This window comes from Macaca nemestrina, chromosome 10 (assembly GCF_043159975.1).
Source record: "Macaca nemestrina isolate mMacNem1 chromosome 10, mMacNem.hap1, whole genome shotgun sequence".
In the NCBI taxonomy this organism is placed as follows: domain Eukaryota; kingdom Metazoa; phylum Chordata; class Mammalia; order Primates; family Cercopithecidae; genus Macaca; species Macaca nemestrina.
This window is the reverse complement of record NC_092134.1, coordinates 30,940,139-31,228,496: the sequence shown is the minus strand read 5'-3', so window position 1 is coordinate 31,228,496 and position 288,358 is coordinate 30,940,139. Positions and strand designations below refer to the sequence as shown.

The 288,358-nt window shown below is 37.4% G+C and overlaps 4 protein-coding genes and 1 long non-coding RNA gene across 18 annotated transcripts; 2 read left to right on the top strand and 3 right to left on the bottom strand.

Annotated features, from left to right (window-relative positions):
• Positions 1–75,236: 75,236 nt before the first annotated feature.
• WASHC3 (WASH complex subunit 3) lies at positions 75,237–122,228 on the bottom strand. Of its 8 annotated transcripts, XR_011608925.1 has the most exons (8): positions 121,830–122,008; positions 121,365–121,463; positions 108,424–108,489; positions 106,494–106,601; positions 102,256–102,366; positions 88,486–88,550; positions 81,853–81,947; positions 75,237–75,472 (listed from the first exon to the last, which is right to left on the bottom strand). XR_011608925.1 is itself a non-coding variant. In XM_011761752.2 (7 exons), exons 1-7 carry the CDS (start codon positions 122,063–122,065, stop codon positions 75,388–75,390), a joined length of 582 nt encoding a protein of 193 aa, XP_011760054.1. In that variant the 5' UTR covers positions 122,066–122,228; the 3' UTR covers positions 75,237–75,387. The 8 variants fall into 8 exon arrangements, 6 of the variants coding, with proteins under 6 accessions (XP_011760054.1, XP_011760053.1, XP_011760050.1 ...); XR_011608926.1 differs by lacking the exon at positions 102,256–102,366; XM_011761752.2 differs by lacking the exons at positions 81,853–81,947; positions 121,830–122,008 and adding an exon at positions 122,015–122,228 and having other exon boundaries at positions 102,256–102,363.
• Positions 122,229–132,112: 9,884 nt separating this feature from the next.
• Positions 132,113–181,129, bottom strand: LOC105493820 (nucleoporin 37). 2 transcript variants are annotated; one of them, XM_071071234.1, is made up of 10 exons: positions 181,046–181,129; positions 179,370–179,590; positions 173,125–173,249; positions 161,695–161,767; positions 159,742–159,836; positions 146,153–146,243; positions 137,382–137,563; positions 136,854–136,904; positions 135,059–135,152; positions 132,113–134,017 (listed from the first exon to the last, which is right to left on the bottom strand). In XM_071071234.1, exons 2-10 carry the CDS (start codon positions 179,523–179,525, stop codon positions 133,925–133,927), a joined length of 960 nt encoding a protein of 319 aa, XP_070927335.1. In that variant the 5' UTR covers positions 179,526–179,590; positions 181,046–181,129; the 3' UTR covers positions 132,113–133,924. The 2 variants fall into 2 exon arrangements, with proteins under 2 accessions (XP_070927335.1, XP_011760046.1); XM_011761744.2 differs by having other exon boundaries at positions 132,114–134,495.
• Positions 134,443–142,496, top strand: LOC139356669 (uncharacterized). 2 transcript variants are annotated; one of them, XR_011608927.1, is made up of 3 exons: positions 134,443–134,527; positions 140,727–140,827; positions 142,362–142,496. It is a non-coding gene; the product is annotated as an uncharacterized lncRNA (long non-coding RNA). The 2 variants fall into 2 exon arrangements; XR_011608928.1 differs by lacking the exon at positions 134,443–134,527 and adding an exon at positions 135,258–135,389.
• Positions 181,130–181,178: 49 nt separating the features above from the next.
• On the top strand, positions 181,179–246,658 carry PARPB (PARP1 binding protein). Of its 5 annotated transcripts, XM_011761745.3 has the most exons (11): positions 181,179–181,273; positions 184,852–185,007; positions 200,316–200,549; positions 205,923–206,030; positions 215,876–216,046; positions 217,176–217,330; positions 226,588–226,771; positions 229,686–229,864; positions 233,267–233,345; positions 245,424–245,559; positions 246,069–246,658. In XM_011761745.3, the coding sequence occupies exons 2-11, from the start codon at positions 184,855–184,857 to the stop codon at positions 246,407–246,409; spliced, it is 1,740 nt and encodes a 579-aa protein (XP_011760047.2). In that variant the 5' UTR covers positions 181,179–181,273; positions 184,852–184,854; the 3' UTR covers positions 246,410–246,658. The 5 variants fall into 5 exon arrangements, 4 of the variants coding, with proteins under 4 accessions (XP_011760047.2, XP_011760048.2, XP_024652331.2 ...); XM_011761746.3 differs by lacking the exon at positions 215,876–216,046; XR_011608924.1 differs by lacking the exons at positions 226,588–226,771; positions 229,686–229,864; positions 233,267–233,345; positions 245,424–245,559; positions 246,069–246,658 and having other exon boundaries at positions 205,923–206,043; positions 217,176–217,307.
• Positions 246,577–247,945, bottom strand: LOC105493822 (pro-melanin concentrating hormone). Its single transcript, XM_011761747.2, has 3 exons — positions 247,634–247,945; positions 247,089–247,287; positions 246,577–246,819 (listed from the first exon to the last, which is right to left on the bottom strand). Exons 1-3 carry the CDS (start codon positions 247,880–247,882, stop codon positions 246,770–246,772), a joined length of 498 nt encoding a protein of 165 aa, XP_011760049.1. The 5' UTR covers positions 247,883–247,945; the 3' UTR covers positions 246,577–246,769.
• Between the last annotated feature and the right edge of the window lie 40,413 nt (positions 247,946–288,358).

The window sequence follows — 288,358 nt, the reverse complement described above, 5'->3', positions numbered from 1 at the left end:
TGGCTACTTTTTGTATTTTTTGTAGCAACAGGGTCTCACTATGTTGCTTAGGCTGGTCTCAAACTCCTGGACTCAAGAGATCTTTTTGTCTGGACCTCCTAAAGTGTTGAGATTATAGGCGTGAGCCACCACACCTGACCATTGTAGCCATTTTTAAGTGTGCAGTTCAGTAATTTTGAATACATTAATAATGTTGTGCAACCATCACCACCATCCATCTCCAGAACCCTTTTAATCTTGTAAAACCGAAACTCTGTGCCTATTGAACAGTAACTCCTGATTCCCCCTTGCCCCAGGCCCTGGCAACCATTATTCTACTTTCTGGCTCTATTATTTTGACTATTCTAGATACCTCATATAAGTGGAATCATACAGCCTTTCTCCTTTTGTGACTGGCTTATTTCATTTAGTGTAATGTCTCAATACCATCCATGTTGTAGCATGTGTTGGAATTTTTTCCATATTAAGGCTTAGTAAGATTCCATTGTATATTTATACCACACTTTGTTTACCAATAATCTGTTGATGGACACTTCAGTTGCTTCCACATTGTGAATAATGCTGCTAAAAACTTGTGTGTACAAATATTTCTTTGAGACCCTGCTTTAAAATCTTCTGGGTATATACCAAGAAGCGGGATTGCTGGATCATATGGAAATTCTATTTTTAATTTTTTGAGGAACCACCATACTGTTTTCCATAGGAGTGGTACCATTTTACAGTCCCACCAACAGTACACAAGGGTTCTAATTTCTTCACATCCACGCCAACATTTGTTTTTTCCTATTTATTTATTTATTTATTTTAGATTTGAGGGTCTTGGTATATTACCCAGGCTGGCCTCCAATTCCTTGGCTCAAGAGATCCTCATGCCTCAGCATCTCAAGTAGCTGGGATTACAGGCACAAACCACAGCACCTGACATATTTTCCATTTTTTTGGCTAGTAGCCTTCCTAATGGGTGTGAGGTGGTATCTTATAGTATTTTGGTTTGCACTTCCCTAAGAATTAGTGATGTTGGGCATTTTTTTCATGTGCTTATTGGTCACCCATATATCTTCTTTGGAGAAAGATCTGTTCAGTTCCTTTTTGAATCGGGTTTTCCTCAGCCCTCAGTCTTGTCACATGTGTGGATTTGATATCAGATCAGCAGCACGTAAATTAGCCTTCTTGGAGCTGAAGCAGCAGCAGGAGGTGGTGAGGACTCTGGCTCCTGGGTTCTAGCTCTCTTGCTCTCCCTTGCTCATCAGGCTAATTATCAGCACGAGTGACAGCAAAGCCTGGAAGACCAACTTCACCTTCTTGAACAATCCTTTTACTCAGGGTCAGCCCAGAGTAGCAGGTTCCGGGTACCACCTAAGACATCTGATTTAAGGTGAAGAGTGATGTATTTAGAATTGGCCAGTGCTTTGACAGCTGCAAACATAACCTTTAACATGAGTATTAAAATGAATACTGAGCTTAGTTCAGTCTTTCATTTCCTTTTAATACTTGAAAAGCTACAGTTTTGTTTTAAAGTTCCCTTAAAAGGCTCTAGCAGGTGAATTTATTCTTCCGCTTGACTGCATTTGGACCCTTAAGTAAGAGCCACCTTGAAATTGAAACCGGGAAAACCCTGCGTCTCTGGCCAGAAGCAGCAAAGGTATGTTCTGAGATTTATTAAATAATTACCTCGTTGTTGACATGTTGTAGGCAGGAGAAAAAAAAAAGCTGAGATGTTGGCAAATATGAGTAAAGATTAGTAAGAATCTTGAGTCATGAGGCTTATAAATGTGGTAGAACATTTTGGTGTTACTGACCTTTGACTCAGGACAGTTGAACCAGGTGATGTGGTCTTCAGACCCAACCTGGCCTTGGCTTGGTGTATCTTTATATTGACTGTCTCGATGACCGCAGTCAAATTGATCCAGTTGTTTGGAGCATTCACAGCAATGACTTGAAGGGAGGAGAATAAGCAGTGAGAAACAAAACTCGGAATTTGTTGGCCTTTGTGACAGCCCAGCCGCAGTTGGTCTGAATAGCACATGGGGAGGGTTTCCTCATTGCTCTGAAATTAATTTGATTCAGAGCACCAGGGAGGGAGGATGTTTTCACTTGGTGATACCTTCCATCCATGTTCCAAACTTCGGCCATCTGTGCTTCTTTTGAAATTTCTTGTCATGCTGTGTACCATAATTTACTTAATACCTTGCAATGGCTCCTCAACTTAAATATTTTTATTTTAAAGAGAAACTTCTCCTACTGCTTTTTCTCCTGGATTGCCTAGCTTGGTCGATGATGTTACCATCTGTTGAGTCACCCAGGACAGAAACATGAGCGTTATCCTAGACATCTCACTTTGCTTAAAGCCCACGCCCCATATTCTGTTAACATTGTCTCCTGGCTGGGTGCGGTGGCTCACGCTTGCAATCACAGCACTTTGGGAGGCCCAGGCTGGTGGATCACTTGAGGTCAGGAGTTCAAGACCAGCCTGGACAACATGGTGAAACCCTGTCTCTACTACAAATAGAAAAATTGACCGGTGTGGTGGCACATGCCTCTAATCCCAACTACTGGGGAGGCTGAGGCAGGAAAATCGCTTGAATGCTGGAGGCAGAGGTTGCAGTGAGCCGAGATTGCACCACTGCACTCCAACCTGGGCAACAGAGACTCCATCTCAAAAGAAAAAACAAAAGGCTCCCATGTACAGTATGAATAGATAATTATCATCTAAATTAGGGCATCTTGGGGAGCAAAGGGGACACTAATTATACCCAGGGTAAACTGTCTGAAGCAAATGGGGATATATGGTCAACCCATGCCTATGGTCTTGAATCCTCTTCTCACTACATTCTCCCTACTATCACTGCCTTAGTTCAGGCCTTCAAAATTATTTGCTTAGACTAGTGTAGTAGCTTGCTACTGTTTCCTTGACTTTAATCTTAGTCCTTTCCAATGTGTCTTACACACTGCACATAAACATTTGATCTATCACCCTTTTCAAACCCTTCAGTATCTGCCCATAATGTCATGATACATTTCAAATTCCTTAGCGTGGCTTATGAGGTTCCTCACAGATCTGGTCCCTTCTAGCCTTCCAGCCTGTTTGCTCTTTTAGCTATTGTTCTATTCACATTTATTGTCACTGTGGGTGGTACAATGTTAGACTCCAGGAATATAATAAGATGAGTTTTTGCCCTCAAGATATTTATAGTGGAGTAGAGAAACAGTCAAGGAATGCTGTAGCAATATGTACCATGGCAAAGCACTGCAACCTATGGCCTCAGTATTCAGGGTGTTGTCCAGGAACCAGGAGCATGACCATCACTTGGGAGCGCTGTAGAAATGCAGAATCTAGGTCCTACGGCAGTGCTTCAAATCTGTAATCTCAGCTTTGGGAGGCTGAGGTGGGAGCATCACTTCAGGCCAAGAAATTGAGGCCTGCCTGGGTAACATACCAAGACCCCATCTCTCAAAAAAAAAAAAAAAAAAAAATTAGCTGGGGTGGTGGCACACATCTGTAGTCCTAGTCATTTGAGAGTTAAGGCAGCAGAATGGATGGCTTGAGCCTAGGAGTTTAAGGCTTCAATGAGCTATGATTGTACCACCGTGCTCCAGCCTGGGCAACAAAGGGAGACTCTGTGTCTGAAGAAAGAAAGAAATGCAGAATCTTAATCTTAATGCCCCAAGCCGGACTCAGTAAATCCGAATCTGCATTTTAACAAGATCCCTAGGTGATTGGCGTGAATGTCAATTTTTGAAGTCCTGGTCTATGGGACCACGCTAGTTGAAGCACTTGATTCAGATCCCCAGGAGTGGTCATGCCTGGCAAGGGACTTGGAGAAGATGGAGTTTGCTAAATGAAGGCGAGAAGGGAAGAGGCACATGTCCTGGACAAATTGGCATGTGCTTTGGCACATAGGCAAAAGAGGATGTGCTGTTTGGGGAAAGTTACAAGTTGTTCCATATTTTGGGAGCAAATTGCTGATGGTGGCCTCACTTAGCTCAGACATGCCATCAATTCAAGGAAAAATTTGATCAAATTTGATACCTCCATCTCATCTTTGAGCCAATCCTGAAACATAGTGATTAAGAATGATTACTTTGATTCATAAAGGAAAAGCAGAATAGAAGTTACCAGGGGCTGGGGACAGGGGGAGATGGGGAGTTACTGCTTAATGGATAAGAGTTTCTGTTTGGGATGCTGAAAACTTCCTGGAAATGGATAGTTGTACAACATTGTGAAAGCCATGAAATTGTAAATACTTTAAAATGGTTAAAGCGGTAAATTTTATGTTTTATATATTTTATCATAAATTTTTAAAGAATAAGTACTTTGGAGTCAAGATCTAACTTTCAAGACCTACCACTTCCTTTCTGTCATGCGCCAGTCAAGTCAGACAACATCTTGGTGTCTCAGTATCCTTATCTGTAAAGTGGGAATAATGCTGGCACCTGCCTTGTAGACTTGTCATGAGGATTCCTTGAAGCAATGCCTGAAAGCACCTGGGAGCTTGTTGGTGATCCTTATGCCTGCCCATTGAAGCTCGAAATGCCCAGCCTTAGCACATTGCCTGGCACAGCCACAGCTGTGCATGGCAGATGCTGTTATAGCCCTTCTACCTCCTCTTTGATTGCACACCCTCAGCTGTCTTCTCCCTGTACAGCAGCAGTTTTCAACTCTGGCTGTACATTAGAATCACCTGGAGAGTTTTTTAAAAACCCCGTTGCCTGGAGTGATTAAATCAGAATTTCAGAAAGTCAGATGGAAGCATTATTATTTCAGGTGATTTCAGTGCGCAGCCAAGGTGAGAAACACGGTTCTGTAGTAGCGGTTTGCAAACTTTAGTGTGCATCAGAATCACCTGGAGGGTTTGTTAAAACACAGTTTCTGGGACCTGCCCCAGAGTTTTCAATTTAGTGGATACTCTCCTGCTTCATTCCACCATCTATGTGGCTGCTCTTTGCTTTTGTTTGCCATCTGTATCATTTTACCCCCTTCCTAATAACCTCTTCCAGACCCATTAATGAAATCTTTGTTCAAAAGATTTGCCAATAGGCATCTTCATGCCAGTGGTGTCTGTATTCTCAAACCTGTTCTAGCTTTAGATGTAGTTGACTATGTCTCAAAATTCTCCTTTGAATTCAGAGCTGCCACTCTTGGAGTTCCCTCATTTCTCTTTCCTTCTGCCTCCTCTACTTGGAACTCAGGACTCCCGTGACCTTTCTTTAGGTCCCTATTTTATCCCTTAAAAAGAGCACGGTCTTAAGTGTGAGACAGATGTGGGTTTATGTCTTGTACTTGGGCAATTCAATCAAACTCTGAACCTCATTTTTCTCACAGGTAAGTCATGGGTGATAATAGCACCCCTATAAATAATACATCCCTGACGCATAACACTCAACTTTAGCTGTTATACTGGTTCACCTTTAAAAACATTGCAACATCTTGACCTCAGAGAGAATTCCAGGGGTGGTGGGACTTGCCCAAGGGATGCAAAGGGGAGAGCTGGGAATACAGAAAACACAGCATGGAGGAATGAAGCCAGGATTTACCAAAAGCAAGGAGACGGTTCCAAGAATTTTCCAGGAGACCTAGGCAGACAGGGAAGTGACTGATGGGATCTGATAATAGGAACTGACCAAGAGACTCCCTATGACGGCATTAAAACGTGGGCCTGACGAACACAGGGAGGGTGTTATTAACGACACTAGGCTGGGCTATGGAATGGCCCCAGAGGAAACTCACAAGGGGATTTCAACCCCATCAGTGTGGAACTCAGTCACTTTGGCAGGAAACAAAGTGAGAAGGAACCTGTTACAGTTTGCACCATCTATTATAGTTGGTGCAAAACATGACCGTGGGGTGTTACACAGAGCTCTCATTACAAGATAAGGTCTCCGTGTGCCATTTCCCGTCGATGATGTTATTCAGCAGGATGGCTCACATGTTGAAACTTGAAACTCCTTGGGTGAAAAAAAAAATCCCTCTGCAGGCTATACCAGATGTTGCTTGTTGTAGCTCCTCAAGCCCAAAAAGATGAGTTAATCCTTGAAGGAAATTATTTTGAACTTGCATCAAACTTAGAGGCTTTGATCCAACAGGCCATGGCAATTAAAAACAAGGCTATCAGAAGAGCTGTGGGTGGCAGTCCTGTGTCTGAGAAAGGAACAGGGCCACTGGCTGACGGATGCATTCCAGAATGCCTCCAGATGCAGAGGGCCACACTTAGTGTGATGTTGTGAAAATACTGCACTTTAAACACATGTAGCCATAAACAAAGCTTCCTCACCCTTTAAAGACCTCACAGAAGTAACACTCCAAGACGCTTCTCCTCTCCTGAATGCTCCAGGCCTTGCTGACCTCAGTTACCTTGAAGTTTCTCTTACCCTCATCACCCACGGCACACAGTTTACCACTTATTATTCTCCAAATACATAGTCTCCTTTCTCCAGTTGTATGGTGAGTTCCTAGACATCCTAAACCCATTATATTCGATATTCCTCTATCTCTCTGAATGCCTAGAGATAGATGCCTTAATTAATTAGAATTAATTAATTAATTCTAAGAGGAATGTAATTTAAAAAGCATAATGTTCCCCTTTGCATCCCTGAAATGTAGCACAGCACCTGGCATGTAGCAGACACTCAATAAGCAAATAGATGCTTATTAAATGAGTGGAATTGTTGATAGCTAAGTTGACTTGGCATGAAAAGGTAGATAAGGGAAGTTTTAGCAGGCATCTATTATATTGTTTACCTAGCACCTCATTCCTCTCCTTCCAGAAGTTTCTCTTAGCCAACCTCATCTTTGTAGCTGCCACAGGAGTTGATACAAACTGCTTCAGTGAGTTCTTTTTTGAGACGTTTTGACTTGGAACCAGAGACAATGTTAAGATAATGTCTTTCCAGTGACCAAATCTATGTGGATGTACTGATAAATTTAGGAGCTATTGGCTCCCGTGTTTTTCACTACACAGAGAAGGCTCATCTCTAGCTGGAGTGAAGAATGAAGCTAATGAAGAGATTAAGTGGAACAACAGAAACAAGAAGAATCAAAGAGAACCTTGCTGGTGTTCATGGCCCTCACATTATCTCTTAATACCCTTCCCACTCCTTTTGCCTCAATGAATTTGAGTTAGGTCTCTGTCACTTGTAACCACGCAAGTCCTAACTACTACAGAAGACTCTCTACTATTATTGCATGGTAGATAATAAAAAAGAGGGGATGACTAAAATCTCATGATACCAAGTGATGAAGTCTTGCAAACAGGAATTTTTCAAAACTTCTCATCCTCATCTGTGGCTTTAATAAGCATCTTTTCACCACCCCTCCCAGAGCTGGTGTATGCCAGATATGGAGGAGGCACATAGCATACCTTGATGCTGCCATTTCTGGTAGCTTGGGTCTTTGCTTTTCATTTTCAACAAATTTTTTCCATTTGTGTATTTGTTGAGAAGTTCAGATGCCTGGGGCTGCAGTGCCATCTGTGTATAATGAAAAACATTCATAGAGTTTCTAAAGTGCACAAAGGGTAATGGGCTCTCTGAAAGCAGCCATGGACTTACACCAAAATACAGTCTCCATGAGCAAGGGCAGTGGGAAAGAGCCTTTGTCCAGTTCCATGGTAGAGAAGATGGTTATAAAGACTGAATGGTGTTCACGTTTTCTGAACCTCAAACTCGGGCACATAGTACATGAGGGAATTTATGGAAACAACAGTACAGCTTGTTTGATGTTGGGAAACCAGCTTGGCATTGCTGGTAATCATGTTTATAGAGCCAACCTTTAGCATCAAATAATCTTTACCATCTATTCTAGACGGGCTAGTTTACTTACTGCCACCCAAGTGGCCCATGTTGGTTTTATCCTTGGCATATGCCACGAGTTCTGAGTGTCGAATAGTTCTTCCTTCCTTTATCTGTTTTCCATTCACGTCCTACCCATCCTCCAGGTCCAACTTTCTTACCTCCTCCAGAAACTACTGTTCTGTCTAATCTGCCTCACCTGGCATTTCATTATTCATTCTAAGAATGGCAAATACATGTCATATAAGCACATATCCACTCTCCACACATCTGTGACAGACATCACTAATTGATGTTGGTGCTCCTTCCTTGTGTAGCTGGCAAAACCCTCAGAATTCTTCCCACCACAGCTCTGGAGGCAGCCACTAAAGGCTGACTGGAGTTCTGTGAAGCCTAGTTGCTGTCTCTGATCTATCTATTCCGTTATACTGCTAGTTAAAGTTTCTGAGCCTGCTTGTCTTCTTTCTCTAGCTCAGCTAAGTCCCTGAGGGTGGGCACCATGCCTCAATAATCCTAACAATAACAATCCTAACAACAATAATAGCAGTGGCAAATATGCATTGAGTACTTATATGTGCTGGCATGTGCTGGCCATTTAGCATGTATTATCTAATGGAACCCTCAGCACATTCCTCTGGAGGGGGTATTATTACCCCCACTTTACAGATGGGGAGTCTGGGTCTTAGAAGATAAGCTTCTTGTCTGATTACACACAGTCAGGATGTAGCAGAACCAGAACTTGACCCCCAGGTATTTTCTCTTATCCAAAGTAGTGCATTATCTTGACCTCCTTTGTATCTGTGCATAGTAGGTGCTTAATGCAAATTTGTTGAATAGGAGCTTTTTAGAAAGCAATGAAGTTCTTCACAAGAGACAGAAAGAAATTGAATTGAAAATACCAGAAGCAAATTCTCTTCCCCAGGGAGTTAGAACATTCTTGAGAGAGGTTTGCTAAACTCTTTCAACATCCTTGGCTAAAGGCAACACCATTCCCCATTCCACAAGTAAACACGCTTTATGGATACAGAAATACTAAAGACCAACTCCGGTGAGTGGGAGGGATCCTGGTGAGGAAGTGGCCTGGGAGCCTCCTGGCAGGGGCCTTGCAGTGCCTACTACCACCCAGTCACTGGCACCTTCCTGGGCCTCAGTTTCCAGACTTGTAGAACGATTCATTTGGACTTGATTAGCACTTCCCAAGTGTGTTCCCTGAATACTGGCCCTGCAAGAAATTCATATAAAAAGTGGTTCTGTTGTCAAGCACGATTGGGAAATTGCAGTTCCCTTGGGAGAGACACAGTCCATATTAAATGCTCTGAGAAGGCCAGCAGGAAAGAAGCTCCTTATTTAATGTTACTTAATTCTTATTTAACCCAGCATTTCCTAACCCACTTTGGCTTCACATAACAGCAAATATCTCTCATAACTAATCCCATACTTGGTAAAACAAAACAGAACAGAACAAAACACACAGTTGGCTGAATATATTCTAAGGACCCTCCCTCACATTCTGTAAGTTTATGAAATAATAATATAAGTTGACTATAGACTACCCCTCAGTGAATTAAAGGTGGAAACACAATTTTGAAGTTTTGAGATGTATCCAAAAAGTTTAAAGGGTTTTCAGATAAGGAACCAAAAGTTTAGTGGTTCGTGCTGCCTGGTTATTTTCACCATATGAACGACAGGGGGCACTAGGGGACTGTAGTGACGGCCACCTCTCCACACACTCAGCAGGAAAAGGGCAAACCAAAGTTACAGCAAACAGAGGGAGGGATTTCAGTAATTCCTTTTCCAGCTGAATGGAAAGCTACCGAGAGCAAACTCCTTTCCCTTTTGGGTTTCTCTCTGGCTTTCTGTTGGAGGAATACAATGAGACAGAATCAGGATAGGTAACATCGTTCTTTTGCTCATTCCCTTTCTAGATAGAAAATCACAGAAAGCAACTGTTTTCAACAACTGCTTGTCAGTGATTTGTTTCCACCTTGGGGCAACTACATTCTACTGTGGAAGTTCTGATTGAAGAAACATAGAGCCTACGAGTGGAGAAATGTATGGTTCTTTCCTTCACCAGCTTTCTCATTCTAAAGGGGGAATAAATTGTACATGTGAGGAAAAGAACAAACTTCTTTAGGACATAAGTTCTTTGTAATTTAAATTTTTTCTCTAGACTCTGGGCTCAAGGCTTATACAATAAGACTTTTTAATGATGTGGCAGGCTATAAAAGGATTGGAGGCAATTGAGAGAGGAGAGGAGGGAAAGGGAGGGGAGGGAAGGGGAGAGGAGGTTATTACCCGCCAATACTGCCCCTACACAGAGCCTCCCACATATGTGGATATACCACATAGCTTTTTCTCACTTATCATGTCTTTTTTGTTCTCCTGTGAAGTAGAACAAGACAGACAGGCCTCCCTATCCAAGCCAAACACAACAGACTTAGAGCCAAACACAAGAGATTTCAGGTAATTGTCAGCAGCAAATGCTCAGGTGGGTTATTTTTTTCTACATCTTCCCTTGTTATTACCCGCCAATACAGCCCCCACACAGAGCCTCCCATGTAGGAGAGAAGACTGTACATAAACTTTTAAAATGTTTTTCTCAAGAGAAAACAAGATCCAGGAATATAGCCCATAGAAACCAGCCAAGGACAGAGGAGTCACTCTCCACGCACAGAAATCACCAGCTCAGAGAAACTCTGAGTTTGGAGAGCCTTCTGCATTCACCTAAGTTCGTCCTTTCGTTGTGTACACAAGGGGACCAGGGAGTCTTGCAGAGAGGTCCCAGCCCGGCCAGTCTTGGAGCTTCTAGACAATTGTTCCCCGAAGCAATGGCCTTCCCACCGCCCTGTGCTGGACCCCAGTTTCAAGCCCTTAAGAGACTTCCTGTGCTTATCTCTGCAGGAGCAATAGCCACTTTCCATCCTAATTCTATACATTGCAGGGTGCGACTTGTTTTTGACAATCCCATTCTTTGTCCCATTGAGAACAGTGGAGAAAATAGCATGTGAGGGGATATTGCTAGGCCAGCAAACAAAGGGCAATTTGTCTGTCTGATGTGTGATCCATTTCTACCATTCACCTCTCAAAGAAATGCTGGGAAGAGCTTGGAAGCTAGCAATTAAGCAGTTTAAACTCTTTGGAAAGTTTCTAGTGCCTTAGAATTCCAGGAAGTGCTGAATCATAGAGTTGCAGAATAGGAAAAGATTTGTAAGACAAGAATAAGATGAATATTTATTGAACACCTCCCATATTATTTGATGTATTTTGTCTCAACCTCACAGTCACTCTCAGAGGTGGGTGTACTGTGATCTCCTGTTAGAGGAGGAAACTGAGGGTCAGAGTGGTTAATTGGAACTGGTAAGCTAGGATTTGAACTTAGGTCTATTTGGACTGAAGAAACAACTACTCAGAAGTATTATGCTATTACTTTCTTTGTTCTCACTTCCTGTTTCTTACTGGAGGATGCTCGGTTCATATCCTCTATCTGTGAAAGATACTTGCCCCCATACTATCTTCAGATTAGTTTCTTACAGATAGAAACATTCTACAACCACAATTGTGTCTGCCTTTCACAACCATTTTAGTGAACAAGTTCTTCCTAGCATCTAACTTAAATCCCCACAATGCACTGAGAGCCACCAGCCCTGCCCTCAGGGAACATGCAACATGGCTAGAACATTCCAGTTAGTAGCAGCTTCCCAGTCTTGGTTCCAAACTGCTTGTGTTAAAAGAATTGCCAATTCAGAACACAAGCACTGTAATGAAGCCTCGCCCCAATCCAGATGCTCCACTCCTTAGGCCCCTTTCTGGGTGAACATGAATATCACTCAGGCTCAGGCCCTGTTATCCAAATGCCATCAAGAGGGATTAAGCCTTTCCTTCTGTCTCCATTTCCTAGCTAAGCCTAGATTGGACCTCCTTTTTCAAAGTACATTCTAGGACTACCATTTTATGTGATCAAATAAAGGGAGGGCCTATTTATATCCGAGCTGTGTCAGGGTTGAGAAGACAAAATTCTTCCACTGGGAATTTGGGCACCTTCTTTTTTTTTTTTTTTTTTTTTTTTTTTGAGACGGAGTCTCGCTCTGTCGCCGGGCTGGAGTGCAGTGGCCGGACCTCAGCTCACTGCAAGCTCCGCCTCCCGGGTTCCCGCCATTCTCCTGCCTCAGCCTCCCGAGTAGCTGGGACCACAGGCGCCCGCCACCTCGCCCGGCTAGTTTTTTGTATTTTTTTAGTAGAGACGGGGTTTCACCGTATTAGCCAGGATGGTCTCGATCTGCTGACCTCGTGATCCGCCCGTCTCGTCCTCCCAAAGTGCTGGGATTACAGGCTTGAGCCACCGCGCCCGGCCTGAATTTGGGCACCTTCTATATTCTATGACTCTTTTTTGTTTGAGACAGAGTCTTGCTTTGTCACCCAGCTTGGAGTGCAGTGGTGTGATCTCAGCTCACTGCAACCTCCGCCTCCCAGGTTCAAATGATTCTCATGCTTCAGCCACCCAAGTAGTTTGGATTACAGGAATGTGCCACCACGGTCAGCTAATTGTTTTGTATTTTTAGTAGAGATGGGGTTTCACCATGTTGGCCAGGCTAGTCTTGAACTCCTGGCCTCAAGTGATCCACCTGCCTCAGCATCCCAAATTGTTAAGATTACAGGTGTGAGCCACACTGCCCAGCCCACCTTCTGTGTTTCTTTACTGACAGAAAAATCTAGCCCTTTGCAAATATGCATGCATACAGCATGATAGAGAATAACCTTCAATCTTGCTCCTTTAGGGGCACATCTTTATTCTTTATGTATTTAATAGTTTATTTTAACAATAGCTCATGTTCAATGAGTGTTTACTATGTGCTGGGCTTTCCATGTTTTAAGCTTTACATGTTTTAGCTCATCCTTAGCAATTCCAAGAAGTAGATGCTGTCTTTAGCATTTTCTTTTTTTTTTTTTTTTTTGGTGAGACGGGGGTCTCACTCTGTTGCCCAGGCTGGCGTTCAGTGGCACAGTCTTGGCTCATTGCAACCTCCGTCTTCCAGGTTCAAGCTGTTCACCTCAGCCTCCCGAGTAGTTAGGACTGTAGGTGTGTGCCACCATGCCTGCCTAATTTTTGTGGTTTTTGGTAGAGATGGGGTTTAACCATGTTGGCCAGGCTGGAGCATTTTGATTTTACAACTGAGGCAAAGAAGGGAAGCAAATTACCTAAGGCTGCCAGGTAATAAGTGACTGAACCTAGCCAATCTAATTTCCAGAATACATGCTCCTGAGCACTCTATTAGTTAGTATTCATTTTGGCTGTGAGTAACAGAACCCGAAACAACAATGGTTTAAATTAAATGGAAGTTTATTTCTCTTCAGTAAAAGTCCAGAGGTTAGTCCAAACTAGATAGTCCAAAACTAGACTAGAAGCTCGACTCCACACAGTGCTCAGGGCTCCAGGCTCCTTCTCTATTCCAGTACTCCTAATGTGTAGCTTTATCCCCAACATCCAAAATAGGTGCCAGAACTTCAGCCATTCCATCAGTATTCCAAGCAGCAGGATAAAAGAAGAGACAGGATAGAAAAGGGATGAAACACATGCTGGTTGTTTACTATGGACTGTTTCTGGATGCAGCCATATGACATTTCTGCTTACATCCCACTGATCGTATTAGCAAGAGGGCTGGCAGTAGTTGTTATTCTAGGTGGCTTTGTGACTGGTTATAAATTAGAGGATTTTATTACTGAAAGAAGGAGAGGAGTAATCAGTGGCTAGTTGGGTATATGGAGGGGTAGGGGGAGATGTAGCTGGATAAGGGGGCAGGGCCTGGGTAATAAGAACTTACCAAGACCCTACATTTCCCCTCTTCTAATCTTTGGGTTCATTTTCCATTCCAGCAGGTACCAAGGGAAGGCAGGGCCATCCCTTGAAAACCATCAGTTTTGGCCACTGACTGACCCCCTGAAGCTTTGTAATCAGCACTCCTAGAACACAACTCAGGTGTCCACCTTGGTGATGAATTTTAGGCCGGTTCCAGCCTGGGACCATCATTTCATTGGGTTCAAATGGAGGTGGGTGGCATCTGATCGGTGTCTCCAGAAAGCCCAGAAAGGGAAGGTGGTGTGGGAAGGAGGACACTGTGATGGGCCACAGCCTCAGAGTGGCTTTTGCCTCTGAACCTCCAGAGTGAGCCTGGATACCAGCCAAGAGAGTAACTTCATGGTTTCCAAAGCTCTTTTGCATATGCTATTTCCCTTGAAACAAACACAATTGTAATAGGGCTTGCTCTGCTCCCTGTTTTGCCAGTGAGGAAAAAAGGAGTCAGAATCCCCTTGTGATTTTCAGTAGGATGAGGTGAGGTCTTAGAATCTGTCTTTTCACAGGGGTGCCAGGGGACTCTTATGTTTAACTAACTTTGGAAAACACCAAGTTCAAGGTGGCAAGAGATATAGGAGGGCCACATCTTAGGGGGCAGATAAATCACAAGACTGTAGACTCTGTGATGAATAAAATGCTCTAATTTATTTTTGTTTTGTTTTGAGACGTAGTCTCGCACTGTCGCCCAGGCTGGAGTGCAATGGCATAATCTCGGCTCACTTCAACCTCCGCCTCCTGGGTTCAAACAATTCTCCTGCCTCAGCCTCCCAAGTAGCTGGGATTACAGGTGCCCGTCACCATGCCCAGCTAATTTTTATATTTTTAGTAGACCCAGAGTTTCACCATGTTGGCCAGGCTGGTCTCGAACTCCTGACCTCGTGATCTGCCTGCCTCGGCCTCCCAAAGTGCTGAGATTACAAGCGTGAGCCACCATGCCCGGCCAAAATGCTCTAATTTATAACCAGTCACAAAGCCATCTAGAATAATGACTAGCCCAGCCCTCTTGCTGCTATGATCAGTGGGATGTAAGCAGAAATGCTACATGGCTGCATCCAGGAAGTGTCCACAGTAAACAACAGGCATGTGTTTCATCCCTTTTCTATCCTGTCCCTTTGAGTTATGCCTGTCGTCATCACTGCTATGTCTCTGTACCTGGCACACTGTAGATACCCAATACATATTTGCTGAAAGGATGAATACAGACAAGCTGAGACATTCAGACTTTTAAATCCTACTTCCTCTAGCGCCATGGAAGAATCCTAGAAGGAGCTCACATTTTATTATGCTTACCACCCACAAGATGAGAGATAAGTACTATTAAAACTTGTCGTACAGATGTTAAACACTGGGGTTAAATGACTTGCCCAAGGTTACGCAAACAGTAAGTGGTAGAACCTGGATTCAAACTCAGGCTCTTCAATATGATGCTCTTTTGTTCCTTTTATATGGAGCAACTATTTATTCCATTGCAATAGATTTACCATAACTCAAATCATTCCCTGGGAAACGGAAAGGCTATTCTATAGATTTTTTCATATAACAAGTAACCTAATACACAGATGTGAGCCCTGTCACTTGACACCGCCCACGTTATAGAAAAGTTCCACTCTGCTTCACAGACTATTTGCTTGCATTGAGGTGCCAAACTAGATTGGCGGAGAGCAGCATATATTGACCTGGAATATTTACTTTCCTCGTGAGCACACATCTGTTTTTGTTTATGGGGATGGGGGCAATCAGAGCGAGCTCTCCTCGGCAGACATTCTTGACAGTGGATTTCTCTCCCAGTCGGAGAAGTTTTACCATCTCGGAGGCTGGCAAGCAGGCTGTCAGTTTAAACCGTGCCCTTTTGAACCCAGAGGCTTCTGGGCTCTTCTGTTCTTTCCAAAGAGGCATTATTACTTCAGGGCTGAACTGAACGTTAAGGAGATATGAGATTTTGTGGTGGCATAACTACATCCAAGGGACCTCGCATAGACCCAGAAGAGTGAAACAGCTCTAAAAACCCCTCTCTTATCCATCAACAAATTCAAAGTACAAGAGCTGAGCCCTTATCTGACCTACTTTCTTAGAGACCCTCATTCCTTGGCCCTCTTTTGCATCCACTGCCCCGGCTCTTGCATGTGCGGTGGAGGGGAGTTTGCCCGCATGGGGAATAGTTTGTTTCCTTCCTTTGTTGACATACCTTTAGGGAAGACATAATGCACACAGATTGCGTGGGCACGTGTTGTCTCATAGCATGTTTGGTATCAGTAGCCTTCAGGTGGTTTCTGGCTAGTTCTTCCTCTGTCTTAGGCACAGACTGGCCCCTGCACTGTCTAACACAGGGGCAGGCTCGGATAGTTGACAATGGGTTTCATGAGGACTTGGCTTTTTCAGTCAGCTACTTTCCTTGAAGAAGAGTTAAAAGCAGGACTTTATGTTCCTTGGGTGCAAGCAACTATGACTGAGTTTTTGCATCTGTCCCGTCACCCCAAGTGATGAGACCAGTAGTCAATTCATTGGCTAGCAGAAGGTACATCCTGTGACGCTTTTTGGAAGTGAAGCTTTTTCAAAGAGCAGGGTATGAAAAGTTAGTGGCTGTGGGAGATGGGAATACAGAAGGCCTTGGTAGTAAGTGTGTCCGTAAAGTGCTGTTCAGTCTGACTTTGTATTTATAGTCTAGCTCAATAAACATGATGTGACTTTTTTTCATGGTTACAAAGGAAATAGGCTCATAGTCAATACTTCAATATCTGATTTCTTAGATCTGTGACATTTATATCATACTTCCGACAGTTAAAACTTTTGTCTTCTGAAATAGTCTGCTCATTCCACCGGGAAAAGCATTTTGGAATACATGTAACCTCTGTGACCCCAGCCATTCATTTCCCTTTACCTCCCCACACCCTGCATGCCATACATATTTATTTATTTATTTATTTATTTATTTATTTATTTATTGAGACAGAGTTTCACTCTTGTTGCCCAGGTTGGAGTACAATGGTGTGATCTCAGCTCACTGCAACCACCACCTCCTGGGTTCAAGCGACTCTCCTGCCTCTCAGCCTCCCGAGTAACCAGGATTACAGGTACCCACCACCATGCCCGGCTATTTTTTGTTGTTGTTGTATTTTTAGTAGATATGGGGTTTCACCACGTTGGCCAGGCTGGTCTCGGACTCCTGACCTCAGGTGATCCACCCGCCTTGACCTCCCAAAATGCTGGGATTATAGGCGTGAGCCACCGGACCCAGCCTATTTGTTTAATTTTACAACCAGCAACAAGCCTAGCATGCCACACTTAAGTGTTCCAAATTATAAAACTCTTCCAAGTAATGGGAACTGGAGGTTTCTTCCTGTGGTGCTGAGAGAAGGTGACAATGGCTAAGCAAGAGGTGGTTAAAGATTTGAGCAGGAAGGGGCCCTGTACCCACTCCAGTGTCTTTGAGGTAGATATAAGGCATGTGGAAGTATGAGAACCAGACACTGCCTTCAATGCTGTGGGAACCCAGGTGAAGTTTCCCCTTTATAAAGTTTTCCCTATGCCTCCCTTGGAGGGATGAGGCAACAGAACAGAGCTCCCCACCTTCACATAGCCGTGCGGGGTCCAGGATCCCCACCGTCTAAGAGAGAGAAAGGAAACTGGGAAAGAGATCTGATATTGAGCTTCCTGCCAATTTTGTCCTGTGGGACACTCAAGCTGGATTTAATTCGATATAGCAAAATAAAGAAATACTCATCATACACTCTGAGTGTTGTGTAAAAACTCTTAGTTGTTAACAATATATAAAAAATCTCAATTTGCAAAGATATTAATATTTAAATCAGAAAATTTTCTCCATCAGATTAACATATATATATGGCTGGGTGTGGTGGCTTACGCCTGTAATCCCAGCACTTTGGGAGGCCGAGGCAGGCCGATCATTTAAGGTCAGGAGTTCAAGATCAGCCTGGCTAACATGGTGAAATCCTGTCTCTACTAAAAATAAAAAACTTATTTGGAAGTTGCAGTGAGCCAAGATCACGCCACTGCACTCCAGCCCCAGCAACAGAGTGAGACTTCATCACAAAAAAAAAAAAAAAAGATTAACAAATATATATATATATAAAATATTTCAGTCTCAGGGGCAACAAAGATATTTTTAAAAGCTCACAGCCAACGATGGTAAGTGAGGGTATGGAGAAATAGTCATGCTTACACACTTTCATTAGATATATAAATTTGGCACAAATAGTAAATAATAACAGCCTTAAATTTCGACCTAGTAATTCTTTTACCACCAGTCTATTATTTGTGGAAGTTATTATTATGAAATAATCAGAAACTTGGATAAAAATTTATAAACAAAGTTGTTCATGAGAGAGTTATTTATAGTTCTAATAAATGTGATGTTAAAAGTGTGATTTGAATAATGAAAAATGGTTAAATAAATGATGGCACATCCATAAAATTTAATATTGAGGTAGACATTAAGGTCCTTCAAAACTCATATGGCTCCCTCCCAGATTAAGTTAAAAATAAACATGTGTATAACCCAGCTCTTGCTACGTAAGAAACCACCCCAAAATTCAGTGGCTTAAGATGCTGTTAAAATCCATGGATTGGCTGGATGAATCTTTAGGTCTGAGCTGGCTCAGCTGGAGCTGGTGGCATGTATGGGACAGCCAGGATGGCTCAGCCTCTCTCTCCATGTGGTCTTTCACCCTCTAGGTCAATCTTAGGCTATTCTAAAAGCATGAAGAGAGAAAAACTCCAATGCACAAGCATGTGTCAAGCTTCTGCTCCTGTTACATTTGCTTGTGGTCCCTGAAGGCCTCAGCATCACAGGAGATTCCAGATCTGTTGCTCTGGGGATCCACATGAAGCGGGATGATGCGCCTGCTGAAATTAAAGGGACAGGGCAGTGGGAAAAGTCTCCATCCCAGGATGGCAGGCTTCCACAGCCACAGCAACTCATGACAGGTCTCACGGGGGAATGAGCAGAGCTGCGTCCTTTGGAGCCAGAGACGTCAGGTCTCAGGTAGCGTGAAGGATGCTAGCAGTGAAGTGGCCAGCCACTAAACTGTACTGGGCAGCAGAGGATACTCCTGCTGCATGTCCTTCCGTGGGCAAGAGGAGGCACTGCAAGAGAAGGCAGAAAATGTGTTTTGGAGCATTGGGCAAGCCTTTTTCTTTTCTCCCTCAAATGGAACAGAATCCCAGGGTAGGATGGATCTGTGACCTCCTGATGACAGGTGGACCTATGAATTTGAAATACCAAAGATAAGGAAACCGTCTGTTCTACTGAAGGTTCATATGGCCCAGTGGTCCCCAACCATTTTGGCGCCCAGGGACCAGTTTCATGGAAGACAATTTTTCCATGGACCAGTGTCGGGGGAGGGGTGATTTCAGGCTGATTCAAGCACCTTACATTTATTGTGTACTTTATTTCCATTATTATTACATTGCAATATATAATGAAATAATTATACAGCTCACCATAACGTAGAATCAGTGGGAGCCCTGAGCTTGTTTTCCTACAACTAGATGGTCCCTTCTGGGGCTGATGGGAGACAGTGACAGATCATCAAGCATTAGATTCTCATAAGGATCTCACAACCTAGATCCCTCACATGTACAGTTCACAATAGGGTTCGCAGTCCTATGAGAATGTAATCCTGCTGCTGATCTGACAGGAGGCAGAGCTCAGGCAGTAATAGGAGTGATGGAGAGTGGCTATAAACACAGATGAAGCTTCTGTCACTCACCTGCCACTCACCTTCTGCAGTGTGGCACAGTTCCTAACAGGCCATGGACCGGTATTAGTCTGTGACCTGGGGCTTAGGGACCCCAGATATGGCCCATCTACTACTACTACTATTACTAGTGCTACTACTATTACTGTCTAACGAGGCACTGTGCTAAAAAAGCTGTACAAGCATTTTTCCACTTAATCCTAGAAATAACCTTATGAGGTAAGTACTGCAATTTAGGAATCTGAAGCTTAGCAAGGCTGCGTAAATTGTCCAAGATAAAATAGCTTGGAGTGGTCTAGCCTGGAACAGAACACAGTTACGTTGGATTCCAGAGTCCACAAGCCTCAGCATTACTCTGTTTTGTGTGCATCTCAAATGTCTTAAGTAATTGGTGCAGCCAAGATAGCTTCCCTCGGTGAGTGCCATGTGGCAAAAATTGTGTTTATTCTTTTTACCACTGTGGTCCCAATGCCGAGTACGGTGCTTGGTTCCCAATAGGTATTAGATATGTGTTTGTGGAATAAAAACAGGGATGTGTGTGTAGCAGAAAACCATCAGTTTATACTGAGCTTCTTTCCTGAAGAGAGTTATGAATCATATTCCCTTACCAGGTCAAGGGAGGGAAAACGTGATCATCAGACTGTTTGTGCTTTTAACATTTCAGATTCAAAATAAGCATTGTTTTATGATCAAAATGAATTATCCTGACATTCTATCACATCTTATCAGACTCTTCTTTATTCAAAATGCTGTTGGTACTATTACTTAATAAACTGGAGCAAGCAATAAATTCCACTGGTCTACAGAGACTGTGGTTGGGTTCCCAGTACCAAAATGATTTTGATTATTGAGTTGGCATATTCCTCTAAACATTCCAAAATCAGTGGTTGGCAGCAGCAATATTCTGAAAGAAAGAGAAAAAGAAAAAACAGCGCGTGCGCATGCACACACATACACGCGCACACACACACGTGGTAGCTTCAAAGCCTCTTACACATTAATGGATTCCTTATGGATTACATGGCTGTAATTGTGAAAGAGCACAAAGAACTAAAGGGAACCTTATTTCTTTAAACAAAAACATTTTTTTAAAAGATGTTCCTTTTGAAAAGTCATTTGTTTTTTCTGAAGAGAGTAGGAAAAAAAATAAAAAAAAAAAAAAGCTCCAACATAATGGAACTCTTAAAATGTGTCAGGAACATAATAGAAAACCAGAATAAATGTAGGCAAGGCAACCACATGAAGCCAGTCACAGAGCGAGTTCATTTGTACTCTAATAGCAGACATGGATGGAGAAAACAACCAGCAGGAGAGAGAGTAGTGAGAAGTGCCAGCTCATAGTAAGGGGGCCAGTAGGAAGGGAGACGGTGTGTGGTAGGGGGAGGGATATTCTAGAATTCAAAACAACAGACTATTCATATCATATTCCTAAAACCGGTATAATGAAACCTGTTTATATTATCCTCAAATTAATTGTTCAATGTTCGAATGTCAGTGTCCCAGCCAATGACCCACCAACAATTTCCTTGTTCATAACATTTTCTTTCCTTGGTCTTTCGAAAAAATAACGAATGAGTTTCTCTATTTATAAAGCTTCTCTGAAATGTCTTCTTACGTCATGGAGGCTGGGAGTTCATCTTGGGACACTGGATGTGATGGGGGGCCCTTGGCTGGGACCAGGAGGTTTTTGTGATTGTGAGGCAACTTCTGATCCCATTAGCTGATGGTTGATTGACATTTTGGAACAAGATTTTGCAAGAGACTGGGGAAAGGAAAAGAAGGAGCATGGGAAGGAGGCACTTAAAAGACTGAGAAGGCAGGAATAAGCTGAGTGCTCCCAGATTTGAGGAGGATTTTATTATTGGACACAGATCTCTGGTGAGCTTGCAGCCAGGATGTTGGAGGCCTGGTATGGGGGACTTAGTTTGGGTTTTCTTGTCAGGTTCGTGTTGACCTTACCAAACAAACTATCTCTGTGAGAAAGGGTAAATTACTTCCCATTTATAAATTAAGTAGCAATGTATACACGCATGAGGGGGCAGCCTTTCCTGGAGGGTTTAAGATAATATTTCGAGAAAATAAAAGGAAATACCACTTTAGATGCCTGGAAATTGCTTCCCAGAGAAGTGGCATAAGCTGAAAGTAACTAGTTCCATGAAAGATTTATCTAGATTCTTTGTTACTAGATTTGCAAATACTTTTCTTAGTGGAAGTGAAATGCTTTGGGGAATGTTTTTAAGTTTTCCTTAGTATTCGTGTCAGAAGCAGAATATTGGTTGGGTTGCATAGGATCTGACTGATTATGTAATGTTTCACTGAAAAGAATTACTGTACTCTGGAAGATTTCAGGAAGGCCCTCTATCCAAAGTGTGTGGAAAGGCAGAAGAAAAGGAATGGGCTTTGCAGTCAGACAGCCAGGGGTTTGAAGCCTACTTGCACTACCTCCTGGCTGTAAGATCTTGGGTAAACCACTTCACCTCTCTGAATCTCAGCTCAATGCTGAGGACAAAAATATGTGCCTAACAAGGTTTTTGTGAAGAGCAAGAGAGATCATGTGTGTAAAAATGTAGCATAGGACCTGGCACATAGTAGTAGTACTAGTAGTATTAGGTTGGTGCAAAGGTAACTGTGGTTTTTGTTATTTTAAAGTAATGACAGGTCAGGCGCAGTGGCTCATGCCTGTAATCCCAGCACTTTGGGAGGCCAAGGCAAAGGGATCACATAAGGTCAGGAGTTCAAGACCAGCCTGGCCAACATGGTGAAACCCTGTCTCTACTAAAAATACAAAAATTTGCTGGGCTCAGTGGTGGGTGCTTGTAATCTTAGCTACTTGGGAGTCTGAAGCAGGAGAATCACTTGAACCCAGGAGGTGGAGGTTGTGGTGAGCCAAGATTGCACCACTGCACTCTAGCCTGGGCTACAGAGTGAGATTCTGTCTCAAAAAAAAAAAAAAAAAAAAAAAAAAAAAAAGATTTAAAAAACTAAAAGTAATGGCAAAAACTACAATTATTTTTGCACCAACCTACTAGCTGTCCAATAAATGTTAGCTCCACTCATTTTCTCCCTTATATAAATAAGTAACATACTAGCCCTAAGCACTTACCATACATATAACTTGATTTATCCTCAAAACAATTCTATGAGAGAGGTACCATTTTTGACCCAATTTGACAAATCTTAGTGAGTTTAAATACTGTTTAAGATGGAAGTTATCTATGCTGCATAACAAATGACCCCCAGAACGTAGTGGCTTGAAACAACCACCATTTTATATCTCATGATTCTGTGAGTTGACTGGGCTCAGTTGGGTGGTTCTTCTGCCCTACCTGGTATTGTCTGGGGCTGCATTTATCTGAAGGCTCAACTGGACTGGAACTTGCAAGATGGCTCCCTTGTATGGCTGGCAGTTGATGCTGGTTTTCAGCTGGGAGCGCAGCTGGGACCATCCATAAGGGCACAAACCCATGCTTCTCCATGTACCTCTCATAGGATGGCAGCTGTGTTCCAAAAGGGGGCATTCCAAGAGAAAAGACATGTAAGCTTCTAGTTCTCTTAACACTTGGGCTCAGAAATCTCAGTATGTCACTTCTGCCACTATCTAGTGATCAAAGCAGTCACAGGCCCACCAAGATTTAAGAGAAGGGAAAACAAATTTTACCTTTCAGTGGAAAAGTGGTGTGAATGTATAGGAGGGAAGGAGTTGATGACAGCCATAATTGGAGACTATCTACCACAAATGCTTTGCCAAAATCACAGAACTAGTGAAGTGTCAGAGTTAAGATTCCAACCACACAAATCAAACTTCAGAATACATATTCTCAACCACTAGGCCATACACATACACAAGACAATATAAAATTACATGCCCGTATGTATGGAAAACACAAGTAAAATATAATTTCAGAGGAAAGATCAGAACAAAATTAAGAGCTTTAAAGGCCAGAAACGAAAATCATACCCTTTTTGTGTGCTTTCTCCCCATATAATGCAGAATAAATGTTACTTCTTGAACACATACTCATTTACCCTATTGGGTAACCCATGCTTGTATGGAAGATGTCAGAAGACCTGTAATTGTTAAGGGAAGCTTCCAGGGAGAAGCAGAATTTAGCCGGGCTCTGAGGTTTGATTAGGATTTGAGTAAGAGAAAGAGACAAAGAAAGGGGAGGAAGATAAAATATGAACAAGAATGAGCAGGAAGTAGTAGCTAAGGGATGGAGGAAGGAACAAGGCTGAAGTGATTTGGAAACAGTAGGGCTGATTAATAACTCAATTGATTATTGAAGGTAAATTGGTTTCCCATCTTTTCTTTTCTTGTTTTTTTTTTAATTTGAGACAGGGTCTCACTTTGTCACCCAGGCTGGAGTATAGTGGCTCGATCTTGGCTCACTGCAACCTCTGCCTCAGCTTGAGCGATTTTCTTATCTCCTACTTCAGCCTCCTGAGTAGCTGGGATCACAGGTGCATGCCACCGTGCCCAGCTGTTTTTGTATTTTTTGTAGAGAAACATGTTTCACCATGTTTCCCAGGTTGATCTCAAACTCCTGAGCTCAAGTGATCCACCCACTTTGGCCTCCCAAAGTGCTGGGATTACAAGTGTGAGCCATGGCACCCTACTGGTTCCCCATCTTTATAAATATCCCAATGTAGCACTGGGAACCTGAATACAAAGAATGAAGATCCTCATGACACCAGCCCAACTATGCAAACTCTGTTTCAAGACTTGGCCTTGCTGAAGGTGGATGCTGGAGATCCTTTTCAGGGGCTGGGTGGGGAGGATGCTGCTTGAAGATCACCCTGATGGCAGGTGTAGGAAGGACCAGGTTCATACCACTATCTTTCTAGTTAAATTTGGAAATGGATTGATAAGCGCATGACAAAACCCAGTCATTATAACTCTTATTATAGAATGCTCTAGAGAGCTCATTAACCTAAATCTCTCTTGTACTACCACTCTTCCAATACTGCCTGAGGAAGGCAAAGACTTGAGCCATTCTGAGCAAATACCATCTTCAGAATATTTTCCCATGAAGGTGGCTTCTATCATTCTCATTTGAAAAAGCTTTGCTCTTTCTTCACATTTGAAAGAAATCCAGTATGACTGTTGTAATTTTTTCACGTAAATTACAAATATTTAGAATCCTTGTCAAAGGAGTGAAAAAAAAAGCAGATGTTTTCCTTTATGTTGGCCCCAAGTAATACCACATTAGAAAATAGAGAGTATTTTCAAGAGTTGTTAAAAAATATTTCAAGAAAATAAACATTTGTTGAATGCAAACAAGAACAGAGTATGGCATTCAAAAATATTAATTTAGAGTTAAGGAGTCTGAGGCTCAGAGATGATGAGTGATGTGTATAAGGTCACAGAGTGAGTTTGCATCCATGTCAGAATCTGACCTCAGTTCTCTCAAGTCCCAGTCTGGTGTACTTTTTGTACTCCAGAATGCACTACTCCAGGTAAATGCAAAGATGGCCATCCCCATATCCTTTGGGTCTCTCCATATCCACATCCTTTGCAATATGACTTTGCAGTTCCTTTCATCTCAAGGTAGACTATTTTCCCACTTCTTGAACCTGGGATGGCCTTGTGATTTGCTTTGGCCAGTGAAATGTGGTGGAAATGATGGTACACCATTTCTGAGCATAGGCCCCAAGAGACCTGTGAGCTTCTGCTTGCTATAAACTTACTACCACTATGTGGTCAAGTCTAGGTGCTTTAGTCTGTTCCTCCTGCTATGGAAAATGCCTGATACTGGATTAGTTATAATTAATAGAAATTTCTCACAGTTCTGGGGGTTGGGAAGTCCAGGACCAAGGTGCCAGCTGGTTTGGTGCCTGGTGATGGCCCAGTCTCTGCTTCCAGGATGGTGCCTTGAACACTGCTTCCCTCAAGTGGGATGAATGCTGTGTCCCTACATGGTGAAATAGAAACATGGAGGGGAAAATGGGCAAACAGCTCCCTTGCACTTCTTTTATAAGGTAATTAATCTCATTCATGAGGGCTGTGCCTTTATGACTTAATCACCTCCTAAAGGCTCCACCTCTTAATATTGTCACATTGGTGACTAAATTTCAACATATGGATTGTTGGAGGACACATTCAGGACATTGCACTAGGCTATACTTAGAAGATAAAAAGTAATGGAGAAGATCCCAGTGATTCCAGTCAAAGCCATCCTAAACTAGCCAACAACCAGTCAACCACCACAGATGAGAGAGCTTACCCCACATTGCCAGAGCTTACAGATGATCATGAGTGAGGCTTGAGTGAGCACAGCTGAGACTAGAAAAACTGCCCAGCTGACTCATGGGTAGTCACAAATACTCATTGTTTTAAGCAGAATTCAGCAAACCTTTACTTTTAAAGGACCCTATAGTACATAATATAGGTTTGTGCAGCATAGCTTGTGTTGTAACTCTGCTCTGCTATTGTAGTGCCAAAAAATAGCCATAGATCATGTGTAAATGAACAGACATGGCGGTGTCCAAATAAACTATTCACAAAACTGGCATCTGGACCACAGGCTATCATTTTCTGACCCCAGATTTTAAGGCGTTGAGGTGTCAATTTGTTATACAACCAGTTGGGTGACTGGTTATATAACAAGAACTAGCTGATACACTACACGATTCTGAATTGATATCCTAAATAAAGAAAAACATCAAAGTTAATACCAAGCAATGCATTTGCAAAGATAAAAGGAAGTAGCAAGAGGAAAATATCTCCATTTGCTTGAAGTTTACACCTTAGCTGTCTTTAAAGTTTATACCTCAGCTGCCTTTACAATACTTTGTTTGCAGACTGGGTATATTGTTGTCATAGAACTGCTATTTCAATCTTTACAAATAAGATTTTAATGAGGCTAGTCACACTTCTAGTGGAAAAAAAAACTTATTTTCGTTGTAAACTCAGTTTGCAAGCTTCTGAATTCTGATTTCGACCCCATTGAAACAGATTTCAAAGATTCCTGGAGAGTTTTTAAAGCCAAATTCATCAGCTTCTGCTTAGTTCTCCTTATCCTCACTGTCTCCATCACAGTTAGTGCTTCTGACCTCAGCCTTTTTGAAATTCTCTTCTTTGGCAGTTCATTTCTTTCATCTCTGGTCTACAATAGGAGCTCCGTATTCAAAGCTGTTCCCCTCCTTACACATTTCAGTCCTGAGCCACTTTTTCTAGTGGGTCTTGGTCAGGCATATGTTTCAGAAGCCTCTATGTAATTTCCTTAAAACTTTGAAGCATAATTGCTATAATTTGCAAAAGCTCCTCAGTGACTTTGGTGAACACCTCTGTGGTAGACAGTATTTTTCAAATATGGCTCCAAAATATCTCCTATCCCACATGCCCTTCTTCGGTGTGACTGTGCCACTCCCACATCAAGAGAATCAAGAGAGATAAAGTCTAGGCCGGCCAGGCTGCCCTTGATCTGCACATGTGCTCACTGTGGTGGGCCCCATGCCAGGGCAGTGGCTGCAGCAGCTGGCAGTGCTAGTCCTGATCCTGGTGCTAGCCTGGGGGGCTGGTTCACTATGGCAGGAGGAGGATCAGTCCATCTATTTGGCAGTGAAGGGAGTGGGGCTTGATGTCACCTCTGGAAAGGGGTTTTATGGACAAAGAACCCCCTACAATGCCTTGACCAGGAAGGACTCCACTAGAGGGGTAGCCAAGATGTCCTTGGATCATGTAGACCTTACCTGTGACACACCACAGGTCTCATAGCCAAGAAGTTGGAGTCTGTGGATGATATTTTCACCAGCATGTACAAAGCCAAATACCCCATTGTCAGCTACAGGGCTCAGACAATTCTCAGTGAGTTTGGCAGCCCTAACCTATACTGCAAGCCTGAAGACAAGCCCCTTTTTGACAAGAAGGAAGGGTTCTGAGGTTTCATCTGCAGGAGCAGATTCTTGGGAGTGTGAGGTAGGAAGATACTCCAACACTAAATCTCCTGCAAAACAGGCTGCCTAAAGTTCCTGACTTACCTAGGTTTAAATAAAACAGATGCTTAATCTGGAAAAAAAAAAAAAGAGAGAGAGAGAGAGATGAAGTCTATTTCTCAACCTCTTGAATATAGTGGGGCCCTGTGACATCTTTGGCCAATAGAATGTGATAGAAGTGACTGTGCTAGTTCTAGACAGAGCCCTTTATTGGTCTGGTAGCTTTCATCTCCTAACTCTTGTAAGAAGTGTGATTATCTTGAGACAACCATGGTATGAGAAAGCCAAGCCATATGAAGCAGCTGCAAAGGATGAGATCCCATGTGTGAGTGGAGAATTCATCTGGGAGGTGGATCCTTCAGGCCCAGCCACTATCATGTGGAACAAAACTACCTGGCTATACCCTTTCCAAATGCCTGACCCACAAAATCATAAACAAAATGAATGGTTATGTTATGTCATTAAACTCTGGGGTAGTTTGTTACTCAACAATAGGTAAACTAGACCAACCCTCTTTACCTATACACACATACAATCCTGTTAAGAATCATTGATGAACCTGGCCAGGTGCAGTGGCTCAGGCCTGTAATCCCAGCACTTTGGGAGGCTGAAGAGGGCAGATCACCTGAGGTCAGGAGTTCGAGACCAGCCTGGCAACATGGTGAAACCCTGTCTCTACTAAAAATACAAAATTAGGCATGGTGGCATGTGCCTGTAATCCCAGCTACTCTAGAGGCTGATGCAGGAGAATCTCTTGAACCTGGGAGGCAGAGGTTGCAGTGAGCCGAGATTGTGCCACTGCACTCCAGCCTGGGCAACGGAGCAATACTCCATCTCAAAAAAAAAAAAAAAAAAAAAAAATAGAACCACTGAAGAACCTATATTGTCTACCTGGCCTTAACCCTGTTAAGAACCAGTAACATCCTAAACTGCTGCCCACCTGGCCTGTATGGATTAAGTCACCCTCCATGAGCTAATACTTCAGAAATCTAATCTTACCTCTTTTCTGAGCTCTGCACCAGGTATTTATGTAGACATCCTGCTGGTACTTCAAATGTAACATATTTGTTGCTAAACTGAACAGGTCAGCTCCCTTTTTAAAAGTCCTGTCCCCTTTTGCAATTAATTGTGCCATTGTCTACCAAGTCACCCTTGGAATAATTTTTTATTCCCCTTTCACCTACAGCAGCCAATAAGTCACAACGTTCTTTTTGTCTTCTTCCTTCTATCCTTTTTTTCATTGTCGTAATTATGACTTTATCATCTCTCAGCTGCATTGCGGCAGTGGTCTCTCTGCCTTTTATTCTTTAGTCCATCTTCCACACAATGGCCGGAGTGAGCTTTCTAAAACATGAGTTGGCTCCCATTATTTCCCTTCTTCAAAAGCAACAATAGTTCCTGAATGCTCACCAAGAAAATCTCACACTTACTATGGCAGGCAATGTCCTCCATTATTGAGTGGCAAAGTAACTTCTCTACCTGTCATCCATTACCTCTTTATCACAACATAGCTCTTAACTACCTGGTCTACTAGCTGCCTTTCTGGGCTTCTGTACAGACTTTTCCCTCAGTATGGAATGCCTCTGCACTCTTTCTCCACATGTGGAATTTTTTTGCGTATCTCAAAGCCCAGTTCAATTTTCATGTTTTCCTGGATGCGTTTTCTGATTGCTCTTTTCCATAGGGCTGCCACATATACCTGTGAGGTGTGTACCACACAACTCTAAGGAGAGCCATTCATAATTACAACGTAAGTTGCGCCTCCTAGAGTTGTACAATGTACAACTTATAACAAGCTCCAGTCACAAGCAATTATTTTGTTCTCTGTACTCCTTCAATACAGTTCTTTTTTTTGTTCCCTAAACATACATTTATAACACTCACTATATGCTAGGCAGTGACAAAAGATCACAGATGCAAATATGAATATTATCAGGTCTTGGCCTCAAGAAGGTTAAAGTTAGAGCAGATGGACATAATCTGTAAGTTACATATATACATACACATGTATGTTACATATATACACACATAGAATGTATATTACAAAAATCTTTCACCTTTATTTTGTCCTTACTTTCATCTTCTCTATATCAGTGTTGGTTGAGATCTCTATTTTAGTGCAAAATTCTTAAAGGCAGGAGTAACGTTTCATTTATCATAGCCCACTGCTAACACTACAATGTGCACCATACACGGCTGAGATAATGGATATTGGATTGATTCAGATGTACAAATAGTAACAAGAGTAACCATTTATTGACTTTTTACATAGAACATTGTGAACTCTGACATGCTGGATGAGAAGTACACATTTAGAGCTGTGGCAGAGGCTGTTGTGTGTTCACCTAACCCCATTCCATTTTCTTATTGGCCATTCAGCTAGACTACATTTCCCAGCCTTCCTTGCTGTTAGGTGTGATCATGTAACTAAGCTCTGACCAATGGAATGTGGACAGGAAGTGATTATATATATATATAATCGAATATGTAATATATATCATATTGTGTTAATATATATCATATATATTATATATTTATATATAATCACTTCCTATCCACAAGAATATATATTATACATCATATATTATGACATATATATTATATATTATGTATTCTTTAGTCCATCTTCCACACAATGGCCAGAGTGAGCTTTCTAAAACATGAGTATGCTCACATTATTTCCTTTCTTCAAAAACAACAATAGTTCCTGAATATGTATTATTCCATAATATATATTATATATTATGACATATATATTTTACATATATGTATCTGGCCTATAAAAACCTTCTGCTTAATCTATATTTTTTTCTATATCCTATAGCTTAATGGAGAGGACCCTGAAGATCTAGAGGAGGTAGAATTACAAAACAGAAGGAATCTAGGCCCCTGAGTTGCTATTAGGGGGATTAATAGCTGACTAAGAACACCTTCATGATACTATTGCATGAGTCAGAAATAAAATTCTATTGTGTACAGTCTCTGAATTTGGGACTGCTTGTTACAAATGTTAGCTTATCTTGACTATTCTAAGTACTAAGTTTAATGTAACCTTCCTAGATTGATCATACTTAGCTACTTTTCAAAAAAGTACCCCATAAAAAAGATTCCAAAACTGTATTTATTAATCCATTTAAGTATAAATGCTCTCATTTCTGTGATTAGAAATAATAGCCTTGTTCAATTGCTTACATTTATAGTCTTCAAAATATGTGAGTGGCAATAATACCCCAAAAAAATCAATTTCTCTTAAGAGACACTTTAATGAACCTAGAGAAAACTACTAGGCATAGAGTATGAAAAGATCTCCGGGATCCATGTCACTGGTAAGGACAGTGCTCGAGCCCGCCACAGCAGGCTGCTGTTTACAGAGGTTGTCATAAGATGGGGATACTGAGCTTCATGCCTGCTGAATGTTGCAAAAGAAATAGAGGGACCAAGCTTTGATTTCCTTGATGCCTTAGAACCAGTATGGCACTTGTCACTACTCTGTGATTTGTATTTATGTCACAACCTTACCACTTCCTGTTTTGATCCCCAAAAAGAGCTCCTAGGAGAAAAACAAGGCCATAAAGTGTAGAAGGCTGACTGTGCCCCTTTCTTCTTGTACTTTCTCAACATACATTCACTAGGCACCCACTACGTATACTTCTCTGTGTGTGCATGGTGTGTGTGGCGGAATAGTTCAAACAAACATAATAAGCAGAGCTGCTTCCAGGGAAGATTTTAGGCTGTTGAGGCTTGACAAAGCAAACAGCTGTTTAAAACACAGTACAGTGTAGGAAGGACATTGACTTTCATGAGACAGACCTGGGTTCAAATTCTGGCTCCATTAATGACTATGGTTTAAACATGGGCACCTACTTAAGCACTTAAATTCAGTTTTCCTAATTGCAATTTTTCAGGATTATTATAAGAATTAGAAAATTTTATAGCATGGTGCCTGGAAAATAGTGGCTGCTTAATTCGTGATAGCTATTCTTATACAGGGAGACAGCATACACCTATGCACACGTGCATGCACACACATACACACACACATACGATCAGTTAAATATATGAGAAATGGCAAATAATTGGCACAAACAAAAATAATAGACAAGTGTGGAAGAGGGGAATAACACTGGGCTGATACAGATGAATAAAGAACAGGGTTTCCTTTTAGAACATTTATCATTTCTAATATAATAAGGAAGCCAGATCTAAATGGGCAACTGTCCTGCAGGTATCACCAACAAAGAATAAAAGGAGAAAGGAATTCATTGTTTCAGAAGAAACATTTTTATATCATGTGAAAAAATTTTGAGCAGGCACCGTTGACTCATACACATTTGTGTGTGTGTATGCATGTGTGTGTGATAAGTATGCTACATATATGAAGGATAAATCATAAAAATTGTTCATATGTTCTGGAACAAAATCAGGATATATTTTCTAAAATTGTAGAGATCCAGAGTCAGAAGAGGACCTTTCAACCCAAATGAATCATTTCACAATCTAAGCGACAGACTCAAAGAGGTGAAATGACTTGTCTAAGGCCAACAACTAGGAAATAGTTGAGCTAGGACTTGACTCTTGATCTGGATTTCCAGTCCAATACTTTCTAGTCAAGAAAGGAGTTATTCCATGCCACTGAATAGACCTTTTTGGAGGTCTTAGTTCCATTTTACAGGTGATAAAAATGAGGCCAAGAGAATGATAATGATGTCTACCATCTATCAACCACCTACCTTGTTCCAGGCACTTTTCCAAGCACTCTCTTTGATAGTCTTCACCACAACCCTATGAGATTGGAAATGAGACACAGGAAGCTAAGTGGCTGGTTCAAGATCACATAAGTAGTAAGCAATAGAGCAAGAATTGACACCAAGGCTGTCTGACACCAATGCACATGATCTTAGCCACGACATTATACTAACAGATTGAATTCCTGCTCTTAATCTTTTTGTTAAAATATGATGCACATTGGCTGGGCACGGTGGCTCACGCCTGTAATCCCAGCACTTTGGGAGGCCAAGGCAGGTGGATCACTTGATGTCAGGAGTTGGAGACCAGCCTGGCCAACATGGTGAACCCCGTCTGTACTGAAAATACAAAAATTAGCTGGGCGTGGTGGCACATGCTTGTAATCCCAGCTACTTGGGAGGCTGAGGCAGGAGAATAGCTTGAACTCAGGAGGCAGAGGTTTCAGTGAGACAAAAGATCACGCCACTGCACCCCAGCCTGGGTGACAGAGTGAAACTCTGTCTCAAAAAAAAAAAAAAAAAAAAAAAAAAAAAAAAAGATGATGCACATTATGTCAAAACTCTGCTGTTGAGAAGCATAAATTACTTTGTCTACAGGCACATCTGCTGAGAGCACAAGTATTATTTTATAGATAAGAACATTTGCTTGAGTGCTTACCATGTGTCAGAGTTCTGCACCTGTACATATGACCTCAGGTAAAGCATGCAGCATAATGCTGGCCCACAAAAGGTCAATGAAACAAAAGTCGGTCATTTGAAAAGATAAAGTTGACAAACCTTCAGTCAGACTAAGAAAAAAAGGGAAAAAACCCAAATAAACAAAATCAGCGATGAAAAAGGAGACATTATAACTGATACCACAGAAATTCAAAGGATCATTAGAGACTATTAGGAGCAACTATATGCCAGTAAATTGGAAAACCTAGAATAAGTGAATAAATTCCTGGATACATACAACCTACCAATATTGAACCATGAAGACACTGAAGACCTGAATAAAGCAATAACATGTAATGAGATAAAAGCAGTAATAAAAAGTCTCCTATCAAAGAAATGCCCAGGACCTCATGGTTTCACTGCTGAATTCCATCAAACATTTAAATAACACTAATCCTACTCAAACTATTCCAAAAAATTAAGGATGAAGGAATACTTCCAAACTCATTCTACAAGGCCAGTATTGCCCTGATACCAAAACCAAACAAAGACACAACAAAAGAGAGAAAAGCTACAGGCCAATACCTCTGATAAACATAAAGGCAAAAATCCTCAACAAAATATTAGAAAACTAATTTCAACAACACATTTAAGAGATCATTCATCCTGATCAAGTGAGATTCATCCCAGGAATGCAAGGGTGTTTCCACATATGCAAATCAGTTAATGTGATACATCATATCAACAGAATAAAGGACAAAAACCAGATAATCATTTCAATTGATGCCAAAAACGCATTCAATAAACTCCAACATCTCTTTATGATAAAAACTTTCTCAAAAAACAGAAAGAGCATACCTCAACGTGATAAAAGACATGCAAAAAACGCATAGCTAGTATCGTACTGAATGGGCAAAAGCTGAAAGCCTTTCCTCTAAGATCTAGAACAAGACAAAGATACCCACTTTTACCAATATTATTCAACATAGTACTGGAAGTCCTAGTGGGAGCAATTAGACAAAGAAAGAAAGGACATTTAAACTGAAAAGGAAAAAGTTAAATTATCATTGTTTCCGACGATATAATCTTATATTTAGAACAACCTAAAGACTCCACTAAAGAAATCTATTAGAAGGATAAATTCAATGAAGTTGCAAGATACAAAATCAACATACGAAAATCAGTAGCATTTCAATATGCCAAAAGGTAACAATCTGAACAAGAAACAAAGAAAGTAATCTCAATTACAATAGCTACAAATAAAGTAAAATACCTAGTATTAGGCCTGGGGCAGTGGCTCATGCCTGTCATCCCACACTCTGGAAGGCTGAGGCAGGTGGATCACCTGAGGTCAGGAGTTCAAGGCTGACCTGGCCAACATGGTGAAACCCTCATCTCTACTAAAAAATATATAGATTAGCTGGGCATGGTGGTGTGTGCCTGTAGTCCCTGTAGTCTCAGCTAGGGAGACTGAGGCAGGAGAATCACTTGAACTTGGGAGGTGGATGTTGCAGTGAGCCAAGATCGTGCCACTGCACTCCAGCCTGGACAACAGAGAGAGACTCCATCTCAAAAAACAAAAACAACAACAGCAACAAAACAAAACAAAAAACTAGTATTAAATACCTAGTAGTAAAATACCTTTTTAATCAAACAAGTTAAAAATCTCTACAATAAAAACTATCAAATATTGACAAAAGAAATTGAAGAGGACACAGACAAATGGAAAAGATATTCCATGTTCATGGTTTGGAAGAACCAATATTGTCAAAATGTCCATACTACCCAAAGCAATCTATAGATTCAATGCGATCCCTATCAAAATACCAAGGACATACATCCCAGAAACAACAACAAAAATCATAAAATTTGTATGGAACCACAAAAGACCCAGAATAGCCAAAGCCATCCTGAGCAAAAAGAAAAAAATTGGAGGAATCACATTACCTGGCTGTAAATTATAATACAAAGTTATAGTAACCAAAACAGTGTGGTATTGGCATAAAAACAGACAAATAGACCAATGGAGCTGAATAGAGAACACAGAAATAAATCCATACATCTACAGTGAACTCATTTGCAACAAAAGTGTCAAGAACATACACTGGGGAAAGTATGGCGTCTTCAATAAATGGTGCTTGAAAAATTGGATATCCATATGCAGAAGAATGAAACTAGACTCCTAACTCTTACCATGTACAAAAATCAAATCACATGGATTAAAGCCTTAAATCTAAGACCTGAAACTATGAAAATACTAGAAGAAAACATTGGGGAAACACTTCAGGACATTGGTCTGGGCAAAGATTTATTGAGTAAGTACTTAAAAGCACAGTTAACAAAAGCAGGAAAAAAAAAAAAAAAGACAAATGGAATCACATCACACTAAAAAGCTTGTGCACACCAAAGGAAACAATCAACAAAGTGAAGAGACAACCCACAGAATGTGAGAAAATAGTTGCAAACTATCTACCTGACAAGGGATTAATAACGAGACTATATGAGGAACTCAAACAACTCAAAAGGAAAAATAAAATAAAATAAAATAATTCTTTTTTTTTTTCCTCCAAGATGGAGTTTTGCTCTTTCACCTGGGCTGGAGTGAAGTGGCACAATCTCAGCTCACTGCAACCTGCACTTCCTGGGTTCAACCGATTCTCCTGCCTCAGGCTCCTGAGTAGCTGGGAATGTAGGTGCATGCCACCACACTTTGCTAAATTTTGTATTTTTAGTAGAGACAGGGTTTCACCATGTTGGCCAGCCTGGTCTTGAACTCCTGACCTCAGGTGATCCACCTGCCTTGGCCTCCAAAAGTGTTAGGATTATGGGCGTGAGCCACTGCACCCGGCCATAATTCATTTTTAAAAAGGCAAAAGATCTGAATAAACATTTCTCAAGACATACAAATGGCCAATAGGTAAATAAAAAATGCTCAACATCACTAGATATCAGAGAAATTGAAATCAAAATTATAATGTGATATCATCTCTCCATAAATGGCTTTTATCCAAAAGACAGGCTATAACAAATGCTGGTGAAGATGTGGAGAACGGTGAACTCTTGTATACTGTTGGTGTAAATATAAATTATTGCAGCTACTATAGAGAACAGTATAGCATTAAAAAAAAATAATAGTACTACCATATGACCCAGAAATCACACTACTCTGTGTATATATCCAAAAGTAAGAAAATCAGTATATCAAAGAGGTATCTGTACTCTCAGCACTATTCACAACAGCCAAGATATGGAATCAACCTAAGTGTACATCAGTGAATGAATGGATAAAGAAAATATGATTCTTATACACAGCAGAATATTACTCAGCCATAAAAAGTAAGATCCTGTCATTTGCAACAACATGGATGGAACTAAAGGACATTATGTTAAGTGAAATAAGCCAGGCACAGAAAAACAAATATTGCATTTCCTCACTCATATGTGGGAGCTAAAAAAAAAGACAACTCACGGAGATAGAGAGTAGAAGGATGGTTACCAGAGGCTGGGAAAGGTAGCAGGTAAGGGTGGATAAAATGGGACTTGTTAATAAATACAAAAATACACTTAGATAAAATGAATAAGAGCTAGTATTTAGTAGCACAATAGGGTGACTATAGGTAACAATAATTTATTGTATATTTAAAAATAACTGAAAAAGTGGAATTAGAATGTTCCTAACACATAAATGATAGATAGCTGAGATGATGGGTGCCCCGATTACCTGATTTGATCATTACACATTATATGCTGGTATCAAAATATCTCATGCATCCCATAAATACGTATAACAATTATGAACTCATGAAAATAAATTAGCTTAAAAATGCTGGCTCTTAATAGGTCCTCAATATAGTAGAAAAAAATGATAAGCAGTAGGAATAAATATGTAATGCTAGAAAGAACCAAGAAATTTTTAAGGAGTGGGGCTGCTGGTAGCAATATTCCTTAGTCTGTATTTGGACAAAAATGTTTGTGTTTTTGCAAGGCTGGGTTTGCTTTATTTAAATATAAACAGCAAGTATCGGCGTAAACTTTCACATACCTGTTAGAAAGAGGACAATTTCTCTAGAATTATACATCAGTCAAAAAAATTATTGTATAACATAATTTACCTGTCTGTTTAAGCCATCCCATTGCAAAGCAGGGACACAGGCCTTGTGAATTAAAAGCAGATTAAACAATTTTCACTTTCAAGTCAATTCTTTTAAGAGGGAATAAAACAGTGAAATCACAAAAGTTGTTCATTCTCTTCCACCATATGGGTTTCTTTGAGGTTTAATAACATTATAAATAAAGCAGCTCTGAGATGAAATACAAAGCAGTGAACAATTTAGAAATATTTTGAAGGAGCAAGTATTATATCCTAGTGTTGCCAGGCTTTCAGCGTAAGTAAGATAGAAAACAGAGCGCTGACTCTCATTTGTTCTATCAAGAAAGCATAAATACTGAGTTCTTATTAAGACGACCTCTTGCAGCTGTACACCAGCTCTCAACAATTAAAAAGATTCTTAAATTCCCAGGGAAACAAAAATCAATTTCAGTCATATAAGTTTGCATATAAACTTTGCTTTATTCCAAATATTTTCTCATCGAGGAGTTTGGAAGAAAATTTTTTTGAAAGAGAGTCTTCAGTTCACCTATTACACCATCATAAATATTTGAATGACCTCCAGCAACTTTGCTTAGAAAATTTCAACGTCTGTATACATGCCAATGGCAGCACAGCATTAGTGTCAATACATTTCATTATTTGGCAAGATAACCACTCATAGCAATAGACTGAAATTCAGACTGTCATTTTCATACATTTCATTTTCATCACAGCACACTGGATGGTTGCTCTTGACTTTTCTTGCCTTCTTGGCAAGATACTCATTTGTCAGATTATATTAAAAATTTGTTTTATGTGTTAAAGCTTAGAGAGTGAGCAAAAACTTAGAAAGTGAGCTAAGTGATACTGTTTTAATCCCAAATCAGTATGTGTAGTCAGGTCTTGAAAGAATTCCAATCATTGTAGCCCTTGTTCATATTTTAGATGGATAATAATGCTATTGTGTCATTTTCCTTGGAGCTCATTTTATATATTCTGTTTGTAGGAATTATAGTGACAATTGATCACATAGCCTAAACAAGGAAATGGATGTGATATTCATTTTCTGGGTTTTGTAAGAATCTTCACTGGCAAAGTGAAATATTATATATATTTTCTTAAGTTTGGAGAAATAGAGTAGAGGTGTACTTCTCAAACTTTAGTGAGCTTTAGAATCTCCTGGAGAGGTGCTTAAAATAGACTTGTAGGTTTCATAGCCAGAGATTCTGATTCAGTAGGCCTGGGTAGAATTTGGGACTTCGGGATAGATTCTCCATTGATGCTGACGTTGTCAATTCAACTACCATCCTTTGAAAAACCATAAAATAATATGGAGTGGTCAATAGCAAAGGCTTTGCCATTAAACAATCATGGGGTTAAATCCTGCTTTCTTGTTTAAAGATCTATTGATTTGAGGTAATTTATTTAAACGATTTTTAAGCCTTTGTTTCTCATCTGCTCAGTAGGGGTTTTGTATGTATTAAATAAAATAATGACTGTCCGGCACTTGATACAGTGCTGATAATAAATGACAGCCACAGTTATTAGAAATATGGTCATCTCTTTTGCTGGGATCTGTCTGGTTGACCACGCAGTGCTTCTGCTTCATATCCTGGTGTATTTGGCAAATTATTTGTCAGTTATGACTAGATTAGGAGTTACCTGATTAGTGAGCTAGCAGCTATTCAAGACTTGAATTGCTCAGGTGGGTCTCAAAACACTTAAATATTTTTATTTTTGGGCCCTCTTTAAACAGGAACTCCAACTAAATACCATACTAAAAGTGTGTTTGGTTCTGTCCTTTAAATTATTTTCCATGTAAATAACTTTATAGTTCCACAGTTATGTCTTCTGAATGATTTTTTAAAAATGAACATCAGTTTATTTTCAAAATCAAACTCAAGTCTTTGGAGACTAATATCCTTTCTCTCCATATTTTGCTATTAAGAAGCCTGGTGTTCTGCCAAGGCAACATATTAATAAATTTAAGCTTGAGATTTTCACTGTCATGCGAACGTGGAAATTGGCCCTCAATTACACAAAGCAGCCAATTCAACAGGATACGTGAATTGGATTTATAACGAACACGTTTGTGAAGAATTACTTTTAAATCCCTGATTTTGTGGTTTATTTCTAATTCGTTCAAAAAGCATGATCCAGCAGTCACGAAAGTCTCAGCCAATTCAGACCAAGTTTATTTTGAGAAATACATGATTTTCCTTTAGTCAAGTGTTAATAAATAAATTGGTTTTACATTCAGTCATTTTTTCAGTTGTTCATGTAACACTAAATCCCATCTTGCTGGTAGGCACTGGGCTAGACACTATGGAGAACACCTCATCCTCCCACAGCCTATAGTCTAGTGAAAAAGGTAAAAGTACAGTTATTAGAACCTCGTTTTAACAGGCTGATAAATCTCCAGTCCTTATTAGTTGACAAGTGTTAGAAAAATGTTTGTGTTCATACCCAGTTACCCATGAATCTATTAACCATCACCCAAAACTTCACAGACTTCAGTGGGTGGTGTCTTCTAGATGTGGTATCCTCCAGGGTATCTAGTTAAAGGAGAACTTTACATTTCCCATGGTTGTATTTGTAAAATGAACGGAGACATGGCAAATCAAGTCAGCTCTGTAATTTGCAATTAGCTGTCACTTAAACTCTCTAGCAAAATGATGTGATTGAAGACAATAGCAGTCTACACCTCCAACTTGATTTGGGGGGATTTTCATACAATGCTGGAATTTACATTCACATGATCTGTTATGAAATGAATGTTTGTGTTCTCTAAAAATGCATATATTGAAGCCCTAACCACTAATGTGATGGTATTTGGCAATGGGGCCTTTGGTAGGTAATTAGGGCTAGACAAAATCATGAGAGTTGGGGCCCTTATGATGAGATTAGTCCCTTTATAAGAAGAAACACCAGAGAGTTTGCTCTGTCTCTCTCCACCACATGAGGACATAGTGAGAAGTCTGCCATCTGCAAACCAGGAATAGAGATCTCACCAGAAGCTGAATTGGTTGGCATCTTGATCTTGGACTTCCCAGCCTCCAGAGTGGTGACAAATAAATGTCTGTGGTTTAAGCCACCCAGTCTATGGATTTTGTTATGGCAGCCCTAGCCAACTAAGATATGATCTTAGAAAGATCACAGGGATTTGTACAAAACTATGGAAACACTCTAAACTTATCTCTTATTATATCCAAATGGGGCCCCTCAGCCCCAGTCTTCCAGGCTGGCTTTTTACCATTGCCCAAACACAATTTGCTCTTTCTTGCCTCTACTATATACGCCTCCTTGTGCTGTTTTATTTACCAAAAATGCCCTCCCCAAATCTTCCACTTCTGGCTGAGAGGCTCGTCTTTAAGAAATCTTTCCTGATTAGCCCTAGTCCTTTCCTAAACAATCCTTCATTACAAACTTTATGTTTCACCATGTGCTCACGTCTGTCTCACTGTATTGTGTCCTTAGGTTGGTTCAAGGCTGTAGGTCTTATCCCTTCAACTAGACCCTGAGCATTCCAAAGACAAGTGTAGGGTCTAGATTTTTAAAATCTTTTGTGTCCTCCATTGGCTCTCTTAGAGTATTGTGCAAATAAAATGGGAATAAAACTTATTGAATGAAAATTGAACTGGATGCCAAGAGCCAACAAATGCTCTAAGGCAAATGAATCAAGTAGTACAGGGAAGCACAATAAAAGCCTGACTCCAGAGGCGGCGGGTGCAGGGTGGGGTGAGAGTTGTTCTGGATAAGTGAGTTTAATGGATGGCTGAGGATTTATCTTTTTAAACATCAAAAGTTTTACTTTTAATTATCTTGGATGGAAACATTTCCAATACAGCAACCTTAACTGCCTTCTCAAATAGTGCATTATGAACATGATCCAGCCAGAGGACTCAGGGTTGTAATTAAAGGCTGTAACACTGAGAAGCCCTCAGGCCCCTCTGAGGTCTGCAGAACTGTTTGTCCCTATTCTAAATGGCTGCAGATTGCTGTGTTTTTTATTGTTGTTTTGTTTTTTTGGCTCTTCTGAGTCCTCTCTTGCTGCTGTCCATCTCACTGATGTCCATGTGACTGTGCCATTTCTATTCCCTGATCCTAATTTTCTGCTTCTCATCTAAAATGAGTTGGAAATCAGATGCCCAAGCTCACTGTGGTTGTTGTCATTATTATTATTGTTAGAAATGTGTGTAAATGAAGAGAAAAGGGCTCTCTGCGTGAGGGCTTGCCAGAGTGTCCATGGCCAAACTGGGCAAGAGTCAAACACATCTATGTTGTGAACGCCGAGTTTGGCTGTTCCGAAGCCTTTTAAATTTATCTCCTATTCTTACTTTTCTGTTCTGAAAATGAAACTTTCTGGATATATATGTTCCAGATAAATTGAGTCAGGTATTCAACAAATAATCATTGAGTGTTTACAAAGTACAAGATGCATGCTAGGCACTGTATGATGACCCTCTAAAATGAATATTCTATATCTGTCTGGCTCACTGTTTTCTATATTGCATTAGTACAGCACAAATACTCAATAAACATTAGTTGAACAAATGAAATGAATCTTGTAATTTGAGCAGTGATGGGATACTGTCATACCACACACACAAACAAACTTACAATGTAAACTACAGAGCGAGTTATCAGAGAGATAAAACTAAAGTCTACGCTAAAGACCAAAAGATTATTTTCTGGTGAAAAATCCAGAAGGACTGCCTGGAAGAGATAGTAGCTTTGACTGGGACTTGAAGGATGGTGTCATATTTCAATCAGTGAGAAGTTGGGGAAGTAAGAAAGGACAAGAACACTGCAGACAAGACCCAGATGCTAGAATGGGTAGGGTGTATTTGGGAGTTGATGAGTACATTTTGGCTGGAGAGCCTGTAGGGGAGTAGGAGGAGATCACATTATAATGTTTTATTGGGGTCAGAGCATGGGTGGGCCTTGACTATCAGGCTAAAGAATTTGGACTGTGTTTATTAGGTGAAGGGAAGGAGCTGAGGGTTTTTGAGCTGGGAGGCAATGTGCTTAGACCTGGGCCTTAGAAACATCACCTTGGTAAAAGTTGAAATTTAGGAGTTGAAGGGAAACAGGGCTACAGGTGATTTCAAGGGTATAAGTGAGAAGTGATGTGGCCCTGAACTAGAATGTGGCAGTGGAAACAGCAAGGAGGAACAAATGCCAACGATGCCGCAGAAGTAGAATAAGAAAACTTGGCAATGTGTTTGTTGTCAGGAGTGACAAAGAGGGACACATTGAGTGTAATTCCAAGTAATGTCCTTTTGATAACTCAGAGAGTCCACAAGAACAGGTTTTAGAGAGATGGCGATGATCTGGAATATGCTTAGATATGAGAGTGAACTGTTGATACCTCTGCTGTAAAAACATGAATAAATGCTGGGCATGGTGGCTTATGCCTATAATCCCAGCACTTTGGGAGGCCGAGGCAGGCGAATCACTTGAGGCCAGGAGTTCAAGACCAGCCTGGCCAACGTGACGAAACCCATCTCCATTAAAAATACAAAATTAGCTGGGTGTGGTGGCACATGCCTGTAATCCCAGCTACTCAGGAGGCCGAGGCATGAGAATTGCTTGAACCCAGGAGGTGGAGGTTGCAGTGAGCTGAGATCATGCCATTTGCACTCCAGCCTAGGTGACAGGAGTGAGACTCTGTCTTAAAAATAAAATAAAATAAATGAAATAGGCCAGTCCTGGTGGCTCACACCTGTAATCCTAGCACTTTGGGAGGCCCATGTGGGCTGGATCATTTAAGGTCAGGAGTTCGAGACCAGCCTTGTCAACATGGTGAAACCCCATCTGTACTAAATATACAAAAATTAGCTGGGTGTGGTGGTGGGTGCCTATAATCCCAGCTACTTGTGAGGCTGAGGCAGGAGAATCGCTTGAACCCAGGAGGTGAAGGGTGCAGTGAGTTGAATTGTGCCACTGCACTCCAGCCTGGGTGACAGAGTGAGACTCCATCTCAAAAATAAAATAAATAAAAATAAAATAAAATAATAAAAAACATGAATGGAAAACGACACTAAAAAATACTAAAGAGAGAATTCGTACTCACAAAATGAGTGCTCATGTGGATTCAGGCCACAAAAGGGCACTAGAAGGTCCACGTCTCATTTTTAGTCCCTTCTTGATATGACTATGCTAAAAAGTATTAATTCTTCTCTTCAAATGTTTCCAAGTGAACCTTTAAAATAAAGCTTTTACTCATTTTTTTAAAGAGACTACTCTTGATAAGACTGAAACGTTAATGCTCTTCAAAGTTTGAGCATTTTTGGACTGGCTCATGGAAGTAGCTGTAGATCCTCTCATCAGAAACAAAGGTGTTTTTAGATTAGCAGGGCAACTCACCGTGGAATAAGTAGGGAAGCTAAGACACTGCACTAGATTTCATAGAATGGATGTGTAGGATTTTAACCTGTAAATAAGAGGGAAAAGTTCATTCTAGACAAAGATGTGATAAGAATGATAAGCCATGGTCAGAGACTGGCAAGAAGCGATTTCCATGTGGCTGGAGCACCTGCAGAGAGAGCGTGGGGGAGATGCTGTACAATTAGGGAACTAGATGGACACTACACTACTGATGGGCTGCTGAAAGCAAATGAGGATCTGAGCAAATGAGGTTATGAACAAAGCTACTGACCAGCCTACAGTGGCACTGAATGTGTGCTCGCTGATAGGCTGTTCATGTTGACAACAGCTTTTGGCCCATCAGAATTGAATGAGCATCCTCTTAAGTTCAAATCAGCTTCAGTAGTAGGTTGCAGGGGCAGAGGCCTTGAAGTGGGAAAGATTCTAGAAGATTAATACTACAGCCGGCAACCAAGATTCACTTTTGGCTTGGGGCACAATTTTAATATAGAAGACAAAGGGAAACAAAATGCCACCTTGTAACATGCATAGCATCCTAAGACATAATCATTCTGGACAGGAACATATCAGGTCCTTGGGGGTCAGTGAGGGGCATAATATAGTTTCTAAACAAGACCAAGGGGAAGACTGCAAGGGCTATACATCAAAGAGACTCTAGTTCTTTTTTAAATGCAATAGATATGTCAAGCAATTCTATCCTGTAGAATTGCTCTCTCCAACATGGTAGCACTAGCCACATGTGGCTATTGAGCATCTGAAATGTGACTAGTCTGAATTCAGATTCGCCGTGAGTATCAAATACAGTTTACCATATATCAAAGACTTAATATGAGAAAAAAATGTAAAATGTTTCATTACTTCTTTTTGTACCAGCTGCATATTGAATACAATTTCAGATATATTGGGTTAAATAAAATATATTATTAAAATAAATGTTTCTTTTTACTTTGAAAAATATGACTTCTAGAAAAAATTAAAATAACTTAGATGGCCTATTATACTGTTGGTCAGAACTTCTATAGAAAGTTCATATTGCAATAGTAAAATTGCTGTATTTCCCCTGATTTTTCTGAACTTTTTTCCTCTTAGGGAACTTGCCCATATGTGTACTAGGAGGAAGTTCAAACTGTAATAAACAGGTTAATGCATTCTTATCTATTGTCTAGGATTGTTTATCTGCATTTTAATGTTTCTGTGGAGATTAGTGTAACTGCAGGCTCGTTTTGATAGCCATGGTGTCCAGTACAGTTTACATATTGTAAAAATTATTTAAACAAAAAATTTGAAATGTTTTATTATTTGGGGATGTTAAAAAGCAAAAAAGTCAAGGAGGGGAAAAGGTCTCATAATAATAACTTTCATGTCAGGCAAGTTGTAGTCTGACATGTTCACATCGAGTCAACCTTTTTAAAGAAGAGGTTATTGCAAAATACTCCTCTCTTGCAAAGAGATATTGGAGCCAATATCTCTATTAGAAGGTCACATAACAATAGCAAATTCTCAGGAAACAGTACTTGAAAGATCGTTTTGCTTTCACATTGGTAAACAGCAAGCAACTGTTCAGAAAGGGCATTCGTGGATTCCACTGCAATTATTATTATTTTCTTGCGGACTAGTGGAAATTGTAATGTTTGATCATAACACTGACATGTAGCTTAATTTCTCTTAATTTTGCAAACCTTCCTGCTTCATACCAACCATCTGCCATGATTCTACAAATTTGGTATGTGTTAGCATTGAACAGAATGTGAAATAGCCCCACAGAGTCTCCACCAATGAAAATAAACTTAAGCAAGGGTCTGAGACATCCTGTAAAGTATTTTACTACATTTTGCAAGGCTCTTTGCATTTAGGAAGTAAGTTTGTTTTTATATAGAAGGGGTCTCTTTAAAAAAACGAAGCATTATTCACTGTTTCTGAAGGGTAAGCAAGCAAAAAAAAAAAAAAATCAAAAGTTAAATAGTGACTATCCAGTTCAAAGGGGAGAGTTACAACCTGAGGCGTGCCTACCACACAGAAGGTCTGTGGTGCTTTAAAACAGTTGGGAGCAGTTTAACTATGTATATGGACAGTCTGATAGTACTTGGTAGACAGTGAACCTTTTGGAAGAACGGGCAGTTCCTAAATACCTGTCACCAGGGTTATATTGCAGAGCGAGATGGGACTGAAAGATTCTCATGTCAAGCCTTTAATATCAGCACAACAAAAATGACTTCATCTGTGCAATTAATGAACAAGCTGTTCCCACTCGTGTCATAGTTCCAGAAGGAGAAACTTATTTTGACTTTGATTTGTCCCGGTTTTCCTCTGCACTGAATGTTGTAACCTTGTCGACTAAAATCTCTTGGCCTAATAATTACAGTCAACATTGAAAAGCTCTGCCCTCAAATTATTAGCGCAAATAAAAGGAGGGAAAAATAAATTAAACTTGGCCCTTCCACCCCTACGTGATGGATGACATCCACCTGCACCTTGGAAGTTTTGTGCTTGAAATGTTTCAGCACTTTTTCATCTGGAAAAGCAAACTAAGTTTCTGCTAATAAATTAAATTTACAGAGTTTTGTTTTGCTACTACTATCATTGCTTTACTAGCCTGTTTGGGCAGTGTAGTTTCTAAAGTTGAGAAATAATTACATTCTTTTTCTTAAAGGTAAGAAACTCTAAGAGATCCCTTTCATTTCCAATCAGTTTCAACTGTTTAAAGTGAGATCGCTTCCAGAGATGTATGGTTACTATGAGGCCAGTGTATAATAAGAACTAAATTGTGACTTGAGCATCTCACCTAGAAGAAAACTTTCAGTTATTAACATGCTATGTCTCAGAAAAAAAAAAAAAAAAAAAAGGCTGTGTGTCTTAACTTTGACTCAACAGTAAGCCCAAATAAGCAGACTTATTGCTCTTCTTCATCGAAAACTGAAAAGAAATATCCAAAAACCTGTCTAAACAAATCATACTTCCAGTCCTGATCCATCTTGCTAGTGATAAGCCCTCGGAGTCTAGGGACTATGATTCAAGTTACTAAGTGAAGCCAATTCCTTCTAGGACTTAAGGATCTAGATTTATTATTCTAAAGTAAAAAAATAAATGTAGAGCAAAAACAATACGTCAGGAAATGCTCCCTTTAAAAGCAGCAGTGATAAGTCATTTATGCTGTGGCTGTCTGGTGGTACTCTCACTAAATTCCATTTTAAGTTGAGGAGAATATGTTAAGAGAATGTATTTAAGTGAAATTATTTTCACTTAAAAATTTGTTTTCATTTAATTCACATCTGATTCTTCTAATCCAAATAGTGTTATTTTTTCTCTTAATGCTGGAATGATGTATGCAGTTCAACTCTCGTTTCAAATTACAATCATGCCAGTAGGGATAAAAGAAGACCAGCTGTAGTGAGGATGGAGGGAGCCTAAATGCCTACTATGTGCTGACACAATTAACTTTGGACTGAATTTACTTTATTCTTCTGATTTAAGAGACAATTTTACCCAAGACATTTTTTTTTTTTTTAGCAAGTAGCCTGGTAGCATGGAAGAGACAGAGTCAGTATGCCAAAACTAGCCATTCTCTAGCACTTTCTAGTGTTCAGAGCATAAATTATAATGTGAGAGCAGGGCCACACTAAATTATTTTGGCAGATCACACATATGAATCATTTCCACTGGATTAGACTACTGTTTGATGGGTACACAACTGATTAGAGAGTCTGCTCACGAAGATATCAGGAGATTAGGTCAGCCAGAGGAATGTACAGTTCATGTAGGTCCTCTCTTGGAAATTTTTTTTCTAAACGTTTTAAAAGTTCTATGGAAGGCGGGGTGCATTGGCTTATGCCTATAATCCCAAAACGTTGGAAGGCCAAGGTGGGAGGATCACTTGAGCCCAGGAGTTCAAGACCAGCCTGGGCAACATAACAAGACCTGTCTCTGAAAAATAAAATAAAATAAATTTATGGAAGTGTGTTAACCACACCAAGATGGATATAGGAAAGTCAATATTTCAGGATAGTAAATAGGAACTGATAATGTTCTTGGTATATTAGAGAAATGGTTAGAATTAAAAGGAAAAAAGTGTATTGAGGACAATACTGAAGGAAACAGACCTCATTCATTCAAAACATATTTAACGAATGTCTACTATGTGCCAAGTTCTATTCTAGGTGCTAGCTTAATTTCAAGGAGCTCACATTCTATCTAAATTTAAGACTCTAATTGAAGTTAAAGCATTAAAGTTTCACTTATGGCCATAATAGAGCAGCCAGAACAAAATTTGCCCTCCCTTTTTAAAAAATTAAAAAGTTGGTCAAAAATCTATGAGACAATGATTGTCAGACATTAGAAAAAAGGCATTCCCCCCAAAGGAAAAAAAAGCCAGGATGAACCTGAAGAATGACCCAGATTACTGGCTAATGAATTTCCAGGCCACTGCATAGAAATGGGAACCCAGCCTAGTTTGGTGATCTCCCTGAGCTGAAGAGACAGAATTCGGAGTTCAGAGAGGCCAAGGCAGCCAGACTTCATAGAGGGGCAAAGCACAGGATAGAAGGAAGCTTCAAGGAGAGAGAGAGAGCACTCCACATATCTGCAGAGGGTCCCTTTGAGTCTTTAGCTGAGTAATTATTAGTGCATGAATTTGAGGAAACTATCAAGCTCGAGAAGAAACCACTGGAAAGGAGCAGGTGGAGCAATCCTTGGAACATATACAGGACTGGGAATACTTTACATTCCCATGAGCTACAGTAGAAAGACTTCTAACACAAAAGAGACCAAGTGGAGCCTTCCAAAGGGTATTGCCTCAATAGTAGTGTTAAACTATTCCTAGACTAAAGGCTGCTCTGCACCCACCAAACGAAGCTTAAGAGCAAGCCTTGAAAACATCACACTGTTTTCAAGGTTGTTTTTTTTTTTTTTTTTTTTTTTTCCAGATGGAGTCTCGCTCTGTTGCCCAAGCTGGAATGCAGTGGTGTGATCTTAACTTACTGCAACCTCTGCCTCCTGGGTTCAAGTGATTCTTGTGCCCCAGCCTCCTGAGTAGCTGGGATTACAGGCATGTGCCACCACGCCCAGTGGCTAATTTTTGTATTTTTAATAGAGATGGGGTTTCGCCATGTTGGCCAGGCTGGTCTCGAACTCCTGACTTCAAGTGATCCACCCGCCTCGGTCTCCCAAAGTGCTGGGGTTACTTGCTAAATTACTTGCCTGTTTGCAAGTAATTTAACTGCATTCTTGTGCAAAGACCAAAAATATTGAAAGGATTACAAACATATCCAGCATCCCTCAAAAATTAAGTTTACAATATCTGACATTAAACAAAAAATTACCAGACATGCATGGAAGCAGGAACATAAGATCCATGATGAGAAGAAAATCAATAGGAGCAGACTCAGTGACATAGATGATGGAATTAGTAGACAACGACCTTAAAACAGCTATTATAAATTTATCCCATATGTTTAAAGTGTACGAGGAAAGTATGAGCATGACAAGAAGAGAAATGGAAGCTATGAAAAAAGACCCAAATCAAACCTCTAGAGTTGAAAAGTGCACTGAATGTAGCTGAAATTAACAGCAGATCAGACATCACAAGAAGAAAAGAGCAATGGACTAGAAGTTCATAATAGAAACTACCTAAAATGAAGGCTGAGTGTGGTGGCTCATGCCTGTAATCCCAGTACTTTTGGAGGCTGAGGCGGGCGGATCATCTGAGGTCAGGAGTTTGAGACCAGCCTGGCCAACATGGTGAAACCCTGTCTCTACTAAAAATACAAAAATTAGCCAAATGTGGTGGTGCATGCCTGTAATCCCAGCTACTTGGGCGGCTGAGGCAGAAGAATAGCTTGAACCTGGGAGGCAGAGGCAACAGCAAGCCAAGATCATGGCCACTGCACTCCAGCCTGAGTGACAGAGTGAGACTATCTTAAAAAAAAAAAAAAGAAAGAAAGAAAGAAAGAAAGAAACTACCTAAAATGAAACACAGAGACTAAAACATTGGGGGAAAGCCTGTGCAACACTCTCAAACCCTGTCTCTACAAAAAATAAAAATATTGGCTGGGCATGGTGGTGTGTACCTGTAGTCCCAGCTACTTGGGAGGCTGATGTGGGAGGATTGCTTAAGCCCTGGAGCTGAAGCTCTGGTGAGCTAAGATCATGCCACTGTACTCCAGCCTGGGTGACACAGTGAGATCCTATCTTAAAAACAAACAAACAAAGAAAACCAACCAAACAATAAAACAGTTGAGGGAAAAAATGAATAGAACATCAGTGAATAAGCTATGGGCAACACCAAGCAGCATAACAAGTGTAATTGGAGTCCCAAAGGGTGAGAAGAGGAAGACAGGGAAAGAAAAAAATATTTAAAGAAACAGTGGCTGAAATTTTCCACATTTGATAAATTTGAAGCATGACTTAAAAGATCCAGGGCCTTTTTCTCATCATAAACCACTACTTCTGTTGTCCTTTCACCTAGAATGCTCTCGCTGTTTCTTCACCTTCTCCACCTAAAACACTTTAAGAGTCATCCTCCAAAAGAACATTCCTAGACCCATCCAAATGATTTAGTCTTTTCCTGTACACTGAACCTGTTTGACAAGATGCAATGAATACTCGTTTCAATGAATACTTGAATTCTTATTTTCGATGAATACTTGTTTCTATAGTTAATTTTTTAATTTGTATGCAACTATTGCCATGTTTGTATCTTTCCTCCACTCAGGTTTGGATTCTGTCTCCTTCCCCATTCAGAACATACTTTCTCCCTCAATTATCTTCTTTTCCTGTTCAGATCTCTACCAGCTTTTGAAATATAAAAGGTTTAAAGGCCAAAAAGCCTACCGTGACCCTTCTACCCCACTTGACTTGTGGCTGTATTATCTTTTCCCCTCCACAACAAGCCTCTGAAAAGATTTCTCTGTTTTTTTCATATCCCATTTTATACCACAACATGTTGTACCATATGGCTTCCATCTTCATCATTCCCCTGAATTTTTTCTCATCAAGGTTACCAGTGACCTATTTGCTACCAAATCCAGTGTATTCTTTTAGCTTAATCTTTGTGTTTTTTCTCCTCTTTTTTATTTTTAATTTTTATCGGTACAAAGTAGGTGTATATATTTATAGATTACATGAGATATTTTCATACAGGCATGCAATGCGTAATAATCACATCAGGGTGAATGTGGTATCCATCACCTCAAGCATTTATCCTCTGTGTTATAAGCAATCCAAGTATACTTTTAGTTAGTTTAAAAGGAACAATTAAATTACTTCAGACTTATCCTGTGATGCTATCAAATACTAGGTCTATTCTTTCTATTTCTTGGTACTCTTTAACCATCCCCACTCCCGTCCCCTGATCCCTACTACCCTTCCCATCCTTTGGAAATCATCATTCTACTCTCTACCTCCATGAGTTCAATTATTTTAATTTTTAGCTTCTACAAATAAGTGAGAGCAGGTAAACTTTGTCTTTTTGTGCTTGGCTTATTTCATTTAGCATAGTGACGGCCAGTTTCACCAATGTTATTGTAAATGACAGGATCTCATTTTCTTTTAATGAGAGTGTAAGTGCCCCATTTTCTTTATCTGTTCACCTATTAATGGACACTGAGGTTGCTTCCAAATCTTGGCTATTGTGAATAGTGCTACAACGAACATGAGAGTGCAGATATCTCTTTGATATACTGATTTCCTTTCTTTTTGGTATATATTATACCTAGCAATGGGATTACTGGATCACATGATACCTCTATTTTTCTTTTTTCAGGAAGTTTCATATTGTTCTCCATAGTGGTTGTACTAATTTACATTCCCACCAACAGTGTATGAGGGTTTCTTTTTCTCCACATCCTCACTAGCATTTGTTATTGCCTGTCTTTTGGATACAAGCCATTTTAATTGGGGTGAGATGATATCTCATTGTAGTTTTGATTTGCATTTCTCTGATCATCAATGATGTTGAGCACCTTTTCACACACCTGTTTGCCATTTGTTTGTCTTCTTCTGAGAAATATCTACTCAGGTCATTTGTCCGTTTTAAAATCAGATTATTAAATGTTTTCCTATACAGTTTCTTGAGCTCCTTATATATTCTGGTTATTAATCCCTTGTCAGATGGGTAGGTTGCAAATATTTTTTCCTACTCTTTCTATTGTGTGAGTTGTCTCTTCACTTTGTTGATTGTTTCCTTTGCTGTGCAAAAGCTTTTTTGTTTGTTTGTTTTTTATTTTTTGAGACAGGGTCTCACTCTGTCACCCAGGCTGGGGTGCAAAAGTTTTTTAACTTGATGTTATCATATTTGTCCATTTTTACTTTGGTTGCCTATGCTCATAGTGTATTATTCGAGAAATCTTTGCCCAGTCCAATGTCCTGGAGTTTCCCCAATGTTTTCTTATAGTTGTTTCATAGTTTCAGGTATCAGTTTCTAAGTCTTTAATGTATTTATATTTGATTTTTGTATGTGGTGAGAGATAACGGTTTAGTTTCTTTCTTTTTTTTTTTTTTTTTTTTTTGACGTTTTTATCCATGTTCCGCAGTACCACTTATTGAAGAGATTATCCTTCCCCAATGTGTGTTCTTGGCACTTTTGTCAAAAGTAAATTCACTGTAGATTTGTGGATTTATTTCTGGGTTCTCTATTGTGTCTCATTGATTTTTGTGTTTCTTTTTATGCCAGTACCATGCCATTTCTGTTACTACAGGTAGCTCTGTAGTATAATTTAAAATCAGGTAATGGTGATTCTTCCAGTTTTGTTCTTTTTGCTTAGAATAGGTTTGGATATTCTGAGTCTTTTGTGGTTCCATATAAATTTTAGGATTGTTTTTTCTATTTTTGTGTAGAATGTCATTGGTATTTTGACAGGAATTGATCACATTAAATCTGTAGATTGGTTTGGATAATACGGGCATTTTAACAATATTGATTCTTCCAATCCATGAACATGGGATATCGTTCCATTTTTTGTGTGTGTTTTCTTCAATTTCTTGCATCAATTATAGTTTTCATTGTAAAGATTTTTCACTTCTTTGGCTAAGTTAATACTCAGATATTTTATTTTATTTTAGCTATTGCAAATGGGATTACTTTCTCAAACTCTTTTTTCAGATTGTTCATTGTTGGCAGATAGAAATGCTACTCTCTTTTGGATGTTGATTTTGTATCCTGAAACGTCACTGTATTTCTTTATCAGTTCTAATAGACTTTTGATGGAGTCTTTAGGTTTTTCTAAATATAAGATCATACTATCTGCAAACATTAATAATTTTACTTCTTCCTTTCAAATTTGGATGCCCTTTATTTCTTTTCTTTCTTTTTTCTAATTGCTTCTGCTAGGACTTCTAGTACTATGTTGAATAACTGGTAAAAGTGGGCATCCTTGTCTTGTTCCAGATCTTAAAGGAAAGGCTTTCAGGTTTGCCCCATTCAGTATGATACTAGCTGTGGGTTTGTTGCTTATGTCTTTTATCATGTTGAGATATGTTCTTTCTATTTCTTTGAGAGTTTTTATCATGAAGAGATGTTGAATTTTATCAAATGCTTTTTCAGCATCAATTGAAATGATCATATGGTTTTGTTCTTGTATCCCTGGGTTATATTTCACTTGGTCATGATTACTGATATTTTTTGACATATTGTTGAATTTGATTTGCTAGTATTTTGTTGAGGATTTTGCATTCATATTCATTAGTGATACTGGCCTATATTTTTCTTTTTTTGATATGTCTTTGTCTGATTTTGGTATCAGAGTGATACTGGCCTCATAGAAGGAGTTTGGAAGTATTCCCTCCTCTATTTTTCAGAATAGTTTTAAGTAGGATTGGTATTCTTTCTTTACATGTTTGGCAGAAATCAGCAGTGAAACCATCAAGTCTTGAGCTTTTCTTTGCTGGGAGACTTTTTATTATGCCTTTGATCTTATTACTTGTTATTGGTCTCTTCAGATTCTGGATTTCTTTATGGTTCAATCTTGGTAGGTTGCATGTGTCCAGGAACTTATCCATGTCTTCTAGGTGTTCTAATTTATTGACATATAGTTGCTCACAGTAGTCACTAATGATCCTTTGAATTTCTGTGGTATCAGTTGTAATGTTTCCTTTTTCATCTCTGATTTTATTTGTTTGGATCTTCTTTTTTTTTTTTAATTAGTTTGGCTAAAGTCTTGTCAATTTTGTTTATCCTTTCAAAAAATCCATTTTTGTTTCTTTGATCTTTTGTATTGTTTTCTTCATTTCAAATATATTTCTGTTCTTATCTTTATTATTTCTTTTCTTCTACTAATTTTGGGTTTGGTTTACTTTTGTCTAGTTTAATTATGTTTAAGATGCATCATTAAGTTGTTTAAAGTTTTTCTTCTTTTTTGATGTAAGCACTTACAGCTATGAACTTCACACTTAGTACTGCTTTCACTGTATCCTATAGGTTTTGCTATACTGTATTTCCATTATCAGTTGTTTAAAGAAGTTTTTGATTTCCTTTTTAATTTCTTCATTGATTCATTGGTCATTCAGGATTATATTGTTTAATTTCCATGTGTTTGTATAGTTTCCAAAATTCCTCTTGATGTTGATTTCTAGTTTTATTCCATTGTGGTCAGAGAAGATGCTTGATATTATTTCAATTTTATGAATGTTTTAAGACTTGTTTTGTGGTAACATATGGCCTATCCTTGAGACTGATTCATGTGCTGAAGAAGCAATGTATATTCTGCAGCAGTTGGATGGAATGTTCTGTAAATATCTATTAGATCCACTTGGTTTATGGTGTAAATTAAGTCTGATGTTTCTTTGTTGATTTTCTGTCTCAAAGATCTGTCCAGTGCTAAAAGTGGGATGTTGAAATCTCCAGCTATTATTGTATTGGGATGTGTCTCTTTCTTTAGCTCTAGTAATATTTGCTTTATATATCTGGGTGCTCCACTACTGGGAGCATATATATTTAAAATTGTTATATCCTTCTACTGAATTGACCCCTTTATCATTAACAGTGACCTTTTTTGGTCTCTTCTTATAGTTTTTGTCTTGAAATCTATTTTGTCTGATGTAAGTGTAGCGACTCTGGTCTTTTTTTGGTTTGCATTGGCATGGAATATCGTTTTCCATCACTTAATTTTCAGTCTCTGTATGTCTTTACAGGTGAAGTGTGTTTTCTATAGGCAACAGATCATTGGGTTTTGTTTTTTTAATCCATTCAGTCACTCACTCTCTGTCTTTTGATTAGAGAGTTAGTCCATTTGGCCGGGCGCGGTGGCTCAAGCCTGTAATCCCAGCACTTTGGGAGGCCGAGGCGGGTGGATCATGAGGTCAGGAGATCGAGACTATCCTGGCTAACATGGTGAAACCCCGTCTCTACTAAAAATACAAAAAACTAGCCGGGCGTGGTGGCGGGCGCCTGTAGTCTCAGCTACTTGGGAGGCTGAGGCAGGAGAATGGCGTGAACCCGGGAGGCGGAGCTTGCAGTGAGCCGAGATCACGCCACTGCACTCCAGCCTGGGAGACACAGTGAGACTCCGTCTCAAAAAAAAAAAAAAAAAAAAAAAAAAAAAAAAAAAAAAGAGAGAGTTAGTCCATTTACATTCAATGTTATTATTGATAAGTAGGGACTTACTCTTGCCATTTTGTGATTTGTTTTCAAGTTGTTTTGTGGTCTTGTCTTTTTTCCTGCCTTTCTTTTAGTAAAGTGATTTTCTCTGGTGGTATTATTTAATTTCTTGCTTTTTACTTTTTGTGTATCTGTTCTATGTTTTTTGATGTGAGATTACCATGAGGCTTAAAATACTATCTTATAACCCATCATTTTAAGCTGATAACATTGTATGTTATTTGCTTCTTTTCTTTTGTTGCTTTTGGGAGCCTTTCCTTATCCTTGACCTTTGGGAGTTTGATTATTAAATGCCTTGAGGTAGTCTTATTTGGTTTAAATCTGCTTGGTGTTGATAAAAGAAAAATTTCAGCTGAATTAAATTTAAAGGAGTTTAATTGAGCAATAAATGATTCACAAATCAGGCAACCTTCCCAGCCAGAGTTGGCTTAGAGATTCCAGAACAGCCACATGGTGGATGAAAAAGGAAAGTGATGTACAGAAACTGTAAGTGAGGCACAGAAACAGCTGGATTGGTTACAGCTTGGCATTTGCCTTATTTGAACACAGTTCAAACAGTTGGTTACATTTGATTGGCCAAAACTCAGTGATTGGCACAAGTGTAGGCTATAGTCTGGTTACACCTCCCCTGATAGTTCATGATGTACAGAAAAGGTTCTAGGCCCATTTTAAAAACTGTTGGGTCTAAAGGAGGCAGCTTCAGGCTAAACTTGCTTTAACAAGCATTCTATAACCTTCTTGCACTTGGATATTAATATCTTTCTCAAGGTTTGGGAAGATCTCTGATATTATCTCTTTGAATAAACTTTCTATCCCCATCTCTTTCTCTACCTCCCCTTTAGAGCCAATAACTCTTAGATTTGCCCTTCTGAGGCTACTTTCTAGATCTTGTAGGCATGCTTCATTCTTTTTTCTTTTGTCTTGACTGTGTATTTTCAAATAGGCTGTCTTGAAGCTCACTAATTCTTTCTTCTGTTTGATCAATTCTGCTATTAAAAGACTCTCATGCATTCTTCAGTATGTCAACTGCATTTTTCAACTGCAGAATTTCTGCTTGATTCTTTTTAATTATTTCAATCTCTTTATTAAATTTATCTGATAGAATTCTGAATTCCTTCTCTGTTGTCTTGGATTTGTTTGAGTTTCCTCAAAACAGCTATTTGAATTATCTGTCTGAAAGGTCACATATCTCTGCTTCTCCAGGATTGGTTCCTGGTGGCTTGTTTAGTTCATTTGGTAAGGTCATGTTTCCCTCGATGGTCTTGATGCTTGTGGATGTTTGTGTCTGGGCATTAAAGAGTTAGGTATTTATTATAGTCTTCACAGTCTGGGCTTGTTGTACCCATTCTTTTTGGGTACAGCTATTTTCAGGTATTTGAAAGGTCTTGGGAATTTTTTTTATCTAAGCCTTATATGCATTAGGGGATACCTCTAGCCCAGTAATGCTGTGGCTCTTGCAGACTCATGAAGGGACCACTAGTGGTCTTGGATATGATCTGGAAGAATTATCTGGATTACCAGACAGAGATTCTTGCTCTCTTCTTCTACTTTCTCCCAAACAGAGTCTCTCTTTCTCTCTCTCTGTTGTAAGGTTCTTGGACCTGGGCATAGGGCAACAAAATCACCCTTGTGGGCACCACCACTGGCACTGTGCTTGGTCAGGCCTGAAGCCAGCACATCACTGAGACTTGCCCAAGGCCTGCTGTAACCACTACCTGGCTATCACCTTTGTTTGCTCAAGGCCCTGGGGCTCTACAATCAGCAGGTGGTGAAGCCAGTCAGGTTTGTGTCCTTCCCTTCATGGTAGCAAGCTCCCCCTGTCCCTGGGCAGGTCCAGAGATACTGTCTGCGAGCCAGGGACTGGAGTCCAAAATCTTAGACATGTACCTGGTGTTCTATTGTACTACAGCTGAACTGGCATTCAAACAACAAGACACAGTCCTTCCCATTTTTCCCTCCCATTTCTACCAGCAGAGGAGCCTCACTCCATGACCACTACCAGCATAGGCCCACAGGGTACACTGCCAGGCTACCACTGATGTTCCCTTAAGACCCAAGGGTTCTTCAGTCAGCTTGTGGTAAATGCAGCCTGGCCTGGAACTCATCCTTCAGAACAGTGAGCACGCGCTGGCCCACAGCAGGTCCAGAAATGCCATCCAAGAGCCAAGTCTTAGAAGTGGGGACCTCAAAAACCTGCTTGATGCTCTACCCCCATATGGCTGAGCTGATATTTAAGGGCAAAACAAGTCTCCTTTACTTTTCCCTCCACTTTTCTCAAGCAGGAGGAGTCTATCCCCATAAGCACAACAGATGGGAATGTACCGAGTCTCACCTGAAGCCATCGTTCTGAGTCTCACCCAAGGCTCATGGCTCACTACCTGGGTATCTCTGCTAGTTATTCAGGACCCAAAGACTCTTTAGTCAGCAGGTGATGGGTCCTGGCAGGTCCATCCTTTCTCCTCTTCCCACTTTATATCTTATGTTTTCCTTCATGATTTCATCCATATCCATGGTTTTTTCTATTCATTTTAGGCTGATACTTCCAAATATATATGCCAGGTTGAGATTTTTCTCCTAAGTTCCAGAATTGCTCTATCTACTGGACAGCTTCACTGGGATATCCACAAGTGCTCCAAAGGAAACAAGTCTCAAGTGGAATTTTTCTTTCCCTTCAATCTGTTCACCTCTGAGCTCTTTAATCTAGTGAATGGGACCCACTCACCATAGCCTTAAGTCTTGGCATTATCCTTGATTTCTCTCTCCTTCAAACCCCACATGCCATTGACCACCGAATCTTGTTTATTTGCTTTTAAGTGTTTCTCAAATGGGTCTCCTTTCTACCCCTACAGCCAGTGACTTAATTCAGACCTTATCATTTCTTTTGGACTTATTAGTCTTATCTCCCTGCTTCTGACCTTGGTTTCTTTCAATTAGTCCCATACAGCAAAAAAAATGACCTTCCCGAAATATTAGGTTGGTGCAAAAGTAATTGTGATTTTTTTTTTTTTTTTGCCATTTTTCAGGCAAAAATCACAATTACTTTTGCACTACCAACCTAATACAATCCAATTATTATTGTTTCCATACAATTAAAAAAATAACAATTATCTGTAGGCTTCCAGATAAAACTCATGTTCGCCACCATGGCCCAGAGTGCCCTAACCTGCCACCTTCATCTCTTACCACATACTGAATTACTCAGTTTCCTGGATGCCCCATGCTATCTCATAGATCCTAGTATTTCCACATGCTGTTCCTTCTGCTAGGTCTTGCTCCCTCCTACTAATACCTCTTCATGGCATTCTTTAAGACTCAGGTCAGACACTTCTACATCTGAAGCTTCCATGATATTCCCCTTTTCCAAGTTGAGATTGGGCACCCCTCCTGGTATATGTAGAAAATAGTTGGCCGGGCGCGGTGGCTCAAGCCTGTAATCCCAGCACTTTGGGAGGCCGAGGCGGGTGGATCACGAGGTCAGGAGATCGAGACTATCCTGGCTAACATGGTGAAACCCCGTCTCTACTAAAAATACAAAAAACTAGCTGGGCGTGGTGGCGGGCGCCTGTAGTCCCAGCTACTCAGGAGGCTGAGGCCGGAGAATGGCGTGAACCCGGGAGGCGGAGCTTGCAGTGAGCTGAGATCACGCCACTGCACTCCAGCCTGGGAGACACAGCGAGACTCCATCTCAAAAAAAAAAAAAAAAAAGAAAATAGTCCATATATATTATTTGTGAAGCACTGACTTTGATTTTTAAAAAGTATCTGTTCATGGCTTTTCCATCACTAGATTGTGAGTCCCTCCCTGCCCTCTGTTCTGTCTATCCTCTGCCCTGGCTTAGCTTTTCTTCAAGTACTTATCACCATCTGGCATACTAGGTTTGTCTCTATCCCTCAAAAAGAATATGAGTTACATGAAGGTGGAGATGTTTTACCTGTTATGTTCACTGCAATATCCTTGATAGCTAGACTACAACAGTGTCTGGCACATAGTAAGCACTCAGCAGTCATTTGTGATGTAAACAAATAAATCTTCGCCCTGAGCACTTACAGCAGTATCTAACACATAATGTGGGTTGTTACACTCTACTGCAACCTTGTTTACTCATCTGTCCCTGCTACAAGAGTGTAACTCCTCAAGGTGACTGTATTTTGTTTACCTTAGTATCTCCAGTGCTTAGCATTTTTTTTTTTTTTTGGCATATACTATACTGCATAAATAAATCTCTTCAATACTGCAAATTCATCAGGGCAGGTGTGAGGTCCCCCAACACCTGGAATACTGCCTTCCACATAAAAGATATCTGATGAATGTGTGTTTATGGCAAGCTGAGCATAAGCCACAAAAGAAATTCTTTATAAAATTGAAGCATAATACCAGGGTGTGTGAATAGCATTATACATACACAAAATCAGTTTTTGAAATCCAACCTTGGGGGTCTTATGATTTCAGGTTAGGAATTAGATGCTTACACTGTTAAAAAAATAAAATTTATGAGAGGAGCATAATAAATTGGGATTATTTCATAAATTGTTTTCTTTATCTGAATAACATGAAGATTTACTAATTTATTAGAGGTAACAAAATGGTGATATTTTATTTCGATTATTATTATTATTATTATTATTATTATTTTTTTTTTTTTTTTTTTTTTTGAGACGGAGTCTCGCTCTGTCGCCCAGGCTGGAGTGCAGTGGCCGGATCTCAGCTCACTGCAAGCTCCGCCTCCCGGGTTCACGCCATTCTCCTGCCTCAGCCTCCCGAGTAGCTGGGACTACAGGCGCCCGCCACCTCGCCCGGCTAGTTTTTTTGTATTTTTAGTAGAGACGGGGTTTCACCATGTTAGCCAGGATGGTCTCGATCTCCTGACCTTGTGATTCTCCCGTCTCGGCCTCCCAAAGTGCTGGGATTACAGGCTTGAGCCACCGCGCCCGGCCTTCGATTATTTTTTCTAAGCTGGAATGTTTCTAAAAAAACACATTTTCACTCACTATTTGAACATTTTGTATAGAAAATATAATTCTTTTTTTATTTGTTTCAAAGTAATGAGTTAGTTCACTTCCATTCTTCGAAGAAGAATAGTACATTTTATTTTTAACTTTTCGTACTTTTGTAACCTAAAGGATTTAAACATATTTAAAGTGTTTTCAAGTCATTGCAGTTATTATCTTTATTGATCCTCAAATTATCTTATTTGGTCAGTGGAAATCTATGCAAACCAGTGCTTGGATAGGTTGACTTTTTTTTTTTTTTTTTTTTGAGGCAGGGTCTCCCTCTGTCATGGAGGCTGGTGTGCAGTGGCGTGATCTTGGCTCACTGCAACCTCTGCCTCCCAAGTTCCAACGATTCTCATCTTCAGCCTCCCAAGTAGCCTTCCAAGCATTCTCTTGCTTCAGCCTCCCAAGTAGCTGGGATTACAGGCATGCACCACCACGCCTGGCTAATTTTTGTATTGTTTTGAGATGGAGTTTCACTCTTGTTGCCCAGGCTGGAGTGCAATGGCGTGATTTCGGCTCACCGTAATCTCCACCTCCCCGGTTCAAGTGATTCTCCTGCCTCAGCCTCCTGAGTAGCTGGGATTACAGGCGCCCTCCACCACGCCTGTCCTATTTTGTATTTTTAGTAGAGACAGGGTTTTTCCATGTTGGTCAGGCTGGTCTCAAACTCCTTACCTCAGGTGATCCACATGCCTCAGGCTCCCAAAGTGCTGGGATTGCAGGCATGAGCCACTGCGCCTGACCAATTTTTATATTTTTAGTAGAGGTGGGGTTTCATCATGTTGTCCTGACTGGTCTCGAACTCCTGACCACAACTGATCCACCCACCTCGGCCTCCCAAAGTGCTAGGATTACATGCATGAGCCACCAAACCCGGCCAAGCCTGGCTTCATTATAATAGCTTTCACGCTTGCTGATATGACAACCTCTTGTCTAGGTTCATATTGTATATTTTCTATCCTGGGCTTAGAATCAACTATTTTTCCCAGGAGACTTGATTCCTCATATGAGAAAGGGTAAAAAGTCAAAAGTCAGAACCTAAGGATGCTCATTGATATTAAATTGATCATGATTTTTAGGTATATCAGCACAAAGGGCAACAGTTCTTTCTTTTTTAAACTTTTAAAAGGTTTATATGGAGACACAGTCTCACCATGTTGTCCAGGCTGGTCTTGAACTCCTGGCAGGGTACAAGTGATACTACATTTTGGCTTCATAAAGTACTGGGATTACAGGCGTGAGCCACCATACCCGGCCAGGGCAACAGTTCTTCCTGTCATGTTTCTCCAGTTACTTTGGTGACCTGCTGCTCATTCTCTATTGGATTCCTGAGAAAAATATTATGGGAAAAATATTCTATAATCAAGTTCTTGCATGCTCTTATAAGTATTTTATTGTGGTAAAATACATATAAAAGTTAACATCTTAATTTCTTTTTTGTTGTTGTTGTTATTGTTTTGTTTTGGTTTTGTTTTGTTTTGGTTTTTTGAGATGAGGTACACTATATTGCCCAGGCTGGTGTCAAACTCCTGAGCTCAAGCGGTCCTCCTGCTTCAGCCTCCCAAGTAGCTAGGATTACAGGTGCACACCACCATACCTAGATCATTAATCATTATTAAATATGCTGTTCAGTGGCATTAGGTACATTCACATTGTTGTGCAACCATCACCACCATCTATCTCTAGAACTTTTTCATCTTCTTTAACTGAAATGCTGTACCCATTAAACTCTAATGCCCTACTCCTCTCTTTCCTCAGTCCCTGGCAACCACCATTCTTTCTGTCTGCATGAATTTGGCTACTCTAGGTACCCCAGACAAGTCGAGTAATAAAACATTTGTCTTTGACTGGGCACGGTGGCTCATGTCTGTAATCCCAGCACTTTGGGAGGCTGAGGTGGGTAGATCACTTGAGGTCAAGAGTTCAAGATCAGTCTAACCAACATGGTGCAACTGCATCTCTACTAAAAATACAAAAAATTAGCCAGGCGTGGTAGTGCACACCTGTGATCCCAGCTACTCGGGAGGCTGAGGCATGAGAATCACTTGCACCCAGGAGGTGGAGGCTGCAGTAAGCTGAGATCGCGCCACTGCACTTCAGCCTAGGCAATAGAGCAAGACTCTGTGTCAAAAAAAAAAATGTCCTTTTTGTGTCTGGTTGACTTTATTTTTCATAACGTCTCAGGGTTCACTCATGTTATAGCATATACGAGAAAGCCTTCATTTTGAAGACTGAACAATATTCCAATGTGTGTATACACCAGATTTTATTTATCCATTCATCCATCAATGGGCATTTAGGATGGCTCCAACTTAGAGCTATTGTGAATATTTCTGCTATGAACATGGGTAGACAAATATTTGTTTATACCTTTGCTTTCACTCCGTTTGAGTATATACCCAGAAGTGAAATTGCTGAATCATAGAGTAATTCTACGTTTATTTTTTTGAGGTACTGATCTACTGCTTTCCACAGTGGCTGCACAATTTTACATTCCCACCTACAGTGCACAAAGGTTCTAATTTATCTGCATCCTTGCCAACTCTTGCTGTCTTTTGTTTTATTTTTTGATAATAGTCATCCTAATGGGTGAGTGGTGGAATCTCATTGTGGTTTTGATGTGCATTTTCGTAATGGTTAATGATATAGACCATCTTTTCATGTGCTTCTTGGCCATTTGTATATATATACATATTTGATTTTTTTTTTTTTTGAGAAATGACTATCCAAGTGCTTTGTCCATTTTTAAATTGGGTTGTTTATTTGTTTATTTTTGCTTAGCTGGAGTATTAACAGTTTGTATGTTTATATTTGAAGTTCAATTTGGTTGGATATGAAATATTTAGCTCGGGCCGGGCGCGGTGGCTCAAGCCTGTAATCCCAGCACTTTGGGAGGCCGAGACGGGTGGATCACGAGGTCAGGAGATCGAGACCATCCTGGTTAACGCGGTGAAACCCCGTCTCTACTAAAAATACAAAAAACTAGCCGGGCGAGGTGGCGGGCGCCTGTAGTCCCAGCTACTCGGGAGGCTGAGGCAGGAGAATGGCGTAAACCCGGGAGGCGGAGCTTGCAGTGAGCTGAGATCTGGCCACTGCACTCCAGCCTGGGCGACAGAGCGAGACTCCGTCTCAAAAAAAAAAAAAAAAAAAAAAAAAGAAATATTTAGCTCATATTTTTTTCCTTGGGGTGTCTTAAATATGTTACTCCATTATCTTTCAGCACAAACTTACTACCAAAAAGTTTGATGATGATCTAATATTATTTCAATTAGAAATGACTTGGTCTTTTTGCCTGTATGCCTGAAAGATTTTTTTTTTCTTATTGCCTGATAGGTTTAGTAAAATGTGTGTTGATGTTAGCTGTTCTGGGTCTACTTTCCCAGATATATACTGTGCCTTCCCAGTATGTAATCATTTTTGTTTTAGAAAAGTTTTATTGAATTGTACCTTTTAACATTTTGTTACATTGTATGGCTTTCTTTTTCTTCTTCATGAACTCCTATTACATGTATGTAGCATCTTTGATATATACATATATATAATAAATACATATCTAAAGTTTGTGTATATATAAACTTTATCTCAAATTCTCCACATTATTGCCAAGAGTTAGTATGTTCAGTCATTTAAATTTTAGACATTCCAATAGGTGTAAATTAACATCTCATTATAGTTTTAATCTGCATTTTCCTAATGACTAATAATGTTGAGCATCTTTTCATATGTTTATTTGTCATATGTATATCTTCTTTGGTAAAGTATCCATTTAAATCTTCTGTCCTTTTGTTTGAGACAGAGTCTTACTCTATCACCTAGGCCAGAGTGCAGTGGCATAAGCTTGGCTCACTGCAGCCCAAACCTCCTGGGTTCAAGTGATCTTCCCACTTCAGCCTCCTGAGTAGCAGGGACCACAGGTGCATGCCACCATGCCCAGCTAATTTTTGTACTTTTGGTAGAGATGGGAGCTGGTCTCAAACTCCTGGGCTCAAGCGATCCATTCACATTGGCCTCCTAAAGTGCCTGCATTACAGGTGTAACCCACCACACCTGGCCTTTTGCCCATTTTTTTTTTTTTTTTTTGAGACAGAGTCTAGCTCTGTCGCCCAGGCTGGAGTGCAGTGGCCGGATCTCAGCTCACTGCAAGCCTTTTGCCCATTTTTTAAATGGTGTCTTCCAAAGAGAAGTTTTTAATTTTGTGTTCCAATGTATCAACTTAGTTTTTATGGATCACATTTCTGGTCAAGATCAATATATAAAAATATATCTAAACTTACCTATTAGTTCGAGTAGCTTTTTAATACATTACAATAGATTTTAGATATAGATGACAATGTCATCTATGAGTAAAGATAGTTTTATTTCCTCCCCACTATCTGTATGCTATTTATTTCTCTTCTTGCTCATTTTACTGGCTAGAATCTCCAATGTAGTGTTGAATAGAAATAGTAGGAGCAGACATTGTTGTCTTGTTCCTGGTCTTAGGGGGAAAGCATTTGGTCTTTCACTATTAAGTATGATGTTAAGTCTAGGATTTTTGAAGACACCCTTTATCAGGTTGAGGAAGTTCATTTCTGTTTTCAGTTTGTTGTGAATTAAAAAAAAAATCAGCAGTGGTTGTTGGATTTTGTCAGATGTATTTTCTGTACCTATTGAGACTGCCATATGGTCTTACTTTTTTGTTAGTTTGTTAATATAACAAATCACATCGATTGATTTTTCAAGTGCCAATCCATTCTTGCATTGCTGGGATAAGCCCCACCTGGACATGACGTATTATTTTTAAAAAATTATAGGTTATCGTTTTAGTACAGTTGTAAATTTGCAGAATAATTGAGTAGGTAGTATATGTAGTTTCATAAATCCACCTCAGGCTATTCCTCCCCAGTTTCTCCCACTATTAAAATCTTGCTTCCATGGCACATTTGTTGTAAATAATGAACAACTGATACATTACTATGAATTAGTCCATAGTTTACATTAAGAGTCATTGTTTGTGTTTTACAGTTGTACCAGTTTTGACAAATGTATAATGGGGTGTGTCCATAATTATAATTTCATACCGGATAGTTTCACTTTCCTAAGAATCCTCTATACTTCATGTATTCATTCCTCTTTTCCTTCCTTTCACATCCACTGATCTTTTACTGCCTCTATAGTTTTGTCTTTTCCAAAATGTCGTATAGTTGGAATCCTAAAACGTGTAACTATTTCAGACTGGCTTCTTTCGGTTAGCAATATTCATTTAAGGTTTTTCTGTGTCTACTGCTTGATAACTCATTTCTTCTTATTGCTGAATAATATTCCATTGTGTAAATCTATCAGAGTTTGTTTATCCATTTACCTATTAAAAGACATCTTGGACTGGGTGCCATGGCTCACACCTGTAATCCCATCACTTTGGGAGGCCAAGGCGGGTGGATCACCTGAGCTCAGGAGTTCGAGACCATCCTGGGCAACATAGTGAAACCCTGTCTCTACTAAAATACAAAAAATTAGCCCGGCATGGTGGTGCATGCCTGTAGTCCCAACTATTCAGGAGGCTGAGGCACAAGAATAGCTTGAGCCCAGGAGGTGGAGGCTGCAGTGAGCTGAGATCACACCACTGCACTCCATCTTGGGCTACAGAGTGAGACTCTGTCTCAAAATAAATAAATAAATAAAAAACAAAATAAAATGAAATACATTTTGGTTGTCCCTAGCTTTGGCAAAACTATAAGCAAATAAAGTTTATAAAACTTATAAACAATGCTGCTGTAAACATTCACGTGCAGGTTCTTATGAAGACATAAGTTTTGGTCAAATACCTAGGAGTGTGATTGCAACATGGCAAAATTATGTTTAGCTTTGTAAAAAAACTGCCAAAATATTTTTTCAAGTGGTTGTACTATTTTTCATTTCTACCACAATGATTGAGGGTTCCTATTTCTCTGCATACTCATCAGCATTTGGTGTTGTCAGTGCTTTGGATTTTAATCTTTCTAGTAGATATGTAATGGTATCTCATTGTTGTTTTACTTTATAATTCCCTAATGCTATATGACAATGAGCCTCTTTTCAGATGTTTGTTGATATCTATATATCTTCTATAATATTGGTTTGATTTACTAAAATGTTTTAAAGAATATCCCTGTTTTCATGAGGAATATTAGTTTGTAATTTTATTTTCTTGTAATGTCTTTGTCTGCTTTCATATGTTGGTCTCATAAAATGTCTTAGGAAGTAGTTTCCTCTTTTCAGTTTTCTGCAAGAGCTTGTGTAGAAGTGGCATTATTTATTTCTTAAACGTTTGGTAGGATTCACTCCTGAAACCATGTGCGTTTCTGGTTTTCTTTATGGGAATGTTTTAAACTCTGCATTCAATTTCCTCTGTAGACATAAGGCTGTTCAAATTAACTATTTAATCTTGAGTTATTTTTGATAGTTTGTGTCCTTCAAGAAATTTTGTCACAGATTTTAGCCATGGAGGTTTTTCAATTTTCCTATCTAGGTATTCTGTGTTTATGCTGGCCATTTTAAGCATCCTCACCACACACATACACACACAAAAGAAGGGTGATAATGGATGTGTTAACTAATTTGACTGTAGTAATCAGTACACAATGTATACTCATACCACCTCATCACACTGTTCACCTTGAATATACACAATTTTGTCAATGAAATATTTTAAAATACAAAATAAAAACTATTCTTCCAGCATCTCAGAATTTTGTAAGGTTTTATTTCTAAAACTAGAATGACAGTATAGCAAAGTATAAACCAATATGATTAAGAGGTCCCTAAGAAAATGTGGAAGTAGCTTTACTTGATTGCCACAGGGTCACATCTTTTAATGCAAGTGAAAAATTGAGAGATCAATATTAAAATGTACTTAAGATACATGAAAAACATTTCACAACTTCACTTTGCAGATTACAATGTGAAATTTTAATAAGATTACCAAAATTTTAAGTATTTGGTCTTATATAGATAACTAAAATTATTAATATTTATTATAAGAATACTGGTATATTAAATTTTTTTTATATAATAAAACTCTTTTCGTTCTCATGTTTCTTGGGGGAATCATTCAACTTCTCTGGGCCTCAATTTATTCATTGGCAAAAATGGGTCAATTAGATTAGATTTTTGCTAAGACTTCTTCTAGACCTCAACTTTTTAAAAGTTTTCAATGTTAACTGTAAAACAAAGTGTTTACCTCTAAAGTGTTTTAAAATAATTATATCAATTGGAACATAAGTATATATGGATGCCTAGCAGATAATTTATAGATACTGTAAAATGAGTTTTTCCCCACATTTATTTACTTGTAAACTGCTAATCTAAAGTAATATTGTTTTGGGAATAGAGGAAATGGAGTCACAAATGAAATCTTTATACTTCATGTTCCAAAGGAAGAGAGATGTCTCTTGTTTAAGCAATGTGCCCAAATTCCAAGTCAGAGTGAGACTTGCTTTGGTGTCAGTCCTCTCATTTATTAATCTTACCAACAAAAAAGGTAAAAGTGAGTGTTTTTGAGAAGATACCTTGGCACTGTTGCAGCAGCTATTAAAGTAGAGGATTAAATTGTGTGAATCTAAGCTCCTCATAAGCCCTGGAAATCAAGCTTGTTTTTGTGAGGAACTTGATCAGAAACAAAAGAGTTTGACTGAACATTATGCTGTCTGGACAGTCTTCAAGAGCACATGGACACAATTTATTCTTTAACAGGAGCCATGTTCTGGTTCAGATGTAAAAAGTTTCACAGAAAAACACTGTGGGGTATGTGTAAAAGGAAACACTTAAAAATTGTATTAAAATTACCGCAGACTATAAAGATACAGATTTAGTCATTGTTTATCTTTTGCTCATTCTTGGAAGATTTTTAAAATTAAAATTTTTAATAAAAAGTTCTGGAAATCTTGAATGTGGCTTACTATCCAACTTGTCTTTATATCCAACAAGAAAAGTGTGCATTTTAAATAAAGGTAATCTCAGGCCCATTTGGTGTTTTGGAAGCAGCACTGTCTGTAGCTGATACTTCTGGTGGTATTCTGAAATATATCCCCAGGCCCACCTTGGATTTCAGCCACTGCTGTAGTGGAGAGTTCCACTCAATTTTAGACTCACTTTTTGGTGACAGCAACCAATCTTAAATGATTGCCCCATTTCTCTACTTTCTGATCTTGTATCCTTTCCAAGGTCATGGGAGCACCCTAGGCCTATGTAAACAATAACAAAATTCCAAGGCCCCCCAGCCATCTGAATGGACACCTCCTCTCAGTCAAGGGCATTCCAACATTATCCTGAAAACCTAGTTAGGGGATGATGGGAAGGGGAAGCCAGACATGCCCTTCTCCCTTTTGGAATTACTGATAGACCAGACTCTTTAAGTCTGATAAGAAACATTTACAATCTAGTCTCTCTGAAGTCTGCTACCTGGAGGCTTCATCTGCGTGATAAAACTTCACAACCCCTTATCATAATCCAGACATTCCTTTCTACTGATTCCAGGTCTTTAGATAATAACTCTTTCAACCAATTGCCAATCAGAAAAGCTTTGAATCCACCTGTGACTTGAAAGCATCTGCTTCCAGTTGTCCTGTCTTTTCAGCCTGAATCAATGTACATCTTACATTGGTTGATGTCTTCTGTCTCCGTAAAATGTATAAAACCAGGTTGTGGCCCAACCATGATGGGTATATGGTCTCAGGATCTCCTGAAGTCTGTGTCTCAGGCCACTGGTCACTTGTATTTGGTTCATAATAAATCTCTTCAAATATTTTATAGATTTTGACTCTTTTCCTTGATACCTGTGTGCGGGTAATCCTGTGATTATGGAGGGGTAATGCCCCACACCAGAGGGTCCAGGTTAGTGGACAAATGCTCCAGCTGCCAGTCCTTCCAGTGGACAATTCTAAAAGCACTGCTCATTTCTGAGGAGTCTCTGGTCCTGGAATCAAATCCCACATACCCATAATGGCAGTCACAGTAATATACATCTTATTAGGTTGTCTTCTCTCTCATTCTTCCTGTTCTCTCACTCTTGCTTCCTGGGATTACCAAATAAATTCCTTGCACCCAAGTGTTTGTCCTAGGTTTTCTGCTTTAGGAGAAATGTAAAACTTTGATATGAGGCGTGACCCTTGACGGCAAATCTTAGGATGGGATTCTGGAACTGGATCACTTACCCTTATTGCTGGGATAAGTGAGATGGTGATAACGGTGTGCATCCTAATTCCTATGAATCTTACCTGTGGTGGATTGGCATGAGAAGAAGTAGGTTATCTGGTAGCTCTATCACTACAATGGTGTGGAGACAAAGGATTATGGAATTGGCTCACATTTGTCAACTGCTTTGGAAGCCTTGAAAAAACAATACAAAAAAATAACTGGCAGGCCCAGATCAGCCAATTATCAACTTAGGGCATGCTGTGAAAGCCACAAGTCCTCCTTGGCAGTGTTTAAACAGGCTATTATCCCTTCAGCCATAGGGAAGCTGTGCTGAAAGTCAGATACACAATGTAACTGTAAGGATGGCAGAGTGGCAAAGAGATAAAAGATGCCACCTCAACAAGTCTCCTTTGCTAAAATCAGGGCCCTCATGTCAAAGGAGTGGGACTCTGAGACCTGGGATGAGACAATTTGAGTGCATGTGCTTGAGGATCTTGAGTCCCTGATTTCCTCTGAACCCTCCATGCCAGCCAAAGGAGGTATTTCTGCCACCCTACAGGAGAGCAACCTCCCCTTACCTGGAGACCATGTGAAGTGCTCGTCTGAGGTGGATGGCTTGTTAAATGACTCCTGTGTCTTCAAGATCTAATTCTGCCTTCCCTGACTGCTTTTAGATTAATTAATCTCAGATTTCAGCTGAGAAGAAAAACACAGTCCTTGAACTGGGAAGAAATGGCTTATTTACTGAAAGAATTTTAGGTAGTGGTTAGTAAGTACTGGCAGTAAGTTGGAGAATATGAGTGAAGATAAGTCTTGTGTGGGCTGGACCAGAGAGGCAGAATATAAGGCTGGATAGAGGAGAGTTTACTGACACAGGAGCACACTCTTATGACTCAAGGTATAGTATCTCATCTTTAGGACACATGAGCTGGTTTTAACAGGCTGTTGGGGTGGCTTGGTCATGATGGCCTATACTAAATGAGGCAGGAATGCTGGAAATGCCTTATCAAAGTGAAGAAGAGGTCAGAGGCAGAGAGGTGGATATGTTGAATGCATTTATTTAATGCCAAGAGAACAAAGGTAGTATTTTCCCAGGAAGGGCCCAGAGAACACTCTCTTGACTAAGATAATGAAGGATGTTACTGAGGGTGACATCAACATCTTTGATAAAATCATCAGAAGCTGTACCCTCGAGGCCAGGATTCACAGTAGGATATGATGCTGTAGAATTAGGCTCTTTAGTACTAACTGAGATGATAGGATTCTTTAATGGCAGGAGGCAGGTAGTGGCATTCAACCATCAGCAGCAAAGTAACAGCAAGCCTGAAGTAAATGCTACCTATGTCACCAGGAGTATATACGGTAAACATTCACCCAATCTTTCTTCAAAGGACTTTGAACCACTTCACAAAGTGAAACAAGTGGAATACTTGATCTTCGCAAAGGTTGTTGTATACAGGGCTCAGTTGCTTGATATCAAGTGATCTAAAATTGTCCTCATTGTCCCTCAAATAGAGTGGACACCACACCAAATAGAGTGGATACCAGGGAATAGATGGAGTTTGGGCTCCAGTCTATTTCACAGTATTTTCAATTGCTCCAGCGGGGTCCCTCTGATTGTTTCCCTGGTCTCTAGTGCATACCTGATAAATATTCTTAATAGCTTCTTGTTAGTTTCCTGACCTATGGAAAAAAAAATCCACTGTGGCAGGGAGGATCAAGTGAAAAATCCCTAAAATTGTACCTTCCGTATCCCAGCCAAGACAGCAAACCAGAAACAATACTGCATTCTGAGTGGAATTTTGGAGATTAGCACCACTTCCAAAGACTTACAGGATGCAGAGGTAGCATCTTCTGCATTTACCTGTATGGCATTTGCCATGGTGGAAGACAAGGGGATATTACCAACTTAATAAAGTGATAGTGCCAATCACGTCTACCATGTCAAGTATGGTACCTTTTCCTGGAACAGATCAACACAGCCTCTGCATGATATGTGGCTCTTGTTCTGACAAACAGTTTTTCAATCATTAGGAATATCAAAAGTGTTTATATTTATATGGAAAGGATAGCAATATGTATCAACTTGATTGCTCCAGAACTATGTTAGCTCTCCTGCTCTCTCTCACAGTGTAGTCTTTTGTTTTTTTTTTTTTGAGACAGAGTCCTTGTCGCCCAGGCTGGAGTTCAGCGGTGCCATCTCGGCTCACTGCAGCCTCCACCTCCTGGGTTCATGCGATTCTCCTTCCTCAGCCTCCTGAGTAGCTGGGACTACAGGCACGCACCACCACGCCTGGCTAATTTTTGTATTTATAGTAGACCTATCATTTATTTCCTGTATCATTTACATCTCTTACACTAATGCCTTTTCTTCAGCTTACTTGTATGATCTCATGGAGAATCTTCAGTGGTCAACTATATCAGTTATTTATTGCTACAATTATGTGGTAACAACCAAGAACAACAAAAAACTGTATGATAATCAACAGTGAGTATTTGTTATTCACATCCACAGCCAGCTGAGAATTGGCTAGGTAGGTTTTCTGACCTTGGCTGGTCTTGCTCATGTCTTGGGTTGGCTGATACATGGACGTAACAACTCATCTCTGCTCCACGCATCTTTCATCCTCATTAGACTATCCAAGTCATGTTCTTGTGTCAATAACAGAGCCACAAGAAAAGGCAAGACCAACCAAGTATTTGTCAAGCCTCTGCTTGGATCACATTTGTTAATATTCCATTGGCTAAGTTGAGAATCAAAAGTTGAGGCCAAATGCTCTATTCAGAGGGGGAGGGCAATGCAAACATATGGCAAAAGGCATGCAATAGGGAGAAAGTGAATAATTGAAGTTACTTTTGCAATATTAGCTCACCAGCTGACAGGAAGCAGTGGACCTTGTTGATGCATGGACAAGCTTGATATATTGGTGTGGGCAAAAATGGCTGGCTGCCACACTGCTGCCTCTGACAGAGGTGGCTCTAACAATTAGTGGTGGGGAAAATAATCTTCCTGATGGACACAGCTTCAAACAGTACATTTTGTCATGATGTTGCTGAAGAAGCATGTAGTCTGAGTTAAGTACTATAGACTTTTGATCTTGTTAACTCGCTTGGCTGGTCAGGGATAAGGAGGGAGCGATATTGAAGATTAGAGAAAGCGAGATTTAAGGATGAAGAATGTGGACAAAACTATAGGAATGTGCACAAAGTGTGAAGATTTTTGTAGGACGAAATGTCAGAAAGAAAACACTCACTTGAGGAGGCAAAAATTAGGTGGACAGGATGATTTCTCCAGTGGATGTCAGCTAGCCTTGTCCTTGATTGCCCCAGGTTACACAATGAGCCCACAAATGGAGTAATCATGGTGGTAGAGATGCCGGCTATGCTTGGGCTCAACAGCTTGGGCTTCCACACTAATGGTCATCTGGTGATGAGCTAGATGAGCTAGGATTCAGCTACTGCTGAATACCCTATTTGTCAGCGGCAGAGACCAATGATTTGGTACTATTCCTTGAAGAGGTTAACCAGTCACTTGGGAGCAATTTATTTGCATTAAATTCCTTCTACCCTGGAAGAGGAGTAATTCTTTCTTATTGTAATTAATTACTACTCTTAACAGGGGCTTTCCTTTCCTTTCCTTCCAGTGGCACCTCTGCCAGCATTGCTCTCTGATAGCCTACATGATGCCTATTACCAACATGGTATCTTGCATTACACTGCCTCAGATCTTCGGATTATTTTGTAGCAAATGAGTAACAATAGGTGCATGAATTGTTGGATCCACTGGTCTTACCGCATACAACATTATCCAGAAGAAATCAATCAAATAGAACAATGAAATGGTCTATTATAGGCTCACTGTAGGCACCATCTCAGAGATTCTGCAGGGTTGAAGTGCTAAACTCTAGGATGTGGTAAATGCACTACAAAAATGGCTAGTATATGATGCCATGTCCTCAACTGCCAGGATTCATGGATCCAGGAACCAAGAGAAAAGAAATAGGAATGCCTAGACCAGCGGAATTTCTGATATAGAGCAGGAGAAACGTAAAACGGGTGGTGGAAGAAGATGTTAAGTACCAGTTTGGGCCTTGCGTCCAGTTGTAATGATAGTAACTGTGGCTTGTCTCACTAATCTTCCTGTGTAGATTTTAGAAAGACTGTGGCTGGCTATCACCTTGTGACAAAGTAGACTTAACATGGGACTCAAGCAGTTCTGAACTGACTGCTTTTGGGTAGACTGCAGCAAATATCTCTTTTGCACATTCCGTCGTCCACTTCCGGTATCAGTCACAGCTACATGGATAGTTCTAGGTGAGTAAGCTCAGACTTGTCCTTTCTGTTGGTGAAATCCCACTGCAAGTCAAAGCCATGTATCTTTCTGCTTCCTGTTCCAAGTCTTTCTTCAACACTGGGGTGCTGCTTTCCCACACAGAAGCACAGCCCGGAAGTGCAAGGATAATTAACGACCCTGGAGGCAACTCTTAACTAATGGGGGATGGAAACTGGTTAATAAATGTTCCCAGTTCTATTAGTTGAAAAACTCTGGGAGGCATTCTGAAAGTTCCTCAGAAGGTCTTGGAGCACTCAAACCCCAACTGTCAATCTTGATAACACACTCTTTAAATTTTATTATTTTTGAGAGTCTCACTCTATCGCCCAGGCTGGAGTATAGTGGTGACATCTGGGCTCACTGCAACCTCCACCTCCCGGGTTCAAGTGCTTCTCCTGCCTCAGCCTCCCAGTAGTTGGGATTACAGGAACCCGCACCACGCCCAGCTAAATTTTGTATTTTTAGTAGAGACAGGGTTTCACCATGTTGGCCAGGCTGGTCTCAAACTCCTGACCTCAAGTGATCCGCCTGCCTCAGCGTCCCAAAGTGCTGGGATTACAGGCATGAGCTACTGCATCCGGCTGATAATATACATTTAAGTGATTTTCTCCCTTTTCCACTCCCTGTTTTTTCACTTCTGTTTTCTGGGATCACCTTGCAAATGACCTTATACACACAAGCCCTTTTCTCAGGCTCTACTTTCAGGTGAACTAAACTAAAACAGGCACAATTAGTTAAATGCATTTATATATTTTTTCACATAAGTACTTTAGGAATTTTCTAGACTGTGTATAAGTAACTGTGAATAATAATTACTTATTTGCAAGGTGAGGTGAGAACATTTTAATCCTGCTGCGCAAATTTTTTTTGTTTAGGTAATACAGGAGTTGATGGCAATGATGGTTACTCATTCTGAACCACACTGAAATGACCTTCAATTTCCATCTGCTAATAAATACAGTCATGCGCTGCATAATGTTTTGGTCAACATCCCCTAAGATTATAAAACCACATTTGACTGCACCTTTTCTACATTTAGATATACAAATACCATTGTGTTACAACTGCCTACAGTATTCAGTACAGTAACATGCTGTGTGTAGCCTAGAAGCAATAGTTTAAGTACATTTGTGACGAAATCCACAATGTTTGCACAACAAAATCGCCTAACGACGCATTTCTCAGAATGTATCCCTGTTGTTAAGCAATGCATGACTGTATAAGAATATCTGACTTAAAAACACATATGAACTAATGGCCAAGTGGTGAAAGGCTGTGTATGCTAAAAAATATTACCAAAAAGTTCCATACCCATAACATATGTGATATGTGAGTTTTTTGTCACAGAAAATTTCAACCCAGTATTACTTTCTACCAGAAATGTCTTTAACAACTCATGATATGAATCCATATACTTTTCACACCAAAATATTCACAAAAATTGAATAATTCACTTAGCCAAATTCACTTTTTTTTTTTTTTTTGCATTGGGTCTATTATTGATCACTAAACTCACACTGACTTCATTTAAAATTGTTCATTGCATCGCTTTTTTTTTTTTTTTTTTAGATGGAGATTCGCTCTTGTCGCCATGGCTGGAGTGCAATGACTCAATCTCGGCTCACTGCAACCTTTACCTCCTGGGTTTAAGTGATTCTCCTGTCTCAGCCTCCCAAATAGCTGGGAATACAGGCAGCCACCACCATGCCCAGCTAATTTTTGTCACCACGCCCAGCTAATTTTTGTATTTTTAGTAGAGACGGGGTTTCACCATGTTGTTGCCCAGGCTGGTCTTGAACTCCTGACCTCAGGTGATCCACTTGCCTCGGCCTCCCAAAGTGCTGGGATTACAGGGGTGAGCCACTGTGCCTGGCCGTAATTGTTCATTGCATCTCTAAAATATTCCATCTTAGTATTTGTAGCACTAATTGTACTTTATTTAGGTTATCCTATTTTTCATTTCGAGGCCCTTTATTTTAGCGACAAGACACACTGGCAAGTTAAAAATGCTTTATTATTATTTTTTTTAACATAGAAGAAGCTTGGTAGTGGACATGTGGCCATTCGATGTTCTTATGACTAAGAGAGTTCAGGCTCATGTAAATGTACCCCTATGCATGCATATGTAATTCTTCTCAAAATTAAGCTTAGTCACTAAAAGAAGATTCGCTATCTGAACTTTCTTCTACAGTTTTTTCACTTTCACCATCAGGCACTGGAGCATCTGGCCTCCTAAAAGAAAAGGAAAAAAAATTTAAAGGTCTTTTCCAATTGAAAAGAACACTTACAAACTCTTAAAATTGGTTCATCTTAGAATATTGCTGCTAATAAATCTGCCAAGTCCGTGTCCTTAGTCTCCCGCACTACCCCACTAGTGTACTTCTCTCAGGCTTCTTCGGCACCATGGGGATTCAATGCTATGCCTGTAGAGGCCGCGGCAGTATTTTCTCTTGCCAGTCCTTACATAGTGCGCTGCTTCAGCACTTTCTGCTTCTCATTACCATGGAGACCCAACTACAGACAGAGATGCGATCTGTAGAGGCTAGCATGACCAGTGCTAAATCCCTGAAGCTTCCAAGTGTACATGAGGTACAGAGAAAGGAAAGCTAGAAATGAAAAGGAAACGCTTCATGTTCAGGAAAGCTTCAGGGAGAAACTTAGAAATGGAAGAGAGTTCAAAAATGGCTATTAAAAAATAGGTAATGTGGAAATTTTGTAGCGAAGGAGAGTGCCTGGTCAAAAAAGGTTCTTAATGTTTGTTAAACGTTTTCACTTCCATGTTTTATCTTTACAGAATGAAAATAGAAAGTATGAGTTGGCAAAAATACTGTTTCAAAGATCCCCTAGGCATAATAAGGAGACATGAGAATGGTTAGATTCCAACTTTGCATGGATGTGCTCTAATAAACCTAAATGAAATTTTAATGATGTTATTAAAATAGTCAACTAGTTAAGCCTCAATAGTTTTGTGCCAGTAAATCATTTAATCAGTGCAGTGGCACTATCACTCAGCCTCTATTCACTCTTACCAAGAAAGTAAATTAAGCAAAAGAAGTATTTTCTGGGGGTGGGGGAACCAAGAGGAAAAGGAGTAACAATATAACTGCTATATCTTTTTTTTTTTGAGACAGAGTCTCGCTGTCGCCAGGCTGAAGTGCAGTGGTGTGATTTCGGCTCACTGCAACCTCTGTCTCCCAGGTTCAAGCCATTCTCTTGCCTCAGCCTCCTGAGTAGCTGGAACTACAGGCATGTGCCAGCACGCCCAGCTAATTTTTGTATTTTTAGTAGAGATGGGGTTTCACCATGGTGGCCAGGATGGTCTTGATCTCCTGACCTTGTGATACACCCGCCCTGGCCTCCCAAAGTGCTGGGATTATAGGTGTGAGCCACCGTGCCTGGCCTATAACTGCTCTATCTTAATAATTAAAAACTACCAGACTGATTTCTCCCTCAGGCTTCTTGACTCTTATTAAACATTTAGGACACTTAAAACTCTTATTCACCACAAACAGAAATTACTATTACTAAAATAAGAAAATGCACAGTCTAACAGTTACTTTAGGTATTAAAATTATGGCTTATATTTTAAAATATATTTGGCATACTACAAAAAGAGAAAGAAATACTGGCATTGCTCCCTAGTTGTCAAATATAAACCCATTTGCTCTGCTGAATAATTTTAGATTGTATCTACAAGGAAGCCTTATGTACTCAATACAGTAAAATTTTAAAGCTGGGTATGGCGGTTCCAGGATTTGACTGATGCTCCATCTGCCTAAAATACTAACATGGGACCATCATCGTCATCGCTTTGCATTAGAAGCAACAACTCTAGAATTAGTGGGCATGAATACTAGGCACATTTTACCCAGTAAATTTCTCTTTGCTATATAGTTGATTTCTTACTGTCTACACTTTGTTAAGTAGGAAAACATTACCAGTGGGAATTATTTTAATACCACATCAAAATTATATTAGTATCTATGACAACTCAAACAAATACAACAATGTACATAACTTCCTAAAATAAATGCTACTTTAGAAAAGGGTAGGTCAGGGATATTGGTTCATGCCTGTAATCCCAGCACTTTGGGAGGCTGAGGAGGGTGGATTGCTTGAGCCCAGGAGTTCAAGACCAGCCTGGGCAACAGCGCAAAACCCCATCCTTTGCAAAAAAACAGATAAATTAGCCAGTAGCGGCCTATTGTGCCAGCTACTTTGGAGGCTGAGGTGGATTACTTGAGCCTGGGGTGGCAGAGGGTGCAGTGAGCTGTGACCATGCCTGGGCACTCCAGCCTGGGCAACAGAGTGAAACCCTGTCTCAAAAAAAAAAAAAAAAAAAAAAGAAAAGGGTAAAAGCTTAGGACTAGAAGAAACTGAAACTATAAAATTCATTAATTTACATGTGTAACCATTTATTGAAACGTGATGCTATATTGCATAGTAATTAAGAATATAGGCTCTGGGTACAGACTGTCTGTGCTGAAATCCCATCCTTGTTTCTTACTTGTTGGCCAACTTTGGGGAAGCTGTTTAACTACTTTGTGACTGACCGGATTTTGTGATGATTAAATTAATAAATGTAAAGTGTGTTTGATAATATATGGCACATAGTATCAAATAAATATCTGCTGTTACTGTGATTATTTATTTTCATCATCATGCATCTACTATTTGCTAGAAAATGTGTTAGGTACGGGAGATACAGAGATGAATAACGAGTAGTTCCTTCCCTGAAGCAGCTAATATTTTTGTGAGGGAGACAGAAATGCAAACAAATTGTTACAGAATGTGATACAGCCATGTGCCACATAATAATGTTTCAGTCAGTGATGGACTGCATATGATGGTGGTCCCATTAGATTATAATGGAGCTGAGAAACCTCTATCGCCTAGTATTTACTATACTGTACTTTCTGTTATTTTATCTTATTTGACAAGGAGTCTCACTCTGTTGTCCAGGCTGGAGTGCAGTGGTGTGATCTTGGCTCACTGAAACCTCTGCCTCCTGGGTTCAAGAGATTCTCCTGCCTCAGTCTCTCGAGTAGCTGGGACTACAGGCATGCACCACCACACCTGGCTAATTTTTTTTTATTTTTGGTAGAGAGCAGGTTTCACCATGTTGGCCAGGCTGGTCTTGAACTCCTGACCTCAACTGATCCATCTGCCTCAGCCTCCCAAAGTGCTGGAATTACAGGCGTGAGCCACAGCACCCAGCCTCTCTTGTTATTTCATTTTGTTTTACATTTTTTGAGAGAGTCTTGCTCTGTCAGGCTAGGGTGCAGTGGTGCAATCTTGGCTCACTGCAATCTCTGCCTCCGGGGTTCAAGCCACTCTCCTGCATCAGCCTCCTGAGTAGCTGGGATTACAGGCATGCACCACCATGCCCAGCTAATTTTTATATTTTTAGTAGTGATGGGGTTTCTCCATGTTGGCCAGACTGGTCTCGAAGTCCTGATCTCAGGTGATGCACCTGCCTCAGCCTCCCAAAGTGTTGGGATTATAGGTGTTAGCCACTGTGCCTGGCCTCTGTTGTTATTTTAGAGTGTACTCCTTCTACTTACTTTTTGGAAAAAAAAAGTTAATGTTAAACAGCCTCAGGGAGGTCCTTCAGGAGATATTGCAGAAGAAGGAATTGTTACAATAGAAAATAGCAGATTTATGCGTGTTATTGCCCCTGAAGACCTTCTAGTCAGACAGGATATGGAGAACAGTCATATGGATGATCCTGACATGTGTAGGCCTTGAATGTGTTTTAGTTTTTAGCAAAAAAGTTTAAGAAGTCAAAATAAAAAGTTTAAAGAATACAGATATAAAGAAAGAAAATATTTTTGTATAGCTGTACAATGTATGACTTGTCTTTTAAGCTAAGTAGTATTACAAAATAGTTAAAAAGGTAAAAAAAAAAGTTGATAACGTTATACTAAGCTAAGGTTAATTTATTATTGAAAAAAGTTTTTAAAATAAATTTAGTGAGGCCGGGCGTGGTGGCTCAAGCCTGTAATCCCAGCACTTTGGGAGGCCGAGACGGGCGGATCACGAGGTCAGGAGATCGAGACCATCCTGGCTAACGCGGTGAAACCCTGTCTCTACTAAAAAATACAAAAAACTAGCCGGGCGAGGTGGCGGGCGCCTGTAGTCCCAGCTACTCGGGAGGCTGAGGCAGGAGAATGGCGTGAACCTGGGAGGCGGAGCTTGCAGTGAGCCAAGATCCAGCCACTGCACTCCAGCCTGGGCGGCAGAGCTAGACTCCGTCTCAAAAAAAAAAAAAAAAAAAAAAAAAAAAAAAATTTAGTGTAGTCCAAGTGTACAGTGTTTATGATATTTACAGTTGGTATAATAATGTCTTAGGCCTTCATATTCACTCCCTATTCACTCACTGACTCACCCAGAGCAACTCCAGTCCTGAAAGCTCCATTCATGGTAACTGCCCTATGCAGGTACCATTTTTTACTTCTATGTTTAGATATGCTTAGATACACAAATACTTGTCATTGTGTTGCAACTGCCTACAGTATTTGGTACAGTAATATGCTGTACAGGTTTATAGCCTAAGTATGTCGCACGCTATACCAGGCTTGTGTAAGTACATTCTATGACGTTTGCACAATGACAAAATCACCTACAATGCATTTATTGTAACAGATCCTTGTCATTAAGCGATGCACAGCTGTATATATACAAATAAGGCTGAACTGTTTGTTTGAACAGAAAAAATGGTCGCTGAAGTTGGTCAGAGAAGACTCCAAATAATTGGAAATACTTGTGAAGAATTTTATGATTCGAGTAAGACTTCGCCAGAAACAGAAAAGGTGGAAATAAGAGAGAATGACAGCATTCTGGGTAAAGAATAAAATGGGATGGTGTAGCAGGCTGCACTCAGAAACTGTAAGTCATTTGGTAGTTAGAGTGTAAGGTACCCCGGGGTGCAACATTAGATGAGATTAGAACATCTAGCAGGAGCAATAGGTGGAAACTCTGTTTAACCTTCCGAGGAACTGCCAAACTTTTCCGAAGCAGCTGTACCATTTTACATTTGTACCTGCAATGTATGAGGGTTCCAATTTCTCCACACCCTCAGCAACACTTCTTATTGTCTGTACTCATTCATTTTTTTCTTTTTCAATTTTTCTTATTGTGGTAAAATACAGATAACATAAAATTTAACATCATAACCATTTTTAAGTATACGGTAGTGTTAAGTACATTCACATTGTTGTACAACCATCATCACCATCCATTTCCAGAACTCTCTTCATCTTGCAAAACTGAATCACTGTACTCACTTATTAATATTCCCTTCTCCCTCCAGCTGCTGACAATCACTATTGTTTCTGTCGCTATGAATTTGACTACACTAGATACCTCATGCAAGTAGAATCATACAATATTTGTCCTTCTGTGATAGGCTTATTTCATTTAGCATAATGTCCTAAAAGTCCATCTATGTTGTAGCATGTGTCAGAATTTCCTTCCTTTTTAAAGCTGAATAGTATTCCACTGTATGTATATACCATAATTGTTCCTATTCATCCACTGATGGTTACTTGCATTGCTTCCATCTTTTGGCTATTGTGAAAAATGCTGCTATGAACATGCATATACAAAGATCTCTTTGAGACTCTGCTTTCAATTCTTTTGGGTACATGCCCCAAAGTGGAAGTGCTGAATGATAATTCTATTTTTAATTTTTTGAAGGATCACAGTACTCTTTTCTATAGCAGCTGCATCATTTTATATTCCCACCAACAATGCACAGGGGCTCCAATTTCTTCATATCCTTACCAATACTTATTATTGTCTTTGTTTGTTTATTTATTGGGGATATCTCATTCTGTTGCCCAGGCTGGAGTGCAGCGGCATGGTCAGAGCTCACTATAACCTAACCTCCTGGGCTCAAGTGATCCTCCTGCCTTAGCCTCCCAAGTAGTTGGGACTGCAGATACACACCATTGCGCCTGGCTAATTTAATTTTTGGTAAAGATGAGGTCTCACTTTGTTGCCCAATCTGGTTTAGAACTCCTGGCTTCAAGTGATCCTCTACCCTTGTCCTCCCAAAGTGTTGAGATTACAGGCATAAGCCACTGCACCTGGCTCCTCATTCATTTTATTTTATTTTATTATTTATTTAGAGATGAAGTCTCACTTATTTATTTATTTAGAGAGGCTGGAGTGCAGTGGCACCATCTTGCTCACTCCAACCTCCACCTCCCAGGTTCAAGCAATTCTCCCTGCCTCCGCCTCCCAAGTAGCTGGGATTACAGAAGCCTGCCACCACACCCAGCTAATTTTTGTATTTTTTAGGAGAGACAGGGTTTCACCATGTTGGCCAGGCTGGTCTCGAATTCCTGACTTCAGGTGATCTGCTTGCCTCAGCCTCCCAAAGTGCTGGGATTACAGGCATGAGCCACCGTGCCTGGCCCCCTCATTCATGTTAAAATAAATTTTATGCTACTTGAAATTGGAATTGCCAGGAGAACAAAAGAAAAAGTACATACTAGTTCTCTTTGGGTACGAAAAAGAAAAGCAAGCCACAAGAATCAAATGAAGATAGGAAAGCATTTTGTAAGTTGTAAAGTCTTTTAAGTATTACTAGTAATAATAAAACTCACAGCAATACCATCATTTCCAGCCTGGATATTTGTATTTTCAAGGGGAACAGAAATTTGGCTCTGCATATTTTGATCATAAATGTTCTTACTTCACCCTATAAGTTGTTTTTCATGGAAAGAAATTTAAAGACATATTTGAAAAAGTTGCTACCTTAAACTACTAAAGTTTAGCTTCTCCCAATTCAAAGAAAACACACTTTGCTACTAAAAATTTGGAAATGAGGACTTTATAATAGTCTCTTGTTATTTTAAATATATAAGTGAATTTCCAAAAAAGATTATATCAACAAAATACAGAAAAATATATATCATGAATATCATGTGTATTTTTTTTTTTAACAATTTCAATCTTTGGTGGTTACAATAAAAACACTAAATTGGTGGCTACATTTTAATAAGCATATTTATATTTGTGACACCAAAATTATCAGCAAAATTCTTAATAAAAGCAAATTTTTAAAAAGTTTAAGTTTAAGCTAATTATTAAGTCTAAACTATCTTAAAAATATATATCTTTTCAAAGAAGTTACTAGGTTGACCTCAACTAAAAATGATCTAAAATATAGAAAGGTGCAGGAGAAAGGACGAAGTATATACAAATCTGCCCTTTTTAGCATACCAGATGCTGTGCACATTCTAATTTTGACACCCACTCTTCTCCCATTGATGTGAATCAGTGAAGGTTGTCAACTAGAATCCTCGCTGTCCTCATCTTTTCCCTATCCACTTCCTTGTTTCAGTCACAGTCTAGGCCTGGCTAATCACAGGAATCTATTCCCTTGCAGCGAGAGAGAGATGGATTCAAGGAAAGGCACACAATTCAAGCAGGGCTAGTCAGAATGTTTCCTTATAAATGAGCTATGAGTTATGGAGAAGAGGGAACTCTCTCTGTGTTCAACTGGAAAAACTAGCAATATTCTGGGGGGCTACGTTCCCAGGCTTCAGAGAGGAAACTCATCAGCACTAGGAGAGACACGGTTTATTACACCAAGGAAGTAAAGATAGAATGAAGTGGGGAGAGAAGAATGCCAGTCAGCCAGCCCTGATGACACTGAGTCCCTAGATCCTGTCCTTACCTAGATTTTTCAGCTATGAGAGTCCATAACTTCCCTTCTTACATAAACTAGTTTGAGTTGATTTCTGCCATCCTAAATATGAAGAGAGTCCTAAAATACCAATATTGTTGGTTTAATTTGTTTTCATTAAAGGAAGATTTGTATTTGTGTTTAAAACTAGTTACTTTAAGGACACAAAAACCAAACATTCTTTGGGAAAACATGTAAGATAAAGAGTTTAAAAACATTTTTCATTTTCTAGACACTTAAAAAATTGAATTTAAAGCAGATTAAGTACCAAAAACATTGTCAGTAAAAATATTGCTGAGTAGGAGATGATGAGGTAGTTATTATTCAAATCACTAATGGCAACTACACACACATAAAGTTATAATGTCACATGGTACTGTTGTCCATTAATGGTCTGTCAGAGCTATGCGATGGCAATAGGTGGTCTTAAGAGAGCCAGGTGTCGTGGCTCACACCTGTAATCCCAGCACTTTGGGAGACTGAGGTGGGTAGATCACCTGAGGTCAGGAGTTTGAGACCAGTCTGGCCAACATGGTGAAACCCTGTCTCTACTAAAAATACAAAAATTAGCCAGGCATGGTGGCATGTGCCTGTAATCCCAGCTACTTGGGAGGCTGAGGCAGGAGAATCACTTGAACCCAGGAGGCAGAGGTTGCAGTGAGGTGAGACTGCACCACTGCACTCCAGCCTGGGTGACAAGAGCAAAATTCTGTGTCAAAAAAAAAAAAAAAGAAAAGACCCAAAACACTAAGATTCTTGAATTAGATTGTATTGACTTAATAAGGACCTCTGGGTAATTAAAAATGTAACAATTTTGACTTTGAATTATAGTAGCTAGTGAGATTAATTTGGTCTTTTCTCTTTTGAATTCTCATCAAGACAGGTATATCCTGTTCTTTGTCTTAGTAGGTAGACTCCTGCAACCATGAAAACAATTTAATGCCTAATATCATGAAGAAAAAGAAAAGCAGCTGTTCTAGGTAGGATGGACTTTTGCTATTGGTCTTGGGATCCTTTATTTCCCAGCAGCTCCTCTGCCACTTGCTTGCTAGCCACACAAAGACCCACAACTGCTTTCTAACATCTCCTCTTTGATATATCTATTATCTCTCTCATTCTTATGATCAAGTTCTCTAAAAGTAGACCAATTACAATTTTTTGATATGGTTTGTCCTATACTTTCTAGCTAGTGTCTGCCAGCTAATGAATGAGGACTGGTAATTACATTAAATGGAGAACGTATCTCAGCAAAAACTAACAAAATGGAAAGAGTAAAAACCCTATTTTTGCATGTCCAGTTGTGCAACTGAGGTCTAATCTGTCCTCAATCAGCTAAAAGTCAATCTTTACTCCACTATGCTGTTGTATAGCAGGAGGTAAAGATCCTCCTAGCAGATAAGGAATGATCTTAGAGGGCAGGAAAATCTGCTGGGCATGCCATGTAAAAAAAAGTTTTCTTGCTTTCCAGTATCCTTTTGTTTAACAATAATAAATCCCCTCTTGTCTCAGCGATAAGTAGGCTAAGGTGGCTACTTTTATTTCTGGCAACCATAAGAGTGGTCATTCCACCGTCTGGGAGGATGGTATAAATGTCTTTTGGATAGATATATCCAGGAGAAATGCCAACTGAGCTGGTTCTGTTCAAAGTCTGCACAGTAACTTGAACTCAATTATATGCTTTCTTTAGTCAAATCGATAAGCTGCACACTGCACTCTCCCACTAAGGTTAGGAGTGTGTTCAACTGAACTTCAAATTCAGAAATCTGTTCTTTAAAGCAAAGTTAACAATATAGGTTCTCAGTTTGAGAAAACAGAATATAATTTAAAAAGATAACTACTCTGTATATGTTAAATACGTCTTTGTTGAGAACATAATAGTATATAGGCAACTACAGGATTATAAACAAGTTGTTATCCAAAGCCTGATAAATCCATTGTCTAGAATTTGCTACATAGTCCTCGATTAAAACATTCATAAATCACAACTAATATGTATTAAACATTTACTGCTTATCCAGAGCTGTGTGTGCTGAGTGCTTACATCATTATCTATCTAGTCTGAACAACTCTATAAGGAGCAAACTCTTCTATTTCCCATTTTACTGATGAGGAAACTGATGCACAGAGAGGTTTGGTAATCAGACCAAGGTTATACAACTAGAAAGTGGCAGGGTAGAATCTGAATACAAGTAAGTAGACCATCTCTAAAGTCGGCCTCATTCTGAGCCTCAACCATTGTGAATTTCATGGCTTGCCCATGGGCAAGTCCAGAAGCTAGTCTGTTTATCCTAGAATTGTAAAAGTAGCAATTACTAGGTAACAATAGTAACGCTAGTTCAGGGACATAAATGTAAGAGTACAGAACAGGATGGGGTGAAACTTTTTTCTTTTTTTCTAAGCAAGAAAATCTAGGCAGTGATTGAAAGAATATTTAAGGCGTGATTTACCCATTGTATATTTCTGAATGTATTAACCTTTGGCCAAAAACCAATCAAATTTTTCCATTTTCCCCTTAACTCTTTTGAGTATTTTGATGACAAATACTCTTTCACATATCTTTTTATCTCACTGGTAGTGAAACTAATTTTTAGAAGTTAAACAGGACTAATTCTTGGTTATATATAAATGATTGTTATTTTCAAAAAATTTAATTTTTAAAAACAATCACTTGAATCAAATCCAATATTTACTTAGCAATTATCACGCATTTTCTACAGTTTTATAGACTTTTAAAATTCTGTAATAGTCATTTTCCTGGGAAAATTGCTAGGATCTCTTCTCTCTTATCATGTAAATATTTTTGATTTAAAATTATGTACTCTTAGCTTCCAATTTTTCATACAAATAAGCCAATCAAATAGCAATATATTTTCTGATCAGTATTTATTTCTGTATTAACCTCAGTTTTGCCCTTTGCTCAGTGCAGACAGAGCTAGGCCATTTCTTCCAACAGTTGTATGAGTTTGTCTTACTACTTAAAGCTAATAAAAAATAAAGTATATGTTTATACTTTAAAAGAAAAAAGAACACAGAACAATCTTTACTGAAAGTTCTTGGCTGAGGCTTAAAATGTACCTAAGATTCTAAATAAAAGTGTACTCTTCCCTTGGATGGCACATTTTCTTCTCTTTCATCATCTCATACTTCTCTCCTGAAGTGAGGCTCCATAACTTTTATGTAAACATGATTCCAAAAGCACCATAATTCCTCTGTTAACACGGTAGTTGATTGCACTTATCATATCTAGCTAAATACAGTTGAAACTGGGTTGCTAGTAGTGGTGATAGGTTATAGTGAGTCATCCCCCCGCAACCAGTGCCCGTGGTGACTAATGGCATGTGCATATGAGGTAATGGGTCAGAATTCAGGCTCCAGGCTGTGGTTGAGGAGCAGCTTTTCTGTAAGACAATGTTAATTGTTACTGGAATTCTACCCTTAAACTTGGCACTACCTCACAACTGAATGTTTCTCAACATTTATAGACAACGAAATACCCTCAAACTGGCCAAGCGAGACACAACGAAATGTTGAAGGGCCTGGGATCTTCCCCCATGGTAGTTACCTATGGACTCTATCAGGTGGTGATACCTGATGGAGTCTTGAAGAATAAAAGGTTAGCCAGGCCAGTAAGATGGGGGAAGGGAGTTCCACAGAGAGAAAGGAGAACATTTAAAGACACCAAAAGGGAATAGGAAAATGATACATTCAGAGAACTGCAAGTAGTTCACTATGGCTATATGAAATAGGCATATGTGAAAGAAACGCAAGAGAGGATGCTAGTGAGAGAATCTGCATCTTGATGATAAAAGCATTTCTATGCAATACTAAGATGTTAGACTACATGTTGAAGGCAGTGGAGGGTCACAGGAAGATGTGAAGCAAGAATGAAGTATGAAGAGATCCACTCAGGCTTTAGTGGATGGCTTGAAAGAGACCAGGAAAACCAATCAGTAGCTACTACAGTAATTCAGATGACAAATGATGAGGGCGTGAACTTAACAGCAATGGATATGGAGGTATACGGTGAGATGTGAGAGATATTAAAAATGAGAACACATAGTGATTGACACTGTAGTGGGTAAGGAAGAAGACAGAATCGAGGATGATTATCAAGTTGCTAGTGCAGGTAGCTGGTTGAAGTAAAGGATTATGAAGTAGGTTTAGGCTGGGCAGGTTGAAATGAAGCCAGTAGCAGGTAAAAGTCTTGGATATCCAGCACATGCTGATGCTTACAGGGTGCTAGTTTTCCATTTATTATATTTTCTCTAGAAAAAGATAATCATTTTAAAGGTAATTTTAGTTCTCTGTTATTATAGGAGGTCTAACTGTATTTCCAGAAGCAAAAGGTGGTCATAGTTAATGTTAAATATATTTACAACCTATATACTGCAATGAGTACCAAAATGGATTGAACCTATAGGTCTGATTCACATTAAAATATATATCACAATCCATCTGGCTTTCAATGTGTGTGTCAGAAACAATTTCCAGAACAAATGCCAAATATCTCAGAGATCCTTCAGTTCAAGTTGCCAAGCTATGCCATTGTACTTGAACTGTTTGCTACTTGGATGTATACCAACTGTAGATATATGTTTGAAATTTATTCTTGTAGACTTTAGAAGAATTCATAAATTTCATATTTTGGCAGATAAAATATGAGACAAAGACTACTTCATAATGTTTTACCACCAAAGTGTACACCTTTTCTTGGAGGACTGAGAGCCAAGAAAAATTCCAAAGTATACTCTGCTAGGACAGTAATGAATGGTTGGAGTGTGCAGCTAAATACATTGGGGTGAACTACAACCCCAAACTGGAAAGATTCTTTACAAGTACCTAGATACTTGCAAAACAGAATTCTTCTGAAGAATCTATTACAATATATTTTATACAAGATGAACTGAACTATGCAGCCAGATGTGCTTGGATGAAATAAATTGTTGTCAAATTTCTGAGCTACAATTTTTTTATCATTTCTCAAAAATATTTTATAAAATTCACACAATAAGGGATTAAATACTTTCAGGTTAAAAAAACTCACATAAATTAGTATCTAGTTTCTTAATAATCATTAACATAGACCTAGGGAAACTTTAGCCTATTTATTTCTCAATCTGGCTTAACCTAGATTATAGCAGACTAAATTTCTTACACACTGAGATCTTAAATGAAATCATCTACCCCCCATAGATAATAATCACCCCCCACCAAAAAAGGACAAACAAACAAACAAAAAACCAAGAGGTAGTACAAAAAGGAAACGAAACCAAACAAAAAAACAACTGTCATTAAATTCCAGCTCCTTTGGATATCTAGAATCATTACTAATCTATTGAAACTGTTCCTAAAATGTGTAAAGGCTGGTTTTAGTAGAATAGGATATTTTTCTTTTTGGTAACATAACAGAGACACTATTTACAAAGATGATATCCTCAACCATAAAACACTGTAGGGATAAAAATATAGAGAATTTGAAATATTTTTATCATAACTGACAAATTCAATGTCCTGGCAATAATATAATTATATTAGAAGAATTACTTACTCAAGAAGATCTGGGTCTAGTCCTTCTGATATCATTTTGTTTCTTATTGCCATCACTGGTACACCCTAAGCAAAGGATATAAGATAATTTCATCATTAAAAATGCCTCCTTTATATGTCTACACATACCATCTAAAACAAGACCTTTAGATGCCTCATTATTTAAGAGTTCTTATTCTACTTTTAAATTAACATGTGCCTAGCACTTGAATAATCTAGTGAAGTACCCATTTTACATTGACCTAACAGAATCAGTCTTATCCAATACCACATAAGCCCAAACTACATCATTTGAGCTTATTCATTACTAATTCTGCTATATAGAGAACAGAAATCATATTCTCAGTCTTCTTATATCACCAAAAGAAAGGAAACATTACTCAAATGATTAAAATACCAGCTGAAGCGATACAATGAATAGTTAACAATATGAATAGGTATCTTTTCAAAGATTTCAGAGACTTCTGCTCTTAAGTATAGCTACATTAATGTTCTTTTATTAAGCAAACAGTTCAATTCCATTTGAACACTTTAGACACAAAAATCAAATCTAATTCAAGAACCTCCCTGGGACTATATTACACATCTTCCCAACACCGGTGCAAACACTAACTAATGACAATTTTAGAAGTATATACGTTACAAAAATAGTAAAAACACGTGAATCTCAGAGTTCAGGTTAAGAATATGAAAACAGTAAGAAAAGAATATGACAGAAATAGACACATTTACTTGAAAAGGAAAGAGACTTGATGTATAACTAAACATTTATTCCAAGTTCACTTGGTGAAGCTCCAAGGGGAGAAGATGTAATCAGATCTCTGTCAACTCCCCTCTCTTCACACCATCCCCAAGGATAAGAAACACTTAACTGATGTGTTCAATTTGAGGGCCTTGATTCTATCTCCTTAAAGGAGGCAGAGTCACGGCATGGGACCCTCTCTCTCACCCCGTGTGGCATAAGAAGGAAAGTACACCCAGGCACACTCAGGAAAAAGCCCAGTCACCTCTCTATTGCTGTTGTACACTTTTCCTTTATCATTAGCCAGTTGTGATGTTCATTTTTTTTACTTTTTAATTGCCAAATAATAATTACACATGTTTTTGTGTATAATGTGCTGTTTTGAAACATGTAGACATTGAGGAATAATCAAATTAGGCTATTTAGCATATCCATCACCTCAAATATTTATTATTTGTGGTAGGACTTTTAAACTCCTCTCCCATAGCTATCTTGAAATATACATCTTAAAGATGGGATAGGAGTTTCTCTAAAATGAAAAACACAAATACTTAGAAATATACACAAATCTTTATATAGCCTATCATATGTACACTTGTCTCAAACTTTTAAGTATATACTTGTCCAGATATACTCCTTCCCCTCCAAAATGCTGATTTTATATTTCCCAATAAAATCTGAGTTTAAGTCCAGGCATGCATATGTACAAACGTGGGAGCTAAATTTATTACAAATTTAATATGGAAAGTCTTCAAAGTTAAGGACACTATATATAACATAGTATCTTGTATCTCACAGATCTTGCCAAATTAAGTTAAATCATTAAATTTAATCCTCCTTTTTTTAAATCAGAACATTTTATGTCAAAGAATTTAATTTTTATTTACTTTTTAAAAAACTGCCCAGAAAAGATAGCTATAGAAAGAGTCATAATCACTTATTTTGGCTATGGAGGAGAAAATACCTACATCCCCTTTCACAGCCTGCTAGGTTAAATAAGGCTAGGAAAGCAGAGGCTTTCTTTTGAGTTTACAGGTTACTAAGAAGACTCTCATGAGAAGTAGCAAAGGCAAGGTGGTCATTTGCAGGCCCATTTATACACTTATCTTGGTAACTGTTGTGTTTTATCTTATAAATTAGTAAAATTTAGCTTACTAAGACTCAGGTAAAAATAAATACTTACGTGGATTCTAAATATTTTCACGAATCAATATAAATAGCACCATCTTTGAATTCTCTTCAAAACCATACCTCTGAAAGCAATATTGTTCCATGAGGCAATTTTTAAGATATTCTGAAAAGTGCATTATAATAGGTTTCGAAGTCAAAGAAGGTGGAAGATAAGTTTAATGACCAAAAAAGAGAAAAACAAAAAGGAAAAAGCCCACTTGCTAGGGGCATCCAATGTGAACAGACTAAAGTTTGGAATAAAGAAAGCAAGAAATTAAAACTAACACCACTTTTGAATATATTATCTAAAACTAAGACTTGAATGAAACATATTTAAAAACAAAACATACTTAATACAAAATTAATTTTAATAGAGGAGAAAGCTGATTACTTGAATGACACAGCTGGGAATTTAACTTGATAATTAAATGCCATTCAATTATTTATGATAACAGGGGGTAAGTTAGGAGTTTGAAACATTCCACAAAAAAAATATGAGTGCTAGGAAAAAAAGAGGAGAAGAGAAGAGTTAATGTCATAGTTCTTTAAAAAGACCTCTCGGCTTCTATTAACTATGGTTTGATAGTATAAGGTCTTTCTACAAACTCAAGCATGTGATTTATTTATTATACTTTAGCATAATCCACAGGACATCACTGGAAAGGTCACACAAATAAGTTACAAAGCCAAGAAAAGAGAAGGGAGGAGAATGAGGTTGAAAAAAAATTTCCTAAAATATAGCAAAGAAAGTGTATATTGGGTGGAGGTGAGGGGAAGCAATGGGTGGGAAGGGAGGAATGGGGAACAGAGAAGTTGGTAGAATTAGATAAGCCCTCTATTCGAACATCAGCTTCATGGAATTGATTATGGTATAAGAATAATAGAAACCTAAACCTGTAAGCTCCAAATGCGAACCTTAGTTTCTGGGGTCTGCTTACAGCAGAACAGCACAGATATGCATACAATTTGGTATTTTTAGTCATTTCTGTATATGCATATGGGTAAAGAAAGATATACACAATTGCTAATATCTTACTTGATTCTGAGACTTATTATCCCTACCTTAATACAAATCTCATAAAGCTTGATAAAAAAGAATAATTTGGCCTGTGTTCCAAAGAATGCATTCCAAAGGGATTTGCTGTTGTTTCCAGTGACGTTGCTTAGAAAATTTGTTGTTTTGCTATATTCTTCCTTAGAAGTCAAGTAACAGTCTGGTTTGTTAAACACCAAAAAGAAGTGTCCAATTTCTGATCGCCAACAGACAAAGCTACTGGTGGTCTAAGAAGGACAAGAAAGACCTCAAAACTGAAGTCTACTGAACTGTGGGATTTTTTTTGGCAAGTGAAAATGACAGTGTGTCCAACATAAGTAATGAAGAAGAGAGAAGGCAGCCATAAGTCTGATGTTCCAAAAAATCACGTCTGTATTTGCGTCACTGGAGAAAGTGTGTAAAGAAGCCACACTAATGAAATTATGATGGCAACACTAATAGTTAAATACTAGTTTCTTATATCACAAAAAACTGTTTGGAGGTTTACAGGCCTGCCAATATTTACATTTATTTCTTATTGTGTTAAAGAAAGTCAAACTACAAAATCCTTTTATAAACTTTAGGAAATTTTCCTAAAGTTTTAGATTAGAAGGGGAAAAAAAAACTTCATTCTCAATTTAAGATAAATGACTTTCCTTGTTTAAAAATAACTAAAAATGCTCCTTATATTTTAGAGTTTTTCCTCTTAGTTTAAGAGTGTGAATTGTAACAATTCAGTTATGAAAGATGAAAAACATGAAGTTTTCTTCCCCACCTAAGGCAACAATAAAAAATAGATCTACTGAATACGTTGGTGGAAAAAGCTTTTTCTTTGCAGAGAGCGGGAACTAGTAGAATTTGTAAAAATGCTACGGGTTGTTAAAAGGCAGTCAGTCCCCCAGTCAGGGTCCTTTTACTTAAAATTTAATAAAATGGACTCAATCATATCTTTGCCTTCTGAATTTCAACAGTCCTATTAAAAAAATATTTTATTGAGGCTGGGCTCAGTGGCTCACGCCTGTAATCCCAGCACTTTAGGAGGCTGAGGCGGGAGGATCACCTGAGGTCGGGAGTTCGAGACCAGCCTGACCAACATGGAGAAATCCCATCTACTAAAAATACAAAATTAGCTAGGCATGGTGGTGCATGCCTGTAATCCCAGCTACTCAGGAGGCTGAGGCAGGAGAATGGCTTGAACCTGGAAGGCGGAGGTTGCGATGAGTCAAGATTGCACCATTGCACTCCAGCCTGGGCAACAAGAGTGAAACTCCAACTCAAAAAAAAAAAAAAAAAAATTTACTGTATTTTATGAAATAAATAAATTAGTAGGATGTACATTTAGGATAAAATTTTCAGATTAAATATTACATATAATGGATTATTCACTGAATGAATCATAACACAAAAGAAAGCAAATGCTCAATGACCTTTTCTCTTCGAAGCTTTCAATGAAGGAATATCAATTAATTTAAATAAATTTTTTAATCATGTAAAATGAATATGGCTGTCTAAAAAAATGGAAACTTTATTTCTAATGACCTATACAGATCTAGAAAATACTTGGTAAACAACTAGTTCCTGGAAACAAATTCTTCAAAAATGAACATTTTCACAGCAATTAAATGTCACTAAGGATGGCTATAAAAAATGTGATATTAGTATTAAAATATTCTCAGCTAGATGATTATGATAACAGTGGTATCAGTGAAGAATAAACAGATGAGAATTGAGGGAGGCATATATGATATTACCAAGTAGGTACTGACACGACAACCATATAACTATTTAGTATCTGCCCACTACATGGCAAGTACTTCCTTCCATCTTCTAGCTTTATCACGCATCAGAAAAAGCGAGAAATTTAAAACCTGAACTTAGCAGTATCATTGTTTACTGCTCTCTAACAAACATTTATAACAAGAAAATTTAAAAATACGCAAAAGGGCAAATACATAATAGAAAGATTTATGTTTTGAAACAACATTAAATCTGTACACAGTACGACTGGTTCTAAGCTCCCCAACTTTCAAGGCAACGTAGAGGGTTCAAAAGGCAGCTAAAATGATGGAAAAATCATAATCTGTAAAACTGGCATAATCATTCTTCACACATGATTTCCTTTGAGGTCAGTTCACTGACTTTAGCAGAGAGTAATTTTTGTAATTTCTTGCTAAAAGTATGACAAAAGTTATCTTTCTCTAGGTCCTCTGTATACTGGGGCCATGGCAAAGCATGGGTAATATGGCAGGGGCTTCCAGTTGGTGGCTAACTGTCACAGTTTTCTGCTTAAGGGAAAGCTCTATCCAAACCTTCTTGCATTTGATATAAGCTAGAAAGTAGAAGGAGGAGGACAAATGTCAGAGGTCACTTGAATTTCATTGATCCCAACTCAAAATTACTACTCATATAGTCTACCATTTTGCTAAGCTTTGCTTCTTTCTTTTAGTTGTAGTCACACAGACCTGCCTAACTTATTTAGTTCGTGGGAAGAATAAAATAGTTTTACTCAAAATTTTCAAAGTTGGCTAAATTCTACAACTAATTAAACAGACAAATGTTCATTTGTATCTTTTCTTTATATTCATAAGTGTGGCAAATCAAAGTCATTGGACATGAAGCTTTATTTTTCAATGAACAGAAAGAGGCTAAAACAACACAAAAGTTATTCCCCCATCCCATAAACCTTCATGTACTCAATAAATATTGATCTTGATATTGATTAGTAAACCTTAGGTATTATAAAAGAAACGAAATACATATTAATATTATTATACCTATAGTTAGAAAACAATGAAAAAATAAATCACAGCTATTAAGCTAAATCTGTAACAGTGTTGTTCACAGCTATGATTATATACGAACCAGTAGCTCCTCCTTTTTGACTATACTTTGACTATACTGTTGATCACTGATGAGGAACTTACCTGGAGTTCTCTAAACCATGGAAAGCCACATTGGGGTCATATCCAAAAAATGTTTTAAAGACTTTAATTACTCTTACAATAACTACATCTTGTTTGTCATCTAAAGAACATGCTATTTCATGCTTGATTGGGTTTCACAAGGTCCAAAGTGCATAACTTCTTGATGAACATCTTTAATAATCATTTAGAGCCTCTTCATCCTTAGGTAATGGAAGTCACATTTCCTCAGGCCAACATTCACCGCTGGCAACGGATGCATCAGAACCACCAGAACCAAAGAGATTATTCAATTCACATTTTAAGCCAGCCAAAGAAAATAGAGCTTTAAAAAAAAAAATCTAAGCGTCCAAGAGACTGTTTTGGCAAATACGGTTTCAAAAAATACAAGTCATTAGCTTCTTAATGTGGAAGTCGGACTTGCCCAATGCACAATTTATTACTGGCAAAGGATTCACCAAGATCTGCCAGTAAAGAGGGGAGAATTGTTGGAAAAGTGATCTATGTACACAATTCCAGTTAAGTTATAAAAGCAATATGTAATTTAGTAAAGGCTTGTGCTGCACTATTATGACAACAAACATTAAATCAAAATCAATTATCTGCCACATTTGGAACACAACACTATTACTCACTGAAAAATCTTGTATAAAACTTGCTTAAAAAGGAAAAAAAGTCAGAAAATGCCAGCAGGTGTTCCAGGAACATTCATTAGTAATGAGATCCAAATTTGGGGATCAATTAATAGATCATAAATCTAAAAGGAATTTCAGATCTCATTTTATGTGTGAGGGAACTGAAGCCTTGAGAGGTGACATGACCTGATGTGATGGCAAAGCTAAGAAACTATACCATGTTGTATTTCAGAAGTACTGGGAAAAGATCTGGGTGTACTCCTAGGCAATGAAATTTTCTCCCAGAGAAAGAACAACTTTTCTTTCATTGTTTTAATCTAATCATTGTTTTATCTCTCAGAGGGTAGTAATCCAGAAGTGACAGAAAAAGGCATGGAGACCAAAAAGTAAGGTATTGCTTATTACTCTGTCGACTGGTACTTGTGATTAGTGAAGGACTGTGTTGGTTTTTGTTCAAAGGAGTTTATATTAATTAAATAGTTTTCATTATCTAGACTGTAAAATAGATTTACAGGTATGTGGCAAGTGAAGCAAGGCATATATAAAAGCAAGGCATTCCAGGAGATAGATAGTTCCCAGGAAGAGGAAGTTTTCATTGCAGTTTAGGGAGGAACCCAAAGGGGACTGGAGTTCATCCTCATATCCAGGAAGTCTTAACATTAAGAAAAATCTGTTTTTGTAACCCACAAGACTTTCTACCATATCTGAAGTGAATGATCACATCAGAAGTCTGCAAAATAAAGCTTTCTATACTACAGAAGAAGCTGAAAGGGCTTGAAAAACACGATTCTGTCATATTACAGAAGACAAAATCGTTCTAAACAATAATTCAAAAACTAGGAGAAATGGTTAAAAGATTGTTGAGGAGCTATGTATCAAGATGATACTGAGTGGAAGTATATTACACTTTGGAAAAAGAAACACAGTATAATTGGAATAGAGGTATAAGACTCTTCTTATGGGGCAGTAACTCATATTTTTAAATGACATGAATATAAAGGCAACTGAAAAAGAGACAAATCCTATTATTACCCTTTCACAAGGTGAAAGACCTTGTAGCACTGTTAATTCCCTTTTGAATGTATAGAGATGGTTATTTTTAGGATCTTAGGATTAGAAATTGTTGGCATAAAGGATTAGATATTGTTGGTATAAATACAGTTTTTTTTTCAGAAAGAGTTTTTTTTTTTTGAGACTATGCTATCTTCCTTTGTGTTAATATAAACAATTCCCTAAAAGCTGAGATGTAGGCTTCTAAAACTGTTTCTATAACCTGTAGTCATGTGTACAGTGGATGTGAACTACTCAAGGTTATACTAATAGACAAATTAGAACTCATTTAAAGAATTATGTTGTTATCGGTCTTTCTCTGCATTAAGAACTAAAACTGAATTTTGAGTGGTGGGTAAGCAAACGTTAGTCACCCCTAAAGTTGAGAAAAATTGGGTCTTTTAACGCAAATCTAAAATCTTGTTGGGAAAGTGATACACTTTTCAGTATGATAAGGTAGTCTGTAATGAAGTCACTCTCTAGAATTAACTGGGGTTAGGCTCCTCCTTATAGCTAGTGGTCAAATTTGCTTTTCTATCTATATCCCTGTTTGTTCTCAGTTACACTCAAAGAACTTAACCACATTTTCAGAGGGAACAACCGATTAGAAGACAAACACATAAAATAGGAAGGCATATCACTATCCTGAGGTATAGAGATACAAAGCTATCTGTTTTCTTTCCATGTCAATGACAGAAAATGAATGGCTCAGTGGTACAAATTATAATAGGTCTCTAATGATTGTTCTTCACTCCACTTCTCTGAGTCATTTTCTAAAGCAAAGTGGTACTGTTATCTGCTCTCCCAGTTAAAAGTTATAGTTTGGTAACGGAATGGATATAGGAAACACAACTTGCTACGCAGATACTGCTGAAGAATAATATTTTAGGTGATAACTTATGACATTAGAATGACTGTACTCTTGGAAAAGTGCTAAGTGGTTTGGAAGAACCAACAGATTATGTTCAGCAATACCCACAGGTATGTTCAAGAAGCTTTACACTGAAATCAAAAGATTAAAAAATCCTCAATTAAAGTTTTAAGACTAGACCTATGAATAACAACAATATAATGGGGAAAAAACAGTGGAAGAACTGCCAGGAAATTATTAGGAGGAAAATGTAAACAGCAAACAAATCCAACAGCCTAAAAAAAAAAAAAAGTGTGTGTGTGTGTGTGTGTGTGTGTAAATAGAGCAAATCTGAAATTTCAAAATAAGTAAATCTTGGGGACTGCCAACACTTAATGGGAAGAAACTTGTGTATGAGAACTGGCATTTCAAGGAAACGTCTTACAATGTTTTCCAGCAGAAAGAGGACAATAACCATAAATCAAAATATATACACGTATATGGAAATTCTTGAACATGAGATAAAGAAACCCCTAAGTGACGTTAAAAGAAGGCAAAAATTTTATCAGATGGAGCATACTTTTTGGCTACCTAGCCGGGTAGAAGATTTAGATAAGGCTTTCTTAAAACGCTGTAAACAAGCAGAAAGATCCAGACACGATGGGGGATATTATCCATCTACAGGTACTAGAAGCTTAATTTTGCCTGTATTAGAATATCTGATAAATTCCTAAGTTGCCCCACTGAAAATTTAATTCCTCAATAGATAAAGGGAGCAATGAGGCAAACATGCAACTATTTGTGCCTAACACAAAGGCCAAAACAAATGATAATGAAGAAGGGACAGGAATTCTGGTAGTAATCATGCCAAGGAAAGAAAATTCCTGGGCATTGTCAAATATGTAGCCTACATCTGTTGTTGGAAATTTTGACAGTCACTCATGATATGCTTAGAAAACAGAAGAAGGAGTGAATTTATAGATGGCTCAATAATCATAATCCAAAAATTAATGATTGGCAGATTCATGTCAACCTCGAGGAAGACCTCTGCTGGGTCTATTCTTGTTATGGTCCTGAAAAACATTTTAAATTGATAACCTGAAGAAATGAGAGCATATTTATACATATCCAGGGAGCACAAAGTGAGAAAGGAGAGATCATATGCAGGATTACATATAGAGTCCATTAACAAATATTGATTGAGCACCTGTATGGGTAAGGTGTTAAAATGAATACATGGCTTAATCAAGACACCATTCTTCCTCTCGTGATTCCATTTTCAAATGGAGATAAAAAAATATGTACAGATAATCATAAAACAAAGTATTAAGTGACAAACTGCAGAAAGAATACCGGTAAAGTCATTGGATAGGTCAACAAAAGGAACTATTACTTCTATCTAGCTTTATGTGTGTTGGTGGGTTTAGAATCTGGAATGATTTAGTGGACACAATCATAGGAACATGTTAGATAACAGAATTTGGACATGTAATAATAAAGAGAAGGATAATCTAGATTCAGAGAAGGAAAAGCATGGCACTTACACAGGGAACAGTTTGTGGTTTTGCCTGATTAAAGAATGGAATTCAGGGCTGGGCACGGTGGCTCACTCCTGTAATTCCAACACTTTGGGAGGCTGAGGCGGGTGGATCACCTGAGGTCAGGAGTTCAACACCAGCCTGGCCAACATGGTGAAACCCTGTCTCTACTAAACGTACACAAATTAGCTGGGCGTGGTGGTGGGCACCTGTAATCCCAGCTACTCAGGAGGCTGAGGCAGAAGAATTGCTTGAACCTGGGGGCAGAGGTTGCAGTGAGCCGTGATCATGCCCCTGTGCTCCAGCCTGGGCGACAACAGCAAGACTCCATCTCAAAAACAAAAAACAAAACAAAACAAAAAAAACAAAAGAAATTCAGGACAGGGAGCAATAGGAAATAAAAGTTGGGTAATAAGGTTCTGGGATGCAGGCTGGCACAATAAACTAAAAACAATAAAATTAAATTTAACTTGGATGAACTTCTAGTTTTAGGATGGCAGTTTGATGTAGCTCCCCACTTTCTTCTTGAAAATCACCCCTAAACAATTTGAAACAGAATATGACCTCCAGCTTTAATGACTAAGAGGCATATATGAACCAATTACATAAAAATTAAGAGCAGATAGAAGAATGATTGATGACTTAGCCGAGCAAAAGAAGGTCAAGTCCATGTGCCTGACGAAGGAGATGCCAGGAAGAAGCAGCACTTCCAGAATGCTGAAAATGCTTAGGAAATAGATAAACCCCCACCAAAGGCAGAAAGGAGACAAAGGGCTAAAAACAGAAAAATTTGTCTTAAATCAGAAACAGTCTGAGGCAGAAGAAATTGAACCTCTAATCATACTCAGTGACATCAAGCAAAAAGGATAGGCTGGAGTTAAGTGCCAAGTACTGCTAGAAAGTTTAGGCTTTTAAAAAATAAAACAATTATTTATTTTCTTAAATGCTTTTTAAGTTTAAAAAATGTAAACGATATTAAGACATAGTTTAAAATGTTTTTAAGCAATTCTTAATCAGGGTTTTTTTCCCCAAAATACATACGCTCTATGTATCAAGTACCAACTTTGGAGATTCTAATTTTGTAGGGTAGGGCCCAGGAACTTATATTTTGGAAGTTTATCAAACTACTGAGCTAGTGTGAAAAAGGAATCTATCACCTAAATCTATCAAAAGGTGAAATGGTATAGACAAATTATAAGCATTTTCATTCACAGGACTATGTACAAGGTATTGTTGCAGGAATGAGGAATAGTGTAGTACACAAAAAAATTCCCTGTCCTTTTGGAGTTTATAATTTTGTAGGGAAGAGAGAGAGTAAATATATAAAATATGTAGAATGCTGGAAGTTGATAAGAAGAAAAATACAGCAGAGAAGGGGTAAAGGGAATTGGGTAAGAGGACACTGCAATTTAAAACAGGGTGGCCAAGGAAGGCTGTACTTAGAAGGTAATATTTTTGAATATAGATTTGAAGGAGGTGAGGGAGCAAACCATGAAGGTATCTGGGGAAAAGTGTTTCAGGCCGAGAGAACAGCTGAAGCAAAGGCCCCAAGACAGGGGCTGCCAATGTATTTTTATTCAAGGGACAAAAAGGAGGCCAGTAGAGCTAGAGAAGAGTGAGCGAGGATATGAGATCATAAAGGTAACAGAGGAGCTAAACTGTATAGGATTTCATGGGCCTGTGGAGGATCTTGGCTCTTATTCCTATGAGGTGATAAGACATATGATTAAAAAAGTAAATAATTAAAGGGTCATCTATTTGTTTTTTTTTTTTAAGACAGAGTTTTACTCTTGTTGCCCAGGCTGGAGTACAATGGCATGATCTCGGCTCATTGCAACCTTCGCCTCCTGGGTTCAAGCTATTCTCCTGCCTCAGCCTCCCGAGTAGCTGGGATTACAGGCATGTGCCACCATGCCCAGCTAATTTTGTATTTTTAGTAGAGACAAGGTTTCTCCATGTTGGTCAGGTTGGTCTCAAACTCCCGACCTCAGGTGATCCGCCTGCCTTGGCCTCCCAAAGTGCTGGAATTACAGGAGTGAGCCACCGTGCCCAGCCCGGGTCATTTATTTTATATGTATATTTATGACTGAAAAGCAACCAAACTTGTTCATGTAATTAATAACAAAAATAAAAATTGCAAGTGGTATCTGGAAACCTTAGCTGGCTAAATAAATCTAGACAGTACCTAATACAGTAGTTTAGCTTAAATTAAGTATTTGATAAATATTTGTGAAATGAACAGATGGTGGATTTATAATGAAAAAGAAAAAGAGTTTTTGAAGTTCTTGTAAAATTGAAGGCAATATATCAAGAATTTAACAATTATCCTAAGATGCAGCCTTCATAAAATATTTCAGAGCATTTTTACGGAGTATCATCTAATAGATTTTCCTATTTCTTATTTTATATAGATTTGGCAAGAAGGGGCTAATATAAAAAATCTTTCAGTCATTCTGAAGCATCTCCCTTTTGTTTAGAAGAGTGAAACACAGTTTTTTTTTTTTTTTTTTTTTTTTTTTTTTAACAAGTCTATCTTTTAAGCTTAGGCTTTCCTGGGTTCTAGTTTTAAAAATGTGTTCATCATGATTCATGCTTAAACTGGCTGTGTTTTATTCTTCTTAATTAAAAAACTTCATCTATTTTCACCCCGAAGTTTGGTTTATTTTTTTCTAAATTGACCGCCAATATCCTGAGCTCTAGGCTTCAGAAAAAAGGAACTGTGGAAGTGAAAAATCCACTTCTGATAGCTAGGAAAAGTGCAGCTTCCAAATGAGCCAATCTACTCTTTCTGGTTGTCAGAATTTGCTTTTAAATTACTAGGTGATAAACTATCCCATGGACAGCAAAACAAAACTGTCCTTTAGTATTAGTATTCTGCTTCTTTTGCTTGATAATAGAATTTTACAAAAGCATTATTATTATTATTATTTTTGAGACAGGGTGTCTCTCTGTCACCTACACTGAAGTACAGTGGCACAATCAGTCAGGTGAGCCAGTGCACCCTTGAACTCCTGGGCTCAAGCAATCCTCCCACCTCAGCCTCTTGAGTAGCTGGGACTACCAGGTGCATGCCATCATATGGAGTTTTTTTTTTTTAAATGTAGAGGTAGGGGGTCTTGCTTTGCTGCCCAGGCTGGTCTCAAACTCCTGTCTTCAAGTCATCCTCCCACCTCAGCCTCCCAAAGTGCTAGGATTACAGGTGTGTGTCACTGTGCCAGGCTTTAACTGTTTGATTAACAGAAAAATGATGGACAACTAACTCCTTCAACTATTGAAATAGTTTCTAAAGGAATAAAAAAATGTTAACTTCTGCTATTATAGGCGACTGCAGATATTTTTGGTACCATACCATGTTATGATTTCTCAGGAAAAATATGAATTCTGAAGTCATATAATATCAATATCTCTTGGCCATTACCTTACATGGCCAAGAGATCATTGATAGATGAACATAAAAATTTTTAAAAATATTATTTGTGCTAATATATGGGAATTAAGCTAGAATCAACTGATTTACCAAATGAATAGTCTACTTTCATTACTTTTTGTATCTAAGATTTGCATTGATAACTTTGTGTAATGCAAACAAATTTATATAAATCTATATTAAACTATGTTAATTTAAAGTGTGGGATCGATTCTAATTACAAAGATTTGACTTTTTTTTTTTTTTTTTTTAAATCAGAGAGTTAAAATAGAAAGGAAGAGAATAGAAAACTTGGTTACTTGGTTTAGCAGTTTTCTCAAATTGAAAAAAATAACAGCAAAACCTCCAGGGTTAAGAATTTCAAATGAGGCTGCTACACAAAGAAGACAGACCAAATTAGCTTACCACTTGAACCATTTTGAGATATCTGGCATATCTTGGATCCTTGGCTACAGTTAAGATATTTTCTGCTGATACTTCACTTTCCTGTAGTCCAGAGTCTTGTGTACTGCTCTGCTGTAGAGAGTATTTTGTGTAAATCTTTAGACAATTTACAAAAGGGGTCCATCATGTTACTTAAAAGGAATGCTTCTTTCCATAATTCTAAGGCAATAAATTGCAGAAAAAAAAGCAACTCCCCCAATTTAAATACCAATAATTTAATGATGAGATATGTTTGCAAATATCTACAAATATTTAAATGTCACTTCAGAGGAGGTTACACTTCAACACTATATTGGTTCCTTAAAACACAAGTATATTCATGCATTAAAATAAAAATTCTGTTTTACTTGTCCTCAGAGTGCTGATACAAAGCATGAATTATATATAGGTGGTTATACTATTTTAACAAAACTTTTAAGAAACCTAATAAAACTATCAACTGTTTATAAATTAATAATAAATTTACTGAGATAATGATGAATTGATTTCCTAGATATCTATAATCTACCTAATTGAGCCCTTTATTTAGTAAATCATTTTATTCTAAGTGGACATGGCTCTTCTAACTTTTTAGAAAGCAATTTTTGGAGAAGTTGTAGAAGAGAAGCCAGTTTGTCAGACAAAATTATCTGGTTTTATATATTTCAGCTACTGATGGAACTATTAATGGTAACATTGTCTACGGAGTGGTTAAAAGTCATAGTAAATACGACTTGTAATAAAGAATCTTGGGGAATGGTCTTTTTAGATAAAAATGCCATTGTTATACAGGCAGTCTTCACTTTGCATGGTACCATGTTACTGAAACTTGTGCATATCAGAACCATATCCTTGCTTAAATGCAAAACTAGAACTGCCTGTATACAGTACTTGATTTTTCTATCAAACCAAACATTTAGAAAAAGCTTACTTTTGTGAATCTCTCTCATTATCTGTATATAAGCATTAAGAAGAATTTCCTTAGAAGAAATCAATTTTGTCTATTGTTCATGCTGAAATGTAGATAAATCCATATCTTTATATCTTCACAGTCTTTAGACTATGAATGTGAATTACATATTGAAGTTTTTCCTCAGATAATTCAAATATAAATTAAATCTGTTGAAAATTCCAAAGCAAATAAAACATCCAAAAGTCCTTTAGGTTTCTTCTGTTACATGATATTGCTAAGTTTTACAAAAGTCACTGTGTGTGTGTGTGTGTGTGTGTATATATATATGTGTGTGTGTATATATATATTCATCTATAATATACATAAATACAAAAATTCCAAAACACTGTTAATTAAATAAAAAATTAAAACAATAACCAAATATGTTTTTTAACAATTTATGGAAATTAAACTCATATATATAATAGCAAAATGGTGCAAATGAGAACTATATCCTGGCCAGATATCAACTCTCAGTCGTTAATGTTTGCGTAATAACCAAGACCTCAACAAGGTTTAATTATGAAACACCTTTGCTATCTGAATGATCCATTAAATCCTCTATCATATCTCTCAACTGTCCTTCATTTATTCTCAAATCAAACTCACTCTGCACAATTGGATATTCTATTGTGAATAATGATGAAATCTGAACCATGAAATTAAAGTTGCAGAAAAATCAGTACACAAACTTTGGGTCTTTGACTCATGTATAGATTAGAGAGAGTGATAAATAGATGATTTTTTTAAAAAGTGCACTATTCCCCTTTATCTGTTAATTGAGTGAACTATAATGTCAATGAAAACTCTGGATTAAGCAATACTTAAGCCCACTTCAAAATATTTTGTATAAAATATACCAGTTGATAACAACGAAGAAATGAGAAGTTGATGTGAATATTAAGAACATGCTGAGCAGTTATTTTATTAAGCTAATCAACACACAACTTTATCACAGTATTTCAAACTTTGGAAGCCAAAAGAACTTCATAAACCCTCTAAATAAATACATAAACATTTTTAAATAAAATTGCCAGAGACATACCAGGTTATTCTGAATTTGCAAAGCAAATTAAGAAATTCAGCTGTGATTACTGGTAATCAATTTTTTGGGACATTAAATATGTGAGGACCAACACAACTGCATAAAAATTTTAAAGGGCATACTATAGATGGCATTCATAATAGCACCTGGAAAAATTAATAAAGTTAGACAGGTATACTTAAAAATATTATAGAAATATATGACTGCTCTATCCACCACATAATAACTACTAAATAAGAGTGGAAATATTTTCTTGGCATGCTTTGTTTTAGAAAGAGGATAGTCATATTTAATTGAGAGAATATAAAGTTAAACTCCTCTATAACATCTGGATATCCTCTTGCATTTTATATATTTGAGTGGCCAGGATAATGAAATTTGCTCTATTAAATAAATGGATGTTAAATTTTATAATATCTAATTAAGTAAATGATCATCTAATTTATTACCCAAATATATACTATATTCTAAATATATGGCTTTTCCTACAGGGCCTCATACCACATATCCTCAATATGTTTAATAAATTGAACACAGGTACTGAAAACAGAGTAGTGTAGTGTAGTATAGTGTAGTGTAGCAGGTAAGTGCTAGGGCTCTTGGCACCAGACTGTCTGGGTTAAAATTCTAATTCTTACATTACTTTTCGACCTTCAGCAAGTTACTTAACCTCTATATACCTCATTTGACCCATCTATAAAGTAAGATTGATAATATGGTGCTTATATTATAGGGCTGTTGTAAAGATTAAATTCGTTTATGAAAGGCACTTAGAAACGTGCATGCCTTGGTACACAGAAAGCACTCTTGAAGTGTTAGCTGTTATCATCATTGTCAACATCATCGTGATCTAAAAAATATCCTGTGAAAAGTGCCTCCAGGTACAAAGGCAGAATTCCATTATAAGTCTATTTGTTTAATTTGTTTATTATTACTTTGGTAGGCCACCACTTTGATAATTATTTTGTTTTAGATTTTAATACCTCGCTGAGATACACTAGAGATTGTTCTCAAAAAACAAATAATTTTTATTTTTTGAAATAAAAAGTAATAGAAAATTGAAATTCATACAGAAGCATAAGTAAATGTTAAGATCTAAGAGCCAAATGTAAAGTATAGCTTTTATTAGGATGCTGATTCAAAGGAATCAACTTCAGAAACACAGTTTTTAGACAACTGGTATTTCTAAGACCAGTAGCTCTCAAATTTTAAGTGCCTACAGATCACCTAGGGGTCTTGTTAAAATGTAGATTCTCAGCAGTTTTGGGGTGGAGCCTGAGATGCTTCATTCTAACAAGCCGCCAGGTGATGCCCATGTGGGTTGGTCCATGGGGTGTACTTGAGTAACAAGGGGTTAGACAATACCAGCGAATGTTCATTTATTTTTATTTTTTTTATTTTTGAGGCAAGGTCTTGTGCTGTCACCTAGGCTGGAGTGCAGTAGTGCAATCTCAGTTCACCACAACCTCTGCCTCGTGAGCTCAAGTGATCCTCTCACCTCAGCCTCCTGAGTAGTTGAGACTACAGGTGCGTGCCACCACACCTGGCTAATTTTTGTATTTTTAGTGGAGACAGTTTTACCATGTTGCCCAGGCTAATCTCAAACTCCTGAGCTCAAGCAATCCACTTGCCTCAGCCTCCCAAAGTGCTGGGATTACAGGCATGAAAGACTGCACCTGGCCAATTATTGTTAATTACATTGTATATGATAAAGGCATTTATATAAGAAAAATGTTACAAAAGAACATGTCAAAACTTTTCAGAGATGCTCAAAAATTTATGCAGGGGTGAGATGATAAACTGTCTGGGATTAATTTCAGCAAGTGACCAAGAAAATAGATAAAGCAATTGTGACAAATCATAACTGGTGAATTCAGGTCTGTTTTTGTGTATATTTAAAAATTTTACAATAAAACATTTTAAAAGTACATTTCTTATAAGAACTTAGAAAAATTTCTAATTATTTTGAAGAAAATAATTATTTGAAGATTTTTCCTAGTCCTATATAGACTGATTTTCTTTTTTATAGGCAAAGAAAGTATTAACTTAAGGAAGCCCTTCAAAATAACACAGCTAATTTGTTTTTCCCAAACTTCATTTTCTATGTTAAGGTTTTAAAATTTTACTATTAGAAGTTTTACATTTTTATTTTTCTTCCTTCCAACCTGCTGCTTAAGACTATCAGTTTCAACCAAAAACATCTGCTCATTTCTTAGAACTCACCTGTGGTTGCTCTGAAGTGGCTTCAGGATGTGCTCCATTTGTGACACTGGTGACATTTAAAGGAGATACTTCAACTGTGACATCATCTAGGCCTGGGATAGATGACAACTGAAAAAAGATGAAAAGAAAATTGGTATTGAAATATGAAGATAGTACCTGCATAAACACTATAAGTTTCTAGGTTCGTATATTTTTAATAGCTGTCTTAAGTTTTAAGGCTATACAAACAGGTTCATAATATCTTGTCTTAAATTTTCCATGTCATAAACTAAAAGTGAAAGACAGTCACAAATTATTTTGAAGAACTTCTCAAAAATCTAATTTAGTTTATATAACCATTATTTTCAAAATACAGGCAATCCTAGTGTAATGACTGAGAGCTGGTCTTTGAAGTCAGACTGTCTAGGTTTAACTTTTAGCTCTACCACTCACAAGCTGTGTGATCTTGTGCAAATCTCCCTATGTCTCAATTATCTCACCTGTAGAGATAAGAAAATGTACCTAGAAAAGTTGTTGTAAAAATATTTCTATTAATAATACTTTGGAAAAAAAGGGCTTTGTGCAAATTTTGAGTTTCAATTATCTAGGATATGCCAAAGCTCTTGTCTTTACACTTTAATGTATGACACAGCTCATTCTTATTTCTTTCTTTGAACATTTACCACTGAACGTTATTAAAATACGTTTCTTGTATGCAAAAAAAATGGGCATATTGTTGGTATTTCAACCTGAAATGGTTTAGCATTTCAGGTTAGATCTGCAAGACCCATAAAAACCTTCTTTTCTGAGTTCATCCTGATATCAATGACACACATTTGTCAGACGTTTGGCTAATTTTGGGGATGACTCTATGGCCATGGAGATAACTAAGGTTAACTTGTCCATATGGTAACTTAATGTGCGACCTTGGACTCTAACTCCCTAAGAATTCCTTAAACACTAAAATAAGACACATATTCATAATAAAGAATAATAATAATAAAAAAAACCAATGGTAATAAGATCTCAAGCAGCAATACTCATTGAGAACTGTTGACTGATAACCATAGTTAGCACAGTGGCTACGGCCCAAATAGTTTCAAGTGGGTATGGCTGCTAGAGGAATATCTTGAACATGTTCAAGGCCAGGTTTCCAAACAAGAGAAATGGTTCTAAGAGAAACACAGTTGCTGAAGTCCATAAGGACACGTAGTAAATACAAACTAGACATTCTGGTCATATTAAAAAGGGATATCATTTTTTTCTTCCTCATAAATATTCACTGAATATTTCTTAGTTTTTTTTGGTAAATGGACAAAGAAAATATTAATTTCAGAAAAGTTAGTAATGAAAATACACTAGTGTCTCCATAATTTTATAAATAGAAAAAACACATGTAAAAAATATTAAAAATGAAACCAAACTAAATACATCACTGTTATCGAAATCTTTAAGCTTTCAATCTAAAAGAGTCTTCTGTTTTTCTTAGTTATCATTTGCAATTTCTGACATCAAAATTGTATTCTTCATTAGCATTTAAGGTATTCGCAAATAGAAACAGATGATATTGTCTCTAAAATTTGCTCTGAGACATCTAAAGATTTATATAACTATTATTGTATTATCACATAATAACTAGTAAAATAAATTTGGAATTTTCTATCAAATGAAGTGCGCTTGATAACAGCTCAACTTGTTAACATGTTACTCGCATTATGCATTTGCCTAGCACAATGAAAAATCTCAAACCATGTGTACGTTTGAATTAATGGTTCATAATGAACACCATTTTCTTTGCAATTGCAGTAAAATTAAAAACACAACCAGTATCACTTCACAGATACAGAAGTTAAATGGAATCACTCCCAAATGCAATTAAAGTTAAATATGATTAAGAAAGCTGGTATATGTACAGCAAAGTTTATACTACAAATTATTCAGAAATACTAACCTTTGCATCTAAAATATTTAGAGTTGTTTCAATTTGTTGGATACGAAGCGAAAGGTCTGCCAGTTTCTGGAAAAGAAAAATTAGAGACATAAATATAAAGATTTTAATTAAAATAAACTGTTAACAATAACTAAGGGCAGATTTCAAAATATTAAAAACCATTAAATATTTGTCATATTCTAATGTAGTACTGTCTTATTTACATGAGTAGGAATGAGAACTCTTCTATTACCTGTATTAGAATGCTTCTTAGTTTTTGGTTTTTTTTTGGGATAGAGTCTTGCTCTGTCACCAGGTTGGAGTGCAGTGGCGTGATCTCGGCTCCCTGCAACCTCTGCCTCCTGGGTTTAAGCGATTCTCCTGCCTCAGCCTCCCAAGTAGCTGGGACTACAGGCACGCGCCACCACGCCCAGCTAATTTTTGTATTTTTAGTAGAGATGTTGTTTCACCATATTGGTCAGGATGGTCTCGATCTCTTGACCTCGTGATCTGCCCACCTTGGCCTCCTAAAGTGCTGGGATTCAGGCATGAGCCACCGCACCCAGTCGCTTCTCAGTTATTTTATAAAATCATATTCACTTATGACAAAGTGACATTTTCTGCAAACTCATTATCAGAGCAGTAAACAATTGTTGAGACCAGAATATAAACAAACCAGGATAGAGCCTTTTGTTTACTACTGTACCTGTAGTGCCCAGAATAGTACCATGACACTTAATAGGAGCTTAATAATTATTTGTTGATGAAGAAATTTTTTCATAGAAAATAAAATAATAAAAATTATTCAAAGACACTCTGCAACAAAGTCTGCCTTCATAAATTACTTAAATGCATAAGCATATACAACTCGTCCCAGATTTAAACATCCATAGTTTGAAAAATAAAGGGGGATGGAATTGGAAGACGAGTAATTCATTTCAGAAAGAGAAGAGAAAAAACTAGAGTATTAAAACAAAATCTACCATCAAAACGCAAGGTAAACCAGATTGAAGAGCTTATCATGCTTGTTACTCTGTATAAATTGTCAATATACCTTGTAAATATACACCTACACAAAGAAAGGTAACATCATAAAATATGACCTATAAGAACATTTACTTAAAACCTCCTAATCTTAAACATTACATTCAGTCACATAATCCAAGAGCAGTTAGCCAGTTTACAAGTTGGCAGATACACAGCATCCTGACTGTATTCTGGGCTATTACTAAGATCCTATTAAGTAGAACTTTATCATCCTGTGAAATGGTCACTTTGCCCACAATTAGAGGGGACAAAAAACTGAAAGTGGCCACAAAGCTTCTTTACAGATCACTTATTTTTAGGTTAACATCTTGATATCCACAAAGATATAATCCTCAAATAAAGTATTAGGATCTAGTTTTTATGGTATCAAAGCTAAGTTCACCCTTGACTTCTAGAATTCATTCACATAAGGCTTTTAGGTAAACACCAATACAGGTTTATAACATGTATTATGGATGAATCCCTCTCCAAATTATAAGTGTATTCCTTAAAATCATAGAAATTTAATTTTGGCAAATCTAATCAGTGTCTCAATTCACTAGAGAAGAAATTCTACAGCAAATTAATATGTAAAGTGAATGATAATTTCCAACTTATTTAAAAATGGACATATTGGTTTGACTGAAAGAAACAAAAAAGGAAACAAAAAATTGAATTAAAAATTTTTCTGTTTTAATATACCTTTAGAAGTATTTACTTTTAAGCAATAATCATCAATATTGTAAATATTTGAGTCTTTGCCTTGCCACATATGGCACACTGTATATGCAACATATCAATTGAAATCTTATACCAAATCTATGAAGTAGGAACTATTATGCCAATTTTAAAGATGAGAAAATTGAGTCTTATAGAAGTAAAATATCCCGAACTCAAACCCTCCAACTCCAGAGGCAATACACTTCATCAGATTTTTTGATAATTTTACATTGTTAAAACATAATGGTAAATTATTGGGTATTGCATAGAATTTTTGTTATCCAAAGCTAACAAATGATCAATTCGTTTCTCACTAAGATGATTCTGTGCCAAGAGGAAAAGCCTTTTGCTCTTCTGATTCTGAGATGATCACTTACAAAGTGGTTCTGAACTACAGTACATGAACTAGGATGAGAGAAAAAAATTCTACCTTTATTTTTATCTACTTCTAGCTTAAATTTGGCATTGTTTAAAAACATAGCAAAAAAAAAAAATCACCGTAGGTTGGGCACAATGGCTCATGCCAGCACTTTGGGAGGCTGAGGCAGGTGTATCACCTGAGGTCAGGAGTTCGAGACCAGCCTGGCCAACAGAGTGAAACCCCCATCTCTACTAAAAATACAAAAAAATTAGCCAGGTGTGGTGGTGTGCGTCTGTAGTCCCAGCTACTGAGGAGGCTGAGGCAGGAGAATCGCTTGAACCTGGAAAGCGGGGGTTGCAGTGAGCTGAATCATGCCACTGCACTCCAGCTTGGGCGATGAGTGAGACTCTGTCTCAAAAAAAAAGAAAAAAAAAATCACGGTGGTTTTAGGATCTATGACTGTCATCAATAGAAATCATAGATTTTTTTTTAATCACATCACAATTGCTGCAGATTTCTTAACACTTCAAAATTATGGTTATTAGACATACGAAAGGATAATATAATTTAATGCTTTAATAAATAACCTACTAGTATAACATAGTTTTAAATTTTTTTAAGTATATAACTGGTTTCTTTTGTAATCCTAGGCATTTTATTTTATCCACCTGAAAACATTAATTTGGTTTCACTAGACTGTCAAAGCGTCCATGGCATGACTAAGAAAGAACTCCTTTTCAAAGATAATTGAGTCTAATAAATGGTTTTGTATGTTCCAATGTAATTATTGCTATAACATACCTGAATGTATACTTTTTAAAGAGACATTGTCAAGTGAAAAGGTATACCTGGGTTCACTGATGGGTTGCTGAAGTTCATTTCTAAGATGTTTATGCTTGTGGCATTTTCCTCATACAATTCCCAGACCACTATAAAACAGGTTTTTCAATGCTGGCTATATTGACATTTGTGGGTGAAATATTCTTTGTTGCAGGGGACTGTCCTGCACACTACAAGATTCTGCGTAGCAGAATCTCTGGTCTCTATCCACTAAATGTCAGTAGCACTTCCCAGTTATTACACTCAAAAACACTTCTAGACATAGCCATATGTACCCTGGTTGAGAGCCACTGCTCTAAATTATGGATGACTATGGATATAACAAAAGTAACATAATTGGTGACAGTAGCTGTTCTCACCTCTGAAAGTTTTAGCAAGAGGAAATGGGAAGGTAACGGTCTATCATCCATTTAACCATTGTTTTATGAAGACTGAAAACAAACTTGAAATGCTATGGTTTGGGTAACAGGGGAATTTATAAAGTCCCTGATATTTGTCAGATAAGCTGAAAGCTTGATTTACTATCCATCTATTTCCAAGGCAGTACATTTTATAAAGTTTAAAAAAGGGCAAAATAAAGAAGGAAATATGGAGTTACTAGTTGAATACGGAAACAAAACACTGGTTTTTCATGGTTGTAAAATACCTTGCTTATATATCCATTTCTCTAAAAGGGAAACAGTATTTTAAGATAATGGATCTCTTGGTATACCCCACTGTGTTGTATGTGCCCCAGAAGCCAGAAAAGGAAGCAATCAATGGTTTTATTAGGTTGTGTCTGATACTTAAGCCCAGCAGTTGTTAAAGATGTAAGAGCAAATAAGGATTTAAGTAAAACATTATCTGATTAAAAGTTAAGTCCAATGGCAGGCTAAAAAAATGAATGTAGAAGATAAGCACTAAAGAAACTTTTAGGTTATGTGACAATTCTCAGCACTTTTGCTTGTACCTAAAGATTTTAGAAAAAAGAAAAATTTCAGAATATTAAAAAATTATTTAAAAATCCAATATCTCAGGCATGTAATTAGTCTGAGTTTGGCTGAGGGCGCTTGTAATCCTAGAACTTTGGGAGGCTGAGGCAGGCAGATGGCTTGAACTCAGGAGTTCAAGACCAGCCTGGGCAACATATGGAAACCCTGTCTCTACAAATACAAAAAATTAGCCAGGTGTGGTGGCATGCACCTGTAGTTCCAGCTACTTGGGGCACTGAGGCAGGAGGTCTAGGCTTCAGTAAGCTAAGATCACTCCACTCCACTCCAGCCTGGGTGACAAAGTGAGACCCTGTCTTACAAAAAAACAACAAAAAAAGTTTGAATTAAAATAACATTCTGGCCAGGTACAGTGGCTCATGCCTATAATTCCAGCACTTGGGAGGCCGAGGCCAAGGGATCACTTAAGCCCAAGAGTTGGAGACCAGCCTAAATAATGTAGTGAGATGCCATCTCTAACTCTCTCTCTCTCTCACACACACACACAAACACACATACAAAATTAGCCTGGTGTAGTGACATGCCTATAGTCCAAGCTTCTAGGGAGGCTGAGGTGGGAGGATCACTTGAGCCCAGGAAGTTGAGGTTGCCCTGAGCTGTGATCACGCCACTGCACTCCAGCCTGGGTGATAGAGCAAGACCCCGTCTTAGAGGGAAAAGAAAAAAAAATTATAAAAAACCCCAAAAACCCAAAGTTCACATTTGACACTCCTGTTTACAAAGTACCACTACTTTAAAACTCACTATAAGGTTAAATGCTCAGGTTTCACCTGCAATATGTGTAGATCTTATGTTGCTTCCCGCCAACCCCTCAAAATTTGCAGTCCCAATGGATGACCATAAGATTTTGCTGACTAAAGCAAGAATAAAAATGCTCACTGGGGATTTGTGATGGAAGAGGAGATGACCCTAAGTACCTCTGCAATGTGGGTCTGATTCTACTACTTTCTCTGTCATCTAATCTCTCTTCTACTCTGGTGCCAATCACTGGAAGAGTTACAAAAGTAGCCTAATATGCAGAAAGTTTTTGCAAAGTTGAGTTCTTCACAGAATGCAGTTTTATACTCTTCTCTTTAGTGAAGAACTCTAAAAACTGTGCCACGGACGAAGAAAGAAGCCTAGCAATTTGTTTCAAACTTAATTCTGGCTTGAGGGTTTATCTATGACTGAAGTTGTTTAAGTTTGGGTTTGGTTCAAACCAGATCCTGTCGGGGGATGGGGAAGGTTTTCTTTTTCCTCCTAGTTCACTCTCAGTTCAAAAACTAACAGTTGAGGTTCCTCTTTTGTTGAGAGAAACAGTCAGTTGGTTCTGGTTTAAGGCTTTAAATAAATAAGGACTAGAGGCCTATTAGGTACTATTAACAAAAACATTTCAAAACACCAAAGTGACTTTAACTTGGGAGAAAATGGCACCTTACATTTGAATACATATATTCTTGGAATTGACATAAAAATATATTACATCAAATAGACATAGCATAGCAAAGAAGTGAATATGAATCTAAAAATAGATTTTAATATAGCTATAAGAAGGTACTTGTACTGCACACTCTCACTTGAAACTGACATAAGCATGCTTCTTAATCAGGTAAGTCAGTGCAATGTAAGAGAGTAATGAGATATTGACTTTTCCAGTTAAAAAATCAGTGGGAATCCAGTTCTGCTACTTTCTGTGTATGTGCAGCTAATGCAGCTACAACTACTGGGGGCATGCAAAAATATGTTGAATGAATGAATGACTAAGCAAATGATTTAAACTCCTCTACATCTTAGTTTCTGTATCTGTATGAGTGGGATAACTAAGCCTCTCTCAAAGGGCTGACTGCGATAATTAAATACACATAAAGCACTTAGTATGATGCCCAGCACAGAGTAAGTACAGAATAAATATTAGTTGTCATCTCATTGAGCAGCCTCCAGCTGACATGAATATCCAAATTGCTAAAATATATATTGTAGAAAATCAGTTACAGTCAACCCTAGATTATCAAACATAAAGGAGAAAAAGGTGGGACAACAGCAAGATGGGGGAACAGGACTTTCCAGCACTGATCCTCCCACAGAAACATCCATTTGAAAAACTATTCACACATGAAAATACCTTCTCAAGAGCTAAGGAAACCAGGTGAGAAATTGTAGCACTGGGTGTAGCACAAAAATAAGAAAAAACACATTGAAGAGGGTAAGAAGGACAGTTTTACAGAACTCATGTCACCCTTTCCCCAACTCCAGGCAGCACAGCATGGAGAGAGATACCCTCCAAGTGGGCGAAGGAGAGGTAGTGAGCACACAACACCAGGCCCACCCCAGTAGAACTCAGTGCTGAGCAAGCCCCCTCAGCCCAGACTCCAGGCTGACACCTGCAGGCAAAGCCTTTAGGCCCCTCCTGGCACTAGGCTGGATCACCTAGTTCTGAGTTCTAGGCTTCTCCCACTGGGACCCCAGGCTCCAGACCAGCTCAAGACTCAGGACAGCCCCAGCACCAGGCAAGACTGCATAGATTGTCTCCAGGTCTGCTCCAAGGGCAGGCCAGCCCCAGTGGCCCTAGGTTCTAGACCACTCCCAGCACAGGGCTGGCCTCCATGGGCCCAAGGTTCAGGCCCACCCCAGCACCAGGTGAGCTCCTGCAGATACAGGTTCCAGGCCTGACCAATGCCGAGTCAGCTCCTGTGGCCCCAGTTTGGCTCCTGCAGCCCACACCCCAGTAGAAGTAGGTTTTAGGCCCATCCCAGTAGGCCCTTCTGTTGGGCTGGCACCCATAGACATAGGCTCCAGGACCATCCCTGTGGACTCAAGTTCCAGGCTAGCCACTATTGCCCTAGGACCCCAGCCAGCCCCATGTAGCCCAAGTCACCAGGCCACCACCTATAATCCCAGGCTCCAGTCTGGCCCCTGTGACCCCAGGCTGCACACTTGCCCCAGCACCACGCTGGCCCCAGGCAAATCCCTGTGGTGAGTCAGAATCTAGGTATGTTCCAGCAGACCCAGAGTCTGGGACCACTCTAGTAGATTCCATTGCCAGAGTGGCCCCCATGGACTGAGGCTTCAGGACCATTGCTGCAGACTCAGGCTCCAGGCTAGTCACAGTACAACCAGGACCCAGGCCCACCTCCACATACTCTGGCTCCAGGTCCATCCCAGGGGTCCCAAGCACCAGGTCCACCTTGGAACCTGGCCAGACACTGCAGACTCGGGCTCAAGGCTCATCCCAGTGTCAGACCAGCCCCTGCAGACTTAGGTTTCAAGTCAGAACCCTAAGGATCCAGGCCCACCTCTATAGAGCTAATCAGCAGGTCCATCCCAGTGGATCAGGCTCCAGGAACAACCCTATAACCCCAGGCACCAGGCCAGCCTACCCAAGGACTCCAGCAGCAAGCCTGCCATGCACCACAACAGATGGCCTGTCTAGAACCTCTGGATGGGCTTACTGGTGAAGGGCTTTCCCAGACAAAGCCAGTCTGCAAAGACTGGAATAAGTCCGTCCTTCTTCAAACACATACATACCAACACATGGCCACAAAGACCAAGAATAATCAGGGAAACACGTCACTACCAAAGAAACAAAATAAATCACCAGTAACTGACCCTTCTTCACAACGAATCCAAAATTATTGTTTTAGGGAAGCTCAGTGGACTTCAGGAAAATTCAGAGAAACAATTCAATGAAATCAAGAAAATAATAAGTGACCAAAATGAGAAATGTAACAGAAAGATTGGAATTATTAAAAAAAAAAAATCAAACAGCAATTTTAGAGCTGAAAAAAAATGTATACAGTCAAATTCAGAATATTCTAATACTGTCATGGTGATTAAATCATTTGTATCTTTAGTATGAAAGTTAACAGATAAAACTATTACAAATAATAATAGCTAAAATAACTTAAGGGATATGCAGTGTAAAAAGATGTACAATGCAAAATCAAAAACAAAATGTGGAGAGGTGGAGTAAAAGTGCACAAGTTTTTTATGTTATCAGTTATGTTATTATTAGTTTAAAATAGCCTGTTATAACATGTTTTATGTGAGCCTCATGGGAACAACAAAGCAAAAACCTAATAGTAAATACACAAAAGATAAAAAGTAAGGAATCACAGTATATCACCAGAGACAATCATTTAATCACAAAGGATGACAGCAAGAATGGAAGAAAGGAACAAAAGATCTATAAAGCAACCAGAAAACAATGAACAAAATCGCAGCAGTAAGTCCTTACCTATCAATAATTACCTTGAATGTAAATGGACTACATTCTCTGATCAAAAGACACAGGTTGACTGAATAAGACACAAGAATAAGACTCAACTACATGCTGTGTACGAGAGACTCACTTCACCTTTAAAAAATGGACGCACATAGATTGAAGTGAAAGAATGGAAAAGAGCTGGGCACAGTGGCTCACATTTGTAACCCTGGGATGCCAAGGCAGGAGGATCCCCTGAACTCAGGAGTTTGAGACCAGCCTGGGCAACATGGTGGGACCCCGTCTCTACAAACAATTAAAAAATTAGCTAGGCATCGTGGTGTGTGCCTGTGGTCACAGCTACATGGGAGGCTGAGATAGGAGGATAGCTGGAGCCTGGGAGGTTGAGACTACAATAAGCCATGTTCACGCTACTGTACTCCAGCATGGGATGTAGAAGGAGACCCTGAAAAAGGGAAGGGAAGGAAAAGGAAGGGGAAAGGGAAGGAAAAAAAGAAGGGAAGGGAGGGAAGGGAGGGAGAAAGGGAGGGAGGGAAGGAAAGAAAGAAAGAAAGAGAGAGAAGGAAAGGAAAGAAAGAGAGAAAGAAGAATGGAAGAGAATATTTCAAGTAAATAGAAACCAAAAAAGAGCAGGAGTTGCTCTTTTCAGATAAAACAGACTATAAGTCAAAGGCTGTAAAATGAGTCAAAGTAGGTCATTATATAATGGTACAGGGAGCAATTCATCAAGAAGATATAACAACTGTAAACATATATGCATCTAACATGGGAGCACCTAAATATATTAACATATTAATAGATCTGGAGATAGACTATAATATAATAATAATGGGGGATATCAATAACCTACTTTCAACCATAGACAGATCATCCAGGCAGAAAATCAGTAATGAAACACTGGCCCTAACAGACATATGTAGAGAATTCAATAAAACAGCAACAAAATACACATTCTTCTCAAGGGCCCACAGAACATTCTCCAAGTTATATGATATGCCACAAAACAAGTTTTAATACATTTAAGAAGACTGAAATCATATCAAGTATATTTTCTGACCATACTGGTTTGAAACTAGAAATCAATAATAGAAGGAATCTTGAAAAAAAATCATAAATATCTGGAAATTAAATAACATGCTCCTAAACAACCAATAGGTCAAATAAAAGGGAAATTAAAAAATATTTTTGAGACAAATGAAAATAGACATACAACACATCAATACTTATGGAAGGTGGTAAAAGCAATTTTTTTTTTTTTTTTGAGACAGAGTCTTGCTCTGTCGCCCAGGCTGGATTGCAGTGGCCGGATCTCAGCTCACTGCAGGCTCCGCCTCCCGGGTTCATGACATTCTCCTGCCTCAGCCTCCCGAGTAGCTGGGACTACAGGCGCCCGCCACCTCGCCTGGCTAGTTTTTTTTGTATTTTTTAGTAGAGCCAGGGTTTCACTGTGTTAGCCAGGATGGTCTCGATCTCCTGACCTCGTGATTCGCCCGTCTCGGCCTCCCAAAGTGCTGGAATTACAGGCTTGAGCCACCACGCCCGGCAGGTAAAAGCAGTTTTAAGAGGAAAGGAAGTTTCAGCAATAAAGACATATAACAAAAAAGATGAAAGATCCAAAATAAACATCCTAGTGTTACAACTCAAGGAATAGAAGAACAAATAAAACCCAAAGTTAGTAGAAGGAAAAAAATAATAATGATCGGAACAGAAAAAAGTGAAAGAGACTAGAAAAACAATAGAAAAGATGAATGAAACTAAGAGCTGGATTTTTGAAAAGATGAACAAAATCCACAAACTTTTAGCTAGATTAAGAAAAGGAGAAGATTCAAATGATATCAGAAATGAAAGAGATGTTATAACTGATACCACAGAAATACAAAGAATTGCCTTTTACAGCCACAGAGCGCAACTCAGCTCAGTGACGTTAAAATGCTGATGAACTTAAGGTCTGGTGTGTGTTTGAAAGAATCAGTGAAGCTTTTCTTTTTTTCTTTTCTTTTTTTTGTTTTGTTTTTTTGAGATGGAGTATTGCTCTGTTACCCAGGATGGAGTGCAATGGCGAGATCTTGGCTCACTGCAACCTCCACCTCCCAGGTTCAAGTGATTCTTCTGCCTCAGCCTCCCAAATAGCTGGGAATACAGGCGTGTACCACCACACCTGGTTAATTTTTGTATTTTCAGTGGAGATGGGGTTCCACTGTTGGCCAGGCTGGTCTCGAACTCAGCCTCAGGTGATCTGCCCACGTGGGCACAAAGTGCTGGGATTACAGGTGTGGGCCACCGTGCCCAACCCATCAAAGCTTTTCAAGTAGATAAGGAGTATTTGAATATGGGACCACTGATACATTCAGAACAGAAGTTTTTGCTTTCTTTGTCTCTTTCATGGTGGTAGCTGGGGTGAACTGAGATGGTCCCAATTTTGTATAGGAATGTTTAGATAAGAATTTTTTGTTTCTGTCCTGTGGTTGAGTTGGTGCCATAGAGAATTTCCATAAAATTCAATTCCATTACTTAAAATAGTTTTTTTTTTTTTTTAAAAACTAGTTTTTCTATCAACCAGCCCCAGTCTGAAACTTGAGACAGTGTTAACACAAAAGACCATACTCTACCTACAAAGACATGACCTAGAGTAGTTCTTCAAGCAGGTCAGTTTTAGGACACATTAATTCTATCCAACTAGACTAGCTATTTTACAACTATGGAAGACAACTTTATAAACTCTGCTTTAACTTACAAAGGTTATTTAATAATCCCATTGTTTTGATGATTCTAAAGATTATAAGTTTATTTTTACAGTCTACTCTTAAATATTACTGTTGAGGCATATATACAGCAATGGTGGACTTAATTCTGCCTAAGATATCTGAGCATCTGTACTAAAATATGAAGCTACCTTCATTTGGTTGGTATGCTAAAGAAATTTTGTAAGTATCTCATTTTTAAAAAATTTGGTTTGTGTGTTTTGTGTGCTCAGGAATTTTTCCACAGTACCAGAGATCACTGTAGTGATTAAATTTGACCCTTTTGACAGAAAACAGAATAATAGATTCCTAGGGATAAAAAAGGGGTGACTGCAAAGGAACATGAGGGAATTTTTGGAGTGATTCTACACCTTGTTCTACAACTATTCTACATCTTGATTATGTTATGATTATGAATTTGTCAAATCTCATACTTAACGGTAAATTTTAGTGAATATAAGCTCATACTTAAATAAACATGACTTTACAATTGAAACAAAAGAAATATGAAGGCTCATAAGAGACTGCTATGACCAATTATATGCCAACAGATTGGATAACCTAGAATGGATAAGTTCCTAGACACATACAACCTATCAAGACTAAATCATAAAGAAATAGGTAATCTGAACAGACCGATAATAAGAGATCAAATCAGTAGTTAAGTCTCCCACTAAACAAAACCCCCCGGACCTGATGGCTTCACTACTGAATTCTACCAAACATTTAAAGAAGAACTAATACAAATCCTTCTCAAATTCTTCCAAAATACTGAAGAGGAGGGAAAATTTTCGAACTCAATTTAGGAGACCAGCATTATCCTGATTCCAAAGCCAAACAAATACACTACAAGAAAAGAAAACCAAAGGTCAATATCTCCAATGAACATAGAAGCAAAAATCCTCTACAAACTCTAATTGCTAAGGCTATACCTTACATAAGGCAGAATGTTCAACAGACTTACTTGTGAATTATCTAAGCCCCATAATTTACTTTTCTTTCCTTAAATGCAATTTCAGCCCATGGTTCCCATTGTCCTCCCCATCTTCTTTTTTGGCTTTTTAAAAGACAGGGAGTCCCTGGATCCTGGATCTTGTACCTATCCTCTTTTTTAAAACAAAAACAAAACACTGAGTTTCTCTATGTTGTCCAGGCTCGTCTCAAACTCCTGGGCACAAGTGATCCTCCTGTCTCTGCCTCCCGAGTAGCTGGGATTACAGGTGCACACTACTGTGCCAGCTCTGGCACCTAGTCCCTAGTTGGATACTTAATCCTTACAAGTCATTTGCAGAAAATATTTTTATTTCTATAATCATATTTGATGCCAAAGTTATGTTTCCAGCCTATCTCCTCTAGCCATCTTTTAGATTCGGAATGTAAAATAAATTTAATATAAACAATGTGGTTTTGGGGTACGAGAACGAATAACAAATAGCAAAATAAAAACTATTTTGGGGTACGAGAACGAATAACAAATAGCAAAATAAAAACTATTTTCAACTAATTTTAGAAGTTGGGCACGGTGCCTCGGGCCTGTAATCCCAGCACTTTGGGAGGCTGAGGCTGGTAGATCGCCTGAGGTCAGGAGTTCGAGACCAGCCTGACCAACATGGTGAAACCCCCGTCTCTACTAAATACAAAAAATTAGCCAGACATGGTGGCGCATGCCTGTAATCCCAGCCACTCAGGAGGCTGAGACAAGAGAATCGCTTGAACCCGGGAGGCGGAGGTTGCAGTGAGCCGAGATCGCGCCACTGCACTCTAGCTTGGGTGATAGAGTTAGACTCTGTCTAAAAAAAAAAAAAGAAAAAAAGAAATTTTAGATTTCCTATTGTTCTCTTTAATCGCAATAAGCCTGACTGAACTATCTCACAAGGACCTCTAGAACACTAATTCAGTAGAGGAGGGTTGCAAGATTGATTGTAACAGAGTAAAAGAGAACTTAAGGTGTGTTAACACAATTGGGTGACAAGAGGTCATGATACATGAATAAAGACTGTAATTCTTGTTTTACTCCATTTGTCAATCTCAGCAGTGCAAGGTGACTTCTAGGCGACTCTATAAACCAGTATCACAGGACCTACCTCCTCACAAACTGTAGAAAAGCGGTTGAGGAACTGTACAGTGTGCACCACAAATTGGTTTAGAAAAGCCACCGTTCTTTTCTGTTGAATAGCTGGCACCTGTGTTACGTAAAAACAAACATGGTTCATACAGGAGGAACGTACACAGTGCAAACCTTTTCATATTTGGAAATAATCACGAGGCACTTTGCTGTGTGATACGAATTTCTTGAAGGACTGGGAATAGTCATTAACTTGTTTTCCTAAACTGTAGGTGGGGTGTCCGAAGACGACAGAGGTGCATAAAAGTTTGAGAACAGCCTCTAGACTCACTGGTACGAATTTTGGCAGGCAGAAGCAACACACATAAACACACACAAAAACTTGGGGGCTGAAAAAGAGGTAGGGCTAGCTATCACAACCGGCGTCTGTCGCCGGCGGCACAGAGACACGAGAGATGGGAAGCGAAAGTTGGGAGATGCACACCGTCTCCTTAATCAGTTCAAGAGGGACCCCATTTGAAGGTGGACTGCGGAGCTCTCCCTCCTGAGGCCGGCAGAAGGGCCCGGGGCCGTGACAGAGTGGGGACCCGGAAGGTGTGGTCTCCCCGGGAAGCTGCGTCTTCCCCATCCTCCTCCCGGTGGAGGAGTTTAGTATCGTCTTTTACAAACCTTGGTCAGGTCTATGCCTGACCCCATGAGAGGAAGCCCGTCCTCATCCATCTCCTCTGCGGGCGGGAGACCCCGAGTTCACCCACAAACCCCTCCCAGATGGGGCCCGACCAACCCGGTAATCGCGTCTCAACTTTCCCCCCAAGTCCCCGCCTCCGGGGCCCTTCCCGCCGGAAGAAAATGCCTCCGCTCACTAATCACTCGGCGACTTCCGGAGAGCCCGCCTCCTCGCTCGGCATTCTGGGATTGGTAGTTTTAGTCCAGATTGTGACGTCAATTTCGCGATGGTGCAAGGATGCAGTTATAGCAGTAAAATCTTAGGAGGTAAACAAAACAAAACAAAGCCAGAAGTTGCGTCCCTTTGAGGTTACCCCTACTTAGTCCTGTCTGTTATATAACGGCTCCGTCATTCCTTGAGCAACAATTTTTTTTTTTTTAATCCTAAGTGTCATATATACTCTGCTAGGCTTTTACTGTGAAAACAAAGATTGAGTTTGATTGCTGCATTGGGGAGGTTTATGCTCTGAAGAATGAGAAATAAGACCTACTTCCAAAGGGTTTGTGTGTATATACACACCAGTTCCCAGGCTGGTCTCGAACTCCTGACCTCAAGCGATTCTCCTGCCTCAGCCTCCCAGAGTGCTGGGATTACAGTCGTGAGCCAACCCGCCTGGCCTTCCAAAGGTTTTTAAAACATGAAATAAAACGTCAACTACTAGAGGTGAGGCACAAACCTACGGAAGTGACTGCCATTTACAGGGAGCATGGAAAAGATGAAGACCAAGTTGGCAGCTTTAAAATGGGGGTCTTGCTGTGTCACCCAGTCTGGTGTGCGGTGAGGATTATAGCTCACCGTAGTCTCAAACCCCTTGGCTCAAATGATCTTCATGCCTTGGCCTCCCTAAGCACTGGGATTATAGGTGTGAGCCGCTGGCACCTGGCCCTGTTGGTTTGGTTGAAGCAAGTAATCCCATACATGGAGAATGGTAGGAAATGAGGTAAGAGTGCTACCGGTGGAGGGTGTCCAGGTTCTTGACGTTTTGAACAAAGAATTGGACAAAATGCACAAAGCAAGGAAAGAATGAACCAACAAAAGCAAAGATTTATTGAAAACCAAAGTACTCTCCACAGTGTACTGGATACAGAATCTTCTTAGGTCCAAATACCCGCTAGAGATTTCCCATTGGCCACTGGTGTTCTCCTCATGCAAATGAAGTGGTGGCCACAATCAGTATGATTGGTTGTGGAAAGCAACCAATCAGAGGCTGAAGTAAAATTACAAAGGTCACACTCCTATACAAACATCTGATTGGTTGTGGAAAGCAACCAATCAGAGGCTAAAGTGATGTTACTAAGTTGCACTTCTATGCAAAGGAAGATTTGGTCCGCAATCAGTCTGATTGGTTGAGGTACCTTCAATTTCCATCTGCCTGTCAGAAAAGGTGGGGATTTGCAAAGGGAGTAGCCGCTGCTCCTTTTGTTACTTAGGTGTGGAAATTTGGGGTTTACCTTTTGATTTAGTTCTAGGAAGTCAGCGTGAATTGGCCTTAGGTGCCCTGCCTCCAGACCCTATTCTGCTTCAGGAGACGTAGCCAGAAAAATTTCATTTAAGGGCCTTTTATGCCAGATTTGATACTATAGTCCATGTTTATCTAATGTGATCCATAGGGCATCTGTAGCAATTAGTTGGGTGTGGGTATTGTTTCTTAAAGTTGCACATTGCACAGCTTAACCTTACAGTGATCACCTTCTGATTGAACTTTCTTAATTTTTCTTTCAAGAAGGCAAATCTTCTCTGATTTTCTTTGTATCACTATGGTCATTTCTTTTCAGTTTCTTTTGCTGGTTGCTTCGCATGTCCCCATTCTCTAGAGTTTCTCACATTTATATATCTAACCCAGATCTTACATTGGAAGCCAGTATAACTGAAGCAGAGCGAGCAAGGTGGGGAAGGACATGATGGATAAAAGTTATGTGGAGACCTGATCATGCAGAGCTTTATGGGACATCATAAGGACTTTGGCTTTCACTTTGGGTGTGATGGGAAGTCATGGAAAGATCCAGAGCAGAAAAATGATGGGAGCCACTGAAGAGCTTTTAAGCAGGGGGTGGCATGATCAGAATTGCATTTTGGGACATTCTGTTTGGTACAAGGTAATGAATGTGACTTGAAGGTAGGTGGCTGAGCCTGGAAAGGTTACATAGCTCTAACAGTCACTCTTTACTCCATCCTCCTTTATATCTAGTCATTCATCAAATCTTACCTCTTCTATTTCCTAAGTAGCTCTTGAATCAATCTGTAACTCTCCATCCTTACTGCCATATCTCAAGTTCTGTACGACACAGTTTTATGCCTGGGTTACTGCAATAGCTTCTTCCTGCCTCCATCTTGTGTCTCCAATCTATTCCACACATTGTAGCCACAGTGATTTTTAAAAAGACAAATCTGATTATATTACCCAGGATATAATTTCGTTCCCCATCTCCCTCAGTTTAATATGCTCACACGTCCTCTCTATGGCTCTTGGCCACTTCTTTAACCTTAACTCTCACTGTTATAACTTTCTCCTTAGCCCCAAATAATTTCTTTCAATTCCTGGAACTGCTTGCAGTGTGTGGGTCTTTCAAGATGTTGTCTTCCTTCTGCCTGGAACAATCTCCCTTGCTTCCCAACAACCCCTGCCTGGCTAACTCCTACTCATTCTTCACATCTCTTCTCTCCTTTATCCTTGGTTTTCAAGTTTGAATATAATGTGCGTGGGGTATGGGTATGGTTTTTTTTGTATTTATCCTGCTTGTGGTTTGGTGAGCTGCTCAGATCTGTGGGTTGGTGTTCTAAATCAAATTTGAAAGAAAGATTTTTGACCATTAATTCTTCAAAAAACGTTTTTGTCATTTTTCTCTTTTTCTGGGACTTCAAAAATACTTGTATGTTAGACTGGTTAATATTGCCCACAGATCATGGTGCTCTGCTCATTTCCCCCAAAACATTTACTTCTCCCTGTGTTTCAGTGTGGATAATTCTTACCAACCTATCTTCAAGTATTTTCTAGTTTCCAGTTTAGTTCCAAAACACATCTAATAAATTGATTTCAGATATATTTTTGTTCTAAAAATCTGTTTTTTAGAGTTTGTTTTTCTCTTGAAATTCCCTTCATTCATCTTTTCCTCTATATTAAAAAAATGTATAAGTTTTTAAAAAGTCCTTATCATGCCAATTTCTGGTTCATCTATGTGCCTGCTTCTATTGACAACTTTTTCCTAATTATGGGTTGTGTTTCCTGCTTTTTAGCATGTCTTATAATTTTTAATTTTATTATGAACATTGTGAAAAAAAGAACAGAAAGTTCAGTAAGAAATGGAACATTCAGATTCATTCACACTTTGAATTGAGCTGATGCTGGGCTGCAGCTTTAGATGAAGTTCACCTGCAGTTAATTCAATTCAACCTCCTGCAAAGGACTGAGCTCTTGGATCTTGTCAGTGTTTGTGTTAGAGAGGGAGGGATGGGCCATAGTTTCAGATCATTTGGTTCACCTTCAGATTCAGCTTTAGCAGGGCTCAGGAATCCAAGCACTGTAAGAATGTGCAAGATTCAGTGAATTCTCTCTCCTTACTGAAAACATTTCTTCCATTGCTGCTTTCTTAGCAATCTTGGGTGTGGGATGTAGGCCTAAGTGATTTATTTTTGTGATTGAGGTCCTTCCAGACCCAAGTCTGTCTCACCAGCCTATACCATTGGCAAAGTCTCAGCCACTTTTTCCTTAACTCTGCAGTCTCCTAGAGTGTTGTAGGCTTGTTCTTCCATCTACTTGTATCCAGACCACGCCCTTCTCCCTGGGCATGGCAATGCCACAGCTCTCTGTTAAACTATGTTCCTCCAAACATAGGCATGACTATAGAATTTATGTCATTAAGGTCTTATATACATGGCTTTTCAACAGCCCCATAAAAAGTATGATTTTTATCTGGTTATTTCTTATTACCACTATGTAAAAGGCTTTCATGCATCTTTCTGTATTCTAACTTGTAGCAGAAGTCTTAACATTCCATCCTTAGAGCTTTCCTGAAGCCACAAAGATTAGATTAACTGTTCGTACATGCTTCCATAGCATTCTCTGCTTAACTCTATCATAGCACATATAATTGCCTGTTTGAAAGCCTGCTATATTATCAATTTAGGGCAGAGTCTCTGTTAGTTCACTATTAAGGCCCTAGCCCAATGTTTGTCCTATAGTAAACGCTAAGTATCTTCTGAGTGACATTTGGGCTTAATGAACCTTGTACTTCCACATCCTACTTGATATTTTATTAACCTTTGATTTAGGTGGGACTCACAACTCTGGGTACTCCATCAGTCTCCCTGAGCAGAATTCCCCACTGGTCAGCCTAGCCTTCTTCTCTAGAGCCAAGAGAGACTCCCAGCCAGGAGAAAAAAATCAAACAAACAAACAAACAAAAACAACACAGCAACTTTATGGTTATAGTTATGTGTAAGTAGCAGGCATTTATATATGTGTATGTGTGTATATACATGTATATGATATGGTTCTATACACAGTTATGGGCCACAAACCATTTCCTCAGTGATGGACTACATATTAGAGGGTGGACCTATTATAGTAAAAGGTATAGTATTTTTACTACACCTTTCCCATGTTTAGATACACAAACACCATGGTGTTACAATTGCCTATAGGATTTAGTACAGTAACATGCTGTACAGGTTTGTGGCCTAGGGGCAATAGACTATCAAAAAAAAAATTGTAAAATGGTTTGGTTTTTAGAATGGCAGTTTCTTTGCCTCCTAGGATATTTGATGATTACTGTTCGTCAGTCATCCTTAGCTCCTCAGAGCAGGGCCATTCACATTTTAATAACTGATTTCCAGGACTATTAAAAACAATCTATACCTAGAAGTCTTGGCCAACCACCAGATGACCTTTGAAGTATGTACTGTTTCCTTCAGGCTTTCTTGCACTGGTAAAAATGAAAAGTATTGCCAGATTTCATTTACTGTAGTGAATTTTGGGGGCCAAAAAGATTGTAATGAATACTGATTTCAAAGACTATGTGTGCCACCTCCATGTATTCATTTTATAAAAAACTAAGAATTTTTCAATTTCTTGAAATGTTTTCATAAGATTACCAGAAAATTGCTGTTATCACGGGTATAGTCTTGGGTGGGGAAACAATAAAAAATGGTCCCCATTTTTTTTTTTTTTTTTTAAATTTCTCCCCGCTTTGCTTCAGGATGGAACAGTTAGAGAGGCATGGTGTTGATTCGTAATAGTGGGAAAATAAAATTAAATGTTTCCCATCCTTATTCCCTCCTCAATCCCATCTCTCAGGAGTGATACCAATAATCTGTTGAGACTTCGTTAAGTGAAGGAATTCTAGCCTTGCTTCAACTGTGTTAAGAATTCATGTTTCCCGTTATTCCTTTTAATTGTTGTGGCTTTCTTAACTTCGTACAGAAAATTGAGTTGTAACCTTATATCCTCTAGGCAGGAGACTTGATTCCACTTTGGAAAGCTAACTCCCTCAAGAGAAGAGACCTAAAGATACTTATAGTCAGCTATTCCCCAGTGAAAGAGCAAACAATCTAAATTATCCTGCCCTCTTTGAGGGGATTGGGAAAAGGTCTCACTGTACTCATTTGTGCTCATAGGACTTTTACTTATGGAGACAACTAAGTGATGACACAGGCCAATGCTACTGAAAGAATTTAGTACTTACAGTTCCCAAGAGGGCACACCATGCCGTGGAAGGCCACAGGGGAAACACGAGTTTGGTCAGGAGAAAGAGGCAGGAGCAAGGGAACTTCTTGGAGCAACCATTACCATTTTTATAGAGCTATGGTACTTTATCTTGAATTCACTGAGTGATATTTTTCCCCTTTTGGTGCAGTAGAAATTAGGTAAACCTCAGTCCTGAATGTTTGCTTAGTTTTGTACACTTTCGTTAGCACTCTGTCCTCTTCATAGAATCACCATCTCCGTTTATTTTTTTTAAAAAGCAGCAAATGATGCCACTATCAGCTGCTTCTAATTAACCTCCCCTGGCTGTGTCTGTAAATGACTCAGCACCTGGATTTCTTAAAGTGGTCAGGTTATTTTGAATCACAACCATATAAAATCACTTAAAACTACTCAGAAGTTCAACACCAACATTTCTTCCCGAAGCTTTGTTTCTAGAGTTCAAAAGGATCATGCTAGAGCCTTTGCTATCAACTTTAAAAAAATAACTGGGCCACAAATTAAAAGCCAGTCAATCCAGGAAAATGGTTCATGGTGTTTTCCAGTATGAGAGCCCTTTTAATAATATTCAAAACATTCTGAAGAACATTGATGATGACTGTGGTTGGACATCTAACATTCACTGAACAAACACATAGACATTGTTGTGGGAAATTGAAAATAGGAATACAGGTGAGCTCTATTGGGAAATTCATCTTAAAATCCCAAATTTTCATTCAAAGATAGTATTTCTCTCCATTTCATTTTCCAGGCTAGGTTCTATTAGTTTTCCTGTAATACAGCCTGCCTTAGAAAGTCTTGCCTCCTGTATACCACACAGGAAGGAATGGTTAAAGTACACTGGCTTATTTCCAAACACCAGAGCTAAATCTGAAGACATGTAGTAGATTATCAAGTTGACAAACACACCTCCACATATCTGGGAACACTTTTTTACCCTCTCAAGATTGCTGAGATCTACAAAAGCCACTATCTCTGAATGTGAATGGAGAGTTCCTTGGCTGGGTCATTCCCCTCCTTCCTGTTATGGTGTTTTGGGGAGGAAGTGGAAGATGGCAAGACACCTTAAGTCAAAGTCTGTTGGGAACATGTGAGCAAGTTTGATTTGGGGGCTGTCTATATTATCTCAGGACCCCAGGAGGTCATGGCTTCTAAGAAAAAAGAGAATTTTGCTAATGGTAGCATGAATATAATTTTAAGAAACCCTTGCAATAGTTCCATATTCTCCCAGGTACTTACCACCAAGGTTGGGGAGCAATGACCCAGGGTTACATGAAAATTATGTATACATAAAAATACATCTTAGTTATTGTGTTAGGTGAGTATAACCATGGGAAGAGAGAGGTCAAAAACACTGACAGAATTCCGGAATTGTTCCATTGTCTTGGGGTTTAACGTATTTGTGGGTTAAGTCTAGGATGAGGTGAGACTTCTGAAGCAGCTGTCTATATAACCACATCCTGTACTTGCTCAAAATCAAGTGCCAGGAAAATCGTATTAGACCAATCCAATATTAGAGCTCTACAGATTTCAGGTGAGGGGTACTACCACAGATGTTCTCTTGGAATAGGCAATTTGGAGAGAAATGCATTATTAGCTGTTCACAACACAGCTTGAGGTGCTAGTGTCCAAATCTCAGGAGAATCAGCCCTACAGAACATTTGACAAAGTATTTAAAATTCCAGAAAGTCTAATACTTAATGAAATTTTTTTTTTTTTTTTTGTAGGTTGGAAACCAAAATGAGCTATTACACAGTTACAATAAAATATATCAAGTTATTCTATTTGTAATAAACACCTAGTTTTATTATTAGTGGAAGAAAGTACTAGCAATTAACCAAAGAAACATTAAGATGGTAGAAAGAAGTTCATTAAAAAGTAACTTATATTGGTCTGATTTAAACTTAATGTCAACTAAGACTACTATGGTAAGAAGTGACTTTCTAAGTCAAAATGAACCAAAATGAACTTATTTGGTTATACACTTTCCACCTTTCCATCTTCTTTATCACTATGGTATAATTTATCATTAGTTGCGTCTGGCTTACTTTAGAGGTCAGTTGTCTGGAACTTACTTCCTTTTATGCTGTCTCAAAAACAAAGATTTCCTAAAACAGTATTAGAAAGCTCTTACTTGAGATGGTTGCAAAGATTAACCTTAATTTTGGCCAGGGTTTAATCCTGTCTGAATTTGGCTCAATTATAGGACAACAGCTGTGTTTATAAGATCAAAGTTTTATGTTTAACCACCATTAGAAGCACAGATACCAGCAGCATTTATTGTCTTTTACTACATAGAAACAGAAAGTCAACTCATTACAGCATTATAAATGAAGTTGGTAGAAATGAATATTTCATAAATCTTTAAGTCAAATTGTTTGTAAAGGCTGAGAAACCCGGTGGTCTCCCCATTACTTACTATTTTTCATGTGGATTTTATAAGCTTACATTGTGTTACAAGTCCCAAGGTAGAGTATCCTGTTAGAAATTAGTTTAAAAGGCAAATAGCTGTATAACAGACATGTTACACAGAAATAAGCTGATCCAAGGAAATTTTCAGACAAACAAATGTCACTTGACCCTATATAAGGACATTTTTTTTAATTAAAGTAGTTCAAAGAACAGATGAAAATGTCAGAAAGTCGATTAAATGCTTTTGATTTTCCATGAAATCTGTGCCCAATGCATGCAAAAGGAAGTGCTTATGAGTTTGAGTGATGGAGATATCATAACGTGTGTTTTTTAACTTTTGTGAAATGAGATCTTCAAAGCTGATACACTAATTATTTTGTTGTGTTACTGTGATTAGGTAACAAATGGTTGCTATAAATTAAAATCATGTTAATAAAAAAATTCTACCTACATTTTAAAGGGCATTATTTCTTTAAATGTATAATTAGAAAAAATGTTAATTGTTTTGAAATTCTTTTCAAATGCCTGTTAAATGTTTTTCAATCAGCAAGGTGTTAAAATTAAAGAAGCAGAGTGTTCTCTCCTGTCCTTGTTGCTGAGCACACAGTTTGATAAAGATATATCGGAACACAATGCTGCTTCTGAGGACTTGACCAAGCTCTCATGAGGAATATGTGGAAATGGATCATAATTATCATTTTTATTTGGCAAATTTTATTTAGGCTCAGAGCTAAGGCTATTATTACTTGTATGGTATAAAGTTGGGTTAAACTGAGTTTAACTTTTTGAGGTATAGAAGAACATGGAAAATAGTCTAGAGTGACTACTTTTTCTCTCCTAAAAACTATTAAAATCAGTCTTGGGCACAATACTGCCTCATAACTTCCCAATCAGCGTTTCTGGGACAATGTCAGATTTTAGACAATTACAGAAAACCAGGCACAAATGTGCAAACCAGATTTCAATTTCTTCTTCACTGACATGAGATTTAAAACAGCAACAGAAACATTTCTAGGTCAGTGTCAATATGTAGTCACAAATTACCAAAGTAAGAAACAAATTGGAGTGCATGGGTGTGTGATTTTGTATTTTGGCATGGGAGAGATACTGAAATACTCACAACGTAGAAGCCAAATCATAAAAATGAAATGGGACTTATGATCCCATCATTCTGAAAAATGTAGGATTTAGCTCTGACATCTTGCAGATTTGTGATATCCTGACTTTTGCTTCAATAGTCCTAAATAATACAAGTTTTAGAACATAAGTACAACTTTTTTCACTTTGATGTTTTAAGTGAAGCAATCCTGAGGAAAACAAATTTCAACAGAAGAAAAACCCTCTTGGACATATTTATAAACAAACATGGAAAAACTAAAACTGGGACATACAATGTGAAATATCTCATGTTATCATCAGGAATTAGAAGTGATGACCAGTAACTAATTCCTCATAAATACTTCCTCGTGTCTTAGTCTAATTTAAACATATTTCGAAGAACAAAGTTTACTAAGAAAAAAAATTATACGATTTAAAAATAATTAAACACAATAAAATTTAACAACAAAGTATAAGTTGGAACATGGTCCTGTAGCCTACTATTAAGATCTAAAGAAAGAAAAAGAGGTTAGAGTTCTCAATGCTTACATAGGATAAAGTATATTTCATTTCTGAAACTAACAGGTGTAGGCAACCCTCTCATTTCTTGAGAATGTCTTATCTTACAGTCACTATATTAGTCCACAAATGGAATCACCATTTTCTTCTCTTTGAGGATAACATTTCCTGCCTCTTTTTGGCATAACAGTATACAATCATCATGAGTTATCTCTTTCCAACACAGCTTCCCCTACTAAAATACAAAAGTTCTATTGGGTATTTTTTTTTTTTTTTTTTTTTTTGAGATGGAGTCTCGCTCTGTCACCCAGGCTAGAGTGCAGTGGTGTGATCTTGGCTCACCACCACATCTGCCTCCAGGGTTCAAGCAATTCTCCTGCCTCAGCCTCCCAAGTAGCTGGGATCACAAGCATGCACCACCACGTCTGGCTAATTTTGTTTTTGTATTTTCAGTAGAGGTGGGGTTTCACCATGTTGGCCAGGCCGGTTTTGAACTTCTGACCTCAAGTGATCTGCCCGCCTCGGCCTCCCAAAGTGTTGGGATTACAGGCATGAGCCACCATGCCCAGACCTACTGGGTAATTTTATCAGACAACTTTTATATTTTGGTTAAACCCTTATTCCAGAGAATCCATTTCTTATACACCCAAGCCCAACATAATCATCTCCCTAATTTCCATCCCTAAATAAAACCCACCCACTTCATACATCAATTTTTCTAAGTATATGACAACAATTTTTGAATACACTGGCCTTAGAGGTGACTTTTTTATTTCTTGGACACATCCTGAAATGACAAATTCTTATAAGAATCACTATTGATAGCCCTTTGGCTATCCTGATGCTTTTAGGAATCCTTGCCCCATCACAGAGAGTCTTAAAGAGAACCATGTCAAAATTCCTTGCTCTTTGCTTTTTACTTTGTTAGTCAAAATCTTATTATGAAGGGGTAAACAAAACCATTTATATCATTTGGTTTTAATATTTAACTGTATTAAAAAAATTAGGAAATTGCTATGAAATTTTTCATCTGTACTTTAAAGCATGTAAAAGTTGAACCCAAACATCTACATATTATAAAATTTCGCTGAATTCTTTCTTTTAATTACCTGGAACATTCTCCTATCTCTTAAAAATATCATGTTCTTGATTCTATAATTATTTTAAGACACCTTACGAATAGAAAACTGCAGTAAAAAATATTTACTGGCATTAAACATAAATCTCTAAAACCTCAAAAATAAGACCTACTCATCTCTGAAATGAATAATTTCTATACATCTCTGAACCGTGTGACAGACACATACTAGGTACTTTCATTCACCTTTATTTAATCTTCACAGCAACTCCACAAAACAATGATTTCTATGGGTACTTTACAAGAGGAAGTGAAGCTTCAAAGAGGGTATTAACTTGCAGGAATGGGCAGTTTGTCAAAATGTATTGAATTCTGTATGTGACTGACAAGCAGAACCATAATTTTATATGCTTCTGACTGTACCATGATGTATCCCCAAAATGTGATACAGCTGTCTTAGATAATGTTGATTTTAATGATCTTTGAGAGGGTGAACGTGGTTCCATTGCCAATAGGTCCCATCTCAAAAACACTTAAGTTTCTTGGTAAGAACAGTGAAGATTCATAAAAAGGAGGCTGTTAAAGGGATACACTAGAAGTCATTTTGATCCCATATACCACATGTTCTAAGACTCTTAAAACACCTAGTCCAAAGGAATCTGCATATAATAAACAGGGTTAAGTAATATAATCAATTACATATTTAAGAAACTGAAAACCATTTTTTACATTGAGTACACACACACACACACACACACATATATATACACACACACACACACACACTCAACAACCACTTCCGGAGTACCCTAAGATATTTTTTTCTCCTTTGATTTTTTTTTTTCTTTTGAGATAGTCTTGCTCTGTCGCCCAGGCTGCAGTGAAGTGGCACGATCTTGGCTCACCGTAACCTCTGCCTTCCAGATTCAAGTGATTCTCCTGCCTCAGTCTTCCAAACCATGCTTGGCTAATTTTTTAATTTTTATTTTTTTAGTAGAGATAGGGTTTCACCATGTTGGCCAGGTTGGTCTTGAACTCCTGCCCTCAAGTGATCCACTCCCTTCGGCCTCCCAAAGAGTTGGGATTACAAGTGTGAGCCATTGCACCTGGCCTTTTTTTCTGTTGATAAATGGGTCCCTGAGAATTAGAAAAACAGCATACACTCAAAGTACAGAAAATAGGTACACTTTAAATATTCCTTTTCTGATAAACTCAAAAGCATTATTTTTCCTTGGTCATCTCTTCTCTGGAGGTCAGTTGCTGAATCAATATATGATTTTATAAGATTATTAAAAACAAAATATATATATACACACACACACACAGAGTAGAAAAATAATTTTTCAAATCATTCACATTTTATTTAATAAAAGCAACTAAGACATTTTCTAAAGTATATGGTATATTTGATATAAAAATTCTTCAAAATATGTACTATAGAAATTCTTCAAAATATGTACTAAAAATACAAAGTTTGTGAATCTAAGGTACAAAGAAAACTTTATACTTCAGTCACCCAAAACAACAGCTTGTGGTCTCCTCCAATTACACACAGAGGGAGAGTTCGATGCCAGGACAGGCCAGATCCAACGGCTACAGAACCCATGAGGATGGGCTATAAAATATGTGAAGAATTAAAGAAGCACAGTAAGTCCCCAAAATTAATAAATAAAAATGACTTGCAAAAATACAAAATGCATTGATAATTTATCTTTGTAGCAGAAACAAAATTTAAAAATATGCCCCCTTACAGGTGAAATACACATTATTGATATGCAGCTGGAACATGGGATACAATCCATGTATGAATAACTGGTACAATCCAGACTCCATTTTTGCAGTCTACACCAACCAAACAAGCAAAATTAATGTATTTAAATAAAGAAGAAAATATGAAAGTGACAGAAGAAATAAAAAGCTTCTTACATGAATATTGGCCAAAAAAACCTGTTGTCACTGGTAATGCAAACATCAAAAAAAAAAAAAAAAAACAAACAAAAAAAAACACACACACACACATAAAAAACAAAAACAAATGAACCACCTTTTCTTGCAATTTAAGCAGGTAACAAACATAAATGTCTTTAGTTAACAAATTACAAATTTGGGGCTATGAGTGGAAAAGTCAAAAACACAAATTAAGAAAAGCACATATGTTACAAAACATTTCCACATTACCTGAGGGTGTCCTAAATGATGAATTTGAAACTGGCTTGCCATTTTGCCAGGATAACCAGTGGTTGCAAACAGATTTTCACTAATTGTGGACCACCTGTGAAACAAGGAAGCATAAAATTAAGTATTGTATCCTATAGATAACGACAAGCTTTTCCAAAGCGGGTTTTTTCTTTTTCTTTTTTTTAAGAGACAGGGTCTTGCTCTGTCACCCAGGCTGGAGTGCAGAAGTGCTAACAAAACTCACTGTAGCCTCAAATTCCTGGGCTCAAGTGATCTTCCCACCTCAGCCTCCCTAGCAGTTGGGACTACAGGTGTGTACCACGATGCCCAGGTAAGTTTTAATTTTTTTTTTTTTTGGTAGAAATCGGGTCTTGCTATCTTGCCCAGGTAGATCTCAAAGTCCTGGCCTCAAGTGATCCTCCTGCCTTGGTCTCCTGAAGTGCTGGGATTATAGGTGTGAGCCATAGCACCTAGCCAGAAACAGGTTTCTTTTTGTATAAAACCAGTGATTTTAATAATCCTAAATTTGTTAATATGTCTTTACAATTAGACTGGGAATTCGAGGAAAATATTCCATAAATATTTTCTCATACTATTAAGTATTTATGAAGTGCTTATTTTGTGTCATTTCATTAAGTTCCAAAGTTACACAAGGTTAATACAATCCTTTTTTTCACAACCAAAGGGGTAACAGTGTGGTAGAAGACACAAATAAGGTATCAAATACGACGGTCATTCTGCCCATTTTCTATGCTAACTGAACCCCAACTTTGTTCAGGGCACAGTGTGTCCAACCCTAGGGGATTAGACATAATTAGTTTAAGGCAGTCATAGCAATCTCCCATAAAAGGAGAGGGTTCCTTCTTCTCCTCGTACTTTTTTTTTGTTTAATTCTTCGGCAAATGGAGTACATCTCTTATGCCTGGAACTCTCATAGCCATCTTGTGACTATGAAGCAACAAGTCCCAAATCCTTGCCATTAAGAATAGCAGATGGAAAGGATGAAAAGGGTCTGAGCTCTTGATGACAGTGATGAGCTGCTAAACAAGCCCTGAGACTACCTCCTCTAGACTTATAAGTACCATAGCTCATTGATTTTAAAAATGATGTATACTCGCTCATTGGCGTATATTTGTTCACACATCTCTGAAGTCAGGATATCTCTTATGATCCACGGCATTCTTACATTTAGTTGAATGTATTTTATTCTCAACAATGGTATCTCTAAGTTCTACAACTTTATTGGGGATATTTTAATATCCCCAATATATTGGAATATAGCATATAATAAAATTTCACTGGTTTTAGTCTCTCATTTAGTTTTGCTGTTCCTTAAAAAGCAGAAATAATAGCTTAATGACCACACGATACAATGGAGTATTATGAAAAAGAACAAGGTAGACATGTATGTTAATTTAAGTGAAAAGCAAAAACACATCGCAGAGATATACTATCTAGCATGGTTTCATTTAACACACAATAATAAAGTTTATATACATGAATATGGGCTCCCCTACATTTACATCCTTAACAGCACAGAACAATCAGGAAGCATAATATATTCCAAATTGTTGGGGTGGTAGTGGTGGAGTGGTTACATGTTTTTCTGTGTAAAGAAAATATCTGGAAAACAAATCAACTCCTTGTCTAGACCAAAAGACACAATCGATGACTTAGTTGTAATCAGGGCAAAAAACAACTCAGTGCAAAGAAGAGAACTACAAAAGTATCCCAGTGGTGGCACAGCATGACATCAAAAGATCAAATCACAGCTCTGACAAAAATGGTACATTACCTGAATAAGCAGGCTCGATCCATGTGAACAGGTCTCTTATTTTGAGGATAACTAAAAGATAATATTTTGCATTTTATGAATTATGTGTTAGACTCAAGTGGGTGAACTTAAGGTTTAAACGGTATTTTCTCTTTATAGGACAGAATGTCCAATGTGTTTAAACTATAATAAATCCTAAACAAGCAATCAGTTAAAACAGATGAAATACAATAAAGACATGACTTAGAACCACTGCAGGGAACCATCACGCAACAGGGTCGGTGTTTTTCTTATTTTCCAATATAAGTAAACATTGCACAGATCCAAGATTTCCTCTTTTGCACTGTCCTTTCTGGGTTACTCCCAGAGTAAATCTGGATAGCAACTTTATGTTATGTAAAAATCCATAGCTCTGGCCTTCTATAGGAGAGACTTGTTTTCGCTTGACAGTGTAGTCTCAGGTATAACAGGATGGACGAGTGGATCATTTAGCAACAGTTACTGCCTTTTTTTTTTTTTCTGTAATAGACAAACATATCAAGAAAGTACCTGGACCGAGTAATATCCCAAATTAACCAATCATTTCCTGCAACGGCTCCAACTTTGAAGGTGTTTTTTAAGCACCAGTGTGCTGACATTAATGGCACTTGTTCTGATTCAAGAGATAAAATAGCCTGTTGGGCCAAAAGATCATAAAATCGGATTGTTCCATTCTTCTCTGCAACCATTAGCTGTAAGACAGAAAAATAAAAAGAAACTCAATCACTTATCTCACTAACTATACCTGAAGTATCAGCAGAGATTCACTGTTGTACGGTAAAATGTAAACACTTGCAATATACAGGTTGAGCATTCCTCATCTGAAAATCTGCAATGCTCCAAAAACTAAAACTTTTTGAGTGCCAACATGATGCCACAAGTGAAAAATTCCACATATAAGCAGTTAACACAAACTTTGTTTCATGCACAAAATTATTTTAAAAAGTTATATAAAATTATCTTCAGGTCATGTGTATAAGGTATACAGGAAACATAAGTGAATATCAAGACTTGGCTCCCATTCCCAAGATTTCTCATGTATATGCAAATATTACAAAATGCAAAAAATTCCAAAATCTGAAACCCTTCTAGATCCAAGAATGTCAGATAAGGATCCTCAACCTATATTACAGATGGCAGATCAAATATAAAGGAAGTAAGAGGCTATGTAAAAATCTCCAGAGAATATTAAAAACCTTAGAGAAAACTGGCAAGATAAGCGATTCAAGATTTGGCTGGGTGTGGTGGCTCACACCTGTAATCCCAGCACTTTGGGAGGCTGAGGCGGGCAGATCACTTGAGGTCAGGAGTTTGAGATCAGCCTAGCCAACATGGTGAAACCCCGCCTACACTAAAAAAAAAAAAAAAAATAGCTGGGTGTGGTGGCACAAGTCTGTAATCCTAGCTACTAAGGAGGCTGAGGCGGGAGAACTGCTTGAACCCGGGAGGCAGAGGTTGCAGTGAGCCGAGATCGCGCTACAGCACTCCAGCCGGGGCAACAAGAGCGAAACTCCATCTTTTTTTTTTTTTTTTTTTTAAAAAAGAAGGTTCGAGATTTGGTAGAATTTTAAGTGATGATGTATGGTCACTAAGAAGAGATCAATTTAACAATTCCTTCTGAGAAAAGTTACTTTTAAGTAAGTTAGTTATGTTGTCTAGAAAGAATACCTAAGTATGTATCTCTCAAGAGAGACAGACATTTATGTGTTACGCATACTTACGCAACTCAAGTTTGTTTCTAGAATGGAAGGCAGGGCAGCAGAGTTAAAGAGCACAGACAGGCCGCTTCCTTCACTTATAAGCTGAGTGACTGCCATGTGACTGGCAGCTTTCTCATTTCTAAAATGGAGATGGGAGGATAAGAATGGCTACAGGATTGTTGTGATTATTAAATAGTAATGTGTGTAAAGTACCTCAATGTAATGCTTGACAAATAGTAGCCACCCACTCAAAAAATAGTAGCTATTACTTCACTATTTCCTTTATTCTAAGATACCATTGACTTAAGATGTTTAATACATTGATAAGTTTTATGTGTGAAATACTTTATCAAATGCACAAATTAATTATAATGTGAATTCCAATTTTACAAAATAATAAAATGTGAAAAAATTTTTCTTGATCTCAAGGAAGCATGGCCTTGGTATACCCATTTGTGGGAGATAAGGTATGAGATTGCTATTAGTGCATGAATAGTTGATGCCTGAATAAAATGCTTTTCCACTCTCTACATCTCTGTAAAGTTCTTACTTTTAAACAGTGTTCTTTTAATTCTGGTTCTATTTAGTTGAAAAATCCTTGAGGGTGTAAAGTAGTAGTGGTAGATTGGTAAGAATGTGGGATTTGGCATCAAAAATCCTGAGCTGTACCATTTAATCTGTTGAGTAACCTGGAGTTAGCTTTCCTATCTGTAAAATGGAGGATAATTATATCAGAGTCAAAAAGTTACTGTATGGCTAAAATGTGATTGTTCTTTAAGAATGTACTTTTGTACTTTCCTAAACACATAAAACATCATTTATTCTACTATTCATCTAACAGGCTTTTACTGAGCATCTATTTTATACACACATACGGATAGTCAATTTTTCAGGGTAGTTTGTTGTTATAAAGTTGCTGCAAACACTCAATTAGTGAATACTGAACCATTAGGGAAATACACAGTTAGGTTCCCTGCCAGCCTGTGGTCACAACCTTTTTGATGACTGATCAATATGTAGCTTTTAAAAACTGTTTCTTTTTAAAGATATCTTAATATATACTGATTCATTAATATAGACCTCACCATGAACAGCGCTATAACTCATGCCTAAACAAACCTTACCTAACATATTTATTTTCTTCATAAGGCACATCACAGCCTTCTTGTACTTAGAACACTAGACAGCACTACATTACTGTGCTTGGGGATGATTTTACACAGCAAAATTTTACACAGTAAAATTACCCACAAAAAGTACAAAAATGTTAAAAATGTGGCACTAAACTGACGAGGAAAAGACACCTATTTACAGTATGAAAGCTAAAATAAGAAGCCACAGCTCACCTTGTTCAACCTAAGCTGAGCAAGTGCACATAAGCTGACTCAAACCTTTTGTTGTTCTGTGCTCCCTGCGTATGTCTGTGACTAAGGAAGTGCTATGAGTATTGATTTTGGGGTTACAAATAAAGTTTAGTGAGGAGGGAAATTCAAAAATGCAAAATCTGTGAATAATGAAGATCTACTATATACAAACATACAAAAAACACTATATTAATTCCAACAGAAGTCAAAGATAAAGGACATATTCCTTGATCTCAAGAAACTTTCTATCTAGAAAAGAGAATTATGAAAAAATCGGACAATAATTTAAGGCAAAATGCTCTAGAGTACAAAAAGGAATTATTCCAGAATATAGACAAGGTTTGGAATTACAGTATTCTTAGAAGAAGTGGAATTTGAAATTATTTTTATTAGCCAGGCGAGGTGGCAAGTGCTTGTAGTCCCAGACACTCAGGAGGCTGAGGCAGGAGGATCACCTGGGCCTGGGAAATAGAAACTGCAGTGAACTATGATTGTCCTGCTGCCTCCAGCTTGGGCCACAGAGTGAGACCCTGCCTCAAAAAAAAAACAAACAGAAAACAGAAATGATTCTTTAAGAACAGGCAAATGTTAAGATAATACTAATGCTACTAACAATAAATACAATGAGGTCAATGACAAACATACAACAAAAACAAGTACAACACTGAGGTGAGAGCTTTACATGTCTGCTTTATTTAATGCCCTAAGCTACTGTATGAGGAAATTACTATTGTTAATCCCATTTTTCAGATGAGACTGTGGCTCAAAGTGATTTATGTGATTTGTTCAAGGTATCAACCCTAGCCCATGATGGAGCCTGGATTTGAATTCAAGTCTGTTTAACTACAGTGCACACATGTTCCTTGCTACAAAGCTAGGCTGCTGAAGACTGGTGAGTGGTCTAGTGTGCTATAGTCTGGAGTGGGGAAGGATCAGAAAAGGTAAGAGAACCAGGAAGATTTACCAGGACCTAGTAAAAATATTTGATATTTTGAGAGTGACTTGAAAGATCTTGCGAATTTCAGGTATGACTTATGGACTATGGAAGGGCTAAGACTACCTGAGCCTGGTCCGAAGGTACTAGGAGCAGTAAAGCATGGTAAGCAGGTGTGCAGCCTCTATAGCCAGACTGCTTGGATGGGGCCCAGCTCCGCCTTCAGGAGCTGTAAGATCTTGGGCAAACTGCTTACCTTTCTGTGTTTCAGGTTCTTATCACTAAGAAGGGACTAATAAGAGTATCTACTTGATAGGACTATTGGGAGAACGGCAGGAGTTAGTAAATATAAAGCACTTAGAACTGTTTTGGCACAAAGCAGGCACTCAACAAACACTGGCTATTATAGGTTAAAGTCAAATTAAAAACTCACTTCTAACACAAAATTTTTGTTATTTGCTGTCTGTATAACTGTGCTCAATTATGACAAATCTTTTTTTGGGTGAAAGAACAGATAGGGTAGAAAAATTAAGTGAGTTTGGGAGTAGCTGAATCTAAAAATGGCACATGGGGAATTTTTCCTTTAGGAATTTTCAGAACTATAAACAACACCATGCACTGTGAATTTCCAAGGGGGAAATACTTTAAGTGGCATAGAACATTGTCATATTTGAACCAGATTGAGTTCAAATCTGTCACTGTGTGACCTTGGGCAAAATGCTTTACCTTTTGGTGCTTCGGTTTTCTCATCTACAAAATAGAATACTAGTACTGTCCCTGTAGTGTTTTGTGGGGATTAAATGAGAATACATGTCAAGTACTTAGTACAGTTCCTGGCAAATAGGAAGCATTCAACAAATGTTGGTTGTTAAATCTATTTCATTTAGCTATTTTTTTTTTTTTTTTTGAGACAGAGTCTCATTCTGTTGCCCAGGCTGAAGTGCTCACTGCACCCTTGACCTCCCTGGCACGAGCAATCCTCCCACCTGAGCCTCCAGAGTAGCTGAGACTATAGTCGAGCACCACCACACCTGGCTAATGTTTGCATTTTTAGTAGAGATGAGGTTTCACCATGTTGCCCAGGCTGGTCTCCAACTACTGAGCTCAAGTGATCCACTTGTCTCGGACTCCCAAAGTGTTGGGATTACTGGTGCGAGCCACTGCTCCCGGCCACATTTAGCTACTCTTTAACCTCTTTTTTCTTAGGGTAGAGACTGAGATGTCCTCAGTCCCAATTATTTGATCCTGTGACATCCTAAATCCTTGGTCCTGTTATTAGTATGCATTGAAATCCTAGCTCCTATTGAGGCTTATTGGATTTGGGAGCTTAGTTTTTGGAGGTCTCTTGACTTTTATATATTTTACTATTAAATTCTAGCCATTTGTTTTGTGTTCTCCTGATTTTATGGTTTTTTTGTGGTTTATATCTCTTGGGATTTTCATAAGCATTCTATGAGACAGGTAATCAAGAACTCATCTCTCTCTTCTCTAGCTGCCTTATTTTCATCAAGGCCAAGCATAAGAGGCCAACAATTCTGGGCTTGCAGAGCACTGAAATGATTGTAGAGCACTGAAAACGAATGGCAGAGCACTGAAAGCGATTGGGCTTGTTACCACTGCAATGATAGTATCAACAATGACCAGTAGCTAAAATTGACTGAGTACTTACTATGTGCTTTTTAAAGGATTTTACACATGTTAGCACATTTAATTTTTTTTTTTTTTTTTTTTTTTTGAGACGGAGTCTCGCTGTGTCACCCAGGCTGGAGTGCAGTGGCGCGATCTCGGCTCACTGCAAGCTCCGCCTCCCGGGTTTACGCCATTCTCCTGCCTCAGCCTCCGAGTAGCTGGGACTACAGGCGCCCGCCACCACGCCCGGCTAGTTTTTTGTATTTTTAGTAGAGACGGGGTTTCACCATGTTAGCCAGGATGGTCTCGATCTCCTGACCTCGTGATCCACCCGCCTCGGCCTCCCAAAGTGCTGGGATTACAGGCTTGAGCCACCGCGCCCGGCAGCACATTTAATCTTATATATCCATTTTATAAGATGAGGTGAAGACAGTGAGAGAAAGTTTAAGTAACTTGTCAGAGATCACATAGCTAGTAAGTGCTGAAACTGGGATCTGACTCCAGGCAGTTAAATGAAGAATCCACACTCTTAACCACTTCTCTGTATTTCAGGTGTCTGAGTTTAGCAGTGATAGGATGAAAGTGATATTCTAAGACTCTTAGTCCAGTAGGCAAGAAGAATCAAAGAGTAAAGAACCACGGACTTTAGAAACAAGCTAAGGCTTGGCAAGTTAGGCGTGAGAACAGAAAGTGGGAGAATGCACCTTAATGAAGAGAAGAATGCTAGAGTTAGTGAAAATGAAGGAAAAATTAAAAGACCTGGAATAGTTTGTGTATAGGGAAAGAAGGAATTAAAGGTAATTTTAGGATTCTGAGTTTATGTGATTTAGAACAGGGACTTTCAAACATTCTAAAGTCATGGAAACATCATAAAAGAAAGGAGATGGGGTAAGGTGAAATTTTAATAAGTAGGAGAAAAACAGAAATTAAGTTAAAGCATATGGAAGAAAGAGATAAAAATAACAGCAAGAAATTAAGCATTAAGATGTAAGTTTTGGGATAGAAGTTATAATAAATGTTCTCATTTGTCATGCAGGTCATAGTTTTTACAAAGCAGTTTATTGTAGTTATATGTGGTGATATTAACATTTTGGTAGAAACTGTGACTGTGTTTTAATTTAAGTAGACTCACTGCTCTTGGGGAGAAATGTAGGCATAAAACAAAATTTAGGAACTGGACTCAGAAATAAACCTATCAATTTAATAAGTTAGAACATTTCACTCATGCACATATGCAGAGTATAATTCTACTGATGAAAAGACTCAATGGGCCTGAAACAAATTTCTATGAAATCCCAGGGTTCAGAGAACACACTTACACACAGTCTGGGGATTATCTCCTCTGTGAAAGCTGTGAGAAGATTTGGTTAATCCTTCTTTATGTCATCATTCTACTTAATAGATTTTTTGATTCTAAAACTTATTTGTGTTGCTGTATTTACATGTTTTTCTTCCTTATACATCAGTATACAACTTAAGAGCAGGGACTTTATCCATTCTTTTATTCCCTATTACAATAAAGGATACAGTGTAGTGAGAATTAACCCTTGAAGCAATTCACATATGGTGAAAGAAAAGTTGGCAGAGTATAAAGAAAAAGGGAACATATATGCAAAGTTGCTCAAAAGGACTTAGATAATGTGGCTTTAAAAATCAAACTAGCATTTCAAGAAGGAGGTGATCAGCAGTGTAAAACACTGGCTGGAGAATAAGAATGAAGGAAAAGGCCATGGGATGTGTTGAAAATATCCCTGGTACCTTCTGAGAGAATAGTGGAGACTGACTGAGATTACGGTGTTAGACCAAAGGATGGGAAAAGAAGAAATGAAGTTAAAAGGTACAAGTGATGGATTCAAACATTTAGAAATAAAAGGTGTGATGAAGATAGTTTAAAATTTAAAGGGGAGGTGGAAAAAGGGAATTTTTAAGAGTAAGATCTATGGAGCTGGGAGGCATGAGTTCAAATGCCAATTCTTCCACTTAGTAGCTGTGTGACCTTGGATAATTTATTTAATTTCTCTGCACCTTGGTTTCCTTATCTGTAAAATGGGGATAATCACAGTGCCTATCTCATGTTACCATGAGGACTAAATAAGCTAACATAATGAAATGCTGACTATGGATCTGTCATATTTAAGCACTACGTGCTTGTTATGATTAGTGAAACTTATCTTCTCATGCAAACTTGAGGACGGAACAGAGTCGACAGAGAACAAGCATGAAGACGGCCAGTGCGGTGGCTCACAACTGTAGTCCCAGCAATTTGGGAGGCCGAGGAGGGCAGGTCGCTTGAGACAAAGAGTTTGAAACTAGCTTGGGTAACATGGTGAAACTCTGTCTCTACAAAAAATACAAAAATTAGCCGGGTGTAGTGGTGCATGCCTGTAGTCCCAGCACCTTGGGAGGCTGAGACAGGAGGATCACCTGAGTCCGGAACACGAAGGTTGCAGTGAATGACGAATGCTAGAGTTACTGGAAATGAAATATCAAGCATGATTCCAAGTTGGCCATGCTTGGTAACTACCAGATTAAAGGTCAGTTGGTTGTGCCACTGCACTCCAGCCTGGGTGACAGCCAGGCTCTGTCTCCCCCCAAAAAAAAAGAAGTATGAAGACATTAGAGGACTGTGGGAGTCTAAGGAACTGCCATGAACTTTAGAGAACAGATGAAGAATTAACTTTAAGAAAGATGACTGTAGTAACTTCTCAGATTCTAGGGAAACATACAATAACTACAGTGATGATGAAGAGAAGACACTGGCAAATGAGAGAATTCTTGTTTAATGGCTCCTATCTTCCCAGTGAATCAGCATTAAGGGTAGTTGATAATAAGAACTTGTAGTGTATTTTTAGTGTTTTAGAAAGCTCTATCTTGAACAGGAATTGAACACTACTGTAGCTAAGACAAATTTGCCTTCGTCCACTAATGTTTGTTCACACTAGGGCTCACCAGGGTGGATGATGTAACTTAAAAAAAAAAAAAACAAAAAACTGCCTACTGGGCCAGGTATGGTGGCTCATGCCTGTAGTCCCAGCATTTTGTGAGGCTGATGTGAGTGGATCATCTGAGCTCAGGAGTTTGAAAGCACCCTGGGTAACATGGCAAAACCCCAACCCTACCAAAAATACAAAAAAATTAGCTAGGTGTGGTGGTACGTGCCTACAGTCCCAGCCATTCAGGAGGCTGAGGTGAGAGGATTGCTTGAGCCTCGGAGGCAGAGGCTGCAATGAGCCAAGATCACACCACTGCACTCCAACCTGGGTGACAGAGAGAGACCCTGTTTAAAAAAACAAAAGCAAAAACAAAAGAAAAACCAAAACAAAAAAAATCCCTGCCTACTGCTACTAGATTGTTGGAACACCAGTTTTTACACTGACATCCACTAAAGATCAGGAAAAGTGTACTTTGAATAAATGCCAATTATGGATGATGGCTGCCAAATAAAAATCTTAACAATTATAGAGAAACTTCTACAGAACAGGTTTCTAGACTGACCCAAATACGTTTTTGCTGATTAGTACAATTCAAATGCATTTGTGCTGATTAGTACCTCTGAGATGGGAAAAATCATTGCTCTTTCTCCTCGATGTATGTGATGTCTTATATCTCTATATGTCTTTTCAATTTGATAAGAGTTAAATTATAAACAATAACCTTAAAAGTCTCCTCAGGATGCCAGCATACACTCATGCCAGGAGAATGCAGAACAAAATGAGCTGTTTGCACGCCTTCCAAGTTCCAAATCCTAATTGAAGAATAACAGTATAATGTTAATTGTTCTTGATATATCATTACTAAAAAATTAAATTTCCATGAATTTATTCAAAGCTATTAACTACAGATTATAAGGCAGACATTTGTATTTAATGTATACCTTTTAAAGAAAATTATAACACCACTTTTAAATAATATGAAAGTAGTATGAATAATTTAAATTTTACCATACTCAATCATAGACAAAAGAGTCACACACATTTTCCCTCTAATTAATCTATCACAGCAACACTGTTACATGGTAATCAAATTAAATTATTTATATACTCTTTATTTTGTGGGCAAAATCTTGAGGTTTCTAGGTCACTAATCAGGTTGTCTGACTACTTCAGTAGTCATTTCAATTGACAATAATTACTACTGAGGTGCTTACAAACACACACACACATGCACGCTGAGTATTTTTATTTTCAAAACAACATACAAAGAAGCTAATATGAAGTTATGTAAATGTAGCAACATGGCCATCTTCCATATTGTTTATTCCTTCTACCTTTAGGATTCCAATCCAGTGGCTACTTCCTATTTATACCTTTTGTAATTTGGCTTATTTTTTCAGTTTTCTCTCCCCAAGCTGGCCATGGTTGATGATTAAAGCTGGGGTGAAAGAAGAGGCATTTGGTTCTTGCTGTTCTCTCTTTCCTCAATAGTAACAAATCCACAGTAATAAGGACCAGGTTACCCACCAACATGGCTCTCCACTTCAATTGCTTTACCATCGCAGAGGGAGATCAAGACTCAGAAACCTCAGTCATGGCACTATGTTGTGAGAATGCTATCCCTCACCCACTGCTCATTCTCCATATTCAGCCACTGTTACCTTGCACTGGCACAGAGTGTGGCACAGAGTACAGCAGGTGACAGAAGTCGGTGAGAGGCTGGCAAAGTGCACATAAAATTCTGATCCTTAAGAACTGAACTTGACTGAGTGACATGGCTCATGCCTGTAATCCCAGCACTTTGGGAGGCTGAGACAGAAGGATCACTTGAGCCCAGGAGTTCAAGACCAGCCTGGCAAATACAGTGAAACTTTGCCTCTACAAAACATACAAGAATTGGCCAGGCGCAGTGGTGCACACCTGTAGCCCCAGCTATTACTCGGGAGGCTGAAATGGCAGGCTGACGTGGGAGGATTGCTTGAGCACAGGAGGTGGAGGCTGCAGTGTGCCACGTTTGCACCTCTGCACTCCAGCCTGGGTGACAGGGACCCTGTCTCAAAACAACAGCAGCAGCAACAGCAAAAAACCAACAATAAAAAAAGAACTGAACTCATTCATTGGAATTTTTCTTCTAGGTTTTATAATTCATATCTCATTAGAGACCAATAAAACAGATTTAGCCAATTTCAGGAATTTATTTTCAATGTGTAGGCAAAAATTTATTTCACAGAAAGCAGAATATATATTGGACAATGCTACTATTCTGTGCCAAAACACATTACTTCAAATATTCTTCTTCCTTGTAGAAATTATTGGGTCTCTGAATATTAAAATATCATAGTTACATATAAATGAACATAGATGTTTTTCAAAATGATTATCTTAATGATTAAACAATTTAGAAGCATACTGTTCTCTTGCCAAATCAATACTTTTCATCTGTATTTATTATACAAGGGAAACAACTACAATTTAATTGAAGAGAGAAATCACATTTAGCAAGGCTTTATGCATCTGTGTTTCACTCCCCACGACGAATTAGATGATTAATTATGGCAACTGATTAAGTATTTCTTCTCTATTGCCTTCTGCAAAATAAAGTGTTGCGCTAGCATATATTTTACCACTATTGAAATAGTAGGAATTTGTCTTGAAAATTCAGCAAGTTACATAAGAGGATGGTTTAAAACCTCCATTCTTTTGATCTTATTCTAATATGTATTTGCTTTGTTGGCTATTATATAAATTGAGTAAATACATTCCAAAATATTTCCATGATTTTTTCTTCCAAATGAAGGAAACAAAAGAGGTAGAAAATATGGATAAAAATATTAAATAAAAACTGGTCAGTTAATGAAGTGTATTCCTGTCCAATGAACCAAAGTTTTACCTAATTTTTTTTTTTTTTGAGACAGAGTCTGGCTCTGTCACCCAGGCTGGAGTGCAGTGGCCTGATCTCGGCTCACTGCAAGCTCCACCTCCTGGGTTCATGCCATTTTCCTGCCTCAGCCTCCCGAGTAGCTGGGACTACAGGCGCCCGCCACCACGCCTGGCTAATTTTTTTGTATTTTTAGTAGAGACGGAGTTTCACCATGTTAGCCAGGATGGTCTTGATCTCCTGGCCTCGTGATCCACCCACCTCAGCCTCCTAAAGTGCTGGGATTACAGGCGTGAGCCACCGCGCCCGTCCTAATTTTTAACCAGTATTTTATCCTGAACAGAGCCTGACATTTAAGAAAACAAACAAACAAAAATCTGACTTAAAAATGAGATTAGTTTTCAAGGGATTGGGATAAAATGATTCATGGTTTATAATTATATGCTTATTCAATAATTCTTAGTGGTTACACAATCCAAGTACTAAGTATATAAAATACAACAAACGGGGCTGAATCTAGTTATCCTAACTAAATTAGCTACAGATGGGACAATTTAAGTTGTTAAGTCTTATTTTCCTTTTTGATAGATTCCTTAATTAAGCCCTTCTGAAATCCTTTTGTGGAGTTCAGCTCATTTTTCAGTGTCTTTACTATATAGCTTATCTAGTTAATATTACTTACATGAGATAGTCACTTCTTTGGATAAAATTTTTGAAGTATACCACATATAATAAAAGTACACAAATCTTAAATGTACAATTCGAAGAGAAGACACTCAAAAAGAATGGCACCTAAATCAAGAAACAGAGTATTTCCAAGGCTCCAAAAGTTGTCTTGTGCTCCCTTTCCAGTCATACCTCTTTGCTCTCTCACAAAAGGTACCCACTGTTCTGACTTCAAATGTTATTGCTTACTTTTGCCTATTTTTGAACATCATAAAAATGATGTCCATTTTCATATGTTACATGTTTTCTTGGTCTGACTTCTTTTACTCATTGTTAGGTTTTGTGAGATTTACCACCATTTGTTGCATGTTGTTGTAGTTTGTCTTTTCTTAATGCCTTATTCAGTCTTCAATTAATTCAGTACACAACAACATATATATTCATTCTACTCCTGACAGACATTTAGGTTGTTTCCAATTTTTGGTCGTCACCAAGAATGCTGCTATAAGCCTTCTTGCACATGTCTTTTAATGAATATAGATACCCACATACGATCACATACACACACACACACACTTGCTGGGTACATACCTAGGCATGGAATTGCTGGATCACAGCTTACAAATATATTCAACTTTAGCAGGAAGTTATCATCAAATAGCTTTCCAAGTTGGCTGCACCTCATATTTCCTTTTTCCCTCTCATATTTAATTACCAGTGGAAAAAGTCAAAACTTTCTCTCATTCTCTGACAAAAACAGTCTTAAACAATTATTTATATGAACGGCAACAGGTATAGCTTTTCAGGTGGTCTTATTTTGTAAGGTAGATTTCTCAACTCATTTTTTTTTTTACATTTTACTTTCATGTATCTATGTATGGACAAATGTGCCTAAGTTTTAAAATGTGGTAAACACAGTCTACAGTAGAATCTGTCTGAACTGACTCTGACAGATTTTTTTTTCCCTCTATAGAAGTGACAAGAATGAGAACGCTATTTTTTAATACGCCCACACATGCATTTGTTATATGTGTACGAAGAGGGAATATAGCTTCTTTGCTTAGCAAACCACTGGTTGTATGTGATGTAAACCCATGCTTATTAATGTAATTACATAATATTATATAAACTGACAAAATATGAATGTGAAAGCTATTTCAATGAAACCAAGTCAGTGCCAACTAACTAAAGGTAAGTTTCTAAAAGAGAAAAAAAAAAACTCACTCAAATTAGGTATGTGTGACAGTTTTAAAAGATTAAATAAAAAAAATAAAAATCTGGATGTATTCTGAATTAAGATTGCTTTTCTAAGTGTTATTTTCATTGAAGACATTGTATTTTGGTTGTGATTCATGTCAAAAAAGTGGTCCCAAGGTAATCAATGGACTCATAACCTAAGAAAAAAAGCACTGGCCTAATGACTGGCGAATGGTTTTTAATACACATGGGTCGTATATTAAAATAAGGCAGGTAGGCATTCTTTTAAAATGATGTCCTGAGTTTACTGACTTTTTGTTATCTAAGAAACTTTTGGTCTAGACCACGACAGACAACAGGATTTCTACTATAAAAGAAAAAAATTCAAAATCTGAAAATTCAGGTTTTAATATTTCCAAATTATTACTATTGCAAAGTCAGTTATAACCACAGAAGCACACTTTTCAGGAAAGTGGTGCATCACAGAAAGAGAAATGCTTTAAAAGCTCACAGCCGGCCGGGCACTGTGGCTCACACCTGTAATTCCAGCACTTTGGGAGGCGGAGGCAGGCAGATCACCTGAGGTCAGGAGTTCGAGACCAGCCTGACCAATATGGTGAAACCCTGTCTCTACTAAAAATACAAAAATTAGCTGGGCATGCTGGCAGGTGCCTGTAATCCCAACTACTCGGGCGGCTGAGGCAGGAGAATTGCTTGAATCTGGGAGGCGGAGGTTGCAGTAAGCTGAGATTTCGCCACTGTACTCTAGCCCAGGAAACAGAGTGCGACTGTCTCAAAAAAAAAACAAAAACCAAAAAAAACCCCACAGCCTTCATAATACACATAATCAAACATATGAAAAGATGACAGACCACTTATCAAAGCATAAAAGTACATAATAAATGTTATCAGGTTTAATTACCTTAGACAAAACCTAGGATTTATATTAATATACATATGCACATATTTAAATGTTTGCAAGGGAAATTTAAAAGGAAAAGCTTTTATGGCAAAGTTATGTGCTGACATATGAAGATGCCAATACAGACCAAATCAAATGGGAACTAGGTAAATAAAGCATCACTCCTCAAGTGAAATAAAATGACAGTTTTCATCCAATTTGAACTGTAATTATAATAAACATCCCCATCCCTCCTAACATTGTGGTCCTAAATAGAACTCTTAGATTTAGCTGTAAAATGATGGGATAGAGAGCTATCCAGATCTAAGATTATGAATTATGCTTATTTTACGTTTAGTATTTTATTGCATAATTATTGCTCCATTTCAGGCCGAGTGCTTTTCAGCAGAACATTAAGTATCTCTACCATATGGTATTTAAATGTTATTGTCCCATTTAATTAATAAAAAGGTCCCATAAATTGGGTGTTGGCACATTGGGGATATCCTAGATATTCTCAAAGGTCTTTTAAATGGACATTAGTAAAGAAAGATGTTCTGTCTGAGGATTCAAAAGGAAATTTCCTGGGTAATACTCTGTTTAATTGTTCATTCTCCATTTTGAACATTTTTGGCAGCTCATTGTTTGCTAGGGAATTCATTGCAGAAGGGAATTTCTACTACCAAATGGTTTTTGACAACACAAAAGAAGGAATGGATGACATTAAATGACACATCTGTATCCATTTGGCCCTAACTGGTAAAGCAAAAAATATGAACCATAATCTTTCTAAAAGACATGACTGGATCACATGAATCTGTGTATTGATTAATTAAATGAGAAAGAAAGAATAGTAATACAGAGATGTAGTTGTAAGGATTAGCAGGCAGTTTACAATGTCACTGGTACACGAAAGGGACCCTCAACATTCTTAGACAAGAAACATTTTTCACTGAGCAAAACTAGGATTTTCTCATAGTTCCAATCAATCAATTACTAAGTTAATCAGGTTATAGATGATTCAAAGTAGGGTAAGCCATAGTGTGTTTGCTTAGTAAATGAGTACACAATTAGAAAGAAAAGTGAAACATTTTGCAAAGTGCTAAAATATCTGGTTTTAAGTGCAAAAGGAGTTCAGAGGTGGGGAACCATGTAACTGAAAGCCCACATCTAGAGATTAGATGGACAAATCTTTTTGGTGGGTATGGTAGGTTAGAGTTGGTAAATAAACTTTGTCAGTTTATGGTTGAGACTATGGAGAACTTTGACAGCTAGGCAAAAGCCTTAAAAGTGGAGACAACAAAATAGCAGGATAGTTGGAAGTAAGAATTTTGTAAAGGATACTTTCAGTATGTGTGTCCAAATATATTTAGAAAATAAGATTAGATTAATTCTTTTTTTTAAAACTTGAGACTACTGAGCAAGTAGTAGCTGTAGCAGTAGTTTTAATGTACTAGCAGTACTAATGATAAAATATTATTATTAGAAGTTTTACTGACTTCAGAGCAAGATTTAAGAGGGTGAAAATGAGATAATTGTACATGCTTATTATCTTACCCCTCAATAACTGAAAATAGTAAGTCAAAATCAGAGTTGATAACAAAGGCTGCATGTACTTTGAGGGTGGAGAGAGAAGGAAGAAGGTGCCCTGTTTCATACAGAACACTAATAAACTACACCACACAAAATTTAATCTATTATACATCTTCACAAAGCTTTGGGGAGGGTAAAAATCTTATCAATTTATATGCTGTTCCTTCATTTTGATTTCTTGTAATTGTAAACAAATTGAGCAGAAACTACAATTTATTATCACAGAGGTGAGAAACTGAGGCTGTCTCAGAGGACAATTGTTAACATCTCATTTAACTTATACAGACAGATAAATTTTTGAAGGATGGAAATTGAGAAATTTTGTCACATTTAAAAATAAACTTCAAAAATTAAACTCTCAACTGCAAAGAAATACCATATGTTAGTTTTCAAACAGACCATGTGTAATGATTTCATCTTTAAGGAATTCAGAGTAGAAGGGCTTTTTCTTTAACTAACATAAGCCTTAACACAAGCAACAGTAACACTACCCAGGAAATATTAGCATTTCATTTTATCCAAGAAAAATTTTGATAAACTTTACAACTTAAAATTTGACTATATGCTGAACACTAAAGCTATCAATAAGATAAAGTACTCCTTTATCATTCATATCAACGGTCTTTCAAAATCTGGAAACTGTTTATGGATATGATTCCCATTTTACAATCCACTTACTGTAACCACATGAGGGCCACCTAAAGCAAGCTTAAATTACTATAGTCACTGATTTGGTGGTATATTTTTTTAAGTACTTGTTTTGTATTTCATCTACAAGGGCATACAAAAAAGAACAAAGTATTGGCTACTAGAGAGTGATTTTTACCAGTAAATGATCATGTCAAGTTTTAGAAAACTTTTTCAGCACTTTACTGACTCCTACTCTATTACAGTCTTTCATTAACACACTATTTCATTGCATTGAATTTAAAAATGTCTGCAAAAGTGATAAACAGGTTTTAGTATAATTTTTGGAGAGCTCTTTTAAAGACAATCTCTATGTTCTATCACTGGAGCTAAAGTATTACCACGCTCAACACAAAGTGTCCATTTTATCCCTTTCTCAAGGCTTTTGTTAGAACTATGCAATAACTGATCTTGATTCAAAATGTTACAAAAAATTAGAGTGAGTTTTAGAAGACAAGCAGGGAACTTTTCCTGAATTTTAACTATAACACTATAATAAATCATGTAAATTATTCTGATTATACTTTGTACCCGGGCATGGTTTATGCACTCCTAGATGTGGATTACTTTCCAAAGAATGCTTCATTGGCCTGCCTTCAGAAGGCTCTCAGTTTCCTTTTTTCTGTTTCCCACAAGGACTATTATTAAGTACATTGCATATTTTGTGATCTCAGTTGGGGTGGGGGTGGAGGAAGAACACTTTACCTTAATTATGGATCTTAAAGACTTACAAATGTACATAAACAGAGGTAATATGAAAAACACATAGCTTGCATGTGGTACACAGAACAAATTTGATAAAAATCCTTTTTCCTCTTGTAACATTTTTCAAACAACTATTTTACTGGCTTAGTCAGTAGCTTAGGTAATTTAGTATTCCTTTATACAGTGATTTGGTTACATTCCTATATCTTATTCTTTATTTTTTATATGCCACCCTTCTCTCATTCTTTTAAAAAGTGATCCCAGTTAGAACATGACAACTACAAATATTCCATGGCTTAGAGAAAGTGAATGGAACATTATATGCACACCTATATTTTATTAAACTAAAAATTCCCTGGTTACTAGAAATCAGTTTTCTTTCACCATAAACTTTTATCTAATATTTTAAAAGATTATTGAGGGATGAGGAGGAGGGATGGGATTTACGATTGATATCCTTTGTAGTTACAGTGAGTGCTAGGTCTTGTATTTCTTTTGTATCACCCGAAGTACTAAATATTGGGTATACTAAATATGTTTAATAAATACTTGTTGATCTGACTTGTTCTTACAGAATGGTACTGTTTCTAATATACAAGAACATCTGTTATTTGGCAATGACTGGGAATGAGATGTTCTGTATTAGTGAGTTTTAAAAAATAATAAGCTTAACCCATTAAATACTTAAATGACACTTTTACATTCTTTCGCAGGAAGAGATAATAATTTTTTCTAAATGAATATGCACTTCTTTACCTCTCAAATACCATAATAATTTTAGCCTTCTTTCAATGACACTAGGTCATAACTATGAACATAAGTATTTATATTTTTCTGTGCATATGCACATACAAACACACACATAAAGCATCAGTATTTGCATCAACGTGTGTATATATGTGTCCATATACATTTTTATATATACATGTATATGCATGTGAGTGCATTTGCATATGGTAGACATGATGAGGGATCATAAAGAAAATGGTGTAGAATATGAGACTGAATGACTAGAAACTCCATGCTTTACTTGGGAATTTCTTTTATTAAACACATCTCTCAGATGCTTGCTGTTTCAGTAATGGCACCTTTTTCATAAAGATACATATTTCTTCATCAAGATATATACTTTTCTGTAAGTGTGTGTGTATATATATATACTTCCTGTAAGAAAAGTATATATATACTTACTTTTTCTGTAAGAAAAGTATATACATACTTACTTTTTCTGTAAGAAAAATGAAAATATATATATATTTTCATACAGAAATAATAAGTATATATATACTTTTCATACTTTTCATACAGAAAAGCATTCTTTTACTACCAGAAGAGCATTTTTCTAAGCTCTTCTATTACTACCAGCAGAGTATTCTTCTAAGCTGTGTGATGTCCTCTACAGCAGCAAAGCATGGCCGAATCCACAAAATACCTTATTAGTGAAAGTCTAAAGTAACCTACTCCAGAATAGCTTTCCCTACCCTCCAGAAAAGTCTGTTTCTCAGCAGCAGTCAAACCCTCTGTTACTTAGGCATCACTGATACCATGCAGCTCTCTGTGGCAGCTTGCATTTTCTCCTCTTCTTTATCTGAATAACTGGGCTAATGTGGTATGAAGAAGGAACCTAACATCTTCATTTCAAGGATTGGTACTAGAGTGTGATGTCAAAGGTATCTTTAAAAACGATAAGTTCTTTACCAGCAGAAGATGGTAACACTTCTATAGACATGACTCTAAATACAATTCTATCAATTTTATGAAGCTATAACTAATGCTTGATTTTGATCAGAATGGACAGGTAATAGGAACATTTGCTTTTTCAATAACCCCAAAAGACTAAAATCTCTTAGAGAATCTTAAAGTAGAAACAGTATACTTCAGTACTTAAGAGACAGACTGCTATAAAAGGGGAATACTAAAAGAACCTATCCTATAAGGTGTTTGAGGATTAAATGAGTGAATTCATAAAAAATGCTCAGGATAGTGCCTGGTCACATATTATTATCTAAACCAATGAGCCTCAACAAGGGGTTGGTCCAATACCTAAGGGGCTATTTTTGGTTGTCCTGATTATTGGGGTGCCACAGACATTTAGCACATGAGAGCCAGTGATGCTAGTCATTTTATATGCCTTTTGAATGACTGAGTGAACTTTGGAAATCCCAAAAAGTAGGGACATTTCAAAAGAGATATTTTCTGTAATCTTCATTAATTATTTCATTCCATGGCATAACAGTGAATTACTTTGATACTGTACATATAAAAACTAGCTGATTTGCAAGAATATTGTCTTCCCTTATTTTTCCAACTTGACATCCTATGATTTATCTTCCTATGTTATTCCTATTTTGATTACCTGTATTTCCCTATTTCTCTTATGAGATTTAATTTCATTCTATTACTACTAACATGAGCTTTTATCCTACAACTGTAGATCTGCTCAGGGCTATGACACTGTAGAACTCCAGATGGCACTATTTACATTATACTCTACACAACTCATAAATCCTTGCAACTGTGCAAGTTGACTGCCTTGCCTCTGCCTTACATTTTCGTGTTATCTAATTTTTCTGATATCCAGTCTTATTCGTTGTAAAGAATAACAAAAGCTACCTCACTATGTCTTCATATGTAGTTGTCCACAATGCGTTATTATTCTATTGGTTTTCCTTTTATAGAAACATATAATAAAATTAAGGGACTATAACAATTTTCTGTACTTACATATTTGGAAGGCTACATTTTCGGTGAGTTTCATTTAAAAAGGTGTGGTAGGCATTATAAAACGTTTGTTAGAAAGGCAGTGTTGGAACTGATAAAGACTGACTTTAATGAGAACTCAATTTTCTTATAAACTTGCATAGATCACAGAACAGTAAAACTAGATGGAATTTTAGATAAAATGTAATCTATCATCTTCCATAATAACATTTTATATTATCAGAGGTACCTTGGTTCACAGTATGACTCTTTATTCTATTTGATTCATAATTTGGCAATTTTCAATACAACACATACATTTCATGAACCTATTCAGGTGACAGATTGTTTTAAAATAGTGTTCCTAGGGCAAAATTCTGCTAGCTGATTATAATATCGTGTCTTTCTTTGAAATGTCAAAGTCAAACATCAGAAAATATGCACAGATCAAAATATTAAGGTTATTTAAAAAATTTTTAAGCACTGAGTCTGCTCTTTACAGTACAGAATACATGTTGTAGAACTGCTCATATGATAGTCTCTTTTGTCACATATGTGATAATGTAAGAATATATAAGTGATATTATAAGAATCTTACATTATCACATATGTCCTCTCAGAATTCCTTCTTTTCTTGCTATGAGAGTGTATGATACTATCTACTCTTTCTCATTTTAAATTTGTTTTTATATGTGTTCTGTTTTTTTAAAAAATCTTACCTATATTGCTTAGGTTTTGGCCTAAGAGGTTTGGCTTTAATAACCAATCAGAGTTGTTTATTTTTGGTTGGTGAACTAAGCTGTAAAATCTAAAAATACTTTGATGTGCATCAACCCGAAAATCTCAGTGGTTTACAAAAATAAGCATAAATTTCTTGCACATGGGTCTATGGGAAGCTCTGTTTCCATAATGCCATATGGGTCCATATCTGCTCCATGTGTTTCTCATTCTGTGATTGGTAGCTATCTAGGACATGCTCATCTTATAGCAAATGACAGAGCACAGGAGGTCAAGTCAAGCCAGGCAAAACATTTGAAGCTTCTGCTGTGTCACACCTGTTAATGCTACATTGGCCTAAACAATTCACAAAGGAAGGGCCAATCAGATGGGAAAATCTCCTTTCATGGGAGGGTGAAAGGAAAGCAAATATTTGTTGAACACTAATATCAACAACCACAGTCTGGCAAAATGAGAAACTTAGGAGCAACGTAGTGAGGTTTTAAAAAATTAGATTTATTTAAATGAAAAGACTTACTCTTTAGTTATGCCTTTCCTACTTTTTAGAGTAATAATGTCCTTTCTTTTATAAAATGATAATGGTAGAAGGCAGTAAACGTATGAGTCTTATATTTGACAAAATAAAAAGTTATCAACCCTATGTCAGTCCCCTAAATTTTTAAATAATTTTGCTAGTGTACAAAAAAAACTGAGTCATAAGAAAACAAACAAACAAAAACATAGATACTGAGTGTGATCCTAGGTCTCTCTGGCTTTTGTTCACTATTCAGAGGCGATTCCTTGGCTTGCAGAGACACTCATTTTCCCCCTTTGCAGATTTCATTATTCCAAATGCTTGTGATTAGGACAGTCTTACGTTTTAAAGGGCTGAAATGCCATTATTTATTTCCAGTGATTGAATTTTTACCTTAAAACAATTCCATTTACTCTTCAAGTCACTATACAAACTTGATTTTGTAGTACCTGGGGCTCTAGAATCTTAATGTCATGTAAATCTTTCATATCTCTGACATGAAAATTTTAACAGACAGTACATAAAGAATAATGGCCTATGACTCTATCACTTTAAAAAGATGAGCTATATTAAGAAGATTAAAAATTTAAAAAGTAGCTAGCAGCTTTACTTCTAATGTGAACTCATACATATTTAATAGTTTTATATGTACATAAGTACTAATAAATACTAAGGATTTTGGCAGAGTTTTATGAAACATTATGCAAAACAGCAGAGCAGCAGTTTTTCTCTTCCTCAGTATTGTTAAAGCAAATGAAGCAACTGACACCCTTCCAATGACTGATGCACTCATTCCACTCCTGACTTCTCAGCTTATTTCCACCTGCTATTCTTCCTTTTCATCTTGTTCTTTACTTGTAAAATTCTCCAGCTTTAGGCACTATTAAAATGTTATAGCTACCTCATCTGTTCTAAATTAGAGGGTGAGGTAGAAGAACATAATAGTTAAATGTATTGTATCTAAAAAAAAACTTACGTAGAAACTACTGATTTTATCAAAACACTGAATTTTCCATCAGTCTTATGTAGCAGATGAGAGTCATAGTTCATTATTACACACTAACTTATACAACATCTGTGAAGTAACTTGACAACTGCATTTTACTCCTACTCATCTTGTCCAATATTGAATAATGTGATCCAATGTATGTTTGGGTGTGTGTGCTTTTTTTTTTTTGAGATGGTGTATCGCTGTGTCACCCAGGCTGGAGTGCAGTGGCACAATCTTGGCTCACTGCAACCTCAGCCTCCCGGGTCCAAGCGATTCTCTTGTCTCAGCCCCCCGAGTAGCTGGGATTACAAGTGTGCACTACCATGCATGGCTGATTTTGGTATGTTTAGTAGAAATGGAGTTTCGCCATGTTGGTCAGGCTGGTCGTTAACTCCTGACCTCAGGTGATCCGCCCATCTTGGCCTCCCAAAGAGCTGGGATTATAGGCGTGTGGCACTGTGCTCAGCCCAATATAGATTTGGAATTCATAAATGTGAAAATCTGAAATAAGAGATAAAAGACACACATGGGAGGCAAGGGAAGTTTTCATTAATGGCGATGAGGACTCATCTCACTGGTTTTGAAACTCATGTGTGTGCCATACCAACAGTTCAAATAAGGTATGCTTCTTTTACAACACTGTAGAATTTATATAAAAGTCACATTGTTTTCTCATTTTAAAAATGTAATTCTCATTAAAATGACAATTTAAAAATGTGGTTATAACATAAGCAACATACCTACAGGTGTGATCGTCACTCACACTTGCAATTTCTTGGCCTTCTTTGGGATCAAACACCAAACCATTAATGAAATCTGTATGGCCCTCTAAAACCTAACAGAAAGAGAAAGCTTAGTAAGAAAACAGAAAAATAACCTACAATATTCCTACATAATATTTTTGCTTCACTGCCTTAAAAGCTTTCACTGCATGTTTTTCTATAAATATTTCTTAAGCAATCTGCTATTTTTAAAGCATGATTTATACACCCACTTTTCTGGAAGGTTTATCTTGGAAAGAAATTGATCATTCAACACACTATTAGCTTAGTCTTTCTTTTCTAGCATGCATTTCTTACAAAAACACACACGCATTTTTATTGTACCTGTCCTCATATCACCTCCTTTCTCACTTATTATATAAAGCCTAAATAAAAATTAGAGCTAGAAAACTTTTTAGGGGTACTTTTTAGGGTACTGAGGGGTACTTTTTTAGGGTACTTTTAGGAACTTTTTAGGGTACTGAGGTAGAGTACTTCTAGGCTTTTTACCTTATATCTGTTGTTCTGCATACTCACTACTACTTAACAAACATACACAGGATGGACTTCCCCATCTAATGACTTCATTTACACGCTCAATGTGACTGCCAGCAGGGAAGACAGCTAGTTGTTATAAGCCCATAGTCATCACAAACACAAAAAATCTTCTCGACACAGAAGCAATAAATGAGAAGTTGCACAGTGGAGGACTGTGTGAGCAGGTAAGGCTCAATCTGTCTAAATCTTCATAGTTGAAATGCTAAATAGGCCTGCCAGATAATTACTTTAATGGTTATCATTCTTTCTACCTTTCCTTCTTTCCAAAAACTCAAATTTGATCTCAGTTCTGAGGTTATTAAAGCAGTTCTATATAGTACTGCTCACTATGTAGAAATGTAACATTAAAAAAGAAAAAAAGGATTTGGGTCAAACATTCCTGAGCAACTTTAACAAACCCAGGTCCTCCAAATCATTCTCCAAAGCTTCTGTCACAGTCTACAAGACAAACTAAATTAACAGTAAATGTTTAATGTGTATTATAACTAGCATATTAACTTTGGATAAGTCAAAATTTTATGTGCCATTTATATACTTGGTTATTTCTGGTACAGCCTTAAATAAACCAATCCATACAGTACATTAAACCCATTGTAAATAGCTTATAGCATATTTTTTTTTACTATTTTCTAAATGATTGGAAAAGTTTATAATCTTTGTTTTATAACAATATTCATATTTTGGCTTATTAGAAAGCCAAGAAGGCAATACCATTCTTATAAGAAAACATGATGCAATTTCAACCCAATCTGAGGGTTATTATTATAGTAACAGAAAACACATATGGCGTTTACTATGTACCAACATTATTCTAAGTGTTTTATATGAATTTGCTCAGTCAATGCTCGTAATCCTATAAGGCAGCTGCTACGATTACCCACATTTTACAGGTAAGGATATTAGCACAAAGAGATTAGGTTACTCAGCCAAGGTCACACCATTACTAAGTAATAATACTGGGGTTTAAATGCAAGGAATCTGGCTTCTGTGTCTGTGCTCTTAACCACTTTGGAATCCTGCCTGTGCTATGCTGTACTGATCATTTGTTCCCATGAAGTTCAACTCTTACTCTATGAATGGTCATGTCTATCATACTCCTACTATATCCAACTGTAAATTTCTAATTCTTTCTTATTTGTTGTTCCTACCTAATATTTCAATAAGAGATATCAGATTTATAGTCATTATTAAGAACCTAGTTCTTAGTAATATAGTAAGCGAGTTACTATAACCTAGAGTAAATGAGACCCTAAATTATATACTTTAATGATGACCATAAAAAGCCATTTTAAATTGGAATAAATCCAATTAAAAAAGCAAAAAACAAACACGTTTTAAAATAAACTCTAAAGATGTAGACAGTTGTCAACATACCTTATATTCATTTTTATCTTGAAGATCTGAAGTAAATAATCTAATTTTCATATCAGCAGCTGAAGTACAAAATCTGGAAGCAAAAAAACAAAAATATACCAATTTTCAGCCTTTGTAAGTGAAAAGTCTCCCCTTCCCCCATTCTTCCCTCCAGGTCACTGAAGCTTTTATCATAACTCATAATCATGCTTTTTATGGAGGGGGAAAGAAGACTGTTGTGGCTTTATTGTAAAAAGTATTATACAGCCATCACAGAAAGTAGGAGTCATATTATTTTATTTTGAGAACATACAAAAGGTTAGTCTATTCTGGATTTGCTTTTTCAATAATAAAAGTATAGAATTTTACACTAAATCAGCACTTGAATTTAATTTTAAATGTTTTCTTAAAAGCAAAAAAGGATGGATTTTAAAAAGTATCTTCATTTTAGCCAGGTCAACAAGAGATATTAAAAATATTGTTATACATCTACTTTAGTCTTTGCCCTCTTCTGTTATCCATAATCCTTAGTTTTTTCTATTCCTCCAAATAAATCAATGAAGTAAGATACTATTTTTATAACTATAAAAGCTGATACATTTATACCTACTAAAGGCTGGAGTATTATTTATACTTTAAACATTTAAAACATGTTTTTCAGTAATCAATGGATTATTAAATTAAAAAACAAAACCTAAGCAGCAAACTCTCCTTTTTTTTTTCTTTTTTTTGAGACAGTCTTGCTTTGTCACCCAGGCTAGAGTGCAGTGGTATGATCTCAGCTCACTGTAGCTTCCACCTCCCAGGTTCAAAAGATTCTCCTGCCTCAGCCTCCCAAGTAGCTGGGATTACAGGCGCCCTCTACCACACATGGCTAATTTTTGTATTTTTAGTAGAGACAGGGTTTCACCATGTTGGCCAGGCTGGTCTCAAACTCCTAACCTCAGGTGATCCACCCACCTCGGCCTCCCAAACTGCTGGGATTACAGGCATGAGCCACTGCGCCCGGCCAATAACCACTTTTTAAACTAGTTTACCTTTAATCCTAAATTTTCTAGATTCGCAGGATGTGAGACAATGGCTGAGAAAAAAATACAAATTATATACTGAGAAACAAAAGTTTATTTTCAATTCTTTGGTAAAAAGAGTATCATACACAGATCTAAATTCATTCTTTAGTTTGACTACAGTGAGCCATTTTTTTCTTAACTAAAGGCTCTTAATCCACAGACCCTGATGTGTTGGTAGACCTTTGCTACTACACCCCTTTCCAGTAATTTGTCAAGAGTTGTTAGAGAAAACAGATCAAAGCCACCAGGGAATGATTCTTTGTCCAAGGTCTTCTCAGAGGTAAAATTAAAGTGGTAGTGGAATAAAGCATGTCTTCTTTCAAGAAATGTCTACTCAGGTTCTTTGCCCATTTTTAAATATAACTGTTTTCTTGTTATTGAGTAATTTGAGTTCCTTACATATTGTTGATATTAGCCCCTTATCAAGATGTATGATTTGCAAATATTTTCTTACTATCTGTAGGTTGCATCTTCACTCTGTTGTTTTCTTTGCTGTGCAGCTCTTTAGTTTAATACAATTCCACTTGCCTAGTTTTGCTTTTGTTTCCTGTACTTTTAGGGTCAGATCCAAAAAATTCACTGTTGTGGAGATTAATGTTGTGAAGCCTTTTCTATTTTCTTCTAGCCATTTTACAGTTTAAGGTCTTAGGTTTAAGTCTTTAATCCAATTTCAGTTGATTCTGCACATGGGGTGAGATAACGGTTTAGTTTCATTCTTCTGCATGTGTATATACCATTTTTTGCAACAACATTCATTGAAGACACTGTACTTTCTTCATTGTATGTTCTTGGCATCTTTGTAAAAAATTGATTGACCATAAATGCATGAATTTATTTCTGGGCTCTCTATCCTATTCTATTGGTTGAGGTATTTCTTTTTGTGTTAGTACCATGCTGTCTTGAATACCACAGCTTTGCAATATATTTTGAAATCAGGTAGTGTGATGCCTACGGGTTTGTTCTTTTGTGCTCAAAATTGCTTTGGCTATCTGGGGTGTTTTATGATTTCATATAAATTTTTTAATTGATTTTTCTATTTCTGTAAAGAATGACATTGGAGTTTTGATAGGTAGGCACTGCATTGAATCTGTGGATTGCTTTGAGGAGTAAGAACATTTTAACAATATTAATTAATCCAATCCCTGAACACAGGATATGTTTCCAATTATTTGTGCCAAGTTCAATGTCTTTCATCAATGTTTTATCATTTCTGTGTACAGATCTTTTACCTCCTCAGTTAAATTTATTCCTAAGATATTTTGATGCTTTTGTAAATCATATTACCTTAATTTCTTTTTCAGATAGTTCATTGTTAGTATATTAGAAAGGTTACCGATTTTTGAATGTTGATTTGTATCATGCAACTTTACTGAACTCATTAATCAGTTCTAACAGTTTTTTTGGTGGAGTCTTTAGCTTTTCGGTATATAAGATCATGCATCAGGAAACAGATAATTTAACTTCTTCCTTTCCTATTTGGATGTCTTTTAATTCTTTTTCATATCTAATTGCTCTGGCTAGGACTTCAAGTACTATGTTGGCAAAATACTAGCAAACTGTAATCAAGAGTACATTAAAAAGATTATTCACCATGATCAAGTGGGACTTATCCCTGGGATGCAACGATGTTCAACATACGCAAATAAATATATGTGGTTCACTTTATTAACAGAATGAAAGACAAAAACCACATCATCTCAACAGATGCAGAAAAAGAATTTGACTAAAGACAACATTATTTCTTGATAAAAACTCAACAAATTAGGTATAGACAAAATATTCTGCATCACAATAAAGGCCACCTGTGACAAGCCCACAAGTAACATCATTCTTAATGGTGAAACATGGTGGTCTCTCTTTTAAGATTAGGAACAAGGACGTCCATTTTTGCCACTTATATTCAAAATAATACTGGAAGTCTAGCCAGAGCAATTAGGTAATTCTATTTTTAATTTTCTGAGGAACCTTTGGAATGTTTTTCATAGCAGCTGCACCATTGCTACATACTGACCAACAGTACAGAAGAGTTCCAATTTCTCTACTTCCTGGGTCAGCATTTGTTATTTTCTGCTTTTTTGGTAGTGGCAATCCTAACATGTGAGGTAACCTCTCATGTGGTTTTGATTTGTATTTCTTTAATGATTAGTGATGTCGAACATCTTTTCATATGCCTGTTGGCCATTCATATACCTTCTTTGGAGAAATGTTTATTTAAGTCTTTTTGAATCATTTTTAAATGGGATCATTTATTTTGTTGTGGTTGAGTTGTGGAAGTTTTTTGTATACATTCTGGATATTAACCCCTTGTTAGGTATATGGCTTGCAAATATTCTCCCCCATTCTGTGGGTTGCCTTTTGACTCTGTTGACTTTTCTTGCCATGTACTCATTTTAAAGTTTGATTTAGTCTCATTTGTCTATTTTTGCTTTTATTGCTTGTACTTTTGTTATCAAAACTAAGAAATAACTGCCAAATCTAGTGTCATACAGCTTTTTCCAGATCTTTTCTTTTAGGAGTTTTACAGTTTCAGGTCTTAGGTTTAGGTCCCATTTCGAGCTCATTTGTGCAAGGTCCAATTTTATCATTCTGCATGATACTCAGTTTATTCAACACCATTTATTGAAGAGACTATCCTTTTCCCCATTGTGTAGTCTTGGAACCTTTGTCAAAGATCATTTGATGGCTATGTGAAGGTATTTTTCCTAAGTTTTCCACTCTGTTCCATTGGTCTACATATTTATCTTTATGCCAGTACCATACTGTTTTGATTACTGTATAGCATTGTAATACGATTTGAAATAAAGAAGTGTGCGACCTTCAGCTTTCTCAAGATTGTTTTGGTCATTTGGGGTCCTTTGAGATTCCATTTGAATTTTAGGATGGTTTTTCTGTTTCTGTAAAATGCCACAGAGATTGATAAGGACTTCATTGACTCTGTAGAGCTTTGGGTAGCATAGACACTTTAATACTACGAAATCTTTCAATCCATGAACACAGGCTTTCTTTCTATTTATTTGTATCTTTCATTTCTTTCTGCAATGTTTTGTAGTTTTCAGTCTTTGGCTTCCTTGGTTGTCTAGTGAGGGTTCTTATGAAAGGGGATACCATGCACTACATTAGCATACAGTTTATTTTGCACCTCTATATATTTATATATTGCACAAGAATGCCATGGTCGGGTGCAGTGGCTTATGCCTGTAATCCCAGCACTTTGGGAGGCCAAAGCGGGCAGACTAGTTGAGCCAGGCGTTCCAGACCAGCCTGGGTAACCTGGCAAAACCACATCTCTACAAAACAAACAAACAAACAAAAAACAATTAGCCGGGTGCAGTGGCGTGTGCCTGCAGTCCCAGCCACTTGGGAGACTGAGGTAGGAAAATCTCTTGAGCCTGGGAGGCGGAGGTTGTAGTGAGCCAAGATCACGCCATTGCACTCCAGTCTGGGTGACAGGAGCGAAACTCTGAACAGCAAGAATTCCATATTATCTTTAGCAGGTTAAAAAGTGCCCTCAGGCTGGGCACAGTGGCTCCCGCCTGTAATCCTAGCACTTCAGGTGGCCGAGGGGGGCGGATCACTTGAGGTCAGTTTGAGACCAGCCTGGTCAACATGGCGAAATCACATCTCTACTAAAAATACAAAAATTAGCTGGGCATGGTGATGTGCACCTGTAATCCCAGCTACTCTGGAGGCTGAGGCAGGAGAATCACTTGAACTTGGGAGGCTGAGGTTGCAGTGAGCCGAGATCACGCCAATGCACTCCAGCCTGGGTGACAGAGCGAGGCTCCCTCTCAAAAACAAAACAAAACAAAACAAAACAAAAAAAAACCCCCCAAAAAAAGTGTCCTCAAAAAGATAAGTCTATCTGCTAACCCCTGGTAACTATAAAGTGCTGCTTTATTTGAAAATAGGGTTTTGCAAACATGATTAAATTAAAGGATACTGAGATGATCATCCTGGATCTAGGGTGGGCCCTAAATTTAACAATGAATGAAACACAAAAAAGGATAAACACAGAGGAGAAGGAGGTATGAAGGGTAAGAGATTGAAGTGATGCATCAACAAGGCAAAGAAAGTCAAGGACTCCTGGTCACCAACAGAATCTAGAAAACAGGCATGGAATGAATTCTCCCTTAGAGCCTAATAAACCAACCCCACTGATAATGTGATTTTGAACATGTGCCTCCAGAACTGTGATAATAAATTTCTGTTGTTGTTTTAAGTTATCATGCTTGTGGTGATTTGTTATGGCAACAGTGGGAAATAAATATACCCTCATAAATCGTATACAAATATATGACTGTTTCATTAAATTGCTTAACAGATGTTGAGTATCAAGTTATCCCCTAAAAATCTGCCATATTTTAACAAGATTTTCATTTGATTAACCATGTCAGCCTGGTAGTGGCTCTACTACTTTTTAGCTATGCAACTTGAAGATGGCATTTAACTACTCAGGGCTCAGTTTCCTCCTCAATAAAGTAAAGGAGACTGGATTAGTTTACTTCTAATGCCCTTTGTATTAATAAATGAAAGCACTCTATCAATCTCATTTTAAAATGCAAATGTACACGCTTATCATTACTGTCACTTAACCTAACGAATACCTATATTTAATTAACAACGCATTATAAAAATAGGTGCTTTGATTTGGGACATAACAGGTCTGGCAAAAAGCAAAAAAAAACCAGGGAGAGCCAAAACCCAATCAGGTCCACTTTGTGGTCCTGATGGTGAAACTGGCCCAACTTCCCCACAGAACTAATGTTTACGGTTTGGGGATAATTACAGAGATTGACTCTCCTGTTCTTAAAGCCTGAAACTTTCATTTGTCTTCTCTGAGTTCCTTTCTCAGGAAACTGACCTTCAGGCCTCCCAGATAGTATAAAGGAACTGAAACTTACCAGATCATTGCATCTGGACAATGAGACACCAGACCCCTCATTTGTCATGATTGGTTCCTTACATCCTAGAAGTCCTGTCTTTCTACATGTAGTTACATTTCTTCCCTGCTGTATAAATCCCTAATTTTAGTGGGTTAGTGAGATGGATTTGAGACTTATCTCCCATCTCCTCAGCTGCAGCACCTGAATAAAGCCTTCTTTCCTTGCAATACTCGTTGCCTTAGTCACTGGCTTTCTGTGTGGTATGCAACAGGGCCTAGACCAATCCCTTGTGTTTTGGTAACAATGGCAACACGTTAAAAAAAAAAATCCCCTCCTATGCTGCATTTGGCATACACATGGAATAACAGGTTGCTAATGCCCAAGTTTTGATATCAGAATTTTGCCCACTTTAGTTCAAATTCCCCTATCTAGGCTAGTCAGCTTCCCTTTGGTTGACCTGTCAGTCCAATCATTCTTCACACCTTTTACAAGTGGACAAGACAAGGAAAAAAAAGGGGAAAAGGAGGAGAAAGAAAAGGCCTAAGAAACACTGAAGAAATATGTGTCAGCTGTTAGGGGAAAAGTATGTTTCAAGTATGTTAACGGTAGACTCTGTCTCAAAAAAAAAATGTGCACATGTACATTATGATATATATGCACAGTAATGTTCAAACAGCACATTCAGAACCCCAAACTGGAAATATAGTATTAATAGAATGCATAAACTGTCATAGACTCACAACGAAATACTACATAGTAATAAATAATTAGATCTACAAGTAGAAACATGGATGAATCTCATATATATAATGTGAAGTGAACAAAGCAGGACAAAAAAATACATATAGTATTATTCTATTCATAAGAAAGTTCATAAGCAGGCAAAATTAAGCTATATTGCTCAAGGATGCATCAGTAACTGATAAAACTACAAAAAAGCAAGGAGATAATTATCCTAATAAACATGAAACTGGGCCGGGCTCGGTGGCTCAAGCCTGTAATCCCAGCACTTTGGGAGGCCGAGACGGGCGGATCACGAGGTCAGGAGATCGAGACCATCCTGGCTAACACGGTGAAACCCCATCTCTACTAAAAGTACAAGAAAATTAGCCGGGCGAGGTGGTGGGCGCCTATAGTCCCAGCTACTCGGGAGGGTGAGGCAGGAGAATGGCGGGAACCCAGGGGGGCGGAGCTTGCAATGAGCCGAGATCGCGCTACTGCACTCCAGGCTGGGGTACAGAGCAAGACTCTGTCTCAAAAAACAAAAAAACAAAAAAACATGAAACTGATAGCCTTTAAGGGGAAAGAAGAAGGTTGATTGGAGAAGGGCACACTGGCAACGTCAAGTGCTAGCAATGTCCTATCTCTTGACCTCTGTGATGATTACGTGAGTGTTTATAATAAACATGTTACAATGCACATACATACTCTGTGCTGGTTAATATTAAGTGTCAACTTGATTGGATTGAAAGATACAAAGTACTGATTCTGGGTGTATTGGGGTGTTTCTGGGTGTTGTCAGAAGAGATTAACATTTGAGTCAGTGGAGTGGGAGGGGAAGACCCACCCTCAGAAAGACACACCCACAATGTGGGTGGGCACGATCCAATTGGCTGCCAGCACAACTAGAAAAAACAGACAGATGGAGGGGGAAGGAGCTAACTTGCTAAGTCTTCCAGCCTTCATCTTTCTCCTGTGTTGGATGCTTCCTGCCCTCGAATATTAGACTCAAGTTCTTCAGCTTCTGGACTCGTAGGCTTACACCAGTGGTTTGTCAGGGGCTCTTGGGCCTTAGGCCACAGACTGAAGGCTGCACTGTTGGCCTTCCTACTTGTGAGGTTTTGGGACTCCGACTGGCTGCCTTGCTCCTCAGCTTGCAGACGCCTTATTGTGGGACTTCATCTTGTGATCATGTGAGTCAATACTCCTTAGTAAACTCTCCTTCATATATACACCTATCCTATTCATTCTGTCCCTCTAGAGAACCCTAATACATACTATATGTATGTTTAAGCATGTATGCTATATTTCATACATGCAAATAAAGGGTAAGAAAAAAACTGTAAAACAAAGCTTATTCTACCTAATTCTTCTCCTTTGAATTTGTCCCATTAATATTTTGGGAATTCATTATTTCTTTGCTCATAGGAAACTCTACACAAATTTGCCACAATAGTATCACTCATGTTGAGGGTCTCCTTCAGTAGATTTCCTCAGTTATAACAAAACTTTGTTCAAAATGTCACCTCTAAAACAGATAAAAGCTATTTTGGAAGTTGTTAAAAGAAATATCCCAACTAAGAGGGTTTGTAAGAGGTATTAATAGCAAAATGAGGCCAGGTTCAGTAAAAATGTCAGCAAACAAAGGAGTTACAGTAATCAAAGAATACTTACTTAAAAAGAAAATTAATAATCTTATTAGGATCTAAATAAAACCAAACAAACAAACCCAGAAAACTTTATGGCCAGCCTTGTGTTGCTCCACTTTTCTTTGAATCCTTGCTGTTTTAGGGATATTTAAGTCCTTCTTTAACTGAACCAGAAAATCTCAGAGAACTGAAATAAGATGAACAATGAATTCTCTGGCCACTGTAAAAGAAAAGCAAGTAGTGATGGAAAGAGTAGAAAGGCACGGGAGAAAGAGAATTTAAGGCAACTACATGCTAATGATAAGTCATCATAAAGGGTTTCTAAATGTAAGATAAAAATTAATGATGATAAGAGAGATGCTGAGTTATACCTTAGTCATGGTGACAGACTACTATTTATTTTAGAATACTATAAAAAAGTAAAGTAAAAAAAGTATAGAGAGTTACTCTAGTATAATCACAATTATGTACAATTATGTACAAAAATGAAAAGGGTATTGGGAGTACAGGTGGCATTCTTCTCCTTTTTATTTTCTGTGTTTTCTAAATTTTATCTATTAAGCATTTATTATTTTATAATAAAAATAATTTATTTGAAAACAACATTGTGCTGTCATCTTGCTCTAAAAATAGTCTAAAATTAATGGCCTACTAATGCTTTTCGAATTTGTTACTGATATTTGTACAGTTCCAAAAAGGACTTGAGACAGTTTACCAAAAAATAAGAAAAAACCAACCAAACAAAAACACCAACCAGAAATGATGAAACACAGCAAATTCACTAAAAAGAGGACAGGAAAACAAGTACCAAGCAACAAGGAGAGTATAGAATACAACAGCTGAATATCTAGATTAAAGTATCACAAAACTTAAAACCAAGGGAAAAAGACTGTTTCCACAGCTTTCAAGATGTAAAGAATCAGAGACTTGATCTTGTTTAGGTCTAGATATTGCTACCACTTTCTTTTAATATAAAAGGAAACTAACAGCACACCAGCTGCTGGCAATGACATTACGTATGCTGACAAATGCTATTGTGTAGATTATTCAAAACTAAGTTAGCTAAATATCGGTACAGGCTTCTAGGAAAAAACATGCAACATCTTCACAACCTATAAGAAATCACACAATGATTTCTAATAGAAGAAACGAATACACCAAAAAAGAGTCAGCATCATCAGTCATCACGGAAATGTCATTGTGGCATCAACTAGAATGGCCAAAATTAAAAAGACAGGCTGGGCACAGTGGCTCATGCCTGTAATCCTAACACTTTGGGAGGTCAAGGTGGGTAAACTGCTTGAGCCTGGGTGCTCGAGACCAGACTGGGCAACATGGCAAAACCCCATCACTGCAAAAAATACAAAAACTTAGCTGGGAGTGGTGGTGCATGCCTGTAGTTCCAGCTACTTGGGAGGCTGAGGTAAGAGGGAGGGTTGAGGCTGAGCCAAGGGAGGTTGAGGCTGCAGTGAGCTGTGATCACGGGTCTGGCTGTCAGCCTGGGTGACAGAGTGAGACCCTGTATTAAAAAAAAAAAGATTTACAATAGTAAATATTGGAGAATAGGCCAGGTATGGTGGCTGATGCTGTCATAACAGCACTTTGGGAGGCTGAGGCAGGTGGATTGCCGGAGCTCAGGAGTTTGAGGCCAGCCTGGGCAACAGTTTGCAGGGACAGGCAAATCCCTGTCCCTACAAAAAATACCAAAATTAGCCAGGCATGATGATGGGCGCCTATAGTCCCAGCTACTCAGGAGGAGGCTGAGGTGGGAAGATGGTTTGAGCCCGGGAGGTAGAGACTGCAGTGAGTGGAGATGGTGCCACTGTACTCCAGCCTGGGCAATAGAGCCAGACCTTATCTCAAAATGAATGAATGAGTGTTGGAGAGTAGGAAGACCACCCTTAGATTATTGGGGAAAAGACAAAATGGTAGAGCCACTTTAGAAACAGGCACTTTCTTAAAATGTTAAACATACATCTACCCTGTGACTCAGCAATTCTACTCCTAAGATAAATTAAATCATATAACCACCCAAAGCAGTATTCAGCAAAAAATAATAACTAAAGTCTGGAAACTATATTGGTACCCACTTATAGAAGAATGAATAAACAGACTATGGTCTATTGATACACTGCAATGAAGTACTACTTAAAAAGCAATGGTATACATAACAATGTGGAAAAATTGCAAAAACAAGCCAGACACAAAAAACATTCTGTATGATTCCACTTACATGAAGTTCTAGAATAGGCAAAACTGATTTATGGTAATAGAAATCGGATCAATGGTTGCTTCTGTAGGGAGTGGGGTACAATGATTAACTGGGAAGAAATATGAAGAAACTTTCTTGGGTGACAGAAACACTGTGCATGAATAGGGTGTGGGTTATACAAGAATATGCATTTGTCAAAACTGATCAAACTGTACCCTTAACAGCTAAGAATATCAGAGTATCTAAATTATCCCTTAATTTAAAAAATGAAGTTAGCTTAATAGTTGATAACTTTTAGTTCCTAAGAACTGTTTACTAAAAAAGACACATCTTTTAGATTTGACATTTGTAGGAGGCAAGGCTAGTGTTTTGTAACAGATCTTAAATAACCTAACATATTCTTGCCCCTGTAAAGAGGGTTTCAGCAGGCATTGCTAGGATTTTTTCTCAGAAAACCATCATTCTTTTTAAACACTTTCACAAAAACTGAAGTCCAAGGACCAGAACTACAGATTTATATACTGTTAGACAAGAAAATGTGATCTTGGCCTATGTGTGGGGAAGGAAAGCTCATTAACATCTCAACTACATTTAGTTATTTTAAGAGTTGTACTTTCAATTAAGTTGTAAATTCAGTGAACAATCTGTAAAGACCTTGATTCAGATGAATCTCACGTAAAAAGCTTTGTAGTTTGACCCAAACACATGGTCAAAGAATCACAGTCATGGCTGTATCTTTAAATTACAAATTCAGATGATAAGCCTAAATTATTAAGTAGTAGCAAGTATCAAAATATCTAATATCTTGGGTTGTGGAAAATGGAAATGGAGAAAAAAGTATCTATGATCAGACTTCAGATCATGTAACACAATCAAAGTACACTAGTAAAGAATGCATTTGGTACTGTTAAACTTACTTGATTACTGGAGGCAGTGAATCAAGTCTAGTCTCTGGGCTCCAAGCTATGCCATCGACCCTGACTCCATGGTGAAATGTTCGAAGTGTTTTATACTGAATGCCTTCAACGTCTGCTTCTTCTTCCTAAGCATACACAGTAAATGTTTTAGTAAGTAATGAGAACAAACAATATTCTGTATTTCATTATAATGAATTTATCAGAAGGTTATGTTTATGCTTTTGAAAAGTTCAAAAGCAAATTACATATTAAGATTTAACCAGTTCATTGAATTTAAAAAAAAAAAATCCAAAGATGTCTAGGCCTCACAAAATAACTCTCTAAGGCAACTAGAAACAAACAGTAAATATGTTCCACTTTATCTTAGGAGGCATTTCATAATAAGTTCAATGAAAAGGGACTGCTTGGTTAGGTGTGTTGGCTCACGTCTATAATTCCAACACTTTGCGAGGCTGAGGTGGAAGGATTGCTGGAGCTCAGGAGTCTTAGACCAGACTGGGCAACATAGTGAGACCTGTCTCTACTTTATAAAAAAAGAAAACAAAGAAAATGGGATGCTCTAAAGAATCAAAATATTCTAGGTAAATGAATTACCAGAACCGGATTATCTACTGACAATATTTAAAAAAATACACTGAACATTTTGATTACATGGAAAATACCTTGGGACCTCATAAAGATCTCAAAGTCTTTATAATCAGTGTCAACGATGTTCATGTAGTGTTACATGTGGCATTATATGTGTGCAAGATGCTACAAATAATTCATCTGGACTATTACAGTCTATGAATAGTGAATATGTAAGAAATAATCTGGTTAGTTTTAGATATTTGATTCTGGGAATAAATGCTTAATAAAGTTGGCTTATTTATCTAGTTCAGCCCTACTAGAATGATTTCAGTTTATCTTCATGGGAAGGTGAGAAAAAAAATCAACTTTAAAAGTCAAGCCATCCATCGCTGGCAATGGGGACAATAACCTGAAAAGTTCTCCCATTACAACATTGCAAAAATTCAAATACAGACAAGCAAACAACTACCAAGGTATGCAGCTGTTATAAGGGCATCTGCCTACATGCAATGATTTAAAGCTTCAGTTTGCAAGAGAGAAGAGACAAATCCTAGTGCCAGGACAAGGAAGGATGCCAGATGAGAGATCTCTGCATAGATCCAGGGCCCTTAAGGGGGAAGCAGGAAAAAACAGACAAACAAAAAGAAAACCCTGCCATGCAAAATACCTACCATGAGTAAGGGAAGGATACTTAGGGGGCCTCAAAAGAATTGCTAATGTTCCTTTTCTTAAAATAGGCAGCAGGTATATAGGGATTCATCTTATTATTCTTTATGCCTTTATGGATAACACATATTTTATAAGCATTAAAATACTGCTCAGCACCATAGGAAAGGTAAAAAAGAAAAAAAATGATAAAAAAATTTTTGCAATTTTAAAAATAAGTATATCATTGTTCTGTTATTTAAATCAATACCCGAACTGGGTCTAGAGACTAACGCCAAATTTTCATGACAAATTTGTCCAAGAAATCTTGTGTGTTAACTACAGTTATTTTTAGTATCAGGGAAAAAAATCTAGCAGGTGAAACTTGATATTTAATGAAATACGTATGTCTATATTGATAGGAATTACTTGAAGGCCTGATCTAAGAATCCCATTCACCCAGAATCTAAATGCAAAGTTTTATAATGTATACTCGAATGAAATTCAGGTAGATATACTGATTTTTCCAGGATAGCCTATGGAATCCTAGTAAAGTCATTTCACAAACATACTACACATCTTTCTCTGTATAATTCAGATACCCTTTGAAAATAACTTCAAATTTCAGGTGAACTTAAAGTTAACAGCAAAAAGTTTTTCCATAAATGAAAGAATAGAAATACACATATCAAGGAAAGAAAAACACTGTCAAATTTTACTACTTCGTAATTTGTGTGTATAATAGTTGTATAGCTAACAGTCAGATATGCCAAGACAGCAGCCACTAAGCAATTTTAAAATAAGTTTAGAAGCCTAATCATAGCTGACTTCACAGTTTGGATTACATCTATTTTTCCAAACTTGACAAATCAGTCTCTTAAAAATGAATTTTTTACCTGTAAATACACATCATCTTGCTACTGTAACAATATTATTGACAATCAGGTCCTATAATTTGTTATCCAAATCACATACAGGATTACTGGGTGGTCATGGGGATAAAGAAATCCCAGGGACTGTATAGCCTGGGCTTTTTATATTGCCAGTGAAACCTTTTTTCCTGGCAGCACTGTTTGCCACTAAGCCAACTAAAAGGCCAGGGTGTGTGTGTGGTATAGGCAGAGACAAATGCTATTTTGGATTTAGTTTGGGGTGTAAGCAGAATTGTATAGGCAGGAAATTAAGACACTTTGGAAAACTTGCTATAATACAAATGATTACACAAGGCTTCAGTATATTTGAGGTTGGGGCAAAGCCAGGTTGATGGAAGTGCTATTATAAGGTTTGAAACTGGCAGGCCCTCCTACCACACCCATTTAAGGCCAAATACAGAATTTCAGTTAGTCAAGACTATGAAGTTTCTCTAGTTCAATTCTTTCCCCTAATGCTTGAATCCCTAGGAGAGCATCTGAGTTTACACAACCCCTCTCTCTGAACATTTCCAGTGAGAGGGAACTAGCTACTTCTTTGGAAAGTTTATTCAATTGGGGAATAACTCTAATTATTAGAAGAGTTCTTAACGTTAAGCCAAAATCTGTTTCCATGTAAATTCTACTCATTATTCCATGTTCCATCTCTGGAACCACACCAAGTCAGTCTAAATTAACGATGGAAAGTATTTGGCCATAGTTGATCTCCTCTAGGTGAAGACACACTAAGCAGCGGATTCAGCCTCAGCCTGAAAGCATTATAAGCAACAACTCTGTCCACTCAAATAGAGTGACAAATAACATAAAATCCATTTACCATTCTGAGTCTAATACCTCTTTCACAGTTTTAAACATTTAGATACTACCCTGAAATTTGTATTAAAATATATTATCTCCTCTGAATCATAACATACTGCTGAGAACTAAAGAGTATTATTATTATATTAAAGATTATTGTCAATTTACAGAGGAAAATGCAGAGAGAACTGTCCTGTCTGATATGGTAGCCACTAGCCATACAGGACCTTACGAAGCACGTGAAATGTGGCTAGTTCTACTTGATACGTGTACACTTTAAAAAGTGTAAAATACATAGCAGATTTCTAAGTCTATTCAAGGGGTCTTCATTAGTGAATTGAGGCCTCTAGTAGAACTTGGACGAGAACACTGATTTAGGCAAACATACATGTTCATGCTCCTCTGCCCTTTAACAAAGGTTTTTATAGCAGTTTTCTTATTGCTCTGCTTTATATTTAAATATTTCCTTAAGGATACGGTCCTTGCTTTTTTCATGTCTTGGCACCCAGTATGCACTTAAGGAATATCTGACAAATACATGACACCAGTTAACAGTACTATCGTGCAGAAGCTCATATGTCCATCATAATCAAAGGGACAGCATGAGATTCTGAAAAATGCTTTGTTGAAATTCAAATTCACTATATCTACAACGTTTTCTAAATAGCCTTAAAATAAGGATTATCTTTCTGACAGGAATGTGGAAATCTTTCCACTTAATTTACCTTTACTTAGTTTTCTCTCAAGACAAGAGGTATGAAACTGGGTGCAATGGAACTTGAAGGTTCTAGGATAACAGAATAGTAATAATGTTTAACAGTGTTTAGCTAGATAAAAAATAACTTCAAAGAAAAGCAATAATTTATTTTGAAATGGACTTACTTAATTGTATTTCCAATGTCTGGTGCAGAATATAATTTGTGTTTACTATTGTCCAAATTAATAAAAATCTAATTTTTTCCTTAGTAATTTGGGCATGAGACCTACATTGCTAATCTCACAGGTATGAGGGTCAACTGAGACAATACATGTGACCATAAAACATAACAGAACACAAATGTTTATACTAGTTCTTTTTTTCTCACGTTGTCATTTTCCTTCTTTCTCCCATCTTCTCCCTCTCTCATCTTTGCCTTTCTCTTTTCCTAATTTGTTCTCCATTGACTTTCTCTCTCAACATTTCTTAATCATAAATGAGAGATAAACATTTTTCAGTGTTTTTGAATACAATTTTATGTTCAGTTATTAATTTTAGAAGTAATGAAGTAAAAATTAGTTTTACCTGTAGGAGGCTGCTTTACTCTTTTGTGCATTGGTGGTCTGCATTAGAGAAATGGTTTTTCCTCAGTCTTTTTCAAGTATGTAACATTGTTTTAATCATATAACTTTTTATGATCCTAAACCATGTCCATGTTAGTGAGGCTGAGGGTCATATTTAGTCTAAAAGGTAGTAATTTCTACCCCCCCACCCAAAGAGACAGTATGAAATAGCCTAGGAGCTGTCATATTCTACTCAGACAGCAACAAACTGAAACTTTTAATTCATACTTCCTCTTTAATATGACTATATTCCAATTTGTAAAGCTTTATATATTTATTGTGCTATAAAATGCCAAATTGCATTTCTGATGTCACAATACTGTAAGATTCAGAATTGCTGCTGGGCATGATGGCTCACGCCTGCAATCCCAGCACTTTGGGAAGCTGAGGCAGGCGGATCACGAGGTCAGGAGTTCAAGACCAGCCTGACCAACATGGTGAAACCCTGTCTCTACTAAAAATACAAAAAAGTTAGCTGGGCATGATGGCACGCACCTGTAATCCCAGCTACTCAGGAGGCTGAGGCAGGATAATCGCTTGAAGTCAGGAGGCAGAGGTTGCAGTGAGCAGAGATCGCACCACTGCACTCCAACCTGGGTGAAACAGCAAGACTCCATATCAAAAAAAAAAAAAAAAAAGATACAGAATTGCCTTTTCAGTAAAGGAGGAAATAACATTTATAATGATATAATATCACTTTAGTGATAGTTATTTTAAACCTTAGAAAATTGGACACTTCCAAATTACCGTATTAATTATAATTTGAGAAATACAGTTCTATTAATAATATTCTGATAGGCCAGGAAGGGTGGCTCACACCTGTAATCCAAGCACTTTGGGAGGCCAAGGTGGGCAGATGACATGAGGTCTGGAGTTCGAGACCAGTCTGGCCAACATCATGAAACCCCCTACTAAAAATACAAAAATTAGCTGGGGGTGGTGGCGCATGCCTGTAATCCCAACTACTCAGGAGGCTGAGGCAGGAGAATCAATTGAACCCAGGAGATGAAGGCTGTAGTGAGCCAAGGTCACACCAGTGCACTCCAGCCTGGGTGACCAAGCAAGACTCTGTCTCAAAAATAATAATAATAATAAAAATAATAATATTCTGACAGACAAAAGATTAGCCAGATAGTCCTGACGCTTGAACCTTTGTTGTTCAAAGTCTCTCTTACATGTAAAACTAGTTTTCCTCTGCGAAAACATGGTTTATGTTCACCACAAAGCAATGTTACTTTGGTGATTAAATCTGAGAGTATTACCATTGCCCATATCAATGACAACTAAAACATATATATGGATCACAATGTTGTCAGATGCCCTCTCGGAATTTTACACATACTAAAATTTGAGCATTGTTTTCCTCTTTTTTACAGGAGAGGCTAAATATCTTATTCAAGGTCTCATAGCTAGTAAGAAGTAAGTAAAGCAGGAGTAAACATGTAGGCATTCTAGTTCTAGAATTCACGCTCTTAATAGCGATGCTTAACTGCCTCCTCAATTAATAAGACTCCATACTCTGCATACTACAGATGCACAAAAAGTATGACAGCATACTAATAGGAAAGCTGAATATTATAAAAGCTATAAAATCTCCTGGAAGATCATTTTCCAGGCTCTCAATATTAGCTGGTTTTGTATGTCAAAGCAGGATGTAGAAAAACCGTAATTAATTGGATCTCATTTATATATTTTTTTCCTGTACACACCATTGTTCAGTTAATCATAGCCTTCAGTTATCAGAATATTCCATTAATGATCATGAAGCAAAAGAGAAGCCTCATACTATTCTTTTTCACTATCTATATAATGTTTACATAAATCTCAGGCACATATAACTGGGAACATCTTTCTCTATGGGCGTTATCTTTTTTTTTTTAACATTCAAACTCAATATACTTTCAAAGTTTAGATTTGGTTTGTGTAAGTTCTCTTATCAGTGAAATATGTTCACTGTCATTCAGTGCAGTTTTGTAGACTAACCTGAAACGTACACGTGCCAATGACCACATAATTATTGCCACCATATGCAATTAGGTTTCCTGAATCCCCATTCTCAAAGGGATTAAATTCTACCACATGCACATAATCTTCACAATCCACAGTGTAGGCAGCATTTCTTGAGGCATCTTGCTTCATCTTGTATGTCAAAATTCAAGCAGTTGTGAAAATTAAATAGCCTTCTACTGGACAAGGTCACGAAACTGTGGATTACAGCACAGGTACAATTAGAATGGTTGAAGTGTTAGTCATTAAACAAATGCATCAAAATAAGGTTGTGGTGTTACAATGAGACAGAAAGCTCAAAAGAAACATTTAAAGTCCTTATCAAGGGACAGAAACTGAAGGAAAAATATTAAATCTAGTTATTAATGGTTCCACATTGGCTCTACAGCTTTTTCCCGTATCTGTGATTCTAGCAGACAAAAACACCATAAAGTTCTGTTTAGATTATCTAAAACAAAAAGTATTCCATCTGAAGATGGAATCATTTTAATAGCAAATATGTTAATAAAAATAACCTTTATGAACCACTATTTGCAGGTGCCACATTAAGGATTTCACTGACATGACCACATCTAGTATCTGTACAAATCTAAAGGCAGGTACTACCTCTGGTCTCCATTTTGCAGATGGAGAAACTGTAGCTTCAGTAGGTTAACTAACTTGCCAAGCTTGTAAGCAGGGCCAGGATTTGGAAGACTTCATTGTGTGTGGAGAACCAGTGCTAATGAAGAAAAAAACAGCCTTCTGGCTTAAAGGAGACCACAATTTAGCGATAGTTATGACTCAACGTGAAAAGGGCTACAATATAAACAGATACAAAATACAGGATCTGTTGTAAGGAGTGCCAAAATTTGTGATACAAAAATAATGTTCGGGGGGTTGGGGGAAGGGAGAGCATCAGGATAAATAGCTAATGCATGTGGAGCTTAATACTTAGGTGATGGGTTGACAAGCGCAGCAAACCACCATAGCACACGTTTACCTTTGTAATAAACCTACACGTCCCGCACACGTATCCCGGAACTTAAAATAAAATTTAAAATAGTAATATTCTTAAAACTAGGCACAAGACTTTAACTAACCGTCAGGGACTAGTGTGCACTCTGGAAGTAGCATTCCCACAGGAGAATTATGGGTTTTAGAGTTTTTGGTTTTTTAAAAAATTCGACACAAGCGTTGTCCTGAAAACAGACGGGCTCTATCTACTGAAAATCAGATGAGTCCCACCTCGAGACGCTTATAAACTAGTAACCTTAGGAATGGACATCCGGGACTGAAAACTTGTTAAGGGTGACCAGCAAGTGTTAGGGACATGGAGGCACAGAGGTATAGGAAGTGCAAGAGATTCGAGGTCAGGATATTGTGCAGTTCCCACACCTACTGCTCATTAAAGCAGTGCCCAGGGCCTCACCATACACATTCGGCAGGACTTGCCCCTGTAAAACGAGAAGGGCAGAGAAGAAGGGAGGGAACAAGATAACTCCCTGCAATGAGCCCCGACACCTCTCCCGGGCCAGGCGAGTTCCTCAAGACCCCGCTCCCACCTCCCGGGGCCCGAGGTGGGAAGGAAGAACTCCTGGGGATAGAATGGCAGGGCTGGGCGGCCGGCAGAAAAGCATCACGGCCTCTTGGGCTCCCCGCTCGATACGCACCGCAGAGCGCCGGGAACCGACCAGAGACAAGCCGGTCTTCGTTGGGGGCTGCTGCGACGCGCTCTGGCTCTGCTTCCGGGTCGGAGGGCGAGCACAGCGATTGGCTCCCGAGGTCTCCCGCGAGGTTTGAAATGTATTCAGCGGCGGCTGAGGCGGCCGCGGGAGGGCTGTCCTTGGGGGAACTTTCCGCAAGTTCGAGCGTACGTCTTCGGGTCTACCCCTAACCAGGTAAATCTCGCGTCTGCCCCACCCGCACTGTCGCATTTTTAAGTGATGTTTCAGGCTGTGGCTTTTGAGGGTGTTTTGCACAATAATACCCGGTCGTAGCAAAGTGCTGTGGGACCGAAGTATTATGGTGCAGTGACTTCGCGCTCGAGTCTGGTTGGGCCTGGGGGCTGTAGGTGGAGTTCACAGTATCTAGCGATGGAGCTGGAAGGTCCTGAGGGTTCGTCTGCAGCTTGGAAGACAGGCCGATAGAGGCCTGCTTAACTTCCATTAGTTAGGCAGGAAATCAGGATTCTAGTCCCACTATGCACGCAGACTCCAATTCCTCAACTTTCTCCTACTCCTGATTAGTTACAGCTTCCCAAGGAACCTTTGGCACTTGCACTCTAACACTGATAATGATGTTGAGTGCAGTTTTTTAATTGAGCACCTACTAAATGCCTGGCACTAGGTGGGTTGTGTACTCGTTGCACTGACGTCTCATTCTGTGAGGTAGGAATTCCCTACCTGGTTTTGCAGGTGAAGAAACTTGTGCTCATTAGAGATTTTAAATACCAAAGGACTACAGGTCATAAATGGGGGAGCCTGGAAGTGATATCTGACTCGAAAATGTAGTTCTTTCAACCATTTCACACTGCCTGCCCAGTGACAATTTTTTGTCTCACAGTTTTTGCTCTAGAGCAGCTTGGAATCCAATTTTTAAAAAACAAGTGTTATCGCTGCTGCCTTTGGCTACTGTTTTTTTTCTTGTATAGTGCAGCCTGCCATTCAGAGTGCTGGCATATTTATTGTCTCATTGACTCCTCACAAGGGACTGGAAGGCAAGTATTTCTGTGTAATGATGCTTCCACCTAGGCAACCACGTGTAAGCTTATCCCAAAGGCTCCCTCAGGCAGCTAACTACAGGAAGAGCTGGGACTAGACCAGGGTTTGACGAACTAGCTGTGCTGCCTGTTTTTGTGCAGCTAGCTCCTTAGCTAAGAATGAGTCTTACATGTTTATATGGTTGGGGAAAAAATGAATAATGTTTTGTGATGTGTAAAAATTACATGAAATTCAAATTTCAATGCCCATAAAAAAGTTTTATTGTAGCACAGCTGTGCTTATTTGTTTATGTATGTCTGTGGCTATTTTCACACTAGAAGGTCAAAATGAGTAGTTGTGCCTGCCTCAAATATTTACTGTTTGTTCCTTTAGAAAAAGTTAGCTGATCCCTGAATGAGACTCTTGGTTTTCTGTCACTATAGTAATGCTTTTTTTTTTTTTTTTTTTTTTTTTTTTTAAGACGGAGTCTTACTCTGTCACCTAGGCTGGAGTGCAGTAGTGCTATCTTGGCTCACTGCAACCTCCACCTCCCTGGTTCAAGCAATTCTCCTGTCTCAGCTTCCCGAGTAGCTGGGGCACGTGCCACCACACCCAACTAATTTTTAGCAGACACGATTTCATCATGTTGGCCAACCTTGTCTCGAATTCCTAACCTCAGGTGAGCCTCGGCTTCCCAAAGTGCTGGGATTACAGGTGTGAACCACCATGCCAGGCCAATGCTCTTTTACTTTTAACTCAAAACAACTTAGAAACTCATAATGCGTGATAATAGTTAATGTGCTTTTATACATGCCAGGCACTGTTCTAAAAGCTTTACTTGTGTTTATGTTGTTTACTCGTCATAAAACCCTATGGGATAGGGTTTTCATTTTCATTATGAGGAAGCTGAGACAGGGAAAGGTGATATAACTTGGCCAAGATCTCGCAGCCAGTAAGTGGTGGAGCCACATTTCAGAATAGTCTAATTCCCAAGTGAGTCTTCATTCATAGCAATCAAATCTCATAAGACGACCTTTAGATAATACTGGTAAGTAATTTACTCCTAAAAATTTATTTCAGGCAAAGTGACCATGTCACTGAAGCTGACACTTCTTCACTTTTTTTTTTCTTTCAAGAGATGAGGGTGATTTTTTGAAGAAATACAACTCTTAGCTATTTACTAGGATTTGCATTTATGTAAATAATTAATCTCTGATTTTTCTACTTGTATCTTTAAGTTGCATCATAGATTGTATCTATAATTTAATTATTTTGCAAGTGGCATATGTCTTTGTTCTTGATTATACAAACCAAAGATGCCAGTAAACATCTAGAATTCTGTTTATGCCACATAAAAATAGAAGAAATGCATAGCAGGAGTCAGGAAATGGAATGAGTGCAAGAAAATGCCCAAAATAAGATGATGGGCATGTGAGTATGCCTAGACTTGAGTACCTAAAGTAGGAAAAAAACTTTTAGCGGGCATGTCTGTAAACTCAGAGAAAGGAATTGGATGCCTTATGTAGTCTTGGGTACATGAAACAATGGCACTGCCTCAAATTATTTTGAAAGGCTTTTGTGTGCATCAGGAGAAGTTATTTAATATGATGCTTTAGGAACACACCTTATAGAGTTAGACGTCTTAAGTTTACACTGTTTGTCCACTTACAAGCTGAGTGACATGGAGGATATTAGGTAAAATGAGGATAGTAACAGACCTGTCTTATTGGACACTTATGAGAATTGAGTGAGGTAATCAATATTAAGCTTTTGAAAAGCATCTCCACCAAGTAAGCTCCTAAATATTAGTTATTTTATTGGTTATGTAGTACAGTGTAACAAACCATTTCAAAAGTTAAGGTTTTAAAATAACCCTTTCCTTCTGATTCTGTGGATCAGCAGTTTGGGTGGGACACTGCTAGGTGATACTCTGGTGGTCACGCAGGACACAATTCCTCCAGTAACCTGTTGTGACAACACATGTGAATTATCTACCAGGGAAGCTTATTAGAGACTCCATGCCCAGGGTTTTTATTGGGGGCTAAGTGCAAAGGCATCCACTGTCTGACATGTACCAAAATTCCAGACTCGCAAGTGTTTAGCATAAACTATATTGTTTGAATGAACAGTTTAGCCCAGTGAACCACTCTTACTGGAAACGCTCCTGAAATCTAAGTTCCCAGACTGAACTCCAGCTTCAAAAGAGAGCATTCAGGCCTATTGTATTAGTACTTCTGCACATACCACTTAAGGCCTAAGCTCAACTCCCACAGCGTCATTCTTGCCACATTCTATTGGTTAAATCAAGTCATGAGGCTGGTCCAGATTCAAACAGGTAGAAAAATAGGCCACCTCTTTTGGGACAATGTAGGATGGGAAGAAATTGGCTTTTTAGTTTTTTTTTTTTCCCAATTTATCAGATATTACCTATCTCAAAACAAATATATATATTTAAATACAACTTTAATTAGTTATGTTTGTAATTATAAGTTTGCAGTAAATTTGCATGTCTGTTTTTGTGTGAATTTTCAGAATTGAAGGCTGCATTTTGTTCTTTCAAAAGGTTTGGCTTAAGAAACCAAAGGGAAGGGAAATATGATTGAGCAGAAATTGTATTACTTTGTTTTCCTAAATGTAATTAAAAGCAATCTTGGTAAATACGAAATGACCTCTCATTCACTATATATTTTTCTCTATCTGTGCTTGCCTATACATGTTAAATGTTAATTTCCAGTTAACGTAAGGTACTTTAACTTTGTATTCTGTCCTACTTTAAGATAATGTCTGTGCTTAATCAAAAGTCTGTCCTGGATATGATTAAAGAGTTTCGAAAGAACTGGCGTGCTCTTTGTAACTCTGAGAGAACTACGCTATGTGGTGCAGACTCCATGCTCTTGGCATTGCAGCTTTCTATGGCAGAGAACAACAAACAGGTTGGTAAACTATATTTAGGTTAACTTGTTTTTTTAAAGCAAAATTTCATTGCTGCCCATTTGAATAAACTTAAGAATATTAATTTCCTTACAATATGTGCCCTTCTATGATAATACACCATTTTCACAAATGCCCCTGTGTATCTGTGTCAGAATGTTACAATTGAATTTGAAATTAATTATTTCAAAATTAGACTCTTCATATGTATGATTATACATGGGACATGCACATTTGTTGTTTAATAGGAAGACTCAGGATAAACATGTAACTATTATTGTGGTCAAATTATTTTTATTGAATAAGACTTTCTTTGTTCCCTAAACTTTAAAAACTACTGGCTCTTGTACCCCAATCCTGGAAATTCTGATCTGCACTGAGATGCTGGAAACTGCCTTTAAAAAATTTCCACAAAGTGATTCTTACTTAGGTAGCTTGAGCCAGACTAGTGTTTGGAATTAAGCCCTAGCTAAAGGGCTGGAGGTGTTCAGATGAGAAAAGGATGAATGTAGGGTAGAGTGGTAAGGAGCGGCTTTGTGATATTAGATGGATTTTAGGTAAAGGAAGAGAAGGCTGTAGAGGAGGCATGATGAGGAAAGTCAGTTCAGAAGAAGGGTTCAGGGGAATCAAAGTCATGGTTTGACTTTGGTAAAGATACCGGCTTGACAAGAGGATTTTTGAAGGGTAGAATTAGTTTCAATGGGTCTATTGGTCTAGATATTGAAATGACATTCTGATGAGTTGTTTTAATTTTACATGTCAGTAGTTTCCAGATTTTTAGATTCCATAGACCAGTAAAATTTCTAAAAAATTATTAGACACTGACAGATTTTAATCATTTCTCATTTTTGCAAATAAGGCCATTGAGAAAAAATAGTTACTATATACTATGATCATCATTTTGAAAAAGGAAGAATATTTTAACACTTAAAAAGTATAAAATCTTAAAACAGGGATAGTGTTTTCTACCCAAGAATAATTGGCAGTTTTGCATATTTTAAACAATGCATGTTAAGATAAATTTTGAATCTCTGAAACAATGACAGTGATATTTTACTTTATATAGTCATTTTTTGAACAAATACTGAGTTTTTACTGTGTGTTAGACATCATTGTAAAAATTGGGAATACAGTGATGAAAGAAGTCTCTGTTCTTATAAAGTGAACCTTCTAGGGAGAGATAGCTAGTACTGTAAGATATTTAGTCTTTTAGGACATAAACGCTATTAATAATAGCGTTATTAATATGTACATAATAAACATACAGAAAAGAATAAAACAGATGCAACTAAGGAATATGCAGAGTTTGGGATAAAAGGGTTGTTGGAATTTGAAATAAGGTGGTCAGGGAAGGCCTCACCTGGAAAGTACTATTTGAGCAAAGATTTGAAAGAGGGGAAGTCATTAGCCATGGGGATTTTTATGGGAAGGGTCTATCTCAGGCAAAGGGAGGAGCAGGTGTAGCAGCCCTGAGGTGGGACTATGCCTGTAATGTTCCAGGAACAGTAAAAAGGCCATACAGCTGTTTAAATAAATGTTAATCTCCTTCCCTCCACTAATTACTTTTTTCTCTTTTTCTATTTTTGAACTTCTACTATATGCCAGGCATTGTGATATGCGTTAGGGTTAAAACGGTGAGCAAAACCAGACTTGACTCCTGCTGTCATGAAGCATATTACCTAGTAGATAAGGCAGACATTAAGTAGAGGATCATACAAATACATGTAAACTAATAGCCATAAGAAGAATATGATGCTCAGACACCAGACAGTTGACTTCATCAGAGAGATCAAGCTGAGCCCCTCAGTTGTACTCTTTGATCTAGAGACTCTTTTTCACCCTCTCCAGGGAATGAACCTTCAATTTTCTGCCAAGTCAGATGATTATTCTCCCCTACCTCAACAGAAATTAATTATTAGGCAAAAATCAAAGCAAAGATTACCCAGAGAGATAAGCACAATACTGGAATAACTTCTAGAATCACTTAATTGGCAAATCTCTTCACCAACGCCTTCCACTGGGCAAATTGTTTTTCTAGGAGACATATTAAGAGTGTTGCCTTTAGAAGGCTTTGGCTTTATGTGGCGGGGTGAGCAGAAAGGGTCTCTGATTCAGCTTTCTACCTTTCTTGGACTCTTCCTTTGTCCTTTAAACTTTGTGCTCAGGGTTTATGAAAACCAGTTTCTAGAGTGCCACGGAGTAGTAGATGCCTTGAAACAAACACAAGCCCCACCTTTTGCTTACCCTTCTATATTGGCACTTTCTCTTTGTTTTTGACCTTTTGTAGTTTCTCTTTTATAGACTATTTAGTCATGCTTTAAAACATTTTTTCTATTTTCTCCTGTAGTTTTAGGTATTCTGTACCAGGAAGTTTTTCTGCGTATCAAGTTAGCCATATTGCACTGTTGGTGTGTCTGTTTTAAAATTGTAACAGATGGGGCCGGGGGCGGTGGCTCACGCCTGTAATCCCTCACTTTGGGAGACTGAGGCCGGCAGATCACGTGAGGTCAGGAGTTCAAGTCCAGCCTGGCCCACTTGGTGAAACCTTGTCTCTACTAAAAATATAAAAATTAGCCGGGCATAGTGGCAGGCGCCTGTAATCCCAGCTACTCAGGAGGCTGAGGCAGGATTATCACTTGAACCCAGGAGGCAGAGGTTGCAGTGAGCCACTGTACTCCAGTCTGGCCGACAGAGTGAGACTCCACCTCAAAAATAAATAAATAAAATAAAATTGTAACAGTATCAGTTCTTTCTATATCTTTTTTTCATCCAACATTATTTTCAAGATCTTTTCAGGTACTGATAGAAAAGTTAATCTAATTTATTCATTTTATCACTCTCACATGTTCCTTTAATATGACTGCTACATTTTATTTATTGGTGGATCTTTAGACTGAAGTTCTTTTGTGTTACAAATAGTTTTGCCTTGAAATGAAATGTTTGTACCAAGCAAGAGGTTCCTTAGGCTCCTTATTTAAGTAGCTACATGATAGACACTTTTATCTTGCATGTGGCAGTTAGAATTTACATTTATGGGCTAGGCACACTGACCCATACCTGTAATCACAGCACTCTGAGAGTCCAGGATGGGCAGATTGCTTTAACCCAGAAGTTCAAGACCAGCCTGGGGCAACATGGCAAAACCTCGTGTCTACAAAAAAATACAAAAATTAGCCAGGTGTGGTGGAGTGCGTCTGTAGTCCCAGCTACTTGGTAGACTGAAGTGAGAAGATCACTTGAGCCTGGGAGGTTGAGGCTTGCCGTGAGCTGAGATCACGCCAGTGTACTCTAGCCTGGGCAACAGAGTGAGAACCTATCTCAAGAAAAGAGAGAGAGAAAAAAAAGAATTTACATTTATATCATCAATGGAAGAGAGTGCCATTTTTTATCCCTCTTTCCATATTAGATGTCAGATTTTATTATAAAAGAGAAAAAATTGTATTTCATTTTATTTTTTGGACAGCTACCGTGTTTAAAAATTTGTTTAAATGCTTATTTGATCATTTAGGTATCTTTTTCGTAGTAGATTCATTTTTAATAATGAAATAAACTAGAAATATTCTACACATATATCACCTGGAGGTTGGTTGTATATAGCATTGTAAACCACCAGTAGAATAGTGTGCAATAATTAAATAGCTTAGGTACGTGTACATTTATTGACATGGAAAAATATTCAAAATATATTGTTAATAAAACAGAGCAGTTTGTATTATGGCTAAGAGTAAATGCTAGGGAGTCAGTTGGCTTGGGTTCACAGCCTAATTCAGCCTTTTGGCTGAGTGACCTTAGACAAATCACTTAATTTTTAAAAAAACATAGTTTTTTAAATTGACAAAAAATTGGCTAAAATAACCATCATTGTCTTTCTACTTCTGTAAGTTCACTTTTTTTTTTTTTTTTTTTTTGAAATGGTGTCTCACTCTGTCTCCCAGGCTGGAGTGCAGTGGCACAATCTTGGCTCACTGCAAGCTCTGCCTCTCGGGTTCACACCATTCTCCTACCTCAGCCTCCCTAGTAGCTGGGACTACAGGAGGATGAAACTCCATCTCAGGAAAAACAAACAAATAAAAAAAAAAAGAAGTGGGCAAAGGATATGAACAGACACTTTTCAAAAGAAGACATACATGTGGCAAACAAGCATATGAAAAAAGCTCAATATCACTGATCATTAAAAAAAATGCAAGTCAAAACCACAATAAGATAGCATCTCACACCAGCCAAATGACTATAATTAAAAAATCAAAAAGTAACAGACGACTGGACACAGTGGCTCAAGCCTATAATTCCAGCAGTTTGGGAGGCCAAGGTGGACGGATCACTTGAGGTCAGGAGTTTGAGACGAGCCTGGCCAGCATGGTGAAACCCCATCTCTACTAAAAATACAAAAATTAACTGGGCATGGCGGCATGCACCTGTATTCCCAGCTACTTGGGAGGCTGAGGCATGAGAATCACTTGAACCCAGGAGGCAGAGGTTGCAGTGAGCTGAGATTGCACCACTGCACTCCAGCCTGTGTGATGGAGCGAGACTCTGTCTCAGAAGAAAAACAACAGGTACCGGCAAGACTGGAGAAAAAGGAACACTTATACACTGTTGGGGGAGTGTAAATTAGTTAAACCATTGCATAACGCAGTGTGGAGATTCCTTGAAGACCTAAAAACAGAACTACCATTTAACCCAGCAATCTCATTATTGGGTATAAATCCAAAGGAATAGAAATCATTCTATCATAAAAGCATGCATGTGTAGGTTTATTGCAGTGCTATTGACAGAAGCAAAGATTTGGAATCCACCTAAATGGCCATTAACGATAGACTAGATTAAGAAAATGTGGTACATATACACCGTGGAATACTATGTAGCTGTAAAAAGGAATGAGATCATGTCCTTTGTTGGAAAAGGAACTAGAGACCATTATCCTTAGCAAACTAATGCAGGAACAGAAAACCAAATACCACATATTCTCACTTACAAGTGGGAGCTAAATGATGAGAACAAATGGACACATAGAGGGGAATAACAGGTACTGGGGCCTACTGAAGTGTGACGGGTGGGAGGAGGGAGAGGATCAGGAAAAATAACTAATGGGCACTTGGCTTAATACCTGGGTGACAAACTAATCTACAGCTGGGCACGGTGGCTCACACCTATAATCCCAGCACTTTGGGAGGCTGAGGCAGGCAGATCGCCTGAGGTCAGGAGTTTGAGACCAGCCTGGCCAACAGGGTGAAGCCCACGTCTCTACTAAAAATATACAAATTAGCCAGGCCATGATGGCATGTGCCTGTAATCCAAGCTACTTGGGAGGCTGAGGTGGGAGAATCACTTGAACCCGGGAGGTGGAGGTTGCAGTAAGCTGAAATCACTCCATTGCATTCCAGCCTGGGGGATAGCGACAGAGTGAGACCCTGTCTCAAAAAAGAATCTGTACAACAAACCCCTATGACATGAAGTTACCTATATGACAAACCTGCACATGTACCCCTGAACTTAAAAGTTCAAAAGAAAAAATCCATTTTGAGTTGATTTTTGTAAAAGAGATAAAGGTCTAATTTCATTCTTCTGCGGGCAGATACCCAGTTGTCCAACATTTATTGATTAGACTGTTCTTTCCCCATTAGGTGTTCTTGGTACCTTTTTTGAAAGCCAATTGCCTGTAAATCTGTGGATATATATTTTGGTTCTCAGTTCTGTTCCATTGGTCTAGCCGTATGTTTTTATGCTAGTACCATGCTATTTGGATTACCATAGTTTTGTAGTATATTTTGAAGGTAGGTAGTGTGTGCCTCCAACTTTTTTCATTTTGCTCAAGATTGTTTTTGCTGTTTGGGGTCTGTTGTAGTTCCATATAAATTTTAAAATTGTTTTTTCTGTTTTTGCTGTTTGAGGTCTGTTGTAGTTCCATATAAATTTTAAAATTGTTTTTTCTATTTCTGTTAAAAATGGCATTAGAATTTTGATAGGAATTGCATTGAATCTGTATATTGCTTTGGATAATATGGACATTATAACAATATTGATTATTCCAGTTCATCAATATGGGATAACTTTCCATGTATTTGTATTTTCTTTAATTTACTTTATCCATGTTTTATAGTTTTCAGTGTGCAGATCTTTCATCTTCTTGGTTAAATTTATTTGTAAAAATTTTGTATTTTATAGCTATTGTAAATGGGATTTTCCGGATTACTTTTTCAGATTGTTTTTAATGTGTTGAAGTGATACTGATTTTTGTATTTTTATTTTTGTATCTTGCCACTTTACACAATTTGTTTATTCTTATAGTTTTTGGTGGAGTCTTTATGATTTTCTATATATAAGAACATGTTATCTGTAAACAGGAACAGTTTCACTTATTTCTTTCCAACTTGGATGCCTTTTATTTCTTTTTCTTACCTAACCACTCTGGCTACACCTTCTAGTACTATGTTGAATAGAAGTGGGAAGAGTAAGCATCCTTGTCTTGTTCCTGATCTTAGAGGGAAAGCTTTCAACTTTTTCACTATTAAGTATGATGTTAGCTGTGAGTTTGTCATATATGGCCTTTCTCATGTTGAAGTATATTCTTTTATATCTAATGTGTTGACAATTTTGATGATGAGAGGATATTTAGTCAGATTTTTTTTCTGTATCTTTTGAGATCATCATAGTGTTTGGTCCTTCATTCTGTTATGTGCCATATTTTGTTTATAGATTTGTGTATGTTGAACCATCCCTGGTATGAATCTGACTTTATCATCGTGAGTGATCCTTTTAATGTGCTGTTTAATTTGGCTTCCTAGTATTTTGTTGAGGAATTTTGCATATGTGTTCATTATGGATATTGTCCTCCAATTTTTTTTTTCTTGCAGTGTCCTACTGTGGCTTTGGTATCCAGGTCATGCTTGTTTCATAAAATGAGTTTGGAAGTATTTCCTTTTCATTTTTTTGGAAGAGTTCTTAGTTCACACAGAACATTCTTCAAGATAGATCATATGTTAGCCCACAAAACAAGTCTTAACAAATTTAAGAAGATTGAAATCATACCGAGTATTCTGATTACAGTGGTATGAAACTAGAAATCTGTAACAGGAAGAATTTTGGAAAATTAACAAACACGTGGAAATTAACCAATGATTCGAAGAAGAAATTAAAAGGAAATTTTAAAAACCTTAAAAAAATGGAAGTACAACATACCATAACTTATGGGATGGAGCAAAAGCAATTCTAAGAGGAAAGCTTACAGCAATAAACACCTACATTTTTTTTTTTTTAAAAAAAGATCTTTAATAAACTTAATGTTAAACCAAAAGAAACTAGGAAAAGAACAATACACTAAGCCCAAACTTAGCAGAAGGAAAGGAATAATAAAGATGAGAGCAGAAATAAATGAAATAGAGACCAAAAAACCAATAGTAAAGATCAATGAAGCTAAGAGTTGGCTTTTTGAAAAGATAAACAAAATCAACAAACCTTTAGGTAAACTAAGAAAAAAGACAAGACTAAAAAAAAAAAAATCAGAAATGAAAAAGGATACATTATAACTGATACCACAGAAATAAAACAGGCCATAAAAGACTACTATGAACAATTTGTATGCCAACAAATTGGATAACCTAGAAGAAATGGATAAATTCCTTGACACGTACTATCTACCAAGACTAAATCATGAAGAAATAGGAAATCTGAATAGACCAATAAAAAGTAAGGACATTGAATCAGTAATAAGAAGTCTTTTATTAAAGAAAAGCCCAGGACCTAGTGGCTTTACTGCTGAATTCTACCAAACATTTAAAGAACTAATACTAATCCTTCTCAAACTCTTCCAAAAGCATGCAGAAGAGGGAACACTTTCAAACTCATTTTATGAGGCCAGTGGGTAGGTATTCTCCTCATAGACTTTCTGTTCATATCCTTTTCTTATTTTACTATTGAGTTGTTTTTGTCTCTTGTTTTTGTTTTTGTGGTGAGATAGGCTCTCACTCTGTCACCCAGGCTGGAGTGCAGTGGCACAATCATAGTTCATTGCAACCGCGACCTCCCCAGGCTTAGGTGATTCTTTTACCTCAGCCTCCCAAGTAGCTGGGACTACAGATATGTACCACCATGCCCAGCTAATTCTTTTATTTTTTATAGAGACAGGGTTTCTCCATGTTGCCCAGGCTGGTCTTGAACTCCTGGGCCCAAGGGATCCGCCTACCTTGGCCTCCCAAAGTGCTGGAATTACAGGCATGAGCCACTGTGTCTGACCTCTTTCTTATTTGGAATATTTCTATATGTATTTTAGATATTCTCTTTGTTATAAATTTTGTTGGTACTGAAAGGGAGGCAAAATTTTACCTCCACCCTTTTAGGGTTCTTTGGCTGGGCCTGAGAATTAAATTGACGTAAGACAGATCAACAGGAGAAAATCATACAACTTTAATATGAGTATTACATGGCACAGGAATATGCATAAGGAAATGAAGACCAAAAGACAAGTTAGAGTTGAGCACTTATATACTGAATCAGAGAAAGAGTAGTAAAATGAAAATGTGACGAGGCAAAGGAACTTGGCCTAGGGTGTTTAATTGGATGTAGTAGTGGCCAGGAAATAAAGATTAGTTTAATAAGGTTTGTTTGTATAGATTTCCCTGGACCTCAGCTTATACTCCTTGATGATAAGACTGTTACTTATATAAAGAGGATATCTTTCACATGGGAATTTTGTCTTCTGCTTTGAATAAACAGAAGGAAGTTCATAGTGATCATTTTGCACCTGCTGTTTTTCAAGTACTTTTAGCCTAAATTTTCATTTTACCAGGTGGCATAATTTGGGGGTGGAGTGATCTTAATTCTTTCAGTATCTTCTAGTTTTACCTACAAATTTTACCTTTTCTCCATTTTACCTACTTTAACTGGATGCATTTCCCTTACACTGTTGTACCTGCGTTTATGTGAGATACCATTCTACTGGGTCTTAAATCTAGTATGATCATCTTTACCTTGATGTCCCTGTACTGTTTCCCACATCATTTTTTTTTTCGAGATGGAGTCACTCCCACATCAGTTTTTAAATAGAGCACATTGTTTGCTTTTTCAACTTACTTTCCCATTCATACTCTTAGTCGTACTGGCATGTGCCTTGTTCACTCAGTCACTTAAGTTGGTAGCCTATTTTTATTTTAATTCATTCTTCTTTAGTAGTGTGAAGAAATAGTACTAAGGTAAATGATGGATTTGAGAATATTGAATAAATAGACTAGCTAAGGGTTAAACCTTGGTGACCATACACTGGAAAATAATGAGAGAGGAATTGAGGCCATTTTTCAGAATCAGTCTTGTATAGTGATTGAAGGCTGTTATTCTGGAATCAGACTACATTCAAATCACCTCCTTTCATTTATTTATGAATTACTTCTAAAGAAATAAATAGATTTTATCAACAAGCTAAGTGAAATGTACCCTGAAAAACATTTAACCCTCATTGTAAAAATTTTGACATACTGAAATACTCAATCCAAATCAGTTTTTCTTCAGGATTTATCTATGTAGCAGTCACTCAGTGTCTCTACTTGCTAATTTTCTACTTGCTAATTCACTTAATTCAGTGTGAAAGTTCAGACTCTGGGTGGGAAAGAAGAGGTGAGTTGCAACTGAGCTTTTCACAGTTCTTTTATGTGTGTGCACATGTGTAGTGGTGTGATGGGTTGTAGGTCAGTTTTATTTCAACTTTCCACATACAGAGTTAGCTTAGGCATCCTCAACTGTGCTCAGACTTCCAAGTACTCAATGATATGAAACAACATAAATATATGTCTGCAGGTGCATTCATGAGTAGCACATAGTAGTTAAAAGTAGATAGAGTTGGTTGTGTATATCCATTGCTTATATTTTTTATCCTGTGTTTGAGCTCTATTTACGTTTCTCTCTTGTTGTCCTTTTTTTTTTTTTTTTTTTTTTTTTTTTTTTTTTTTTTTTTTTGAGACAGAGTCTTGCTCTTTGCCCAGGCTGGAGTGCAGTGGCGCGATCTCCACTCACTGCAAACTCCTGGTTGACACCATTCTCCTGCCTCAGCCTCCCGGGTAGCTGGGACTATAGGCACCCACCACCATGCCCGGCTAATTTTTTGTATTTTTAGTAGAGATGGGGTTTCACTGTGTTAGCCAGGATGGTCTCCATCTCCTGACTTCGTAATCCACCCACCTTGGCCTCCCAAAGTGCTGGGATTACAGGCGTGAGCCACCACGTAGGTTTTTAATTCTCTGAAGTTTGAGAAAATAAGTCTTAAAGTATAATTCTTACAACTGAATTTGACTACAGTAAAACTTTTGAATACCTAGTAGAGTTGTTAGTCTGTCTAATGGCATATTTGTTTTTTCTTAACTGTTAAAGTGGGAGAAAAGAAAAGATATATTAAAATACCCTTTACATTTTAGGTTTTTAGCATGTTTTTTGAGGGGGAAAATTTTTTAGCTTGAGTTATACAGTGCCTCTCTAGCAGTTTTATCCTGCTAAATTTTTTTTTTATTATACTTTAAGTTCTAGGGTACATGTGCACAATGTGTAGGTTTGTTACATATGTATACATATGCCATGTTGGTATGCTGCACCCATTAACTTGTCATTTACATTAAGTACATCTCCTAATGCTATCCCTCCCCCATCCCCCTACCCCATGACAGGCCCCAGTGTGTGATTTTCCCCTTCTTGTGTCCATGTGTTCTCATTGTTCAATTCCCACCTATGAGTGAGAACATGCAGTGTTTGGTTTTCTGTCCTTGCGATAGTTTGTTCAGAATAATGGTTTCCAGCTTCATCCATGTCCCTACAAAGGACATGAAGTCATCCTTTTTTATGGCTGCATAGTATTCCATGGTGTATATGTCCACATTTTCTTAATTCAGTCTATCATTGATGGACATTTGGGTTGGTTCCAAGTCTTTGCTATTGTGAATAGTGCCGCAATAAACATACGTTGTGCATGTGTCTTTATAGCAGCATGATTTATAATCCTTTGGGTATATATGCAGCAATGGGATGGCTGGGTCAAATGGTATTTCTAGTTCTAGATCCTTGAGGAATCGCCACACTGTGTTCCACAATGGTTGAAACAGTTTACAGTCCACCAACAGTGTAAAAGTGTTCCTATTTCTCCACATCCTCTTCAGCACCTGTTATTTCCTGACTTTTTAATGATCACCATTCTAACTGGTGTGAGATGGTATCTCATTGTGGTTTTGATTTGCATTTCTCTGATGACCAGTGATGATGAGCATTTTTTCATGTGTCTGTTGGCTGCATAAATGTCTTCTTTTGAAAAGTGTCTGTTCATATCCTTTGCTCACTCTCTGATGGGGTTGTTTGATTTTGTCTTGTAAATTTGTTTAAGTTCTTTGTAGATTCTGGATATTAGCCCTTTGTCAGAAGGGTAGATTGTAAAAATTTTCTCCCATTCTGCAGGTTGCTTGTTCACTCTGATGGTAGTTTCTTTTGCTGTGCAGAAGCTCTTTAGTTTAATTAGATCCCATTTGTCTATTTTGGCTTTTGTTGCCATTGCTTTTGGTGTTTCAGTCATGAAGTCCTTGCCCATGCCTATGTCCTGAATAGTATTGCCTAGGTTTACTTCTGGGGGTTTTATGGTTTTAGTTCTAACATTTAAGTCTTTGATCCATCTTGAATTAATTTTTGTGTAAAGTGTAAGGAAGGGATCCAGTTTCAGCTTTCTACATATGACTAGCCAGTTTTCCCAGCACGATTTATTAAATCGGGAATCTTTTCCCCATTTCTTGCTGCCGCCTTGCAGTTCCATCTCAGACTGATGTGCTAGCAGTGAGCGAGGCTCCGTGGGCCTGGGACCCTCCAAGCCAGGCGCAGCATGTAATCTCCTGGTGTGCAGTTTGCTAAGACCGTTGGAAAAGCACAGTATTAGGGTGGGAGTGTCCCAATTTTCCAGGTACCGTCTGTCATGGCTTCCCTTGGCTAGGAAAGGGAATTCCCCGACCCCTTGCGCCTCCCGGGTGAGGCAATGCCCCTCCCTGCTTCGGCTCAGTCTCCCTGCTGTGCACCCACTGTCCAACAAGCCCCAGTGAGATGAACCTCCTACCTCAGTTGGAAATGCAGAAATCACCCGTCTTCTGCGTTTCTCATGCTGGGAGCTCTAGACTGGAGCTGTTCCTATTCTGCCATCTTGGAACCTCCTCCTAAAGATTTAACCTTTATAGATTCATTGAGGACTTTTGACTTCATTATATGACAAATGTATGACTTCATTAGGTGGCAAATAATATTTTGGCTTTCTTTCTTTGGAATTAGCTTCTTATTTTGCATCTGACTGGCAATCGTGTTAATAGAGGCTATTTTTTTTGGCCTTAAATTGTCTTATTGAGAAACTTTTACAATATTCCATTGCATAAAGCAGATGAAGGTATTAATTTTATACCTTTATGGAAAGCAGTTAAAGTACCTGTGATTGACTGTCAGATTTGAAAATGATATACCTGGGATCTGACAAGAAGAAACAGGTTTTTAAAATTGTATTACATTTTATCACCACTCTTTCCCCTCAAAACAATGATTTTACTTTAAATAAGAGAAGAGAAAGGAAATTGACATTTTTGATTACCTGTCATTCGTCAGGTGTTATTTAATCTGTGTAATCTCATTTTATAACCAAGGAAACTGACTGAAGGGTTTCAGTATCTTACCCAAGGTCACATAGCCCATTAGTGCTCTTAAGTAGACCTATCTTTTCTCTAATGACAACAAAACATCTAGTCAATTAAAAATGTAAAGTTTTAAAATTTTGAATTATTAGAAATATATGATATAATGTACAGAGTACAAATGCTTTGGAAAATGTGTAACTCTTGCTTTTCTCATTTTATTCTTGTGAAATACAATCCTTCTTATGTCCATCAGAGAATTAAAGTGCTGAACATTTTGAACTTCCTTCATATATTAGCCAGCTGGCATGTTTTCCTAGCAAAATATTTTCTGATTTGACCACAGACTCTCTCAATCAGTTGTTACTGGTTTGAATAATAGAATATGCTGTCATGGTGGGCACCTGATCATGAAAACTGATATCTGGAGTGCATTTTTATTTGGATTTAAAATGTTTTTACAATCCCAGTATAAACACTGTTAATCTAGTCAAAACTTTTTCTCACAAGATCAAGAGCTTACATAGTTTTACTTTAACTAGTTATAGTCAAAAGGGTAAGAATAAGTTGTGCATTTACATTACACAAAATCTTATTTTAAACATGAAGGATGTCAGACTAAGAATAGTTTTGCGAATTTTTGAGATAAAACAGTTTAGTTTTAAAACTAAATAACTGGATTTATTTAATTTAAATACCATTTGGAAATTTTCTGATGTGTAACCTTTGTGGGGTTGGGGAGTAAGTGTACAGTTTTTGGTACAATGCTGGAAAATTACAAATATGTCCTACATTTGGAGAATAGATCCAATGTTTGAGAGTTACCGATTTTTTTTTTTTTGGGTTATTCATTGAACTAGTTTCATGAAATAGAATTAATTTCCATTTTCATGACACAACAGGCCCCTGCACTAAGGACAATTAGGATAATTTTTTTAGTTGTGTTTATATAGATGAGTAAAGAGCTGCTTCTTTTAAGGCAGTTGGACACTTTGTCTTAAATGTGGATAGTGAGTAGTAACAGTGGCTAATTATTATAGGAAGTATAAAAATGCAGATTTAAAAGGGTCAAATATATAGAAAATAATATTCAGGAGTACTTAATTTTCTATTTTTGTTGGGTAAAGGTTATATTGTAGTTTAGTTCTAGTGAACTGTAGTCGTACTTCAATACCCACCTATCTTTAAATGCAATTAATGGACAGATCTTGGTGTTAATGGAAACTACTAAAATATTAAAGGAACTTAACTATGGAAGACAGCAATGTATTACATTTCATAAACCATATATAGATACTTAAAAATATTTAGTACTCATGGTGTATTAGAAAGGAGTAGTTAGAATTGGCCAGGCGCGGTTGCTCACACCTGTAATCCCAGCACTCTGGGAGGCGGAGGCGGGCGGATCACGAGGTCAAATCAAGACCATCCTGGCTAACACAGTGAAATCCCATCTCTACTAAAAAATACAAAAAATTAGCAGGGCGTAGTGGCGGGCCACCTGGTAGTCCCAGCTACTCGGAGGCTGAAGTAGGAGAATGACATCAACCCGGGGGGCAGAGCTTGCAGTGAGCTGAGATCGCACCACTGCACTCCAGCCTGGGAGACAGAGCGATACTCCGTCTCAAAAACAAACAAACAAACAAACAAAAGGAGTAGCTAGAATTTAATTTTTGCTGAATTAGGGCTGGCAGCTTTTGGAAGGCATCATTATTAATTTCATTAATAAGGGAGCAGAATGGAATCAATAAAAAAAACCCTTCAACTTGTTCACTGAGAGAACTTATTATGCAGATATTGAAGACTTTAAAGAAAGTTTTATAGTTAGATAATATTGGCATGCAAACATGTTGGTAACATTAGTGGGTCTCTAAGCAACTATATGTCACTGTAGCCAGGTTATAATCTGTTTTATTTCTTGTGGGAAAAATAGAAACTCTGTCAAAAAAGAGAAAGAAAGAATAATTTTGCTTGATTACTAACATCTGACAACTTATAGAAAGAAACCTGTGTCTTTTTAGCACTTGTTTGTTACAGTTTCATGTGTCCATGAGCTGAGAAGAATCAAAATTAATCTCTGGCTCAAGATTTTACACTTGGTCTTAGCCAAAAGGCCGAGAAGCAATGGCTCAAGGTTTTAGCACTGATGTTTTGCTTTCCTTGTAATAGTAATGAAACATAATTAAAAAAAATTAATCTTTATGACCTTATTTTAAGACTAAACCCTTGGAATATTATGTTATGTGGGAATTCACTATGGCATTGAGAATTTTAAATACGAGATTAAAAATAGATTAGCCAAAAGAACTAAAAGGAACTAAAAAGAATCAAAATTTTCCCCTATCAGTAGTATTTAAGTATACTTCACTGCCCACCTATCCATCCACTATGGGTAGAAGAAGGTTGACAAATTTCAAGAAATGTAGCAGTGACTATGTATGTACCATTTTTGTCATGTGCAAACTTGCCTTAGTTGTTCATATTTTATAAAATCGTGAAAACCTTTTTCTTTTATATCTGGTTTCCAAAATTGTCTCATAGTTCAACTTGGGTGTTCTCTTCAAACCCACAAAAATTGAATGTAGACTTTAACAAAATTTAGTTTGTATTTCTTATCTCAGTTATAAGTTATTGAATATTCTGGGACCCAACTTTATCTCTTTTTTTGGCATTATCTTTTGCAGCACAGTGGAGAATTTACAGTCTCTCTCAGTGATGTTTTATTGACGTGGAAATACTTACTCCATGAGAAATTGAACTTACCTGTTGAAAATATGGACGTGACTGACCATTATGAGGACATTAGGAAGATTTATGATGATTTCTTGGAGAATAGTAATATGTTAGATCTGATCGATGTTTATAAAAAATGTAGGATTTTGACTTCTAATTGTGAAAATAATAAAACAATATGCCCTGTAAGTATTTTTTTAAACAATTCTATTTTAATCAAATTAAAATTTAGCTCTATTTATTTTAAATTACAGTATCACCAGTTATAGTAACTTGGTAATGTTTTTGCTTTGTGAATCGTGTTAAAAGTGGGAAAATTTAGCTACCTGAAAGCTACTTATTACTTGAAAGAAATATTTTGGTGGTAAATTTTCTTGGACTTGTGTTATTGTTATTTGGTTGCTATGAGAATAGCTTCTAATTAGACCAAAAATTTGTAACAAAGAAATTTGTCCCAAATGATTTCTTTTTGATTCATGTCAAAGATTGCTTTCGTATTTCACTTCCTTGATTTAGTGTGCACCTGTTCATTTGGCATATGTTGGATAAATGATTGGTATGACTTTTTCTATGGATTAATAATGTTATTTTACTACGTATAGGTATCATTTATGAGAATAGTATTATGCAATATACATGAGATAATAGACTATTCCATTTTTGTACAAGCATTTTTTTAAAAATGGAGTATAAATTTAAAAATTAAATGGAGTAGTATCCCTTGCAGCTTGGTTTTGTCTATGTTAGAATTTATAAATTGTTTTAGAATATATTTGGGTATATCTAGTTATTTTTAAAGTGTTGGAAATATTTTTGGTTATTTGACTATTTACTGAGTGCCAATAAAGTAGTAAATAGTGGCAATAAATAACTGTAGCTGGAATTAGAAGAAAATGTTTACTATATTTTATAAGATATTCAATTATTTTATAAATGTTTCAATGTAATACTTGAGAACAGTGTTTTAGCTGATTATAGTAGAAACCTCCACTACAATAGTTATTTAGAGAAAACAGAAGTATAACTCTTTTATTTAAGATGTCTAAAGAAACGCAACCAGGACTGATATGATAGCTCCATGGTTATCTGACACCTGGACTTTCTCTGTCATTCTGCTCCCTCATTTTAGTCCTTGGTCCCTACCCTCAAGACCATTTTATGTTCCAAGATGAACATTGGAGCTCCAGCCATTATATTCATTATACTGGTATTCCTTGCACCAAGAAGTAGTAAGGAAGAACAGCACTTTGCTTTTCTCTTAAGGGTACATAGCTTTTTCTTTCATCTTATTGCCAAAAGGTTAGTCACATGGCTGCAACAAGCTGCATGGGAAGATGGAGAATATAGATCTTATTCTGGGTAATATCTTGCCAGAATAAAAACAAAAGCTCTATTACTGGGGAAGAAAGGGAGAATGGATATTGGCAGGCAGCTTGCTGTCTTTGCCTCATTGAACTATCACGAAAACCTCTGCCTTGTTACAACTTCCCCAAAACATATCCACACATGTGTACAACTACACTGTGGTAAGGATACTTGTAAAGATAGTTTTTAAAATTCTTCCTTAGCTATATCTTATTTGCTTGTTTACAGAGATAATTTTTGTCTATTTTTCACATAGTTGATTTAGAGAGGCTTAATCATATATCAGTATTGGATTGCAGGAACAACAAAGATCTTAAAAACCAGTGATAGTAAAATCTACCTGAGGTCTTTGGACTCATTGTTTTCCTTCTATTCGTTGCCCTTGTCTAAGTCCTCTAATAAGTTTCCTCATTTGAGTGGGTTAAGTTATAGTATGATATATATCAGGGTATGAGTTCGTGGTTGTCTATGTGGGAGACTGTCTCCAAATGTCATCATGTCACCAGGAGTAAAATTGAAGCTGCTAAGATGGTAGTAGATGAAGTAGAAAATGTTCTGCATTTTAACCCTGGAAGATCAACAACTCAATCTCTGATACTATTGTTTGTTCTAGGGAAATTTCCAGTGTGGGGAAAAAGTAGACAGGAAAATATATCCTTAGATTGATTTCTCAAAAATATACTAGATATAATCCCAATTTATGCTAAAAGTCTCTTTAAAGATACATATTAGAATATTCCAAACAGTTTTGAATGTCATGATCCTGAATTTTCATAATCCTGATGAAGTTTCTTTGTTTCATATTTGTAGCTGAAGTAAGGTAGGGATTATGAGGAATTAAGATAAAGCTAAGTCAGGGCAATTTTGGGAATGTGGTCACTTAAACAGTGCCCTCTTCACTCCCTACTTATGATTCCTCTTCTAAGGAAAATGGATTCAGGGCCCATGGGCATCTCGGAGCATATAAGGCCTTAGATTGTAACTGGAGTCTAAGTAGAGAGATTTGATACAGGGCTTGCTTTCTCATGAACTGAGCAAGTATCTGGAAGACAGGATCAGAGACCTGGGGTGAGGAGCAGAAATGGTTGATCCTGACAAGAGCTTAGCCTTAGAGATCTGTGGAACGTCTTTTAGGGGAAGGTCAGCAAATGACCTCTGTGGGTACACTCATATTCCCTGACCCTCAAGCCAAGAAGTAGCTGAATAGATGGGCTCACTTCTTGTTGGTGAAGCTTAGGAGAACACAAGACTCTTCCTTAGCCTCAGCAGGTGACTGGTAGCCTGTTTTTTTGTCCACTGCTGCTCTGTAAGTATAGATAGCATTTCAACTTCTATTACTTGTAGAACTGTCACCACTTAAGCTACCTCAGCAGTCAGATCTGAGTCCCAAAAAGCTAATGAAGAAAACAACACATGATTTAAGGGTTTCCAGCAGCCAGAGAAGGGTGAGTTCGCTGACAACACACATGCCTAACAGAACAGAGCTACTAGAGGGGAATGACAGCAACTTGAATACATATAAATGTTAGGTACTTGGGAAAATTCAAGAATAGCACCTCAACATAAAACTACGGATGTGACAAAAAAGAAGAAGGTAGCGCACCTGCGTGGGCCTGGGTCTGGGTGGGGGTGCCGCAGGTGCTTCATGATGCTGGGCTCTCTGGGATGGGGGGATGGCAGAGGGTGCTGCAACCACCCAGGGGAGAATGCAGCCAAAGGCGTAGGTTTTTACCTTGAACTTCTTTCGTGATGAGAAGGCCACCCTTGAGAAAGCTCATGAAACGTAACACCTCTGCAGAAATGGTCCTTAGTTGGAGACTGCAACTGCTGGGAGATGCATCAACATCAGTGAATGGGGTCTTGCAAGTGGGTCCCCGATGCCTGCACACTTTTTTGGACCTTCTGATCTACCTGGCAGGGGTCAACTATACAGCCACTTTTGGAAAGAGGAAGCTTGCTGCTGTCCAGGCCAGATCTCTTGGCTCCTGAGGAAGATCCACCAGTGTCAGCCTCATTGACCCAGGAGCAACAGAAGGGAGAATCCCTCTGAGCATGGAGCTGGTCTCTAAACTTGGGATTGCCTGGGATTCCCATCACAGTCCAGAAGAAACCTGAAGAAGCTGGCGGCTGCCATGCGGCAATTGAGACAGTAGGAAAGCCACCTGCTTCAGAACATTGAAGAAGCCACCTGGCACCAACTCACTGTCCAAGCTGAGAAGAAGGAACCAGGGACCCAAGGAGCTTCAGTTTAATATAAAAGCATCAGCAAGCCTCCGAAGTCCAGGCATGTCAGAGAAATGCGTTTTTTTGTGGGCACATGGTTACCAAATACAGAGCTAGATTTTATTTTTGTAAATATTTGCATCCCCTACTTTATCAAAAAGCTTTCCTTTTTATTCCTAAAAAACAAAGAATGCTTTATTTCCAACTGCATCCCTTGCTCTGCTGCCTCCCTGCTCCTCTTCCCAGATGTTGGGCAGGTGCTGGCTCTTCTCAGGAATGCAGATGAAAGCTTGTTGCTAGAGTGGAATAAAAAAGGGCAGCCCCTGTTCGAAAATTCAGACTGCATTGAAAAACGCAGGGCATGATATAGTCTAAGTCCATCTAGGATCTTCTGTTTTAAGAGACAGGTGTAAAGATTACTCTCAAACTGCAGGATGGGTGGAAAGTATTCCAGATCAAGGTTCCAGTTCTCCCTGGGAGCACCCACATTTCTTTTAAGGTTTCCAGCAGAGATGTAATGATGAAATTAATCACAAAAGGGATGAGATGCAGGCTGGTAGCTGCAGTTACTGGGTTACTGTAAATTTCATCTGTTGATGTTCTACATATGTGGTAAGAATTTATTTACTGTGTAGTATGTTTAAACATTTGTAAATTTTATGAGCTAGTTCTAGTTCCTCCTGTATAAGCTGACAATTCAAATTGTTCACTGTTTTCCTGTGACAGTTATTATCTGGTTATAAAATTATCAGATAAAAATGAGAGAAATTTATTTTTCAAATACAACATGAAAGTATAAAAAAGCGGACTTTTTCCTTTGTAATTGCATAACACTGAAATAAATACTTCCGAGTAATGTCATCTGATATTTATTAAAAACAAATCATTTTCATGACAATTAAAAAGTTCCCAACATGGTAGACCAATTCAGACCAAAATTAGTCTCTTGAAAATTAAGCACAGTAAATACTTAAAGCACAAAGAAAAATATTAGATAAAGAAATCATGAAGTACTTAGTAATTTTCCAAGTAGGAGAACAGTAAAAAAAAAGAAAAAAAGAAAAAACAGGAGTTAAACAGAAGCAGATCCATGAGGCTATAATTAAGTACATAATTTGATATAGATATATTTGTTATAAGACATATTTTCCTTAGCTGAAACAAAAGCAGATAACACCATTATGATAGGTTGGCTTTTTGAGATATCTTTTCAGGTTTTTTGCATTTCTGACATCCATGGCTCCACCTGGACCAACCCAGAAGCAATTCAGCATGAAGGACAACAGCTTTGATCCCCTATTTCCTCTCTGCCCAAACCAATCAGCAGCAAGCCTAGCCACCCCCATCCCTTCTTCCAAACTGCCTTTGAAAACCCCCTAACCTATGAGCTTTGGATGAGATTGGTTTGAATACTAACTCTATCTCCCATGTGGCATGGCCAGCCTTGTGCCTATTAAACTCTTTTTTTGATACAGCGTCTCACTCTAGCACCCAGGTTGGAGGGCAGTGGTGCAGTCACAACTCACTGCAGCCTTCCTGGGCTCAAGTAATCCTGCCACCTCAGCCTCTCAAGCAGCTGGGACTACAGGCACACGCCATCATGCCCAGCTAAATTTTTGCATTTTTTGCAGAGACAGAGTTTTATCATGTTGCCCAGGCTGGTCTTGAACACCTGGACTCAAGCAATCCACCTGCTTTGGCCTCACAGAGTGGTAGGATTACAGGTGTGAGCCACAGTACCTGACCCTAAACTTTTTCTTTACTGCAGTTATGTGATCTTTATTTGTATAGCAGACAGGAAGAACCCATGGACAGTTATATTATGAAGTTTAATTATATGTATACTTAATGATTGCTAACAATTGTCAGGTAATACTCTGGACTGAAACATCAATGACACTGCGTAGAGCTTTATGTGAAGTAATTTTTGTAGTCAGCATTTTATTAGTAATACCCTATATTTTCTACAGAGTCAACTACTGGATTTTCTGTCTGGCAAACAGTATGCAGTAGGTGATGAAACTGATCTTTCTATACCAACATCACCAACGAGTAAATACAAACAGGATAATGAAAAGGTACTGATAAACTGTGAGTAAGTTCAAGGAGACTATAATCCCTTTCAAATCACTGAATTTGGTGGTACCTTAAAGTTACTAATGCTTTGTAAAAATTTTTTTAACAAATCTTTAATTTGTTTAAAACTGTATTCACAAAGAATAATACATTGGAGGCTGGTGAGAATGTGAAAAAAGAGTCTTTATGATTTGGGGCCAAGGTAACAGGCATTGAGTAAAAATAGGTATCATTCAAAGTATCAGGAAAGTAATTGAAGGTCCAGTTTGTCAAAGTTCTTTGAATCTCTGATAAACTTCACATTTACTCTTTTAGATCATTGATCCTTGGGAGAATGTGCTCAACTGAAAAATCTGGTCTATACCCTTTGCTGTAGTACAGCTCATATATCAGGAGTTTGGATGATAGGGTTTGTTGTATAAACCACCAAAAAGTAGTGCCACATACAAGTTTGGTTTAATATAATTTACCTTCAGCTGAACACTATGCTGGATACCTAATCATATGTGGTAACCACACTAACCATAGTAGTAGTACTTATGAAAATGGGGACAAAACTATGACCTTTTTTCTCTCTTGCCCAAATTCCTATTTAAGGGGCCTGGGGAGTATACCTTGTAAACTGTAACATCTCATCAGTTGGGTTTTATTTAACTGTCTATAATGTGGTTTACTTTCCAACCTGACTCTGGCATAATATCACATGACAGATAGAGAAGGAAATAAAAATATTTTACCCCAAAATACATTTCTTTGCCATATTTTGAAATGGTCCTACAAAGCTGTCTTTTGTGGAGGAAAATTTGCGTCTGTAAAGGATCTTTATTAATGTAACTAAATCTTTCCTCTTCCAGGCCCTCCAAATCCTGAAGAGATAACTGAGAGTCTAGCACCTTTTAAAGGTCTAAATAGGAAGCATTTGCCATCTATTGTTTCTAAGGGTGGCCAAGACTTCATCTACATAATAAGAACCTTGGTCTTCATAATCCCATATCTTAAACCAGAGACTCCTCTCTACTGATTCCAGATCTTTAGATAATAATTCTTTCAACCAATTGCTTGCCAACCAGAAAATCTTTGAATCTACCTATGACCTGTAAGCCCATTTCAAGCTGTCCCACCTTTCCAGGCTGAACCAATGTTTACCTCACATGTACCAATTGATGTCTTATGTCTCTCTAAAACTGTATTACCCCAGCTACTCAGGAGGCTGAGGCAGGGGAATTGCTTGCACCAGGGAGGTGGAGGTTACAGTGAGCTGAGATCGCACCACTGCACTCCAGCCTGGGTGACAGAGCAAGACTCCATCTCAAAAATAAAAATGAAAAACAAAAAAACATATATAATCAACCTATAACCCAACCACCTTGGGCACATGTTCTCAAGATCTCTTGAGACTGCACCTCGGACCACTGAGAGACAGGACTAGCTGGATTTCCTAGGCCGACTAAGAATTCCTAAGCCCAGCTGGGAAGGTGACCACATCGACCTTTAAACACGTGGTTTGCAACTTAGCTCACACTTGACCAATCAGGTAGTAAAGAGAGCTCACTAAAATGCTAATTAGGCTAAAACAGGAGGTAAAGAAATAGCCAATCATCTATAGCATGAGAGCACAGCGGGAGGGACCAAGATGGGAATATAAACCCAGGCATTCGAGCAGGGAACGGCAACCCCTTTGGGTCCCCTCCCATTTTATGGGAGCTCTGTATTCACTCTGTTAAATCTTGCAACTGCACACTCTTGTGGTCCATGTTTGTTATGGCTCGAGCTGAGCTTTTGCTCGCCATCCACAACTGCTGTTTGCCGCTGTTGCAGACCTGCTGCTGACTTCCACCTCTCTGGATCTGGCAGGATGTCCACTGTGCTCCTGATCTAGCGAGGCGCCGATTGGGCTAAAGGCTTGCCATGGTTCCTGCATGGCTAAGTACCCAGGTTCATCCCGATTGAGCTGAACACTAGTCACAGGGTTCCACGGTTCTCTTCCGTGACCCATGGCTACTAATAGAGTTATAACACTCACTGCATGGCCCAAGATTCCATTCCTTGGAATCTGTGAGGCCAAGAACCCCAGATCAGAAAACAAGAGGCTTGTCGCCACCTTGGAAGCACCCACCACCATCTTGGGAGCTCTAAGAACAAGGACTGCCGGTAACACCATGATCACTCATATTTGGCTGAGAATAAACCTTCTTAAATATTTTACAGGGTTTAACTCCTGGCAAAGTTTCTGTAATTAATAAAATCACATTGACAAGATAAGAATTTAAGAGTATTGAAAAAAGTAAAATTATATTCAACATATTTTAATTATTTTTATTTTATTTATTTTGATTATTATTACTTTTTTGAGGCAGAGGCTCACTGCGTTGCCCAGGCTGAAGTGCAGTGGCATGATCTCCGCTCACTGAAACCTCTGCCTCCTGGGTTCAAGCGATCCTTCCACCTCAGCCTCCCAAGTAGCTAGGATTACAAGCGTGTGCCACCATGCCTGGCTGATTTTTGTATTTTTAGTAGAGACCAGGTTTTACCATGTTGGCCAGGCTGACTTTGAACCCCTGACCTCAGGTGATCTGCCTGCCTCTGTCTCTCAAAGTGCTGGGATTACAGGCATAAGCCACTGTGCCCAGCCAACATATTTTAGAAATACGATATATAAAAGGTCTAGAATACATTTACTTCCAAAATCACCTACTCCAATAAGTTAAAACATTTGGTGAATCGCCTTCATTTTTTGACAAACATTGCTGAGGTAGATTCTTCTATGTGTCCCATGTTAAATAGATTGCACTTAAAATATATATTTTAGCAGTGCCCTCAAATACCTGTATGTCTCCTTCCTAGATTTAATGAAGTGTTTTATATGTGCATCTGATATTTTTTTCTGTCATATTTGAAAGTAAGTTGCTGACATGTGGATCCATAAAATTCCTTAGCATACATTTCCTAAAAATAATGACATAACTGCAATATAATTATAATAAATAAGAAAACTTTAACAAGTATTTTCAAATATCATTTACTAACTTCCATATTTAAATTTCTCCATTTGTCCCCAGAATGGTTTTATGTCTCCTTAGACTCTTTTACTCTAGAAGAATTCCCGTAATCTTTTTTTTAAAAAAATTTCTGATTAATTCCTTGTGGTATTATTTAACTTGTTTCTCTATTTGCTGTAATTCCAATAAACCGGAAGTGACATCTAAAATCTTGCTTATATTTTGGTTTAGCATTTCCTAAGAAATACTTCTTAACTGATGCAGAGTATTTCATTTTTTGTCGTATTGGGAAGCAAACTCAGGTTATCCTAAATTTCCAGGTCTCTCCAGTATAAAGATGTAGTTTTCCCTTTGCTGTCAGCAAAGATCTGTGAGGTGACACTTTGGCACTGTATAAATATCCTGTTTCCCAGTAACCTTTTATCTAATGGTTTTAAGCATTGATGATCCCTGCTTGAATCAGTTATTTCTATAGTGTCTATAGAATAGTGAGCTTCTAATTCTGTTATGTCTTTACATTAATTAATTGCCATTTCTCAGTAAAACTTTATCTTATCAAATGAGATGAAGTACCCTTCTCTAAAAATCTCAGGGTAACTCCTTAATTCTCTACCAATTTAGGGGTTAGTGTAATAGTTATATATAATATAAGTAAATTAGATATTTATTCTTTTATAGTACTCCCTTTTGTGTATCTGTTATATGGATTCATGAATTTATTCAGTGTAAAATGAGTTACACTCATTAATCTTTGATGCTAAAATAGAGGAAGCTGCTTCAAGCAGGTTTTTCTGTCTTTTTTATATGCTCTAGTAGACTTTTCGAGCATTTTCCTCTTTTCTGGTACAAGAAAATATCCCAGCCCACCTGCCCAGACCTGTTTCCTTTTAGATTTCTCTTGCTTGAAATTAACTTTTCACTTACATTTCCTCTCTTTTCCCTCAATGCCCAAATCTTGACAAAGTGATTGCCAAATTGCCTGATCTTTTCTCAGTGGCACTTAAGTGGTGCATTTGTATATCAAGAGGGTAGATCACTTAACGATCTCTTGTATGTGCTAAAGATCTATCCTGTATGTGCTATAGGGAGGAAATTATAGTTGTTATATCTGTATTTTTAAAGAGGAATGAACTAATTTGTATGTATGAAAAGAAGCTTTTGGAACTTCAACTTATAAAGTTTAAAGGGATATCTGTGACTAAAGATTATAAGCATGTAGTTTCCTGATTTAAACAACACTGATAGTTTCATTGTGTTAATTCTCTAATTTCTCTCTTTTGCTTTCTTGGATTGTATTTTCTAATAGAATTTTATCTACTAGTTCAACTAATGGATTTGATTTTCTGAGGAGTATTAAATTGTCAGCCATCTTCCTAGCCATGCTTCTGTTACTTGCAGTTTCTAATTTTTCTTTTTACAAGGTCTTTTTGGAAGTCAATGTATTTCTTTTTTCCCCTCCGAGACAGAGCGTCACTCCATTGCCCAGGCTGGAGTGCAGTGGCGCGATCTCAGTTCACTGCAACCTCCACCTCCTGGGTTCAAGCAATTCTCCTGCCTTAGTCTCCTGAATAGCTGGGATTACAGGCACGTGCCACCACGCCCGGCTAATTTTGTATTTTTAGTACAGATGGGGTTTCACCATGTTGGCCAGGCTGGTCTTGAACTCCTGACCTCATGGTCCACCCATCTCGGCCTCCCAAAGGCTGAGATGACAGGCGTGAGCCACCGCATCCAGCCAAAAGCCAATGTATTTCTAATTAAAATCTTAATGTGAATTTTTGGGCTGCAGTCTTGCAAAGATATATTTTGACCATCAAATGTGTTTACTAATAGAACACCAGAGTCTTCAAGTAGGTGAATGGATTGAATTTGAGAAACAATATTTTTGTTTCCTTATTTTATTTTACTTCATTTTATTTTTCCTAAGGTACTAAACCATTGCTTTTAAAATTCTGAAGTAATGAAGGGAATAATAGAATAAAGTCCAAAAAAAAGAAAACCATCAGTTTAAAAAAAAATCTGAATATCTTAGTTTTTGTCCAACTTTTTTTTTTTTTGTCAGTATATATAACCAGTTATGCATTGGCAAACAAAAGTTAAAAAAAGACCCCGTATAAATTGTTAATCTTCTCAACTTAGAAGAACTGACTTTCTTCAAACTGAGGTTGAATATCTGCCTTTCTCTCAGTAAGAAGAGATAGGAAAAGAAACTTGGAATTGTCAGAAAGCTTAAATAAAATTGACCAACTTCTAAACAAACATTGCAAATACTTTGTGGTATGGATAGAATCAGTTTATTAAACAAATAAACAGAACAGTATCCTTATTTTTGGTGTCTTGGTAAAGGCTTCAATCTTGTGGATTTTTTCAATTTAGGCCCTTGCTCTTGGACATCATAACTGTACTTATGTGGACTGCTTTTCCAGGGAGCCTCTTTAAAACTCACTTGTAAATACAAGAGCAAGGAAACCATAACAACCATGTTATCTGACCATAATGATAGGGATAGATTTCCAATTGCAGCCATGAGTTAAACGAAACACTCTAACTGTGAGGACTCCAAGATGTTTTTCCCTTAAGTTTGCCCAACATCACAGATCAGAAGGACAAAATTTGCTAACCTTAAGGAGCAACTTGTAGATGTGAGAGCTTAAGCCCTGGTTTTGTACCCAATTAGGATCAGGTATATACATATTTGTTAAGTTCTTGTTATTTTTGAACAGCAGAAGCACAGTGACATAGAGATTGCATTAAGTTGAATTTAGGGAAAGTTTCTGATTACAGTGCGAATATCACTTTTTCTCTGCTTTGATTTTTGGTAAATTGTGTTATTCTTCCCAAATGTCAAAGGAATAAAAAGAATTGTGTTTTAGACAGACTATTGCACTGTGAAGTTAAAATGGAAACTCATATTATAGACTTGTATAATAGAAGTATTGTGATTTACTGTGAAAATAAAGATAAAAGGACATTTGAAATATGAGCAGAGGCTGGTCACGGTGGCTCGTGCCTATAATCCCAGCATTTTGGGAGGCTAAGGCAGGCAGATCACCTGAGGTTGGGAGTTCGAGACCAGCCTGACCAACATGGAGAAACCCTGTCTCTACTAAAAGTACAAAATTAGCCAGGTGTGGTGGCACATGCCTGTAATCCCAGCTATTTGGGAGGCTGAAGCAGGAGAATCACTTGAACTTGGGAGGCTGAGGTTGCGGTGAGCCGAGATCGTGTCATTGCATTCCAGCCTGGGCAACAAGAGCAAAACACCATCTCAAAATTAAAAAAAATAAAAAAAAATTTAAAAAAGAAAGAAATATAATCAGAAAACTATATTATATCTTATTCTATAAAATTTTAGGAGAAACTTTAAAGCTTATTTTTATTTGGTTGTGCCTTAGAATACCTTTCTTTGTAAGGCACCGTAATAAAAAATATAAGCATTTATTTTATCCCAGGTAAGTTTTTTTCTTTTTTTTCCCTTTGGAAGCAGTCTCATTCTGTCACCCAGACTGGAGTGCAGTAGCACTATCTTGGCTCACTGCAACCTCCACCTCCCAGGTTCAAGTGATTCTTGTGCCACAGCCTCCTGAGTAGCTGGGATTACAGGTGTGTGCCACCACGTCCAGCTAATATTTTGTATTTTTAGTAGAGACAGGGTTTCGCTGTGTTGGCCAGGCGGGTCTTGAACTCTTGGCCTCAAGTGATCCACCTGCCTTGGCGTCCCTGTGGTGGGATTACAGGTGTGAGCCAACACACCCAGCCTCAGGTAAGTTTTTCTTAATAGATTTTTGATTTTGAAATTTTTAAAAGGACAAATTTATATATTGATTTTTCTTTCATCACTGAAAACTCATTGAGAACCTATTGAGTTTCATTAAATGAAAATTCATTGAGAACAAAAATAGATTGGTTACCTACTATAATGCGAGTCATTCCGTTAGCATCTAAGGACACATGATTTGCTCTCATGGAACTCATAAAGTAATAGGAGGATTAAGAAACGTTACCAGAAAGTGGCTAGGCACAGTGGCTCGTGCCTGTAATCCCAGCACTTTGGGAGGTCAAGGCAGGAGGATCACTTGAGCACAGGAGTTCAAGATTAGCCTGGAAAACAGAGTGAAATATTGTCTCCATAAAAAAATATTAAAAAGGAAAGTATCAGGAAGTGTTAACACCTATGCAGAGAATTATAATAGGGTGGTATGCAGAGTTATCACAGGATGGCTGGAAAGAGAATACATGAATGTCTACTTTAGATTGGGGAATCAGGGAGCATCTCTGAAATGGTAACGTTGAACTAGTATATTTAATATGCAAGGAAAAATCTTTCTCATGGTTAATCTTTAAACTTTGTTTTCTTGTAGTTAATTTTGCTTCAATTCTATCTCAAGTCCATATTTAAAGCAACGCTTTCCTGTCCAGTGAAGTTTTTCTTTTAAATTGACCCTGACTGCCTCCTACGTTTCAAGAATCGTTTTTTACATGGAAATTTAAATAGTCAAAATATATTATCTTTTGAATTTCTTTTAAGATGAATATGCTTAATAATTATTTAAGAGACTTGCTAAGGATTTGTAATTTTTTATTACTGCCTTTTTTAGTTTCTTTGATGCTTCAAAAATTTAAAATGTGATTAGATTGAATATGATGAAATTTTAGTTTTAATAAGGGAAATATTTTCTTAGCATTTACAGATGATAAATTCCTGGGACATTAGTTGTGACTGAAATTACTGAAGGATTTTTGAATTTCGTGTGTCTTGGGTAGGAATCGAGTTTAGAGTTTGTGAGTCTGTTATCTGAAGGAGTAGGCAAGAAGATGATTTCAAGTGGACAGTTTGGGAACAACATTTAAGAATTAGAAACAAACAGGGTTCTAGAGCAGAAGGTGGGATGGAAGTAGTTGAGAAGGCAAAAATAGGAAGAAAATTCCATGCAAGGAATTTAATTTTGAGCTGCTCATGGTGGCTCACGCCTGTATTCCCAGCACTTTGGGAGGTCGAGGCAGAAGGATCACTGGAGCCCAGGAGTTCAACACCAACCTGGGCAACATAGTGGGACCTTGTCTCTACAAAAAATAAAAACATTTAGCTGCTTGCGGTAGCACATGCCTGTAATCCTAGCTACTAGGGAGGCTGAAGCAGGAGGGTCACTTAAGCCTGGGAGGTTGAAGTTGCAGTGTGCCCTGATTGTGCCACTGCACTCCAGCCTAACAGCAAGACTCTGTTTCCAAAAAAAAAAAAAAAAAAAAGGGAATTTGATTTTGATGAAATCCAATTTATCTTTTTTTTTTTCCCCCCCCTTTTCTGATTGTGCTTCTGGTGTCTTACGTAAGAACTCTGCCTTATTCCAGGTCATGAATAATTTCTATTACATTGTCTTTTAAAAGTTTAATAGTTTATATTGTACATTTATAGACTTATGATCCACTTTGAGTTTACTTTTATAAAAGGTATGAAGTTTAAGTTGAAGTTCATGTGTTTTGCATATGGATGACCAATTGCTCCAACACCAATTATTGAAAAGACTGTCTTTTCTTCAGTGCTCCTTTTGCACATTTGTGAAAAATCAGATTGCTTTATTTGTGTTGGTCTATTTCTGCACCCTATTCTGTTCCATTGAGCCGAGTGTTCTTTTGTAAATACTACTCTGTCTTAATTATTGTAATCGTATAGTAATTTAGATTGCTTCTCAGCATGTTTAATACACTGTTCCAATATCATCTGGCCTACATAATTCTGGATGATTTGTTAACCTTATTATTGTTCCTCTCTAGGTAATGTGTCATTTTGTGCTGGCTGCACTCAAGATTTTTTCTTACTTTTGGCTGTCAGAGTTTGTATACATTTTGTTTGGTTTTCCTACTTATATAGCTTATTGGATCTATAAATTAATGTTTTCTACTAAATTTGGGATGCTTTCAGACAAAATTTCTTCATATATTTTTTCTACCCTTTTCACTTCTCTTCAGGGATTCCAATTACATGTATGTTTGACTTTTTAAATTGTCTCATACATCCCTTTGGTTCTTTCTTCTTTTTTTGTTGCTGTTCTCTTTCGTTTTTCAGATTTGGTAATAGCTATTAGTTTGTCTATAAGTTCACCAGTACTTTCTTCTACTCTCTCCAAGTTGCTGTTGAACCCATCAAGCAAATTTTGTTTTATTTATTGTACTTTTTCATTTCCAGAATTTATTTTGTCCACTTTTCTGTTGACATTCCCTCTGTTAATTTGTTGATAACAGATATTCTTTTAATTCATTGAACATATTTCCTTTTAATATCTTGAACATAATTCATAATAACTGCCTTGATGTTTTTCTGCTAAACTCGGCATCTAGGTCTTCTTGGTGGCAATTTCTATTGACTACTTTTTACCCGGAGTAGGGGGTCACACCTTTTTTCTTCATTTACTGATTTTTGGATGAAAACTGGATATTATAGGTAATATTTTATAACAACTCTGGATTCCTTTATGTTCTTCTGAGAAATATTGTGTTTTTGTGCTAGTGGGCAACTGACTTCCCTGAATTCCAACTTAATACTCTGTCTCCATTCTATGTTGGTATGCAATTGCTGATATCTGTTCTTGTGTCTTCCTTTGCTGCTTTTTTTTAGCTGCATTTTTGTAGGTCTCCCCTCTGCCTGCCAAATTTGGTAGTCAGTCAAGAATTTGGGGAGAGATGGAGTTTACTGATTGTCCAACTTGTTTTTATATGGCAGTTCTCTTTTTCTAAAGAGTTAAGTGAGGTATTGTGATTGAATGATTATATACATATTTACTGCATATGAAAAAGATTATGGATTTAGAAGAATTGCAATAAAGAAATTAACTGAATATTTTATTGCACAGGTGCAGCTGCTAGCAAGGAAAATTATCTTTTCATATTTAAACCTGCTAGTAAATTCAAAGAATGACCTGGCTGTGGCTCATATTCTCAATATTCCTGATAGAGGACTAGGAAGAGAAGCCTTCACTGATTTGAAACATGCTGCTCGAGAGAAACAAATGTCTATCTTTTTGGTATGAATGTGTGACATGTTCAAAATTAAGACTCCTTGCACAGTGGATCCATGTATCCTAATATGCTTGTAACTAGGATGAAACAACTTTTAAGTGGTTAACTTATGTTCTACCTCTGTATTTGAAAATCCGTGGTATTTTAATTTTTTACCATATCCTTCAAGTTTGGTAAAGGAGAATTTCTCTAAAGCAGTGTTTCCTTACATATGTTCTGTATAGTGCTGGCCCTGATACATTCTCTGTGAATAAATGTTTCCAATGTCAAAACGTTTCTGTTAAATGTTCTTTGAATAAATGTTTCCAAGGGCAAAATGTTTAGAAGTAGTATATACCCTTATTCATTATACATAATCCATGATTGTATATAAGAACTCTGAGAAGTCCTGCCATAAAGAAATCTGCTTGTAGCAAATTAAGCTTGTTATTTAATGTGTTGTTTCCTAATTTATTTGACCGTGGAACTTTCCCCTAAATTACTGACATTTCACAGGATTTGTCTTTCTTAAAATGTACCTTGGAACATTTCATCTTTGATTGAAACACTCTTATGTACAGCTATCACATATGTATTTTTATCATTGTAAGGACAAGCCTTTTGAACTATACATGATCCCAGGATGGGAAAGCTGGATGGAACTTAGTGATTATCTAGTCTATATTTTTATTTTACAAATAGAGAGGTTGAGGTTTGGAAGTGTTAAATTGCCCAACCAATTCATCTGTTTAACACAACAGATCAGTTTGCAGTAAAAATTCCCTTGTTCCATATAACAGTTTCAAAGCTAGTAGTCAACTATATTAGAATATATTCATAAATGAGTTATTTATAGTCAATAATACATTCTAATTAATATACTTTAGCTCTTAATTTGTCCTCTAACTCAGCTCCTCTGTCTCGATCTGCAGCTGGGTGTGTCATTGCTACCACACTTGATAGCATGAATTCTGCATGGCATTTGTTTCTTTGGTTATTTGCTTCTGACTCAACGTGTGTCATGAGCCATAAAGTGTGCTTCCCTTTTAACTGTATACCCAGAATTATATAGATTTACTTAGCTTTATGAAGTAAATTACAGTTTTAATTTAATAAATCACTGGACATAACTTACCCATTTGTTTTAATTCATAGGTGGCCACGTCATTTATTAGGACAATAGAGCTTGGAGGGAAAGGTTATGCACCACCACCATCAGATCCTTTAAGGACACATGTAAAGGGATTGTCTAATTTTATTAATTTCATTGACAAATTAGATGAGATTCTTGGAGAAATACCAAACCCAAGGTAATGACTTTTGATATATTACAAATATGTTATTAATCTATCTTTAAAACTTTATAGAATTGGGTAGAAATAAGAGATATTGAAATGACCAAGCATCAGACCAAACGGTGGGGAGAAGAAACAAAATCTGGATGAATAAATCACGATCATATGACCTTACCTCCTAAATTTCTGCCTGTGATTCTGAGTTTTTGCCAAAGTCAAAAGTCATGTCCATACTAAATTGATTAAAGAAGAGAGTTAGCATTTATTTTTATCTGATGAAATAGATTTTTGAGGACTGGAAATGAGCAAACAGATAATTTCTGTATATGTATTTAGCCGTAAAGGAAACTGATATCAAGAATGAGTAAGAAAATTAAGAAAGATATGAAATCCCTATTCTATTTTCTGTTATTTTTCATTTTCTTATGTGCAAGTCTTTGGTTCAGCTGGGATTTGTTTTTATATGATATTAGAGGTAAGAGATTTTTAAAAATCTGATAGACCCCCATTTATAATATTGGTGTAATAAGTGGTGAGTAAGTTTTGGGGGCAGAAGTGGATTGTATTTGCTAGCAATCATGGTGGATCATTGTCAATTTGGTTGGTATCCTGTAACATAAATAAACATAATAAAAATAGCTGATATTTATTGAACACTTGTTATATGTCAGACATTGTGCTAAGTTCTTTACTCAGATTATCCTTTGATCATTACAACAACCTGACTTGATAGATACTATTACTATCCCTAATTTAGAGGTGAAGAAACTAAAACATAGGGATCAAGTAACTTGCCCTAGGTTATATTAAGTAGCAGAGTAGGGATCTGAACACAGTCAGTTCTGACCCTGTCATCCATTCTGTTAATGACTATATCTTGTTCTATGAAACTTCATTCCATTCTAAGATTCTAAGAAGGATTTTTTTCAGGATTTTATTCTGAATTGCATTCTATTTTCTCATATGGATATCCATTACAAAGAAGTAAATTTGGAAGAGGATTTTGAAAATAACTTAGAGACAAAATAAGTGACATCTTCTGAACTTCCAGATAATATATTGGGGGCCATTTTTATTGAAACATCATATATTTAATTTTAAAAAAATTTTTGGTAAGGCAATGTAGATATATTTTGTTAAAGTCAAATACTACAGTCATCTGCAGTTTTTTGCCCTTGAAGATATTCCTTCTGGAGAGTCCCCTGTCGTCTTTATTCAGTCTTTGCTTTTGCTTGCTGGGCCTGTGTCAGAGTGACAACCATGAACCTTCATCCTCACCTTGTGAAACAGTCTCTGCCTCTTTCCTGGCTCTTATGACTTTACTTTTAATTGTTAAACCCCTTGTTTTGCTCAAGTAGCTTTCTCAGAAAAAGTAAATGGTAAGCAAATATTTTTATGTTAGTCTCACATTTGATTGTATATGATTTTATGTCATGTTTCATTTATTTCTCTAAGATTATTTATTATATTTAATGTAAAAATATTGTTATCTGCTTCCTGAATGGTCTTTGTTTTATCTAAATTGGATGCTTTTCTGTTTTTTACTTTCTTTCTTTTGCCCTCTTTCGTGGTAGAGGTGTTCCCACAATGTGTGGTGATTCTGAACTGTCCTTTCATATTTAAGAGTGAGGCCCTATAGAGCTGATTAGTAGCTCTATATAGTGGGCTTATTTATAGCATGCTGCCCAGTTGGCTCTTTTGTTGGGGACTTACTCTGCAAATGTCAGTAACTTTAAATCTTTTCTTTGGGACTTTCCCAAAAATTTCCACAGAGGAATCTTTTAACCTCTGAAAGCTGTAAATCTGGCTAGCAATATTCTGGGATTTGAGATAGGTCCAGGTTGATGCTGAGTCTCCTGGTTCTGTATGTAGACTTACTCAATTCCTTTTAGTCCTGCTGCCCCTGCATCTGGAGCCTCTCTTAGTTTCTTTAGAACAGTCCTGCTTCCCATGCTGAGGTGGGAGAGAAGCGCTAGCCTAACTGCTCAGAATAGAGAGAGAATGGGGGTATAAATGTTCCTTATGGAGACTGTCAACTAGCTTTTCTGTTTTCAACCCCATCTTTACATAGCCTTCAGTACTGCCTTCAATTTCTGATTAATTTCTGAGGTTACTTCTTACTGATGTTCCTCTTAGCAGTTACTTAGGTTTTAGCTTTTGTATTCTGGGTAGTTAGTTATGACTCAACCGTCTGTTTTCATTTTTTTGTACTTTCATGAAATGCCTCTACTCTCATCAGCTGTTGTTTCCTCTCTCATTCTCTTTTTCTTCATAGATGGAAACTTTTTTGTTTTTTGCTTTTTTGTCATTTTAGTGAAGTTTTGTGAAAGAGCAGAGATAAATGTGTATGTTCTATCCAATATGGTTTGTTGTAATTACATTCCTTTTGGAGGAATTTCTGGTTGTGGTCAACAGGGTAGAAGGATATTTATTTTAGAGGCATGCAGGGTGAGGGAATAGACTTCTTCAACTTAGCAGCCGTTTATTTTGGATATCCCATGTGGTTATAATGAACAAGTATCTTCTAGAGAAGGTCTTGAGGAAGTGAGTATCTAAATAGTGAATGTCTTCAGTTCGGTGTCTGAATAGTCCACTTGAGCAATTTTTGTTCTCTTTTTTGTGGTGATTTGTTTATTTTTGTTCTGTAGTAGGTATAGGTTTGTTCTATAAATAAGAAAGTAAAATTATTAAAAACTAAAAACATATACCTTATACATATCATAATAGATATTAATAGAAGGTATACAGAGGAAAGGGCAATTGACCTGGTTTGTGGGAGCCAGGGATAAGGGTGTCAAGAATGCTTATCTGGATGGGTGTTACAGTTAAGCCTAATTTTGAAGGATGAACTTGAAGGAGTTAACTAGACATGGTGGGTGGGAAAGTGGATAACCCATTCGGACATTGCTTCACTGGTTATTCATTTTATCTTATAATTTCAACCTCTCCCTTTACTAGTACTTTAGCCACAGTCTATAAGCTTATAAGAAAAAAACAACAAACTGTCTTCTCTGTTTCTTCCAGTTCCTTCTCCTTCCATTTACAGCTCAAATTCTTAAAGAAGATACTTTCCATTTTTCTGATTCCCTCTTTGTAATTATTTAATGTATATTTCTCAATAGACAGTAAACTCAGTGAGGGTTTATTGGTTTTCTTCACTAATATTCCCTAGCCCTAGCACAATTTTTGCCAGAATAGACAGTCAATATTTATTTGATTGTCTGTACTTGACTGATTTATACTCCTTCACTTTTTCCCTCTACTGAAGCTATTCTGCCAGTGGTCACTTGTGATCTTCTAATTGTCATAGTCTGTGGTCTCTTTTGAGTCTCCGAATTTAGTTATTTCCTACTGAAACTTTTTTTTCCTATAACTTCTGAGAGGTCATTCTCTCATTTTCCACCAACCTCTTCTACTATATATATGCAAATTCTTCTAAATCTATATTTCAGTGAAATTTGAACCTCTTTCCTGAGTTTCAGAAACATATCCTCAGCTATCTTTAAGATGGTGCCTCACAGGCAACTCATATGTCCTAAACTAAATTTTCATCTTTCTCTGCAAAACTGCTTCTCCTCCTGAAGTGATGAAGCCTGTCTCTCTCCAGCTCCCAAACAAGAATCTGGGGCATATCCTAAATGCATTCACTCAGTAAGATCTGTCACTTTTTCTTACTTCACATATTTTATGTTCTTCTCATCTCTTCCTATTACTGTTTCAGACTTTCATCCCTTGTTGCCTGGACCTTTTCATATGCCACTGAGTTGTCTATTCTGCCTCCAGTCTTAAGTTGCCCTATCCTATCGTCCTCATTGCTGCCAGAGTGATTTTTCTGAAACAGCAAATGTTACTCCCATAATTAAAACTTTTCAGTGATTCCATACTTGGTACAGGATAAAACTCCAGGAACCTCAATATAATACACAAAACTGTCTATGCTCTAACTCCTGTCCATCTCTCACTCTGGCCTCTTTATCCTTCTCGTCTCTCTCAACCTTAAAACTTAGAGATAAAAATGTATTTAGCTCTTGTATCTGAGGAAGAGTTTATACTACTTATTTTAAAATAGAAAAATTACAGTAATCTTTGAGTCTAAGGAAGGGTGGGATAGACAGACTGGGAAGAAATAAAGAAAAAGAATTGATTCTTACACTCATCGCCCCACTGCCAGCTTTCCATGAGGCCATCTTAGCTATAGGTGGCTGCATTTCTACGCTTTGCCAGTAGGTGACACCATAAAATGCATAGTGTACTTTCACCTGAAAGATGTCTTAAATGAGATGTTTCAAGTTATATCAATTAATAGTTCCCTGTTGTTTAGAAGTTGAAAATTCTGTATTTCACATTTATCACACAACTTTTGAATGCACATTTACATTATACTGTCATGCACCACGACGAAAATATGCTCTGAGAAATGCATTGTTAGGCAATTTAATCATTGTACAAACATCATAGCCTGTGCTTACACAAACCTGGATGGTATAGCCTGCCACACACACAGGCTATATGGCATAGGCTGTTGCTGCTAGACTACAAACCTGTATGGCCTGTTACTGTATCAGATACTGTAGACAATTATAACACAATGGTATTTGTGTGGCTAAGCATATCTAAACATTGAAAAGGTCCTGTTCAGAATGCAGTATAAAACATAAACATAGATAAACATAGATACGCATAGGGTACTTGCCATGACTGGAGTTTGCAGCACTTGAAGTTGCTCTGGATGAGTGGTGAGTGAATATGAAGGCCTGGAACATTATCGTAAACTCTTGTAGACTTTATACACATTATAAACCTAGACCACACTAAATTTACAGAGCAAATTTTTCTTTCTTCAAGAATAAATTATTCTTAGCTTGCTCTAACTTTATGAACTTTAAACTTTTTTGACTATGAATTTTTTAAAATTTTCAAACTTTTTGACTCTTGTAATAACACTTAGCTTAAAACACAAATACATTGTCCAGCTGTACAATTTTTTTTCTCTGTATTCTATATGCTTTTCTCTCTTTAATTTTTTTTTTTTTTTTTTTTGCTTTTTAAACTTTTTTGTTTAAAATTAAGACACAAATATGCACATTAGCCTAGGTCTATACAGGGTCGGGATTATCAATATGACTGTCTTCCACCTCCACATCTTGTCCCACTGGAAGATCTTCAGGAGCAATAACACCCCTGGAGGTGTCTTCTCCTATAGTCACAACACCTTCTTCAGGAATACCTCCTGAAGGACCTGCCTGAGGCTATTTCACAGTTAGTGTTTTTTTTTTTCTTAATAAGTAGAAGGAGTACACTCTAAAATAATGATAAAAGGTATAGCAAATACATAAACCAGTAAGATAGTCATTTATTATAATGACCAAGTATTACATATTAAACATAACTATATGCACTATACGATTATACGATTGGCAGCACAGTAGGTTTGTTTACACAAGTATCACCACAAACATGTGAGTGATATGTTGAGCTATGATGCTACGATGTTATATCACTAGGCGATAGGAATTTTTCAGCTCCATTATATTATGGGACTACCATCGTACATGTGGTCTGTTGCTGACCATAATGTTATTATGCAGCACATAACTATGTATATTGGACTAAATATACATGTATGGAGTGTTAAATCTCATTGAAATTATTCAGTCTAATCTAATGTTAACATTTTTCTTGTTTAAAATATTTAAGAAATATTTTTCATACATTTTATGTGGCACCTTTAATTACATTTAATTTTTAAAGGTGAAATTTACTTCAACAAATAGTTATTAAATTCTTGAGTGTGGTATGGAAAAAGCAGTCACTTTATTTAGGAAAGTGAAGATAGTAATTACATTAAAGTATTACCAATCATTTGCCTGTATTATTGCTTAGTGTTCTCTTCTAGTTACTTTATTTTGGTACAAGCTTGGGGATTCGGTTGTGCTTTTCATCAGCAGCCTCGGGTTTCTCTTTCTGCCTTAGGGCACTGGTGTGATGCAGTTAAGAGTTAGGAGCTCAGTTTGCCTCTTTCTCATCTAAATTCTGCTATTAATGTTTATCCAGAATCGCCATAATGTATCTTCTGGGAAGCACTCCTGAATACCTCCTCCTTCTCTCTACTTCCCCACTCAAACTTGTCTATACTTTCAGTAGTTCATGTATCATAATCACTTGTGAGCTCTTAAAGAGAAAGATTTGATTCATTTTTGTATTGCCAGTGAACAGCATAAATATCCTGATGTCATTTTAGTTAAAACTTCTGGAGTTTCTAGGCTCTAGAAGCAAGAATTTGAATTAAGCCACTGTGTTGCTGAACAGATATTAGAAGCCAACCTAATGGTGGCTCTAGAAGTGAGTATATAGTAATAGAGTAGTCAGAGCACTACTGTTTGGGGTATTTTGGCATGGGTTCAAAATGTTGACCTTGGCAAGTCTCTGAAATACAAGTCTTATTTTTTCCTGAATACAATTCAGCCAGTGAATTACATCATCTTTAAAATTTAGCATTTTTGTCTTGTAGAAGGAATGAGAAAAAGAGGTCAAAGGTGACTTTCCTAATATCATTTGAAGCATATTTTTTGTTCTTATAATTGGCACTAAGACACTTCCAGATTTTATTAACCATTTGAATCTTTTCCAAAACTCTTTTCTATTAGAGATTAATTCCCAGGAAAAGCATATAATGTTAATTATGTTTTCATTTTGGCTACATTTCATCCAGTTCACAGCTGAAAAAGGAAGTCCTCATATATGTGAAAGAATTCCTAGGGTCTACTCAGACTTCTGATTACAGAAGTATGGCAGACTAGGCCCCCAGATTGATTCTTCCATTGAAAATAATTAATAATGTTGGATAGTATATTTCAAAAATGCTTCTTAAATGCATTGGTAAGTAGGCAAATGTAATGAAAATACAGGTCAAAAATAGGTGAAGGAGGAAAGCCAGAGAGGCAAGTCAAGAAGGGAAGCCAGCTTTTAGCCCAGGAACTGGCCAGCATGGGGAGATAAATAGGAGACACGTACCCACTCTACAGGGCGAATCCCTCAGTGTAAAAATAAACTAAGAATAAGGGCTTTAATTTGACAAAAGTGTTTCTATAAAAACCTAGTTAATGTTAAAATGTTTTAGCGTTCTGCTTAAGAATAAGACAAGAGTACCTGCTGTCATAATTTCTTTTCAATATAGCATGAGATGTCCAATTCAGTGTAGTAAGACAAAAAGAAATAGGAGATATAACAATTGAAAAGATAAAATTCTATTTGATGATAATATGACTAATTATATAGAAAACTCCAAGAATCTAAAGGCAAATCATTACAATTGGCAGTACAGTTTAAGAGTGTTGCTGGACGCAAGGCCAATAAACAAAATGCAGTTGGATTTCTGTATCATTACTAAACAGAAGGATTTTTTTAAAAAAGCTTCAAAAATATAAAATACATAGAATAAATCTAGTAAAAACCATACTAGCTTATTCTCCCTTGAAAGGTTCAGACTGAACGTGGAAGTCCCTGCTTGTCCTCTTCCACCTTGCTGCTAGCCCCGAGCTTTGTATCCTGATCACAGTGTTACTAGAGATGTTTGTCCTCAGGATGATATCCTGCTGGCTTACTATGCACAACTTTCAACTTACGATGCCAGGTCTTGTTGGTTTCTTTTTAAGGGAGAGATTGGGTGGTACTTGAAGATTTTTGTCTATTCAGTGATATGTTCTTCAGAGTATCTAGTATGCCATTGTGTAAGTAGACACCGCCTACGTACTTTTGTATTGCAGATAATAATATGAATAGTAAAATATATATCATTTCTCTTACTATTAAAAACTTTAGATTGTTGCATGTGATAGTATTCATTTATTCAACAAACATATGTCAATCATCTCTTCTGTGTGCCAAATGTAAACTGACAGTATGAAGATTAGTAAAATATGATTGCTTTCTCAAGGAGCTGATTTTTTCATGACTTTTTTCTCACCCTTGCCTAATCATAAGAATCACCTGTGGTACTTTTAAAACAATGCAAACATTCAGTGCTCTTCTCTGGAGATTGTAATTCCATAGGATGGGATCTGGAGTTGATGTTTTAAACAAATGCTGGATATGAGTCTGATGATCAGGAAAATACATTGTCATCATACACTAAGTCTCTCTGCAGTTTTCTTCTAACTTTCCTCTTCTATCTGGACCAGCTATTTAAATATTTCTAGCTTGTTAGGGAACCTGGCATTTCTGTAAAACATATAACCTGGCAATAAGGCAGCAAGAGTGAAAACTTCATTTCATAATTTCCTTTATGCCTCTACAAAAGAGAAGTTCAGTAGCATACCCAAGGTTGAAAGTGGCAGAGCTGTGATACGGGCTCAGGCAGCCTGACTTCAAGGTCTGTAGTCAGACTACAACAGTTTCTCATTTGGCATTGTGCAGCCTTTCCAGTGATACCTCTAGGGATAGGATTGCCTGGCTTCAAAAGAGAATCCTCTTCTATTGGACACACCTCATTTCTTCCTTAAAATGGACCAGAATCCTTCCTCTTATATGTTTCTCACATTTGTCCTTTAGAGCAGAAACTGCAACCCAAACTCTTAGATTTAGGTGTGGTATAAAGAAATATCAATTTCAGGTTTTTAAAAATACTTATCTGTTGGCCATAGCTGGTCCAGTTTCTTGTTTGCTTTAGGTCAGTACTAACTTGCTTAGTTTCCTCTTCCATATAATAAGCTTTTACTTATTAGAATGCAATATCATGTTTTTCAGATCAGTTTACTTCCTCCTTGTCTCTTCCCTCACACAGAACACCATATGTTCTTGGACAAACCATTTAACTTTTATAGGACTCAATTTTCTCATTTGTGATTTAGGGATAATAATACCAACTTACTGAATTGGTTTTAAGATTAAATGAATGTAAGAGTCTAGGTATTCAATGAGAGGTAACTATTTTTGTTATTTTAGTTGTATCTAACGGTATGTATTTTAAATATTTTGAATGTATACGACCACTTCCAAACCTGTTATATTTCACATATAACTAAATTATTTCCCTTCAGCTTTCAAATCAAGCAAGAAGAAACTTATTGAAATTACTTGCTTTTAGACAAACTTTTAAATTTTGTTTCTAATGGTCCTCATCTTTTTCTTAAATGCTTTAACTGTTTGATTTATAAGATCAAAGCTATATTCTTTGAAAAGTGTTGATTAACTCTGAAAATTATATTTTCAAGTCTATAAGCATATTGTCATTTGCAATACTTTTATAGAGGCAATCTTATTTCTACTTTCAGCATTGCAGGGGGTCAAATACTGTCAGTGATAAAGATGCAGCTGATTAAAGGCCGGAACAGCAGGGATCCTTTTTACAAAGCAATAGAGGAAGTTGCTCAGGATTTGGATTTGAGGATTAAGAATATTATCAATTCTCAAGAAGGTGTTGTAGCTGTTAGCACCACTGACATCAGTCCTGCTCGGGTAATGAGCTTTTTATTTTTCATTATCCTTTTTTACAAATCATTATCTCTTCTATTTATTGTAGAAATGGTTTATTATTGCTACTTAAGTCAGAAGAGTGTGTTTCCTGTGTTCTAAAATGATGTTGAAAATGTAAGTTTCTCAATAGGATTATGTAGGATTATATGTTCAACTTGTGTAAATTATCACATATTTGGGCTGAATTTCTGAATTTGTTAAAGTAAGGCATAGGGTAATCTCTGGTATCCCTTTTAGTACTAAAAACTTATAATTCTTGATGGATATTAAGGTGTTTTATGGTGTTTTTCTATAAATGTTCTTTTTTTCTTTTTTGAGACGGAGTTTCACTCTTGTAACCCAGGCTGTAGTGCAGTGGCACGATCTTGGCTCACTGCAACCTCCACCTCCTGGGTTCAAGCGATTCTCTCACCTCAGCCTCCGGAGTAGCTGGAATTACAGGCGCCTGCCACCATGCCCGGCTAATTTTTTGTATTTTTAGTAGAGATGGGGTTTCACTATGTTGGCCAGGCTACTCTCAAACTCCTGACCTCATGATCTGCCCACCTCAGCCTCCCAAAGTGCTGGGATTACAGGCGTGAGCCACCATGCCTGGCCTAAATATTCTTATAAACAATTACTTTCCCATTTACTCAGACATAAAATAAGAGCCTTTTTTTTCTGTTTCTGACTTTAATACTAAGCCTTGTATTAGGACAGCAGTCCTGTTAGAAATTGCTTCCATTCAGCAGTTTACTTTTCTTTTATAAATCTCTGTCTCTTATTTTCTACCTCCATTCTCAGCCTACTGAAACCTGTACCTGGCAATTTTTAAACCATATATTCCCAGAACATTTACTTATTCTTAATTTTTTTACACAGATAATTAAATAGAATAGATTCTAACCCACAGAATTATAAGAGAAATTGACTACTATGTTTTTAGAACAGAATTTTAGAGTAGTATAGTTCATTTATTGCAGTTTCTTCAATTTTTCTGACAGCCCCTTTTTATTAGGTGTGATTACGTTAGCCTGTGTATGAAGAAAGACTTTTGCTTAATTTTTATTATTTATCATTCATTCATTCATTCACTCACAGCCCTCTAGGACCACTTTTAGCTATTTTTCTTTAACAATGCTTGTTTTTAGATTTACTTTGAAGGTGGGGTAGATTCAGGGTTGTTGCCCTGTGTGTTTCATGGGTGTTAACACTTCCTGGTGAATAGTTTAGCTCAAATGACAACCAGGTTATTACTATAAATATCAATCAGGATCTTTCAGCTCAAATAATTAACAACATCAATTGCTTCCATTTCTTGGCAGAAGAAATAAAGATACCAAAAATCTTCTTCTTAATTTTGTGTTTTCAACCAAATCAGAGATCTTTGAAAAATATGATCAAATAGTACTCATGAAGTTACTATTAAGCAATATGGAATTCTCTGGTACTAATGAAAAATATGTGTGAAGCACCAGATTGTGATAGGCAATTTGTTATAATTCCAGTGGATCTATATACATTATAGTTCACCTGGTAGCCCAAGTCTGCCAAGAGAGAAAGAAGGCCAAGACGATACTGATGAAAGCCGAAGAAACTGGCACAGCTTCCAACAGATGTCCCAGAAGATGTAGCTTTGATATCTAGGTATAATGTCCACCAACCCTCTGGGTTAGGCATTATCATTGCCTCTATTTCGTCAGGGAGTTTAAGTAGAGAGGTCAAACACCTTCTCCAGAGCTATACAGGATATATAACTAAGAAGTTGGTATCAAATCCAGCCAGAAATGCCTTCAGAGTTTTTGCTTACATGTATCTATAGATAATATTTTATTATTATGTATTTTATTTTATTCTATCTAGTCATGAAGTTTTTTTCAACTTTCCCTTTTTAATCCGCTTTATCTCTATTACTACTATCTTAGTTCAGAACTCTCTACTTCTAAACTGGTCTACTATAGTCTTTAATTTGTGACCTGTCTCCAGATTTGATAACATTCATATCTCACAATATATTTTACACATTGCCATCGTTGATTCTTTAAAATCTAAATAGGATCATTTTACTTCCTTGCTTAATAAAGGAAGAGATTTTTCCTCTGTAACAGACTGGCTTATAACTTCTTGGCATGATATACAAAGTTTCCCAGGCTCATCTCATATCACTTCCTTTCTTTTACCTTATTCTTCAGCCATGCCATGCTACCTGGTCCCTGAAAGTACCATGCTCTCTTCTTCCTCTGAGTGCCTCCTCCTCTATGGAATCATCTTTGATGCCAGGGTACATTGGTCACTTCTTTTGTACTCCTACTGCACTGTGCATACACTTGTTAGAAATAGCACTTAGCATTCTGTAATGCAATTGTCACTTATTTATCTTATCAAGGAAACTATGGGTTCCTTGAAGGCAGTGGTTGTCACCTTTGGAGCCTTAGCTTTAAACACAGTGCTTGGGACATAATATATACTTATCAATGATCATTGAATGAATGATTGTCAACTAGCTTTTCATTTTTGCATTTGATCTTTATAGTCATCCATGGGGCCTGTATTCAGATGGCCAGAACCTCGTGCTTCTTTGGCATGAGAGAGAAAAAATAGAGATGTTGAGCCATGGGGTGATGTCACATAGCTAGATAGTGGCTAAATTTTTCTGACTCGAAGCCTAATGTTATTTTGACCAGAACCTAATGTCTTCTTCTGATGATATTATTTTTGTGCATCTGGAATTGGTAAAGTTGATTATAGCATGGCTTAAGGAAAAACGGTCACATGCCTTACAGCCACTTCTTATAGCTGGTGTTTTATTACTTTAACAATAGATGAAAGAGGCCAGTGCCACAGGGAATTGAAAAGTATGGCCATTCACCCAGCTGGGGTGATTATTACATTTACTTAAAATTATTTTTTTTCTTAGCCAAAATCTCATGCCATAAACCATGGCACTGCATACTGTGGCAGAGATACTGTGAAAACCTTATTAGTTCTTTTGGATGAAGAAGCAGCTAGTGCTCCTACCAAAAACAAAGCAGAGCTTTTATATGATGAGGAAAACACAATTCATCATAATGGAACTTCTATTCTTACACTTTTTAGGTAAGTAATGTGGAAGTTATTGTATTATAAATGTTAACCCTGGAGAATTATAAAAGAAATGTATGCTTATGGTAGGAAACTTAGAAACTACAGAAATTGTGAAGAAAGAAAATAAAAGTTAATTAAAGAGAGATTGAACATTTGAATTCAAAGAGGTTATATATAAAAGAAGTAGTATTTTATGAGAGTACAGCATGAGAGAAGTCTTTGGTTTCAATGTTGTTTTTAGTTCTTGTTTTGCTTTGAAAATATTTCTTTCCTTTGCTATGTGTCAAGAATTTTGCTAAATGTTTTCAGTTAAATTATTTTAGCCTTCCCAACCACCATGTTCTTAAGTGAAGAATTAGAGGCTCCACTTTATAAGTGAAGAATTAGAGACTTGAGAGAGATTAAGTAATTTGCCCAAGTAAGGTATGTTAGCAATTAGCAAGGGTGTCTTTCCTAAAGCCTGAGGCCTGTGCTCTCAGGACTGCTAGTCTGCCTAGAATAAGAGAGAGCACATACACCAAACTTACACTGGAATTGACAGCTCCTGGTTCTCCCTCAAATTATGAAGAAAGATATTTACCAAATTAATGCTGGTATTATGTATAAGACATTGATGCTGTCTTCGTCTACTCAGGCTGGCATAACGAAATACTATAGACTGGGTAGCTTAAACAACAGAAACCTATTTTCTCTTTGGGCTGGAAGCTGGAGATCAGGGTGCCAGCATGGTCAGGACTGGTGAGGGCTTTCCCCTTGGGTTGCAGATGGCTGCCTTTTTGCTGTGTGCTTACATGTCCTTCCTTAGTAGAAGCACATGGAGAGAGATCTCTTTGTCGTCTTCTTATAAGGCCATCAGTCCTATTAGATTCGGATCCCACCCATGTGACCTCATTTAATCTGAATTACCTCCTAAAAGCCCTATCTCCAAATACAGTCACATTTGGGAGTTAAGGCTTCTATATGTATGTGTATAATATATATATAAAATATATTTTATGTGTATTATATATATAATATATTTTATGTGTATAATATATATTATATATATTATATATATTATATTATATTATATATATTATATATATATAATATGGGTGATGCAGTTTCATCTATAGCAGATGCTCTCCAGTTTTAATGATTAGGTCAGTCATTGAGTAGGTTGTTGGTATTTTTAATTAAGTGGACGTTCACTTTGAGAAAACATTAAAATTTTTAGAACAACCATTTTAAATTGTACTTAGTACACTGTAGAGAATTGTTGCAAAATTATCCTACTGTTTGATCTCTTCTATTTTCTACTGGAGCTATTTTATTGAAATCTGGCTTCATGATTGCTTCATGTACTCTCTCCTATGCCTCATTATCCTATCTCTGCAAAAATAAAAAAGAATTATCCAGTGTGGTGGTGCACACTTGTAGTCCCAGCTACTTGGGAGCCTGAGGTGGTGCATGCCTGTCGTCCCAGCTACTTGGGAGCCCAGGATTGCTCGAAGCCACAGTGAACTACGATTGCACCACTGCACTCTCTCCTGGGCGACAGAGCAAGACCCTGTTCTCTTTAAAAAAAAAAAAAGAAAGAAAGAAAAGAAAAGGTTTTCTATATTTAATCATGTCACTGAACACATTGCTATTGTTTACAGTTTGGATTCTGCATTCACATTTCTAATTGTCATTGTGCACACTGGTCTGTGGTAAAGTAAATTTTCAGTGGTCTACACTGAAATGATAAAATTAAGGACAATGAGGTATATCAATTTAAGGTTGTCAACTATTCTTTCTTAGGGTAGCCAATCTTTTATTCTTGCTTAGTAGTCATTTGAGTCAAGGGGGTTCTAACTTTGGCTCTGTTAAGCCAAAAGGGATTAATTTATTAAGGTGTTCAAGTTGGTCTGAATCCAAAACTATAGAGTGGGTCTCCTCCATTTTACCTTCTCTGACCTTCCTATTTCTATGTTTTTCTCTTTTGAATTCCCGCACTATTTTGAATTTCAGTTATGTGGATTTCTTATGTTCCTTACTTAGACTTCAGGATGCCTGAATATAGGGTCAATAAATGAGTCAACTTTCTATTCTTCACAATATCTTGAATAGTGCCTTACAAATAGTAGAAGCTCATGAAACGTTTAGTTACTGGATTAAGTAACTAAGCAAACCATTACTATTTAGGATTCTCAGAATAGAAATACTGACACTTCTATAAAGTACAGTTATGCATGGTTTAATGATGGGGATACATTCTGATAAAGGCATCATTAGGTAGTTTTGTCGTGTGAACATTATAGAGTGTACTTACACAAACCTAGATGGTAGAGCCTATTACACACCTAGGCTACAAACCTGTACAGTATGTTATTGTACTAAATAGTATAAGGAAATAGTAACATAAAATAAGTATTTACGTGATAGGAATTTTTGACCTTCATTATAATGTTATGGCATCACTGTCAAATATGTGGCATGTTGTTGACCAAAATGTTGTTATGCAGCACATGGCTGTATTATAAACAAGTAGATTTAGTTGTCCTTTATCCTATAACTGTGCTTTTGGGTAGAGGAGGGGCAGATAGTAGTTTAAAAGCCACTTTGGTTTGTAAGTGTCTTCATCTGTTCAGGCTGTTATAACAAAACACTCCGGACTAGATAATTTGTAAATAACTGAAATTTGTTTCCCATAGTTCTGGAGTCTAGAAGTCTAAGATCAAGGCACCAGCAGATTTGGTGTCTGATGCGGGCCTCTGCACCATAGATGGTATTTTCTTGCTGGGTTTTCACGTGGTTGGGAAGACTGAAGGGCAAAATTGCTCCCACAAACCCTTTCATAAGGGCATTGATCCTGTTCATGAAGGCGGAGTCCTCATGATTTAATCACCCTGAGGCCCCACCTCTTAACACCATGGATGGTCCCAAACTTATGATGGTTTGACTTGTGATTTACGTTCACACAACTTTAGAACTGTGTGAAAGTTGTACACACTCAGTAGAAACTGGGCCTCTAATTTTGAATTTGGATCTTTTCCTGAGCTAGCAATATGCGGACCAATATTCTCTCATGATTCTGGGAAGCAGCAGTGAACCACAGTACTCAGCCACATGATCATGGTGGTAAACAACAGATACTCTACTGTGTTTCCTGATGATTTTGCCCAACAGATATTGCAATGTACTAATTCCAGTTAATTCCATGTTTAAGATAGGCTAGGCTAAGCTATGGTATTCGGTGGATTGGGTGTATTAAATGCACTTTTGACTTAATGGTATTTTCAATTTGTGATGAGTTTATCTGGAGGTAACCCCATCATAAGTTGAGGAAAAACTATATTGTATTGGGAATTAAGTTTCACCATGAATTTGGGAGGGAAACAAACATTCCAAACAAAGCAATAAATTTTTGTTTTTTTTTTTTTTTTGGCATAGGTCTCCCACACAAGTGAATAATTCGATAAAACCCCTAAGAGAACGCATCTGTAAGTCAATGCAAGAGAAAAAAATTAAGGTACAATTTAGTGCATGGCATGAAAATAGCAAACACTGTTTTATTTTTAGAAGAAATAAATACATTTACGGCTGAGCTGGGTATTGTAAATATTGTAAACATTATACATGACACAATAGGAATTAAATGGAAAATGAGTTATGACAGTTGGCATACAGTGACTTTCCTTTTATACAGTCTTGACTAATCTGTTTCTGGTTTGCTTAATCACTGGACCTAAAAAAGGGAAAGGAATAAGCAGTTGCTATTGTAAGTGTTGAATAAATATCTGTTGAATGAGTGATGTGGAAAATAAAGAAGATAAGGCTTTCTCATTTACATTTCTATATCTTAAACTGAATCTCAAGATATGTGATTTTAAAATTGCCTCTGTCTGAAGATGTAATGCGGAATATAATTAATTGTAGATTGAGCTGAGAGCATTTTACATTGCTCTTGACTAGAACTGTTCCTGTTCTTTCTTCATTTAGTTTGAACTAAGTTTTCCTGTCCTCATATGAAACATCTGTGCCTATAAGTAATCAATAATGGGTTTTCAAGCAATTTTTATTGGCCTTATTTTTCAAAAGGAAATTTGGCTTTAACTCATTTGTTTAACATACTTTTATTGGGTATCTACTATGATCCAGACACTATTGTATGGTTGGGAATTCATTAATTCATTAAATAAGATTTTTATATAAACATAATCATCCTTAAATTGTCAAATATTCATCTTGATACAACAAAAAAGAGAACAGTAATTTGTATGCCCTTTATTTTTTCATTTGGAAATTTAGTTCAAATTAGCAAAGCTTTTAGTTAATACCTATTTCATCTACATACCCTACACCCATTTAGTTTATTCATTAATACCTTTTCTTTCTATTGGTTATTAGTAATTGTTAGCAATTAATGCTTGTGGAATACATTGAGTTTCATAAAATTTTTCTGTGAATAAGATTTGTCCATTCTTTGTCATATTAATATAAGTATTTGCAATCAAGGGGTAAGATTTTTAAAATCTATCCTTTGGACTTGGGTAGAAACAGAAATGTATCATATCAAAACATTTTTTTTCTTGCTAGGGATACTGACAAACTTTAATATTTTGATTTAAAAATAAGTCATATTTTGGGGGACTCAATTTCTCTGTCTCTATTTCAAATAGAATAAGAAAGTGGGTCAGACATGGTGGCTTACGCCTGTAATCCCAGCACTTTGGGAAGCCAAGGCAGGCAGATCACTTGAGATCAATAGTTTGAGACCAGCCTGGCCAACATGGTGAAACCCCATCTCTACTAAAAATACAGAAATTAGCCGGGCATGGTGGCATGCACCTGTAATCCCAGCTACTTGGGAAGCTGAGGCAAGAGAATCGCTTGAACCTGGGAGGTGGAGATCACACCCCTTCACTCCAGCCTGGGCGACAAAATGAGACTCTATCTGAAAAAAAAAAAAGAATGTAAGACATCACATAAGGAAAAATCACTGACAGTGAAGTACGTTAAATATTACCAGGAAAGGGCTTAGAGTTTTCTTTTCTTTTATTTACTTTTATTATTTTAAATTTTGTTGTTTGTAACTTCTGTGGGTAATAGTAGGAGTATATGTTTATGGGCTACATGAATAAGCATGCAGTGCATAATAATCACATCATGGAGAATGGGGTATCCATTCTCTCAAGCATTTTATCCTTGGTGTTATAAACAGTCCAATTGGATTTTCTTAAAATTAAATCAAAATGAAAAAAAACTATCTGAGAAATGATAGTTTTTTTTTTTAAAGAAAATGTTAAGGCTCAACTAATTACTACAAAATGTATAGACGAATTCAGAAACTTTTGGGAAATAGAACAGAGATCATCTAATGCAGTCTCATTTACAGATGTGGAAACCAAAATTGTAAGAAGGCAACTTACCCGAGATCTCATAACTACCATGAAATATTTTATAACAGTTTGGAAAACCATGGTTAAATACTAATGAGGTTATAATTACATTGCTTCCATTACTTAACAGTAGAGCTGGCTTAGTATATACAGCTCTGAATCTATTAATAAATGGCAATCAAGAAAGGAAAGCATTGCTTATGTTTTACGATACTCTTTATAAAATGAAGTATGAAAATGATTAGTTTAACCAGGTATACAACTGAACTCTAGCATGTAGAGTATTTGTTGGAACAACAAAAAATGCTGCCAATATTTACTACCAAAGTTCCTATGGAAAAGTAGTTTAGCAGCTGATTACCTTATTACTCTGTTACTTTTGCTCTTTTGTCATATAGTGGTTTTTAGTCACAGAAAGAATATGTGATCTACACTGGAAATATCCTGAAATGAGCATTTCAAAGGTAGAAAATATTAGAGAACTTAGAATTTTGATGTACTTACTTATGAAATATCCATGTCATTATTATATGGAGTAAATTAACTCAGATTTTAGTTTCCTCATTCTTAAATAGAAATAGATGCTCCTATGATCACAAAAGTCTATGAAACCAATTTGGAAATGGTTCACGAACACACTCATTTTAGGTCCTCAACTTTTATTTCCTACTGTAGTGTATCAGGAATCTTGTTTATGATGGTCAAATAAATTTCCCACAAAGGAAACCAGAAGGTTCTTCCTGAACCTTCATTATTTTGTTGATTTTGTTAGGACCCTTTAGCGAATGTTTTCTGCCACTTTCTTACCCCAATTTCCAAGCACTTTATTTATTTATTTTTAAAAATTCTTATGGGTACCTAATAGGTGTGTATATTATGGGTACATGAGATATTTTGATAACAGGCATAGAATGTGTAATAATCACATCAGGCTATATGGGATATCCATGACTTCAAGTATTTATCATTTCTTTATGTTATGAACATTCCAATTATACTCTATAAAAATGTATAATAAATTATTGTTGAATGTAGTCACCCTGTTGTGCTATGAAATACTATATTTTATTCATTCTATCTATATTTTTGTACCCATTAGCTATCCTCACTCTTCCCAACCTTATGCCTTTCCCAGCCTGTGGTAACCATCATTCTACTCTGTCTCCATGATTTCAGGTTTTTAATTTTTAGCTCCCACAAATGAGTGAGAACATGGGAAGTTTATCTTTTTGTGCCTGGCTTATTCCACTTAACATAATGTCCTCCAGTTCAATGCATGTTGTTGCAAATGACAGGATCTTTTTATTTTTATTTTTTTTCATTCTTTTTTTTTACTCCATTTTTTTATATGTACCACTTTTTTTTTTTTTTTTTTTTTTTGAGACAGATTCTCACTCTGTCACCCAGGCTGGCATGCAGTGGCGCAATCATGGCTCAGTGAAGCCTTGAACTCTCAAGCTCAACTGGTCCCACCTCAGCCTCCCAAGTAGCTGAGACCACAGGTGTGTACCACCATGCTCGACTAATTTTTTGTATTTTTTTCTAGAGATGGAGTTTCACTATGTTTCCCAGCCTGTTCATGGGTTCCTGGGCTCAAGAGATCCACCCACCTCAGCTTCCCAGAGTGTTGGGATTACAGGTGGCCTACATTTTTTTATCCATTCTTCAGTTGATGGACACTTAGGTTGTTTCCAAGTCTTGGCTATTGTGAACAGTGCTGCAGTAAACATGGCAGTGCAGATATCTCTTTGATGTATTAGTTCCTTTCTTTTGGGTATATACCCAGCAGTGGGGTTGCTGGATTGTATAGTAGCTCTATTTTTAGGTTTTTGAGGAACCTCCAAACTTTCCTCCATAGTGGTTTTATTGACTTACATTCCCACCAACAGTGTACGAGGGTTCCCTTTTCTCCACATTTTTGACAGCATTTGTTATTGCCTATCTTTTGGAGATAAGCCAATTAACTGGGGTGAGATGATATATCACTGTAGTTTTTTATTTTGGATTCCACTGATGATCAGTGAAGGGGGATAGTTTACAAATATTTTCTCTCCTTCTGTAGGTTGTCTCTTCACTTTGTTCACTGTTTCTTTTGCTGTGCAGAAGATTTTTAACTTGATGTGATCCCGTTTCTCCATTTTTGCTCTAGTCGGTACTGCCTGTGGGGTATTACTCAAGAAATCTTCGCCCAGACCAATGTCCTATAGAATTTCTTATTCGTTAGAGAAATAGTAGAAGTGGCAATGGAAGAGAACTATAGACAAAATGTGGAAAATGAACCCTGGGATTTACACACTGAGAGAAATAAAGGCTCTAGTTCTACCTACTGAATTGGGGAAATTATCCAAATGTTTTCCTTCCACTTGATTGAAATACACTCCCTAATGAGATGAAGTGAAACTTCCTTTGGTATATACAATACCTAATAAACTCCTAGGGTGCAGAACCCAGAAATTTTCATAGACTACCTGTCTCCTCAGATGAGTTCAACTTCTACCTCTACTGTTCCTCAAGCTATGGAAAAATGAGGGATAACAGAAAAAAATGCAACTTTCAAAATGTAACTCTGAGGAGAAAATAAAATGCTGTCAGATAAGGAAGGAACAGAATCAAGTAGTGACGTGGATACTTCTTTTTTTACTGAGGATATAGTACGTCCTGGTAGAACACCATTCTCGCTACAACAGCAAAACAATAAAAGGCAGATAAGTTGGGAAAAATATATTTTAAAGATATAGGAGAGCTATATAATCAAATAATTTTTAAAAAATTAAAAATCGGGACAGGATAACATCCTTCTGATGGGAGAAGTCTATTGTCAGCTATTTTCTTCCCTGGGATTTGTTGCTACTTTTGAATATGAGCTGAGGATTGGTGTTGGCCCATGTAAAGGAACTCTGTTGAGGAACAGAGAAACCACCAAAGTGTTTGGGTGTCTTGAGGGGCTGTCAACAAATTGGAAACTTCAGGAGTCCTAAATGCAGTTATTTTTACCTAGGACACACACTCTGGATTTTGTAGTTATGTGGGGGGTAGGGAGCCTTAATACAATAGACTAAAACCACCTTGATTCCACTTGAGAAGTGGGACCTGCCTCAGACACATGGCTGGTCTTTTTTTTCAAGGTATTTGCCATATTTGGAAATAAAGTGGGGTGGGTGATCACAGAACACAGTGTGAAAACCCCTGAAAAACAGACTGAATCCCCCAGATTTTAGGCCAGAGGTGATAGAGATCCCTACAAAGCTCTCAGTTGAAAGCTTAGAAGGAACACACCTGAGGAAAAGGTAAAAAGCGGAAGTCAAATGTGAGTTAATGAAAAGTGCAACCCAGCTCTGAAACAGCTCATTCCTTGATTGTATTGAGGTTATCAGTCTTTCACTGTGTCTGCCTAACAGTGAAAAGGAGAACTCTTCTTGCTGGAAGAGGTCATCTGTTAGCTTCTAGAGTTCCTTTATGTACAATATCTAGCATGAAATAAACTACACTGGACATGAGAAACGGCAAGATGATTTGTTCTTTAATAAAGAGAAAACATTTAACAATAGAGGGAGACCCACAAATGATCCAGATATTGAAATTTACTGGCAAGGAATCAAAAGAAATTAACTTATAAAATTAATTGGAGGAAAAGATAGTCAAAATATATGAAAAAATGGAGAATTCCAACAGAGAATTAGAATCGATGACATAGAACAAAAAGACAATGTTTTTCCAGAACTGTAAAAACATTATCTAAAATTAAGACCTTGTTAGATGTGGTTGGTAGAAAACCAGACACAGCATTAAGTAGGATAAGTGGACTTGAAGATGGAGTGTTAAAAAAATATCCAAACTGGAGAGAAAAGAGAGAGAAAAAAATTAAAAAGCAAAATAGAAGAGCAGGACACAGATAAAACGTCTAATGTATGCCTAATTGGAGTCCCAGAATGAGAGGAGAAAATAGGGTAGAAACAGTATTTGAAGATACATTGATCATAATTCTTTCCAAAGCTCAGTTCACATCAGATTACTACCTAGCGTTTAGAAGAGAGGGTGAACAGATGCAGGGTTTCCTTTACAAATATAAAGTTGCATATGGGTTCCAAATGTATGGACCCAGCAAACTACAAAATGTCCCAGAGTCCTTTGGGAATCCATCTGCAGCACATGAATATGCCACAGGGCATAGACTGTAAAGCTTTGTTCTAGAGCAGTGCTCTCCAGTAGAACTTTCTGTGGTGATGGAAATGATCTGTGTTTGTACTGTTCGTTACTGAAGGTCCTAGTCACATGTGGCTATTGAGCACTTGAAATGTGGCCACTGCAACTGAAGAACTGGGTTTTAAATTTTATTTAATTGTAATTAATTAACCACACATGGCTAGCACATTAAACAATGCAGTTCTAATGGATTAAAGATATACTTAAATGCAATAACTAGAGACCCATATTAAGTGGAGGAAATAATAAGAGATCAGAATAAATAGGATTTGAATAGGCAGAGAGAATGAAATAGAGCATTTCAAACAACCGATGATGAAAGTATTAAATTGCCTTGATGTTGTAAAGAGAATGTGTATAGGGTAGTTGCGAAAAAAGAACAACAGTGAATAAATAATGTTGGGGAAGATTAAGGACAGTATGCCTTTTATGGTAGGAGGAATAGGGTAATTTTTTTTGTGGGGGTTTATTTTAAGGATGTGTACATGAGAGAGAAAGGCAGAATATTTAAGAACTCAAAAGTAAACGGTGGATATTAAACAGCTTAAGGAATTCAGCTGCATAGTTCTTTGTACTTAAATGTGATTTAGGTTTTCTCTGCATGTATATTTCTCTCTTGTTTCTGTACCAACTTGTTTCTTTACCCTATTGAACAGAGTAGAGTTTACTCTGAACATATTTTTCTACCTCAAAGCTTGTGTTCCTAGGGTGATATAGCTGTTCTTTTCAAGTCTACTTACTTTTTAAAAAATTATTTTGGATACATACTAGTTGTATATTTTTATGGGGTACATGTGGTATTTTGATACAAGCACACAATTGTCATGTGGTTGCCTTATAGAGTTTATTCTCTTTTTCCACCTCCAAACTTTTGCTTGCTCATGGCTTCTGTTCCCTCATAGCTCTGCTTGCATATACTTGTTATAGTCTGTTGTAATTTTACTTCATTAATTAATTCATTCAAAAAACAATAAGTACCTCTTGGATACCAAGTTTAGTCCTAGGCACTGGAGATATATCAGTGAAAAGAAAAAAACAGATAAATTTTCCTGCCCTAAAGGACAAGACTTCCCTAAATATTTGTTCAGCTGAGGTGCAAGAATCTAAATGGAAGCCACTGGCCTACCCTGAAACCCCTTCAACTCTGATTTTGTTTCATACTTTGAAGGACACTCTCCTAGTAGGTATATATACCCCACAGCCCATCACCCTTGCCATAAACAGTCAGCTCTTGAACCTAAAGGAAGAGGCCAGCGCCAGCCCAGTTCCCAGGGGTCCCTGAAACAGGATCTATAAAGGAGGTCATGGTTTCCTGGTGAGCATGTCTGAAGCCCTGGGGACTCCTCACCTTGTAAGGAGGGGATGGCAACCGGAGGACCACAGCTGGCCATCAGTTGTCAAACTGTAAGGGTTTTACTGCTGGTGGAGTTTATATTTTAGTTGGGAGAAGCAGACAATAAACAAAACAAACAAGTGGATTATATGGTATATTTGAAGGTTATCAGTGCTGTGGAGTGAAATAAAACTGGGGCAGGGGCTAAGGAAAGTGGGGTTCCTTTGCGTGTGTTTGGGTTTTAAATAGCCATAAGTAGGAGTCTCCTTGAGAAGGTGACATTCAGCAAAGTCTGTAAGGGAGTGAGCAACATTTTCCATTAGAATGAAAAAGGAATGTTTGTATTAGACTGAATTAAAATTGAATTTGTTTTAGCTGAAATAATGGGATCAGGATTTATTGAGTACCTACTAAGTGTCTGATGTTTATACTGGATATTTTATATCCCTCATCCCAATTAATCCTTGCTCAACTCTAGAAGTCATCATTTTGCAGACCATACAGCTAGTAAGTAACAGCGCAAGGGTTTATAGTCAGGTGTCAGACTTCAATGTTTATGCTATCTTCAAAGAGTAAATAAAGGCATGGCAATTATGATGAAGGGTCATAAAACGATAATGTTACTACTTAGGTCAAAAAGATTCTTTTTCTGCTATTTAGCAGGGTAAATGGAATTTCACCGATGAAGAAATGGATTATTTGATTTATATACAAATTAGTATGTAATTAAGGATATAAAATCTTTGTTCTTTTGAAAATGTGATAATGTAAAAATAAGATAAATTTAGAATATTTTTAGTTACGTATTTACTAGGTATGTTGAATAATTTCCTTTTTCAAACTTGCTAATATATTTGTCATACAATGGGAGTATAGAACTTTCATTTTCTTGTTGATACAGCTAACTCTGAGAGTGTCTATGACTTTTCAGTGTTTTGACCCATTCATTTTAATTTAACTGGAGTCAGGCTTTCCTATGTGAAGTGCTATTTTCCTCAAACTGGGAATGTACTAATAATTTCAAATTAAAAAGAGCTTGTGGCAAAAGGACTTTTCCAATTCTTGGCAAGTGTGAAGTTCATTGCAATTATGCTGTGGATAGAAATCTTTCCAAAGAGGGGAAATCACTCTACAAAGGCACACTTTCAATCCATTTCTCTCATGTGACTTGAACATGAAATGATTTTAATAGCCATGTGTGAATCTGGACATTATTCTTAGTTGTTTAGTACTTCAAAAGCACTTTCAAGAGGGAATTGTTTTGCTTATTCGTGATTCCAAATCAAATACACAGAGAGATTTGGAAGATTTGCGACAGGAAGTAATCTCAGTTCTATGTAGCCACTAATCTTGTGTAGAAAAATTCAGCGTTTATGAACAAAGGAAAAGCGGTCTCTTTTAAGTTATAAATATAAGCCAATGTAGGTTATATTGTTTAAATAATTAAAATGAAGAAGCTGTTTGTAAGTTCATTTTTTTGAGCTGCATTCCTAGAATCATTTTAGAATTGGCCTGGTTCTGAGACACCTTATTGAACAGATCTTTTTCTTACAAGAGTACCCTCTTCCTACATGTTATTACGATAATAGTGATATAGTGTCTGCATAGATTTCTAGAGTCTATATAACGTTGACATAAGTTAACTGCATCCAATTCTGATAATTCTGTGAGGTAAATATTCCCATTATATGTGGATAAGTGAGAGGTATAATGGTTTCCCCAAAGTTATCTAGTTAATAAGTAATAGGGCCAGTATTAGAAGCCAGGTCTTCTGACTGCAAATCTGATGCTTTTCCCATCACATCATCTTACCTTTTTGTGCTGCTTTCTTAGTTGGACATCACACTGTTGGCTCTGTCAAGTTTGTATCTATTTAAATCTCTAGGTCTTTTACATATGTTGTTTTTAAGTCAGGTTCTCCTCATCCTGTACATCTGTAATTGATATTTTTGAACTTAAATACTGGACTTTGTTTATCCCCATCCATTTTCATCTTATTATTTTCTACTTATGGTTCTAGCCTTCTGAAATCTTTTCAATCTTGATTCTATTATCCAATTTATTTGTTATTCCTTCCAGCTGTTTGTCAATAGCAAATTTTATAAGTAGAATGTCTTTGAAGTTGTAGAAGCCATCCTAGTAATCTCTAGTACATGCTGTGCTTATCACATAGTTGGAACTTAATAAGTGGTAATTGATTTTAAAAAAAGTGATTTTTGTACAGGACAGGGAAAAGAAAATCTGCATATAATCATTTATGTAAAGAAAAAACCCTCAATATACAAAGGGGGGAATTCTGTTGTGTTTATTTCTCATATTTTAATACATTTATAAATAATATTTTTCATGGTAGAAAAAGTCATTAATTATTTTTCTTTTACATCTGAATTTGTTTTCAGTACTTCAGGAATCCATTGCCTGTGATGGTAGTTTTCTGAAATTTTACTGTGGTCACTGAGGATTCTAGAATTTGTCTATGGAGGAGCCTGAATTGAGGAAATCTAGTTGTAAGGAGAGCTATCACACTTATTTTGTGACTATTTGCCCAGCAAGCAAAGATTTTTTTACCTAGACTATATGTTAAAAATTAATAAAAGTAATGAAACATTCTAAAGAAATTTTTATTCCTGCTAAACATGAGATTGAAGAAACGTTAGTTTTCTGTACTAAATAATATAATTATTATTTAGTATTATATTTTTATTTAGCATGTTTTATGGGTGGTGCTCATGAAGGTTTTGCAGTGAGAAGCTAACATCTCCCAAGCTAACTCTAGGTGCCATCACTACTGGGGTACAAAGAGTGATCCAAGCCAGCCACTCAGCATCTATTTGCCTGCGTGGTCTTACTATACTCTTTATAACTCTTTATAAGCAATAAGTTTATAATTCTCTATAAGCCATAACTTCTGTGAAGTGAAAATAATGTGTGAAAAGATAATATCAACAGTTAGTACTGGTGTTGCAGGTGGAAATAAAAGTTCATGGATAATGCTACAATTATGTAGTATAACATAGAGTCAATTTTATAAATAAATCTTATTTAAATAGGTTTATCAAGTGCTTTAAATCTGTAGTTATAGGATTAATAAAGTCCAGAAAGAGCTACTTAAAGTCTTCAGTTATATATAGGGCATCTTGTGGTAGAAGCTATATAATAAGTGTTGCATTCATAGGGATTCGTGAAGGTAGTGGGTTGTAGTCCCATTCATTTTTGAGAGTCCATTCTGTTCAACTTTTTAAAAAATAATTTTTGATCTTGTATATTTTCACGTTTATTTTCAGTTTTGTACATTTTTATGCTTAAATGGAAGATAAAATTCCAATTGTCTAATGCTTCATGTAAGCACATGAAACATAATTTTTAGTGATCTGGGAGATGGAGACTGTCACAGACCTCATTAGTCAGAAACAAAATGTGTCATCCTAATAAAACTTGCTTTTATGAAGCAGCTGGACAAGCGATTATTCTGACTTTTTCTAAGCCGTAGTCAGTAGATTTCACTGCTGTTATCTTTACAAACATCTGAGTGAATTAATGCATCAATCTCTGAGTATATAACATAATATACAACTACTCAATGTATAATGTAAAGTCATGCTGTTTTAGATTTCATGACTGTATCAACAAATACTCTGTAAGTGGTAATCAGGGTAATGTAGTTACATTCAAAGTTTTAAATTTTTGAATTATTGAAGTCATCATTATTGAATTATGTATTTGAAACTTTGTCTATTTCATAAAACGATTTCAGGTGACTTCTATTTGGAGACATCTCTCCATTAAACCTGAATGGTATTACACACCATCTGTAATTGTTGAAATCGGCATTATTTATATAGGCTACTTTGTTCTAAAATTAATTTCTATACCCCAATAGCTCACTGGTTTATGTTTGTGGAATACATTTCCAAAACTACTTTTTTTGGCATCTTTTTCAATGGTCAAGAATTAAGTTTATCTTTGTAATTTTCTCCTATTTGTGTAGAAAGTTAGGCCCTCCTATTTGATATTTGAAGATAAATGCAAGAGTATATTTTGAATTTCTGACCATTAAGTCACTTGGTCAAATCTTTCTAGAATGATATATTGAATCCTCTTTCTTGTTTTCCTAAATGCTCGAGAAATAATGTCTTTCCTATATCATTTTGTTTTATCTTGTAGTTTATTTCTTTGCTAGTTTCCTGTTGTTGATTGGCCTCACCTAATTCTTTTCTTCGTCTTAGCATTTCTTCCCTCCCTAATTTCCTGAATTTTATGCTATTTTTTCCAAGAGTTGTGTTCTTCTTAGGATGAAGAACTTGTATTTTTCTATGATTATGTATATCACCTGTATTGTTATTTTACTTACAATAAGATGCTCCAAAGCAGCACTGACATAGGAATGTGTAACAAAGCCCTATAGAGTCTAAAACTGATTGTTTTGTAACTGTTACCAAAAAATAAAACATAAAAAAATACATAAAGCTAGTATTTTGGAAAAGAACAAAAATGCTAGCCATAGCGATGAATGAGTTTGCAAACTATGAGATATAAAAGGTTAGAGGTTCTCAATGAGTAATAGAATTTCTAAGGGAAATTGTTATACTTTGATTACTATAGAGTGTGTGTCCATCTAGATGAAGAAATAAAATAATGAATAAATGGCATATTTTCTTCTTTCTGTTACCAGATGAAGCAAACTTTAATTAGATCCCAATTTGCTTGTACTTATAAAGATGACTACATGTTAAGCAAGGATAATTGGAATAATGTTAATTTAGCATCAAAGCCTTTGTGTGTGCTTCACATGGAAAATGACTTTTCTGGTAATTGACCTTATTTATGCAATTAAATAGCAATTTAATTCTAGTCTACTAATTAGTTTTAACTTAAGTAAAATTAGATTATTTTTGCAAAGTACTGTGAAATGTGAAAGGTTATATTTGTAAAGACCTCAGTTTATTTAAAAAGTTAAATCTAAGTACAAATTTATGGATAGGAATAGGACATAGTTTGATTTAACTAAATGTGTTTAAGAAGTAATTTGTAGCATATGTTTAAGGATTAAATGTCATGCATTCAAACAAATATTTGTTAGTAGGGCTGACAAGTTGATTACTGGCCAAAGTTAACTCAGAGGTGCTATGGTAAAATGAAAAGTAATGGGATAGTAATGTAGCTGTATTTGTTAATCATATTATTTATAGCATTATTTTACTTTAAAAATAAACATTTGAATATTCTTTAGCCATTTTTAGAGTTTATTGTAAAGTTCTCGTGAATATTAGTACTAAATATTATATAATTCCTTTCCGCTTTTTATCTTGCATAACAGAGGGTATAAATTCATCTGTTGGAAGGTCAACAATTGGAAAGAGTTTTGGAAATGTTCATCTGGACAGAAGTAAAAATGAAAAAGTATCAAGAAAATCAACTAGTCCGACAGGAAATAAAAGCTCAAAAAGGAAACAGGTGGATTTGGATGGTGAAAATATTCTCTGTGATAATGGAAATGAACCACCTCAACATAAAAATGTTAAAATACCTAAGAAATCAAATGATTCACAGAATAAATTGTACAGCAAACTAGCTAAAGTAGCAAAAAGTAATAAATGTACTGCCAAGGACAAGTTGATTCCTGGCCAGGCAAAGTTAACTCAGTTTTTTAGACTATAAATTTGTGTCTTATATGCTTTAGGTTTATGTATCTATAAACCATTCACCAAAGACATGCTTAATTTTTAAGAGATCAAGGTGTAAATTATGATGATTTATTATTTTGGTCTACAGTGTATGTAAGGTTAGTATGTTAAGCATTGTTTAAAAATACTAGTAAGTCATAATTATGCAGAATTTTCACAAAGTTTAATGCACAGTAAAAGCATATAATTTCAGTTACTGATACATCTTAACACTACTTTCTTTTAAAACAAACATTTAACATGCACAAGTTATAGTAGCATTAGGGGCTTCTCCTCCCATTGACAATTAAATGCTTTTATTTTCTTCTGAAAAGATGATGTGGACCAACAGGTATCAGACTTGCCAACAAGGTCGGTAGACTCTTCCCAGCATACATCTGAGCACTGAAGGAAGAAGAAAGTTTAAATTGTTTAAAGGACTATGATTATCACACAAAATTTATTAAGAAAAAAGAATGGATCTAGCATAACTAATTCTGAGTAAACCAAAATGATAATAATTAATTATTGCTATTCAATCCCACATTTTTGGCAGGTGTAATTGAGCCATGGTCTTATTCGATTTTGTTATGATTGCATCCAAATTCGCTTTAACTCAGAGTTCTGTTTAATGGTGGTAGGACGTAGAATTGAATTTTGAAAAGACTACTCACTGTCAAAATCTCTCCTTCCTATAGGAAATTTAGCTGAGTTTTCTTCATCCCCAATTTCTCTCTTTTCTTGTGTTGATTCAGTATTCTGAACTCCATTTTCAGCTGGAAAAGCTACAGATCCTTTTAGTGCAAGATAAGGTTTTATAGCCAGATTCAGTGGCAGACCATGATTTAAGAAATTATGTTTGGAGCCTGTGTTCTGTAAAGAGAAAGTTGATTTGTTTTTTAGCTATCGTATTCAGAGTGGAACTGTAATAAACTGCATAATATTCTTGTCGATCAATTCAAAGATGCTCTGCACTGTTTTTGACTCTTTAAAAATACCTTAGATGCAAATTTATAGGAGAAAAAAAAAACTTTCAGATAAGAGGGTTTTCCAGGATGGAAGAACTACCTGGCATGCAAGAAATATCGTCAGTTGTCCTAATGCATATTGTGACTGCATATACTTCTGTTTATAAAAGTATTAGTTTTACTTTTCAGAGGATTTGTAAGAATCATTTAAATTTTCATTGAAATAAATGACAAGTCACATTGCCACTTACCTTTGAAATTTTGTTTTCCTCTTCGTTCATGAAACTGCTCTCATCGTTTTTATATTGTTCCAGGGAAGGAGCAATAACTGATTCTTCTGCAGTGTCTTCCTTCTGAAAGGCTTTCCCCAACCTGAATGTATTAAATACCATGTCATCGTCTAAATTTCTTATGGGCTTGGATGCTGAAAGTAAAATACCTTGAGAAAACAAAGAAAAAGTTAGTAGTAATATGTAGGAAGAGAGATTCATTTTTGCCATTCTTAGTTTGATGTTCGCATACAGTCAAACAAGAAAGAAAATGAAAAATTTCTCAGTCAGCCTGGTTGGCAAACGATTCTGTATCTTTATATATTTTCCAGCTTGAATAAAAAGCACTTCAAAGAATTATACTTTTCATCATTTTAGAAATGACTCAACAGATTGAGGCTAACCTTTATGCAGCTGCTAATACCTATTGTTTTGGTTTTAGTGGCACGTTGTTTATTTTGAGTGTGAATTTTCTCAGCATCTGATTAAGATCCTTGGTAGAATGCTTTCTGTTGAGTAGATTATAGTCTCTTGAAAATGGGTTGTTATTAAGGAAGACCACAGGACATCAGGCTCTCTCTATATTATTGTTTCCTTCCATGTATTTTCTGATTAAGTAAAGATATTAAAACTCAAGTTATTTCACTCAAGGATGATAAGGATAAAGTTTTATTTCCTTTTAATCCTGATTAAACTGAAATAATCCTCAAAAGGGATTTTCTTTTATAAATACTTGATATAGTCTTTGGTGATTAAGGTACATATGCCTGTCAGTGTGAACAAAAAGCCATTCATGCTATATCAAAAATTGACCTGTCAGGTGTATTTTATCTCTGCATTTACAAAAGGATAATAGGTACAAATATTTGTTAATGAATTTAGCAATTAATGAATAAGTACATGAAAATAATATTTATGTGCCCATAAACATTACTTTTGGATGATGAGTGTATATTGTATGACTTAATTAAACATTTCAGAGCTAATTTCTAATTTTGACCCCAATGAGTAAGATAATACATTCTTTTATATGTCTTCTGTTACATATATGTAAGAATTTTTCTAGAGTATATTTCTCAGTATGGAATTGCTGGGTCATGGAGTATGTATATGTTCAGCTTTACTAATGCCAAAATGTTTTCCCACATACTGGTAAGCGATTTGTACCTCCGATAAACAGGGTATAAGAATTTCCATTGTTCTATGTCCTAGCTGACTCTTAGGCATCTCATTGTCCTTTTAATTTGTATTTTCCTAATTACCAAAGAGGTCAAGTGTCTTCCTATATGTTTATGAGCCATTTATGTTTCCTCTTATGTTAAATGCTTTTTTTTTTTTTTTTTTTTTTTTTGCTTTGTCCATTCTTCTATTGGGTTGCCTTTTTCTAATATATTTATGGGAGTTCTTTATATATTCTGGATATTAATTGTTATATATGTTGCAATTATTTTCTCAGTTTGTGACATATTTTCAACCCCTTTATGGTGTCTTTTGGTGAACCAAACTGATTAATTTTAATGTTAAATTTTTTTCTTTTTTCTTTATGGCAACTACTTTTAATGTGTTGTTTTTAAGAAATCCTTCTCAATCCTTAGATTATTAATGTGTTTTCATATGTTTTCTTCTAAAAGTTTAAATATTTTGACTTTCATGTTTAGGTTTGTAATTCATCTGTAATTTTGTGTATGATATAAGATAGAGATGTAATTTTACTTTTTCCAATGTCCTTATATATTTCTCAAAGAATTCGTCCTGTCCCCACTAATCTGCAGTGCCATCTCTGCAGTATATCAGATTTCTATATATGTGTGGGCTTCTTTCAGAATGTTCTATTCCACAGCTAAATCTACAGTATTAATATAACTTTAAAATAATTTTTAATACTTGGTAGGTCAAATTTCCCAGCCCTCTACTCACCCACATGTGTTTCTTTTTCAGTAGTTCCTTAGCTATTCTTAGTCATTTATTTTCCATATAAATCTTAAAATCAGCTTTTCAAGTTCTGTAAGAACACTTGACAGGATATTAAGGTTCAAGTTAGGTATCCCTTATCTGAAACACTTAGGACCAGAAGTATTTTTGGATTTGGGATTTTTTTTCAGAATTTGGAACATTTGCATTATATCAGTTAAGCATCCCAAAATCTGAAATCTGAAATGCTTCAGTAAATATATATATTTTTTAGCATACTGTTAATGCTCAAGAAGTTTCAGATTTTGGAGCATTTTTGGATTTGGGGTTTTCAGATTTGGGATGCTCAACCTATAATCACATTGGTTTTAAAGATTAATTTTGGAGAAGGATTGATATCCTGAAGGTAATTTATTATCTATGAGCATGGCATTTTTCTATATTTGCTTAGATCTTTAATTTTTTTCTTCTTTAATCTTTTAATGACATTTTCTTTTCTTCATAAAGGTCTTGCATACCTTTGTTGAGAGAATTATAATTCTTTATCATTTTAATTGAATTTCTTATTTTTGGTTATTATAAATTATATTTTTTAAAAATGATATTTGCAACATTATTGCTGGTATGTGCAGGTGCGTTTGGCTTTTGCATAGTAATTTGATAACAGAAAAAACTTTCCAAACTCTTTTTTTTTTTAATAGTTTATAAATGTATAGATTCTTTGGGATTTTGTATGAAGACAATTGATATAAATGATATAATAATGGCATTTTATCTCTTTCTCCTCAGTTCATCTATATTGTGTATACATGTCTGTGTGTCTGTTCGTGTGTTCATACACACTGGCTAAAGCCTCCAGTAACTACTGAAAATGGAGATAAGAGATATCCTTGCAGTGTTACTGATTTTACAGATAATGATTTTAATGCTTCACCATGGAGCATAATGTTTGATGTAGGTTTCTTGTAGATACTTGTTATAAAGTACAGGATGTTCTTTTCTATTTCTGGCTTACTAATAGTTTTTATCATGAATTGTTGAATATTATTGAATGCTTTTTTTTTTTTGCATATATTGAGATGACCAGATCATTTTCTCCTTCAGGCTTTGGAAATATTAACAGATTTTTCTAACGTTAAACTAACCATGTGTTCATGAAAGAAACCTTTAAATTATTGGATTCGGCCGGGCGTAGTGGCTCACGCCTGTAATCCCAGCACTTCGGGAGGCCGAGGTGGGTGGATCACAAGGTCAGGAGATCAAGACCATCCTGGCTAACATGGTGAAACCTCATCTCTACTAAAAATGCAAAAAAAATTAGCCGGGCGTGGTGGCGGGCGCCTGCAGTCCCAGCTACTCGGGAGGCTGAGGCAGGAGAATGGCTTGAACCCGGGAGGCAGAGCTTGCAGTGAGCCGAGATCGTGCTACTGTACCTGGGCAACAGAGCGAGACTCCATCTCAAAAAAAAAAAAAAAATTATTGGATTCAATTTGGCAATATTTGATTTAGTACATTTTACTAAATCAAATTTAAATCAAATTTACTTTTTATGAATAAGAAAGATTAATTTGTAATTTTCCTTTTTTATATTGACTTTGGTTTGATATTAAGGTTGTACTAATTTCATACATTTGAGGCAAGATTTATCCTTTCTTTTCTGTCTTGTTAGACTGCGGGTTTGGTGTTTTCTTGGTAGGATTTTTGTTAAGAATTGATTTACTTTCTTCAGTAGCTGTAGGAACATTTAGCTTCTCTGTTTCTTTTTTAGTTTGTTTTAGGAATTTACATTATTGTATAATTTTTCTATTTCACTTAAGTACATTTTATCTGAGGTAGACTTAACTGTTGATTTTCTCGGGGACTATTAAGATCTTTCTCAGTAAATGTTTTGTGAGTATAATTATAAACAAAGGACTCTGACATCCCTTGACTTTTTTGATCTTAGAGCTTCCTTATCTTTTTAATGTTGTTAGTTGTGCCCTAATTTGTTTCCCTTGGTTTGAACCTGGTTTGGATGTGCCTGTTTAATCTATAAAAGTCCTTGTTAGGCTGCATGCGGTGGCTCACGCCTGTAATCCCAGCACTTTGGGAGGCCGAGGTGGGTGGATCACCTGAGGTCAGGAGTTTGTGACCAGCCTGGCCAACATGGTGAGACCCCATCTCTACTAAAAATATAAAAATTAGCCTGGTATGGTCGTGGGCACCTGTAATCCCAGCTACTTAAGAGGCTCAGGCAGGAGAATTGCTTGAACCTGGGAGATGGAGGTTGCAGTGAGCCAACATAGTGCCATTGCACTCCATCCCAGACAACGGAGCAAGACTGTCTTAAAAAAAAAAAAAAAAAAGTCCTTGTTAATGGAAATATTTTTTCTTAGATGCAGTTCTGGGAGGGTAATAAATATTAATAATTATGTATTTTGTTTTACATTTCCGCCGGATGAATTGGCTTGACTGATCTTCACTCAAAATTGGGACCAAATCCAAATGATTTTGATAGTTTAGAAAAGTTAATGCTTTATTTTGTTTAAACTGTCATAGCCTCTGAACATTGTGAGGTTTTGCCATAACCATTTAATTATGGAGATAGTTTCCAATTTTTTTAATGATAACTTTAAAAAAAAAAATTGGTTACTGTGATGTGCAGTGGAGCATAGCAGACTTCTTTTTCATTGATGCCGAAAATGGAATGTCCCCAAGTAGTAGAAGGGAACTTTGGAGAAGTAAAACTATTGCTAGATGGGTTTGGGTGGTTCAGTAAACCTTGCAAAGGCAAAAGGCTTATATCAAATATGATCTTCTTTTTCTGTAGAACTACTGCTGACACTATATATTTGTAAATCACTTTATATTAAAGTTCTCTTTGCTCCAATTAACACATCTTTGCTATGTGTTGCCGATAAGTTAAATGGCAGTTGGCCATTGGCTTACTGAGAATCATCATTTCTTAGTGGCTAATTGTATGAGTGTAAAAGCCGAGATTGCTCACTTATATAAATTATCAAAAGATGTAAGAAAAGTTAAAACTCCTTCTCAGATTTCTATAGTAAACAACCCGTACACTTTCACCTAGAGTTTACCATTAACATTTCACTTCTATCCCTTCCATCCCTTTATTAATCATCTTATTCTTTTAATTAATTTCAAAGTATATTGCATATATCAGTATGCTTTTCACTAAATACTTCAACATACATATCATTAACTGGAATTTAATAGTTGTTTACAGCTTTTTTTTGAAGTAAAATTTATGGAAAGTGAAATGCATAAACCATAAGTGCATATTTGCTAATTTTTGACAAATGTGTATGCTTTTGAAACCCGAAGTCCTTTCAAGATACAGGACATTACCCTCACCCCAGAAAGTTATGTCTTACCTTGTTAGAGTTTACATGTACCACCATTTTCCCCATTCCCACCCCTCATTCCAACTCTGCTCTTAGACAATCACTGTTCTGATTTTTTTCCGCTGTGAATTAGTTTTGCCTATTTTGGAAATATACAGTATGATGTCTTTTATGGAAGGCCTCTTTCACTCAACACGTTTGACATTCATCTTTAATGTTGTAAGAAGCAGTAGTTCCTTCCTTTTTTATTACTGTTGTATAAATATACTACAATTGACTTGTCTCTTTTCCTGTTGATGGACTCTTGAATTGTATCCAGTTTTTGGCTATTACAAATAACACTACCTACATTCTTGCACAAGTCTTTTTGTGGACATGTGTTTTTATTTCTCTTGGGTAAATATATAAGAATGGAATTGCTAGGTTATAAGATAGATGTATCTTTAATTTTGTAAGAAATCATTATTTTCCAAAGTAATTGTACCATTTTATACTTCAACAAAGACTATATTAGAGCTTTGATTGCTCCACAGCCTCACCAGCATTTGATGTTGTCAGTCTTAATTTTAGCCATTCTGGTAGATGAGTAGTGATATCATGTTTTAATTACATTTTCCTAATGACTAATGATGTTGAACACTGTTTCATGTGTTTGTTAGCTATTCATATATTTTCTTTTGTGGAGTGTCTGTTTACATCTTTTGCTCATTTTGTTGGGTGAGGGATGTTTCTTTTTATGACTGAGTTGTAAGAGTTATATATATTACGTATATATTCCTCTCACCCCAGAAATTGCCCCCCCCACCCCAGAATTTTCTTATCTTTATCTATGTTTCCAATTGGAGTGGGCCACACGAGACATTCTTGTATAAGATTGGAGAGCAGAAGTGAAGCAGATGTCACGTGCGGTTCACACATGATGTTGCTTATCTGCTGGCTCATGTCATTGGCTCAGCAGCAGTCAGGCCTGTGACTGCTCCACTTTCCACTGGATCCACTTCCAGTTTCTCTGACTCCTGGGACACATGTATGCAGTTCTATGACAAAGGAGACTAGCTGTCCTGAGGACATCCATACCATTGAGGTCAGATACAGCAAGATCTGATACAAGTTTCAGTCTATCCTCATGGGTTTCAGCTCATGCTGGTGAATTCCAGCATGTTCTTCTTCTTTCCTACTTTACATCCATCTTTCCTTCCCGGCAGCCTGCCCTGTGGACTCCAGCATCTGCTTAATATTGCTTAATTAGCTTTAACCATTGCATGAGACAGATTTATGTAACAAATTGTCTATATATTTCTGTATATGTGAATATGTATGTGTGTTGTTCTGCTTCTGTTTTTGACTTCTGACTGACACTTCCCAACTCTTTATGAGTCTAGCATAAATTTGGTGCCAAAACCTGACAATGATATTACAAGAAGGGAAAATTGTAGGCCAATATTTTTAATGAACATAGATGTAAAAATCCTAAACAAAATATTATCAAATAGAATCTAGTTATGGAAAAGATAAAATTTCATGACCAGGTGAGGTTTATTTCAGGAATGTAAAATTGAACTTTTAGAAAAAAATCAATAAAGTTCACCACTATAAATGAATACCAGAGAAAAAAACATGATCATCTCAAATATAGAAAAGCACAATGATTGGCTGTGCTGTATGCTACTGGTTGAGTAAGATGAGAACCGAGAATTTATCTTTGATTTGGCTATGTGATAGTCATTGCTGACCTTGATGAAGCAGTTTCAGTGACACTGGTAGAGATTTAACCTTGACAGGAGAGGATTTAAAAAGAATGGAAAGAGAACAAATGGAAACATTGAATATAAATAATATGTCACCGATTTACACTGAAGAATACAGAAAAATTAGATTGTAGATGGAAGAGGGTGTGGCTATTACTATTTAAAGCTGGAAGATATTATAACATGGTAATGAAAAGAAGTGGCTATACTGAATTTGTGGGACTCAAGTAACAAAAGGATTTACATGCTATTAACAGTATGGAATAAAATAGACATTCATCCTCCTTCCCAACTCTTAAGTATGTGTGGTAGTAAAAGGATCAGTGAAGTGGAGAACGCTATAAGGGTATTTGTTATTCAGAAGACATAATACAAAGGTTGAAGAGGGAAGAGAGAAGAAACCCAGTGCTGTTTGGAGATGAAAGTATGGGAGGATAGATATCTAGAGGGGCTCATATTTGGATGGAGAGCAAGGGTAAGAGAAAACAAGGTGGAGTACATTTGGCTAGCAAAATAATTAGTCCTGACACTACCTTAGAAGGGGTGTGTGTGTGTGGTGTTGATATAGTTGGCAAGGAAGGGTAGCTCCTGGTAGGCATTTAGGCCACTCAAAATTCAGAATAAAATTAGGAGGTTATCCTTATGAGACAGTTTGAATTTGGTTGGTAAGTTGACCTCCAGTTTTTTTTTTCTTTCTTTCTTTGAGAAGAGTCAACTTGAGTTTTTGTTTGTTTGTTTGTTTTTAATTTGAAGGCTCAGAAGAGAGATCCAAGGCTTCCAGCATGTGGGATTGTAGGGAGTACTTAGAGACTCGAGATATGGGGCCAACTGAGAGTGGTGAAGATGGTTAAGCTCTCATTTTGCTCCAAGAATGGGAGTGGGTAAGGTATCTTCTCACCGTGCTCAATGTTTGTGAGATAGTGGGGTGGGAGACATGAGGAGAGTTTATGATGCTCCACTGTAATTAGTCCAGTAACTGTGAGATCAGTTGAGTAGGAACGTGGATATCCTCAAGCTTTGTTCCACTGTTACAGCTGGTAAACATGGATGAATTGATTTAAATATTTATTTTGCAACAATGTGGATTTTATTTATGGATATAGTTTCCTCTTTTTTGGTTAATTATGTGCCCATTTGAATTCATCTCTGTCTATGAGTACTAGTGGACTAGCTGCTTCCCTGGATCTCATTACTGGATGGTATGTTGCTCTTAGTGTCATCCAAACAGAATTATTTTAAAAGCAAAATGAAGAAGCCAGTTGTAGTGAATTGTACATCACCAATTTTTAGAGCTGTAGACTAATATCATGAAAACTGCCTTAACACCTTTGTGCCACAAATCAAGATATAAGTAACATTAAGAGTTATGTGAGGCCGGGCGTTGTGGCTGACACCTGTAATCCCAGCACTTTGGGAGGCCGAAGAGGGTGGATCATCTGAGGTCAGGAGTTTCAGACCAGCCTGGCCAATATGGTGAAACCCCATCTCTACTAAAAGTAAAAAAAAAAAAAATTATCCTGGTGTGGTGGCATGCGTCTATAGTCCCCGCTACTTGGGAGGCTGAGGCACAATAATCTCTTGAACATGGGCAGTGGAGGTTGCAGTGATCCAAGAATGCACCACTACACTCCAGCCTGGGCGACAGAGCAAGATTCCAGCTCAATTAAAAAAAAAAAAAAAAAAGGTTATATGAACATGCTTGAAATGATGTTCATGGCTAAATTTTTTAGTTACCCTGTAAAGATTATTCTTGGATATTGTTTTGATTCTGAGCAATTTTGGAGTCATCTGATAGTATGCTTCAAGAATAACAATCTGATGATAGCTTTCAACATTGGGTTACCAACAAAGCTTGTTACTTTGTATACATTGATTCATAATTTCAGGTTTCTTCACCATTATGGTAAGTAGTGCATTGAGTCTTCATTGTAACACATTAGGAATTTATGTTTGTACTCATGGATGTCTTTAGCCCTCAGACATTTCTACTTATATTGAGAACTCTAGACTGAAAACATTTTGAAATGTTGTGGTTTTACTATGTAGGAGGAATGTGTGATTCATTTGTTCTGCTTCATTTTCTTCTGTTTGTGATAGAGATTGGATCAGATGAAAGCATCTTGATACTCTACATGCCATTCTTTTCATTCTATGTATTTATAGTCCTTTTTTGCTGTCATAACTTTGTTTATGATATTCCCTGCTCTTAAAATACCCTCATCTTGTCCCTCCACCTATCTATATCTAAAATATCCTTAAAGGCCTTCTTTTTGCAGCTTTCTCTGAGTACTACAGCCAGATCCTCTTGTCTGAACTCCAACATGTGTAATACATTATCATCCTGTTTAAGTATAATTATTTCTTATATTTATTAATTTATCAAGGCCCTAAATAGCTGCATAAGCTTGTCTTCATGGTTTCACTTTTTCATTGTTCTCTATATTCATGCCATGTAACTTTGGCCTGCGTTCCCACTGTGGGTGAGGTAACCTGCCCACTGTTTGACTCTGGTTTCAGGCATGTGATTTGCTTTAACTAATTAGATATTATCAGATATCATGCAAGCAGAGACTTGAAATGGTCTTGCACATTGGGAATTCCCTCTTGGGCCTCTGCCACCACCATGAAAACATTCCCATGCTAGCCTGCTGGAGAGAGCCACATGCAGGAGAGCCATGCTACCCTAGTTGCCATAGCTGAGGCTATCCTTGATCAGCACACATCCATTCAAGCACCAGACACTGGAGAAAGTCCACTTGAGGTCAGTAGAGCTGCCTAGCAGACGGCCAGCTGACCCAAAAAGCATAAGACATAAATGTCTATTGTATACCCTCTGAAGTTTTGCATGTGTTTGTTATACCATATTATTATAGCAATAGATAATTGATACAAATGTCCTACATGGCCTAGACCATGCATTCCTTGCTAAATTTATTTCTTACTACTCTGTCCCTCTTTCATCACTCTCTAGCGATATTGGCCTTCTGTTTTTATGATATGCCAAGATCACTTCTGACTCAAGACTTTTCCCCTGCTATTCTCTTTGTCAGGAGCATCTTTCTCCTGTTATTTAAGCATTTATCACTCATTATCGTGAGGCTCAGCTCAAATATCATGGTTTCTGAGAGTGCTTCCTTGACCCCATGAGCTAAAGGAGCCCCCTTCCTGCTCATTCTTTCCCTATTCCTTTCACTCCTTTATTTTCCTCACTGGGCTTCTGTCTAAAATTATCTTGTTTACATGCTTATTGTCCATCTCCCCTAATGCCAATGAGGGAGATGGTATCAAGAACAGAGTATCAAGAACAGAGTCTGGAACATAGTAGCCTTTCAATAAACATGTAATACATGTATGAATTATTTTTTCATTAAGAGAACAGATGGTAGAAAGTATGATAGGTTCTAGAATATAATATTTATTTGTTACCTACGTCTGCTGTGACAGATTACCACAAACTTGATGGCTTAAGGCAAAAGACGTTTATTTTTCATTGTTCTGGAAACCAAAAGCCCAAAATCAATGTGTGGACAGGGCTGTGCTTCCTCCAGAGGCTCTAGGGGAGAGCCCTTCCTTGCCTCTTCCAGCTTCGGGTGGCTGTTGGCATTCACTGTCTTGTGTTAGCATCCTCTACTCTGTCTTCAATGACCTTCTCTTCTTTGTGTCTGTTCCTAGTATTCCTCTGCCCCTCTCTTATAAGGATTCATGTGATGGCATTTAGGGCCCACCAGGATTATCTCCTTGTCTCAAGATCCTTAGTCACATCTGCTAAGACTCTTTTAAGGGTAACATTCAAAATGAATAAAGAAAACTACAGGACAATATCCCTGATGAACACAGATGCAAAACCCCTCAACAAAATACTAGCAGACCAAATCTAGCAGCACATCGAAAAGTTGCTTCACCATGATCAAGTAAGTTTCATTTCTGAGATGCAGGTTGGTTCAACATATGCAAATCAATAAATATGATTCACCACATACACAGAATTAAGAACAAAAACCATATGATCATCTCAATAGACACGGGAAAAGCTTTCAGTAAAATCCAACATCCCTTCATGATAAAAACCCTCACAAAACTAGGCATTGAAGATACATACCTCAAAAAACAAGAGCCGTATCTGACAAACCTACAGACAACATCATACTGAATGGACAATAACTGGAATCATTCCCCTTGAGATTGGAATAAGACAAGGATGCCCACTCTCACCACTCCTGTTCAAAATAGTACTGGAAGTCCTTGCCAGCGCAATCAGGCAAGAGAAAGAAAGAAAAGGTATGCAAATAGGAGAAAAAGTCAAACTGTCTTCACTGGTGATATAACTTGATACTTAGGAAACTAACGACTCTGCCAGAAGGCTCCTGAAACTCATAAGCAGCTTCAGTAAAGTATGAGGATACAAAATTAACATACAGAAGTTTGTAGCATTTCTATACACCAGTAACATTCAAGCTGAAAGCTAAATCAAGAATGCAATTCCATTTACAATAGACACGGATACACACACATACCTAGGATACATATAACCAAAGAGGTAAAAGATCTCCTCAAGGAGAACTACAAAACACTGCTGAAAGAAATGCCAGATGACACAATGGAAAACTATTCTATGCTCATAGATTGGAAGAATCAATATTATTAAAATAGCCATACTGTCCAAAGCTATCTACAAGTCCAATGCTATTCCTATCAAGCTATCAATATCATTTTTCACAAAACTAGAAAAGACTGTTCTAAAATTTATATGGAACAACAACAAGAACAACAAAAAGCCCAAATAACCAAAGCAATCCTAAGCAAAAGAACAAAGCTGGAAGCATCAAATTACCTGACTTCAAACTATACTATAAGACTACAGTAACCAAAACAGCATGGTAGTGGTGCAAAAACAGAAACACATAGACCAATGGAACAGAACAGAGAGCCCAGAAATAAAGCTGCACACCTACAGCCACCTGACCTTCATCAAAGTTGACAAAAATAGGCAATGGGGAAACAACTCCTTATTCTATAAATGGTTCTGGGATAGCTGGCTGGTCACATGCAAAAGAATGAAACCAGACCCCTATATTTCACCATATACAAAAATTAACCCAAGAGGTATTAAAGCGTAAGACCCCAAATTATAAGAATTCTAGAAGAAAACCTAGGAAACATCATTCTGGAGATTGACCTTAGGAGAGAACATATTATTAAGTCCTCAAAAGCAATTGCAGCAAAACCAAAAATTGATAAGTGTGACCTGCTTAAACTAAAGAGCTTCTGCACAGCAAAATAAACTATCAACAGAATAAACAGACAGCCTACAAAATGGGAGAAAATATTCACAAACTATGCATCCAACAAAGCTCTAACATCCAGAATATATAAGAAACTTAAAACAGTTGAACAAGCAAAAAACAGCGCCATTAAAAAGTGGACAAAATACATGAACAGACACTTCACAAAAGAAGACATACAAGCAGCCAACAAACATTTAAAAATGCTCAACATCACTAGAGAAATACAAATCAAAACCACAATGACATGCCATCTTATACCAGTTAAAATGGGTATTATTAAAAAGTCAAAAACCAACAGATACCGGCAAGGCTGTAGAGAAAAGGGAACGCTTATACACTGTTGGTGGGAATGCAAATTAGTTTAGCCCCTGTGGAAAGCAGTTTGCAGATTTCTCAAAGAACTTGGAACAGAACTACCATTTGACCTAGCAATCTTATTACTGGGTATGTATCCAAAAGAAAATAAGTTGTTCTACTAAAAAGACTATGTACTCATGTGTTCATCACAATGCTATTCATAATAGTAAAGACATGGAATCCTCTAGGTGCCCATCAATAGCAGACTGGAAAAAGAAAATGTGGTATTATACACCATGAAATACTATGCACCCATAGAAAAAAACAAAATTATGTCCTTTTTGGCAACATGGATACAGCTGGAAGCCATTATCCTAAGCAAATTAACACAGGAACAAAACCAAATACCACATGTTCTCACTTATAAGTGGGGGCAAAACAGGTACTTGTGGACATAAAGGTGCTAACAGTAGACTCTGGGGACTACTAGAGGAGGGAGCAAGGGAGGCAGGGGGTAGGGGCTGAAAAATTGTTGGGTACTATGCTCAGTACTTGAGTGACTCAACTAATAAATATGCACACGTATGCCCTGAATCTAAAATGTTGAAATTATAAAAATAATAAAATATTTTTTAAAAGGTAGCATTCACAGCTTCCAGGGATTCAGTGTGAATACTTTTGGGGGCCATTTTTTGGCCTGCCAGATGTATAAACATTATCAACTCTAGTATGTGACAGGCAAAACAGTATTATATGCTATATATCATGCTGTTTAAGCTCTCTGTGCCTACTTCCTCTCCTGCAAAGCGCAGATACCAATAGTACCTATTTCCAAAGGTTGTTATGAGGATTGATATGTTAGTACCCAGTAGTTTCTATGACATTAGGATTCAATAAATATCATTACACTTGTTAAGCAATGCCTACTGAGCATTTTCTATGTGCCAAGCTTTGTCCCAAGCACATGTCATGCCTTAGCCAACTTAGTCCTCACAACAATCCTATGAGTACAGACTGTCACTTAAGGTCAGTCTGCTCAAGGTCATATACCTAGTAAGTGGTGGTGAGATTGAAACCCAGACACTCTGTTCCAGAAGTCTGTGCTCTTAACCAATCCCGATATGGGCTTTCTAATGATGCTACTGTTGTTTTAAAATAATTGCTCTAGGCTGGGTGTGGGAGCTCACACCTGTAATCCCAAGACTTTGAGAGGCTTAGGCAGGAGAATTGCTTGAGTCCAGGAGTTTGAGACCAGCTTCAGCAACATGGTGAGACCCTGTCTCTACAAAACAAAACAAAACAAAACAAACAAACAAACCCAGATATGGTGTCACGTGCCTGTGGTCCCAGCTACTTAGGAAGCTGAGGCAGAAGGATCGCTTGAGCTCAGGAGGTGAAGACTGCGGCAAGGCATGATTGTGTCACTGCACTCCAGCCTGGGCAACACAGCAAGACCCTATATCAATTAATAATAATAATAGTAATTGCTTCAGGGCCAGGTGCAGGGTCTCATGCCCGTAGTCCCAGCACTTTGGGAGGCTGAGGCTGGAGGACCACTTCAGTCCAGGAGTTCAAGACCAGTCTGGGCAATAAAGTGAGACCCCATCTTTACAAAAAAATTTTTTTAAATGGCAGGCCTACTGGTGTGCACCTGTGGTCCCAGCTACTTGGGAGGCTGATCTGGGAGGATCACCTGAGCCCAGGAGGTTGAGGTTGTAGTGAGCCATGATTACACTAATGCATTCCAGCCTTGGCAGCAGATCAAGACCCTGTCTCAAAAAAAATAAAATAATTGCTGTGAAATTTCCATTAATGTTTTTGGGAAAACCAGAGGTTTCTGTGTGACGTGAATCGCAGAGGAGAAATCATGAATCTTTATAGCCTTGTATTAACATGACTTCCTTTTGTTGATAGAGTGATTTATTAGTCTCAAGACCTTTGAAATGGCACAAGAATTGCTTGAACAGATTGTGGAGACATCCACCCTTCTTTGGAGATTTAAGTGAGTAGAACCAGTTAGTGTGCCTCTTCCTGTTTCTCACCTTGCTCAATGCAGAATGAACTTGGCGTATATCCACCAGAAGCACCTGCTTATCTACTGTTTGCTGTCGTTGCAGGTATCTGTGAGATTAGCTGTTAATGAGTTGTATGTAATTTTATAACTAACTGAATTAAGAAAAACCTTAGTAAGATTCAGTATCTGCTTCAGGTCATTGAAATGTAAAATTGGAATGTAAGCTGAGGGCAGGGTATTTTTTTTCTGTTTTTTTCCATTTATTCCCGCACCACCTTTGCCATCCACTGCCAATAGTTTCTTTTAAATTTAGCGTCCAGAGTAGACCTTTGACAGCGCAAACCAAATCACTTCATTTGTTCATTAAAAACCTTCAGCGGGTTTCACATTATTCTTAGGATTACATTTAACGTCCTTATGCAGTAATCTCCAAGCCTCTCCTTGATCTGGTACCCTCTTTCCATCTCTAATCTCTTCTTTAACACTCCTATACTTGCTTACTCAGCCCGAGGTACATTGGCATATTTGCTGTTGCCTGAACATGCAAATTCCTTGAACTTGCTGTTTCCTTGCCCGAAACTCTCTTTCTTCAGATATCTGCCTGGCCTTCCTCTTAACCTGCCAGTCTTGTCTCAAATGTCATCTTTTCAGTGAGGCCTTGCTTGACCAGCCCTTTCCCTCACTACATCCTGCTCTCCACCAATTGATTTTTACTTATCCATATAACTTTTATCCCCCATGTGCTACATATTTTACTTATTTCTTGGTTCATTGGCTGTCTCCCTCCACCAAAATGTAAGCTCCATGAGGACAGGAATTTTATTAATATCAGTTTGTTCATTGCTATACCTCTAGTGCTTTAAACAGTATTTAGCACACAATAAGCATTCAATAAATATGTATTGGGCTAGACACGGTGGCTCACGCCTGTAATCCCAGCACTTTGGGAGGCCGAGGCAGGTGGATCACCTGAGGTCAGGAGTTCAAGACCAGTCTGGCCAGCATGCGAAACCCCATCTCTACTAAAAAGACCAAAATCAGCCAGTCGTGGTGGCATGCGCATGTAGTCCCAGCTACTCATAGGCTGAGGCAGGAGGATCACTAGAATCACTAGAATCCAGGAGGCGGAGGTTGCAGTGAGTCGTGATCAGGCCATTGCACTCCAGCCTGGGTGACAGAGCGAGACTCTGTCTTCAAAAAAAAGTATTGAATAATTGAATGAATGTTCTGCAATGTAACAGTCCAGTTAGCTATATAGCACTGCTTGGGATGCAGTGTGGCCTGCTTGTCTCACACTATTTTGGAGATATTTCTATGGATTTATTTGTATTATTAGTGATTGAGTTTATAATCCTAACTTTTCATATTGTGTACTTCAAATGCTGTTAATTTTCTAGATAGCCAAGGATGGCTAAACTCTCTTCTGCCCTTCTTTAACTACAACTTAGAGAAGTGGCATTTCCATGCAAGCAACCAATTGACCATCTTTACTGAATATCTTTTATTTGTGTATATTTTGGGAGTAGTGGGGAAAAGGGACATTTTAATGGCAAAACCTAAGTTAGGGCCCCATTCTCTACTTGAAACTCTAGAAATTTTTAACTGAATTTTTAATAAAAATTAACAGAGGCTTTGTAGAAAAAGATGAGAATGGGGTAGCATAGAGTAGTTGCACTAGCCACATTTCAAATGCTCCAGTGCCACATGTGGTTAGTAGCTACCATATTGGACAGTGTAGATATAGAACATTTTCATCATTACAGAAAGTTCTATTATACAGCACTGCTCCAAGCAGTAGGAACTCTGAACACTGAGCTAGATAATAAGATATAATCATTTTATGTTTTGTATCCACAGAGGGGAAATGTAAGGAATTGTGTCTTGTAATTCTCTTATACTGTACCTTTATTTGCTCAGCAAATGTTTGTTTTGCCTCTAATAATATATACCAGGCACTCTACTAGGCACTGGGGATTCAGGGATAGACACGATAGCCTAAGGCCTTTCTATATGGAGCTTGTATTCTAATGGAAGAGCAGTCATTAAGTAGGTAATCATACAAATAACTATAGTCTCTATAGTGCTGGTTGTATAGTAGATGTTTAAATGACTGTTGATTAATTGACTAACGTGTACAGTCCCATCATCTTCTTAGATACTGACAAATCATAGGAACAAAAAGTTAGGTAGTAATTTATAGTTAAGGTCTGCAGGCAACATTAAAATTTCAGTGCAGTCAATAAATTTAGTTCTGTTCTGACTGTTTTTGGTATTTTTCTTATTTTTGACATAGAGCAAGGATTATGTCAGTTGCCCTGTGGTTTAAAGCCACAGTTATTCGAGAAGCACAGTTGCCATCATTGAGTAGTAGCTGATCCAAAAGAATTCCAGCCAAGGTCTTGCCAATGATGGAAAGAAATGATGTGTCCTGTAAGTTGCCAAAAATTATGTTTTTCTTGTTGATGACAATCTTTTTGTCTTTAAGTTCTTCATATGTTGTGACATGAGCAAATATGAATGTTCCCTAAAAAGCAACGATCAGGCTGTCAAATTCATTTAAGCAGTAGTTATCTCTGTATAATCTGAAGTTACATAGATGCCTAATAAGTGTTTTCATGTTGTTGCTACTGATGTTGCTGATGACAGTCTATAGAAAGTTGCAGAAGATAAACCATGACGATTGGCACTTTACCATTATTATTTTGATTTTGTTTCTCTTTTCACATCATCAAGTCTTGCTTATGCTGTTGAGCCCTAGCAGTTCTTTAACATGGAAGGGGGTATGACATATAATTTCCACCTTTGAGAATGGAGCTTGCAGGACTGGACATTGCTCTCAGTGTCAGTGAGTGAGTGGTGAGTAAATATGAAGGCCTAGGACATTATACTACTGTAGAGTTAAGAAGTGGTACATTTAGGTTATGCTAAATTTATTTTTAAACATTTTCTTTCTTCAGTAATAAATTAACTCTAGCTTACTGTTTTTATTTTATGAATTAAAATTTTTAACATTTTTTGTAATAACAGCTTAAAACACAAACACATTGTTCAGCTATACAAAAATATTTTCTTTCTTAATAACCTTATTCTGTAAGCTTTTTTACATTTTAAAATTTTTTATTTTTTTACTTTTTATACTTTTTTGTTCAAAAACTGTGACACAAACATACACATGAGCCTAGGCCTACACAGGGTCAGGATCATTAATATCACTGTCTTCTAACTGCACGTCTTGTCTCACTGCAGGATCTTCAGGGGCAATAACACTCATGGAGCTGTCATTTCCTATAATATCAATGCCTTCTGTAATACCTCTTGATGGACCTGCCTGAGACTATTTACAGTTAACTTTTTTTTGGAGGTAGACGGAGTATACTCTAAAATAATGATTAAAAGTATAGTAAACACATACATCGGTAAGATAATCATTTATTATCATGATCAAATATGTAATGTACATAACCATATGCACTGTACTTTTATATGACTGGCACTGCGGTGGATTTGTTTACATCAGTATCATCACAAACATGTGAGTCATGCATTGCATGATGACATCACTAGGCAATAGGAATTTTCCAGCTTCATTATAATCTTATGGGACCACCACCATATCTGCAGTTTGTCATTGACTGAAATGTCATTATGCAACACATGACTATATATTTGTACATGGAAAAAAGCTTTTAATATATTATTTAAATAATTTTTAACATATTATTTAAAGAAAAATACAAAACCATTTTAAGATACATTTAAAAAACACCAAGCATATACTTCTTTCTGGTAGTATGTATGTTTGTGTGTCTCAAAGACTACACAATCAATCCTACCTATCACAGGACATCGGTTCTGGGACACCAAACCAAAATCCAGAGATACTCATGTCCCTTGTATAAAATGGTGTAATATTTGCATATAACCTATGCACATTCTCTGAGATACTTTAAATCAACTCTAGATGAATTACAACATCTAATACAATATAAATGCTATGTCAATAGTTGTTATATGTAATTTTTAAAATGTTGTTTTTTATTATTGTGTTATTTTTATTGTTTTGTTTTAGAGTATTTTCCATTCACAGTTGGTTGAATCTGTGGATGCAGACACACAGATAGTGAGAACCAAGTATATGCTAAAATATCAGTAGTGTTATTTCTGAGTAGTTGGATTATAGGTAGTTAAAATACATGTATTTACTTTTCTTTGTGCCTGTCTGTATTCTGAGTTTTCTAAATTAAGCCTTGTTATAAAAAAAGAACTAAAAATAAGTGATCTCTATTATTGATTATATCAGAATTCATATAGGAAATATGCTTTGATGCAGGAATTGTTGTTAAAAATTGATTTATAACTCATTTTGTTTTCTTAGTTATTTATTTTTGAGAGATCGGGTCTCACTGTGTTGCCCAGGCTAGAGTTGCCTATTCACAGGCATGATCCCACTACTGATCAGAATGGGAGTTTTGATCTCCATTTCCAACCTGGGTGGTTCACTCCTCCTTAGGCAACCTGGTGGTCTCCTATTCCTGGGAGGTCACCATGTTGATGCCTAACTTAGTGTGGACACCCCATTTGTATATAGCACATTACAGCCCAGAACTCCTGGGCTCAAGTGATCCTCCTGCCTCTGTCTTCCTAGTAGATGAAACTACAGGTGTGTGCCAGTGTCCCTGGCTTACATAACTTATTTTATCCCCGGCCATCCAATACTGACTCCTGGTGATTCCACAGCTCCAGACTGACACTTCTTCCCCCTGTACCAATGCATAATTTGATCAGTTTTCTTGATTTTCAGTATTCCTGTTGTGTGTGACTAGCAGTTTCCCTTTTGCCATGACCTTAAAACTCCCCACACATGATGATCGCCCTATGGTCAGTTTTGTTTGAATATGTTCCAACCTATAGAGTAGTTGTGGGTAGTTTTGACTGCTCACGAAAATATTTACAAAGAATTGAATAAATATTTTTTATTTCCAAATGTTGGTGGCGGTGGTGATTAAGAATCTGAATCGGATGAACCAGCCTTGCCTTTAGAGAAATGTCCAAGTTACGTTTGGTTTATGGGGGCCCTATATTGGGAGAAGTGAAGAGGCCTAGGACCCAGGATTTCCAAGATAAGGTTGTTAAGCAGGGCTCATAGAGAACATCATTTAGAATTTGGCTTGCTCCCAAATGATTCCCTTTATATTTCTTAACAGAGAGGCTCTGACTATATCAGTATGGTGTTTCTTTATTAAGCAAAAGCTCATGCCAAGCGACCTCAGGTGCATTTGACTTCATATTTAGCCACAGTGTGAATGTCTGTGTGATTAACTTACCCATCACAGTGGTGAAGAATGAGATGGTAGTAGTGATGCTGTGATTATATTACGTCATTCATCCTTGATTTTTGGTGATTAGTCTTCCTTGAAACTTTCTATTGACATGGACCATCAATATGGAAATCTGAAGCTTCCATTGATGGAGGTGGTGTCTGAACTGGCATCCACCCAAGCCAGGAATAAACTGCAATAAACTTATTGAGAATAACACAGTCCTTAATTGTATGTCTAATCCATGGCTTTCACTGTCTTTACCACACCAAATGGCACTGCCAAGTCTTATTTCTCCTACTTCCTCTGCTTCTCACCCAACCTCTTTTCTTCATGGAATTCCATTTTCTATTCCATTTCCATTCAATGAATCTTCCAAGCCTAAAGGTTTAAATCTAGTCATGTCCCTCTCTTCCATGCAGTTTCATTTCTAAAATGACATTGAGGATATTGCCATGGTTGTTTCATACTTAGTTGTTATTGTTATGATAGGTAATATATAATTCTGAACTAAAATTGCTGGCTATTTTTTGTCATTGTGACAACAGGTTTTAGAAACATAGCACTCCAATTTTGCTACTGAATGTTTTGATTAAATTGGAGGAACTAGAAGAATACAATTTAAGAGCAGGCTTCGGCAACAATTTTTAAAAATAGATTCAGAGTCGATCATCTTACTACATTTCTATCTAGGCTTATCTTCCTTCATGCAGTTAGTTACAACACTTGGAAGGCTGTTTCCAAGACTGGCACCAAAGAGGTCAGTTTTTCCACTCTCTCTCCCAGAAAAGATCAGAAAATGCAGTAAGGTTCATGAAAATTTAAGCTTGAAGTTTAGAAAACTCAAAACAACCCAAACCCTCAAACATTCAGTTTGGTTTGAATCTTGGACAAAGTTTTCTATGCAGCTAGTGGAGTTATTTCAGTTTAACGGCTGTAGTAACTTCATTTCAGGGCTAGTGATGGGGAAATTATGAAACCATAACTTGGATCTTATTTTAACAAAACCAAGAAATAAAAACACTTACTGGGGAATCTGCATGGGAAAGGGACCTACCTAACCCCAATTGCTGCTATTTTACTATGGCAGCTCCTCTTACTATAGGAATTATGAAACCATTCTTTCCAATTCCTTTGGAGAGAGCTGACTTTTGAAACTGATTGAGTGGCCTGCATCCAATTTATAAGCCTCCTGATGTGCACAACAGGGAAGATCTTTCATAGGTGATTAAATCCAGTAGAGTTAAGGCCTGTCATTGTGATTTCCCTCCTGGTCAGCTTTCATTTCAAAAGTCATCCCAGGAGAACCACTGTAGTTCTTTACCTAGTTGACTTCTGAAACAAAATTTTCCACTTCAAAGAGAGCCCAATAATTTAGACCCTCTCCTCCTTGGATACAACTTATTTGTTCCAAGGATAAGAATTTAATTTAATGACTATTTACTGAGTAGTTTCATTATATCTGGCATAGGATAATATATTCCAGGCAGAGGTATACAACATAGGGGGAAAAATTTCCTCAAAGATCTTTTGGACCAGTTCAATAATCAACAATGAAAACATCTTAGAACAAAAACAAATTCAAAAAGGATTTATTCTGAAATAATTTAGAAAACCTCAGTTGATTTTTAAACATACCCAATAGAGGATGTCACCTCATTTACAGTTGATCACTTATCAAATACTGCAGAGCAAAATGAGGTCGAGCCTCAGGCTCTGCAGATGTGGAGCACAGCCTCAAGGGGCAAAATATCAGCAGCCTGCTGAATTTCTGAAGCACACAATCTCAGAGGATTTCAGAACTATTTGGAGCCTCAGAGCATCCAAAAATACTGAAAATTTAATAAAGTTCATGTTTTCTTATTTAGGTAGAGAAGGATTTGCCAGATAATAGAAGCGACTTAACTAACAAGGTTTCAGTTAATAAGTACCATAAATATTCCCCCAAAGTATCTATGTTCTTATGAAACTAGCTTGTTCTCTTAATTGAGGATATACTTAGTTAGTGATTTTAGTTGGATTATATTAAGCATTCACCACCCTTTTAAGTGATAATTTCTGCTATTATATGGAATTATGTTACTATGAAATTTGAATTAACTCACATGAAATTTGAATCACAAGCCAGTGAAATGTGGTTAATGACATTTGTTGCAACTTGAAATTTTCCTTTTTTTTTGCATCTCTTTTAAAATAAAATATTGTTTTAATATTATGTTTTGATGATGTCAGTATCTAATTTCTTTCCTTCTTTATGTACTTTAGAACTACAGGGAGCAAATCTGTTTCTTAGAATAGAAATCCATCTAGTAAACGTTTCAAAATTTGGAGATCTCCTAGAACTATTTTCTGAACTAATAATGATGCAATAATGATTACAGTTAATAGTGGAACTATAGGAGTATCATATACTTTAATAACTTGAAATTTTAAAATTTGATTCTGAATATTTATCAAAACTATTAATGGGCAACCAATACACACTGTGTAGAGTTCTGTACTTAGGGAGTGAACCAATGGTTGAGGAAATGAAACAAATCTGAATGTTAAATGTCTATTAAGTGGCACGGACAGTCAATTCCAAACAAGGAAGTAATCATTTCCAGATGGGGATGGTCTGAGTGCTCATGGAGGAGGTGAAATTAGTGTTCTCCTTTGAAAGGCATATGCATTTAGAGACTAGCGAGCACGTGTTTCAGAGGTGAGAAATGGATGCATCAGAGGCTGGAAAATACAGCCGTGTGTGTAAAGGACAATGAGAAGACCTCTTTGCTGGGCTTAAACACAGAGTTGATGTAGGAGAGTAGTGGGTGTTAGAGCTTAAAAGGTAGGATAAAGCCAGATTTTGGAAGACTGTAGACTTTTTACCATAGATGCAAGGAGCTGTTTTAAGTTTTTGAGATGAGGATTGAAATAGTGAAGTAGTGTTGTAGGAAGATAATGTATGTAGTAACAGGATAAGTGGAAAAGAAAATGGTTGAAGATATGACAATTCATTAGAAAATTTTTGTACTTGCCTAAAAAAAGATGATAAAAAAATCTAGTGCATAGTAGTGGCTACAGTGCTGGAAAGGAAAAACATTAGGAAGAGAACAAAGTATCAATATAATTTTGAGATTGCTAGACAGGGGAAGTGAGGGACAATTTAAAAATGGCATCTTTTTGTTTAATGTATGATTTTGAACCTGTGTATCAGGGATAATGATGATCATAAATGAGAAATCTGGAAAATAGGTCAGGTTGGAGTTAAGGGTAGAAAATAGGCTTTGTTTTAAATGAATTGCTCTTGAGATAGTGGCATGTCTTCTAATAAGCAGGTGGAAATGCAGGACTCAATTTTATATGAAAGAGGTCAGGACTACTAACAAAAACATGGGGACCATTTATATATAAGTAACAACCGAAGTTGGAGAGGTAAATAAGATCACCTAAAGGCTTAGAAATGCTAAAAATGGAAAAGCAAATATCTGAGCTATGAGATGTAGGATACATGAGATTTGGGTGGTGAAAGGTGGAAAAAAGACAGTAAAAGAGACAGAAAACAAAGCAATTGAAAGGTAAAGAAAAGAACCAGAATATGGTAGAGTCATAGAAGTCAAACAAGTTATGAGTTTTCAAAATAATAGTAGTGATTGGCAGTGTCTCATACTTTAGACAGACTAAGCAGAATGGGGAATGGAAAACACCATTGATTATGTCAGCTAGGAGTCTTTGGAGCCAATTAAGTATAATTTTCATAGAGTAGGAAGAGCAGAGCCAAACTGTGTGAGAAATAAGGAGGCAGTGGTGGTAAGGAAGTAAAAGAAGCAGGTATATTCAACCCCTTGGGAAGAAAGGACAAAAAAGAACAGTGGCAAGATGAGTCCCAGGCCCTCTCCTTTTCTCCCTCCCCAGGCAGATTCAATCTCTTTCATGTAGAATCACCATTTATATGCTAATACCTTCCAGAATTATATTGCAAATATAGAACATGGTTCCTAACACCCTAGCTCCCATATATCAGCAGCTCTTACTTTGGTATCAATAGATACCACTTCAACTTCAACATCCAAAACTAAATTTATAATTTCCCCCTGCTTCTACTAAAAAACAAAACAAAATACAGATAAGCATAAATAAACAACAACCAGGTCCTCTTCTAGTGTTCTCCATTTCAGTAAGTAACATGACACTCTCCCCACTTGCTCACGCTAGAAAGCTCGGGGTCATTTTTGATACCCCAATTTGCTCTTTATTTCTCTCATCTAATTCATCACCAAATCTTGTAAACACACTTCTCTCCACATCCACTGCCCCACTAGTTGAAGACTCGGTCATCTGAACAAACTCAATAGTATTTCGCGTGTTCTGCTGCATCTCCTCTTGCTCCTCACAGAAGCCAGGGTAATCCCTTAAATCCACAAACCTGATTACTATTACCCTCCTATTTAATACCTTCTAATGGCCTCTTTTTTCCTTCAAGCCAAGTGATGTTATGAAAACAACTGTTTTAGAATGAAGCAACTAACTCTGTATGGAGGAATTAGAAAAACCTTCATTAAGATATTGGCATACAGACTGGCCTTCAGTGTCTTCAGGTGGAGAATCATATTAGCGTGAAGTATGGGATGACAGTGACAGAAGATCATTCCAACTTGGGGAACATCATGTGCCAAGGTAGGAAGTCGGTGTTCAGAAAAGCGTGACAAGTTCAGAGGGTGATGTCAAGGGATGGGGAGTAGCTGCAGAATCCAGTATTTGAAAGCCCTTTTATGTTGGATTTTATGGAGGTCTTAAAGCAGGGGATAATATAAAAAACCAAGCTTTTTGTGGCAAAGGGGAAAGTTGACTGCGATGTTTGAGTTTTAGAGAAGAGAGAGCAGTTCAGCGCCTGTTGCAGGGACCCAAGAAATGTGATAGAGGCTGACACAAAGGCTGTGGGGCTGGGGAGAAGTTTCAAGGCATATTTAGAGTAGGACCCACAGAAATAATGCAACATTTGAGGCTAGATATCCTTGAATAATGTTATTGTGAGTGGGTTTATGTGCAAAGCCCATGATCTGGCCCTAAATTGACATGGTATTCTGTAGTCTCATACTCTGCAGAATGTATTATTTTTGCCACATATAAAATGTACTGGAGATAAATTACAATTAGTTTGTGTCCTAGTCAAAGCTACACTAAAAATACAACCCAGTAAAAATATTTTTAAGAATATCTGGATTTTTCACAGTTCTGTCTCTGGTAAGTTTTATAAACTTGGTCAAGTCATATACTCAGCCTAAGACTTAAATTTCTCATTTGCAAAATGAAGGAGTTGACTAGACTCACTGAATGACCTCTAAGGTTCCTTCAAGTTCCTTGGGACCAGTGTCAACCTCTAGGGTATTTTTCTGCTTTAGTTGATTGACTTGAGTCTAACTAGCAGGAAGCAGACTGCTTCATACTTTCTTGAAAACATAGTTATCTCCTTGAAGAACTGTGGTCTAGGGAGTGTTCTGAGTAGCATTCCTAGACCCACCTTGTCTTATGAAATGCATTACATTTATAATCCTTCTAGAGGACCTTTCCAATCTCCCATAGTTGGGTACCAAGAAAAAATTATTCCAGTTAATAAAAGCCATTTGTTAGTAATAGTTCTATCATACTTGGTGTGGCATATTTTCTTTTCTCCTGAAGGCTTCTCTTAACTAGGAGAACCTTAAAAGTACATTCATTGTCAAGTCTTTCTAGACTTTTGACTTCAAGAACTTGTGTAGAATTATGTGTTTTTTTCCTTCAAGTACGATTCGCAGAAGGGTAGAGACATATATAATTTAATTAAACAAATTTAAGCCTCCACCATGTATGAAACATTGTGGAGAAAAAACAGGATGGGCAAAGGAATGTGCCAAGAGGGATAGGGCACAATTTCTGTCTTCAAGTAAGTATATTATTTAATAGGAGAGCCTAGAATGTTAACACATACTTCAAGTAGGTATATGAAAATGGTAGTACAGTAGAAGAGAGTGCTACATGTAGGATGAGTATGATTATTCCAGCCTTGGGCTTGCAAATTGAAATAACTGTCCTCTGGTAAGTGCTATTCCTAAATTCTGTCTGAGCAGGTAGATATTGGTATGAATAACCCAGGTGTGGGTCTAAAATAATTGATCAACTTGTCTTTGGCAAGTATGTATAAAGTCTTAAGCAATCTCTTATTCCACTTCAGAGATATGAAAAGGACCAACTCCTTGAAAATGGTTGATTGGTTATAAATAGACACAGTCTAAATTTTTGGCAAGAACATGATAAAAGCTTTTATGAAGTTATGAAATTGTGGCAACATATTGTCAACTGTGGCACTTGAAGTCAAGTCATCAGAGAATCACATGAACAGATCTAGTATACTACTAAGCCGATAGACATGCTGGCATAAATAGTTATTAAGCTGCAGGCTAAACTGAAGATTAATTTTTTTTAAATGATGCTTTACAGCATATTGTATGGGTATTACATTTTTTATGTCCATCATATTCAACTCCTGGATGAGTGTTATCTTAAGATTTTCTTCGTTGAATTTAACATATAGATAACAGGATTCCATTTCTAAAGATAGGGCATTTGTCTCATTCGATGTGAGTACTAAAATATTCTTGTTCTATAATTCATTCTTCTGAGAGATAACTGATTTCTGGCGGTGTAAAGGTGTTCTTCCTTGTTTTGTCTTTGTACCATGAGAATGAACAATCAGGTAAAATAAACATAAAATAAATTGTAGGTGAAATAAACTTGCAGGTTTAAAAAGCATAAGAAAGCTAGTAAGCCAGGAAACTGGTATATATAATATAATAATAATATATATATTATATATGTATAAAAAAAACCTGGTATTATATTTTCTGTCTTCATCTAATTATGAAAGTGATTTAAAAGTTTAATATAGTGAAAAATGTGTCTAAATTGTGACAAAAGTTCTCATCCCAGATTTGTGTCTGTATTTGTTCTCATGCTGCTGATAAAGACATACTTGAGACTGGGTAATTTATAAAGGAAAGAGGTTTAATGGACTCAACAGTTCCACATGTTTGGGGTGGCCTCACAATCATGGTGGAAGACAAAGGAGGAGCAAAGTCACATCTTACTTAGTGTTGGGCAAGACAGCTTGTGTAGGGAAACTCCCATTTATGAAACAATCAGCCCTCATGAGACTTATTCACCATCATGAGAACAGCATCATTAAAACCCGCCCCCATGTTTTAATTACCTCCCACCAGGTCCCTCCCATGACACATGGGAATTATGGAAGCTCCAATTCAAGATAAGATTTGGGTGGGGACATAGCCAAGCCATATCAGTGTCACTAGGCTTTTAAGCTGGAGCAGTCCTATAAGAGGGCATGGAAAAGTCTAAGTCACCTTAAGGTATGTTTCCACCAGCTTTAAGCCTGTATTCTCCATCAGTATGTTAAGGCATACTGTTTAAAGAAATTTTTGTTAAAATGAAGTCTGTTATCTGGCAAGAGTAAGATATTAATATTAGCTGACAATTAAGCACTTAATTTGTGCCTGGTACATTGGCTGTCTTAATGCTTATTAAATATGGTATGGATATATAATATATAATACTTATGAAGTTGGTACTATTGTATTTAATCATTTTTAAGATACACTTCTTTCACATTTTAACACTCTAAAATTGGGATGTTTTACAATCAGTGACATCTTTTTTTTTTTTTTTTTTTTTTTTGAGGCAGTCTTGCTCTGTGGCCCAGGCTGGAGTGCAGTGGCGCCATCTCGGCTCACTGCAAGCTCCGCCTCCCGGGTTCACGCCATTCTCCTGCCTCAGCCTCCCGAGTAGCTGGGACTACAGGCGCCCGGCTAGTTTTTTGTATTTTTAGTAGAGACAGGGTTTCACCGTGTTAGCCAGGATGGTCTCGATCTTCTGACCTCGTGATCTGCCCGCCTCGGCCTCCCAAAGTGCTGGGATTACAGGCGTGAGCCACCGCGCCCAGCCTACCATCAGTGACAGCTTACAGACATCATTTAGAGTTGTTTTGTAAGTGGCACGTAAAATCATGGTGAGAGTGACAATAAGAAGGCATCATAGATTAGATGAAATATGATATTAGCCACCATCCCCCTTTACCCAATCTGACCTAAAAGGAACCGAAACATGAAGAGGTTAAGTAATCTGTTCAATACCTCTGAACTGGAAAATGTTTGAGCCAGGATTCCACACAATTGTTTAACTCATCCCAGGAACAATGCTTCCACCCAGCATACCATGCTGTCTGCTGGTAATCTACCAGCACTTCTTAAGCTTTGGCGAAATTGGTGTATCTGAGTAGCCATCTTCAGAGAGCTGCACACTGGAGTTGCAGTGGCACAGTGGAGCTGGGAGGACAGAGAATTTGCAAGGTCCAGAATGGACTGCTGAGTCAAGAGGCATGGTGGAGGACCCTTGGTACTCGGGGTAATCATGAATGAAATAGACCCTGAAAAGACAGAAAAGCTACAGGAATGTAGGGAAGCCCTAAAGGTGGAGGCCACCCATTTTACTATTTTATCTAGGTCCAGACTTGCGTGTGTGCAAATACTTCTATGTGGGATACAGAAAAAAAAATTCTTATGTATCAGGGAGAGTTATTTATCTATAGCTATATATTATCTATTTCTATATATCTATATTTATCCATGTACCTATATCTAAATCCATATATTTTGAGAGACAGAAAAAAAAGAAAGAAAGTTGTATTGTGTTTTTGTTTTTGTTTTTTTTGTATGGAGTCTCGCTCTGTTGTCAAGCTGGAGTGCAGTGGTGCAATCTCTGTTTACTGCAACATCCACCTCCCAGGTTCAAGCGATTCTCCTGCCTCAGCCTCCCGGGTAGCTGAGACTACAGGCACATGCCCCCACACCCAGCTAATTTTTGTATTTTTACGAGAGATGGGGTTTCACCATGTTGGCCAGGATGGTCTCAATCTCTTGACCTCATGATCTGCCTGCTTCAGCCTCCCAAAGTTTGTGCTTTTTTAAAGGGAATATTACATTATGAACAAATATTTTCTTATCCTACAATTAGAATTTAAAATTTGAATGTGTTCTGCATGTTTCTTTTTTATTTGCTTCCCCCCCCCATAGTGCCTAGCACAATTTAGTGTAAATATTAGGAAGGACAAGCATTAATTGAATACATAAATAATAAGAACTCTCTCTTTACCTCAAATACCATACAGAATCTTGGAAGCATATATGAGTTTAACAAAAAGATGCTTTAAGTGGGGGTGGGGAGCCTCTTAAAGAGTTGTATCAGTTACTGAAATAACAAAGAACTAGTGTAATTTCTATTACTGCTTGTCAAGAAATGAGGCAGGCAAATTAAAGTCATCAGGATCTAGCACTGCTGCTCTGCCTCCAACAGAAAAGATGAGCCCATGAAAAGACAAGCCAGTGAAAATATGCGGTTACTCCCCGTCAGCCCCAGTGTCCATACACACAAACACTATGCAGACCAACACACACACACACACACACACACACACACACACACACACACACACACACATAAATTGATGTATTTTCTTTTGCCTATGTGTCTAGTCAGCTTAAATGGGTCGACTCGTGTTTTGGCTCCTATCACCAAACCAGACTCTTTGGCTCAACTCTACCTGCAAACTTTCTGGCCTGTTTCAGTATAGTGAAGTGGTTTAAGTTTCTGAGAACAAATAATTAGGCTCTAAGAGAAGGCCAGGGTTATACAAAAACCATTCGTTTTTGCTTCTGTGGGTTCTGTGTCTCTGTAAAAAAGGAAAACAAAGTTAGGTAAGAACAGTGTTCAGCTATGTGAGCTTCATGATATTTCTCCTATTGTGTTATCAGAACACTTATTTAATTTTTATTGTTCTGAACCTGAGATACCTAGGGATTAATATTTTTAAGCTACATCTCCTTTAACTAATAGTATAAATCTTAGACTCAGAATTAGTGTTGGCATGGACAAGAATCGGCCCTTATCTTTGTTACCTCACCTTATCTTTGTTACTTATCTTCACCCTTTGGACTTAAAAGGTAATGAAGTTTCAAACTAGGTTTAGGAGCATCTTCAGCTAAAGAAGCTAAATATAAGGTATTTATTTATTTATTTATTTTATTAAACTTACTCCACTCTCTTTCTATGGTATTCTCCATATCATAAAAACTTTGGAGACCTTTTTCGTTGGGAAGATTGCTCAGCTACAACAGAGACTAAGGGAGGCACTGACTTCATCAAGTGATTTTTGGTGACCAAGGGGCAATAATTGGGCCTAATATAAACCTTCTCTTCCTCCAGTTCACAAGCACAGCATTTAATTAAATTTTAAGTGATTTTAAAATGTAGCAGAAGTTTCACTTTTTAGGTATTTTTTTCTTTATCAGAGATATAACTTCCAAGAAATTTTTCTTTATTACTCATATTTAGGTGTTTTTCCAAATTATGAATCACCTACTATACTTATTTATTAATTGATACTTTAGTGAGTTAGAGTGAACTGCTTGCATGTTCATTTACCCAAAGGTGACCACTAGTATTATTTTTATAGAAGTTACAGATATTTAATTTCCTAAGAAATCCACAGCCTTGTATGTTAAGCTTGGAGTGAGGTAGAGAGGGGAGAGGGCAGGAAGCACTTTTCTCACACTCAAGCTCAACATCGTGTCCGGAGGAAATAGGACAGAAACCTTCTTTCCCAGTGGTGGGGCTATTTCCTAAGGGAAAACAGGGAAGTGAGTTTTCCTTTCCTAAGGGAAGGCAGGGAAGGGAGTGTTCCCCTCAATGACTTTATTTTCTGTTTTTAATCTCGTTCATCAGATGGAATTTTATGATTCAGGAATTATCAGTGTCACCTATGAGTTATTAATAGAATAGAAAATTATTTTGACCAGTGAGGTGGAGGAAAAGGAAATGATAATAAGAGTAAACTGCTCACATTATGGGACAAGGAGATGAGGTCAGTGGAGAGTAAAAAATAATCCATGTGAAAGATTATGTAAAAGTTAACTAGATAGGAATTATTCTATCCCCAAATAACTTTTGTAGGGTAATCCTAATTCCTTACCTTAAAAATAAGGACAAAATTATGGTAGAAAACTAGTTTAAGCCTTAGAGAATCGGAGAAGTGTGTTTTATCTTTCATTTCCATATTCATCTTCACTCTTTGCTTTTTCAAGCTGCGGGCAAAAACTCCACCACCTTTAGAGGTTCTGGCTTATCCTAATAATTTGAATCTTTCCTTATTTTCGTTTCTAAGCTATCAATTCATTTTCAGCTTAACCTATTCTGGAGCTTGGTACTGAGACTGCAGAGAAGGGAAGTGAGAAAATATCAACATTTCTAAAGTTTGGAAGTGAATATTAGACATATTCCTTCATGGTACAAGTGCAATGTTATAACTCTTCAATGGTGATTTAGTAACTGTCAAATCTGTGATTTTCATGTGTTTATTCTGCTTTTTTATTTGGAGTGCCAGGGAGTTTTTCTTGGGTCCTTCAACAATTGTCTTGATCTGATCCCTGGCAACACAACATAATAATCAATCTGGGTTTGTACTTTTCATTGGAATGATAAAAATGTACAGTTTGGCAAAGATTGGAAGGGCAATCCCATTGGAACTGCACCAACTGAGGTCATTGGCCACATGAAGATGGCCAGATATTCCACCAGAAACAGACAAATGATGAGTTTTGAGGTCCAATGAAGTGGTCACTCTCATAATTATGGCAAATTTATGAACTCTTATGAAAATAGTTCAATTGCATGGCCTTCTTTGATTTTTGTACAGCTTGAATGACAGACTTGTAGACTCTGAAGCTGATGGTGACAGAGAAGAGAGGCAGGGTGAAATACGAAGCCACAGTGATGATGCTGAAATCTCCAGGGAAAGTAGCATGATCCATGTGGGGTGAAGAAAAACTCAGATTTCTTCACTTTTTGCCAGAAAACCAGACAGTGTATTACACAGAAAACTGAAGAACAGGCTCCCAGGCAGCCCCTTTATCACACCTCTTTCCCCAGTTGCTGGGCATGGAGTGTTTGTCCCTCAAGGACAAAGAGGAATTCGATGGAATCGAGTGGCCTCCAATAGCTTTACTGTGGGCTTTTTCAGCAAGGACAATAGAAAAAGAAACAATAAAATAATTATGCCATTGTTTCTCCCAAGTCCCTTCACTCTTTCCCTCCATGCTTAGACTCCAACTACTAGTAATGTCTTGATATCTGACCTTCTAGATTTTATTATTTTATATACCAATTGCTTAATATTTCATTTAAAAATCTCTTCTGCCATTGGATTTTTCCTCATCAAAAATGTTCTCCAAATGTTTTATTGCCAATTGTCTCTCTACCCTTGCTCCAATCCCCTTCCACACAGGTAAGCTACCAGTAATGTTTTGACTTCAATTATTTTATATGCTAACCAGAATTATAGACTGTTATAGCTGGAAGGGACCTTGGAGATCATCTTTCAGTCTTTCCCCACCTTCTTTCACTGTGCCACCACTGCAGGCTTCCAGAAGATATATAGACAGGCTAAATGCCTCACCCTAAGTTCTGCCTCAGCTAGCAATTGACATGGGACTAGAACCCAAGTCTTTTCATTGCTAGTTAAGGGATCTCGCCAACCTCATCCCACAATTTTATATTTTTAGTTTGCTGGATGTCCTAAAGAAGTAGTTTCTGTAAGACGGATTTGAGTGGTTTACAGCCAGATTGAATTTTACAAGGTAGCCATCCATTTTTGAAGGAAAAACAAACACTTCTAACCAAATAGAAATGACTGTAGTTCATCTATTCTGTCCCTCCTTTGGCCTCAGTGACTGGCCCCACAGGACCAGCATTCTGCTTTCTTGGAGCAGCTTTGTTGTACTAAGATTGTCCTTAGATCCATCTATCACATGGCAATGTTGGCCTTCTTTTCTCTTTTTAAGTCATTGGCTTTGGGCATAGGCACAGCTCTCCATGCTTTTGCTTCAAGTGTTTCTAGAAAGATGGAACTTAAACCAGCTGGCTATTGGAGTTGCTGATCTTGTGGGTATCTTCTAAAGATTCCACATAAAACCAGGATTTTCTCCTGATAGAGACATCATGTTTTTTTATTCATGTGCCCTCAACTGAGATTTGTAGTTTGATCAGTAAATTCTTACTTACCTTAAACTCTAGGCTGGCCTTTTTCTATATATATATATATATATATATATATATATATATATATATATATATTTTTTTTTTTTTTTTCCTTTATATTTTTAAGCAGACCCCTCCTTAGGCTTTAACTCTAAGTTCAATTTGAACACCTCTCACACCTTCTTTTATAGACGTAAAATGCACACTTTCACAAAATAACACTAATAAAAACCTTCAGATCTCATTCTACCTCCACCCCCTAACCATTTTCAGAACTTCTCAATTACCTGACCCACCTAGAAGTCCACACTGGCCCAGATCTTTGATCTTTGTCCAGGGTCCAAAATGTCTTTTGAGTTATGGTAAGCATGCATACTTTAACTACAGTCAGGTCTCTGACACAGACAGAATTCATAGTGAATTTTGGATAAGGTCTTTTGTTTTGTTTTGTTTTTTGTCAAGGATCCAAATTGACCCAACTTGAATTTTTAAAGAAGAACATGTCAGGGGTGGATGCCAAAGAGGCCCACTCTGCAAATATATTTTGCAATTAACAGAGTTCAAGTGAGCTCTTCTGAGTTTGGTGGTAGCTGTTATTGCTTGGGGATCTCTTTCTTTCACATAAGTTTTCACACAAGTCTATTGTTTCCCTTTGTGTATGCTTGTGTGTGTGCTGTGGGACATGATAAACAAGTATCATTTTGTTTCATGTAATTACAGAATCATGCTTTTATGTTTACCTTTCATATCCACTTTAAGGATAGAATCTGTTTTACAATTGGGACTGCTTCTATGACCAATTCTGTAGTGTTGCCTTCAGTTCAGGCACATGCCTCTGAAACCTTAATCGCAAACAGATGCTGTTCTGAATCAAGAGTTTCCCTCTTTGGCTACTCAGCCTGAGCAATGAGCTGCCTAACTTGGATCCTACAGGCTTCTTGAAAAACTCCACAGGCTGCCTTACTAGCACACTGGGTAACATGCAGAAGATTGATATTTTCCAGGCCCAAGCAGGACTTTGAAATAATACCTAGCAGTTGTAGAGAGCTATTTATTTTCCCCTCCTCCCACAAGTGTTTTCACATACATGATCTCATTTTATCCTTCAAATAGTCCTTGGAGTTAAGTAGAAAAAGCAGTATTTTCCCCTAGGAACCTGAGGTCCAGAGATGTTAAGTAACTCGCTCAAGGTCACACAATTAGCCTTGACTCCTAGTCTGGTGTTCTTTCCACCAAAATGACACCAGTATTTACTTTGTCTTGTTTCAAAGTTGTTCAAAGTCTTTTAGGTGCTGCTTGGATCCAAGCTGTCATTCTTATAGCTCAGATTTAAATTAAATTTGTAACATCTTTTAGTGTTTCATGTTTTTTTTTCCCCCCCTAGGCCTTAAGTTATGTCTAAAGTGGTGATTTTGTGGGGCCTTAAAAATTACTTGGAGAGAGAACCTTTTTAAAATAAAAGTTGAAGGAAAAAAATTATCTGGGGAGCTTGTTCAGTAGATTATGGTTCAATAGAGCAAAGATACAGTTGTAAATTCGGCATTCTATAAACAAAAACCACCCATGTGATTCTGAATTAGGAGGTCTGTGTAATCACTGTTCTCAGAGTTAAAGTAAGCAAGGCATGTAAGAGTCTGAAGCTCACTTTCCTCATTTAAGAACCAAAGGCAAGACTAGAATCAACTAGTAAATTGTCTCCAGAAATTAACATAGATTCTGATCTCCCATAAACTTAACAGCTCACATCAGCATCCTTATGATGGAAGAAACAGTATTTGTCTGAAAAAATTCCTTGGAGGTAGAAAATCCCCCTCACGGGACTGGGTTTTCTGGGGAGGGAGGGAGGAAGAATAGAGGAGAATTTATTGAAAGACATGAAGTTGGGAACTGTGTAGGTTAAGGACCAACAGAGAAATCCCTAGGAGTGGATGACCAGAAAGGACTCTGGAGAAAGAGGGATGATTGGTATAAAGTTTTTAAATGTTTGCTCTATGATCTTCATATAGTCAGTAAAATCTGTATTTTGTGTGATTGGTAGCTTTCCGATAGGAATTCGTGAAGAGGCCAAGTTTTGCTTTCAGATTGACATAATGCAGAACTGAGCAGAAGAGAGAATGAGAATATAAGTCTTGGGAATTTGCCAAAGTCTTGGAGACAGCTTTGGATTTCTGCAAACTAGAACTGAAGGCTTAAATCAACTTCACCTAACTATCCATGGGATCAATATGATGAGGTAACATCTGGGGTAATATATGACAGTGAGCAAGAAGATCTAGAAAATATTGTTTTAAAAATACTCTTATGGCTTTAGAACAGGCGTCTCTGGTATACCACAGAGGTAACAGTCTGTGATCTCTTAAGAACCAGGCTGCACAGCAGAAGGTGAGCTACAGGCAAGAGAGTGAAGCTTCATCTCTGCCCCCCATCACTTGCAGTACGGCTTGAGATCTGCCTCCTGTCAGATCAGAGGCAGGATTAGACTCTCATAGTATGTAAATCCTAGTGTGAACTGTGCATGCAAGGGGTCTAGGTTGTGTGCTCCTTCTGATAATCTAATGCCTAATGATCTGTCACTGTCTCCAGTCAGTTAAGACCATCTAGTTGCAGGAAAACAAGCTCAGGGCTCCTACTGATCCTACATTATGGTGAGTTGTATAGTTATTTCATTAAATATTACAATGTAATAATGATAGAAGTAAAGTGCACAATAAATGCAATGCATTTGAATCATCCTAAAACTGTCTTCCTCCCACTGGACCATGGAAAAATTGTCCTCCATGAAACCAGTCCCTGGTGCCCAAACGGTTGGAAACTACTGCTTTAGAAAAACTAGGATAAGATTAGAGATCTCATAATAAAGGTGCACATCAAGAAAGTGAATGTGAACAAAGATGTTTGCAAACAGAGTACATGAAGATCAAGAACCTTGAGGTGCAGTTCCAGCTTTGGCCCAGTTTGCGGAATGATTTTAACTCAGTTTTAATGTGTTTGTTCCCTTTCCCATGTAATTTATAATGGTAGTTCACATGGACTGTTGATGCTTTTACTCTTGCAGCCAGAACCAGAAAATTGGGAATTTTCTACATCTGGAAATATTTACCTCGGGATCTTGAGAAAGAGTTCTTGATCTGAAGAAGCAGAGGATGGGGAGGAGCAAGGCAGAGAACAACAGAACCAAAGTGTTAATTTCCAGTTCAGTAAAGAACAGACATTTTACACAAATGCAAGGAACAGAAATGTCCTCTTTACAGAGAAATAGGAGTCCCAATATGTTGTCTTAAAAATACTAGGATACCAGAGAGTCACAAATTTAGAGGACAACAAGATTCTATTGGAATGCTTATGTTGGATGGTTTCAATTCTCTCAGTAAAATAAAAAGGGAATTAGCATTATCTGTTGAAAGCTAAGGGCTGGGATTGTAGAAGTTTGTGGCCTTCAAAAGAGGTCTGAACAAGTTTTGGGAGAATGAAGCTAGGGAGGCAGTGATAAGTTAATGACAGGACCTGTCCATGAGTGTCTAGGGCCAAAGAGTTCCTGTACTATATATATAAACTGCTAAAATAAAAACTCTTTCCACTTTCTTACTGTCAATGAAATTCAATTCCCTTTGAGAATACTGCTCACATGGGTTTCTTATTCTCCCCCAACTCCACTAGAGTGATGGAACCAGGAGAGAAAAGCAGAGAAAAGACCAGTATTCCTCTGGTGTTCTCTTTTAGTTATTCTTGCAATTAGCAAATATTTGTTGAGTAGCTACTAGTCTAGGTGTTCTGGGCTAGGTGCTGGAAGAAGCTTATTTTAACTCTTGATAAGAATACCTCTTTTGAAGCCTATGCTGTATAAAAATACCACCTCTTCTTTTTGCTATCCTTTACCAAACTGCCCATTTGTTGAAGGTATTGATGCTTGTCTTTCAAGTCTGGATTATGGGTATGAGTTGGGTGGAGCATTCTTGGAGCTGTCCCTCTGCTCTTCAGATGATGGAGACCATACCCTAAATCCCTTTTCATTAAGCCGTCACATACAACTGAAAAGATTTATTGGATATCACAATCTTGCTCTGGTACACTTTAACCCATTCAGCAAATTTAACTGTGAGTGTAATGGCCATACCCTTGATTGGATCTTTGCGTCAAGATTGAGTCTTGATCAGCATTCAGTGCTCAGTTGTTTATTTTACCGTATGGGATTGAAAAGCAGCTGCTTTCTCTAACCCTATGAAATTCCCAAATTCCTGGACTTTTTCCCTTTTATTACTGATTGCATATTGGTCAATCCTTTTCTAAGTACATTTATTCCTTCTAATACCTTGCTGTAATAGTTTTCTGGAGCTGATGTTACAAAGTCACAGAAACTGGGTGGCCAACACACTAGAAATTTTCCAATTTCTGGAAACTAGAAGTCTGAGATTAAGGTATCAGCAGAGTGGGTTTCTTCTGAGGGCTATGAGGGAGAATCTATCTGTTCTAAGCCTCTTTTGTAGCTTTTGGTGGTTTACTGACAATCTTTGCTGTCTCTTGACTGGTGGATGAATCTCCCTATTTCTGCCTTCATCTTCACATGGCACTCTCCATGTGTGCATGCCTCTGTGTCCAAATTTCCCCGTTGTATAATGATACCAATTGTATTAGGACCTCATTTAAACTAATTACCCGTATGTCCAATTCCGGTGTACTGGGGATTAAGGATGCCAGTATACCCTTTTTGAGGAGCTAGGAGGACACAGTTTAATCCATAATACTTACCAAATACGGACACCAGCAACTAAGACATGCTACTCACATTCTGTTTTCTAACCTTTCTTTCCTAGGGTTACAAGTTAGTTGAGTAAATGATTTGCCTTCCAAGTTATCTCAAGCAACAGTTTTACCAAATGTTACCAGTTTTAGCCTTTTCTCAATTTTATCACCACCCAAATACAGGCTCCTAAGCCAATGCCACATACTCTTTCACATTCCAATTTGTGGTTCTGGAGACACCAACAAATTAACATAATATTCACAATAGTTGCCTGTGGAGGCTGAAAAACATTTGCAATATTAGACTACTAATATTACTCTTAAATTTATAAATAGTCCATTCGTACTCTTGCTATCTCCCTGCAAATGTTAGAAGAGGTGTTTCTGACTCCAGATACTTTTTTGACTGCACCGGTTATTTCAGTTTCTTTCTTTCTTGCTTGCTTGCTTTCTCTTTTTTTGTTTTGATAGTTTTGTACCTGTACCGTACTTGTAGGATTGTTTCAAAGAGAGAGGAAGTATTACAATTAGTCGTATGTTCAGAGAGGTAAAAGCAACTAGAAAAGAGAAGTGGTGGCACAGAAAAGTGATGGAAATATAGAACCAGTTTTCTGAGCATACAGAGAAAGAACTAATTACTTGTTTAAAAGGGTCCTTTTTAAAAATTGTACTTTAAGTTCTGGGGTATATGTGCAGAATGTGCAGGTTTGTTACATAGGTGTGCACGTGCCATGGTGGTTTGCTGCACCCATTAACCCATCATCTACATTAGGTATTCCTCCTAATGCTATCCCTCCCCTAGCCCCTCACCCTCTGACAGGTCCTGGTGTATGATGTTCCCCTCCCTGTGTCCATGTGTTCTCATTGCTCAATTCCCACCTATGAGTGAGAACATACGGTGTTTGGTTTTCTGTTCCTGTGTTAGTTTGCTGAGGATGATGGTTTCCAGCTTCATCCATGTCCCTGAAAAGGACATGATCTCATCCTTTTTTATGGCTGCATAGTATTCCTTGGTATATGTGCCACATTTTCTTTATCCAGTCTATCATTAATGGGCATTTGGGTTGGTTCCAAGTCTTTGCTATTGTGAAAAGTACTGCAATAAACATATGTGTACCTCTATCTCCTTCAGCTCTGCTCTGAGCTTAGTTATTTATTGCCTTCTGCTAGCTTTTGAATTTGTTTGCTCTTGTTTATGTAGTTCTTTCAATTGTGATGTTAGTGTGTTGATTTTAGATCTTTCCTGCTTTCTCTTGTGGGCATTTAGTGCTATCATTTTCCCTCTTCACACTGCTTTAATTGTGTCCCAGAGATTCTGATACAGTGTGTCTTTGTTCTCATTGGTTTCAAAGAACATCTTTATTTCTGCCTTCATTTCGTTATGTACCCAGTAGTCATTCAGGAGCAGCTTGTTCAGTTTCCATGTAGTTGTGTGGTTTTGAGTGAGCTTCTTAATCCTGAGTTCTAATTTGATTGCACTGTAATCCTTCCAGTTTTTGCCCATTCAGTATGATATTGGCTGTGGGTTTGTCATAAATAGCTCTTATTATTTTTAGATACATTCCATCAATACCTAGTTTATTGAGAGTTTTTAGCATGAAGGGCTGCTGAATTTTGTCAAAGGCCTTTTCTGCATCTAAGAGATGAGAGATGGTCTGAGAGACCGTTTGTTGTGATTTGTGCTCTTTTACATTTGCTGAGGAGTGCTTTACTTCCAACTATGTGGTCAGTTTTGGAATAAGTGCGATGTGGTGCTGAGAAGAATGTATGTTCTGTTGATTTGGGGTCTAGAGTTCTGTAGATGTCTATTAAGTCTGCTTGGTGCAGAGCTGAGTTCAAGTCCTGGATATCCTTGTTAAACTTCTGTCTCATTGATCTGTCTAATATTGACAGTGGGGTGTTAAAGTCTCTCATTATTATTATTTGGGAGTCTAAGTCTCTTCGTAGGTCTCTAAGGATTTGCTTTATTAACTGGGTACTCCTGTATTGGGTGCATATATATTTAGGATAGTTAGCTCTTCATGTTGAATTGATCCCTTTACAATTGTGTAATGGCCTTCTTTGTCTCTTTTAATCTTTGTTGGTTTAGTTTGTTTTATCTGAGACTAGGATTGCAACCCTGGCTTTTTTTTTTTTGTTTTCCATTTGCTTGGTACATCTTCCTCCATCTGTTTATTTTGAGCCTAGCAAGACTGATAAAGAAGAAAAGAGAGAAGAATCAAATAGACGCAATCAAAAATGATAAAGGGGATATCATGACCGATCCCACAGAAATACAAACTACCATCAGAGAATACTATAAACACCTCTACGCAAATAGACTAGAAAATCTAGAAGATATGGATAAATTCTTGGACACATACATTCTCCCAAGACTAAACTAGAAAGAAGTTGAATCACTGAATAGACCAATAACAGGCTCTGAAATTGAGGCAATAATTAATAGCCTACCAACCAAAAAAAGTCCAGGACCAGACGAATTCACAGCCAAATTCTACCACAGGTACAAATAGGAGCTGGTACTGTACCTTCTGAAACGATTCCAATCAATAGTAAAAGAGGGAATCCTCCCTAACTCATTTTATGAGGCCAGCATCATCCTGATACTAAAGCCTGGCAGAGATACAACAACAACAAAAAAGAGAATTTTAGACCAGTATCCCTGATGAACATCCATGCGAAAATCCTCAATAAAATACTGGCAAACTGGATCCGGCAGCACATCAAAAAGTTTATCCACCAAGATCAAGTTGGCTTCATCCCTGGGATGCAAGGCTGGTTCAACATATGCAAATCAATAAACGTAATCCAGCATATAAACAGAACCAAAGACAAAAAACACATGATTATCTCAATAGATGCAGAAAAGGCCTTTGACGAAATTCAACAGCCCTTCATGCTAAAAACTCTCAATAAACTAGGTATTGATGG

Coding starts and splice junctions, on each gene's coding strand:
- WASHC3 (XM_011761748.2), bottom strand. CDS start 121,973: ATGGGGAAGACGCAGCTTCCCGGGGAGACCACACCTTCCGGGTCCCCA. Junction 102,367..106,493: donor CCACTTCAGAGCAACCACAG/GTGAGTTCTAAG, acceptor TACTCTCTACAG/CAGAGCAGTACACAAGACTC. Junction 88,551..102,255: donor ATCTCAAAATGGTTCAAGTG/GTAAGCTAATTT, acceptor TCCTTTGCTTAG/GGTGTACCAGTGATGGCAAT.
- LOC105493820 (XM_011761744.2), bottom strand. CDS start 179,525: ATGAAGCAAGATGCCTCAAGAAATGCTGCCTACACTGTGGATTGTGAA. Junction 137,564..146,152: donor ATCCTGAGGAGACTTTTAAG/GTTATTGTTTAT, acceptor TCTGTCTTACAG/CTAATGGTTGCAGAGAAGAA. Junction 135,153..136,853: donor GATCGAGCCTGCTTATTCAG/GTAATGTACCAT, acceptor CTTGTTTCACAG/GTGGTCCACAATTAGTGAAA.
- PARPB (XM_011761745.3), top strand. CDS start 184,855: ATGTCTGTGCTTAATCAAAAGTCTGTCCTGGATATGATTAAAGAGTTT. Junction 185,008..200,315: donor TGGCAGAGAACAACAAACAG/GTTGGTAAACTA, acceptor TATCTTTTGCAG/CACAGTGGAGAATTTACAGT. Junction 233,346..245,423: donor TGCAAGAGAAAAAAATTAAG/GTACAATTTAGT, acceptor TTCTGTTACCAG/ATGAAGCAAACTTTAATTAG.
- LOC105493822 (XM_011761747.2), bottom strand. CDS start 247,882: ATGGCAAAAATGAATCTCTCTTCCTACATATTACTACTAACTTTTTCT. Junction 247,288..247,633: donor AGGAAAACAAAATTTCAAAG/GTAAGTGGCAAT, acceptor TTCTCTTTACAG/AACACAGGCTCCAAACATAA. Junction 246,820..247,088: donor AGGAAGGAGAGATTTTGACA/GTGAGTAGTCTT, acceptor TTCTTCCTTCAG/TGCTCAGATGTATGCTGGGA.